This window comes from Maylandia zebra, linkage group LG12 (genome assembly GCF_041146795.1).
Source record: "Maylandia zebra isolate NMK-2024a linkage group LG12, Mzebra_GT3a, whole genome shotgun sequence".
Taxonomy (NCBI): Eukaryota; Metazoa; Chordata; class Actinopteri; order Cichliformes; family Cichlidae; genus Maylandia; species Maylandia zebra.
In genome coordinates, this window is record NC_135178.1 from 19,285,565 (window position 1) to 19,571,923 (window position 286,359).

At 40.0% G+C, this 286,359-nt stretch overlaps 14 protein-coding genes, 2 long non-coding RNA genes and 2 other non-coding genes across 37 annotated transcripts in view; 7 read left to right on the top strand and 11 right to left on the bottom strand.

Moving 5' to 3' along the window:
* Positions 1–2,068: 2,068 nt before the first annotated feature.
* sv2ca (synaptic vesicle glycoprotein 2Ca) lies at positions 2,069–32,528 on the bottom strand. Its single transcript, XM_004544449.5, has 13 exons — positions 32,142–32,528; positions 25,490–26,289; positions 16,916–17,096; positions 16,079–16,230; positions 9,886–10,019; positions 9,341–9,430; positions 8,434–8,544; positions 7,720–7,808; positions 7,147–7,311; positions 6,308–6,441; positions 5,996–6,202; positions 5,751–5,910; positions 2,069–5,618 (listed from the first exon to the last, which is right to left on the bottom strand). The coding sequence occupies exons 2-13, from the start codon at positions 26,082–26,084 to the stop codon at positions 5,435–5,437; spliced, it is 2,202 nt and encodes a 733-aa protein (XP_004544506.1). The 5' UTR covers positions 26,085–26,289; positions 32,142–32,528; the 3' UTR covers positions 2,069–5,434.
* A 7,066-nt stretch (positions 32,529–39,594) lies between these two features.
* poc5 (POC5 centriolar protein homolog (Chlamydomonas)) lies at positions 39,595–49,418 on the top strand. 7 transcript variants are annotated; one of them, XR_013101140.1, is made up of 13 exons: positions 39,595–39,726; positions 40,308–40,391; positions 40,899–41,040; positions 41,790–41,900; positions 42,031–42,230; positions 43,050–43,226; positions 43,693–43,797; positions 44,196–44,375; positions 46,036–46,219; positions 47,369–47,502; positions 47,825–47,926; positions 48,069–48,235; positions 48,936–49,072. XR_013101140.1 is itself a non-coding variant. In XM_004544450.3 (13 exons), exons 2-13 carry the CDS (start codon positions 40,308–40,310, stop codon positions 49,068–49,070), a joined length of 1,725 nt encoding a protein of 574 aa, XP_004544507.3. In that variant the 5' UTR covers positions 39,595–39,726; the 3' UTR covers positions 49,071–49,418. The 7 variants fall into 7 exon arrangements, 5 of the variants coding, with proteins under 5 accessions (XP_004544507.3, XP_004544509.3, XP_023011197.3 ...); XR_013101141.1 differs by lacking the exon at positions 48,936–49,072 and adding an exon at positions 48,447–48,605; XM_004544450.3 differs by having other exon boundaries at positions 48,065–48,235; positions 48,936–49,418.
* Positions 49,235–55,559, bottom strand: ankdd1b (ankyrin repeat and death domain containing 1B). Its single transcript, XM_012917248.3, has 15 exons — positions 54,887–55,559; positions 54,448–54,548; positions 54,247–54,345; positions 54,043–54,141; positions 52,726–52,830; positions 52,535–52,636; positions 52,265–52,363; positions 51,702–51,800; positions 51,257–51,355; positions 51,084–51,182; positions 50,881–50,979; positions 50,593–50,688; positions 50,014–50,215; positions 49,630–49,761; positions 49,235–49,535 (listed from the first exon to the last, which is right to left on the bottom strand). Exons 1-15 carry the CDS (start codon positions 55,059–55,061, stop codon positions 49,480–49,482), a joined length of 1,662 nt encoding a protein of 553 aa, XP_012772702.3. The 5' UTR covers positions 55,062–55,559; the 3' UTR covers positions 49,235–49,479.
* A 145-nt stretch (positions 55,560–55,704) lies between these two features.
* polk (polymerase (DNA directed) kappa) lies at positions 55,705–64,145 on the bottom strand. Its single transcript, XM_012917231.5, has 14 exons — positions 63,771–64,145; positions 62,272–62,391; positions 61,991–62,143; positions 61,608–61,739; positions 61,367–61,517; positions 61,033–61,254; positions 60,541–60,665; positions 59,423–59,589; positions 59,305–59,337; positions 59,109–59,205; positions 58,089–58,260; positions 56,940–57,935; positions 56,325–56,370; positions 55,705–56,183 (listed from the first exon to the last, which is right to left on the bottom strand). The coding sequence occupies exons 1-14, from the start codon at positions 63,897–63,899 to the stop codon at positions 56,102–56,104; spliced, it is 2,625 nt and encodes an 874-aa protein (XP_012772685.3). The 5' UTR covers positions 63,900–64,145; the 3' UTR covers positions 55,705–56,101.
* A 5,870-nt stretch (positions 64,146–70,015) lies between these two features.
* On the top strand, positions 70,016–90,324 carry cert1 (ceramide transporter 1). 3 transcript variants are annotated; one of them, XM_004544455.4, is made up of 19 exons: positions 70,016–70,371; positions 70,490–70,701; positions 70,806–70,940; positions 73,184–73,300; positions 79,910–80,017; positions 80,172–80,310; positions 80,797–80,880; positions 81,009–81,166; positions 83,305–83,397; positions 83,563–83,649; positions 83,763–83,855; positions 84,250–84,327; positions 84,987–85,082; positions 85,247–85,379; positions 85,470–85,540; positions 85,633–85,761; positions 86,702–86,831; positions 88,371–88,508; positions 88,710–90,324. In XM_004544455.4, the coding sequence occupies exons 2-18, from the start codon at positions 70,612–70,614 to the stop codon at positions 88,496–88,498; spliced, it is 1,869 nt and encodes a 622-aa protein (XP_004544512.1). In that variant the 5' UTR covers positions 70,016–70,371; positions 70,490–70,611; the 3' UTR covers positions 88,499–88,508; positions 88,710–90,324. The 3 variants fall into 3 exon arrangements, with proteins under 3 accessions (XP_004544512.1, XP_014269494.1, XP_023011185.1); XM_014414008.3 differs by having other exon boundaries at positions 70,016–70,701; positions 80,800–80,880; XM_023155417.3 differs by lacking the exon at positions 84,250–84,327 and having other exon boundaries at positions 70,017–70,701.
* A 1,025-nt stretch (positions 90,325–91,349) lies between these two features.
* Positions 91,350–99,434, top strand: LOC101482196 (ceramide transfer protein). Its single transcript, XM_004544457.4, has 8 exons — positions 91,350–91,717; positions 93,552–93,644; positions 94,431–94,526; positions 94,761–94,893; positions 94,984–95,054; positions 95,163–95,291; positions 97,404–97,533; positions 98,112–99,434. Exons 1-8 carry the CDS (start codon positions 91,595–91,597, stop codon positions 98,237–98,239), a joined length of 903 nt encoding a protein of 300 aa, XP_004544514.3. The 5' UTR covers positions 91,350–91,594; the 3' UTR covers positions 98,240–99,434.
* Positions 99,435–99,680: 246 nt separating this feature from the next.
* pip5k1bb (phosphatidylinositol-4-phosphate 5-kinase, type I, beta b) lies at positions 99,681–132,168 on the bottom strand. Of its 2 annotated transcripts, none has more exons than XM_014414007.3 (15): positions 131,868–132,168; positions 121,886–121,978; positions 121,723–121,785; positions 121,091–121,221; positions 117,975–118,092; positions 115,801–115,953; positions 114,344–114,643; positions 106,969–107,165; positions 106,543–106,626; positions 106,054–106,102; positions 105,808–105,892; positions 104,948–105,106; positions 102,981–103,107; positions 101,035–101,158; positions 99,681–100,948 (listed from the first exon to the last, which is right to left on the bottom strand). In XM_014414007.3, the coding sequence occupies exons 3-15, from the start codon at positions 121,783–121,785 to the stop codon at positions 100,946–100,948; spliced, it is 1,593 nt and encodes a 530-aa protein (XP_014269493.1). In that variant the 5' UTR covers positions 121,886–121,978; positions 131,868–132,168; the 3' UTR covers positions 99,681–100,945. The 2 variants fall into 2 exon arrangements, with proteins under 2 accessions (XP_014269493.1, XP_004544515.1); XM_004544458.5 differs by having other exon boundaries at positions 121,886–121,981.
* Positions 132,169–142,351: 10,183 nt separating this feature from the next.
* LOC112435698 (cobalamin binding intrinsic factor) lies at positions 142,352–145,318 on the top strand. The gene is made up of 5 exons (XM_076890811.1): positions 142,352–142,624; positions 143,320–143,391; positions 143,540–143,669; positions 144,261–144,376; positions 144,490–145,318. The coding sequence occupies exons 2-5, from the start codon at positions 143,325–143,327 to the stop codon at positions 144,549–144,551; spliced, it is 375 nt and encodes a 124-aa protein (XP_076746926.1). The 5' UTR covers positions 142,352–142,624; positions 143,320–143,324; the 3' UTR covers positions 144,552–145,318.
* A 9,750-nt stretch (positions 145,319–155,068) lies between these two features.
* Positions 155,069–164,253, top strand: LOC112432933 (cobalamin binding intrinsic factor). 3 transcript variants are annotated; one of them, XR_013101142.1, is made up of 10 exons: positions 155,095–155,206; positions 155,565–155,659; positions 155,771–155,906; positions 156,353–156,468; positions 156,576–157,858; positions 158,817–161,445; positions 162,242–162,313; positions 162,398–162,527; positions 163,189–163,304; positions 163,419–164,253. XR_013101142.1 is itself a non-coding variant. In XM_024801330.2 (5 exons), the coding sequence occupies exons 2-5, from the start codon at positions 162,247–162,249 to the stop codon at positions 163,478–163,480; spliced, it is 375 nt and encodes a 124-aa protein (XP_024657098.1). In that variant the 5' UTR covers positions 159,950–161,445; positions 162,242–162,246; the 3' UTR covers positions 163,481–164,253. The 3 variants fall into 3 exon arrangements, 1 of the variants encoding a protein (XP_024657098.1); XR_013101143.1 differs by lacking the exon at positions 155,771–155,906 and having other exon boundaries at positions 155,069–155,206; XM_024801330.2 differs by lacking the exons at positions 155,095–155,206; positions 155,565–155,659; positions 155,771–155,906; positions 156,353–156,468; positions 156,576–157,858 and having other exon boundaries at positions 159,950–161,445.
* Positions 164,254–165,287: 1,034 nt separating this feature from the next.
* Positions 165,288–169,232, bottom strand: LOC112432934 (uncharacterized). 2 transcript variants are annotated; one of them, XR_003023287.2, is made up of 7 exons: positions 168,951–169,232; positions 167,322–167,453; positions 167,105–167,204; positions 166,927–166,986; positions 166,748–166,838; positions 166,424–166,581; positions 165,288–165,754 (listed from the first exon to the last, which is right to left on the bottom strand). It is a non-coding gene; the product is annotated as an uncharacterized LOC112432934 (long non-coding RNA). The 2 variants fall into 2 exon arrangements; XR_003023286.2 differs by having other exon boundaries at positions 168,946–169,229.
* Positions 169,233–192,653: 23,421 nt separating this feature from the next.
* On the bottom strand, positions 192,654–193,612 carry LOC143421352 (uncharacterized). Its single transcript, XR_013100990.1, has 4 exons — positions 193,556–193,612; positions 193,217–193,453; positions 192,824–192,844; positions 192,654–192,740 (listed from the first exon to the last, which is right to left on the bottom strand). It is a non-coding gene; the product is annotated as an uncharacterized LOC143421352 (long non-coding RNA).
* A 26,981-nt stretch (positions 193,613–220,593) lies between these two features.
* unc45b (unc-45 myosin chaperone B) lies at positions 220,594–227,470 on the bottom strand. Of its 3 annotated transcripts, none has more exons than XM_004544461.4 (20): positions 227,305–227,470; positions 226,530–226,691; positions 226,396–226,432; positions 226,107–226,282; positions 225,761–225,850; positions 225,509–225,676; positions 225,210–225,375; positions 224,864–225,034; positions 224,599–224,770; positions 224,180–224,480; positions 223,985–224,079; positions 223,343–223,484; positions 223,115–223,255; positions 222,848–222,975; positions 222,627–222,693; positions 222,341–222,454; positions 222,074–222,189; positions 221,820–221,937; positions 221,569–221,724; positions 220,594–221,212 (listed from the first exon to the last, which is right to left on the bottom strand). In XM_004544461.4, exons 2-20 carry the CDS (start codon positions 226,689–226,691, stop codon positions 220,940–220,942), a joined length of 2,793 nt encoding a protein of 930 aa, XP_004544518.1. In that variant the 5' UTR covers positions 227,305–227,470; the 3' UTR covers positions 220,594–220,939. The 3 variants fall into 3 exon arrangements, with proteins under 3 accessions (XP_004544518.1, XP_004544519.1, XP_004544520.1); XM_004544462.4 differs by having other exon boundaries at positions 227,253–227,470; XM_004544463.6 differs by having other exon boundaries at positions 227,029–227,470.
* A 6,387-nt stretch (positions 227,471–233,857) lies between these two features.
* kif2a (kinesin family member 2a) lies at positions 233,858–259,479 on the top strand. 4 transcript variants are annotated; one of them, XM_004544464.2, is made up of 22 exons: positions 233,858–234,062; positions 247,662–247,756; positions 249,521–249,643; positions 250,408–250,462; positions 251,474–251,590; positions 251,829–251,873; positions 253,208–253,308; positions 253,420–253,515; positions 253,600–253,654; positions 253,746–253,908; positions 254,588–254,678; positions 254,808–254,871; positions 254,958–255,049; positions 255,135–255,277; positions 255,493–255,697; positions 255,872–255,982; positions 256,078–256,145; positions 256,423–256,548; positions 257,320–257,467; positions 258,094–258,195; positions 258,317–258,452; positions 258,540–259,479. In XM_004544464.2, exons 1-22 carry the CDS (start codon positions 234,002–234,004, stop codon positions 258,623–258,625), a joined length of 2,283 nt encoding a protein of 760 aa, XP_004544521.1. In that variant the 5' UTR covers positions 233,858–234,001; the 3' UTR covers positions 258,626–259,479. The 4 variants fall into 4 exon arrangements, with proteins under 4 accessions (XP_004544521.1, XP_004544522.1, XP_004544523.1 ...); XM_004544465.2 differs by lacking the exon at positions 251,829–251,873; XM_004544466.2 differs by lacking the exon at positions 256,423–256,548 and having other exon boundaries at positions 233,859–234,062.
* Positions 259,480–260,509: 1,030 nt separating this feature from the next.
* On the bottom strand, positions 260,510–266,884 carry dimt1l (DIM1 dimethyladenosine transferase 1-like (S. cerevisiae)). Its single transcript, XM_004544470.4, has 12 exons — positions 266,745–266,884; positions 264,819–264,892; positions 264,589–264,675; positions 263,531–263,592; positions 263,340–263,433; positions 263,205–263,254; positions 262,986–263,109; positions 262,472–262,564; positions 262,317–262,381; positions 262,176–262,239; positions 261,964–262,070; positions 260,510–261,365 (listed from the first exon to the last, which is right to left on the bottom strand). Exons 1-12 carry the CDS (start codon positions 266,800–266,802, stop codon positions 261,323–261,325), a joined length of 921 nt encoding a protein of 306 aa, XP_004544527.1. The 5' UTR covers positions 266,803–266,884; the 3' UTR covers positions 260,510–261,322.
* Positions 266,235–272,811, bottom strand: cenph (centromere protein H). 3 transcript variants are annotated; one of them, XM_076890814.1, is made up of 10 exons: positions 272,582–272,811; positions 268,705–268,820; positions 268,556–268,611; positions 268,428–268,473; positions 268,283–268,351; positions 268,139–268,195; positions 267,992–268,055; positions 267,583–267,634; positions 267,326–267,483; positions 266,235–267,225 (listed from the first exon to the last, which is right to left on the bottom strand). In XM_076890814.1, the coding sequence occupies exons 2-10, from the start codon at positions 268,788–268,790 to the stop codon at positions 267,133–267,135; spliced, it is 681 nt and encodes a 226-aa protein (XP_076746929.1). In that variant the 5' UTR covers positions 268,791–268,820; positions 272,582–272,811; the 3' UTR covers positions 266,235–267,132. The 3 variants fall into 3 exon arrangements, with proteins under 3 accessions (XP_076746929.1, XP_014269517.1, XP_076746928.1); XM_014414031.3 differs by having other exon boundaries at positions 268,705–268,879; positions 272,582–272,810; XM_076890813.1 differs by lacking the exon at positions 272,582–272,811 and adding an exon at positions 270,634–270,905 and having other exon boundaries at positions 268,705–268,879.
* Positions 272,812–273,783: 972 nt separating this feature from the next.
* Positions 273,784–273,855, bottom strand: trnaq-uug (transfer RNA glutamine (anticodon UUG)). Its single transcript has one exon. It is a non-coding gene; the product is annotated as a tRNA-Gln (tRNA).
* A 1,423-nt stretch (positions 273,856–275,278) lies between these two features.
* Positions 275,279–286,359, top strand: part of LOC101485967 (junction-mediating and -regulatory protein) — a 14,665-nt gene continuing 3,584 nt past the window's right edge. Inside the window, exons 1-7 of the mRNA XM_004544471.4 lie at positions 275,279–276,680; positions 280,061–280,234; positions 284,435–284,585; positions 285,172–285,341; positions 285,443–285,608; positions 285,763–285,932; positions 286,199–286,270. Of these exons, the coding sequence (XP_004544528.3) occupies positions 275,868–276,680; positions 280,061–280,234; positions 284,435–284,585; positions 285,172–285,341; positions 285,443–285,608; positions 285,763–285,932; positions 286,199–286,270 (1,716 nt within the window). The 5' untranslated portion in view covers positions 275,279–275,867. The remainder of the gene's footprint in view (positions 276,681–280,060; positions 280,235–284,434; positions 284,586–285,171; positions 285,342–285,442; positions 285,609–285,762; positions 285,933–286,198; positions 286,271–286,359) is intronic.
* On the bottom strand, positions 281,916–281,987 carry trnaq-cug (transfer RNA glutamine (anticodon CUG)). The gene has a single exon. It is a non-coding gene; the product is annotated as a tRNA-Gln (tRNA).

Consider the following 286,359-nt stretch of genomic DNA (forward strand, 5'->3'; position numbering starts at 1 on the left):
ACCAGCGGTCCCCAACCTTTTTTGCGCCACGGACCGGTTTGTGCCCGACAATATTTTCACGGACCGGCCTTTAAGGTGTCGTGGATAAATACAACAAAATAAAACTAGTACCGGTGACCGGTACCGAAAAAAATAAGATTTATTCATAACACACGTGAAAAGACCCAGGAAAACCAAGTTAACGAAAAAACGATAACAAAATAACGCTAAAAACCGATAAAACCCCTGAAAACCATACATTTCACACCCGAGTCTCACTCTCGCGGCCCGGTACCAAATGACTCACGGACCGGTACCGGGTTTCCTGATATAAACTTACTAGTACAACGTGTTCTTATCATAAAAGGCCATCGTGGGAGGTTAAAAATATCACTTCAAGATATTATTGCGTAAAAAATCTTTCTAAAATCAATTAAAACTTTTAGACTGTATGAGGACAGCGAGACAGAGACGAGTTGTTTGCGGGGCTGATGGACATACTGGCAGGCAAGGTCAGGCAGGAGCCTCTGTGGACTATGATCTTTATAGACAACATTGTGGTCTGGAGGTGTAGGTATGCTCTGGAGTAAAAAAAAAAAAAAACAATATCTGTGACAGAATATCTGTGTGTGGATGAGAGGGTGGGTGTGACAGTGAAGATGCTAGGAGAGGTAGTAGAGGAAGTGAACGTGGATAAGTTTAAATACCTGGAGGCGGGGAGACATGAAGAGTGTTGGGTGATTTTTGACAAATGAATAGCAGCAAAAATGAAAGAGACCGTTTAAAAGATGGTTGTGAGTTGTGCAGTGATGTAAAGTTTGGTGGTGGCATTGACGTAAAGAGGTGGAGCTGGAAGCAGCAGAGTTGATGTTAAGATCTTCTTTGGGAGTGATTAGAAATGAGTAGATAAGAGAGACGGCTCAGGCTGAGCAGTTTGGAGACAGAGTTAGGGAGACAAGTCTGAGAAGTTTTGGACATGTGGAGGATGTTAAACATAGAGCTGCCAGGCAGGAGGAAAAGAGGAAAACTGCAGATAAGATTCATGGATGCAGTGAAGGAGGAGATACAGCGCGTTGGTGTGATCGAGGAGGATGCGTGAAATAGGGTGAGAGTGAGGCAGATGACCCACTGTGGTACCCCCCAAAAGGGAGCAGCCAAAAGAAGTCTGTATACAGAAGAGTCTATACCGACTCTTTATACATTAATCATTGGCAGCTATTGCAATGATTCACGTCCTCGATTTTGGCCACTAGGAGGCAGCATTACCTCGAGGACACAGTTACTCTAACCACGTGTTTATCTGCATGTATTCATTTGGCAGGTATGCAAAATGTTGGAAACGGTTTCCATTGTGGTACAATGAAATGAAAAAGATTACATCCACACAATTTTTGATGTGGAGGCCACATTAAAACCATATCTTTTACTGGGTTGGCACAACAACTGTTACATTTTTCTATTTATGTATTCTTTTTTTCTCTGTGGCATCATCTTTTATTATTTTTGTTTTTGTATATCCTCTTGTTATTTTCTTCTGTGGGCTGAACTGTCATGTAGTGTTATATAACTGCTGAAAACTGTAATATTATTAGAATTTAATGGATGCTTGTGCTGCTTTAATGTCTCCACATGGCAAAAGGGACAGTAAAGCAGTCGTTCAGCAAAAGACCTGCAGAAAAAGTAGCTAGTGGTTGTAACTTCAGTTTTCTAAGTATGTGCTTCACCCGCTCATGGAATTTGGAGCGATTGTGTAGGTGTCCCCAAACATCCCATGAGTTTGGAGTGGCCTGTCCACTCTTTGGCTCTAGCACTGTCCATAAACACACCCGCCCACTATTGCGTCAAAAATGAGTGTAAATGCTGCACTCTCTCAAAGAGTTTCTCCAAAAACTGAACTTTATAGCCTTTCTAAACTATTACTGTTTAGTTAAACTTACTACATACACATAAATTTAAGGCTTATGTTGTCTTATGCACATAAATGATGTTTACAGGAGCATCAGTATTAATATTAATCTGAGGTTTAGCACAAGCATGACACAGAAGAGTAACTTGCTAGAGAACATAAGTTTTATTATATATGTTCAAAAGCAGCACAGTCTGCAATCCCTGCTTTTCCAGTTTCTAACATCAATCACAGGGAATTGAATATTTGGCAAATACATCTTCACATTTTCTCACACTTGCTGACCACTGAACATCAAGCTCAGTCATCCCTCAGGCCCTTCACAATTAGTACTCACAACTTTATTGTTGACACACATCTGGCTATCCCCCCTCCCCTCAAAAATAGATGAACAAAACATACGAGTGATACATTCACGTTTTCCTCAACAAAAATCTTAATATTGTCATCATTTTCTCCCAGAAGAATTTATAATAATGAAAAAAAGTTGAGCATAAAAGAACGCAAGTTTTCTTACGTACATGCAAGTGTAACGCATACACAACCACGCACGCACAGAGTAGCAGGTAAAAGCTGAGGACCAGCGGATGTACAACAGAGATACAGTATATGGACTTATCGCTTGGACGAAGCCGGAGACACACGTGTCCCCTCAAGGAGCTGAAACATTTAACCCAGAAACTTCACTAACATCAGCTTTGATATGTACATAATATTTACATTCATGGTTACATACACAAGCCCACACACACTCTCCCTCTCAGACTCGCTGTCTTTTGCATACACACAAATACAGTACATATAATCAAAATCCCTAAATACACCAACATGTTAGGTAATATTACTTCTCCGGTACAACAATGCAGGTTTTTCATTCATACTGATGACTCCTTCTGATATTCTTTGCTACTGACATAGGTCAATATTGCTGGGCAAGTTTTTTTGTTTTGTTTTGTTTTTTTGTAATTTAGATTCTGTATGTCATACTTTTGTTTTAAAAATATTTAAATTATATATATGTGCTCAAAAAATATGTTGCACAATAGCAGCAGACTTCACTTTCCAACTTATTTTACATATTCTGGCAATGATGTGCACAAGTACAGTACAGTTTTTGTTTTTTTGAGTAGCTGAGAGAGAGCCACCTGCAGCACAGACACAAACCAGGTCCACACTGAAGTTACAGATGCCACAAATACAGAGAAATGCAGGTTAAGGTTAGCTAACACCACAGAAAATACAATACACACGTTTATTATTCAAAACTGAGAGCAACTGAATCTGGGGGGAGGGACGGCATCAAATTTTTTTCCTGATATCTTTATTTTATTATCTTCATCATGATGTGCATTGAGGTCAAAGACATGCTGTACAATAACTCATATCACCTCAAATTGGTTTGAGATGATATGAGCTTTGCTGAAAACAGCCATCAGTAGATGGGTACATTGTGGTCATAAAGGGACGGACATGATCAGCAACAATACTCAGGTAGACTGATGCTCAGTTGGTACTATGAAAATTTCATCACACTATTACACCACCACCACCCTGACACACTGATGTAATGAAGGATGGATCCATGCTTCCATGTTGTTTATGCCAAATTCGAGACTCATTAGACCAGGCAATTTTCTGTTGTCCAATTTTGGTGAGCTCATGTGAATTGTAATCTTAGTTTCCTGTTGTTAGTTGACAAGAGTGACACCACATGCAGTCTTCTGCTGCTATAGTCTCATCTGCTTCATCATCAGCTCAAAGCAGCCGTGCCCTTCTCCTTGAACTCAACATCAACAAGGTATTTTCTCTTCTTTTTTTTCGGGCCATTCTTTGTAAACCCTAGAGAGGGTTGTGTGGGGAAAATCCCAGTAGGTCAGCAGTTTTTTAAAATACTAAGACCAGCCTTTCTGGTACCAACAACCATGCCATGTTCAAAGTCACTTAGATCGTCTTTCATCTTCCTTCTGATAATCAGTGTGTGCTTGATCAGGTCGTCTTGACTAAAGATAAATAGGTGTATCTAACCAAGTGGCCAGTGAGATCAAGTCTAATGAGAGGTAAAAGATTAATGTTCCCTAGAAGTTTCAGTTTTGTACAACTGTGAATATAACGACTATAACCAACAAAAATGGGGTTAATTTTGATTAAATTAAGATGCATTTAAAAAAACGTTATGGGCTGCACCAATCCGCCGTCATAACGAGGTGGTTGTTATCTACATTATTATTTTGCTGTCTTGCATGGTAACTAACACCACAGGTCATATCTTGATGATACGATTGGTATAGCAGTGACATTTTTGCAGGAGAGAAGGAAACAAAAGTTTTAGCAAAATACGTATGTCTAACAAAAAACATGACATTAAGACCAAAAATGAATCAATATCTGTGACATATTTTACATATGTACATAAAATTACTTATTCTTTTTTTTTAATCTAATGCCTGTTCAGTTTCTGTCTGTTCCTTAAAACCTTTGGACAGCACATGACTACGGGCATCTGCTCCAGTCAAGGAGAGGCACATTAAAAAAGGCCATTCAGTATTTTTGAAAGGAAGCAGCATGACATGTTACTGCCACAAGCAGGATCCAACACAAAGCTAAATCAGAAGGATAGCTCCTCTTAGAGCTTTTTTAAAATAATACTAATAATAATAATAATAATACCACATAGAGATTTGGACAAAAGGAACAAATCATTATTTTTGGCTTTCACAAACACACAGCAGAAAATAAAAATTTCCATGTTCATATTCAACGTGACATACAATTATTGATACAGGAAAAGTGTTTCTATATGGCCTTTTTGATTCTTGGTTGGGTAAGTAGTGCAAAGGGCTTGGTCTCTGATGTAAATGGGCTTCTTTGTGAAGGTTGCTGATATAGGAGCAAATATGACACTGATCTAAATACAGCAGACTGATGTTAGATGCAAGCGAGTGAAAATAATTAGATATATGTATCTCACCTTTGCAAATGAGGTACCTGCTGCATGTTTTTCTTTATATTTATTTCTGTATGATGACTATCGGCACACATGGTCTGTGTACTGATAGTTGGTTCTGTGGGCAAGCCAGCTGTCATACAGCTGTGTCACGAGTATGAACTGTCTGATCATCTAGTCCCTGCGTTGTCACACAGCAGGTTGGCTGTGCTCATTACAGCTTGTTTTTGCACTTTTCTATCCATCTGGATTGGCTTAATAAGACTGTATCAATATTAAAAGCCTTCAGATTTTAACCGTGCAGTTTTACCACATAAGCAATGACTGCAGCTAGAAGGTGCAACCTCAACAAACCAAACTCTAACGAGAACTCTGTAGGTGAATGATTCACAAAATGTTGAACTTATCACCTCACAAGGTTTGCATCAGACACATTGTGAAAAGGTGTGTTTGCGGTTTTGCTTCACCATTTATACATCAGCGAGCTTTGAGATGTGTGTTAAGATATGTATAAAAAACCAAGCCAGCTGCACTGCTTCCTCAAAACGTTTCTCTAGGACTCTCACATCCAGATTTTAGCCCAGGTGAGCACTGCTACACTAGTGTTACATGAGGACATTCGCCCGAGTGTCAGGCAGCCGTAGTCCAACCAGGCCCCCCCCAACAAGCACTGATGACGCCATGAGGATAGGAATGGCCTTGGTAATGCCAACAAGAGAGCCAAAAATCAGGTTCCCTAGAACTGCTGCCAGCTTACACAGAGCATTACAGAACCCAAAGCCTGTTCCCCTGGGAGAGAAAATCAAAAAACGAAAACAGAAACATGTTACTCTCATAAATTGGATGAATTAGGCCCTATTTTATACACAAGTGTATACAACAATGTTATCTATAAGAAAAAAAACACGTTTGTCCTGTTACCTCCTGACAGTAGGGAAGGACTCGGTGGTGACAACATCCAGGGAGTTCCAGGCAGAGATGCTGAGGCCATTATAAAGGCACAACATGAAAATCATCATGGATTCACTGGTGCCGAACCACAGGAAAAAACAGCTGATGCCTGATAGGATCATGGAGCCACCTGAGGACATACACACATATTCAAAAGAAGAGTAAAAGTTGACACACCCATAGTGTTACCAAAGAGCCAGGTCTTACTTTCCTACCTAACATAGAGAGACGCCCAATTTTATCCATAAGGAGAGCAGACACGATGTTGCCAGGAAGAACAGCCAGGGTCCCCAGAAAGTTGATGAAGTAAACCCAGTAGGCGCTGTAGTCATCATCAAAAGTCATCTGGCACCCTGTCTTGTTGTGGGTAAATGTACTGTTGATCACCTCTGTGCCATCAATTAATTTAGATTCATCGATATCTGCCCAGAGAAGCAAAAAACCCAAAAACTTTCCCATGTTAAGATTATAGATGGTGTATTAGAAATGACAAAACATAAGAGTTTACCTGTGTAGTCATGCCTCACCTGTGTTAAAGAAGAACGTGTCAATGAAGGTACAGTTCCTGAAGAAGGAGCCCACTGATGTCACATCATCAAAGTAGCAGTTACGAAAGGTGGAGTCAATGAAGGTGACAGACTTCAGCTTCATATTGACAAAGCTGAAGTAACAGAAATATGTTAACTTTAAAGGTACAATCAGTCATTTTTTTAAGTTATTTAATAGAAAACAAGAATATTATATTTATGTGCAATTAAGTCTTCCAACAAATGGATGGGTTCTTATAAATGTTACAATTAATTCATGAAAAATACATGTGAACGGCGCTGACAGCTCACAAAGAGAAAGTTATGCAACAACATCTGGTTATAAGCTAACGTTATGCCAACGCTCGAGTGTCCTAAAAATGACACTTCCTGTCAGATAAACAGTGAGCAAACTCTCAAACAGTGTGAGAATGTAATCAAACTAAGTGTTTGAGTCCAGCAATGTTGAATCCATTTCAAAGAAAGTTTGACTGACCCCAAACCTAACAGCAGCTAACACTGACTAACAGCAGCAGTGGCAAAGAAGCTGTTTTTGAACTCTTTCTGACTAAAATGTTTGTCCAACAGCAGCTACTGTAGCTAGGATTTAGCACTTGAACTATGAGGAGTAAGTAAAGGAGTAAAACAGAATTCAGTTGACTGCAATCTGCTGATGTCTAGTGGTGATATTTTATGCACTTTATCACTTTAATTGCAGCATGTAACATTTTATCAGTTGTGCATAACAAATTTGCCTCCATCATCATCATCATCATTATTATTATTATTATTATTATTATTATTATTATTATTATTATGATGAAACTGAATTGTCTTACTGGTCGTTAATGAAGAGAATATTTTTGTGTATCTGGTTCTCCAGGGTGAAGTTGAAGGTGATGCCTTCGATGCGTTCATTGTTATGGATCTTCACTTTAGAGGCATACTCATCAGCCTGCAGGTGTTTAATGACATCAGGGAACCAGACTGACAGGCCATAATATCTGCAATCAGAGGGACATGTTGATAGTTGGATCTAAAAAATCAGCTGATCGGTTCATCAACGAGAGGTTGTTCGTGTTAGAGTGAGACCTGACAAAACAATAAATAGATAGACAGACACATTAGAAATCCAGAAGATACTTGTGCTTTAAAAAATCAACTGGCTGCCTCCTGTCTTGTCTCCTCCACACATGCACGCAGGTCCACCTCTGTATCCACAGAGACACCAATGAAACTGTATTGATCCGTGGGGCAGGGAGACAGTGATTGATTTTGAGACTGTGCAACTTCTACACAGCAGCGCTCAAGATGACAGAAATGCAATGTGCCAACAAAACAGACTGCCTAGAGCTATTATCTGACCACAGAAACTTGTCTGATTTTTCTATGACAAAACTGACAAATCTCACCCGAATGACAGCGTGAACCACACTATGGCCAGTCGCAACATGTTTTCTCGCATTGGGTAGTTGAAACACTTCATAAGGTTCAGATAGATCTAAAAAGAGACAAGAGCTCTATTAGAATAGGCATCAGGATTTGGTACAGTGGAATAATAAGGAAAACAAATATAATTAAAGGTACTTTTTGTAATGGCCTAGTACACAACTTAACTGAAATCTTCTCCACCAGGGGGCAGTGTGCTACCAGAGAGGGTGTTGAGATGTTCTCTGATATGTGCTGCTGCTTTTGACTTTCGATACTTCTTTTTAGCCCTATTTCCATTTCCACCATGCAGCTGTTTATAAATAAGGTTTTGTTATCGGCGACTTGCCTAGTTAAAGAAAAGTCGCACTGAATTGTTGCACCGTCTTGTGGTTTGAATTGGTATTACATAAATTGTAGCCCCGCCCTACTTGATTTGATATTTCTGTTACTCAAATCTTAGACACTTTTGACAAGGAGTCAAAAAGGTTATGTCGTCACACTCAAACAACAGTTTTAATTTATTGAGGAAGGTTTAAGGTGGCTCTATAGTTTTCCGGTTTACACATTTGCTTAGCAGCTGAAATTAGCATTAGTGAATTTAGGAAGGTTTAAGTTATTTATAAAAGCAGGAATTTACAATAAAATTAATTATAGTTAAAAATTAACTATAATCAAATAAAAAGACAAATATTTACCCCACGAACTTCAGCCTTTATCCTGAAGAAAGCCTTGGAAACTGGGTTGCCAGATTCTGATTCCATTTCAACAAATTCATCCAACTGCCGTGGAGTTTTGATCCTGTTTACCTGGAATATTGGAAAACAGTATAAGAATAACATCTGTATTACTTTACAATAAGTTGACATTGAATTACTGACATTGTTGTGCAATATCATAGCCTTTCATTTATTTCTAGAATAAAACTACACCTACACAGCATTAAAAATCAAATCAGCTTCTGAACAGCTGTGACAGTACAGCAATAGGTCAGCAGATTTCAACAAACCTGCTACTCTGTCTGCTTGAGAAGATTCCCACCTCTCTTAAAAGAGGCTGTGATTGAGTCTCTTTTAATGCTAGTGAGGAAAGCCATAATGGTGAAGGGGGTCGGAGATGATCCTCGTTCTATTTCCATGTGGAACTCTCTAATTGTAAATTTGGGAGAACTTGTACGTTGCATGAATGGAAGGGAGAGCTGACTGGAACTTTGACATGGGAAACTGACACATTTCTGGACCTAAAGTACATGCATTGGATTCATTCTGTTTGGTTTTTGCATTTTGCTTGTTTGTTTATCTTTAAAAATTTAATGAACAGAATTATGGAAAAAAAAATCAAACCAGTATAAAAAGGGTGAATATAAACGGTGTGTTCAATAGCATAGGATCAATTCAGGAAACATGTTGACTAAGCGGCTTTCCCAAAGTGGAGCTCATGCTGCAAATAAGCCTGAATGACACAAAACAGCTTTCAGAACCATCATAATTCAGATGTGATCCTGCACGGTGAAAGCGTTAAAATCTGTCCCAGTGGTGGCAGAATATAAGCCTCTTTACTTCTTTAAGCGTCAGGAAACCCAGCACTGCAGAAACAAACACTCACAGTGAAGACTTTCTCAGGTTGCCCACGCGCTCTCATGTTGGTGTCGTGAATCTGTTTAAGGATCATCCAGGCTTCATCATGCTTCCCCACCTGTCAAGCAAGGAAAGTAAGGAAGAGAGACGACAAGATAAACTCATGGGATCAGCAGCAGCAGGCTGCTCAGGTGCATAAATACAAGCCTTTGATTTCTCCAAGATAGGGCAAAATGATGACAGTCACGACAATGGTGACTCATTTCACTTCAAAGGATAATTATGCTGGAGCGGCAAACCTACTGTCACAGATCTCTGAGCTTCTATTTTCCACATACACAGGCCTCCAACAGCACTGAATGACTCACACTGTTTTTGTCTGATTAAACATCTGCTGGGAAATGTCCAAGTAATCTCAATTTGTCTGAAAGATGCTGAATGTAAAACTGATGACAGTTGAGGACAACACAGCACCATGACAAGGCATTCTCTGGGATACGAACTGATGCAGCACATTCAGGAGGCGCAGACTAAAATAGGTTTAGTCTGCTAAAAATCAGAAGGTCTCGTTACCTCGAGGTAAAACCTGGGACTTTCAGGCATAAAGGTAAGTGCCACCACAGCGCACACACAGGGTAGGGCGCAGACGACGACAAACACCCTCCAACTGTGAAACTGGTATGCTGAACCCATGCTGAAGCTCCAACCTGCAAAAAGTAGCAAACGTAAAGTGACTCATAGCTCATTACAAGATAAAACAATGTGAATCAACAGCATTCAGATATTAAGCTATGCACATGCCTGGTGAGGTAAATAAACCAAACCTAACATAGTTTAGAAAATCTATAATGATCATGACATCATGACAACAATCATGATTATGCAGCAACCAAATCTGTTTAGAAAATTGCATGTGACTAATGCAGAAAGTGAAAAACACAGCATAACAGAGTTTGGGGGTTGAATTGGAAGAAAATAAGCTACAATAGTAGCAAACATAAAACATTAATCATTGCACTTTTGACACCTTATTAACATGATAGAATCACACAGACGCTGCAGATTTACCAGCTACACCTTGAAGATGTGAATCGCCTATTCTATCATATCTCAAAGGTTCTCTATTGGAATGCGATCTGGTGAGTCTGGACCTGATTTGAGTACAGTGAACTCATCGTTATGTTCATTATTGAGCTGGAAGCAGCCATTAGAAGATGGGTACATTATGGTCATAAAGGGACAGTACCAAAGTCTTATTAGGGTTTCTGCCATGTGCTTCACTGATTAGATATTTGTGTTAAACAGGTGTACCTAATAAAGTGTCTGGTGGGTGCATTTTTCTTTTACTATAACAATGGAAAGAGCGCCACACAAGCAGATATGTCTGGTTGAAATTCATGAAAGAGTAACAAACAGTTCACGGATGAATTGTTAAGTAATTCTCAGCTTACAGCAGGTGGCTCTTTAGGTAAGTCTGCACTCATAGGGGCATAATAAAAGAAAATGCAACTGTGCTTTCATGGTAGCATAGAATCAATAGCTAAATAACACAGATGGCATTCAACATTTATTTAACTCTAGATGATACAGCATAGGTACTTCTATTGCATAGTCTTAACCAGATGAGACTAAGTGAATTAAAAGGCTGATTGTGAGTGTTGCGTGCGAGTCTTACACTGCAAACACAAAGGGCTACAAATAAAAGACAGCGTTTAAATGGGAGCTCTTGACAGCCGCAGGAGAGTGATGTGTAAAACTTAGAGATGAATGGCTCTGCAGAGGAAGCCTGAGAGTGCACAGGGACAGGTTAATTGAATGGGTACGAATACAACTGAGCTTTTTCTGCTAAGTTAAATCTTGTTGCACCTGATCTCAGCCCACAGGCACTCTTCCAGACTCATTAATCATTTCTAACATTCACGCATACAGACACACACAAAGAGGGGAGACGCACACATGCAATAAGCTGAGTATCAGAATCAGAATACTTATTACTACAGAATACTATTTTTTGTTACAGTGCTCCATTATAAACCAACATTAAGACAAGACAGACAATACGCTAACTAAGAATAGTACAATATACACATATATATATATATATATATATATATGTATGTGTATATATATGTGTATATATATATATATGTATATATATGTATGTGTATATATATATATATATATATATATATGTATGTGTATATATATATATATATATATGTATGTGTATATATATATATATATGTGTATGTATGTATGTGTATATATATATATATATGTGTATGTATGTATGTATGTATGTATGTATATATATATATATATATATATATATATATATATATATATATATATATATATATATATACATACATACATACATACATACATACACATATATATATATATATACACATACATATATATATATATATATATATATATGTATGTGTATATATATATATATATATAGATACATACACACATAAGTCACTCATAAATAAATAGCTGGAAAAGAAACATGTGTAGTTGTAGCAGTAACCAGTGTGTTAAGTGGATGCGTTGTACAGGGAGATGGCCACAGGCAGGAAAGATTTCCTGTGTCGTTCAGTGGTGCTTTTCGGTAATCTCAGTCTCTCACTGAACGTGCTCCTGTGACTGACCAGCATGTCATGTAGTGGGTGGGAGGTGTTATTATATGGAGTATATGGAGAAACAGCACAGAAATAAACATGAATGATCATGTGCAGCGACACCACATAATGCCATGTCATACCCACCCACGCATAAACACATATGAAATTTGTGCAACATTATGCATTTTCCTTTTTCCTTTCTATTGCCAGCCATGCCCTTACCTGCATAAAAAATATCTCCAGCATATTTGACAGATGATCCTGTGTGCTTGAGATCATGAGGCCTTCCTTTCCATCTCCAAACCTTTCATCTCTCCATGGAGTTGTCCTTTCTAACAAAGTTTAATGTGGCCTTTCTGATTTTGAGTGCCCTTCAGTGGTTTTCTTCTTGAGGTCAATCATCTGTATTTACATTGAAGACGTTGAGTTTGGCTCTACTTACTTAAGAGTTTCTTTTTAAGATATGTTTTTGGACAGTTTAGTCTTTATTGCTGGACAGAACAGTGAAAGGGAACGAAATGCAGGAAATGGTCCAGGACACAATCAAACCCAGGTCTCTTAACTGGCCTTATAGGCACATATAGGTCATCTACACTCCAGCACCTGCTTTGAAGCAGTCTTAGCTGATTTGTGAAGGAAGGTTTATTTGCATTCAAAAAAATATCCTCTCACCCATTTTAGTGGGCTTTTGTGGGGGTTTTCTTGCCCTAATGATGGCGTCTATGGACTGCGTATTATGAGTTTCAGTGATTTCATTTCTAATGGTTTAATGATGGAATAGAGCACTTCTGACCAAGACACTTGTCATCTGTCAACCTAGTTACTTATGTACCTGTAAAAATGTACGCACCAGTTTTTTGTAATTCTTTTACAGTTAACACCATGACTTGCTAGAAAAAAAAACACTTGACATTTTAACATTTACACAGTTCAGAGTCAAAAGTCAAGTAAGACAGGCAGCTAAGGTAAAGAAGCAAAAAAAAAAACAAAAAAAAACATGACACACAGGGAAACTGTTTAACAAAACAAAACAGGAAGAAAATACAGCAGAGTTTCAAATTAAATTGTATTTTTTGGATGAGTTTTGTGTCTTCAGTTTTTTGGGGTGTGCTGCATAAACTGAAGTTTACTTTTTGGCACAGCAGGATTCTGATGGAAAAACCTGAAGTATATAAAGAGAAGTGAAAAGACCAGCCATCACAAATGTTTAATGTACTGTATATGCACACTTTTCTTTGTGTTCTTAATGATTTAGTCTTTTTTTCTGCAATGTTATTGGGCAGGAAGCACGGAAAGGGATTGTTGCATCAGTTGTGACCTCCCACGTCTCTCCGTGGAACATGCCTCATGGAGATACTGCTCCTAACGGAATAGCACCATTATCCATCAACAGGCGTAGGAGGGGAGTCGGAGGGTGGGGAGGGGGTTAATGCTAATGGTTATGCCAGAAAACGACTGCTTGGGATTAATCTCACAGCATATTAAAATTCATCATTGATAGCTGTGCATATGAACCACTTAAACAACTGTTTTTAAAGGGTGTGGGAGACGATCATAAGTGGTGCTAATACGTCCCAAAAGAGACAAGAAAGAGGAAATGTCTTGTTACGAGTGACTAAAACGTAAATAAAGGTAGAAACTAATTACTTTGTCTTTGTATGATAATCTAAATTGCTAATGTATTAATTATCTAATGTAAAGAACACAGACAATGACTTTTTGTGACGCAACACGGATTACCAGTGAGTCTATAATGGTTTCCATTGGGCAGTAAAAGTCCCTTTGTTTATTTCCTTGCCTTTTGGTGTGTGTACATGTTTAAAGATCTTTGTGAGGACAGAAGACTGGCATGCCACTATAACTGTGGGGACCAACAGTTACTTATGGAGACAAAATGCCCATGCCCACAAGTTTGAAGGCATTTTTGAGGCTCAAAGTGTGGTTTTAGTGTCAGTGATACAATTAGGTTATGGTTAGGTTTAGGCTGAGGGTTAGGCATTCATTTTTGATGGTTAGGGTTAGCAGCTATAGGGAAAGCATTATGTCAATGAGATGTTTTCACTAAGATATGAAAACGAGTGTGTGTGTGTGTGTGTGTGTGTGTGTGTGTGTGTGTGTGTGTGTGTGTGTGTGTGTGTGTGTGTGTGTGTGTGTGTGTGTGTGTGTGTGTGTGTGTGTGTGTGTTTGAGTCTAGAGTAGAATCTGGTGAGAAAGAGAAATAAAGAGAGGAGCAATGAGAGAAAGGGTTGTTCAGCAGTGATTGCCTTTTCTACAGAAATGTAGCATGACTTCCTGCCCCGCAGGGTTAGTGTTTCACCGATGCCACTGAAAATCTCATTACAGGGATTATGTACATAATTGGCTAAGTCTATGGATGACTGAGTCAGCCATCCCAGGCCTACTGTAGACGGTCAGACAGACACATACAGAGAGACGGATAATATATAATAGATGCTGGCTCATAGAAAATATGGTGTGTAGTCCACTCTTGATGTTTAAGCTTTAATCTATAGGTCTTAGCATTGCCTAATGAGGTTACTCAAGTGGTGATCTTGCTTAACAACTAACTTAACAACTCATCCAGCTTTCCTGTCAGTGGATTTTTGCCAAGTAGACCTCCTTGTGGATCTCCAGCTGCCAGGGGGATTTCAGGAGACATTATGAGTCAGCAAGTGGTAAAGACAGATAAGAGCTCTAATGGCACATTAAACACCAGTGTTAAGGAACTTGTATCATAACCCATAAGTCGTGCAGCTTTGTTTTACTGCAAGGCTAAAAGGTATGTCTGCAGGAGTTGTTTTTTTTTTCTTAAACGTCATTGTGGGATTGGTCGAAGGCACTGCAGCACTTTAGGGAAACTGTTAAAAAAAAACATTCGTGAGCTTTGGAGTAAGCATGCAAGACACGTCGTTCCCTCTCAGATAGAGAGGCGCAGTGGTAGTGAGTCTCAAAGAGAATAAAAGCAAAGTATCTGTTCAATATGATATCCACTGATCTGACAGCCAGGTTCTCTAATGAAGCCTCATTCCAGTTTCAGAAGTCCCTTACCAGTGTGTTTCTGTACATCCATGTGAGTGGATCCACAGCATTTGTGCATGTGTGCGTGCCCCTGTTTAAGCATCATGTAATAAAACTGGGAAGTCCCTTATCAGAAACACCATAAAAGCACCTCTTTGTGTGCCTGTGTTCACTCAAACGACCTCTCCCAGTGTCAGATGTTATTGCATTCAATTTCACCTGTATGCATCTGCAGTCGTAGTAAAACATCATCCATGCAACTTGCAGCAACACACACGCACGCACACGCTCTCTCTCTCTCTCTGACGTCACAGGCTGGCTAAAGCATGGTCTGGCCATAAATCAACTCTAGATGTAGCTTTGTCCTATTAGAGCAAGGAGAAAAACCTAATTATGCTTGATCAAGAAGAACACTCTGCAGAGACAGAGAGTGGAGAGAGAGGCGAGGTAATAAAAGGAAGGACAGAGTTAGAGAGATGGGGAGAGTATAAAACAGGAGGTGAGGGGAGGCAGTAAAAGGAAGGGAACAGCAGGTTTAAAAAAAATGAAAGCAAGGAGAAAATGAAAAGGATCCGGCGAGAGGAAGAAAGCCAATTCTCTTTGTGCTGTTTTTTCTCATGACGAGTGCAGTCGACAGACAGTTTTGTCATAAATCACATTTTCCGCCTTCCACCCTCACCCATACTTGCTATGTGGTATCTGTGCATACATTAATCTTTTGACCTCAGCCTCTCCCAGCCTGCAGCCACTCAGAGCTATTAAGTGATTAATTCCCATGGCAGGGAAAACTGGCACCTTAACCCATGGTCATGTGGAGACTGTACAGTTTAGTAACTCTATTCAGGAGCTCAGCATAAAGTCACATTGTAAGCATCCTAAGAGCGCCGCTTAACTTAATTGTGTTAAGGGTATCACCATATATAGCTTGTTATTGGGCTATATTTCAAACACAGAGTTGAGTGATTCATGCTTTCTTCTTCCTTCTAACAATGCAACCTTTAATTTCAAAAGGAAAAAACAAAGCTTAATTTTTTCCTTGTGGTTCCGCCTCACTCAACATTACATAAACTGATGGGTGATGGTGTGAATGTTAACATTTTTGCAAGTACACTCACCATAGTGTGGTATGATGGCCCATGCCATAGCAGATGCATAGATCTCACCAATCATCCAGAACATACACAGCCAGCTGAGGTGCTCTCCTCTTTTCTCCCTGGACAGCACCTCGGCAAAGAAGGAAAAGACGATGGGCACAGCACCTCCTATCCTGCAAGAACCAGAAAACAGGAAGATTAATGAGACTAAGGCAGATGCATTTTGTTTTTTGCATCATTCGCATAGTTTCACGTTTATCCCACAGTTTGTACCGTCCTTTGTTGTTTCAATTCACCTGTACAAAAAAAACCCCAAAATAACTTGAAAAACTGTCAGTTAGTAATCAGTTAAATTGAGGGCTCTTTGCAAAGACCTGTAAAGTGAATGAGTAAGCAGAAAATAGCACAGCTATTGGAGAGCCTTTTCAATTACTCTCGAGAATGATGTCAATGCATTTGCTGAATTAGGCCTTAAAGGACCGGTTATACTGCCAAAGAAAAGAACGCAATAAATCACAGTCATATGTCTATGCTATAAAAAGAGTACATGCTGTCTGTCATTTTCAAGCACGCTCTGCTCATTTTAATGCATTGCAGGAATCCCTAAATTCACAGTTAGTATAAAAGTTTGCTGACAGAGTGAAGAATTACATTGGCCATAGTTCTGGTAAAAAAGTAATAATTTTTATTACAGCTATTACTATTTTATTAATAATTATAATTAGCCTGATTTTTTTCATCACTTTTCAGAGGATGGGAACAATCAGGAAAAACAGGGATTTGTCTTTGATTGTTGGACTTGCTGTGTTACCCTCCCACTGTGGTGGCATTGTGCAACCTCCGGTTTATCAGACTCACCCGAAACCCGCGACGAGACGGCAAACGAGGAAGAAGCCATATCCCTGGACGAAAGATGACAGGAAGGCAAAGAAGCCATTCGTGGACATGCAGATGAGGAGGCATTGTCTACGGCCCACTTTGTCAGACATTCCTCCCCAGAAGAACGCTCCGACCATCATTCCCAAGTACACAACACTGCCTGGAAGGAAGAGAGAGCGGCCTTATTTTTATTTTTTGTTAAAATATAGTCGATTACCTCACATCTCTATATTGTGTATGTGCACTGCAGTGTATGATTGTGTTGGTTTGCTGTGTAATTTCTTCAGTTACTAGACCAGAGTATTTGTTAATTCATTAAATGAGTAAAAAAAAAAACTATACTACTACTTCTCTCCACAAACTCCTGAGTTGTGTTCTGTTACTGGATTTCTCTGCCAATCACGGTTTATCCATAACAAGCAACATGTTTAAGCATAACTGTTCATAAGTATGTTGGGGTTCATAAGAGAGGGGAGCGTGAGACAGTGAGGCGGACATCATGGAAATCTGATGTGGTAACGAGAGAGCTGAGTGTAAACTCTGGATGGAGTTTTTAAAAAAGAGATCACAGATAGCAGTGGCTGAAATTAACTTCCTCTGAAGGTTGGCTGGGCTCTCCCTTAGAACCAGGATAAATAGCTTGGTCATTTTGGAAGTACACAGAGTGGAGCTGCTATTCCTCCCTATCGAAAGAAACCAGTTTAGGTGGTCTGGCCATCTGACCGTCACCTGGGCCAGGCGTTTATGGCATGTCCAACCAGGAGGGGCAGACCCAGAACAGGCTGGCAAGATCACACCTCAGTGTCCCCTCTGCATGAGGGGAGGGAGGTCTGGACTTTTCAGTTTAGATTATGCCCCTGCAACCTGAAGCTGAATAAGCTGCAGAAAATGAATGAAAAGCTAGACTGCATCCTAAAGTTAGAACTCCAAGTGCAGATACTAAACCCTAAACCCCGTCTGAAAAGCCTCTGCCCCTGTAACACACTTAAATAACTGTAAAACTGTAAATACAGTGTGTAAAAAACAAGAAAGAAAAACAGAAAACAGGCTCCGAACAATGAGACAAATGTGAACGGTAATGCAGGATGACTTTACAAAAAGGTCCTCTGCCCTCTTTTAATCTCTCTCATCACAGATGAGATCAATGCTCCAACAAAACAGCATTGATTTTTTTCACTAATCATCATGAATCTGCCCGGAAGAGTGGAGCCTGTTATTACTGTTTTAGTCTGCACTGTAATTGGCAGTGGAATGGTTAGCCGCTTTCATGGACATGCAGCGTCTGCTGAAATTTCTTTCATTGATGTTTCCGTCCCAGGCTGGAAAAATAGCAGAGTTTACTAACAGATTATATTGAAGCTTTATCAATATCCAGGTATTTTCAGACACATAATCATAAACCTGGTTTAGGGAGGTTATTTTTATCCGTTGCAGTCACATACAAAGAGATACAACTCTGCCGCGGGGCACTTTGTTCATCCCATTACAATAATGTTAATAGCAAGATTCATTTCCTTTCTGTAATGTCTCCAGTCAGGTCTCTTCTCCTCTGCTGTGAGCAGATATCTGTTTGACTCTTTCACTTCAGGGGTCAAAACGCAGCTATCTGTCACATTTGGCAGCCATCTAGATACTCGCCTCAAGGTATCATAAATTCAATTCTAAATTTAACGGAAGTCCTCAGTCTATGCACAGTTCACATTTACTTCATTAAGGGGAGGCTAGATATGCAATGCACAGGCAAACACCCATTGGCCTCCCATTTAAATGTCATGCATCCAAACATCCAGAGGCCTTTTTATGTTTCCCAGCATTAAACCTTTCACACAAACAATACACTTTTTGGTTTTTTTAGAGATGCAAGGAAACAAGGGAAAATAATCAATCATTCGTTCTGCCTTAAAGTCAGTTTAAATAAATAAATAAATAAAAGCAATAAAACTGCTAACAAATGAGTACATCTCTCACAGGACAGTCAATTACGTAATGACTTTATTGATGTTCTGTCCGGCTTGCTCCGCTGTATTCTACTGCACGGCGTCAGCAGCGCTCACACCAGCGGTTGGGACTGCAGTGCACTGAAGTGTAACATAATGCAAAAGTAGCACAGACATGTTCTGAATGTAAATGACACTTATCATGTTCTAAATGTGTGCTGCATCCATAATACTGTGATTTTTAAATTAATCATTAAATAAGTCATTTTAATTCAAAGATTTCTTTTTGTTTTTTATTGTCAGTTTGCTACATGTACAGAACTACGGTGGCCCCTAGAGACAAAGCACATACAAATTCCAAAGCACATGCAAACTCCAAAACACAATGGAAGTGCTCCAGGACGCTAGGGGCAGTGTTGAGCTCGATTTGCAAAATAAACAAGTTTGTTGCAAACACATGGAGTTGGATGCCAGCGGAAAACACCTGCAAGGACAGAGCAACAATGCTTTATAAGAAAGGTAATGTGCAAACTGTTGTTTGATTTGTTTTTAATTACTATGAACACTTAGTTTACGGTAGGGTGACCATATTTTAATTTCCAAAAAAGAGGACACTTGGCTCAGTCATGAAAAACTTGCTTAAAGAAACATATTTACCATATTAAAACGATGCCTTGTCTGTGCAGTTAATGAATTGTGAAATACAATATGTCATGTAGGCTTTTACAAGTCAACAAGAGCAAAAAAAATTAAAAATTAAAAGCCTCGGAAATGAAATAATGGTACAGAAATAATACCTCATCTGCATAAGAAAAATTACCAGTACTGGGTCGGTGCAAGAGAAATGTCTTTTGCAGTTCTTCTGAAAAGATGCACTTGCGCTTTGGGATCTTTTAAACATCATTATAATGATAATATAATAGGCACTTTGCTGCGCGCTGTCTGTCACGTCTGTGAGCGCAGAACAAGCGCAAAGCAGCAGTTCAGAAATGACGTTACACACATGGGTCCTCTGTCGGCCTATAGGAAAACCCGGACATTTTTATCAAACTCGAAAATCCACCCGGACGCCCCGGACTGAACGTGAAAACTGGACATGTCCGGGGAAAAGAGGACGGTTGGTCAACCTAGTTTACGGTGGAGTCAAATCTGGCGTTAGCTAACAGTCAGTGTGCTTTGCTCAGAGAGAACCTCAACACTGCCCCTAGCGTCCTGGAGCACTTCTGTTGTGTTTTGGAGTTTGTGCATGTTTTGGAGTTTGTACGTGCTTTGTCTCTAGGGACTACCATACAGAACAACCAAAAAGAAGACTTAAGAATATACAATAGTGCAGTACTGCAAAATTTAAATTAAATAGAGTAGCCTGTGAGTTGTTCATGGACAGTAGTGTGCAACATCCATCTTCTTAGTGAGTCACACACACTTTATGCAGTTCAGAAAGTCAGACAGGAAGAACTCTTTGCTCCAAGGTAACAAATTTAGATTTTTTTTTCTTTTCTACACATGTTCCAAAAAGGATCTATTAAAGATAATTTTGATCGCTATGAAAGCCCAGAAATGGTGGGCTTTACTTGCCAGACATTACATTTTAATTCGGGCACAATGCATTAGATGCAGATTTGCATCTTTTTGCTGAGATGCATTTAGGCTATATATCTAATATATACCTAACCCAAATGCCAAGTGTATCATATTGGATACATGGGTTTTAGTGAGTTTTTGAGAGCTCTACAAGCCAAATCTGGCAAAAAAAAAAAAATTATACAAATTAAAACTGATACTTATATGTATTTTTTGTAATGTTTCAGAAGATTCAATAAAAACTCATGTTTAACCATTTGAATGGTTTGGTCTTTACAGTGTATCTAAAGCTGTGAAGCCCTGCTGTATATGCATAACACTGTGAAATACAGCTAAATTTAGAAGTGAAGACCCGTATAGACTCTGAGCACCATCAGAAGATGACAGTGTGTCAGGAGACCTCTCACACAGAAGCAAAAGGTTTTGCCCTGTGACAGTATGTTGAGATGTCAAAACACATCTCCAAGAATAATAAATATTCATCAAAATCTCAGGCACCCTCACACATACACACACACATACAGAGTAAAGCAAAGCTGCACACACAAACACAGATAATTGAGGAGTAAATCTGAGATGCTCGTTAAATTGTTAAAAATTCATTTATTTGCCTTTGTTGTTGTTAAAATAGCCAAGAGGAAGCTAGATTAAGAAAAGAAAACACAAAATAAGAGGGAATTGAGGATCGAGCACCAATATACGTCCAAAAGTAATGAGGGGGGAGATATGTAACGCAGGAGGAGAGTTCAGTCACTTCCAGATATGGTGAGAGAAAAAGAGCGTGAGGAGGAGGAGAGAATGGGGAAGGCCCTGGTGGAGTGTTTTCTGCCCTGTCACACACCAAGGAGCCCCCTGAGAGCCGTGGGAGCGCTTAGCTGCATCACGACCTCTTCTCTGATTTCACGCTTTGATGCTCTTCGCTCTTAGCGGTGCAAACTGTTTCGGCGTCGCGCAAAAACACCCATCCTGCTTTATTCATAATGATGATGCTATCGTGCAGCAGCACCCCTGGTGCATGCTGCGGCTCAGCTGTGGCACCTTTCTGTACCATCCCCCCCTCCTGCTGTGAGTCCCTGCATTACTACCATTCCCCCCCATTTGTCTTTCCCCCAGCTTTGCACCCTCCTTTGCTTTCCAGTTTCCTCTCTCCTGTCTTCTGTGCTTTCCTTCCTATTTACAGTATTTACTTTAGCTTCATCCTAGCGCCTCTGTCAACAGCTCCTTTACACTGAGCAGCGTGTAATCACATTTGTACTACATCGTGTCAGTTTGACCGGATTCGTGTCTCCTTCTTCTGCCACCTCCGCAGAAGATGAGATTGAAGCTTTGTGTCATATTTAAGTCGTATCAGTGGAGGCAGGATTTCTATGGAAATAACCTATTGTAGGGCTTAGAGCGCAGGGTTTAAAAATGACTCAGTCCCAATCAGTAATGATCCAACCTTCATTAACAGTACAGATTGTGATAATTCACATAAAATAGTGATGTTGTGAAACCCTTATAAAGGCGAGCAGTTGGACATGGTGACAGCAGGTTTGGTCCACGCACAGATATTCAGTCCCATCGAGCATCTCCCCTCCCTCAGTCCACCACACACATTCTCCCACACAACGTGGAGCTAGCTGGGCTATTCGAGCAGTGTAATCTCCGCAATGACGCTGCGATCTTACTGCAGTTTAGCCATGCTCAGCTGCCCCAGGACCGCGCAGCCCCATACAGCCTGCCAGCTGGCTCAGACCGACAGGGAGAAAGAAAGGGAACGATAGGAAATGAGAGGAGACAACAAGGGAGGAGCGCTGTAGAGATGGAGTTTTAGAGGAGACAAAGAGTGAAGTCAGGACTCAAAGAAGGCCAGGGAAGGACAAGCGATCAAAAGACAAGAAAGTGAAGGGGGGGGGGGGGAGATAAAGGGCAGCAAAAGACAAGAAAGTAGGAGGGAGGTAGAGACAGCAGAGGTGGAGAGGTGGCTATTAGATGAAAACGAGATGAGTCAAAGAGAAAAATGAGGGGAGTTGTAGCTGTGGAGAGACAGTCTAAGAAAACAAATAAGTAATGAGAGGGTGATCGGTTCCCTTTGTCTGATGTGTCTGAGATGATAGCTAAGCCTCTCCCTGACTTTGACTGTTGGTGTACTAAATACTACCATCCTCCACCTCTCTGCACCCGTCCACCCACAGCACTCTTCCTATTACTCCCATGTAACTTGGTCATCTCGCTGCTTCAAAGCCATCTCTCCTCCTCTCGTCTTCCCCCGTTTATCCCACATATTGCATCTCAGCGTGCGTGTCTTCCCTCCTGCTTCCCACTTCCCACATCCTCCACTCTTGTTTGAGGTATTTACAGTATTTCACCCCCTCCTATAGCCCAGTACTTCATCTTTCACACTGAAGTAACATTAAAAGATTCCTGTGAGATCGGAAAACCGGCTGGACCAAATTCAACTCAGTAATGGAATCAGCATCTTACTCATCCATCCTATTTGGGATTTTCTGTTTTTTTCATGCTGCATTATCCCATTATATTCAGCGGTCTTTACAGCATGCTCCTGCTTCTGCCTTCTATGGAGTCAATGAAGCTGCACTCAAACTGTGATGAAGTCTGGTAGAGCGAACCAAACACCAAACTGGTTTTTCAAATCTTTAGAATTTCTTAATTTTTCATATATTTTTGGGTAATTTTTAGTTTCTTAATCCTGAGGATGTCAGCCTCCACTTTAACTCTACTATTGTCCAAATGCCTCCTCTGAAACACTTAACCGCATATAAACAAAAATCAGAAAGCACATATATAGCAGAATGTGCATTTATTGTAATACCCAATTAAAACTTGGGTTTTTTTCTTCAGTAACATTTCTGTGTTAATAGACCTCTCTGCATTGAATCATACTTGTTATTAATCTCAGGCTCTCTTCCACAGCATGTCTTTTATCCTGTCTTCTTTCTCAAACCACAAACGGCCGTGGCAGATGGCCCCACCCCTCCCTGAGCCTGGTTCTGCTGGAGGTTTCTTCCTGTTAAAAGGGAGTTTTTCCTTCCCACTGTTGCCAAAGTGCTTGCTCATAGGGGGTCATATGATTCTTGGGATTTTCTCTGTATGTATTATTGTAGGGTCTACCTTACAGTATAAAACACCTTGAGGCAACTATTGTTGTGATTTGGAGCTGTATAAATAAATTTGAATTTAATTTAATTGAAAAACATAAATCACCAACTACATTCATAGTAGATCAGTGATTAGGTTCATTTTTCTACTGTTGACCTTATTTTGGAAGCAATATGTACTTACTTCAACTGTGACAGAGATGAAACACATACTGAGAAGACTGAGTGTAGTGAGAGTGCACATCCACCATTCCAGAAGAGTGACCTTGAGGGTATAATGCAGATGCAACCATAACCAGCCTCATCTAAATGAAACCTAAGTAGCTTCACATGCTGATAAATCTGCCAAGTGTGATAACTGAACCTACAGACCAAGCTGTATGGACCACAGGTTAAACTGATCCTCAGTCCTTACCCGCAGACCACCAAAAAGAGGCTATTTCATGGTAAGACAACTGTGGCCAGTTAGAAGGTCCTTGATTAGATCCCTGCTCTCCTGGTCTGCATATTAAAGTGTAACTGGCCAAAAGAAGGTAACCAAAAATGCCCCAGAAACGTCCATCCACTGGAGCGTGAGTGTGTGAAAAATAAAGTAGTGAATGTGGGCTGCGGTGTAAAAGTGCTCTGAAAGACGATGTCAGTCCATCTAAGGCTGTCACTGTAAGATGAGATCCTCGTTACCCAGTGAACTTAAAAAAACAGAACTTCTTATCTCGTTCATCTGCAGATTAAAGTTCATTTTTGAATTTCTGCACTTAAAGGAAGTAAAAAAAATGCTGTGGCACCTGTAAAACATCAGTTGACACCATTTTGTTACCTCTAATTAAGTGTAATTAGTGTGTTAAACTCCGAATGGATACCAACAAGGTCATGGTAATTATGTAGGCTATGCTCAAACACTCACACACACACGCATGCACACACACACACCAATCAACAGGGAGGAGCCTCGGGCTAATCAGCAGGATGAGGAAGAGGAGGATGGGAGAAGAAAGGAAAAGCACAGAGAATGGGGGGTGAGGGGGAGGGACAGGGGTGAGGGATGGAGTCACGAACAAGGAGAAGCAGAGCATAGAGCAAAAATGCCTGCAGGACTTTGCTTGGCAAGAAAGGAAGCAAAGAGTTTACACTGATACCAAGGAAAGAGACAGAAAAATGAAGGTGCAGCGTACACAACATCTTGTGAGGCTTTAACAAAGTAGTGTTTTTGTTGATAAGATGACTCTGCTGCAAGTACAACCAACAGTACATTTTTCTTAAATAAAGCAGCAGTACAATAGTATTTGTCAAACTTTCCGTCACAACCTTCATTTTCAAAGCGCGTATCAGTTTTCCATCAGGTGTTGCTGTGAAGTTGATGTATTGTCACGTCTCACCGTGGCAGTTAGTATCTAAGGGCTGTGTGCCTGATTGAATGTCCTCTCCACTCTGGTACTGACACAGTGAGTCAGCCCCTGTACACAGCTCTGTGGTGATGGATTATGCACCTGCAGCTACTGGTACTGCTGAGACTCCACCTCAACCCACAGAGCACACAGGGAATATTAGCTACCCTCTTAATCCTGACACGGAGACCATTGGACCGAAACGCCTCATCTATGTGAAACACTGCTATAGGATAAGAGTGACATACTGTGTATAGCACAAACACATACATCTGGACCTGTTTTTCAAGGCTGTTTTGAGGCTATTTTTGCATGCTGTGTACTTATTTCAAACATGTGCACAGTTGTTAATTTTATAATGATCCTGGAAAGGATGCAGCTGTACATCGTAGGGTGCTATTTAAACTCTATTCAAAGGTGAGAAAAAGGCCTTTCAGACTTATAATAACTAATTAAACAGAATAAAATACACACTAAGAAAAGGCCTTGCTGAATTAATAATGAAGCGAGTGCATTAATATCCAAAACGAATACAAAGAAGGGCCTTACCTAGCCATCCCGAGCTGGAGTTGGGCACACACATGTCTGTCTCTGCACTGGGCAGCACAAAGCCCACCACAAACACCTCCACCCCATCCGACATGAGTGCCAGCCCGAGCACCAGGAACAGCTGCCACTGGAACCTGCCGTGGCCACACTCCTGGATGATCAGCTCATATTGCTGGGCCAGCTCCTCCTCATCCGCCTGCCTCTCCTGTTCCAGCTCGCCACGGTCCTTTGTGCCATCAGACATCGGCTTCCCCAGTGCCACCTGGCCCTGCTTCTTGTCTCCTGCGGATGAGGGGATGCCCTGGTACTCGCCCTCATAGATCTCGTCCTCGTCGTCGTGGCCCTCTGTAGCATCACTTGAGCCCTCCTCATTGTCGGGGTAGCTCTCGCCGTCCTGCCTCGGCGGGTTCTGGTAGAAATCCTCATCTTCATCCACCTCGTCCTGGAATCGAGTGTAGTTGCGGTGAGAAGAGTACTCATCTGTAGCACGGTCTACCGCCTTGTTGACTTTCTTTGTTGCGTGCTTTTTGGCCTCCTTGACAATGTCCTTGGCCCCCTTAACTAGGGAAGTCCTATTATTGTAAGTGTCCTCCATTTTGGCTCCAAAAGTAGGCCTTTGCAGGGGTGCTGATTGTGGCAAGAAGTAGAAGAAAGAGGGAAGAGAGGGGAAAAGGGGCAAATGTAAAGGCGAGTTAGAGGAATGGTGAGATCAGTGGGTCTTGGGATGTGGGAAGGAAACTCTTGAGTCTGCAGTCACCACAGGAGATAAACCACAATGGCTGTGGCAATCATGGACCAGTCTGAAAGACAGGGGGGAAGGGGAAGCAACAGACAGATTTTAAAAAAGAAGAGTCGAGAAGCATCAGAGTTTAAAGAGAAATAAAATCAGACACAAGAGATGCTCATCATGTCCGCCCACTATCATTAACTAACCTGTTAATCGTTGGCTTTTCTGCATTGCCCCAAATTTCCATTCAAAATAAAAATTCATTCTCCAAAGGCTCTCCTAGTTTGTTCTACATCTCATGAGTTGCCCTCAGTTTTTGAAGAGATGATTATTTGAAACAGAGATGCTGAACCTGCTGACTCATGATCAGCTCTGTAAAGCAGGAGCTAATAAACAAACACTCTGCCCAAAAATCAATTTGTCCCCAATAAAGACCCGGTTCATTAAAACGGGAGCGACGATCCAACTGGAACGGCACTGTCATTTTTAATCCAAGTAAAGACGGGAGGATAGGAGGAATGACCGTGAGTGGATGCACAGACAGACACAGTGTAGAAACAATCACAGACAAGAACTATTCTCAAATAAAGTGCCTGAAAAGCTGCACAAATATATATGTACCTGCAAAAGGCACACATACCTAGAAAGAAGATCTCTCACTCCTAAACATGTCGTGCACATAAGTGAGTGTGAACACACATGGGCGCGGGGAAGCCACTTCCCATCTCTGCAGACTAGTGATGGGAGGGAGACCCCAGCTTAAACGCTAAAATGATGTATCATGATTTCATGTGAGTGCTCCGCTCTCATCATCAGCCAGGTTAAACAAATCAAAGAATTTCTAAATTTCTCTTAAATTACAAAACCCTGAATTGCTCTTTTTTTTTATTATAAAACATTTGCAGATGCTATGGAGTGCATATTTATGAGCAGGGTGGGGATGGTCAGAGCCGTCCAGTGTGTGGGGTTTCCATGTGACTACGAGTGGCTCGCCACAGCCTCTAATGAACACTGAAGCCTTGTCAGGAGGACACAAATCACAGGGCCGGTTCCAGCTCCTATAATGCAATTTTACTGGGCAAAATGACACCGCAGTTTCAAGGTGACTCTACTAATCCCTTTTGGCGCATACGATAACTTCTGTGGTTACGAGCGTGCTCCCTTTTCTGATAATTTTTAATGCCTCCATTGACACTGGTGCTTCCTCAGATAAGGACGCGCATAATCAATCTGTCTCCTTTGTCAAAAAATAACATACAAAGGGCTGAGGTTGTGGCATCAGTTTCCTAGTTTCCCCCAAACGGCTCTCCTTGAGCATTTATGCATGAAAACATCAAAAAGTAAAAATGAATTGTGAATTCCTCAGAAGGCTAACACCTTGCAAGGAGCAAGTCAAAGTTCACAGGTGTCAGAGAACCATTTATTTCTTTCAGGACTGAGTCGTGTCAGCCATCACACAGGCTCTTACCTAAAACGGGCACACGCAGGCGCTGCACGAGGCTGCCTGTCAGAGAATCAATGGAGTGTATGGTGAGACACGCTGTCAGTGGTGATGAGGCTCAGAAGACACCCGAGCACAGAGGCAACCGACCTCACCTGACCGCAGCTGAAGAGACCCCGATACCGGAGACAGCAAGAGCAATCGCATTCTAGCTGGGGAAACCACCAACTCTGCCTAACCTAAGTTTTCTGTTTTATTTTATTTCTACGCGATCTTCTTTATTTTTTGCAGTTCCTCTGATATTTTATGTAGGTTTATATTTTAGGCATGTTGATTTCCTCATAACACTTGGCCATCTCAACAGCCACAACATCAAAACCACTGACAGGTGAAGTGAATATTTTTGATCGTTTTATTGTAGTGCAGTGGTCTGCTGGGAAAACTTTTGTCCAGACATTCATGGGGTTGGATACTTTGGATGGCTATGGCACTCCCCAATGGCAACGGCCAAGTGCCAGACAGCACATGGGACCCCCAGAGGTAACTGTTCCCTGCTATTAAAATAAAAAGAGCTAATATACTGTGCTGCTCTGAACCATGAGAGGGTGGCTGAAATTAGGCCTGGCTCTGGCGATACCTCTTGTCTGCATGATGGATGGTGGCCCTGCTTTTCTTAGACCTCTTTAAAATAGTAAAAGAAAATAGAAAAATCGCTAGGTCAAGTATCACTTGGCCTTTGAATTTCATCTGCCATGGACATAAAGACAAACTGAGAGATTAGTGTTTCAAGAGATTTATCCATGCGTCCAACTGAGGACAGCTAATCTCAGAAGGAGGGGGGGATTAGTGTTATTATCCAGAGTTTGTGTGTTTGATAAGCTTAATGCATTTAAACATACTGCTGTTGCTTACCGTGAAACATTTGTCATAAGTGGCACAGTGATTAACCCAAGCAATGTGAATTTTGACAGAAAACAAAAAGATATTAATTACACGAGATTACACAGTAATGATGACAATAGTAATAAACAGCCTCAGTGAAAACAACCTAAAACATAATGAACCAATTATCAGCACAGTGAGGGCTTCCTACTCACATTGCACTTTGTCAAAAGGATTGATGTGAGTGTTGGAACTAATCAACCGCGAGTCCAGCGGCCGACAAACAGACTGAGCAGGCACAAGCAGGTTGTTAGTACAAAATAAAAGGATCAATTTCTGTCCCTGGATTTCAGGTTCCCTGACCCACAACATCTTGTGGAGGCAAACACTTAATGTACTTGAAATAAAATCAATAGTGACCTTTTTGTATATGTGTGCTTATTTAGTACAGACTTTGTCTCTTTCACAGTACAATGAGTAAGTAGAATGACGCAAAACAACGAGGGCTGTGGTCTCCTTCTCATTCTTAAATCTGATTTTATAAGAATCGGTTTTATAGAGTGCACAAGGCAGAAATATATTCCAAAAATGTTTAGAAAATAAAAAGCAAAAGAGGGGAAAAAGTGGCACAGCTATGAGGGCACAATACTGGCACTTCACCTTTTTGACCTGTGTATTTTGTTCACATGAAGTGGACGTATTTGGGCCCCTTAACTCAGAAGAACTTTTTTCCCACATTTTGTAAAATATTTTGAAGATTTAGTGGGTTTTTGTGCTGTTGAAGCACAATCATAAAGACCTCCCATCTCTCAAGTATGACTTGACGGAGAAAGCGACCTTCCCTTTCAAAGACGTGCGTAAGCACTGTGATGGTGTGACCGGTGGTTTGCTCTATTACCAAAAGGAGGAAAGAGAAAAGCAGGTCCAATCGCTAAAGTGGGCAGAGCCACATCATGTAATCCCATAAAAACGGAGAGTCCATGACCTCATCTGGAAGGCAGAAACCCAACCGGCCCGTGACGTCTTAGGAGATTTCATCAAACACTGATTCCATTACTGAGCAAGCGAAGGGGAAGACAGAGGACGATGGCTGTACTGTATAGGAGAAATTGTTCCTCGTGGAGTGTAAAAAAAACAGCAGCTTAGAAGCACTCAAAGATCCACCACAGATCACAGATGATGAATAAAAAAAATATCAATACAAATACACAAAAATGGGTCTGCAGCAAGCTGATTATTTCCTTCTCAAACATGAAGAGCTGCCATTGCTATTATTTAGAATGACTTCAGTCACTGTTATCTCAAGCCTGGAGATTATAAAAAAGTGTCATTCCTTGTTTATATTCTCACATAATTTATATTCTTTTGACTCTTCTTACTTAGACTGAAACAATTAATGTCTCCAGAAATGCATTCAGGAGTGTACAAGCATCGAAAACCTAAAACCTAAAGACAGAAAGAAACCCCTGACTGATCTACACACAGCAAAGTGTGTCGTCTCGTTTGCTTTTCTCTTTCAACTTGATACGTGTTTGATCTTCTTTATGAAATATCACATGCCACTCCTGTCTAGTCCAAACCCTGTCTGCTGGGTCGTAATGATGCAACAATTCATATTAGGTAAGGGATGCAATATGTTACACAGTTACTGGTGACGTTTTACCTTTGCATGGTGCATATGTGTGCTTACAAAAAGATAAATCAAGCCACAATCACACGCACATTTAGGGTAACATGAGAGTGAAAAAGAGGATTCTTCAGAGCAAAACTGCTGGTTTAAACTAAAATAATGATGAATGTGGTGGATATCTACTTTCACGTTAGTCAACAAAATGTTCTGACAGACCTTCTTCTCTCTTCTACACTGTGACATGCATTATCAGACACACTTTGGAGTCCTTTCTTCTTTGCAGCATACAGCAAAACAGTGCAACAGAAACTATCTCCACCTCAAAACATCTTTTTATTGCTGTTGAACTTCAGAATAGGAACAAAATTAGGAATCAATGGGTGCTTGTAGTGGAGACACAGGGAAGAGGATGTTATGAATCCCAGAGAGACTTTTGTTTATCAGGTATATATCGATTTTTAGAAACAATGACAAGTGGGCCATGAAGGAAATTGCCTTCCCGGGTTTCCTCCGTGGCGTGAGCGATAAGCAGAGTTTGTCCTTTCCTTATAAGACTCCTAATTATTCAAAGTAACACTCAGGTATGCCGTTCAGCGGGGTTAGTTACGATATCGGGAGCAGTTAGGAGAACAAAGTGATACAGAAACTGTTCAGATTGCTTTCCCAGAATCAACTCAAAGGTTTATTTGATACACAGCAGTTTATATAGAGAAAAAAAAGGTTCGTGTGTCAGCTTTCCCAGTTCAAACCGGTACAGACTAAATAAGGAAACGTCTTCCTGCCTTCTGAGCAAAGTATCCCTTGTGTAGTTTATCAGTTCAGCTATAATTTATGATCATCCCAGCAAAATACACTCCTAGACATAAAATACAGAGTTCTTTCATTAGTGAATTCTGAAACAAACCACCTAGCCTTTAACGAGCCTTTTCCAGGAGATAAAGAAAAAGGGAGGATGGGAGTAAGGAAGTGGTCTCATCTCTGTGGTGTTTTTGACCTTCTGGTACCAGCTTGTGAGTCTTACACATTAATTCTTGGGTCACAGAGAAAGAGAAAAACAACTAGTAGATCGGCCTTATTGAGTAAAAGTTTTCCTGTATAAAACAATATCCTGTAAATGCTTACCGTGGTATCAAAATATCATAACAGGCCAAACGACTGAATTTTGCAGCTTGCAATCACTTCCATCCAGCGTGTTTTCACTGATGGAGCCCTTCAGTGTTAACCCAGCAGGACTACTACAAGCGGCGTTAGGACTGCAAACAAAGCACTCTGCCACAGATTTCCAGTTCACCGGCTGTGCGCCTGTCAATCGCTCGCTGCCTCTTGAGGTACAATTCATGGATGAGTCAGTTGCCTACTCCCGCGTCCTCTCCTCTTTTTGGCGGCAGTGCAGAGTGCTTTAACTGCCCCAGGGCAGGTGGCTGGATTGCAGTACAGCGTGAACAGTCCACAGTCAACAAACCCCAAAAAAGCTCGGCTCATGCCAAGGACAACTATTTTATGATACCACAAAGATGGGCACACCAGCTCATGAGCCGAAAGGAAAACTAAACAGACTTTATTCGAGTATATCTGACATAGATTTGACTAAATCTCACAATCTAAGACACACTGAAACCGGGGATGAATCCCCACTACATCCCATTAGTTAATTATGCTCGCAGCCTACTTCAGGATAATTTGCCTTTACTCTTATATGAGGCAAATGTGAAGTCAGGGAAATAATCCCAACTTTTAACCATTCAATCATGAACTCGTGAATACAAAATAACCTGTCCCTGAGTCGCAGCTTTCATTTTAGTCAGAAATATCACTGAAAATGTGCTAATAAATTGATAGTCGCACGTGTCTGTGTGTATGTGTGTGTTTGTGTGTCCCCATATTAGATACAAAAGGCGAAAAGAGAATTGCCTAACTCGGAAGTCTTACACTCAGCATGTTTTCAGGGTGGGAAAAAAAAGTCATTACTTACCGTCATTTATGGCGAGAAAATTGGACCGAGCTGATTGTGAGCCATTGCACCGGACTCTGCTTTTGCTCTCGGGAAAAAGAAAAAAGAAGAAGGAAAAAAAAATCTTGTGGGCTTTTTACTGTAGAATAGGATCAGAGGAAACTGCCGGCGCACGACTGTTTTTCTTTTTCTTTTTTTTTCCTCTCTCTCTCTCTCCCTCTCTCTTTCTTTTTCGATGCGGTCCTCTCTCGCTGCAGCACTTCAGGGAAAGGAGAGAGCGAAAAACAGAGGTGGTGGTTGGGGAGAGGGAGGGCCGGTGTAATCAATAATTGTATTTCATTGAGTGATGCGGGTAATTCCGTCTGATGGAACAATCTAGTTAGGTGACTGACGCGCAGCACTGCAGCGCATGAATGCTAAACAGATGAGAAAGGTTTGCGCACATTCACTGTAGGGCAGCCCAGTATGTTCGTGTGTATGCGAACTACTTGCTCAGTCTTGGGGGATAGTTACAAGACACAGACTGTAGGACTTGTGGGAGTTGACGCCTGCCCATTTGAGCCGAAAAGATATGTTTAAGGGAAAGTTTCCCACTTCTTTCGAAAGACAAGTTGCAAAAATACCCCGACATCTAAATTCTGTGAACAGCAGAGATTCTTGCAACTCAGCTCCCCTCCGTCTGTTCTCAGAGTTAACCATTTTCATAAAAGTGGAGCTGTGTGGGAGCTCACCTTGGTTATGCAGAGTGGATCCTGAAGCCGCACAACGCATTTTAACGAAATCTCGCCTCTGTCCGTGGTGCTGACCGACCGACTCCTCAGCGTTTACCTCAGATAACTTCTCAGAAAATGGTCGATATGTTGCAAGCACAATCGTACTGTGAGCCACACATCTCTCTGAAAGTTATTCGCAAACATCGTCGCTAAAGTACTTTTATAGTCTGTCGCTTTCAGGACATGCGGAAGCTGTGGAAGAAAATCTGTAGTTTATATAGTCAGTACAACTGGTGCAAAATTATGATTGACTGCAAAAAAGTGCATTGTAAACACGAAGTATCAGGTGGGTTTTTTTCCAATCCCACACCTTTTATGCTGTTTGATCATTATCAGTACTTATATGCATACATAAACACACACAAGTCTGCATCCAGTAGTGGCAATTCACAAACCAAAACAACAGTCCACTAACTGCACACCCTGAGATTAACACTCCCCCACGTCCCTACACTTGGTAGAAATGATATCTTCATATTTGTTTTTAAACTGTGTAGTTGATGTTTGTGATATTATGAGGGAAAACAATCAGTGCCCACTGAATAATAACATAGATTAACAATAAAATAATCTGAAGTTCTACAAATGTTGGGAACTACTGATTATTCTTGTTGGGAGGCAATTCAGCGACTCACACATACAGCTGGAGTACTGGGGACCCCTGCCAAAGGCTTGTCTGTCAGTTTTAACAGATCTGAACCATAATTAACTTAATCCTTGTCCAATACCCCACCTCTTCACCAGGTTTCATGAACTTTGGTGAAGTAGTTTATGTGTATATTTGCCAGTTCAACAAACAAACGGCACTGAGAATGAAGCCAAACAGACACACAAATATGCACACAGTCCACATCACCAATACATTTTTTATTCAACCCTTTTTATTGCACTAACACACTGTTGTCTTACTGGCATCAACTGTCACCATATTATCTTACCCAATTTGATTTGATTTTGGATTTAATCAGGCAAGGGAGAGCTTTATGAAAGGGTTTAAATCAAGAAAATGAATCATAAATGAACTTCAAACCATGAACTTTACCTTACAAAATAAGGTGCATTAAAATAAAAAGAAGTGCTGTGACAAATTGTAAAACTGATTTTCAGCTCTTGACCAGTCTTCACTTGGATCACTAATAGGGCAACAACGATGGGGTCAGGGGATCTGATCAAAGTGATTCCCCTGTGAGTGATACTCAATGGATTCCTTAAGGGTACCTTACCAAAATCTTCATGCTTTCCTGATGATCACCAATAAGAGCACAGCAGATAAATCGTATGTTAATTGCAGCGGATTTTCAGTTGCCAGGAGTACTGTGTTTTCCTGTAAGACTGAAGTTCCTTAAAGGAGTGCAGAGGCACAACTCCAGCATAATGAACTCAGCGGACACATGATACAACACTGAAATCTGATCACCTGCAGCCATGCACCGGGAGCCAGAGATGCTCATACTAGTGCAGGTCATAATTTCTGATTGTCTCTCTTGTTCTGTCACATTCTCTGTCAAACTACTGCTTCATGAACAGGTTACTCTGGAAAAGACAACACAAATGGGAAAAGGGTTTCACACTTTAGCATCGATCCCATATCTAAATACACTCTTAACTGCTGTACACAATTTTGCTTAATATTCAGGTTTCACATTTATTTTCATTTCAGCATCCCATTGCTGGTTCTTACTTTATTTGCAAGCTGCTAAGCTTAATTTGACAGTGTGAAGTAACCTGAGCAGTGAGTAAAGCCTTTGAATTCCCAATGCAGTTTGAGCAAGAGAAATGCTAATTTCTTTCATCTCATTAACGACCACAGAGGGACTAATAGTATTGATGAACACCACACAAAGGGTGTGCAGTCCCGTTATAATAATTACATAACCGATCACAGGCTGTTAAGAGATACCGAGGATCTTTAGATTAAGCATGATATAGCAACTGACAGTTCGCTGCTATGTCAGATACTACCCGCAAGTGACTCCTGGAGAAAATGAGGCAAGGGGGGGAAAGAAGGAAAATACAGAGTGATGCAAGCACAGGGATATTCAGCTTTTCAGTATTCACATCGTTTGCAGCTGCAAATTACACCAACAAAACCAGTGAGACACCAGAACACCGTCCACTGCAGAAAACATCTACAAGCAAGCTCTTTGATGTGTTACATCCAGTGCATCTAATTCTTTACTTTCATTATTCAAAAACTTTTTTTTTTAAATCAATCGCTTTTCCTGTTAATACGAAGGACGTGCAGTGAATAGGACAGCCTGGTTGTGCACCGTGACATGTTTGTAACGCTGGCTATGCATCATGTTCAGGACAAATGACAGAGAGTAAGATTTTAAATGATCCACACACTGTGTACTAAAACATGCACAACACAAAAACGTGAAGGGGAACACATACGCACACGCTCAGACACACAAACAAAAAGAAAAGCCTCTATCCTTTTCCTCTGAACTTGATGATTCACAGAAGCAGTGACCTGGGGTTTGGGACACACTCTGCTTTTGATCTGGACTTGAGAAGCCCCCTCCAAGCCCCGAGCCATAAGACTCCATTTACTACTGCTGTAGAGCTGAGGAGCACTTAGCTTAATGTACAGGACAGTAGAATGACACACACACACACACACACACACACACACACACACACACACACACACACACACACACACACACATGCGGATCCTCATGGATTTCAGTATCTTTTATTACAGAAAGCATGATAAAGATGGTGTTTTCCCTGAGCTTTGGACATTTACATGTACAAACAATAGATGTGAATTTAATAAGATCCCATGCTACATGTAAATACAGCCTACTATTCGTGGTAGTTATTAGAATAGTGCCAGTGTTGGACTTTGTCTTGCCTTTGCCTGGCCTGTATGTAGAGTCTATAGGCAAGGTAAGGGATTTTTGTACCACTCTGCTTGTAGTCTGATTTCCACTGACCAATCACGTTTGATCAGGCTTTCGTTGCAGGAAGGTAAGCAGTGTGTGTGGACAACAAAAGAGTGCTTACATTTGCTGAAATTAGTGTGTCAAACACTGACCTTTTATTAGGTTTCAGAAATAATCTGCATTTGTAAACAATGACTACCATTTGAAACAGGAGGGTGCCCCAAAAACATGGCCATTGCCATACTTGGCTTGACTAAGCAATGGGTTCTTGACTGCCCACACTGATATTGACAAATATTGGTAAAAACACCCAACACTAAATTATGAACTTCATCCATCCATTCATTTTCTGCTTGCCCAATTCAGGAACATGAGGGGGGCTGGAGCCTATCCCAGCTGTTACTGGGTAAGAGGCAGGTGACTTAGACAGCTCTATCCATCACAGGACTAACACAAGGAGGCAGACAAGCATTCATACTCATGTTCATAGCTAGAGCCAATTTAGAACCGCCAGTTAGCAAGCATGTTTTTGGACTGTGGGAGGAAGTCGGACAACCTGGAGAGAAGCCACACAAAGAAGGGAAGGTAAAACAACAGGGTCATTGTTTAGTGACTACTTAACAAGGACATACGGCTTGACTCCACCTCCTCAGCTGTACTGCTGCTCTGCTACATGTGCTGCAGACCGAGATCCTGAGACCGTTTGAAGAACTATGCGATGACACAACTGTTAAATTACGTCCTCATTAGTTCTGTTAAAAAATTTACTCGGCTAAATCTGTGAGAGGACAGCATCAAAAAGCTACTTCCAGCTGCTCTCTTGTCACAAGGGGCCGCTCATTAAGTTGAATTTTACACTAGATGTTCTTCCTAACTCAGCCTCAATGGGAATTTGTAGAATTGAACCAGCAACTTTTTATTTGCAAAGCAAGATGAGCCAGTTATATTGTCCCATATATAAGTCTGATATATGGATGTGGTACCTGCTGCATCAGCTTTCCTTGATAAATTACACTGGAACAACTGTCTGCTGCTTATCTTCATCCAGATTATAACAGATGTGGACACTGATGGTAATTGCTTATGTCTTGTGGAGATAGAAGCACTGGTTAACTGATTTAGCCTCCATCTTTTGCTGTCCACCTCCACCGCTCATCTACATTCATACTGCTGACCACTTTATACTAGATTCAGCTTTAGTCATACTGCACGGATACGTTTCGAATTTGATATAAGAAAATCTGTTGACTTGTTGCATCTCATCTGTGTGTAGGTATGTGTTTAGAAGTGCCGGTGAATTTGCTACCTAGAGAGCAAAACAAAAAGACACGGATGTCATTGATAGAGAGATGTGATGGATTAGAGTGGCCCAAGGGGGAAGTCCCGCTCCATCAACATGTAATGAAAACTAATTTGAAAACAGCAGGCAGCGATGAATAACTCTAAGATGAGTTCTGGTAACATTGTCTTCAGTGAGAGGTCATTATTGTCTCATATATGGGAAAAATTGGTTGATAACATTACGATTGATGATAGAACATTAGTTGTTGTCTTCAGGAGTTATGGCTGTCTGTAAGTAGGTCTGACTGAAAATCGATCAAGGGCAGAAACAATTTTACACCAAGTTTGTAATCCACCGTTCCACCATCAGATGCAACAGATGAAATGATGCGTGCTGGACAAAAGAAAAGGGCTGTAATACCATACATTTCTGCAATCTCTTAAATTTAAATTCTCTGGGGGGAAAAATAAAAGTTGAGCAAGGAAAGGCTTGGTAACAAGGTAAACATGCAAAAGCTCAAAACATTATTTTCTCATTTCTTTTCTGTCTACCTTTGCAAGGTCCTGGATAGTCTAACGCAGCTGAGCTAAAATACCAGAGGGAAGAAAGTCAAATGGATTGTGATTATTGTCCTGGAACAGATTGAACAGGCTGTGGGAGAAGAATGTGAGCTGAATCCCATTTCAACACACAAGCCCAGGTGCATTTCTTTTACTGAGAGGAAGGTGAAACTCACAAAAGGGATCTAAAGAAAGCATTTAGGTGGTAATACCGGGTGTAATCTAACCACTTATCAACAGTAGTTTATCACTTTTTTTTCTGCAGCAAAAGAAAAACATTTTGCAAAGAACGGAGATGGTTTCAAATAAGTTGCCTAGATTTTAACTGCTGCTCTGTGTTAGTTAGATTAATTTAGATGTCAGACCTACACTTAACTTTATTTAATCTTATGCAAGATACAATTTACGGGCATTCAAGGCAAAGAAATCGTGTAGCAGACAAGAAGAGCCTGGGCAGTATTAAACACATCTACAGTTATCTGCCATGTGTTGTATTGTGCATTGCAAAAAGATGGCACAAGGGTCTAAAACTCCTTGATTTTTTTTTTTCTTTCTTTCTTTTTATTTTGCTTTTTCTATGCAAATCCTGTCATTTTCTAGTCTTAGCCAGTCCTTGTCATTTTAACCTTCCTACAGAGAAAGACAAGTGCAGAAAATTAGGAATATACCACAGCATGACAGAAAACCAGAGAAGCAAAGCAACACCATGCTGGAATGACAAAAAAAAAAATCACCTCGAAAGAGAAACTGCGATGAACGCATCACTGAAACCTTTCAAAACATGTGAATCATCTGCTCCGAAATGGAAATAAGTAATCTGTGGGGAGTTACAGCTTCCTGTCATTCAACAGGAAACCTCCACTCCCCGCCGAGCAGCTAGGATTATCCTCTGCGCCTCACAGTTCTGGTTCAAATTCACAGCCTGCGTCAGCTGTCAAGACATGTAATAAAATGTGTGTGTCTGTGTGTGCTGAGGGTTGCCTGTGCCAGGTCTTGCTTCCAGTAAGTACAGTATATTTGATTTGAAAATGTATTACATCCAAATGTGCGATTCCTCTAAGTCTGTTGTTTTAGGGGAAGATTACCAAAGTCACTACTTCTTTCTTTTTTTTTTAATGTCAGGCTGCGGGTCTTATAACAATGCTGACTGGACACCTTCGGACAGTGAAGTACTCTGAGCCAGCTGGTGAGGAGGCTCTAGTCCAACAGTGCTGCTTTCAGCTCTGCCATGGCTGAGAGGTACCATATGTCTCCTCTCTCAGGAGTCCGTCCCAGGCTACTATTGCCAAGCCGTTAAGGCCTATCCCACATATGTGCCATAATACTGTTAAGTACTAATAAGTCCTCAAGTGGTTAAGGCACTGCTGCAATTCAGATTGTGAACCCTTGTCTGTATCTGCATTTGGGCTTATGAACAATAGAGAAATGACCACAGGGAGGTTCACTGGGTGGTGGTATTCCCCAATGACCTACACCTTCCTAAGACAGGTGAGTTTGCTTCCTCATGAAAATGAACTTAATCAGATAATCTCAGCTAACATCAGACTGCATTTGAAACACAATATGGAAACCATGTTGCTCTTTAAATGAGCCAATCATTTTTGTAACTTTAGCAAAGTGAGCAAACCCGAAACTTTCTAGGGGCAATTAAAGTAGGTCTTTCAAGTATTAATTTTCAACCTGTTATAAAAGAAGAGGTCCTATTTGCCTCTATCACCATGATTCCTTTAGTTTAAAACCCTGATACTTACGGCACTGTGACACTGGAGGCTAAAATAAGTGTGAAGTAAATAAAAAATATTTTCCAAAATCACAGTAAAAGGTTTTGCACACCTTTCATATTTAAAACACAAGACAAGTAGCTTCGTTCCGCTTATCGTTGCCATAGGAATAGTTTAACCAATCAGAGGCGACATAGTAGGGCCAGTTAAAAAGAGTAGCCAATCAGAGAGTCTGTTGTTTAAGAGCCAGGCTGTTTGAAACGGCAAAGCAAGCCCAAGCACCTTTCAACTGACGACTTGTGAAACGGGCAAGCGTGGTACTTTTTATGGTTATATAAAATAGTTAAGTTTCCGAAAAGCGGCGCTACTTACAGAGGTAGATATACTCACTTCAAGTAGTTTAGTTTTTTTTTTTATGAGCAGCTGTATTTCTGTCTCCACTTGTCCATTTCTGTTTTAGCTTTAGCTCTGATTTATTTAGCTAACGATGTTTGTTTAACTCGATCAATTAATGCGCCTGTAAATGAGTAAAATATAGAAAAATGTAAAGTTTTTTAAGCGTACAGATAAGCATATTCGTGGATTTCTTTGTGCATGAGGAAGTTTTCTGTTTACTCTGTGTGTACCTTCATTAGTTTGTAATGTAGAAACTAGCGTTTGGGCTAAAGAAACTTTAATACTTATTTCAAGCTACAGCTGAAGCCTTCTGTTTAAGTTTCTTTTATAAATCAAACGCATCCGAATATGTTTTATGTCCATGTACGGTTTGCAAAACAAACAAAAGAGTACCAACGACTATCAATAGCTGCCAAAGATAACGGTGGTGGCCATAGCTGAAATTAAAATAAATACTATATAGTAACATACCAAAGTAGGTCCCGTCCGTATGGCCAGTTATTGATAGCTCATGCTGTGTTATTAAACTAGCACTATGACACTGTATATCTCTGTGTTTAGATGTCCTCAGACGAAGAAGAACCAACCAGTCCTGTTCTCCCCAAAGACTCGGACCGGGGCAGCTCCGTGTCCTCTGAGCTTCAGGTGAAAATGTGCTTTTATTTACACTCATAATTCTATGGAACCATGTTTCCACCACTGGAAAACTATTATTTATTAAAAGGAAATACTCATCTATTTTGTTTTTGTATTAAATGGTAAAAGGACAGATTGTCTAGAAGCTGCTCTGAAAAGGTTTGGATATTAAATTCAACATTTTACACGATTGGTGATTCAGTTTGCTGTTGTCTGAGTCCAACCATTTGAATTAGTCTGCCAACCAAAATCGTGTGTGATATCAGCTTGCTTGAACTAGAACCTTGTGTGAAAGTAGTTTTGCTGTGTTGCAAGTCCAAATGGACTCTGTTAGGTTGAGCAAAGCTTTACATAACATGGTCTTAGCATCACTAGGTGTCAAAATAGAAGAGTCACACTAAAATGTTGTAACCAAAATAAACTGACTTGAAACAATACACAGAAAAATACAAACTGTAATATGCTTCAATTGATATTTGACCACCTTGTTCTTTGTTATTGTTTATCAATTAACAGGATGAGTATGAGGAGCTCCTCCGTTATGCTGTTATCACCCCTAAATTTGACGCGCTTGGCGTTCAGTTGAAGCAGCAGAGCACCTCGCATCTGTCTGCAGCGGGTGGAAATAAAGATGGCACAAAGTTTCAACGTGTACCAGGTATGGTGGCTTCCTCCTGTATGAAGAACACTTTCATACACATGTCTGTGTAGGTTCACAGTCATCTAGGTCATCTTAGTCTAGAGAGCTTAGAAAAAGAGGCAACAAAACAAAACAGACACACAGTTCACCGGGACTGGCTGACTGAAACTGAATATGAGCCCTTCCAGACACTGTCTGCATCAAATGATCGTCTGTCAGAAAGGATTTGGCATCAAAATATGGAGAAAATGTGTGTGTGTGTGTGTGTGTGTATTCATCAGCTTTATATTTTCATCTTTTAAACCAGTGTAAAAGGCTAGATATCAGTCTGTCACATTGTACCCCCTATCTCTTTCCCCTGCAATACCCACATCTTAAACACTCCATCAGTTTCCTCCCCTGTTGTGACTCTCATCTGAGGTTTAGTGCTTTAACTGTCACGGAGTAGTGCACGAGGATGTAGAAAGCAGAGGGGCCAATTGGTAATGATCTCCTGGCACTCTGCCCGTACTGCTCTTTAGAGTGCAGGCTTTCTCTTCTCCCTCCCTGCAGAATTTAATTAAGATATTGACATAAATGCTTTCTTGGACAAGGAGCCACACTCATCTTATTTACCACTCTCACCTTCACATTTTCTGCTCTTAAGCTGTTTTTTGTTTTCTGACTTTTTTGGATTACATTTTTTTAAATCAATCATTTTAATCTATCTTTAGCCACATTTATCTATTCCTCTACCTGCTCACTGTAACTCCTGTATCTTCTTTCAGATTCTGCCATTGAAGCTAAGGATGGGCGGCACTCTAGCAGGAGCCTGAGATCGTCACAGGCCTCCCCCTTGATTGTTGGGCCACACTCGACACACTCAAGAGCCTCTCGTGGTAAAATAATTGTAAAATTTCAGAGAAACAAAATACTTATTATGTGTAACTGTCATAATACTGTTTCATATTCTCAGCCATAGTCTGCCTGTCTGTCTGCGGTTGTGCTTTTTTTTTTTTCCCACTCCAGCTGAGAAGATGGCAGGTCATTTGTCTAGCAGGGCGTCACTGCTCTCAGATAATCCCTCAGAGAGGTTACAGGTGGCATCTGAGAGGTCCAGGCCAGATACCCCAGAACCCTTTGAGTTTGTTGTGACAGAGATGTTTATTTCAGAGGAGAACATAAACAAGATGGAGAACATTCTGGACACGTGGAGCAACAACCTGAAGGTTAGTCTGCTTCCACACAGTGTACAACTGTCCTTCACAGCCGCTCGGTTTCTCCTGTGGGCTTTTACATAGCAGCAAACAGCATTGATGCATAGATAGTTTCTGGCATTTTTGATCATAATGATATTTTTCACACTCTTCTTTCTCTGCCATTGTCATTAGAAAGTTATACTATGCCTGTGGTCAGATTAGAGATTATATAGAGGGAATGTGTCTGAGCCTCAGGATGACTTTTTGAAAAGGATGACACCTCGCTGCTCTTCATGGAACCGTTGACCTTTTAACTGTGTTTCCTGGAGACATTATTCTAAAGGAAATGGGTGTCTCCATGTGGGTGTCCATCCTGCCCTTTTCCTCTGATTTTGTACAGCTCATTCATGGAGAGCAGATGACAGCCAATCACCTGCTAAGCTGTGCAAAGCTTAATCTAAGAAAAAAGCAGTACCAGCCAGAAGGAGAAGGAGATGTGGGTTAAATAGTACACTCGTGTGTTGAGGGAGGGGTTTGAAAGTTCTTCTAAACCTGGAACTACACATCAGAACTGTAAAATAATACATCTCTGGTGGAAAACTCTTACACTCTGTGCAGTAGCATAAATCTGGCTTAAGTTTGCTGGACTTCAGATGTCAAGAACTGAGTCCAGCAAAAGAAAACTTAGAGATGAATTCTTCAAGATTTCTGTGTTGTGCAGTTGCATCTGTCTGGCACACCTGTTCATGTAATTTAAAAGCAACTACAGATATTTGTACAGATGCTCATGTTTGCTAAAGTAGAGTAATGAACACATTGTGACAGCCCAACCCTCTATTCCCTAATTAGTCAAATGTGCTGACGGAGCTACGGAAGTGGAAGTTGGCCTTCGTTGAGCAACACAAGCTGGAGATGATGAAGGAGAGGGAGAGGCATGCAGCCCAGACAGCTGGCCTGAAGTCAGAGCTAGATAGCCTTAAACAGCTATTACAAACCTATGAAACCTCCAACCAAAGGAAAGATGAGGTGACTACACGTCTGTTTATTTGCTTTATCTAGTAAATCATTTAGCTGTTTGTTATCAGGTAATTTGCAGAATAATTTGTCATTTATTTAATCACCTGTTGTTGTTTTTTGTTTGTTTTTTGTTTGTTTTTTGTCAACAAAACACGAAAAAACTGTAAAAACACCCATTACAAAATCATGGACTCCAAGCTGACATCAACTAATGTCTCGTGTCTCTAGGAGACTAGAGTGCAAAAATATTATATTTAGTGCAATGAAAGGCAAAAAAAAGACTTTTACATTTAAGGTCCTCATATCAGTGTTTTGTTAGGCCCCTATATACGTCTTTATTAATTAATTTGCACATTATGCCTTGCATGCCTGTGTAAAAACAAACAAAAATTAAAAAAAAAATTAAAAATTCAAGAAGCACTCTACTTCCTTCCTTTTTTTTAAACCAATGGGCTTGTTTTGTGGACTCTTTCAGGTTATCGGGAACCTGAGCCAAGTACTGGACAGACAGAAAGAAAAGCTTGAGAAGATGAGGGCCTTCACCCACTGGAGACTCCAGCACATCGAGGCCAAAGAAGAGGTATGGTGTTTAAGAAGATTTCAAAACCTTTTGACATGATATTTTAGAAGTTGCTTGTGACATTAGAAATGCTCATCAAATAGTAAAACCCATCCCTACCTTTAAATTGTCAGAGTAACAGAGATTTTTGCTACGTCCAAACTACTGGTTTACTAAATTTTGTGCTCCCCCCCCCCCCCCCTGTTGCTGTTTTTTCAATGTGAACTTTCATACAAGTGTTGGTGATTTACTTAACTCATCGGGTAATGCCATTCCTTAAAAATGACCAATTCATATTTTTGTATAAACCACGACATAAAATTCATGACGAGAACGAATGCAGCTGCACAGGAGTGACTTATAGACGTAATTATTGCCTTGTAAATATTACAAATCACAGCCCTGTGGTTCCCCGCCAGGCTCGTTCTTCTCAGGTGGCACAGCAGCACTACAATTTGCAGCTGAAGAAGAAGGTGTGGTTTGCCTGGCAGTCTCTGATCCAGAAACACTGGAAAGTCAAGGTGGAGAGAGCTTGCCGTTCAAGGGCTGAAGAGGTCTGCTCCCAGATGTCTGTAGAGTATGAGGCTAAGCTAGCAGAGGTCAGTACATGTGGGACAGTGTGTCTAAGATGAGGCTGTAATGCTCACTTTAAACTGAAACTCTCTGCATTTAAGTAAATGAGCATCCCACTTTTGTTAGTATATCATGGTAAATGGACTGGTTTTCAGCTCTGTTTGAGCACTAAGTGCTATCTTACTACAAGCCACATTCACTCTTACAGACACATTCATACAAGCAGTTTTTTCTATGCCTAAACACTTTCGTCCTGACATTCAAACACTTACACGGATGCATCAGGTTCTGCTGAGTAGGGGATTGAACCATCAACTTTCAGATCATTATATAACCCACTCAGTGTTGGGAAGGTTACTTTTAAAATGTATTCCACTACAGATTACAGAATACATGCCCCAAAAGCGTATTTTGTAATGTATTCCGTTACGTTACTCAATGACAGTAACGTATTCTGAATACTTTGGATAACTTAATAATATTATCATGCTTTTTACAACTACATGAATGTACTATTACTGTGTGATTTATTACTGTTACTGAAATACCAATACCAACTAGATTTTTAAATCTTATTATAAAATGAGTAACAGTAGGGTGGACAGTAGGTAAGGCTGCACTTTTTGCAGCGATCTCGTATAGAAAACTATTTTGTGTGTATCTAAAACAGGTCTGTGGCTCCGAACCGTAGTAAAGGGACCTCTGGCTAATATGTCGGGTTCCGTGTCGGGCTCGTAGCCGAAAACTAGCTTTACTTTGTTGTCTGAGTCAACGTTTCTAGCGAGAGACAGAGAAAGGCGTTGAAAGGCTGCTCCAGCGGAACTTATTGTTTCGGAGGAAAACACGAACACAGTGTACAGTCGAGTCTTAATAGCTCACAACTGGGCTCGTCAGGCACTCTTTTTGGCTGCAGTGGTTATTATTATATTTGCATGCTTCCAGCTCCCGTTTCGGGTCGGTTGCAACTCGTACTTTTCAACTCTTTTTCTCCCTCCCTCGCGCTCACAGACACATAACGGGTATGGCGGTCCATTCTCCCTGCAGCACGGACTACACTGCCCATGAGGCTACATTCTTTAGGGCGATGACTGTAACACTCTGCCTATTGCCTTCATATTAAATCATTTTTGTGAATAATTCTTCACCTCGTTATGCGGGCCACAAGTAGAGGTGACATGGGCCACGAGATTGAGACACAGGCATTGGAGCCTCTTAATGCGTGTTTTCTTTGGGTTTCCACCAGCGTGGAATTACCAAAAATAGAGAGCATAGCCTAACATATGAAACAAGAAAAGACCGCCGTGTAATCCATTTATTTCAATATCACCTTTTTAAACGGTAACTGTAATGGATTACAGTTACTCATGTTTTGTATTTTAAATACATAACGCTGGTGCATGTATTCCGTTACTCCCCAACACTGAACCCACTCTACCACCTTAATTACTGTGAATTACTTCTGTGTGCTCTCCAAATCACTGTAGAGCCCGTGCCGATGGTGAAACCAAAAATACATCCTACATAGGGCTTCATGTTTTCGTGTTTTTATTAGGCTGTAACATAATAAATCAGGTTTTTTTTGTTTTTTTTTTAATGCACATCTTGTGTTTTTCTTCTTTTTAAAAAATAATTATATAGAAAGATAATTCGACAATTCTTTCTATCCTTTGCTACCTGTGTGCATAGCACTGTGAGGCTATAGAGCGGGCACAGGCGGAGATTCAGAGACTACGATTAGAGCGAGAGCGATATGAAGAATCCATGAAGAAAGCCTTCATGAGGGGTGTATGTGCTCTCAACATGGAGGCGCTCAGCATGTTTCACTCTACAGAAGGACGAGCAGAACAACCTCCAGCTCATGATCAGCATGGTTTGTAGTAAATTTGTGGCCTGTGGAGAAAAACATTTATCTTCGTAGAAATGTAGCACACTAAAGCATGTACTGCTAGGATGATATATAGACTGATGCTCTATACAATGTACCGTGGTTGCATCGTGGGCCTTGCCTCTGCGGTGTATTGATTTAGCGCAGTTTTGGAGATTGAAACAAAAAGACAAGATGGAAACAGCATTTTTCCAATAGAGTGCAGCCATGTGCTATTGACGTTTGTTAAGATTTATGATTGAGAGGAGGGAATGGGGTCTTTGCACTTTACTTGAAAGCCTCATTTAATGAAGTTAAATCTGTGAATATGCTCAGCACTGCGCAAAAGGTACTTTGCACAGGTTGGCAAGCTTAATGTGGCAATGAAAAATTGGTTGATAAAATTTAAAACCCTTTTGAACCATGTTAAGAATCATGTAATGAATGAATGAATGAATGTTAGTTAGTTGTATGTAAATGCTGGGAAGATTGGATTAAGAGCTTTGGACTATTACCTGACACTTCAGTAGAAAACCTTAAACTCGGACCAGCGGTGTTTAAAATACTAGCATCATATGATTATCACCAAGATGTCCCACTGGCATGAGTTGGGAAAAATATCTCATCATTATATTTACACCACCTGTCGTCAGATTTGTTGTCTGAATCTGTTTTTGTTTTTTGTTGATACCATGGCTGCTGGACTTGGATCTTACTATCTTTAGCATGTAGAAATGAAGCCTAGCATGGGCATCTGCTCATCCATCTGCTTTCAGGTTTAATGAGTCTTCCAAACTGAAATGTATGTTAATACGATGCTGTCAGCCAGGGCGGTTAATTGATTACCCTTTCCTGTTGCTTTAAAAATGAGCACTTTTTTTTTTCCCTTTGGATTTTTTTTTAAACTGCACATATTTATATATTTTATACTTTATAGGACTTTTGCAGAAGTTATGAATCCCCAGCTCCTGCTACACCTGTGGTTTAAAATGGGTACTTTATGTGTCATCTGACAAGCAAGAGATCATTGAAATATTCCAATTCAAATACAAACTCAGGATTTCCAGTTTAAAGGGGGATTTTTGTGTAACTACAATAAAAATGAGTTATTACTGAGTCCTAATGACTCAATGAAGGTTTCTTTTTGTGTCGTAGTTCCTCTGCCTCGTGAGGATGAGCGTGGCTCCTCTGCCATGGCTCAGCTCCAGCCATATGCCACCTCTTCCACACAGTTCAGTCCAGTCCATTTTGACCACCCAGGCCCGTCGCACAGTGAAGCAGATGATGTGGCAAGTCACTGTTAATTTATAATGAAAACACACCATAGTACAGTGTCTTTCCAAATCACTCGTGGTTCTTGAAATTTATTTATTGAATGTTAAGCATGTCCTTTCACGTGGATCATTTTGTTCTTTTGATTATTTATTACTTTATGTCGCAGACAATTCTGGCTTCACATATAAATCATGTGATTGCCCTAAAAAAGAAAAATTTGTAGAGCAGTCTTGAATTTCCTTTGTTATACTTTTTGTTTAAATTAGATGCACTATGACTAACTTCCTCTAAATCCCAAATCCTGATCCTGTGTTCACTTGTTGCCTTTATTTGTAGATGGGCTCTGGTGCCCCCATGTCCCAAGAAGAAGCACTCCCTCCCACTACAGTGGTGCACAGCTCACTCCCTCTTGGGGGAATTGCAAGTTCCCACAAAAAGGTTAGTGTCAGACATATAGAGACAAACTACCAACAGCAGCTGAATCTATGTCCTGCTTTGTTGTCTGTACTGTGCCATCTAAAGCTCTTCATCAAAAATCACATTTGTATATAACACTAAAAATATTGCTTGTTTTAGGTAGGTACTCGTGTCGTCACAGCAAGTCAACAAAAATCCTCAAAGACTGTAACGGCTCGTGTCACTGCGCGCCATGAGATCAGTAAGGTGGGACGTAGCAGCCTGCAGGTGATGGGAGTGGCTCCACCCATGAGCTCTGTGGTAGTCGAACGGCATCATCCTGTTACGCAGGTATGTGATGTGATGCATCGATACTGTTCCTTTATGAGTCTTGCAGTCATATACTTATGAATCTTTGCACAGTTTTAGCTTCAAGGTCATGTTGTTGCGTATCTCGGACCACATCTAGCACAGCTCTTGCTTTTAGACTGCTCCCTCTAGGGTTTTCAAGTGACTTTGCACTTAAACCCTACACTTAAATTTGTATTATTTTTCACATCAGCTGGTTTCTCCAGGACCTTATAGTTGATGTCTGCATTGATAATCTGACTCTCGAGGACTCACCAGAGCACCAAAGTTTTATACTGGAAACTGCAGTTTGGTCTTTGGGTTTTACCCAAACTCTTATCACCAATAAAAATTCTGTCACCTTGAAACAAAAGTTGATGTTTTGGGTGTTTTTTTTTGGTCAGTGGGGAAATCTCAGTTCCCAGTGCAAATGGTGATAATCGGACTGATCTTAAAAAAATAAAATCAGGTATGCTGGAAGCAGTCCAGGGGTGCATGAGAAGATGCCTACATCATAGGAATTAAAACAACAGACTTTAATATTTTTGTGCTGTTTGATTTTTGTTTTTCTATAAGCAAAATCACTTAACTTTATAAAGGTACCCTTTATTTTTCACGTTGTTCAAATGCAACTTTGTTTATGTAAATTAGAAAAGCAATTTAAACTTTTTTTTTTGTTTGTTTGTTTTTTGCTTTCTTTTAGCTCACCATTGGGCAAGCCACAGCTGCTAAATTTCCAAGCTCCTCCCAAAAGGGCCACATGTCCACTGCAGGCAGAGCCTCCTCCAGAACGCACAGCAGCACCTGTCACACACACTCCATCAAAGTAGTTGACTGATGACACGCACATATGTCAAAGATCTTCCTTAAGACCAGCTATGCAAAAATCCAAATTGATGGAATTTTCTGTCTTGATATGAAGGATATATATATATATATATATATATATATATATATATATATATATATATATATAAGTAATTATTACAGATGGAACAAAAGTTCAGAAAGTTCCAAAATGAACATTTATTACTTTGCTTTAAATTGTGCACAGATAACTGTGTACTGAAGTGTACTGCAAGGCGACCATCCAACAGCACATGTTGTTTACTTGACGAAACCAAAGCTATATGCTAATTGTGTGACGCACAACGTTATTTTTAAAATAAATTATTTCACTGCAGTAGTCCTGTAGAGATGCTTCGTTGACAGTGATGCGAACATTGTAAATACTGCAGTGTTCCTCTTCATGAAATGGTACATCTTTTATTGCTGACTTGCTCTGCCTCCAGTCGAATCTTATCTGAAAGACGAACATTTGATGAAGTAAAACTTTGGAACAGGCGGTGCAGAAGACAAAAATTTCTGTTTATCGCATACTTGTTAACAGAGTGTACCTGCAGCTTTCGTGTTCCCAGTGCAGATGAGGCCCTGGTAGAGGTCTTTAGCAGGGGCCTTCAGAGCCAGCTCCTCCCCATGAAGCCAGATCAGCAGCATTCTGTTCCCATGCTCTTGATAGCTGTGCTGACCTGCAGGTAAACGCACAACCCTTTAAGTTCAGAAAAAAAGGTCAACCTGCAAAAAAATACCCTAAAGATACCAAATTACAACTTGGAAAATAAGCTGTAAAAATTTCAATGTCATACTGGGATATTCATTTTTTACCTAAGATTTCAGGGTATTTAATTAATGTGTTTGACTCAAGAAGGTTAAGTTAGATTTTCAGAGGGTTGCCAAATGCACAGCAGAAACCTGCCCTGTCAGTGTGTGAGTTATGGCACCTGTCCACTGCTCCTCGATGGCAGACACTTGGTCCTGAGTAAAGTCCCAGTGTGTTGCCAGTCTTTTCCAGTCTCCTGGTTTCAGCAGCTTGTACGCCAGGCGCCAAGCCATCGAATACAGCTCCTTGTTCTCACTGCGGCGGTCAAATTTGAACGTCAGTGCATGCTCGGTGCGAACAATCTCATTAAGCTCAGGGTTAGCCTGAAAGGGCAATTAAATCATGTCAGCAGGCTGATAAAGGCCACACTCTCCAGACAACAGAGGGGCACAGGAAGAAAATTTTGGCAAGACACTAACACGTATGATTAGCAATATAAATGTCAGAGTGAAACATTTTGAAAATCAATAATGGAGGAGAATAAGGCATATTCTTAATTAAACTGATGATAAATCGTATGTCGAATGTTTCTGGGCTCCGAATCACTTTTACAGTGAATGCTTTAATAGAATTAGAGGGGATTCAGCTAATCGAGGATGTGACACTGAATCATTCATGGTGAAAGTAATTATTGATTTCAAAGCATCGCGAATGGATTATGCTCGTGAAAGTTACAAGTATCATTTGATTATCCCCTCACCTTTTTCTGGTCATAGTATCGTTCTGCTTTGATGATCATGTCCACAATGTTTACCTCATCTGCTCTGGCTGCAACACCCAGAGCAGTCTTACCCTGCTACTCCGAATCCAGCATGTACAGTGAAAAACAAATTCAATTAGAACCGCAAGAGATTGCATTTAGTTTGATTTTTCTTGTATTTTCAATGTATCATGCTGCGACAAAGGCTTACATTAATTATCATTTTTTTGCTGTTTGGATAGCATTAGTATACAGTTTAATTTTATTAATATGACAAATGCATCTTACCCGGTCCTTGACTGTTATATCAGGCCCAGCTTTAAGAAGCATTTCCACAACCTCAGCTTTGGCAGTCTCAGCAGCAATGTGCATAGCTGTCTGGGACCTCTAACAGTCCAAAGCATGACACGACATAACGATACGCAGGAATTAGTTTGTCTACATTATGTTCATGGATGCTTTATTTTACTGTCTTAGGCAGGAGCTTGTACCTTATCTGTGGCATTGATATTGCAGCCAGCCTCCAATAGGTAGTAGATAACAGGGATGTGACTGTTCTTCACTGCCAGGTGGAGAGGTGTCTCTAGATCCTGAGAGCAATAATATTATGCTTCATAAAAGATGGATTACTCTGCCACTGCCTCCTATCTGGTTGTTTACTTACCTGATTTTGAAAGTCCGCCTGGGCATTGTACTGTAAGAGAACTTGAACAAGAGCCGCGTCTCCTTTTTCTGCAACTGTATGGAGAGCGCTGCATTTGGCCTACAAAGAGTACAAAGTGAGTGCAGTTGTACTGTCTAGAAGAATCTTTAAAAACTGATTTTGTTTATAACATATTTTTCAGGATAAACACCATAATGCATGTTATATTAGTAGTACGGTTAAAAGCAGAACAGTAGAAAAGGTATTTAGTCATTTGAATCTACACAGTACCAAAAAACGCCAAGAAAATACACCGGTACACAAACAAAAGTTACCAAAGAAAACACATGATTTTCTGAACTTGCATGTTATGAACATTGATTACTGTAAGTATTTGATGTGTGTATTTTTCTCTTAGCTTGCACTGGTTCAGTAAAACTTGGCCGGGTATACTGCCTGAACGTACCACTGTGAGTATGTTAGGGTCACAACCGGCCTCCAGCAGGACCTGAGCACATTCTTCCTGACCGTGGTCTGCAGCCTGGTACAGAGCAGTCTCACCATCCTGCAGCACAAAACATCCGTCAGCAATGATGCAAATGGAAAATTCTTCTAACATAATTAACATTTTAAGTTATTATCATCATTATTATTATTATTAGTTATAACAAAGTAGAATTTCTTTACACTAAGGGAACGTTGGCTTGGATCATTCAATTAAATGCCAGCAAATAAATTAGTTACTGCAGATCTTTTGGAGGGTAAGGTTTTGTAATTATCTCTTACTTTAATGCATCATTAAGCCACATCAGTACTAATACAAAGGAACACATTTATCATGTTCAGTTGACCTGTTACCTGCCAAAGTTCGATCCAGAAAGCTAAATGTGTCATTATACTAACTGGTAGATGTTTGATTCATCTCAATTGATCCCAAGTGGAGCCAGCATCCAGCAGTGGATTAGCCGCTGAGCTCACACTGTCACAAACCAAACCGTGATAGAGAGGATGTTTGCACTGATTGTCTACCATATTGACTTCATCCCGAGTATCAAAGCTCTGCAGCAGCAGTTGGACGACATCCAAGTGGCCGTTCCTGGCAGCTAAGTGCAGGGGCGTGTCCCCTCTCTGGCAGAAGGGAGGGAGGGAAACAGCTTGCATCAAAGAGTGTTTGACTTTGAGCTTTCTTGCAGGTGTGACACTGAAATGTGCACTCAAGGCACACGTGAGCATAAACAGCCATATAGCCTACTCGGAAATAGATGCAGAAAAATCGCACAAATAAGTCCTCGTGCACACCTTGTTGGGCTTCATGGTGGCCATGTTGTATGGCTCCATGAGCACCTGTAACATCTTAACACACCCGTGCTCTGCTGCCAGTGCAAATGCTCGGTGTCCTGACTGAAACACAAGAAAAGAGGCTCAGGTAATCACATGTAGTGCATGCAAAATGAAATTTGCCACACAATTGTTTTGTGAAAGTTGCATACCAGGTCATCCTTGTCAAGTTCTTTCATCTGCAGGTCATTTACAATGTAGTCTACGATTTCAGTATGGTTGTTGATGGCAGCACAGTGCAAAATATTGAGTCCTTCCTGAAACAAAGAAATAACTTTTTCTGTTAAATCAGGCAGGGCGCTGTTTGAGAATTTACAATGCAAACCAAATTCATCTTGAACCGTATTTGAAAATGGAAAGCCACAGTGTAAAAGGTACAGTATAACGAAAGCAAAAATGGACAAACTACAACGTGTAGCTTGTGGTTTAATTTCCTTGAAATTTAGCGCACTTGAAAACTTACAAACAGGTGCGAGAGAACAAGAGGGTATATTTAAAATGAAACAAATTATACTTAAATTCGAACGTCGAAATGCTTTATGGTTATAGCATTGTCAGAAATATGTGCCACTAAACATTACATTTTAGTTATTTATAATTTGATGTGAATTTTTCAACTCATATAATTACATATGGATGTGAATTACACAGATTAAGCTTAAATGTATTTGTGAAACTGAATTTCGAAACTTTACAAAATTAAAATTAATCAAAACTTCACACCATATTACTTTTATTACTTTTCGTTTCTCAGAACTAAAATCCAGTTCTCATAACTCAAACTCAGTTTTTGCAATTCAAATTCAGTTTTCTGGGAGAAGCATCAGGGTTTCTGAGGAAGGGCAGCCGACCACAGATTCACACACAAACTCTTCAAGCAGTCGGGGCAATATTAGGATGTTAGGCTACTCAATAATATTGTTTGACATTACCAAGGTTATTATAAACATATTACAAAACTAGATGGGGGGGCGCTAACTACTGAGTCAACTGCTTTCAAAATTCTTTTGTTGTTTTTATTGTAATACCTGTACTGATTTTCCTGAAACAAATGCAAAATAAACATTTTAGCCAATACAGAACTGGAATGTAACTTTAGACGTTACTATTTAAAATTGCTTAGAGGATACATTTTGTCCTGTCTTTTTAAAATGCTCTGAATTGACCAACTGCTTTCAAATATTTACAGTATAGTTGCACAGTAAACTCAGAAAAAGTATATAGTACTTTAAGGGGTATTACAGGAGATGTTGCAGGCTATATTATTAAGTGTTACTGAAAATTAAAAGTTTAAATAGTATAGATAATAAAATATCTGAATCGCAGTGTGTTGTTTTGAGAGGGTGTTTGTGCAAAATCTAAAAGGAAAACAAAAACCCCCCCAATGGGATTCATTTCTCAGTTTAAGGGTATTTCATCTCTGTTGGTTAGTGAGAAGCAATAGAGGAGAATTCTTCCTTCTACTTCACCTCGTTCTCAGCCTTCTGTTCTGCTCCAGCCTGCACTAATAATTTCAGGATGTCCAAACTGCCAAACCAGGCAGCCAAATGAATGGGTGCTACGCCGTACTGTCAGACACAGAACACAAAATGGTAGTAGCCGACTTGGAGACATTACATAACATATTGTCCTTGGCTCAAATCCTCGCATCTAACATCTTAAAATCCTCCCACCTTGTCCTTTTGGTCCACTTTGACCCTTCGCTGTAACAGCAGCTTAACAGCTTCTTTGTTTGTGCAAGCTACTGCAAAGTGAAGGGCAGTCCTATTTTGCTGAGGAAGACAAAATAATCAACATGTTATCAGTTTAATGAAAGTTTATTCAGTGATTGGGTCTGTTTGGCTAATGCAGATACTTTATCTTTTCAGACGCACCACATTCTTTACGTTGGCATTTAAGCCTTTTCCAAGATCCGTCATGGTCTCCACATCGTTCCTCTTAGCTGCTTCGATAAACTCCTTCTCAGCCTCAAGCACTACATAACACAGTAGACAAGCCTTAATACATGGCTTTTTTCATACATAATTAATTGTGCTAATACATATTAGACAGCAGGATTATATCACAACATAGAGTAAAGTGAACTAAGATGGTGAGATTTTCAACATTACTACCTACACACCCACATAGCAAATACAGTGTTTTTCCTTGGAAGGAAACTGTCACACCTCACTTCAGTGACAAACATTAGAAACTCAAGTGCTCGGTTCTTGAATCTGCTACATTTACTACACTTTCTGTGTCTTTTCTGTCATATAAAGCACAAAAAGCTTGTTTATTCTTTTTACGTTTTTTTTTCTCTTGGATACTCACACATCTCTACGTCATCAAAACTGTTGTCCGTCTCTTTGTTTGAATGCTTGTTCAGAGCAAAGTCACTGAATCCCCTCACAGTCTCTGGTCTTATCCACTTTCGAGGGTCCAGATTCTCCTTTTTAGGAGAATGTTTCTCAATCATCCTCTTCAGAGCCATAGCTTTTTTTTCCATTTGGAGGCTCTTACAACAAAGCCACACTTTGTGTATTAAACAGTATAGGTTATATCCTGAAAACAGTCTACCTCAGTTCCAGAGGAAAAAGATCGCACACCCGTAAAGAAAGCCAGTGTTATCCAATTTCAAAGTTCTGATCTTCATAGAGCCAAGAGCGAGGAAGTGTATGGTAGTGTACTCCTTACTTTAGTGCCGCAGGGCTGATCCGTATTTACTTTACTAGCTCACACCCTAGAGATCCCCGGTGATAGTAACAGGTTTATTAAACATGACACATTTCACTTTGACTAGTCAGTGGCACAGCTGTGGCTATATTATGGCTCGAGTAACATGAGGAATTTATACCAATAGTCTAACTTAAATTTCTATTATGTAACGCTGGTTAAAAGATTAACAAAGGAGTTGGAGTTCAGTAGTAGTACATGTTTGTCTAAGGAAACAAACGTACTGTATGTGTAAGGAAGCGGCGAGTCACATTTACACATTTACACAACTTGAAGTGGTACAGTTTCATGGCTGACAGCAAGAACCCGTTTTTTTCCTCACTACTTTGAAGCACTCATTGTTTGGTTACAGTTCAGGCTGTTGGAGAAGTGATTAGTGTTGAGTGTAAACAAAAAAAATGTCCCTAAAAGTGAGATTTCAGCAGAATAATTTATTGCAACAATTTAAATGATAAAAAAAATCTCTTTTCGTCATTATTAAAGGTATACACTACACAAAAACACAAATGTGACAATGTCATAATAAAATAACTTAATGAAGATAAATAAAAAATATATATCTAGCCTGACCATTAAATAAAAATGCATTAAAAGGAATTATTGGACTTGTCTTCATCTTTCATTTTGAATATCGCTTAGAGCAGACAAGCCAGGTGTTTTAGGAGCATCTTCTATGTGCAAACTTAACAAGCTTTGTGCGCAGTGACCGCAGGATGAATAAAAACCGCGCAGGGAAGCCGAGGGAATAGAAGAGCTGCGTTTTTACTTCCTCAGTTCATCCGCACTAGGCTGGAGTTTGCCCCTGAATGACTGTCACCTGAAGAACTTGTCGATGGTGTTGCAAGGACCGAGGCTTTTAACCTTTTTAGACGGAGGAGACGAAGGCGTGTCCCGTCTAAATCATAAAAAGAACACACAACAATGAATACTTTTATTTATACATAAAATTTCAATGCTACTTCAGTCACACTAAATGGAACAAGAAGAGATCGCGTGTCAGCATTCAGTGAAGCGATTTGTAAACAAGCCGTCTCACCTTTTGCTTTTGCCTTTGCTTGCTTGCTTTAGCAGATGTCCTCCGTCTACAAACAGAAAGGGACACTTATTGGCATGGACAGAAAAAATAATGTATCCCCCGCTGTCTTTTCTCTGACATAAAAATGACTTCCATTGAGGAGGTGCACAATTGCAGCACCAGGGATATAAAGAGTGCAATTTCTGAGGCAGGCTTGTTTAAGAGGAAACCGGGGTGCAGTTCATTGTAGGAAATGAATAGGTGAGAAAGTGATTTAGCAATTTCCAAGCCCGGGGCAAAGGGAGCCCCATGGGGTGAAATGAGATGTCTTTTCCTGGTCTGAATCGATACAAACGTCTCACATAGTGTCACTGTCTGTAAATAACAAGGTCATAGGCCACCGACCCCTTCCCAAATACACATTCCTTCTGTTAACTCCGCTGTCATACAGCTTATAGACTCGGCTAACAGCATCGCTCCTGTCATCAGGACAGAATAGTTTCTGTCAGAAGAGAGGGTTGCTGTTAGTACCTTCATGTAGCCGAAGCATGTAGTGACTGCATGCATCGTAATGAAAAACATTTTTTTCAGAATACACACACAACAAGGTTCCCTTTGTTTAATACACGCACTTACCTGTGCTCTTGCTATTTTTAACTGGAGATGGATTTATGGAGGATGATGTCTGTCTCCCCAGCTCATGTAAGACCTCCTGGTTCAGGCAGAGGTCAACGTGGTGGTTGAAGACAGCGAGGTCATGAGTCTCCTGGGTCAGTTGACACACTGGGCAGACGAAGACTGGCCCTTTGCTATTAGATGGCTGAGGCTCTTGCAAGGTCGCAGTTTTGTTGTCGTCTTTAATCAACGAAACCTTTTGAACAGAATCTTTTTTTACGCTGCTCTGGCCTTTCTGAGGGTTGACTTTTGACTTCTTCTCTTGAGCCTCGTGCCGCCTCCTCAGTTTGTTCACTGCTGCACGTTCTTCGCGGTCCTTCTTTAGACCCGACTCTGACTCTGTGTCTGACTCTGTGCCATTGTTTGTTTTTTGAGAGGCGTTGCTGAGACATTGGTCTATATGCGTGTTGAAGACATTCAGGTCGGTTGTTTCCACCTTTCTGAAGCACACGGGACATGTGAGGGTTTCTGATTCTTCACAGGCTGATGTGGATGCATGCGCCTGTACAGGACTGGGATTTTCTGAGAGATCGGGCGGTAAATGGTTGCTTTCGCTTGCTGTGGCCGGAGTCCTTGTGTTAGCAATCACTGGAGCGTTTTCCCCGCTCCCCTCATTTTTTGTGGCTGCATTAGCTGCCTCGAGTTGCAGTCTTCTAACATGAGCCCTTTGAAAGAAAGACTGCTGGAGTCCCACAGTCGCCTGGCTTCCTTCTGTCTGCCTCTGCTTACTCCGCCAGGGAAGGTCTTCTTGTCTCTGGTGTTCCTGTTCCACTAGGGGGCACATAAGTGGCGAGGTGTGGAAGGAGTAAGCATCGGAGAGATGCTCATTCCCCAGTTTTTGAAGCATCCCTTGGGAAGAACTAGAGCAGTCTGCCTTGCCGCTCTGCAGAAAGCCGACGATGCTCTTCTGCAAGGGCTTTTTATCATCCAAACTAGCGAAGGCAGAAATTCGAACACCTACAAGCACAAAAACAAATCATCCGGAGAAAACCTCTAAACGAATGCCAGCTGTGTTATTATTTCCACATGAAGCTTGTCACACATCATTTAGGTTCATTTCAAGCTAGTTATATTAATTGATATGTCAGTTTTATTGTTATATCTAATTACCCATGAGCCTCAGTCTGAGTGGCTGAGGACTCTCATTTTCTATTTCCGTTTTCAGGAGGTCCTTAGCAACAGCGAAGATCTCATCCACTGTGGCAACAGCACACGGCAGCGTCATTGCCCTGGTTTTCACCTCGAAGTTCACATTCTTGAGCTTCAGTGTTACCGTTTTACCCTTCCAGGAAGACAAAAATATATATATATATACGCCTTTAAATTCATATTAGGCAAACAGTCACGGCCATTTCAGCCTGCACTCTAATTAGACGTAAATAATAGTACCAGGAAAGAGATGGAAATCTGTATAATCATATCAGTGATTGACTTGTCAGAATCCATTTTGTGAGTTTTTATGGCGATATGTTCAAAGCTGATAGTAGCCCCCTTCGGTCTCTTTAATGGTCCTCCATTTCCTGCAGCTATCAAAGCCACATCAGGACCCAGGTAGGGGGGGTAATAGTTGTGCTAAGCCATCCAGTCCTTACTGTATCGATTCAAAAGGGAATGAACATGTTAGAGTAACTGTACGAGATTCTGTTTGGAGACAGTAAATCTAAGAAGGCCAAGTATAAGAATTGTGTGTTAGGAAGGTGTCGAGCCTCCATGTGCTGCCAAAATAGCTTCTTCCTGTTTCTGGAAATGTATTGGAGCGACAGAGCATCATACTTTCAAAAGAAATTGTTTTTTCTTTCCCTCTTTTGCTATTTCGATGATGGTGATAGAGAGCGGCGTCTAACATGTCGGTCCACAATGTGTAGGTGTTCAACTTTACACAACTTTTAAGCCATCAAATCATTCAGTGATCACTCGTGCCCTATGGAAGGAGGCACTGCGATCTAGAAAGAAGATGACAGGGGGATGACACAGCTGTAATGAAGGGGTCAGGGGTTTAGCTTTTCCTTTAACTTGCCTCTTGTCTGAAAAAAGTTGATGTATGAAAGCAAGGTAGCTGAAAAGATGTTAAAGAAAATCTTCTTATACAGCGGATATGGGTTTAAAGGTTACAATAACACTGATCAATACCTTCAGACCTTCTTTCTTCATGTCTTCTGCTAGATCTTCACAGAGCTCCCTGCACAAAGACAACTGCTCCTCAACTTTACTCAGTTCTTTAAAGGTCCTGTAAATATTGATAGTATGACAGAGAAATTAGAAGAGAGCTGAAAGAAGGAAACCATTTTTTTAAACTATCAAATATTAATTAAAATTGTTAAAAAACCTCTCTGTGCTCATGCTTTTTCTTTCTTCATGCCTGTGTGACAGTAGAGACAGTCAGCTTTATCTCCTTCTTCTGGAGATCAGTTGTACTTGAGTGTTATGAAGCAAGCAGACAGTACCTGGGTATATATGTGGAGCCCAGTCCCAGAGAAACCTCCAGGAAATGATGCCAGGCTGTCTCCGAGAACAGCAATGACAGCAACGCCATCTGCTGGCCAAGATGGGAGCAGGTACTTATACCCAAAGCGTTCAGCATCTTCTCACTCACCTTTCCTATGCCACAAACCTAGAAAAGCACATAAACATGTTTTTAGCCTTTCAGCCATGTTTCACAGTGACTCCACAACATGTCTGTAAACCTTTATACTGCATTCTACTCAGAACTTCACAATTAACATTTATTTAAAGAAATCAATGAAGACAATTAGGAGGAAAAAAACAAACACATTCAGCTAACAAGCAAAAGATCCCTGGTTCGATTCTGGGAGGAGACACAGATCCTTTGAACGTGAGACACGTGGATTTCTGGAGTAAAAACTAAATATTCAGAGATACCCGCTGCGGAGACCCGTTGTGAATAAGGGAGCAACTGAAAGTAGCTTTAAACATGCTACAAATAAACTGGAGAAAGCAATAACTAAATCACCGGAGAAAGTCCAAACACAAGATAAAAAGGAAAAAAATTGTAGCAATTGTGTTTCTTGTTTGAGATCACAAATCAATTTTGTTTTTTTTAAAAAGCCACTCTTCTAGCATCAAGCTAACAAACCTTATTTCAGATGGTTATTTAACACATCCAATGCTTTTTCACAGAGCAGGATTACACATGTAAGAGCCCAAAAACAAACTTCTATGTTTGTTTTTCTACTTCTAAAAACCATCTTCTGTTTACTATTAAACCCTTGAAAAACATCCAGCTGATGTATCTTTTACCAAATGGACTCCATCATGTCTGCTCACAGACACAAATATGTGACAACTGCAGTTTTAACTTTGTTCTGTTATCAAGTTGAGCCACAGACTGACTATTATGAACCATGAGCCTCATACTGCAGTGGGTTGTCTCAGCTCTAACCCAGAGGAGTGAGGTTTGCAAACAAGCGAGTCCAAACTCAAACGTTATTTGCACTTTTGCAGTTAAAGAAAAAGAAAAATACTAAAAATCTTACATTGTCAAGCAATATACTACAAGCACACAGCTCTGCTAGTGCTTTAATTTGAGCAATGGGTACTGTACTTTGCGAACTGGAAGGTTCTGGATGAAGTCCATCACTGCCTCTCTGGTGGATGGGAGTCTGTATTGTCCATTGGGTTTGTTTTTGTCACTGCACACCTTAGCCAGCATCATGTTTGGCGCAATTCCTGGAAGATTGGAAAATATCATTGGCTATTTTTTCCCCCAAACAGCTGGTAAAGCATGCACAATAATTCCCAAAATATGCATACTAGACTTGTCAGGGTTGCATTAGATTAGAATGAACTGATGAACTTGGTGTACAGTCAAACAAAAGTAATAAAAATGTAGTATCAAAATATGTTGTAAACTATCATAAATAGAGCAATAAATAAATAGATATTCGTAATGACAGCAGCTTCAACAATGGCACAGGGATCAGCGATGTTCAGTGACTGCTTAGAGCTCAGGATCTGAGATTTATTACTGTATATCCCTGTTATGCAGTTAAAATGAGCGTGTTTTAAATTAAAAGCAGACTGGTTTCTTGCTCACCTGCACTGGCAGTCAGCATCGTCTTCTGCTCAATGCGGAAGCGCATCTCTCGCACAGCCTCTTCAACAGATGTCCCAAACACCTCGAAATCACCTGCAGGAGCATGCACACCTTCAGGGCCCACTGGGCTGGGAGAGGAGCCTGGGCTGTCCTCAAACAGTACTGGGGAGAGCTCTCTCACCTCTGTCACAGCTTCCTGGGAAGGCTCAGCTTTTTTCTCATCTTTACAAGAAAAAATAAATAAATCACACAACAATTAAATGGATTCCTGATATATATAAAACTTAATATCAATGTGTTTGTGTGTATATATTAAAGAAAAACAAATCCCTACCTGTGGTCATGTCTCTGACACGGAAGTGATGTGTACGTGTGGACTCTGGCCAGTGCTGCCTCTGCTCCAGGTGGTCTGTGAAATCTAGATAAGCTTCATCCAGGCTCATTGGCTGAAAGTTCGGGTCATAGTCTGCAAAGATCTCCCGGATCTAACAGAAGCACAGACAGATGGGCACCTGTTGAGCAACAAGCCACTGAAAGAATTTGTTTGCATGTGTGTTTTTAGGTATTGCGCTTACCTCATTGCTCACAGCTCTGTACTTATCAAAGTTAAGTGGAACAATGACTAAACTGGGGCAGAGTTTCTTTGCAATGAAGCCAGGCATGGCAGCTCGAACCCCATATTTCCTGGCGTGATAGTTAGAGGTCGACTGTGAAAGGAAAAGAGGCGATATGAATGAAACAGAGAGAGTGGCTGTTCTGGATCTTAAATGGCCATGATTTCAATACTTAATCTCCGTGTAGTTTGTAAAGTAGTGAGAGCATGTGTATACTATATTTCAGTGCAGTGTGGTTTATATTTGAAATAAACCTTTAATATCTTGTTTCAGAGTTCAGACATAATTCATAGTCAGTATCTGTGGCGTGTCCATTAGCCACAATAGCAATGTTTTTAACCCACCAGCATGCTCATGGATCCTACGGCCATGGGCTTGTCCTTCAGTTCAGGACAGTCTCTCATTTCAACAGCAGCGTAGAAAGCATCCATGTCCACATGTACAATCACACGGCTTAGATCACGACTCTTCTCCAGTGCTGTGGAAACCTTTTCCACCTACACAGAGAGAATAAAATGAAAAGAAGCCAGTTGCTTGAAGCTCACCTGAGTTGTGTCTGTGTGATTTTCGGGTCACCTCTGGAAAAAGAAGTGAGCTTTGGCCATGTGAATCCCTTACATCTTACCTGAGCTTGTGCTTTTTTTAACTGCTGCTCTGTGATCCGTGCCTTCTGTAGCATCATTTTCGTAATGCGCTGGTTCACCTGCTGATCTCTCTTCAGCTCATTCTCGTAAAACTTAGATCCCTGCCCAGGAAGGACAAGGACAATGGGGAGTTATAACAACTCTGTTTTACAGCTTTAATAAAAAGCTACTGTAGCTCATTTATTTTTAGGACTGGATGTCATTACACAGAGGATAGTGGACGCAAAGGGGAACAGGATACAATCTACAAAAGTGGATGGAGGTTCATATTGTCCACAGTGTCATTTGTGCCTTTTATTGGTTAAAGCTAGATACATCCAAGTAAACCGGGGAAAAAAAAAGAGTCAATTTTTAGATTTTGCTCCCACAAAGTCTACAATGACTATAGCAGTGAGAAACTGTCCACATACACGTGTAAGCTTTTATAATACTGCAAACTGAAACATACTTAACAATGTAATGCCTCATCTACATATTTCAAAATAACATTTTAGAACACCATTATACAAAAGCTATTCATATTACTGTAAGGAATGAATTATGACACTTATATGGTGATATAAGAATTCTACAAAAAAAATGCATCATCAGAAATAATGTCAGTTGAAGGGTGCCTGTCGAGAAGCCATTCTTAAGGAAGGCAAACTAGAAGAAAAGGCTCATGTGTGTCAAATTACACAAGAAGTGGACTGAAAATCAGCAGCAACAGGTCTTGTGGAGTGCTGAATCCACATTTTAAATTTTTTGTTCAAATTGTCATCAGTATGTATGCAGGTGGTCAAGAGAAAGGTTAAATAGTGGATGTGTGCAGCCATCTGTGGAGCACGGTGGAGGCTTTGTCGTGGTTTCTTGTTAAAACTGATTAAATTATGAACACAGAAAAGTATCATCAGATTTGAATTCACCGTACAATAACATCTGGAAAGCGTGTGATTAGCAACAACTTCATTTTTCACACCATCTGAATTAAGGCTTGTGTCCAAACACACTGCCGGTGCAGTAAAAACTTGGGTACAAAAAGCACACAATGCAACACTATCGGTCATGGAGAGCATGGAACAGTGTGGCATCATCTAAAAGGAGCCAACATCCATAGAAGAGCTTTAAATGTCTTCCAGGAAGCCTGGAGAACTATTCCTGAAGACTGCTTAAAGAAATGACAAGAAAGCTTAGCTAAGAGAGTTCAGGCTTTGTTGGAGAATAAAGGTGTCAAACATTTCATGCTTGTTAGAATTGCCTTATATGTAGTACTTCTATGTATTTTTTGTGCGTGTTTCAATATATTGCTGCCCTTATTTTCCATCCATCCTAGCAAAACATAAAGACATACAGAACGGCACGTCAACAAATTATCCATGCTTGTGTTCTAAAAACTAATCATTCGGTTATTTGCATCCTCTCGGAGACAGTTGTGTAGATGACTATCGGGTATGTGACCTCAGGTGTGTCATGCGCGTGTCTTTGATTTGTGAGCACTTACCTTGGAGGTTTCCATGATGATCTTATTGATCTTGTCTCTGTCAAGACCTTCCATACCAGCTTTGTTGTCATTGAGAGCCATTCTGGAGAGGAAGCCCTCTTCTTTGGTGGATGCCACCCCATTCTCCATCCTAATGACTTACTTAGTGCAGGTACACTTCAGGTTATAACGAACTGGGCTGTGCATCCCCACATATGTGCGGCTTTCCGGGCTGGATCAGATCCGAGTTTCTCAATGACAAATAAGAGCCACGGTGACTGTAAATTAAGTCACTGAGCTTTCTGACAAACATGTCTCTACAAGTGTTGAAAACAGCTACGGCGGCGGTTTTTTTGGCGGCACTTCCGCGTCCATACGTCATCAGCCAAATGGGCGGAACTAAAAAAACCAAGAGCGTCATTTCAGGATTGTATCTTCCCTTCAAAGTTTGCTTTTACAGTTTATGACTTGGGATTGTGCAGTGTTTCTGCTGATATGAGTTAACCTTAGATTGTTATCGGTCCGTTTAAAGTACACTGGATACTTCTGATTGCCAACAAATATGTTATGAAACCCTTTGGCATATTTCACACGAGGAATTAAAAATGGATCTGCTGGTCAAGTAAATTAAGACATTAATTGATGAAATGTAGTTTCGTTGCAAACAACGAAACAGATCCTCACAACACGAATATCAAGGTAAATATTTATGTGGCGTCACATTTACATGAAACATGAGTGCTATAGCACTCACACAAAACATATTCGTGTTAACTATTCCTACCTGTGATCAGAAGTCATGCCAAATAGATTTTTTTTATTCCAGTTTTACTGGTTTCTTGTGTTAAATGTAAACCGCTTCTTTTGATTACTGGTGTCAAGCCAGCCTCCAATTCGAGACTTGCAGTCAAGCCAGCCTCCAGTTTGTTTTACGTTCCCTGTGTATTCAAAGTATTACGGGAATGGATCTGGAAACCGGATTTCAAAATAAAAGCCAACTTCGAGTGAATTAACAGATATGTTAAGAACATAATAACATATAATTTAGGCTTTTTTTTTTTTTACAAACTCTAATGTTAGATCTATATGACACAGCCTTGTACCCTAATTGTGCCCTGTCACTATCAAGGCCATCTTATTTTGGATTTCAAAGTAAAAGCCCTGTGAATCTTCATTTTTGAACTACTCTTTCAATGACTTAATAATGCTCTTAAAAGCAAAAGTCGTATTTCCAAATACTATTTGAACTTTATATCAACACTTTCCAACCACAGTCTTTTTACAGTGATACCATATCAATATCAAGTCAGTCTGATTTTGCCTTTCATAGTAATGGCCCTTTGAAATTGTCCATAATTGACTTAATCTTCTAACGATTCAAAATGCTCTAAAATGAAAAATTCTTGTTTCCACAGGGTAATTCCACCTTAGATCAACAGTATACAGCCCCACAGTGATACCATATCAATATCAAGTCATTCTGATTATGCCTTCCAAAATAAAAGCCTTTTTAAATTGTCCATAATTGACCTAACTTTCAGTGATTTCAAAATGTTTTAAAATGGAAATTTCCTGTTTCCACAGGGTAATTCCACTCCAGATCAACAGTATACAACCTCACGATGTTACCATATCAATATCAAGACATTCTGATATTGCTTTAAAAAATAAAAGCATTTTCAAACTGCCCATATCTGAGTTGCTCCTGGAACAACTTCAAAATGCTCTAAAATGGCACATTCCTGTTTCCACAGGGTAATTCCACTTTAGATCAACAGTATACAGCCCCACAGTGATACCATATCAATATCAAGTCATTCTGATTTTGCTCTCAAAAATAAAAGCCTTTTCAAATTGTCCATAATTGACCTAACTTTCAGTGATTTCAAAATGCTCTAAAAAGGAAAATTCCTGTTTCCACAGGGTAATTCCACCTTAGATCAACAGTATACAGCCCCACAGTGATACCATATCAATATCAAGTCATTCTGATTATGCCTTCCAAAATAAAAGACTTTTTAAATTGTCCATAATTGACCTAACTTTCAGTGATTTCAAAATGCTCTAAAATGGAAATTTCCTGTTTCCACAGGGTAATTCCACTTTAGATCAACAGTATACAGCCCCACAGTGATACCATATCAATGTCAAGTCATTCTGATTTTGCCTTCCAAAGTAAAAGCCTTTTCAAATTGTCCACAATTGACCTAACTTTCAGTGATTTCAAAATGCTCTAAAATGGAAATTTCCTGTTTCCACAGGGTAATTCCACCTTAGATCAACAGTATACAGCCCCACAGTGATACCATATCAATATCAAGTCATTCTGATTATGCCTTCCAAAATAAATGCCCTTTCAAATTGAGCATATACGGCCTACTTTTTTGACGATTTCAAAATGTTCTTAAACAGAATTTTGCTGTTTCCACAGGATAATTTCACTTTAGTTCAACAGTATACAACCTCACGATGTTACCATATCAATATCAAGTCATTCTGATTTTGCTTTCAAAAATAAAAGCATTTTCAAACTGCCCATATCTGACTTGATCCTGGAACAATTTCAAAATGCTCTAAAATGGCACATTCCTGTTTCCACAGGGTAATTCCACTTTAGATCAACAGTATACAGCCCCACAGTGATACCATATTAATATCAAGTCATTCTGATTTTGCCTTCCAAAATAAAAGACTTTTCAAATTGCCAAGATACGACCTACTCTTTTAAAGATTTCAAAATGCTCTAAAAGTGAAAATTGCTGTTTCCACAGGGTAATTTCACTTTAGGTCAACAGTATACAACCTCACAATGTTACCATATCAATTTCAAGTAATTCTGATTATGCCTTCCAAAATAATGGCCTGTTGAAAATGCCCATAATTTACCTAACTTTCAGTGATTTCAGAATGCTCTAAAAAGGAAGATTTCAGTTTCCACAGGGTAATTCCACTTTAGATCAACAGTATACAACCTCACGATGTTACCATGTCAATTTCAAGTCAGTCTGATTTTGCTTTTCAAAATAAAAGCTTTTTCAATTTGCCCATATATGACTTACTCTTGGAGCGAATTCAAAATGCTCTAAGATGGAAAATTGCTGTTTCCACAGCATAATTCCACTTTAGATCAATAGTATCCAACCCCACAGTGATACCATATCAATATCAAATCAGTCTGATGTTGCCTTCCAAAATAAAAGACTTTTCAAATTGATGTCATTCTAAATAAAGAAATTACAAAACAGCTTGCAAACCAACCATGACATCTTTCCACAGACTTAAAATATAAACGTACTATTAATTACAACCTAGTGGCAATTTCAGCTTCCTTTTACATCATCTTTATGATTCAATTCTGTCATAATCAATTGAGTCTGATTTTGCTTTTCAAAATGAAAACCCAATATGTGTTGAAACAGCAATTTTCATTTTTAAAACATTCTGAAATAATTGAAAGAGTATATCACATATGGACAAATTCGATGGGCCATTAATTTGAAAGGCGAAATCAGACCAACATGAAATTTACATGGTTTTACTGTCGGGTTGGATACTGTTGATCTAAAGTGGAATTATCCTGTGGAAACAGCATCTTTCAATTTAAGAGCATTTTGAAATCGTTAAACGAGTAGGTCGTCTACGGGCAATTTGAAAATACTTTTATTTTGGAAGGCAAAATCAGAGTGACTTGATCTTAACATCGTATCTCTGTGGGGTTGTATACTGTTGATTTAAAGTGAAATTATTCTGTGGAAACAGAAAATTTCCTTTTTAGAGCATTCCGAAATCACTGAAAGTTAGGTAAGTTATTGGCATTTTCAACAGGCCATTATTTTGGAAGGCAAAATCAGAATGACTTGAAATTGAAGTAGTACCATGGTGTGGATGTACACTTTTGATCTAACATGGATTCATCCTGTGGAAAGAGCAAGTTTCATTTTTAGAGCGTTCTGAATTCTTTAAAAGAGTAGGTCGTATATCGGCAATTTGAAAAGTCTTTTATTTTGGAAGGCAACATCAGACTGATTTGATATTGATATGGTATCACTGTGGGGTTGGATACTATTGATCTAAAGTGGAATTATGCTGTGGAAACAGCAATTTTCCATCTTAGAGCATTTTGAATTCGCTCCAAGAGTAAGTCATATATGGGCAAATTGAAAAAGCTTTTATTTTGAAAAGCAAAATCAGACTGACTTGAAATTGACATGGTAACATCGTGAGGTTGTATACTGTTGATCTAAAGTGGAATTACCCTGTGGAAACTGAAATCTTCCTTTTTAGAGCATTCTGAAATCACTGAAAGTTAGGTAAATTATGGGCATTTTCAACAGGCCATTATTTTGGAAGGCATAATCAGAATTACTTGAAATTGATATGGTAACATCGTGAGGTTGTATACTGTTGACCTAAAGTGAAATTATCCTGTGGAAACAGCAATTTTCACTTTTAGAGCATTTTGAAATCTTTAAAAGAGTAGGTCGTATCTTGGCAATTTGAAAAGTCTTTTATTTTGGAAGGCAAAATCAGAATGACTTGATATTAATATGGTATCACTGTGGGGCTGTATACTGTTGATCTAAAGTGGAATTACCCTGTGGAAACAGGAATGTGCCATTTTAGAGCATTTTGAAATTGTTCCAGGAGCAACTCAGATATGGGCAGTTTGAAAATGCTTTTATTTTTTAAAGCAATATCAGAATGTCTTGATATTGATATGGTAACATCGTGAGGTTGTATACTGTTGATCTGGAGTGGAATTACCCTGTGGAAACAGGAAATTTCCATTTTAAAACATTTTGAAATCACTGAAAGTTAGGTCAATTATGGACAATTTAAAAAGGCTTTTATTTTGGAAGGCATAATCAGAATGACTTGATATTGATATGGTATCACTGTGGGGCTGTATACTGTTGATCTAAGGTGGAATTACCCTGTGGAAACAAGAATTTTTCATTTTAGAGCATTTTGAATCGTTAGAAGATTAAGTCAATTATGGACAATTTCAAAGGGCCATTACTATGAAAGGCAAAATCAGACTGACTTGATATTGATATGGTATCACTGTAAAAAGACTGTGGTTGGAAAGTGTTGATATAAAGTTCAAATAGTATTTGGAAATACGACTTTTGCTTTTAAGAGCATTATTAAGTCATTGAAAGAGTAGTTCAAAAATGAAGATTCACAGGGCTTTTACTTTGAAATCCAAAATAAGATGGCCTTGATAGTGACAGGGCACAATTAGGGTACAAGGCTGTGTCATATAGATCTAACATTAGAATTTGTAAAAAAAAAAAAAAAGCCTAAATTATATGTTATTATGTTCTTAACATATCTGTTAATTCACTCGAAGTTGGCTTTTATTTTGAAATCCGGTTTCCAGATCCATTCCCGTAATACTTTGAATACACAGGGAACGTAAAACAAACTGGAGGCTGGCTTGACTGCAAGTCTCGAATTGGAGGCTGGCTTGACACAAGTTGATTAACTGGACTGATTCTTGCTGTGGGTAACAAAAAATCTCCTCCTGTGGCTTGTATGTGAGGTAGAAGAATCATGTTTGTCTACACAAAAAGTTAGGCTATATACAACATTGTTTTATACATACAGTTGTAGTCATTGGAGACTATGCAGCAACTATATATATATATATATAGCCTATATATATATATATATATATATATATATATATATATATATATATATATATATATATATATATATATATTATACAAGTAAAGAATAATGCAACCTATTTATTAGAGTTAACCAGACATTTATCCATTATTACTGATTTTTGTTCAATACACCCAACAGTGGACAATATCTACTGTTCTATTTTTTGTTATTTCTATTTTTCATATTTTTGATCTGATCTATCGTCCCACTACAGATCACCCTATTGGGCAGAGCCTTGATGATCAAAGCCTGGATCAGCTGATTGATTTTGGTGTTAAAAATACTTAACACGTAACTACTTTTAACTAGAGAAATGTCATTTCCCATTTTGGCAACTTTATTAATAGTTTTTCTTATTTATTCTTTCTTCTTATCTTAGATTATATACTAATTATATCACTAACAAGTTCTAGTGAGATAACTTGAAGCAAGCACACACGTTAACAGTAAATCTTATAAACCCGTTTGAAATACTTATAATACCTATTTATTTGTGATACAATGTTTGAAACTTTTGATTTAAAAAAAATATCCAGCTTTTCATTTTATTCAAACACATATAACTTCCGGTCTGGGGGTGACCGGCGGTCGTACACAGTAAAGCGTGGCTGCGGCTCCTCCCCCCTCGACCCGAAAGTCCTCCACTGCTGCTAACTGAACTGCGGAACCACAGCAGAGACTCAGTCCGCTGCTCGTCGATTTTCAGATGGAAGTTGATGTGTAGTGGTTTCCCCGAAGGCCTCCATGTCGAGCAGGAGCTTATGGACAGCAGCTAAGATAGCTAACGAGCGCAACCACAAGTTGTTAGTTAATGTAATACTAGCTAGTTGCGTCATTTGATAGCCACCGCTAACTTAGTTAGCTAGTCTCAGTGGTATACGACGTCAGTTTCAAAACAAAGCACGCAAAACGGAGAAAATCAGATCCAGCTGTCACCTCCAGAGTAGGTGGTGGCCAGACAAGCTAACTCGGTTGAAGTCTGTCAGTGACCTAAGGTATATTACGCCACCTAGGCGCTGTTTTGTACTCTCCATTAATGGCCAATTAACGTTATTTTGCAGACCTTAAGTTGAAGAACGTTTCTGCAACCGTATTTTAACTCAACGAATCCAGCAACTAGCGTCGAGCTACGTGGTTGCACTGATACGATCAGATTCAACTTTTCTTGTAAACTTGGAGTTAAATGTCCGAGAAGAGTTCATCGTCCAGTTCGGATGAGGATGTGGACCCGGAATCCGGGCAGCCCCTGGAGCTTGGAGGCGTCCTAAGCAAGGTAACTTTAATTTAATCGGTCTGCAAGTGTTGCTGCACTAGATCACCTGCTGAGCGCGTGTTGCAGCTTTGTAACTGTGTACTTCACGTCTTGTGTGTTTACAGTGGACAAATTACATACACGGGTGGCAGGACCGATGGGTTGTGTTGAAAAACAATACTTTGAGTTACTACAAGTCGGAGGATGAACGGGAGTACGGCTGCAGGGGCTCTTTGTGCCTCAGCAAGGCAGTCATCACAGTAAGTATTTAAACTGGCCAACATCACAGCGAGCTTAGCACCTGTTCAGCATTTCAGTAAGTGAGGGCTCATAAGAGGATAGTTGTTTCTCTAGTAGGTCTCCCTGTTTTGATCTCTTCTTATTCTTAGCACACGCTCTCCATGTTCCTCTAAGACAGAAAGGTGAACATTAACTTATATTGAGGCTGTGTTGAGATTACAGATAGATATTTGAGCATACCAAGGGAACATTGCTTCAGTGATCATAGCGCTATCAATTGTTCGTGGCCCTTGTTATCTACTATAAATTAGCGTTTGCCCAGGGTTTCAGATGTAAGCTTTGACCACACACTGTAGAGGTTGGACCTACATTCTTCCTATTCTGGCCTCCTGTTAGTCAGATAAACTGAGACCTACCACCCTGGTTAAATATTCACTGCTCTCTCTCTCTCTGATCATACAAGTACAGAAGCCAAACAATTGGTTTTACTGTAATTTGCGCAGCTGTGTTCAATAGGATTACACGATTTTTAAAAGTACAACTTAAGAAGGTCACAGTGAGGTCCTGCTGCTTGTTGGTGTGAACATAATATCAGTTCCTATGCTTGTGCAGACCTGAATGGAGCACGGTTGTTTTGTAATTGCGCTATAGTAGCCAAACCAAGAATGTACACAGTTTTATTACACATGCTCACAAGTAATTGGAGCAACATGACCCAAACTTTTCCCTGCCTCTATTTTTTTTTTTTCCACTAAAGCGGGGTCTAAGGACTCAGGAATGCACAAACAAATCTTTGCTTCTTAGCTCCCATGTAACAGCTACACACTGATACACAACTTGTAAGTAAAGACCGACACCAGAAGCTCCCATTGATTGTACATGTCATTGCATTTTCCCACCATTTATCAGTTTTAAGAGTTAATCTAGTATAAGTAATACTTAATATTTGTATATCTTGTATTAAATATTATTAAATTAATCTGATGCACACAGATGCGTTGTAAAATGTCACAAGAAGGAAAAGTTAGGATCTGACAATGACTAAGTCTTATCAGTGGACTGATAAGACTTTTCGTGAAGAAATGTACACGTTTGAAAAACAAAAAAAAAGCTAATGCCGTGTAGATACAGCTGTGCTTACGCAAAGGGGAAGAGAACGTTCCAGTCATAGGGAAAGCGTTATAAACTTCATTGTAAAGGGAAGGTTTATGGTCTGTGCCTGATGCAGCAGTGCAAGATAAACTGGATTTGTCAAAGCTATAATCATGGCTGGATGGGCACAAAGTTGCACACACCTTTATAGTGAAAATTTAAAACAGGAGCACTTTTTTCATATCCGACTGTTTCTGGTAAGGGAATACGGCAGCGCTGATTTTGTTAGGAACTTCAGTAAAAAGCATTTAAGGGTCATAAAAATCCACCCCATGCTTGTGCCCATTCTAAATATACAAGCTGTGAAATGCAATACCAGCGTTAAAGCATTACTACAATGTTACATAAAGTTTTGCAGGCTGACAATAGATGTCCAGAGTTGTGTGTTGCTGTTGTCAGTGGCTGCAAATAAGCCAGCACATGAGCAACATTCAGCAAATCTAATTAAACTTTGGCAGCATACAATTTTGTCAGCTGACAGAGCAGCTGTATTCTGAACACTGCTGAATAGGGAAAATGGGGGTGGGGACGGACAGAGATTGAACCCCACTGTGTCTTACTTGTTGCAGATCTCTTCTCAGCTGTAAGCAAATTCCAGTTTCAGAGGAAAGGAGGGAATTCTTTGTTGCACATGTTTTGGTGCCTGAGGCGGTTAGTAGCTGGAGCTGGGTGGGGTGTGTTGTAGAATGTGGAAGTGCAATAGTTGAAAGACTTGGTTGAGAAATTGACGGAAATCTTATGATGACCTTGGGTCAGGTGACAGTGTGCTGGAATAATCTGTTTTATGTAGCGCTGCTCCACTACGGTTGTTAAGGGCTACGACAGCAGGCTCAAGACATCATCTTCTAATTAAAATCCGTCTTTATTCCATGGCATATGCATTTCTGTGGCTGATTAAGTCCATATGTGTCTGGAATGTGTCATTGTTAGTAATCCTTTGCCACAGACAGAGAGGTGCTAAAGTGGGATTTTGCTCTTTCCTTAGAAATGTTATTCATTAAGGGAAAATGTTATTGAAATTTGTATTTTGATATTCAAATTTCTGGTTATTTTATTTTCTGACTCATGCACTCTAATAACTACCCATGCGCTCTGCCTTCTCTCTGCACAGCCTCATGAGTTTGACGAGTGTCGTTTTGATGTCAGCGTGAACGACAGCGTTTGGTACCTCAGAGCCGAAGATCCCGAGCACAGACTCCAGTGGATTGAGTCAATAGAACTACATAAGGTGAGCAGTTTGGTGATTTCTCTCTTTCTTCTGCATATTTTAAAATAAACTTTCTCCTTAGCTTCTTTCGAGATCATTGTTTGCCTGTCATACAGACTTTCTTGGGATTATATTATTTTTGCATGCGAGCTGCATTACCTTGACAGATTAATTTTAGGTAACATGATTTCAGTTCCTGTTGTCATCAGAGACAGCAGGAGCTTGTTGAGAATCAGAAAAGTGTTTCTTAAGCAGTATTGTGTTAGCTTTTCTTCCTTTTTTGTTGATGTAATCACTTAAAAATAGTTTTGCTGTCCGTGTTGTTGGGTTTTTTTGTTTTTTTTTTCAGCATTGGAGTTGAATTTGAGTTCAAGGCTTGTTTCTTTCTTTTTTCCCTTTTTTGAGTTTTATCTGTTTCCTTTCTTAGTGAACAGGGTGTGGCAGGGCAAGAATCAGACCCATACACACATACTGAGAGCTCTTTACCCTGGGAATGTGAGGAATCTGAAGAGTGAGGGGTTGATGTGGGGATGTTGTTACATAGTAGGCAGCTGTTTTCTCTGCAAGGACATCTGGTTAATGGTATATCACCTCTGAGCATAAAGTTTGTAAAACAAATTGGATATGGTTCAGGTAGTGTCTGAAAGGTTGTATTTAGGTGTGTGTGTGTGTTGGTATTTTGGACCTTCATTTTATAAGGCTGAGACTGTGTAACTTCGGATCACATGACTTCAGACTGTTGATACACAGTTGCCCCAAGGCCTCTACTTGGAAGCGGATTGTGGGGTTAGTCAGGGAACTTAAGGTTTAACTCTGAGTTTTGGGGCAAAAGTTACAAAGTTACCGGAGGTATTCATTTGATTGTGTGTCTCACTCAGTGTCTCGGCTGATTAAAGCACTTGTTGACCTTAAAAGATTATTTTCAAGTAAGTCATTTAAGTTAGTGGGTTTTTTTTTTTATACTTGTCCTTTACTTACTTCAAGTAAAGTTTAAGCGTAACAGCAGGTTATACATTTTAAATTCGATACATTTTTTTCTAACCCTATTCCTCATTGGTCATCTGGAGAAAACACTGTCTCTTTTATGTAAACACGTTCACAGCTTCCTCCCCCAAAACTGTGTGGTCTGTGTAAGATGATAACCAATGTCATGACACCATACCACATGGCGTGATGATAGTTGTTAGGCACATGCCTGCAATATCATCTGTAAAGAGAACGGGGTGGCAATGGTGGAGCTGCCAGTTCTCATGTTCTCTGGCAAAAGCCATATGAGCGGCATGGTGCACAGGTCCCACTAAAGGACACTGGACCCTCATGCCACCCTCATAGAGTCTGTTTCTGACAGTTTGGTTAGAAACATGTACACGAGTAATCCTCTAGAGGTCATGTTAAGGGCTTGCTCCATCTGTTTGTCATTGCATAAAGGAGCAGATCCTGCTGCAGAGTTGATGACCTTCTACAGCCCTGTCTAGATCTCTTGTTGTACCATCTTGTCTCCTCAGAAGTGACAAGGAAAGAGGCCACCAGCTGGAAATCTATTTTTTTGGGGGGGGGGGGGTTGTTGCCTCTCCGGTGCATCTATTGATACTTTGACTTGAACAGCATGCTTCCTAACTGGACAGACTGACATTCCTGAAGTTGAATGGAGATTTGTTGTTAACTTACTACTGCCTTTCTTTAAACTGCAGTGCATTACATCGGTGGTACATTCATTTCATGGTCCATGCCAAAATGATGTAAGAGACTTGTTTTTATAGTGGTTCTTATTGTAGCGCAGTGAACACGCACCATTCAAAAAACATTCACTTTTTCATGAATTCTCATAAGCCGTGCTTCTCCACCGAAGAGTGCTGTCAGTTCACTTTGTGAGTCCTGTTGGATGGTTTTTAGTGTGGGTGTGAGTGACCTGAGGTCAGCAGTCCATTAACAAGGGTGTGAGAGTATTTCAAAGTTATGTCTGAACTGTAACCCACAGCAACCTCAGTGAGCTTAATGAAGCACCACCTCAGCATTACTGTAGTGTTTGTACTGCTCCCAATTGGAAAAAGAAGGACTTGCATCATGCAGTGTACACTATGTGGAATATTGTTGTCTGTGTTTCCAGGCTAACTAGCATACACTAAAGTTTCTGCTGAAACTCTAAAACATGTGCTATAAATATAAATATTTCATTTGTAGGTTCTTTTTCTGTCCTAGTCCTCAACACTTCTTCGCAACAATAGAGCACACACACATAACAGCATCTTTCCAGCATCAGTGTGATAGCAGTGCATTTCAGTGTAAATCGTTGAAGGTCACCCTTTTCTACTTTGTGGCGTTCTTTTTATTTTTTTATTTTTTTGTGTGCCACTTTTATAAATTCATACAGGGCAAGTTAATAATCAGTATTTAACAACTCTTAATTTGCTTTAATGTGGGGTGACTAATGATTCCAGCTTTTAAACACCCCAAAAGCAAATGGCTATTATATGTATATCACCGTGGCAAAATTAAGCTGGTCAGAGGTAGTTTTTGTGCAAATCCATTTGTGTTTTTATGTGTGGGTGTGTTTGTGTTGGTGGTGGGAAAAGTCGTGCTAAATGTGGGGACGTTAAGTGCCGCTCTCGATGAATAATACATTTGTTTAATCGCCTGTTCTCACAGCAACAAAATCAAGAGGGACACATAAAACTCCTTTGCACAGAGAAGGCTGATCCATTTAGGAGTATTCAAAGGGGTCATATAAGGGAGGGGGGGGAATACTTACTGTTTTATTTGTGGGTTTGCTGCCACTTCTTTGGGATGGTTTTGAGGACTGTCTGAACTTCACTGGTCCCTTCACATCTCTTTGTAAAGGAGAGATAAAAGGAAAGAAGTAGATAGAAGTAAAGCTCCAGACAAGTATTATCCCCTGCCTCCCACTCTCTGCTGCTCTCTCTCTCTCTGTTATAATATACAGTATGCTTCTTCACTCGCCCACCCATACTTTATTGGTTTATTACACAAACAGCCCCAGACAGCCTGCGTTTCGCTCTAATGCATACATGCATGCACCCTTCATTTTCACCCTTCTCTCGCTCTTACTCTTCCATGCAAACACACACAATCACGGTTGCTTGCTCAGTGATGGATGCCGGACATAAGGACGGACAAGAGGAAAAGGTTTCACATATCAGGGTGTGTGGTCTGTTGATGGTTGTGTGCAGCGAGAGTGGAGGGCATGTTGGTGTTTTTGTCTTTGAGCCCATGTGTGTGACTGTAAAGGACTGACTGACAGGGGACTCCGTTTCACTACCAAGGAATTTAGAAGACTCCTTCCTTTGACTGAGACGGTGCAGCTAGTGTCTGCCTCGTCTCTGTTCGCTACGGAGGAAATGACTGCTTTTCTCTGTTCGTCCTTTGCTTTTCTTGTAGCTCTGTTCTTTTACTTGATGAGCTGAGCTAAAGCCTGCATGGCTTCTCTTCTCCTCCTCCTATTTCCTTTTGTTTAATAGTGAGGTGTGTCCGGGGAAACGGGAATACCGGATTAAAGCTTCTGAACTGTCACAACATTGGGAGTGTTGGGGGAAGTGGCTGGCCATGTTGAGGCCAGCAAACCGCCGGGACTGCCGCAGTGTCCTGCTCTGCTTTGGCTGTTGGAATGGCCGGATGGTGGGCTTTTAGCACTTTGGCATGCTGCTTGCTCCCTGTCACCCATCACTAAAATCTTTAATTATGATTCTAGTTTTATGGCAATAAAAATGATGTGATCCATCTCTTCCGTTGCCCCCACTGCATAAATTTTATTGTGCTTGCATGTAGTGTTTTAAATTGAGATATAAGAAGAACTAGTCTCTTTAATGAACTTCACTGCATGCCAGCCTTAGTCACTATTAGTAGGAAATTAGACCGAAACTGCATAGCTCATAGCTAACCTCAGATGTATCGACAATCTCTGAGGAGTTTACATCACATTTACCCTCATTTCATCAGCATCAACATTATAAAACCTTCAGATCAGGACGCCATTTCATTCGTCGAGAATGAGTGGAGTTAAGTTTGCATGGTTGTCATGCAACATAAAAATGCCAGTCTCTGGTCACAGGTTGGTCTCGTCATTGCTTCATTGCACTTTACTGCTTTTTCTGTTTGTACCAAATTAGCAACACTGTAAAAATAACATCTGTCATCTGCACAAAATGGTAATTATATATTGTCAATCAAATGTAATAATCTGCATTAGCAACAAATGCAGAAAAGAATAAATATATTTTAGATTGAAGGCTCTAGTGTTTAGAAAGCATTGAGGATGTCGCATTTCACTTAAAACTGGATTTTTAGTTGGGATACTATTATATTAGCAGTTTAAATCAGCTTTTACAGTATTTATTTATTTTTGCATTTATGTATTTGTTTTTTATTTTGTTGTAAGATATCTGTAACACTTTTTGCCAAAACTTTATTAACCCATGTAGCTCTTAAGTGTATTCACTGGCTTTCTTAATAAGAATTAATAAATTTTCATGTTTTGTTAAAGTCATTATTACTCTAAGACATCCATCAGCAAATACAGTTGCTATGGCAGTTATCTGGATATTGATATTTGTGGCTCGGCATTGACACGCTGAAGCTTTGCTCTCTGTGGGTAGAGATTTAGAAAATCTTCTCTTTTTTTTTTTTTTTTTTTTTAAAGTTATGTTTACATTTTGCTGGCTATCCAGTGACAGCCAGCCCGAAAGCAGAAGATTGTTTTAAAACAAACAGTTGCTTTGACTTTGGACTCTCAGTGTATTTGTGTGTGTAGTCTGTGTCATTACAGTGTACAGTTCAATGAATGTTGCTGTGGTTAGTTAAGTGAAGGTGCTTTATTGTCACTGTTTTGAATTTAAATTCGTTCTGTGGTGTTTTTTTGTGTGGTGATAATGTGTCTTGTATGAAAAATACAAATGTTGTAAAAGGTTAATCACAACACTGGTAGAGGGGAGGAGTAAATCTGGTTGTTACTTAAATCTTGTCTTTGTGTAGCTTTTGAAACAGAGAAGCTATATACTGCTTTGTACTAAATACATGCTTTAATATGTCAGTTTTATCGTGTTTTGAGATTGCCTGTCCAGCTTGTTCTCACTAATGTTACATCTCGGAAACAATTCACCACAACTTTACGAAGTGTTTTTGGACATAATTCAAGAATTCATAAGTGAACAGCCTGTTTTTACAGCAGCCATTTTAATACGAAATGATAGATAAACACACATGAATCACATAAATTAAAGCATTGTACCTAAACAGTACAAACCTTCAGTGGTGTTTTAATCACCTATTTCATGTGAGAATGGCTGCTGGAAAAAGGTTTGTGACTAAAATTTAGACAAATATCTGCAATAAATTCATGAAGTATTGACATTTGATAACTAAGAGGTCATGTGCAGACAGATACAGATGTAAACTTCAGCTTGACTGCTTGCAGAAGGCATGCAACTGTGAAGCAATAACCATGATGTTAATATCACAGCAAACTCTTTATTGAGTGATTAAGTTTTCTGTTGCTATGGTTTTAAACACTTAGATCGTTACCTGGTTGCCGCTGTTTGATGTCGGTTTTCTCAGTCTCTCACTGTGGGATATTACAGCAGAGGAATTCACGTGGGCGCTCTGTCAAGATTGTCACCTGATCCCTCTTCAGTTTGCTCTCTGTCGTTAGGAAATTTTTCTGCATGCCAATTAGCCAACGGAAATAGCTTGCAACCATGTCTTAATTTTGAAATCAAGTGGAAAATTGGACATAAAGCCATGACTAAACCTTGGGAAATCACCTGAGAGTCTTAAAACATATTACCACCATGGCAAAATGTTTCCGTTTATGCTGTGTAAATGGTAAATGGCCTGTATTTATATAGCGCTTTACTAGTCCCTAAGGACCCCAAAGCGCTTTACATATCCAGTCATCCACACATTCACACACACATTCCATGTAAGGAAACATGCGCATTTAAATGAGAGGCTTTAATAATATGGGTTATGAAGTTGCTGTCTGTATGGACACTTTGACAACTGTGTGTGGCATGTACAGCTTTAGAGATTTTTGGCTTGGTATTAACACTTACTAAACTAAAATATATATATTACATATTTATATAGATCTCTTTTTACTTTGCTGACTCAGTAGTGCAGGAATCGTGAAGTCATCAGTTTGCTGTTGCAGAACGGATGTCATCACTGCCACTCCCTAAATCCTGGTCATAAATCAATTTTGTCATTTCAAATGAAACGATACACTGCATGTTAGCACACACATCACAATAGTTACAAGAAACCCTTGTGAAGTTACTAAAGTAGCTTGACAGTTATTTCCATGGTTACTCAGCCACCACGCATTGGGCCTAAAGGCTGGGTTTCTGCATGTCTCTTCGTCAACCTTGGCCAGTCTCTGCAGACTGTGAGGGAATGTTTCTGTGTAGGTGTGGGTCCTGCTCGGGTCCAGCTCAGCATTAGTCAGGAACTGAGCTCCCTATGTCTAACTTTGATGATCACCAGGTTTTCTTATTATATTGCAGTTTGTTTAATGTTTAATGTGCCTTTTTACTGATCTTTTGTTCCTTCCTCTTTGTCTCTTCACCTTTTTGTTTCGTGTCTCTCTTGCTGTCCTCCCACATTCCCACGCACCTGCAGGCTGAGTCTGGTTACGGTTCAGAGACGAGTCTGAGGCGTCATGGTTCCATGTTGTCTCTCACCTCAGCAGCTAGTGCCTTGTCTTCCACATCTACATCCTCCTTCAAGGTAAATCATCGTCATCAGTGACTGAGTTGAAAGATCTGGTTAAGCGTGACATCTCTTTTTTTCTTTTTTTTCAGTCTTTTATATTATCTTTTTCCTGTTTGCATCTCTTCGTCTTCCCCCCCCCCCCCCCCCCCCCCCCCCCCCCCCTGCTCAGAAGGGGCACAGGTTGCGTGAGAAATTTGCAGAAATGGAAACTTTCCGAGACATCCTGTGCAGACAAGTGGACACCCTGCAGAAGTACTTTGATTCCTGTGCCGATGCCGTTTCCAAAGATGAATTTCAGAGGGACAGAGGTATACCAGTTGTTGACCTTGCATAGCATCAGATTTACTTCAAAAATAGATGTACATTTGTTTTGAGTTGCCTCTGTTTGTAAAACAGTGATCTCTGGAGCAGTGTGGGGGAGTTGGCTTTGTTGTTTACTGGCACAGCAAAGCAGAACATTAACAGAGATCTTTTTTTTATCCGTTTCATGCAGTATGAGAGTAGGTAATGCTCATTGAGAAAGGATTCAGAAATCAATAACTTAACAAGACATTATGTGGGTTTAAATTTGCTGTCAGGTTTTTTATTTGTACTATGTTTATTGAATTTGTATTACAATGCAGACACAACCCTAATTGTTTATTTGCACAAAGATATTTAATGTGTTACCTGCAATTATGTGGACGTGGATTATTCAGTAACATGAAATAGGTTTTAAAATATTATAAGTTATACACTAATAACTATGCAGGGCAGGGAGATGAAGCTATGACTGCTTGTTGTTTTCTAACTAGTAGAGGATGATGACGATGACTTTCCCACTTCTGCGAGACCTGACAGCGAATATAATCACAACAATAATGGCAGCAAAGAGAAATGTGAGTCTATCTGTAAATACTCTTTGACTTTCCATTGCATTACTTGGCTTGATTATAACAAATTCAGTGTAAGTGTGAACACCATTGTTTATTTTTGTTCTTGCTTTCTCTCTTCCTCTCTGTGCCAGTGTTTTCTCCTGCCAGTCCTAAAGGTATTAATGGGATAGACTTTAAGGGTGAAGCCATCACTTTCAAAGCCACCACAGCAGGCATCCTCTCCACTTTGTCACACTGCATCGAGCTGATGACGAAACGAGAAGACAGCTGGCAGAAAAGACTGGACAAGGTACGGCTTTGGACAAAGAGTAAAGTTTCCCCAATGGGCGTGTCTGCAGCCACCGCTGTGGGTACTGCTGCTGACTGAGGAGCTGAGTGTTGCTTCCATTTCCCTTAAAGAGCTCGATGTTATCATTTGGGCTCTGTCTCTGAGGTTGTGATGCAACACTCGGTTGTCTAGACTTGATACTTACAGTATTGTAACATTTATAATTAAAAAGGTGCAGTTTTTGTTTTGGAAAGGTTACAAGGTGATTCTGTATTAAATATATAGCTTTGACTAAATAGTGTAGACTTGACTCTTTTGGAGTTATTAGTTTAGATGTGCTTCTTCAATCTTTCAGTCTTTATTTTTCTTCAGTCTGTGTGCGTCTTCTATTAAGTGACTCATTATTCTGGGATTCTGCTCTTGCACTTTATATTCTATGGGAAATATTAATGAAATAAACTGCTTGCAAGATGCTTTGCAGTTCAATTCTTCATCCAAGCACCTGCTGTAAATGCAAAGCAAATCTCATTCATTACAAAAGGAGACTGGAGACTATGCTCAGGCAGCAAGAAAAATCATTTCAGCCGTCCTTATAATCCAACTATCCACTGAAAGGTTTAATGTGAACTTGCTACCAAGCATCATTGGCAAATATGGGTTGGTAAATACATGGATAAGTCAGACTTCCTATAACGCACTCATATTCATTAATATTCAGTGAGTGGCCTGTGTCTTTAAAGGAATGCTCTTCAGAGCTCATATAATCCGACCTCGTCAAACCAGTTCTTTTCCCTGTGTAAGGTAGGTGTGCTCCTGCCCAGCCCTCAAAGCCGGGAAGCCTTTTACAGTTAGAATACGTGAGTGACACTACCTCAAAGTTATCAGTGTTTTGATGTATATTAGCATACACTCAGAGGAACAGGACACACCTCACCTCACACTTGAAGTTTACATTAGAAGATGAGTACTCGGACTTCAAGGCAAAGTTTGCCAAAGCGAATGTTACAAAGGAGGACGACAGAGCTGCTCAAACACCAGACACAAAAATGGATACCTCTGCAGACCCACGGCCATTTCTTTACAGTAGGTCTCTGTATGTCAGGGTCTTGGTTGTCCACAACTTACTGCAGTATCACATTCTGGTTATTTTGTGTTTTCTGGAATATATCTAGGCCTCTCTTTGCACTTTGTTCAGTTTCTTTGACTTTGTGTCTTATTTTTCTGCATTTAATAATATCTCGTCAGAGCTTAATTGTTTTGTATTATAGATGAGCCTGTTTGATTCAGCTTACCTGTTGTTGTTTTTTTTGTAATTGCTGTACGTCAAAACTTTGTCTTAAGTATCTTTTTTCCTGCAGTTCAAGTTGTTAGACTGTATTTTTGTTCATCTTCTTTTGCAGACAGGCGATTTACTGCATTCCTGTTATTTTAAGTGATAGATTTTATTATAACAGTGACACTGGAATATAGTCCAACTTCTTTAGTTCTCTATTCAAGCAATCATTGAGATTATTTGTGTGAAATGACAGTTTTTGTCCCTGGCAAATAACATTATAGACACACAATTAAAATATTTAAAACTTGTTTAACAGATGGCTGAATAATGGGGTAGTTGACTTCACTTTTATGATTTTTTTTTTCTTTTTTTTCTTTTTAAATCACCTGTCATGTTGTTAATTTAAGCATAGTGTTTGGTGTGACAGGAAATGTTTCCACACAAACTCCTGACAATGTTATGAGAATGAGGCTGGGACATTGTCTGAAGTAAGACATAACACACAACAGGAAACAGTGTATTTCTGTCCACACACTATTGGAAAAAAACTCTGTTTGGTTTTGGGGAGGAAGTTGCTTGTATAAAAACGACACAGGAGACCTTTCTCTTGCGGTGAATTAAACAGGCAATTCATGTGCTTGGCTGGAAATCACACCTTTTTTTTACCAGGTTAAAAACTGTTTAAAGTAGAATCGGACTGCAGTGGACGGTTGTGTTGTCACATGCCCTTCTGCTGGATGACGTCAAGAAAAGGCTAGGGCTACAGTGCTGGTTCAATGGGTTTCTGTGTTTACACGCTCTACGTTTTTATTCAAAGTTTCAATACAGCTGAACTAACCATAACAGCATCTCGTGTGTGTGTGTTGTGTGTGTGTGTGTGTAGGAGCTGGAAAAGAGGAGGAAAGTAGAAGATGCCTACAAGTCTGCTGTGAATGAACTAAAGAAAAAGTCACACTATGGAGGCCCAGACTACGAGGTACAATGAAATCAGATAAGCTGAATGGATTAGATAAAAACTAGATGACGACAGTAGGAAGATTTCCTGATGTTGCACATCCCTGTTGTTTTTAATCTTGGGTGAGGCTTTTCTCACAGGAATCACAAATTCTGACATTGTGTGCTTGTTATTGTTTGTTCACAGGAGGGGCCCAACAGTCTGATCAATGAAGAGGAGTTCTTTGATGCAGTGGAAGCTGCACTGGACAGACAAGACAAGATAGAGGAGCAGGTGTGATGAAGACCTAAATGGGCCTCGCAAAGTCAGGACATGTTTCAAAAACATGAATCTCCAATAAATTAATCTATAAACAAGTGTCTATTTCTGTTTACTGTTTCCCTCAGTGCCAGTCAGAGAAGGTCAGAAAACCTCGACTAACTCTGGCTTCCCCTAGTGATGCCTACTCCACCATCGGTACACACAGATTTGCCAACAAGGTGCGCAGCATATTTTTATTGTCACTATACCTTTCACCCTATTCCTATCCCACTGTGTTGTAATTTAAGGCTACAAGTTGCTGCTCTTTTCTTTGCCTAATCATTCCTGTAAAAATCAAAGGCAGCTTACAGCCGGTGTGAGCTGCCTACTTGGTGCTGACTCCTGAAAAATTACTCATGATGTGGTCATGTGTCATCTTAACTGTTTAATGTCTTAACTGTGGGGCAATCATTTTGTGCCCACTGCAGTGTTTTTCAAGAGCTAACATGATGGCTTCATATGAAATCCTACTTTAGCAGGTTGTGGTTGTTCTCCTCTGCTCTGCTGCCGTGGTGTCTTTTTCAGTTTTTGTTGTTTATTCCTTTCTTTTTCAACCCTCTCTCCGCTGTACAGCCCTATAGCCACTCTTCTTCCTTGTCCTCGATCGAGCTAATCAGTGCTTCAGATGACATTCACAGATTCAGCCCTCAGGTACTGTGCTTGGTCAGCTAAGAGCAGCCTGCTGCTTTCCATGACAATCAGAGAGAGCATGAGCAAACGGCATGTCTACTAACCATTCGCTCCAGGTTTTCACTAATATTTTGAGGATTATAGTATACTAGTGTTTATACATTGTGCTGTACATTGACCCATGAGGGGGGGGAAAACCTACCTAGTCAGAGTTGAAATTTCCCGAGAGAGCAGGTTGAGTTGTCCTTACCACAAAGTAGGTCTTCTGTGCATGTTAGGAATTTGGTTCATTTCCTCCTCCTTTCTTCACTGCACGCTTCTCCTTCCACAGCATGAACAGGCATGAATCCAGGCTAGCTTTGCACTATATTTTTAACTCATTGTTGAGATGTTAAATAACACCCCAAGCAGTATCAAGTGCCTAATATTTATTTGGCTACTGCTTTGTGGATAATGTATTTGCTTAAGACATTCCTGTGATTCTGACACACCAGTAGTTTTCCTCATGCCTCCTATGTTGTTAAACAATAGCAGCATAGGTGGAAGGTGTGTTGATTGGTCAGGGCTGTCAATCATTACACCTGAGCATAGGAACCTCAGGTTCCTCTCTAACTGTGCCTTGTTGGTAACAACAGGAGAAGACTGCCTAACATATCATTAAATCAATATCTGACTCTTAGGTGGAGGAAACTGTGCAGAATCACATGGCTTACTCCATCCAGGAGGTGGGGGGCGATGCCAACTGGCAACTGGTGGTAGAAGAAGGAGAGATGAAGGTGAGGAGAGAGAATGCTGTGAATATTTAAATCTCATTGATGTTTTAAAAGTTATTATGGTGATTTAAAACTTTTAAAAGCCTGAGAAAAATCATCTTAGTTTTTAGTAACGGGTGAAGTTGTTAGTGTGTTTATAATATTCTGTCTGTGGTGCTGTGTAACAGGTATACAGGAGGGAAGTGGAGGAGAACGGCATCGTCCTGGATCCCCTCAAAGCGACACATGCTGTGAAGGGGGTAACTGGACATGAGGTCTGCCACTACTTCTGGGACACTGCAGTCCGATTGGACTGGGAGAGTAAGATCTGTGTTTTAGTCCAACATATTATTACTATTTGACTCTCGTTGTGTTATTGCCATGACCTGATGTGAACTCTCCCTCCCACAGCCACCATTGAAAATTTCCACGTTGTGGAAAAGCTCTCTGATAATGCCATCATTGTGTACCAGACACACAAGGTATACTGAGTACATGGTGCCTTTTCATCAGTAGCATTAAACCACCTGTTTTTGATTGATTTGCCTGCTGAATTTTGTCTTTCATGTTTTAGAGAGTGTGGCCTGCCTCTCAGAGAGATGTGCTGTATCTGTCAGCCATCAGGATGATTCCACCAAGAAATGAAAACGACCCCGACACATGGCTGGTCTGCAACTTCTCTGTGGACCACGATGACGCCCCTGTAAGATTAACCCTCTGAGGCTTGCATTGTTTTCCATCATGTGTTCATATAACCGCCCAACTCTCTGATACCATTCAGCGACTGAGTGGTGTTAAACATGCTGTTGTGCCTACACTCTGGCACAGTGAGTGATTACATATCAGGCTCATTGAAATCTTGGTATGCTTCTGAATGATGAAACAGTCCAAATATAACACTAAGTTAGCAGTGCCAAGAGAAGTGAGGACTTTGTGAGACAGTCTCACAGTTACTGCCTCAATTCTGCTGCTATAAACACACAGTAAGTTTCCAGGATAAATTTCCATCTCGGGGAGCCATTTGCTGTCATAAACACGCTCTTTCCTGGCAAATGTTGAGATGCTTAATCTGTCTGTGCCTGCCTGCAAAACACTGGAGTACAGTATCTACAGCATTATATACTGTGGTTAGTTTTCAATGATAAGAAACTTCCACCTAAAAACAGAAAGCAAATTGGGATAATAGATTTTCACTGTTAGATTCTGAAATCAACACTTTGTGTCCGCCTATCAAATCAGCCTTAATCAGCCTCTTCTGCATATATTATGTTAGTATGCACACTAATGTAAATAGCAAGTAGATTGTTGTCAGAGAGTAATTAGGTCTGGATTTGAGCTTTAATGCATTAACTGTGTTTTTGTCAGACAAAGACTGTTTTGAGCATGTTTGTATTTGTTTACATCAAAGTACTGTGTTTAGTTCATTAAAGCTTTTACAAACATTTTTTTTTTTTTTTTTTTTTTTTTTTTTTTTTTTTTTTTTTTTAAACAAGACTTTTTTGGGGCGAAACAGAAGAACAGCATTAATCTTACTCACCCTGTCAGTTCATCTACAGTAAGAGTTGTGTTAGCTTGGGGGGTTGTTTGTATTTTGTTTTTGATTATTATTATTGTTGTATTTATTTGTCTATTTTAACTTTCAGCCCACAAACCGGTGTGTTCGTGCCAAAATCAATGTTGCCATGATCTGCCAAACGCTGGTCAGCCCACCAGAGGGTGACAAAGAAATAAGCAGAGACAACATCATGTGTAAGATCAACTATATTGCCAATGGTAAGTACCTCTGAAGATCATCTAGTTTTGATCTTAGCATATGTGCCTGAGGCAAGATCAACGGCCAGCAAAACAAAACCTGTGTAGCAACAACAATCCTGCTATAATGCAACCTACTGTAAATGCCAGAGGCTCCAACCAAACCTCAAATCAGTTTTTCAGTTTTACTCAGTCTGCATGTGTCCCTACACATACAGTGGTGGGAAATAATTATTGTATTATTATTATATTATTATCATTGTAAATGTGCGTTCTTGAGCAGGGGGATTTCTAGTGCTGTGAGATTTCAGTCCATTGCAGTGTAGTGTGTTGCTGATGGTGACTGTGGTCCCAGCTGCCTTCAGATCACTAATAAGCTCCTTCAATTTAGTTTTGGGCTGATCCATCACCTTTCGCGTGATCATCTTCACATCATAGGCATAATCTTGGAGCTCCAACCTGAGGATGACTGTTGGTGCGATTATTTAGAAATTGAGAAATGTATAACCATCAGTCACTGAGCTTCTTGCTGATGGTCTTGTAGACAATTCCAGCCTGTCTGCAGGTCTAAGATCTGGTCCTTGATACCCTCTGGCAGCTCTTTGGTCTCACCCATGGTAATGGAGAGGTTGGAATGGATTTTGTGGACAGGTGTGCTTTATACACCGAACAAGCTGCTTTCTGTAAATGACTGACTGATTGTTATCAGTGTGGGAGACAGAAATCTGTCTGGATTGTAGAGCATCAAATACTTAGGAGTCAATGACGTGCAAAATGATCTATAACATTTATGTAACATGTTTTTCTAGATTTTTTTGCTTGATATTTTGTCTCTCTCCTTCAAAATGAAACTACCATAAAAGTTAGAAATTGTTTGTTTCTTTGTAAGTAATCAAACTCAAGTTCATTATTGCCCCACTTTATATGAAAAAACACTAGGCAATAAATAAGAAAAGCACACATGGAATGTTCCAGCTGGCACATATACATATATCAGCTGGGTTGATCCTCGGATTCAGTTTAAATGGTTCAGACAAAGAAATTATTGTTGATTTACATATAGAGACAACAAAAGGCCTTAAAAGAAAAATTATGCATCGAGTAGTTTCAGTGTATCTGGATCCAATGTGACAATCTTTAGCTTGGTAACATCTTGTGTCACAAGTTACAAATGAATATACACCTTTATCCTCATTTGAAACAATCTGATATCAGCATTTTTACACTTAGTACAGCTGCTCTGACACATGGATCACACAGTCTGGGTTTCTTTGAAATTTCAGTCCAGGCTGCCTCTTCTCTAAGAGGCTGTTACATAAAGGAGCGCTGCAGGGGGAATCTTGAGCCAGTTTATTGCCAGGGATGCTGAGCAGTTCAAAGGATGTTCATTTAATAAATCTTACATTTCCTTCTCCCACTAGAGGGCACCTCTAAACAGTTACAGCTCTCTGTGCACTGAATCACTGAGTTATTGTTAATTGTTTTATCATAAGTCAGCAGGAACACATTGGTTTTTGTTTTCATCTTTGTCTTTATTCCCTCACTCCTGTGTGGCTGCAGTAAACCCCGGAGGCTGGGCTCCAGCATCAGTACTCAGAGCCGTGGCCAAGAGAGAATATCCCAAGTTCCTCAAACGCTTCACCTCCTACGTCCAGGAGAAAACTGCTGGGAAGCCTATCCTTTTCTAAATTTAAACAGGTAACCACAGAAACACTGTTATTAGCAGCGGGATCTTCTATACTTAGTTGTATTTGTATTCTTTTGTTTTGTATCCTGACTTTATTACACTATTTGAGATATCTCCTGGTTGATGTCGTATCTGTTATTTTGAATCAGCCAGCAGATCCATACACTTACTTCAATTTATTCTTTGTATTCTTTTAATCCTGCTCATTTCAGCTTTCAGAGGTGCCAAGTTCACCTGCTGGGGAGACTGCGTTGTTGAAGTGACTGTTGAAGATCACATGACCATTCACGTGTCACCGCACCATCAGGACGTGCTGCTTGAAGATGAGACTGCTTTTGGCCCTAATGGATCAGTAGTTATCATCTTAGATTGTAACCTGTTGGTCATGGGTTCGTTTGTACGTAAGCTGAAACATTTCCTAAACAGTCTTCAAATTGTTACCGATAATTTGCTTTTTGTTTTTTATTTGTTTTTTTTGTTAGGGTTCTTTTTTTTTTTTTTTTTTGTAAATTGTTTTGTACATTTACTATGATTAAACTTTTCTTGAACTTTTGGGGGGTTTGCTCTAATCACTAGTATTACAGCTACTTGTTTTGCTGCTGCTAAAGTAACTACCATGAAAGAGGAAAGAGAACAGATACTTACAGTGAAAGCACAGATGCGGTGTGGTACACTATTTCCTCTTTCTTGCCTTTTGCTGATCCTCTTGTGACGACTCTTTGTAGTTTGATGGGGGGTCAGAGCCTAAAGCTTTGAAGTCTTTACATTTCTAGATTGTTATAAAGTAGCTTTCAGAGAACACCGTGGACACAATGTATTGTACAGATAAAACGGTAAGATTTCAAATAGATTATCAATTGTGATAAATGTGAATTGACTCTTAAATGCTTGAATTTGATGACAGAAATGGGCAGATTAGATACAACAAGAGTGATGAGGAGCACTTACTAAGTCTAATTGACTTGTGTTGGACAATATTTTCAACTATCCAGATGATGTCGTTAGTTAGATGCTAAGTTGCGGTATTTGCATGTATTTGTCAGTCAGCATGCTGTTGCTGACAGATATTTGCAAAGGACCGGCCCTAGTGTCTGGTTTGAAGATTCCTCTCTTTCTTTGAGAGCTGAATGAATACATTTTGTACCCTCTAGGTTTTCTCATCTCTATTTTCAGACCCTGGTGAGGCAGGGAAAAGAAAATCTTTCTGTTCACTCAAGAGTGTCAGATTTATAAATTACTCCTGCTTGCTTTTAAGCGGAATTGTTATTAAATGTTAAATAGGATTATCATTTTATAATGTGTTCCTTATGTTCTCAGTCAGATGATTTTACATTTCAGATGCCACACTACCGTGCAGTGGTTTCCTGCACTTTGACTGATAAACTACCCCCAGTATGCCTTAGACGCCAGGAGTTCTGGCTTTCTCTACTGTTCAGCCACCAGACGTGCATTTATCAACACTGAAATCAAACTGGGTGGGGTTGGGAGGGGGAGGGTCAGCATTTCACATCATCTTACCTCAAGGTTTCAATTTCGACTGTGTTCAATGCCATCAATAGTTGGGAGTTTAGCAGTCAGTAGATCTGCATGGTTTGAAAAAAGAGATTTGAGGTTAGGAGGGATCTGGATAATTGTTTTGCAGATAATGATAAGAGCTAAATCTATGAGCGGTGTCAGCTGAAGAATGCATTTAGTCTTTTTAATTTTGATATTTTTGTCAGTAATCTACACACTTTGTATATTTCTAAGTTGTACATCAGAAGTGTTATTTGCACTAAATGTATTGCAATTTGACAATGTTCTGTAAATTAAAATTAATATACAAAAAACTGTAAGTGTTTTTGGTGTTTTATGGTTTAGTTTAGTTTTTAAGTTATTACAAACACAGACCTGGAGTCAGAAAAAATGCACTTTATTGTGTCACGAAAGATCTTGAACTTGATTAAAAGCGTTGCCATCAGTGTAGGTGTTCCATAGGGATCCATTCTTGGACCTATTTTATTAACACTTTAAGTGTGTGTCTGTGTATAATCTATATCTCTGTGTATATAATATTTTTGTGTTTTTTACTGTCAGCTGCATTGTATCACATCTGTGTAATTTATGTAGAGCGTTTACATTTTCACACCACCTTCCAATGTCAGGTTTACCAAAGTAGTCCTAAATTAAGTTTTGCTTGTTACAAAATTTTTTGTTTCTACTATGGTTATTCCACCAGAATATGCTTGAATATTGTTACTGCATTCCTGAACAACACTAATTTTAGTGGTTGTATGTGATACTTGATTAATTTCTGACTTCTCAGAGATGTTCAGTGGCTTCAAATGTGGGTAAAAAGCTTTTTATTTTAATCAGGTTGTTTGATTGTTTTTTGACAGATTTCGAAAATATTCTTTTTTTCTTCTTTTTATAAAAGGTAGTTATTTTTTTTAACTTTCAGCTGTAGTCTGTATTTTACTTATTCATCAGTCCTTAAACACAATCATGGCAACATTAGAAAGAATAACTACTGACATCTAGCGGTGAATACTTTACACTACATACACTTTAATGCAAGTTAGCTCCGGTGTTGGTCCGCCTGCTGAAAATGCAAATCAGATCGCATCCAAAGGAAAAAGAGACTGTAGCCTGTGTCCAGGCAGCAAGAAAAACAGGAAAAGTCAGTTCCCCGGTCCTTTCCATGATCCAACTATCCGGATAAAAGCGGCTACTGTAAACATGTTATGAAATTCAACTCCTACAGTCACTGCTCAGTAAACATGAAACAAGTGGACAGTTTGAGGTCCTGTAACACTCTCTGTTCATGTTGACACTGATTGGCCTGTGCCTTTAAAAGAGCTCCTCATGTATGTCCTGATCTCAGCTGATCTCGACAAACCAGTTCTCTCTCTCTCTCTCTCTGTGCGTAAAGGTAAACCGGGAAGTATTTCCTGTGAGTTAGACTACCTGAGTCAATCAACCACAAACTTATCAGTGTTTGGTTATGTATGTGAAGTTTAACTGCGGGTGTGTGGGGTAGAGACATAGAAACAGTCACAGAGCAAACACGAGGAGCGGGACACACCTACCCACACTTGTTCAGAGAGTAAGTTAGAAAATGAGTACCGGGACTTCGTTGCACAGTTCACCGAAGCAGTCACGGAAAAGTAAGAAGAAACAGCTGCTGAAGCAGGAGACTCAAAGATGGATCCCTGTGCAGACCTGCAGCCATCCAGTTACAGTAGGTCTCTGTGTCCTGGTTATACGACACATTCTATTTATTTTGTGTTGTCTGGAATGCCGACACCTCCCTTTATACCTGTTTGTTTGTGTTTGGTTCCTCTGACTTTAATAGTATTACTCTGTTGTTAGCATTACAGTTCACCGGTAGCCACACTTGATTTGTTAGTTTATCCACACAGCAATTAAAAAAAACAAAGTCCAGATACTTTAGCTAGTTTGCTATAATTCCTTTCTTCTAAGTCATAGATCTGAATAATACTAATTGGACTGGGATAAACTATTGAATATAATCTAACCATTTTACTTCTTCGCTGATTAGCTGTTATGTGGAATGGCAGCATTTCTTCGTGTAGACAAGGAGAGATAAGATCCAAACGGATTAATGGACAAAGATACAAAGTAGAACAGAAACGGTCACGTGGAAAGGAAAGTCAAGTCCTGTGGAAAACTGAGTGCATCCCCCAATCAATAGCTTCTAGAAGTACCTTTAGCAGTAATAACCTGAAGTCCCAAAATGATTTCTGTATGACTTTATCAGCCTTTCATATCATTATAGAGGAACCTTGGTCCACGCTTCCTTACAGCGTTGCTTCAGTTCAGTGAGGTTTGCGGGCATTTGTTTATGCGCAGCTCATTCTGGACTTTGACTGAGCCATTGCAACACCTTGATTTTTCTTCTCTTTTTTCCAGTCATTCTGCTGTAGATTTGATGCTTTGCATCAGATAATTGTCAAATTGCATGCGGGTAAAGCTTTACAGTAGCTGTGGGACAAATACTTTTATATTTGACTGAAGAAGACTTTGTTATAGAGAGGAGTTCTTGGCTGGCTGTAACGTGGCCAGATCCTGTGGCTGTAAAACAAACCCCAAATCATCACACCACCACCACCACTATGTTGATGTTTTTATTGATATGCTGTGTTTGGCTTTCAACACACATAGTGCAGTTCTTCATGGACAAACATTCCCACTTTGGTCTTGCCTGTCCAAAGGTCTTATTAGTGATTTGTTCAGATAAGCTGTGCAGCCATGTTCTTCCTTTTTTGTTTAGAGAGAGACAAGAAGCTTTCTTGTGGCAACCCTTCCAAACAAGCCACACTCTTTCAGTGCTTTTGCACTGTCGTGAACTTTAACATTTAACATGCTAACTGAGGCCTTTAGACTGAAATGTAGCTCTTGGGGGACTGCATAGAGGCCTGTGCAAAACTTTCTTATGATTAAACACTCAAGCTATAATATTATATTAATTACTGTTCATTTTAGGTCAAAATTAGGCTGCCTCCTCCTTGCATCTTCACTGTTACACCTGTCTCCCTCTCATTCACACACACATATTAGGTCTTTCTTCTACTGTCTTTCATGTCTCTTCACTCCAGAGGATACCTCCACCTCCCCAGGCTCTCTTCCACCTGCTCCCTACTCTCATTATAGAACACATTGTTGTATGTGAACATCATAGTCAGAGCAAAATATTTACTATATTTTATAAATATTTTGCTCTTTTACAATGTTTTTCTTTTTTTTACTGTACTATACTGCTGAGTGACTGTCTTCTGCTCGTCACATACATTTCATTGCAATGTTGACCCTGTGCTAACTTGCATATGACAAATAAAACTGAACTTAAATGAACTCATAGTCTGCAGAGACTCTTCTCTAAACTCATATATCAGTCTGTCCATCACGAGAAGGGTCTCAGAGCCCAGCAACACCACCTTGAACCCATCTGTCACCCTCCTCACTGCTGTCTCAATGTTCTCATTCATGGCCTCCATAAACCCATTTCTGTCTCCTTGATCTTCTCATCTTAACTCATCTGCTCGTTCCCTCAGAGCCAGTCAAGGACGGTCTGGAAAGTTCAACTGCCTTCAGCTTCCTCCGGTCATGAATATTCCAGCATCGGCACACACAGATTTGCCAACAAGGTGCGAACCATATTTATGTTTGTTTGCTCTGTGCTATTCACCCTCCTCCTGTCCACCTTTGTTAAAATTTAAGGTAACAAGTTGCTGCTCTTATCTTTGTCTTATCATCCCTGTACAAATCAAGGTCTTCTTGGTGCTGATGACGCTGACATACCTGACCTTAATCTTAATCACATCAGTTTGTGCTCACTGCAATATTAAAGTACAGATTCATATGAAATGCTACTTTTTTGGGGTTGTTATGTGTCTTCTGCTCTCCTGCTGTGGAGTCTTTTTCAGTTTTTGTAGTTTATTCCTTCTTCTTTTTAAAATCTTTCTCCGATGTACAGCTCTATATCCACTCTCCTTCCTCGTCCTCGATCGAGCTAATCAGTCATCTGCTTCAGATAACATTCACTGATTCAGCCCTCAAGTGCTGTGTTTGGGAACGTCACATAAACGCCTGCTAAACCACTCCCTGCAGGATTTCACAAACGTTTCCTGTGCTCCGAGGATCAGAGTCAGGTTGCGCTCAGTATATAGCACCACCTGACTATACAGGAAGTCAAAATTCTGGGAGAAATCAGGGACCGTGACGCGTTGTTGAGGTTTTGAACACACCCAAGCAATATCAAGTGTGTAATATTTATTTAGTTGGATAGTAAATTTGCTTAAGACATTTCTGGGATTCATGGCTTCTCTTATTTTTATCAACACCTCTGTTTAAAAAAACTAAATACACAGGTAGAAGGTGTGATGATCGCTCAGGCATATAAATACTGTAATGCTATAATATCTGACTCTTAGGTGGAGGAAACTGTGCAGAATCACATGGCTTACTCCATCCAGGAGGAGGGTGGAGGTGCCAACTGGCAACTGGTAGCAGAAGAAGGGGCGATGAAGGTGAGGACAGAAAACATGAATTATTTCTGTTGTTTGCTGTGAATATTTAAATCTCATTCACATTTTAAAATGTACTGCAGTAGTAACTTATTTGTGCTACAGTGAAAAAATACGCCGCTGAAATACACGGTGATTTAAAACTTTTAAAAGCCTGAGAAAAATCATCTTAGTTTTTAGTAACGGGTGAAGTTGTTAGTGTGTTTATAATATTCTGTCTGTGGTGCTGTGTAACAGGTATACAGGAGGGAAGTGGAGGAGAACGGCATCGTCCTGGATCCCCTCAAAGCGACACATGCTGTGAAGGGGGTAACTGGACATGAGGTCTGCCACTACTTCTGGGACACTGCAGTCCGATTGGACTGGGAGAGTAAGATCTGTGTTTTAGTCCAACATATTATTACTATTTGACTTTCCTTGTGTTATTGCCATGACCTGATGTGAACTCTCCCTCCCACAGCCACCGTTGAAAATTTCCACGTTGTGGAAAAGCTCTCTGATAATGCCGTCATTGTCTACCAGACGCACAAGGTATACTGAGTGCACACTGCACAGTGAAACACAATGCACATTTCATCAGTTATATTGCACAGCCTGTTTTTGATTGATTGAATTGATCACGTGTCTCCTTTGTTTTAGACAGTGTGGCCTGTCGCTCAGAGAGATGTGCTCTTCCTGTCAGTCATCAGGATGATTCCACCGAGAAATGAAAGTGAACCCGACACATGGATCGTCTGCAACATCTCTGTGGAGCATGATGATGTACCTGTAAGATTAACCCTCAGAGGCTTCCCTTGTGTTTTTAGCGCTAGACTGTTGTGCTGTGTTCATTTAATTAATAGATGATGTTCAGGACATTTTGTGCCATTCAGTTTTTTATTTTCTGTTATTTCTTTTATTTCTTTTATTTTCTATTTTCTGCTGTGCTGAATGAATATAGCTGATATTTGCCAAAAGATATATTTTTTAAATTTTAGAATAGTTGTCTCAACTCCTTAAATTAGCTTAAAATGGTTAGGCTATGCACATCCACATTTGATCTAAGGCCAAAAAATGCCCCATTGAAAGCTATTGAAATTCGCTTCAATTTAAAATGTTTAGATTTGTCCACCAGATGGCGCTACTCTTCTGTTTTCTGCAGGGGTGTCTTGTCACTGAACTGATAAGTTAGTGCCGCTACTGATGTTGGATAATTGTGTGTGTGTGTGTGTGTGTGTGTGTGTGTGTGTGTGTGTGTGTGTGTGTGTGTGTGTGTGTGTGTGTGTGTGTGTCCAACTTAAAGTCTTCTCTTTCTTTTTTTTCCCAATTAGTAATTGTTTTGGTGAAAAAATCTGACACTGTACAAAAAATGCATGAAAATCAACAGTACGGCTAATCATTAACCCATCTCACAGCCTAACAAAAATAGTAATAATAGTCGTATAATCATAATAATAAGTTTTTTTACATGTATATTTCAGGCTGAAGTAGTTTTAAAACTACAGCATATCAGCATTAGCACATCAAACCAACTGTCAGACACAGTGGTGGAGGAATGATGTTTCGGAGTCACAGGAACCTGAGCACCTTTCATGAACTCATGAAGTATTATAGAGTCAAATCTGACACTGGCAGCTAAAGCTTGGGTCACGCGACAGGAAAATGATCCCGAGCACAATCATGTGAGAGGCTCATAAAGTCATACACAAGACAATTACTTCGGGTTACAGCAGAGTCCCAGTGCTAAGCACTTGAGTTAAAGGCAGCTTTACTTCTTTTTAGGTTTGTGAAGGTGAAACATCTTTCCTTTTGACATGATGACAGGGTGAGTCAAAAACTCTCAGGACCACCCCCAAGGTGACAATCAGAACAGAATCAGAACACTTTATTGATCCTTAGGAGAAATTATTTTGGTTACAGTGCTCCAGTACAAACAGTAACAAAGACAGACATTACAAAAAGTAAGAAATACCACAATATATACATACATATAAGTTACTTATTGATAAATATCTGAATAAGAAAGAAGGGAATGTGCAAAAGGGGTGTAGCTATTGCAGTATACAGTGTGCTAAGTGGATGAGTTGTACAGGGAGATGGCCACAGGCAGGAATGATTTCCTGTGTCGTTCAGTGGTGCTTTTTGGTAATCTTAGTCTCTTGCTGAACTTCTTCTGTGACTGACCAGCATGTCATGGAGTGGGTGGGAGGAATTATCCAACATTGCCTTTATCTTGGACAACATTCACCTCTCCAACACCACCTCAAGAGAGTCCAGCTCCATCCCCACAACATTACTGGCCTTGCGGATCAGTTTATTGAGTCTCTTACCATCAGCAACCCTCAATTTACTCCCCAAGCATACAACAGCATAGAGGATCGCACTGGCCACAACAGACTTGTAGAAAATCCCAAGCATTGTCCGGCAGATGTTGAAGGACCTCAGTCGCCTCAAAAAATAGAGGCGACTCTGGCCAATCCCAGTAGAGGTTAAATATTTGTGAAAAATCTTAATGAAAGTAAAAACACGTCCAGTTGCCTTCAGCTCGAGTGCTTAAGCGTGCCATGACCTGGATGACTGAAAACAGACATAAGCACTGCTCCTGGTATAAGAACAACTCTTACATTTGAGGTTTAATACATTATGCCTGACAAAGAAAGCTGGGTAAACATACTGCTTATGCATATTTTTCTCTTCACACCTCCAAGTGCTGTAACAGTGCATCTAGTTCATGTTAGTATCAAACATCATCTTGTCAAACAAGGCCTTATTGAGTAAATGGGAGAACAATGTTAACCAAAGTCTGTCAGTCATATCATTTACAGTGAGATATGTGTCTGTTTTGGGGGATTTAATTTGTTTTTACTCCTATTTATTTATTCATGTATTTTTCACTTTCAGCTAACAAACCGGTGTGTTCGTGCCAAACTTAATGTTGCAATGATCTGCCAAACGCTGGTTAGTCCACCAGAGGGCGACAAAGAGATCAGCAGAGACAACATCTCGTGCAGGGTCAGCTATGTTGCCAATGGTAAGTGCCTCTTAAGAGCATCTGGATTTGATCTCAGCAGACAGCAGAACAAAGCCTCTATTTAGTCTTACAGTCCTCACATGTATCACTAGATTTTGTACACGACAGATGAGAAAAGCACACTTTGAATGTCTGAATGTTTGGTTATTCAGTCTAATGGAAGTGTTTGTTAGACCATCAAAGAAAATATATTAGAATTGGTTATTCATTCGTTTGAATGACTGACATGCCATTCTTTGTTTTGGCCCTTTTTTGTTTTTGTTAAATGAATTTTGGAGTTTTGACACGAGGATGACCCAGCCTGGGGTATTACTTTGAAATTGTAGTCCAGACTGCAACTTCTGCCCCTGCAGACAAGCAGGTTATTACATAAAGCAGCGCTGCAGGATGAATAAGCCAGTTTATTGTCAGAGATGCCGAGCGAGTCGAGGGAGTTCATTTAAAAACATAAATATTAAATCACCACGTCCCGCCAGAGGGCATCCCACACAGCTGCCTGTGCAGGTTTATTATTAATAGTTTTATCATAAGTCAGCGGGAACACACTGTTTCCTGATTATATTCCTGTGTGACTGCAGTGAACCCCGGAGGCTGGTTTCCAGCATCAATCCTCAGACCTGTGGCCAAGAGAGAGTATCCCAAGTTCCTCAAACGCTTCAGCTCCTACGTCCAGGAGAAAACCGCTGGGAAGCCCATCCTTTTCTGAATTCAACGAGGTAACCAGGACCCCAAGCACAACTTGACTGGCAGCTACATCTTCTATAATTATAATTAATTATATTTGTATATTTTTGTTTTATTGGGTTAATTTAATTACCATGCATACCATCTTTGACCTTTTAAGTTTAACTAAGTTCATGATTTTTTTTCTTTTTTGAGATTGGATTGATTTTATTGAAGTGAACGAGGTAAGATCTACAGAATCTGTAATTATTCAGATGCCCCTCGAGCTTTAAAACAAAAGTAGTTGTTTATGATCTTAGCTAGATCAAGCTGGTCATGGGCGCTTTTGTATGTAACCACAAGAATTTCATGAGGTGATTTTTTTTTTTTTGGGTAAATTATTTCGTGCATTTCTATTGATTATCCATTTCCTGACTTTTTTTTGGGGGGGGGTCTTGCTCTAATTGGTAATATTACAGCTGCTTTTTTCTCCTTTTTTGGTACTGCTAAACTTCACTAAAGGTCAATTAAACAAACAAAAAAACCTAAACTGATATTTACAGCAAAAGCACTGATGAGGTGGGAACACTTTCACTTCTTCCCTCCCTCTCGTGACGACTCTTTGCAGTTTGATGGCCTAAAGCTTTGAAATCTTTAATATTGTTATAAAGTAGCTTTCAGAGAGCACAGTGGACACGGTGTATTGTACAGAGAAAACTCTAGATGTCAAATTATCACTTGTGACTCTTAAACACTTGAATTTATTGACAGAAACAGTCAGAAGAAATATAGCTTGGGCGATGAGGAGCATTTAACTTTGGTTTGGTGCCTTTTTCATATGAGTGTTAAAAGGCTTAAACTAAAACCATACCTCTGAAAATGGTCGGGTACAAGGAATGGACTGAAACTGTATTTAAAATAAATTAAAATTGTATTTTTTTTTTTTTTTTTATAAAAGCAGCCAATGTCTAAAGAAAATCTTTGGAAGAGCCCAGAGAGCCATTTCTGAAAACCACTTTAAAAAATTACAAGAAAATCTGGAGGCAAATGTCACGAAATGAGGCGTGGCTGCAGACGTTTTGCACAGTGTTGTAGCTACATGAGCAGAATGCATTTAGTGATTTCAGTTTTGTCTGTATTTTAAATAGTTTGTATATTTTTAAACTGTATATGAGAAATTTTATTTGACAGTAAATGTTTTGCAATGTTCTGTAAATTAAAGTTAATATACAGCAGAACCGATCGTATTCTTTTCCTCACACTGGCGTGACAATGAAACTGGTTTCTGTGGAAAGCCGCAATAATCAGCGTTGGAACAGAATCAGGTCACGGCCGTTTCTACGTGGAGTTTACGTGTTACCACCGTGTTTGCATGCCTAGGGTTTCTACCCATACTCTCACTAAAGACCGCCACTTCCTAAACATCCACAGCTATGACCTGCAAACGCATGACATGAAATGTTTTGAGCATTCACAGGCAGACACAGAGTTTAAATTTTTTATTTATAGGAGTCTCTTCTTTATATAAATACGCATTGTCTATACATTCAGCGATGAAAGTATATTTTCAGCAAATGGTAAAATATTGGGATTTACATAATAAATTATGGTCTCAACTGACGTGATCGTGGAGTTCAAACACTTATAGCTGGATATGATTTTGATGGAGCGGTACTGGACCGCCACCGAGTGTCTCAGAACTTGAACTTAAAGAGGACACACTTATTCAGTATCAAAGGATATCCTGAGTAAAAGCATCTTCAGTCATGACGCAAACCTCATGAAACTAGTAGTTCCACATCAAACAGAAAAAAAAATATCTACAGTGTTGCTTCATTGTCTTTGTACATGTAGTGTCAACGACAAAACAAGTGTGCATTTGAATAATAAAGATTTTTAAAAAAGTGCATGTTCACACATCTGTGCTTCTATCAGGTAGCCCACCCGCCTAAAGCAGTGTCCTTGGAGAAATCTGTCTTACAGAAATCATAACATGGCAAAAGTGCCTCCTGCTCCGGGCTTCAGACGAGGCCTGGCCGCAGTCTTTGCTCGCTTCACGCTCCTCTCCGGGCGGCACAGTTAGGAAAAAATGCAGGCCGCTTAAACCGGATCGCACCTCGGGTTTGGCCTCGGCAGCTTCAGTATCTTGTCTGTTCACAGGAGTCTTTCCTGGTAGGTGTTGGATGCGGCTACAAAACCAACTTGTGTCCTTCGTTTGACAACGCGGCGTCCCTCCTCATTGGGGACAAAGATGCCACCATAAATTCAGTGTAAACATTTCTCATTTTAACAGCAACTAAAGCAGTCGCGAATCGTAAAAGTGTCCTTCATGTCTTTCTGAACAGCAGGGAAAGAAAAAAACCCAAACCAAACATCTAAACACATGAATGGTTTGCATCTACCGTCTCCTCAAATATGCTGAAGTTGTTTTGTAGGCCTTGAAAACAGTACACACATATAAAACCTAATGGTGCCGCGGCATTGACGCATGTTCCCAAAGCTCAGTCTGATGTACAGCACGTGACACGGTATGTTGCATGGTTCCTCGCAGATCTCCTTCACTTTGACTTTTCGTCCAACAACCAGTGGAAATCTCAGTACTTTTTTTGATGTGTTGGCAAAGACAAGTGGTAACATGGATCTAGCAGCACTGAAAGTGAGTCAAACGCCAGCATGGCCTGTCCAGTGGGGGTGTGGCGATTGTCTTATGCTTGGCAGGAGAAAATGAATGTTTGTAAAGCTGCTCCTTTCACTGTGAAACAAAGAGAATAAGTCAGTATATCCAGCTGAAGCCTAGTCAATATTTAAACAAGAATAACCTGAAATAAATGAACCCACCAGGTAGACGTCAAGAACCGATCCGTCATCTCGATCCATGTCCACGTCCATGGTGCTCTGCTCCGACGTAAGGCAGATGGCACTGTCCTCCAGGGTGAAGGTGGAGCTGGATGCGACGTCATCCCTGAAAAACACGGTCGCACGTTAACTTGTAGACGGACCTGAGAGCTTATCATCTGCGTCAAAGCCCCGGTTAGAGCAGGGCAGCTGTATAAACAGTGCTGGAAAAGGGATTGGAAAAAACCCCTTAACAAACGAACCGCAGATTTATTGCGGACTCTGACGTAAAGCGACAAAGAAACCTGTCTGGTGTCGGGACGTAGAGGCTCATTGTCTCAGAAACGCCAAACGGGAGGTTGAAATTGAGAGGAATTGCTGGGAGAGAGAGTCCTACAGATTTCTCAATGTGGAGTAAGAGATACAAGTGAGCTTTAAAAGAGATTTCTTCCAGGAAATTACAGACCTAAAAAGTTAACTCCTTCATTTTGGTTTCCACTGGAGGGAACTTACATCCACAGAAATTCCAATTTTCTATCCTTTCTAATAAAAACTGTAGCATATTGCACTCTGACAGAAAATATGTTCTTTTTCATGCATGTACGCATTCAACGAATGAGATCCAGCTAACGCGCAGCCCACAGATCTTGGAAATTCCTTGCAGTAGTTGAATTGGACGAGGAGGAATGGGGGGAGGGACTTATTAAAAATGGATCAAAAGCGTAATGCTGAAATAGAGTGCTATTAGACTGAATCCATACAGGAGTCAGATAAATGGATTTGAACGTAGCTCGCACATTCGTACTGCAAAATTCATCCTGCCTTTAGTTGCAGTCTCTGGTTCACCACTAAGGGGCAACAAAAGATCGTTTTCCCTTATATGCACATCAGCAGACTTCCTGATAAATTCAGGAATGTGTTTTTGCCCTTTTCTAACATATGACACACTATGTTAGGGGTTCAAAGAGATGTAATCCAATTAGAACAAGAGCAGCATGTTGCTATAGTTGTAGAGATAACAGATGGATGTGAGACATACGGAAGATAGATAGATAGATAGATAGATGTGACACTTCAAAAGTGTGTTACTAAAATAAAAGGCAGAGCGGCTGTCAGACAGGGATTATTGTTGGCTGATATACAGTCTCCACAGCGCCGCTTGTCCTCTTTTGTCACCGTATTTGTGCAGCGTAATGGCACAGAGTAAGAGTGTGTCAAAGCTGCTGTTTAAATATTTATAAAAACAGTTGACAGAACAATGTCAGGGCAGCAGCAGGTGACTGATGAAGGGACAAGACCGGGCAAGTCACACAATGCAGCCTCAGAAAGCAAGCTGAACTCGACACTGTTGGACAGGAGGAGCACTGAAAGGTGCAAGGGAAGAAAAAAATGCAAAGGGCAGGGGATGCAGGGCTTAGAGGCTTTTAGCAGGACAGGAAATAAAGCTTTAACACACTTTCTCTCTCCACACTGGTAAAAGTCACAATGAAACCTGTTAATGTAACACTCTGATTGTGTTAAAAATCAGGGTTTCAACTATTAGTCAATGCTGTGCCATTAAAGCATTTCATTAAGGGACGCTTGAGCCATCCAAAGTCATTCCTGCCACAAGAGTCCAATCAAATAAAAGTTTTCCTGGCATCCACTACAACACCACGCATCCTGATTCATATGTTGTCTATGAAGCGTGCACGTGTACTTGGATGCATGCAGGCAAACTAAGTGAGTAACATGCTCCATGACGCACGTCACCAATAAGACCGTGTGACGTAGACGCACAGGTAACAATAAGGCGGGAGTGCCCGAGCATGTGCGTGAGTGTACATGTCAGGCGTGACTTCCTTCTTTTCTTCGTGGCCTTGCGTCATGGTTTAAGGTGATCAGCTTAACATTTCAGGATCATGTGAGTGTAGGAAAACAAGGAAACGTCAACACAGGAGACACTGTACCTGTCCTCTGTTTGGTTTTCCACGTTTACAAAGATGGAGGAGGTGGAGATAGTTCCCATGGAGGAGCCCTCGTAGAAGGATGGGTTGGCTGGGACAATGTCGGGGCGCAGATATGAACCGAACACGGCTGAGGAGGAAAAAAGAAAACTAAATTTTAAACATGTGACGGTTTCCTATCTCAGGTGCGCTCAGTTTTAACTTACATGGTGCCAATAAATACAAACAGTCATCTAAAGATGCTTCCTAGTGACGGGAAAGGCCCCACAAAATCACAGAGAAAAACCTAACGATTCAGCAATCTAACTATGAGCAAACACTTGGCGACAGGAAGAGCGAGGGCGAGGGCGGCCATCTGCCACAACAGCCTGATGTTAGAGCGCACCATAAAACAGTAAAACAATAAACACTCCTGTGCCTTCAGACTTTCAAACTCCACAATCCAGGTAAGCGCATTTTGACCTCTACGGTTGGGCGATACCACACATTTTACAACTTTAGGCTGAGTACTTCGGCTCCAGATAAGTGTGGGAACACCAAACGCTGTAAAATCAGAGTTCCCCCTTAAAAGGAAGCATTTCCTGGAAGCTGAGCTGAATAAAATCTAAAGCTGACACTGGATGTATCCTAGGAAAAGTGAGTATGTTTTTCCTGTAATTCTGCCGTGTCTTTGCAGACTTCAAAACCTAATCATCGACACAAGGCAGCGAATGAGAGTTTAATGCAACTGATTAGATTAGGGTGTCAAACATAAGGCCTAGGGGCCAGAATCGAAAAGGCGAAGACTCTGATCCAGCCCACGAGACATCTTTGGAGATTGTGAAGCAGAGCATAAATTTTGGACTTTTACCTGTATTTTCATACATTTTACAGATGTCCTACTGATAAAGATCCCCTCCCACAGCCATTCATATGACACCAAAGTAATGAAGTAATAGATAAATGACTGAATGACATTCAAGTTCCTATAGACATTTCTGTGAATTAAACATTACAGGGCAGTCTGGGGAAATGAGCTACTACAATTCTGTACTTTTACACATTTTGTTTTTACCATTAAAGGCCAAAGAGTCGTAGTGACAGATTTCTTTCATTAACTACAGCCGAATTTCTTTATCATGAAAAAAAAAAAACCAAAAACGGAGACATACTGTTAAACACACACTTTTTTTCTCATATTGAGATGGAAATGGATTAAATATGTAGATAAAATTCTTTACACTGACAGAAATGGGATTTTCGCTGGTCCAGCCCACTTCAGATCAAAGCAGCAGCATGTGCGACACACTTTGTTTAGATGCTTCCGGTTAAACTGACATACGAGCCACTCCCTTTAGAGTGAAAACCGATTTCCTGCCCTTCCCGAGACCCCTTCAGTGACCATAAGAGCGAAGGGAAGTTTAACAACCCAAACGGATTTATAGTTTGTTGCATCACAGCTGGAGATACAGCTGGGGCAGGGCTCGATTAGAGGAGAGGACAAATGACCCCCGTGACTTATCTTTCTGCTCCACACCCACATTTCTTCCGGTGTGCTGTTGGCTAAATAACTCGCCTTATCAAACACAAAGATCACACAGATGTAGCTGCTTTATCACGTAAGAATGTAGGGGGAGCTCAATCTAAGGATGGTTTATACACAGTTTGTACACACAAATACTGTAACTGATGTAATGTTAATAGGAAGGTAACCTCTGTTTATTTCCATCAAAGCCAAACAATACATCAACCACTGACTGCTTCCTCCTCTTGGGAAGTGCTGAGAGGACAACATTTTTATGGCTGAGTGGAAGCAGCTCTTTAGTGGCCTCGAGTGTTTCTAAAAAGCTCTAATAAGCCGCAAAACGAAGCTTGAAGAGGCAGACGTGGCGAGGATTAAGGTAAAATGTCAAGTGCTTTTTATGATCTACCAATCCCACCCCCACTTCCTTGGCACAGATGCTGATCTGTCAAACTCTTGTTTTGTGTACCTTGTCCATCCAGGCTGGCGAGGCTGCGCGCTCCTACCAGCCGGTCCCTCCTGTCCTCCTCGTTCCTCTCATCCGCTTGCGATGAAAGGATCTCCTGTGAGCACGACTTCAGAGCAGGGATGGAAGTGCGGGTCCTCTTTGAAGGGGAGAATCGAATTGCTGTGGAGCCAAAATTTAAAAAAAAGGAGCACATGAGTCAGGTAAAGGACCACAATCTGATATTCAGGGACTTGGAGGCGAGGGAGACAAAAACTGCAATAATTAGGGGGAGATAAATCAAATCAGTGTTCACACAGAGGAAAACTTCAATGCCCTGCTTCCAAAATTAGAAGCTATTAAACTGTTAAAATGCACAATGACGCTGACACAAATGTCCCCTAAGCCACTTCTTATTCTGCCTCCTGAGCAGGGCGTGAAATAAAATCCTTTCCTGTCATCTCCCTCTGTCGGGACTTGGCAATGGTTAACAGCGCAGCTAAATCCTCAAATCAGTGCCTCAGCCATATGTATTTCCACAGAGGGGGTCCGACATGGTAACATTTGTTTCTATATTTGATGTTCCAAAACAGCTTCCTGGTTTCACCTAAAGCCACACCCAGGACACTGAGAATAGATGCTACGGATAAAACTATTAAAAAACTATTTTCCTATCTCGGAGTTTACGGATCATGTGCTTCAAAAGCTTATCCAATAGCCAACTCTAAAAGACCCAGTGCCATTTCAGTGACATCAAAATACCCAGTAATTCATAAGATAAACTGCCTACAGTTTCATTCCTGTTACCAGAGCAGGATTTCCAGCTTTCCACATTTTGTTTCCTCCTTTAGTTTCACATGACCATGATCAGTCAGCTGACTTACGCTGAGTCTTCCTGAAGACCCGTGTGCTCATGAACTTCAGGAAGCGGCTGGCGTAAAACCCGGGCCGGTGGACTGAGACGGAGTCCTGAGGACAAATCAGAAAGGGAGGAAAGAAAAAAAAAAAAAAAAAAAAAAGAAGTCAGGTTTTTATCAGACAGCCACGGGTAATTTTAAAGAGGACGTAACAAAATAAAAGGCTCATTCATAAAAGCTGCTCCATCAGATTTGAGCAGGCTATCAACTTACACCATCGTACACCAGGGCTTTCCATGAGTGCTCCAACTTTTTAATGAACCTGCAGGAGAAACACAACAAAAAGAGGCCTTGTTACGAAGGTTATACAACAAATTCCCCTTTATGCCCGATCAAACCTAAAAGGTTTCACTTTTCCCTCTGGGTGCAGCGCAAAGCTTTGCTCAACTTAAAGTTCTGCCTTTAAGTTAAGCAACATTTAGCTTTTAAGAGAGCAAAAGTACACAAACTCTGCCTTTTCATCATATCTGACCTGATCTGACTTCGCCTTCGCTGTCAAGAGTCTGATGCCGACAAGGCTCACAAAGGTTTATGCGATGCTTTTAAAGCACCACGAGTAGGAAAAGCTGATAACCCAAAAGGCTGTTGGATCTCATAAGACTTCGTGGCACAAGAAGTCAACATATTAATCTATTTTCTAGACAAAGTAAGAAGGAAAGGCAGTAAAAATCCAGTGTTTTTCAGTTTCATTAGCATCAGTACCTGTATGACTGTAGAATATCTATGATGCCCAGGTAGATGAGCAGCTTTTCATCTTTGTGTGTCCGGGCTGGGATGCCGCCCATCCTGAAAAAGAAGACAGAAACCAAAACATGGCAGCATTTAGAAAGCAGCTGTAGTTCAAATGAACGTTCAAACGTGCCTCTGCACTTTTTACGAGTGTTTGTAAAAGAGGCTCCTGCAGTATTTACATTTGTGTGTGTGTGTTGCTGTAAATATGCAGACCAGTGTTTGTATTTTTGTAGCTATGGTTATGCGAGAGCCCGACTGTGTGTTCGAGCGTTCTGTGGAAGGTTGTGTAACGTCTGCGAGGGAAAAAGTGGACATCAGGAGACAAACAGAGGAGGTGTGCGTGTGCATGTGTGTGTGCATGTGTGTGCTTCGCCCCCCCAGGCTGAATAAACTCACGTGTCATCAGTGGTGAGGGCTTCAGCAGCCTTGCCGTCTCCTTGAATGGACTCCATGGCGGTGGAGTAAAGCACCCTCTGAGCCACGGGTCTCCTCCCATCACCCCCTGCCTGACCCTGCTCGCCCCCCTCTCTGTGGTCCAGGACGTGCACGCCCAGCAGAAGACTGTAGTCCATGATCTTGAAACTCTCAAGCACCTATTGCAAATTACAAATAAAAAGAGTTCACTCAATATCACAATCTGGATATAGTTACATGATTCAATCTCCCACCTCTCAAAACTTTGAAAAGTTTTCTACTAGACTCTTATGAGGAGGGAGTTGTTTCCTTCCTAAAACACTTTCATCACCCAGCTCAGTCAAAAGTGTGTCGGGTGATGAAAGACCAGAAAGCCAGCAACAGGAAATCTCTGCTGAAACCTGTTCAGAGCCAAATACACAAGGTGTTTCACCACAGAGAGCCAAGTGTTACACACCGACCCGTCTGAGGAGCCTTTTACCAAGCTTCCCATAAACCCTCTGACTTTATGGGAACCCAGCGCTCAAGAAAAGCCACCCTGTGGCAGGAAAAGGGCAGAAAGTGAGGTGGGAGCTTGTTCTGGGAATGGGATTGAGGTCACTGCCATGTACTGAGGCTTACTTTATGACCCAGACTGAAACAAACAACCAAGAAAAATAAGACAAGCTATGGTAACGGTTTAATATTCTTAGCTTGAAGCCATTTGCTTTTGCAAATACAGTCGGCAGAATAAAAATGACACACATCTTCTGATGGGATCGAGCTTGCAGCTACGCCACGCCTACCGCTGAACTCTGCCTTCGTTTAAGGTCAAAACAATGCCAGTTGAGCTTTCGAGTCATAAATCGCGCTTCCCTCGACAGCTTTAATGTGTTTATATGGGATGAAAAATCAGATGAAACAGGCTGTCTAAACATGAATGAATAAACCAGATAAATGCTTTAACACTATGCATTCCCACAAAGATTCCTATATTTACTGCAGAAAAAACCTGACATAATCAAAGACAGTCATGGCCCAGAATCCAGAGCAAAATGAAGTTATCTATAGTCAGAAGATTTTATTAGTGTTCATTGTAAATCAAGTTAGCATTTGCTGATATTTAAAGCCAAAGCGGCACACACTCATGCACACAACTGCAAGCAGACTTAATGAGTGACTCAAAGCAAACACAGGGCCTTTTCACCGATCACCCCCCACCCCTCTCTTTTTTCATATCAACTATTTGCATCCCCTCGCTCAAACTCCCCCAGCCTATTCAAACAGCAACCATTTTGAATAGAGCCATACACATCACGCTGCCTACAGAAAGCCACGACCGAGCATCCGGGCCCCAGTTTTCCCCGACGGACAATCAAAGCATCACAGCAGACAGAGAACACCCACGTTTGTGTGTTATTTATGCAAAATTTCTCCTTGTATTTTTTAATCTGACTTATTCTGAGGGGCATACCGGTACAGTCTTTAGTTCCTGCTTTCAAACACAACCGTTCTTGTCTCATAGTGAAAGTAATAATAATACTGCTCTAAAGCTCCCGTGAGACGCCAGCTTTGTCATAGCAAAGCTTAATCCTCAACAAAATTCGATTTTTCTCATCATAGTCTAGCCTAAAGCGCTCCTCCACCCATTCAGCTCTGAGCCAGTAGAGCCGCCCGACTTTGCACTAATACATCAATAATACACAAATACATGTGTTCCCTATTCATTGAGCAAGCTGAAGCACTTTTTCCAAGTATACACCGACTACGAGTCCAGTTCAAGAACGCTTGGTTTGTCGCAGAAGTCGTGATGGGGCAGAAAGGAACAAACACCAACCCGCCACCTGAGGAGGTCACAAAAGCCACAACTCAAATCCCGCAACACACTGTCAGTGTTGGTAATTTAAGATCTTTTCTTCACAATGGGTAAAAAAACGGTATGAAATGACACAATAAAAACTGAAAAAAGGGCTTGATTCAGAAAATGGCCTTGATTAGAAAGAAATCTAATTTAACTTTACCCTTCGAATGATTCAAACATAACACATTGTGATCTGAAACTTTAAAAAGAAAAGTCCCACAGGGGTGTAAAGTAGGGCGTAATGTTTTCATATTCGTACTGCTCTCCATGACGTCACGACGCCACGCAACGAGTGGCTTCAATGACTGCTGACAAAACGGCTGTAAGAGCAACACACTTCCTGACTTCTCTTGAAATGGACCCGAGTGATCAACTGAGCTTCCCTCTCTGTAATATTTGTTTTCACTTGTCTACCACACTCTGCTGTATTCTTCCTATTTTCCACTGACCTGTTAATTCCACAAACAACATTATTTTCCATATAATGGTTAATTTAATGGCTAAAAATAAAGAGAAAATAGATGAAATTTGCTCTCTGTGCCCCAAAACACTTTAATCACATTAATCAACCAGTCGACAGCCAGAAGGGAATCAATGTCTAACCAGAATAATTGCAGACAATCACATTTAATTCACCTGTTAATAGAAAAAAGAAAAACATCTATTTTTTTACCCTGTATTTCCACACAGCGGTCATTATAATTCAAAATTACTCCCATTACAATCCATCTATCACATGTTCATGCCTGCATTGCACTAAATCTTTCCATTTCTATCCTTGTTGGTGTCTGAAATTCAAAAGCTTGGATTTTAAAATACACTTGCACCCGCTTTATTAGGTACACCTGTTTATCTTCTTGTTAACAAACATATCTAATCAGCCAATTAGATTCCTGTGACTCAGTGCTTTCAGGAGCTGAGGCATGGCGGAGACGACAAGCTAAAGTTCAAAGTGAGCATCAGAATGGCGAAGAAAAGCGATTAAGTGACTTTGAACTTGACATGGTTGCTGGTGCCAGACAGGCTGGGCAGAGTTTTTTTGGAAACTGCTGATCTGCTGGGATTTGCCTGCACAACCATCTATAGGGCTCACAGTGAATGGTCAGAAAGAGAAAAAATATCCAGCGAGCGGCAACTGTGTGATGCCATCATGTCAATATGGACCAAAATGCCCAAGAAATGTTTCCAGCACCTTTGTGAATCTATGCTATTCTATGGCACTTCTGAAGGCATACAGGGGGCCAAACCAGTACTAGCAAGTGTATCTAATAAAGTGGCCAAAAGTGTATATTTCTTAATGCTTTTTTGGCCTGAGTTGCCCACAAGATGACAAAGTGTTGACAGCCAAGCATGTGTTGTGAAGAAAAGTCTCCTAACAGCTTGATTTCATCTTCAGCATCACAGTCATTATGTTTGCCTCACTGCACAGTCACTGTAATGTGACAGCAATGCTCTTCACCACACACACACACACACACACACACACACACACACACACACACACACACACACACACACACACACACACACCCACACCCACACCCAGAGTCAGACTGGTAGATGCACACACACTCTACAATAAACCCTCTCTGTCTCACTCTCTCTGTAGAGTAGAGTTCAGCATGAATTATTAATGCCTCGTGTTGTTTTGGCATTTGGGGGAGTATCAGGGGAGCTGGAGAGTAATGGAGAGGAGAGACTTAAGAAGAGAGCACATTTCTCGTATCGGTTATTTCTGAAATGTCACAAGCATTGCTCAAACACCATTTCTTCTTTTAACTAAACTGACTTTCCACATTCCCACATTCCCTGCAGGATCTGGAAAAACAGCTGAACATTACTTTTTTTATCATAGCTATTAAAGGACAACTCTTTCTTCCACTTCCTCGTTCCCTCCAAAGCCCCCTATGCCCCCTGTTGCTTAGCTTCTGCCGACCCTTACTCTGCGTTCTGGTCCGCAGCCTCTCCTGCGGTGACGGGGTTAGCTGCTTACTCATGGAAATGGACAGAGATTCTGCTTAGAGGGCACTTTGCTTCCCGCTTAGGAGGCAAACGCAGGAAGCCATGACAATAAACTATACAGCACAGTCTCTGTAACAGCTGCTGCAAAACAGTCCAACTTGCATACACCATATAGGTTTTATAAACTATATACATTAATTTTATACACACACAGACAGCCAGTGCATCTCTGTTGTACTTTGAGCTTGTGAACTGCTTGCGTGCGCTGCCAGGTTAAACATTAAGAAATCACTGAATTAGCCAGAAGGGAGGATGTCGGTGTCAGTGTGCTTAAGAAAACAGAATTTTGAGAAAGTCAACACACTGGTTAATGATAATGAGAAACACTCTAACTTGAGGAGATTACATAAGGCTCTGAGTTTATGGTAGCCTGACTGTAAGTCAACATCACAAGACCCAGATTTACCGCAAAACTCGAGATAATGTTTGACTTAAAAGGAGGGAAAGCAAGAGGTGATCACACCTGTTCATGCAGCAATCCTGTAAGAGGAATCAATTTCCCCTAAAGAGGAACAAAAAACTACAAACTAATGCAGCAAAAGATTTTCTGTAAAACTGAGCTACCCATGTCATTACTTGTTTTCTGAGTATACAGAAATTAGAGGACACAGATTGTGTTACATAATAGGCTGATTTAAACACACAGCATCCCACTATTCATTAGCTTTAATTCTTTCAATAAAAACATCATGTTTGTTTCCTCTTCTTCCAAATAAAAAACTGAATCATTTACCTGAAGTTTGGTGTAAGGGAAGTCATTAAGTTGTTAGCTATATGGAGCCTCACGAGGTTGCCAGGTCTGGCAGGTTGGCACGACTCAGCAGGAACTTTGCCAGGAAGTCTTTCTTTTGCTGTTCCCTGAACTCATCTGATGTACCCATCAACACTTGCTGTAACATCCAGGTCTATTTCCAGGTTAAATACAGCAGGCTGTTAACATTTTTTTTTCCCCCAAAAACAACGATTGAGGTCTAGATTTTCTGCACTTTGAAATGGCCCTTAAAAACATAAGTGGGCAATTAACTTTCCCAAGAGACCACATGACAAGCTGGGGCTGTTGTGAAGCGACACACCAAAAAGCCCAACTCAATTTTACTTATTAATTTTCTTTCTTTATAAAGTGCTACTAGAAAGAGTCGTCATTACAGTTAGACGATGAAAATGTGACACAGTAAAAACGTCAACATTTAATCACCATTTACTCAACATTCCCCAAAACAACTGTGAACTGTATGCGCATATTTTTGCACAAGACTTAACTTTATACAAAATACTGTTGCCATCTTGCTTGTAGGTAAATGAATTAATCTGTGTTTTTTTATTTCTTTTTTTTTTCCAGTGCAGTAAAACTAGCTGGCTTTGGTCTTAAATAAGTGCATTAAAATCATCAGATTCAGTGTCTAAAGTTGAAATGTGAAGGACAGTCACAGCGACAGCAAATGCAAGATCTGCCTTCTATTCTGCATCTGAGAGCTCTGGAAAGTCTGTGCCTTTCTTCTCATAATGCTCTTGACTTTCTGGTCTGAGGTCCCATACTCTTTCCCCAGGCTGAGCCACCTGACAGCTGTGTGGTAGCCTATGTCACCATATTTAGTTTCATGTTCCTTCAAAAGTGCAAAAAACAGTTCAGCGTTCTCGCCCCCAATTAACTCTATTAGTTATGAACATGGTTAATTTTTAGCACCAAGTTACACACCTCCTGCTGTATCGTACAATGCTAACATATGAATTTCAGTTCTGGGTTCAGTTCAGTTACTTCTGTCTAAATCTGCCTTCAATCATTTTTAAAGTGTCCAAATCTGAAATTTGTCAGATTTGGACATAACGTCTGCCAGTTATCTGTGAACAAATCACTCCCTGTTACAGTCCCTTTCACTAAGGTCATTCCTGCCAGCTCCTCTGTAATATACTTGGGATTTACCTAAAAGAATAAGTAACTGGCCTGTGTAATTGTCACTGGGTGGGATTGACACAGCCCTCACCCAGAGCCAAAGAGAAACACTCAAAATCATCTCTGTGTGTTTAGTCTCAGAATGGCGATTCAAATTGTACTCCTCAAACACACAAATGAGCTCTCCACAAGCAAAGCACACAGTCTTACCTCTGACCTCAGTAAATACATACTTACATACATGTCTTGTTAAAAAAAACTCTACACTCTGAAACTGTCTTTTTATTTTATTTTTAGTGCGAGCTGACATTTACATATCGTATCATATCTCTCATAAGTGTTTCCACGAACATGTTCACAGTGAAGCTCCATTTGCTTGCACACATGTACATATATAGATTTTTAAAAAAACAAACAACAAAACCCCAAAGGTGACTTTAAAATAAAAGCACAACTAACTAGAGGCTGTCCGATGCCCAGGTCTGCTCTAACCTGATTATCTAGCGTTTGATCATGGTGTATAAATAGCTTCACAAATATGCCACCTCTCTGTGTTTAGAAAGGGTATTTTCCAAATGGAAACTTCTGCTGTAACCGACAATGAGCCAAAGGTTATGTATGCTTAGTGCTTTATTAGGGTCTTAATTCAACATTTCAGAAAGCTCTAATGTAAAAAAGCTTAATATACAGCCATTTGTTTTATGAGTTTATGGTGCACAACGCCTGAATTGTTGCCTTGGGAGGGGAACAGAGGCTGCAGACATCAGTACCAAGTAAGTTTTGTGTCTTTTGCTTTTTAAAACCTAGAGGCTTCTTATTTAATCACAGCTATGGCCCACAAATCTGAAAATTTACTGTATACGATCCATCAGGCTCCATGACTAGCAACAATTCTTCCTAACTAATGTAATGCAGACAGACAAAGGGATATGAAAGGATGAAGTTTATGTGTTTGCAGCATAACGTTTTCTTTTTTTAAAGATTTGGTGAATCGCCAGAGCACAGCTCATGTCTCTTATTAAGCTCAAACTATCCTCCTTCAGTTGAACAATTTCACGGTGTCTGCATTAATACAGAGAAGAATGTGAGCCTTTAGATTGGAAGACTATCTTTGGACAGGGCTCTGAGTCTCACGCTACCAGGATCATGCCTTAATCACATTCAGTGTTTGGAGAGCTGTTACGTAGTGAAACATAGCCGTGCAAGGAAACAAGAACAGAGACCCGAGGCAAACTGAAAGTTTAGCTGAACACATTGTCTTTCTCTCTGTGGCAAAGACAAGGAAAATTCTCTTTTCAAAATATTTCGTCCCATCTAGGATACGCACTTATTATCCCAAAGCAGTATATAATGTGATTAAGTTACAAGGATGCATGTTGCTGGTGTTAGAATACATACCAACCCTTTAAAAAGATATATTTTCTCACTAGACTAAGATTTCCAGCTTGAAAGGATTTCACCAGGAAAGCGCCGTGCTATGAAACCAAAATGAGATCATCCTAGACTTCCTTATTTGTTGTAGGGAACAATAGAGAGCTTCCTGTCATGATACGACTGCCATTTCAAAGCCAGTCTGTGAGAAGAACATCCATAAAACTACCTACCCGACAGTCTCTCTGCAGAGTCTTCATGAGGTTGTTGTACGTCTCGGCGTCAAAGTAAAGCCCCTCCTCGTGCATGTCTTGAAAGTCCAAGTCTTTGTAGGTCGGACAGGCCTTCTCTCTCTCTTTCCTGGACGCTCGTCTCTTATAGGTGGATCCCTTCAGGTCGTATTTGTAGTGCATTTTGACAGAGCGAGGCAACACATTGTTCATCACCACCAATCGGATGTTGATGCCTCCAGACTGGATGCAGTACAGGCCGTAAAACTTGGGAAGCAAAGTGCGTGGATTCTGGTTCAAGTTCTGTGAATTTAGAGAAAGCACAGGGGTCGCAACGACGTTGACTTTTGTAGACTGGGTGCATTTTTTAAAAGATATATTAATGTGTGGGATAAAAGGAAGCAGTTTGGTAACTAATTTGTGCATGGTCAGAATTATATTGCAGATAACTGTGACGTACCTACCCCAGATAAGGAGCTCTGTTAGTGTTTGTAGATAGAGCTATAAATTGTGGACCATCTGTTTAGTATTTATACTACTATAAAAAAATCTGTAGCTCCGCTGATTTAAAAAAAAATAAAAAATAGACCTTTGCAGAGGACTTTAAACTTGTGCAAAGAGCAAACTTCTGTGTCAGACATATCTGATTTTCATGCCAAGAAGAGTGCTGAGTCTTCTGTTACGGCTCAGAGCACAGCAGTTTTCAGTGGAATGGCACATAGTGCCCAGTGAGCGTGCTTTTCGATTTTGCTATAACATTCAAGGAGTTGTCCAAACTGTCTCCCAAAGTTAGACTGCTGAGGGAAAACATTCAATAGACAACTCAAAATTTTGTGAGTGTATTTTTTTTTCCACATTAACAAAGTCTTGGCTCAACACCTTCAATTCTTGCCGGATATGGTTCCCTGCGACTTTACCTTCTTCTCCAAAAAGAAAACATTCAAGTGAAGGGTTGCCGTTTTGACACAGTGGATCAGATCTAAAACACACTACTGGAGCACAAGTTTAAGTGGTCAGAACAGCACTTCTATGAAAGGATATATCTAAAAATAGCAAGCGGTGAATAGAAGTGGCGAATTGCTGCAGAAGAGGACTAACTGGAAGGGGAAGACTGCGTATGGTTTAAACTCCATATGTGGAAAACTTGGCACCATGTACACTCCATGCTTCACTGATGTCAAGCAGAATGTGGATGCAATAAATAAAAACATGAATAACAAAATGAACTGATCAAATTTTGGACTTTTATCTATGCAACTGCCACTGTCCTCAGTCAAGTTGAATTGCTATTCAGGCTCCTAGTGCAGGAGCTAAAGGGCATTTTCACTCCATCTCATTTTTGCCTCTGACGCATCTCATGAGTAATCACTCATTTAACACCGAGCGGGTTTTAGACACCAATCAGCAACAATTTTCACATGCCATCACGAACTGTAATGAAGTAACATTAAACTTCTCACCATGTAGTATCCAGGTAGCAGCCTCTGGAGAAACTTGGCCTCCTTGTGCTGAACGGTTTTAATGATGAACTCATCGTCGCTGGTCAGGTAGAAGAGAGAGCCGCTGGCCCCGGGGTTGACCAGCTCAATCAGAGGCTCGTTTACCAGGGAGTACTGAGGAAGAGAGCCATAAACATTTCATATCTAATACATCAAATTCACAAATCAACTCTTTATGGTATAGCTTTGCACGCAGCAGAGCAGGAAACAGAGGTCCCTCGGCTGGTGCCACAAAATTGGAGGGCCGCTTTTGTAATGAAAAATCAGCCCCAAAGTCTACAGTTGTTCACATGCTTATCGGAGAAAGCTGTCTACATTTGTTTTATTGTTCCATTAATGCCAGCTCTGCTTCACATCAGTCTACTGTTTATCTGTTTGTCAAACTTTATAGGCGCCCACGGACATGTGAATCTTCCTGCTAAGAAACGAGAGCCTCTGTCCCGCAGTGCCCATCTACATACAAGAACCCGCAAGACTGTAGAGAAGCGTTAGATATTAATCAGTGCATTATGAGAGCCACATTTTCAAAAGAGAGAAACACTGGAGGCATCCACTCTCCCTCTCCAGAGACTCTTCCACTTGATGACCATCCACAGTCATGTTGCGTTACCAGCACAAACACATCCACACTTTATTGCATTTGCACTGAGGCTGGCTGTGTATGCGTGTCCACATTCTCTCTTAATTAGACACCGCAGTGTGGCCTCCGCCTGAATGAATTCATCATCACCTCAAGGACATCAGTCATTAGCACTACTCCTCAACGCTGGCGGGCCTTATGCCATCAACCCTCTTCGGCCTTGAAATAACTTTTTAATCTCCGACTCTCTTCTGGAGCTTTTTGTCTCTCATTTATGCAGAAAAGAATCTGGCCATCAAAAGGAACAATGTAGCCTGATGGGTTTAGGAAAGACTTCGAGGCATAAGGAACGCAGGAAGATGCCGCCACAGCAGGATAAAGGTCAGAGGAAATCACACCTTTTTGAAATCTAATTTTATTTATATACAGGTAGAGTATCAATTTAGCATTAAATTAGAACTGTCAAACGTTTGAAATGAACACCAAAGACTTCAGCCAGGGAATATTTTCACAGACAAAAACACGTGCAAACGAGCAAAAACAAAAACATGAATCACACAAAATGCTTCTGTCTAAATGTCAAAATGTGCACCTGTGAGTCTGCTGGGAAATCACTGCATGTGTGAGGATTACAGCTGTGCTAATGAGGGCACATGCTCTGTCATTATTAGCTCCAGTATCTCCACCACCCCAATGTTTTGCCTTGACTTCACCCTCCTGGGGACTGCAGCATTACTGAACCTATTGGATTCTACATTAGTCAGCATTTAGTTGGTGGAAAGAAATTCCAGACAGACAAAAATAACGAGGAATTCTCTCTTCTTTATCAGACTTACAACTGATTATCTATGTCAGTTTGTGACGTGTGCATGTAAGAACCAGGTGAATCTCGCTGTAACACAGGAAATCTCAGCCTGTGTGGTTGTTTCTTTGGCTGCCCACTCCTCCTACACAACCAGGGAGATGACAAATCAAACTTGGCATGTAGAACATCTTAAAAATGCATCTACGTCATTACGTAGACTGGCAACCGCCTAGCAACAGCCTTAAAATGATGCGATTTCAGCATTTATGCCCCTGTAACACCTTACGTTGAATGTGAAGTTACAGCACCTAGCAAGCAGTTAGCTGAGCTTTGCATCGAGGCTGGAACAGGTAAAAAATCAAAATCCAATGTCATAGATCTCACTAATTTATAAAAATGATCTCTGTTTAATCTCATAAACAGCAGTGAGTTTATGCGGGTTATGTGCAGGGAAATACTGGGCAGGCAGTCAGTGACAGGAAGTGACTCAGCATATTTTCTTAAATCTCCTTTTTTTTTTTTTCCTTTAAGTCTTGAAAGCAAAAACTTAAAATGACCTTTTTTTACCCCCTTGAATAGGACCAGCAGGTTAATTTCAGTTGCTGTGCTGAGAAATGAGAGTGCACTAGATTTGCTTCCTGCGGCATGGCTCCATACAAATGAGGTGGTGATCCAGACGGAGCTGAGGTCTGGATTATGAGCATGAACACAAATAATGACCTGCAAGGTCTGCCAGGTTTTTAGTCTTACCAGGTAGTCATCTGGCTTGATGCCGAACAGATCTCTGAAGTAGCGGAAGGCCAGCGGGGCGTATGTCTTGAAGCGGAAGTCAGGATAGTGATGTGCTGGAGTCAGGTTGCTTCCCTCACTGGTAATATTTGACCAAGACAAGATGAGACAAACACACAAACGGGTATATTAGATACATCTTTCAACACTAACTGACATGAAATTTAAAAAAGAAGCTTTAACATTACAAAAGGAAACATGTTAGTGTCAGTAACACAGATGCATTCTCGCGCCCCCTGGAAAACTGGCACTACCGCGGGAAATGAACACCAGCACCTAATCTTTGTGCCTGGTATCTACGCTATTGACTCTGGGTAATTTTATCAGAGGGCCCTTGTATTTTCTTCCATTCCTGCTTGAACAGGCTTCAGTAAGTCCTCTATGGGAACCCAGATCCACCAGCATTGTGCTAACAGAGATAGGTCTGTATAGAGTTCTTCGCCTGGAGACTGAAGATGGCTCTAATTACTGGATCGAACAATACCAAATAAAAAACATGCACTTCAGCTCAAATGGGGAGAAAATGGCTCAAATAAAAAGGTTTAAAACCAAACAAAATGAGACACAATAACCTGCATGTTTTTTTTGTTTTTTGCCAAGCGTGGAGTGGGAGACGTTTCCAGACGGGCTTCGACAAAGGCTGACCCTGTTTCTAACTAACCTAACCCATAATCCTGTAAGCACATTGGATAAGGGTAGCGTGGGTCAGCCGTCGAGTCTTTTTTTAAAGCTAAACTTTCATTGGAATCAGTTTTGTAGTTGCAGAAATAGGTTAATAAAGGTTTTGTTTCCCAGGGCACCTCTAAATCTGGTTACTTGGAAGCTGCTCTGGGTAGAGAGGCCCTTTTGTTGTTCCCTGCGTGTGCTATATTCAGTGACACGGAGGCAAGGCGCAGGTGTAACACTATATCTGTGATCATGCAACAATGGCATTTGAATGGTTTGTTTAGTGCGCGAGGACAACGGGAATCATTTGCCACTGATTGAGAGTCTACTTAAAAGAAAAAAAACATTAAGCAACACAAGCGCCCGGAAAAATTTCAGTCTAATCAGGGATTCATCTCCCTCTCTGTCTGCGTGAGTCTGCGGAAAGGTGTGAGACAAACTGAAAATTAAGCGTGTGGGAGTCAAAGCGACATCTCCGTTTCCATCGTTTAGTCACTTGTTCAGGGTAGTCCTGCGGTGGGAGGAAAGAGAAGGGTTTGTGTGCTATTACAGAACAGAAGATAAATGCTGAGGGAAAGCAGAAAGAATAAAATAGGAAACTGTTATGTCAGAATAAAGATGTAAGACATTCATTTTCTCCCCTCACTCATTACACTCTGTTTGTTCTGTCTTGTGTAATTTTATTTTCTTCCTAACAACATGGCCTAGATTCTTTCTCCCCCTGTGAAAAAGGTGGCCCTGGAGACTGCCACCACTTTCATTTTAATTCAAACTTGGGCTGGATGAAACAAGCCTCATTTTAAACCAATTGTCGCTCGTCATTTTGCGCTTCAGAGCCTCAGCTAGTGTTGCCAACTCCTCAGTAAGGAAAATCGCTATTGGTTGTCCTAAAAGTCGCTAGAAGTCGCTAAATGATGTCATCGCTTAATTTGCATAATTGGTCATGCTAATCTAAATTGTAACCTATGTTGTTGGAGAGAGAAATAACATCGTGGAAGAGACATAAAGTGAGTAAAAACCGTCCTAAATGCATTTAGAGTTTATTTAGAACTACAAATTAAATTTCTTTTAGCAATTATTGTTTTTTTTAATGTCACAATTCCAGCCCTGCTTCTTTACCCGGGCTTGGACCGGCAAAAGTGACCCGAAATAGGCACTCTGGTGGAGTTACTTTGTGTGTGTGTTTATAAGTAGTTTTAAACCTTGTGATCCACAAAACAGCATAAGAGTAAAAGAAGAACTGACTGCGTTACAGCACCCGCTGCTTGTTGAGAGTAAAAGCGATACGCGCTTTCACGTCTGTTTTTAGCGACTTTTTTTAGAAAAAAAGTCGCTAAGGGGTCTGAAAACTCGCTAAATATAGCGACAAAGTCGCTAAGTTGGCAACACTGGTCTCAGCGAGAGATGTGGAGTTTTCATCAAAGTCTTGAAAGTCATCAGGGCCTTTATCAGTCAAACACAACAAGAGCTTTGTTTGGCTGTTGCTGAGGAGCAGGACTGGTGTGCGTGCCAGAAGGAGGTTTGCATAAACCATGCCCAGTTTGCATATCCTGGTGCAGCATCTCTAAGGTAAACCACAAAGTACATCCTGATAGGACTGTAATTCTCCTCCTGACGTCCAAGGGTTAAACACAACATTGAATGACCTTGGATGTATTTACACTGGGATGGACAAACAGCAACTAATAGACATCTTTTGCTCAGCTGCTCCTGATTTAATTTGTTTTTGTAGTTCCTCTACAGCTCTAAAAGAAAACAAAAACTGATAAAGTATGTGCCGCAGCATCAGCTGTGTGTTAATAAACCATATGTGTGGACATAAGGCAACACTTTCGATGAATTCCTCGTCCTGCTTTAGATTATATAAAGCATTTCTTTGAGCTGATGATGTAATTTTGAAGATAGCTCAGCGGCGCGCCGCCGTACGTTTTGCTCTGTGGCAGTTAAGAGGCACACAGTAAGCTGATTCCACAGTTCTTGGCAAGATAATCCACTAGAATAGTTTTATCCCTGCGTCATGACTTAGACTAGCAAAACTGTTGACAAATGATGACGCTGGCAGTTTCAGGTGGTACCACATTTTCTTTGGAGTGGATTTCGAGCGCATGTAGTTTCCACCGAGCGGGATTAATAACAGCGGTTAATGTTTTTCATTCGAGATCCAAACATATAATATTTGCGGAGGCCGTCCAGGCGAAGCGTGCCCTTCACTCACTTCCCATTCATTCATTCACAGCCAACCTACACACAGTCTGTTTTTACGAAGCAGCTCTCCTATTCACCAAGTCCTGCAGATAAATAACCTTGAGCTTACGCGACAAGGACGCAAACCTTCAACGCACAAAAACACATATGCTGAGAGAGTGTTTCTGTGAATGTAACACTGTGGATGTGCGTGTGGGATCACTGACCTGGGCAGAAAGACACTCTCCACCACATAGAAGTCTTGCATAAGAACATCTCTGTCAGGCTTGGAGGTGAGGTTTCCCACTGTATAGCCAATACCAAGCTGAATGGCTCCCTTTAACGCCGAGGATGTGGTCTGGATGGGAAATTCGAAAAGAAAATATCACATTAGTCTAGCCGTGGCACACTTGCTCCCTTGTTTACCCTTTGATTTGATTTGAAATATGAGAATTTCCACACAAACACATCCAACTGCACTTGCAGACTTGGACACAAATCCAGTTTGTGTTTTTATTGCATGACACCTCTAAAACATATTTCCCCAAACCTGAACAGAGGTAGCTAGTATAAAGAAATGCATTATGGGTGAATCTTAAAAAAAAGAAAAGAGAGAGATGTTTCCATAAGGAGTGACGTCTACAGTACAAGAAAGAAAACAAATGTACCCAGCACTTGACTGACTGCTGGCAGCTGGCTGTGGGAGGGTCACGACATAATGTGCTGCAGAAGGAGTTAAGGGACTCGAGTGGCTCAGAAGCAAAAGCTGACTCTAAACAGCAGCATTTCCAAGTAAATGTTAAGGGATCGTGCTCATATTCATCATAACATGAAAATGTTACCAAACACACTCCTTTACCTTCTTGTAGGTTTTCTCTGAGCTCCGATTCCCTCCTGTCCCATTTTCTGTGGCCGTAGACATCTAAAAGTGACACAAAGTCATTCAGGCAACAAACTATAACACCGTAATTCTTGTCAATTGTCGTATCACTCTAAAATTTACTGAGCAGTCAAAAGCATACCTTGCTTAATGAAAAGCTGTGCCTGACGAGCAGCAATCAGGGCAGCAGCTCTTGATTGTCAGGCTGAGCAATCATCAGGAGTTGTCACAGGACCTTCTGTAAGAGAACGGGTGCCCAGTAAGTTACTATAAAATATTTTTAAAAAGGCACTGACATTGCATTAAAGTGAGTGAATCTTGCTGATTCTGCTAATCTCCACCTGATAAAAAAGGCACTTTAACTCTGATAGTCACTCCTGACTCATGAGATGTACATCTGTGTTTTGTAATAAACATCAGAGTTCTGCTCGAGTGCCGTGTTGGAGAAACAGTCCTTTCCTGCCTGTCACTTCAACACCTCACAAATCACAGCGTGCAGATACAGAAATCTTGTTACACTTTAATCTAATCGCTGGCTTCTCTGTTTTCATATTGCCTCCATATTCAAGACTTTGTACGTGCAGAACAACACCTCATAAAGGAGTGGAGCTGCACAGCGTGTCACTGCCCGGCTTACAGCTCATCCAAGTCCTCCCTGAGCCACAAAGCACCAGTCTGTCTTGTTTCTACGTATGCTCTCCATGAATTTTCCACTCCTCCTTAAAATGTGTCTGTTTTTCTCCACTAACACTCCCAGAGAAAATGAGACAGAGTGGCGTAAGTCATTTAAATGTTGCCTCAGGACACACTGAGAAGAAGTGAGGAGTAAGAGCACTTGCAAAAGTTGGACTTTGACAAGCTCTCGCAAGGCTGCAGTCACCACATCACCTGCATATAAATGCGCCTGCTGTTACTGGAGCTTTGAGTATCGCACAATGTCTTGCTGCCCTCATGCCCTGCAGTCACCTGTTTTGTGACCAGCTGTCACATCATCATCACATCATCGCCATGCAGTGGAACACTAATTGAAAAAGTCTTGTTTGTGTTTGGTTCTTGCAAAGTAAAATCCTCGCAATATGTTGCACCTTTGTTGGAAATAGTCTCCAAATGGAGTAAGGTGCACTTGGACGAAAATACGCTCACACGCAGAGATTCAGATATTGAGAGTGTAGCAGACACTCAGCTCTTATCTCCAGACTGGCTCCTAATCTGCACACCAGCTTCTCTGTTGCTATAAACACATAAGAGACAATAGCACAGACCACAGAGACCATCCTGGCTAGAGGCTTACTCGGTCTTATTCTGCCTCTGTGAATCATTCATAGCTTTTATATCACCTTAAAAACAATTTCCTTCCTTACGAAAAGGACACGAGCACATTCGCTCACACAACAAACCCAATATGGTTTTTTGTGCGAGCTCCTGTTTTTTGTAAAGCTCACGTCTGTCATAAAATCCTGTTATTGATCTCGAGCCTCGTCAGTCAGTGTAATGAGGTGTTGATCCACCTGAGCCTTTACACTATGTGCCCTGAGCCTGAGGAATGTTAATAAGCCCGTAGGCAGGCCTGTCTGGCTCTCAGCTCAGCACCGGCCTGAGTGTCAGTGTCAAAATGAATTGTGCGGACCTCTCTTTCGCTCTCTCTCTCGCGCTCCAGCCACCTCTCCCTCACCTGACCCCACAACCCAGCTGGTACTCTAACAGACTGCTTCGAGAACAATCCACGAGAGGCCCGCAGCTGCAGTGAACAACAGCAGGTCTCTTGTTCACCTCTCAACAAAAGAGAGGCAGACAGATGGTCGGTAAAAATGAACGGAGGATCCTAATCAGGAGCGTCTCACCGCTGTCAAACACTCCCATCCCATGGTAAATGCCACTCACACAGGACTCTAACGAGGAAAACAAGAGTACACTGTACACGTGTAACACAATACCTCGTGTTTCACAATTACATTAGACGACCTCGCTAACACAAAAACGCAGCTTTGTTAAATCAATGCCTCTGGTAGACAGTGGATGTGGATATTTGTGGTCTTGGGCGAGAACCAAATGGGGAAAGTGATCCAACGGGTCAATAAAAAGGAAACTTAGTACATGAAAGCCTGAGTCTGAATGGAAAACTCACACAGGCGTGTGCATAGGGAGTTGATATTTCGATGCCTTTGTGAAAAAGCAAGTAAGGTCAAAGATAGTCTATGTTACGATAAGACTTTGCAATGACCTGAAGAAAATTCCTAAGCAATGCAGGAAATGTCATTCCAGGATCAGCTTTCAACAACTTGATAAACTAAACGCAGACATTAAAGCCATTTAGTAAAACATTAAACTTTTTCCCTGACTTACCACAACTTCATTATGAAACGTTACTTTTCGAGCACCGTGTCCTTCCCTTCTTGTGAAGCTTTTTTTGTTTTTGGTTTTCTTTCTAAAACTTTGCATTTACCTCTCATCTCTCCCTGAGCCTCACTGTACGTAAACAACTCCATTCCCACTCGTCCCTACAGCCTTGTCAGAAACTCTACCACCCTTCAAACAAACACACTTGAGTGCAGATCAAACACTGGCTCTCATGCCGTATCTCCTCCGCGGCTTCGGGGTTATTGCCAAGGCTGCCATTCTGCCCCTGTGGAAGTCAAATAGCCACTCTGCAGCCAAGGCAGTCCTTGAAAGGAAAATATGTTGCAGAGAGCAGACGTGGGCTGTCTGGTATGATGATTATGCAGATTGAATAAATCTAAGCTGTCAAAAACTCAAAGTAGCTGTGCTAATATCCCCTCAATGATCCCAGCGGGCAAACCAGTAGTAATAATAAAGGCAGTGGTCAGGCAGATCAATCAACACATCATTAACCATGCTACGGAAATTATACTCTCTTCAAAATGATCTATATCTACCAGTGCCCTTCAGTAGAATAGCTAGGCTAAAATTAGGACAATCTGGATCACAATCTTTTTCAAAACCATCTGACTATGACTTCAAGGCTGTGAGGTATTCAGTCAACAAGGCTCCCACAGTCTCCATCTCCAGAGATATCACATATGGGTTCCTTTTGCTCTGCTTCAGTCCCCGGATACTATTGGATTACTGCTGCAGATTGGAGACATAATGGAAAATCAATAGCAGAGCAGCAATGCTGAGCTTCAAGGACTGGGCTGCTGGGCTTTCATGACCCATGCAATCCCACAACTCAGATGTTAGATAAGCACCGAGATCTGGATTTGGGTGGATACAATCAAGAAGATGCACGGGGAGCCAGCTTAGTCAGCCTGAAGGGGATCAGCTTCATCAACTTAAATGCTCTCATCCTTCACAGAAACTCGGGATGTAGGGCATTCAAAAAATATATACTCAATATTCCCAATAAATACACAGAGAAAAGGCTCATGCTTATGCATCTGTCATGTGGGGCAGTGATCATTATACTTTTGATACCAGTGCTCTTTTGGTGTGTCAGTGTGATTACCTAAGGACTTTGTTTCCCCCATCTTGATACAGTAAGGCAGACAAAGACCATAACAGCAAGGAAGAACTACAGTTTAGCATGTATAGATACATATAGGTTTTCTGGTCCAATGCACGCACACACACACACACACACACACACACACACACACACACAACAGAAGAAGCCATTATAAAAGAAGCCAGGTATCATTTTGACCTGTTTTTGGCACGTTGTGTTCCATATTTTACGACGTGCTCTGGAGGTACGTTTCTTTTCATCTTTGCTCAGATGTAAAAGCTGTGATGCTGCTTCAGAGTAGTGTTTGTCCCTGAACACCAGGCACTATGCAGCACTGCAGAGCTTTCCAAGTGTTTGCGTATGTGTGCAGCAGGAAGGCTACATGATGAAATCAGACTAAAACGGCAGCCCACAAAGATGGCCGACAGGCTGGAGTAAGATACAGGTAGGCTACGTGACTTTTGATGGCAAAAGTGGCCAAAAAGCGTGGCTAAATGAAAAGACACAGGTCAAGCTGAAAGAAAATATTTCGGTTAATTACTGATATTAAGCCTGTATGTTACCATGAAGGGGCAACCTCCAGGCTGAAAGCCACCATCTCTGAAAACAAGTCGATTGAAATTAAACTTCCATCTTAAAATAATCAGCTGGTACAAAAAACTGTGACAATACTGACCTGGATCTCCAGAGTTTGTGGTGTTGGTGCCTTTTGGAGCATTTTCAAGGTGAATATCTAAAACTAATATGGCTTAATGTGCTGTTATTTATATTAACAGCACATCAGAAAGTGGGCTCTCCAATTTTTTTACTCTTTTTAAAGATGCTTTTGATGTCTTTACACTAATTTGCAAGTACAGGTATTGATGGCTGTGTGATGCACCACAATACAGTCTATAGGTGGAACTTGCTAACATTAGCTGATAACTGAGCACTGCAGTCTCCTGTTAAAACATGGTCACCTGGGGTTCAAAACAACCAGGACTGATTGATAAAATGTGCTGACGTTTTAAAAACAGCACTCCACTACCCAACGAAGAAAGCCATAGTGGCTATGGCCATCTTTTAGATACAGTCTATAGTAAACATGTGCATAATGTATTAGATGTTGATGGAAAGTAAACACTGAACACTGAGGTCTATTCATGAGGTTTACACTGATAAAGTTACCAGAAGAGCTTGTTTGGATTACAAAATAACAAACACCGATCTGTTTTAACATCTTCATGCTGCAAGGAGAGCCCTGACACAAGTGTAAAAAATGGGAGCTCCCTTCACTGAAAGCAGCTACCATCAATCACACAAGACGGAGTGTACAGCGTGTACTGAACACAGCATCCTTCTGAATCCTAAAAAAAACATGTTTCAGTGAGCTCGGCAGTGTGCATGTGGGCACAGTGATGTTCCCCTGACCATGCGTTCATCTCTAAACCTACATTTTATTCTGTGGTATTGCATATTAGCATGGTGTTTGACCTTTTGATGACAAGAAATAAAGCAGAAAAGAAGGCGGGTGGGATTACACCTACAGAGTGGCCTTACCTTTGAAATGCAACATGAACAGAAGAAACAAGCTACACGGGGCGAGGGACGTAGGACAAAAGATGGAGGACAGCGAGAGGCAGAGATTCTGAAAAGCTGTCTTGTAAACGTGTAGTCGGGAGTTATATCAAGTTTTATTCAATGTAAACCCCCTTTTCTTGAGAGAAGAGATAAATCTGTGGTAATAAAGTCACAAAAAATGTCTCCATTTCATTATATAAGATAACTTGAGCAAGAGGAAACCCAGGGAGAAGATTCGGTCTATTTGTAATTCAGAGAGCGTCTCGTTCTAGCTCCACTCCGCATGAGAAGCTGTGAGGAGGAGGTCACCCTCTGTGTCCAGTGTGTCACATGATTCGGCTGAGGGCATGGGGGAGGTGGGGAGAAACATAGAGATGAGTTAATGGACAGAAAACAGAGACAATGTTCTTTAAAGACACAGAAGCAGAGACGCTGCTCCGATGGGACGGTACAGTACAGCACGGCTGTACAGAACGTACTACAGCAGGCTTATTATGCTTAACTACCAGTGATAACTAACCACAGCGAGCCTCTGCTCCCAACGTCAAGGCCCATGGATATCGCTACCATATGGAACAGAAACAATAGGAGACAGACTTGCCCATGTCAGTTTTACTAAAGCCTGCACTGTAGTCCAAAGGTCCTCATATTTCCCTTTAAGCCGAGAGAAGCCGTTTTATTACCTATGCATATCACAAACGTAAATGCTCTACTTCTGAGAATCCATAAATGATGTACTTCTCTGAAGTAGACTATCACATGATTAAAAGGGGAGTATATGGCCAGGCCTTTATTGACCTGAAGTCACAGGTTACTAAAAAAATAAATAAATGAATGAATTAAAAAAAAAAAACAGAAGATTTATACTTTGACGACCGTCTCCATCCTCTCAACTCATTTCTACTTCGTGCCATCTCGCTCTGGCGCTCTAGTGTCCCCCAAGTGGGCCTCCGCAAACCTCGTCATTATCAGGGCATGAGAGTGGGAGGGGGCCACAGGGGACTCAGCCGGCCCAAAACAACAACAACAAAACATCACAACCTCCAAATAATCGGAATTCCTGCGATGCTGCCAACGGATCGCTCTGCCAGCAGCCTCCAACCGGCCAACACAACCACTAATGGTTATGCAGTGTAGAAGAACTATGAGCCAATTATGTCTGCAGGTCTCCTTTTTTTCCACTCTTTCAAAAGCTGGTGTTGACGTGCCGCTCGCCCACAGAGATGGGAATTCCCGTTTGGAGGTCATTAAGATCAAAACGATAATACCGGGAAGTTCTGCATCTGCTGCAAAGTACATGAAGACACCATCGCGGCGATGATCGCTGACGTTCTTTTAAAGATTGTCTCTGTATTTATAAGTATGAGGTTAGAAAGTCATTTTAAGTTTGTAGTAAGTTTGAGTTGGTCGCAGAAGCTGTGACATCCTGGCTTTTCATCACTAGAACGGCTGCCACTCAGCAGCATCTTTTCATCGTTCTTCAAGCAATAATTACAACACGCTGAACTTCAAACCACTGACTTAGTGGGGAAACAGCAAAAAAACACTAACATGCTTAAAATAAACACATGCATCACATTTATATCCAAATAAGATCCAACACTTCGATCAATTTAAATGGAGGGTTGCACAAAAGAAGCTAATTCAAGGCTATTTAAGTGGTTTAACTAAAAGAGCAACAAGGATGAGGGTGACGATCTGGAGATAACACATTAACGCTTTGAATATTGTGAGGTTTTCTTTCCATTCGGCAAACAACATGTGAATGTAGCTGAACTGTCATGAAATGCAAGTGAAGAGATCTACAGACGCCTTTTTTAGGGCTCCATGCCTAAAATAAATGATCAGATGGTACAATTGATGATGTGTCCCTTTAACTATCAGTTTGACTTATTTCACTTTGTATGAGAAGAGAAAAACTAAACTAAACACTTTTGATGCTGTGGTCTGCCAGACAAACCTGAACATATTTAATAAATTTGAACTTTTCTGTTCCTATCGCATATTCTCTTTGCGGTTTTTCCTCTTTCTTAGTTCCTGTATCTAACAAGTCACCTGGGGAGATGATTACCTCTTTGCTTATAACTCACAAAGTTTAAAGGGTGTGGCACAAAAATAGATAAGAGACTCTAGATTTAATGTTCTCACTGCCGCTGGTGGCCGTCAGTAGCAGGCCTATGTGGTATGTGCTGACACGAGTGGAGCCTGGCCAGTGAATGAGGACAATAAAACAGAACAGAAAGAGAGGGCGAGCCCACACTCTGCTCAGGAGGTCATGCTGGACAGACGTATGGAGCCTAAACCTCCAAATATGACTCGAGTGTGTCTGACTGGCTTGTTTGAAGGACATACATTGTTTTATTCACCGTCATCTGTATTATAGATGGATACCATTTAGCTCATTTTCTCTGTCCGTGTTAACTTCACAACCAAGGAGACTTTTTAAACCCGGAAACTTAGTGCATGTCGGATATTTAGACTCTCAAATGATACCATTATCTGCCTCAAACATGTACAGCCAGACTATACTAAAGATACTTCAGCTCTGGTATTTGGTCACTTTGACCCAGTGTATTAAATTGTTAATTTAGCAATTGATTAACCAAAAAGACCAACCAATAAAAAAAAAAGTAAATAAATTTCCAAACAGAAACTTTGCTTTGTAGTTTTTCTACTGTACTAGAAAAACTACAAAGCAGTTTTAACCCCATGAGGAGCTGAAGGGCAGAATACTGCTCTTCACTACACTTACTTCAGTACTTCACAAGCAACAAAGCAGGAATTAGCTTGGATTTCGCTACAGCGGAGCATTGAGCAGAAGCAAGAAAAGGCTGACATGGTGTCGGATAACCCAAGATGACAAACTCCAGAAAGAAAGCAAACACTCCCGTTATGCTTTCAGCTCGTTGCAACTGGAGCGCAGCATGTTAGACAGCTTCAAAACAGACTGCAGACAATAGTGAGGGAGGATCCTCAGAGAGAAGAGCTAGAATGGCTGTAGTGGGAGGAGAGGTCGCACTGAACACACACAAACATTACCAGGTACCAGATTTCATTTTCACAACACAGTGAGACTTTTTTTTTCTCTAATCTGAACATGTTGAATGTGACCAGTGTGCCACACAGGGGTGTGGCACACTGGTCACTCAAACCATTATCTGGAATGAGAGCGCTGCAAGCTAATGTTCAGACCACTGACTTATGTAACTGTCTTAATGAGTCTCATATGCCTGTTATTTTGGTCATATCACTACTCGAATCCCATGGTACAGTACGATCACAGTACACACAGTGCTCTTTGACCCATAAATCACAAGACTGAACTTAAAAACCCTACAGCTGGTAATTGTGCTACCTTTTTACACAGGGTGCTCATATATTTGGGAAAAAAAAGCTGTATGAGCGCCCTGTGAGGCCCCTCTGCAAACAAGTACCTCTGTTTAATTACTGAAGTAAGAAAGAATCCGGTAAAACTCCAGGGAAAGACACAAAACTGCAGAAAGTCACAGAATCATCAAATATGATTTGTGTTGACAGTTTGGGCTTCGCGGTGCTGAGGCACTTCTGCTGCCACTCAAATGGAAAACATTATGTAATGCACAAATGCTTTTCACTCTTTTCAGTGCAAAGGCAGCAGGCAGCACAGGACAGGAGCACAGGTGTTACTCCCAAGGAGAGAGCAGGGGATTTGCATGAGCCATTTTCCTGTCAAAAATCCTGCGGCAAGCTGGTCAGCCTGGACAAACCCCACCTGTCTCCCAGTCAAATGAAGCAGGAACAGGAAGTTAATGAAGAGATTACACATTTATATATAGATGCTTTGTCTTTGTAGTATAGGCCGGCTTGGAGCTAGTCAGATTTGACTGATTATTCAAATTAGCGTCTAATTTCTGCAATATCTCAAGGACCAATGAGAAGATATTTGAGCAGCATTTGTTGCTTTATGAACCACAACGTGAATAACACCAGAAGCATTTCCAAAAGGAGGAATTTATCATCAACTGCTCCTCATAACCGAGAGAAAACTGCACTCTTATGCTTTCCATGTGATTATTCACAGCAACAAAGCAAAACTCAGTGAAGTCAATCATATATCACGTAAAAAAGAAACTCGTTAGCTGAGCCGCAACTAAACAGTATCTAAAGCAGCCTACAGGTTGTGGCTCTTCTTCTTTTGGACTCTTAAAACTGTTTCACAGTGGTCGCAGCTCAGGCCTTTGGTGTGGAGGCGCATCGGGATGAAAGGGGCTGTCTGTGAGGAGCTCAGCTGCCAAATACCAGCAGAGAAATGTAGCACCTCGCTGTAGAAAGAGCAGTGAGAACGTGACAGATGCTGAGGCGCGGGCCAGCACGTACAGAGAGAAATTTGGTGTTTTGCATGTCAAATGCAGGAAAGGTTCCTGAGAAGTGTATCCACGTGCCAGGCCATGAAATGTGGAAATCTAATTGTCGTTCACCAGGCTCTCAAAACACACACAGGAAGTTAAAAAGATCACTTCACCCATTAACTGTCATCACATTTCGAACCACACTTTCCTTGCTCCATCCTCAGTTGCACAACTTCCAACTATGCTTGCCTCATTTCCCATCAAACTGTCTGTTTCTCTGTAAATGTGCAAGCCCAGGCTCACATGTGCAGATACATGAGGGGGGGGAAACTTCATTTAATAGAAAACAGCTATAAAATATATATATGAAGGAAGACAGAACTGTAGAGCAGCACTCATCTAAATAAAATCAACAAGATTTACATTCAGAGTGAAGGATGGAATTCACCTGATGTCACACGTGAACTTAGCATGAATATGTTAAGAAGATCTAAAATTATGACTCTTTCGGCAGAACATATCTTTTCTTTCTTTTTTTAAACTGAGTTATTCAGAGAAATGACACCTCCACCTCTTTATCAGACAACAAACGGAGCAGCTGGCTGACTCGCACACCTGCAGTTGTTCACCTGTCGTGACAACACCTGAGAACTGACGCTGTGAGACACAATGTCCACAAGGTTGTAAAAGATGTTGGGTGAACATCTGTGTCGGTGGCTACTGTCATTTTGTTTTCGTCTGTACGAATCTTTGGTGTGACGCATCAAACTCACAGTAATCGTCTTCTTCTTCTGCGCAGTCTTGTGGAAATATTCCCGTCTGAGCGGCTGCTGCAGTCTTTACCTTTCTGTTTCTTCAACGCGACTAGCCACCGATACAAAACTGCGGTTTAGAGTAGGACACGCAGCGTTTATTTCCACCGCAGGCTGGCTATGAACTGAGTCCTCCTCCTCTGCCGAGCAGACCTGTGTCGTGTGTCTCTGCCTCCCAGCCCTGCCTCTTTACAGCCGTGCCATTCAGTGCGCCACTGGATTCAAGCGAGTACGAAAAGTGGCACGAGCACGCCCTCTGCTGGCAGCAGCAAATCTCACAGTTTCGTTAAGCATCAATTTAGATCCAAGTTCAGCAGGGGCAGCAGGTGGTGCTGTGTGCTGGCACCATCCACCTTCTAGCAAGAAGGTCCAGGGTGGAGAGTTTCAGTGTCGGCTGTGCGTGTTTTCCACGTGTCTGCGTGGGTTCCTCCCCAAAATCCAGAAACATGCACGTTAGGGTAGTGATTCTAATGTGAGTGTGTTAGCCCTGTAACAGACTGGCGACCTGTCCAGGGTGTACCCTGCTTCTCGCCCTAGGAAAAAGGGATGGAAGTGACATTAATATAAAGTTATCTTCAAATTCACTGGAGGGTAACTCATCCTGTTAACAAATATTTATTTATCGAAACACACATGATAAATCTTTGCGGTCAGGCTGGGATGCAGTGCTGCAAACATCGTCTGAAAATTTGCATACTTCCATCTATACAGAGTGTGAATGCATTTAATGTTCACTCAGCTCTCAGCGGTGTCTCCAGAGCTGTGGACTTGTGTTAGGTGCACAGTCACAGCAGGCTCACTGAAACATGGTGATATTAATATGAATGATATCACAGTAGAAAACAAATAAATGTTAACAGTTGTTTTGTTTTTTTTATTTTAGCAACCTTTGTTGTTGTTGATTCTGTGGTGTTGTGTATAGGAGCAAACCAAAGACCAGCAGCCCCCCCCCCCCCAAAAAAAAAACAACTGTGGAAACAAGAAGTTGATATTTACAACTTCTAATTACACAATAAATAAAATATGTTAAAATTTAGATCTCACCTGACTATCATCATATTACAAATATTCTGGCCATCAACAAAGTTAGAAGCATTAAATTGGCATAGTTTAAAAAAATGCTGTGTTAGTAGCAGAAGCGATTGTTTTATTAAAAAGAAAACATGTATGAGAAAGTATGGCAACTAAAATCTCCACCACTGACAAACAACACATGTCACAGCTTAGGGTGACTAAGGGTGTGGTGGAAAGGGAGAAACTTCATTTAGAAAGAACAGCATCAGTTACTGTACATTTAAAAGGTACCCGAGGATTTTTGTCAATGTAATTTCTCAGTTTAATTCAAGTAAATGGCTCATTTATGATATCAGCTAACCAAGAACACCACACAGAGCTCAGAGATCCTACATAGACAGAAAAGGATTTACCAAACCCTTCAAAGCAAATGTTTGAACTTTTTTCAGGTAACTTTCTTGAGTCATTACTGACTGACATATATGATACTTGACTACCCTATTTAGATACGGGAAATTGTTAAAAGTCTGGAATGTCTTTGAACACTTTCCTTTCAACAAGTTTAGTTAGTAATTAATTTTTTAGTATATCACTTTCTGATGGTAACCCACTTTCTCTTTAACTGCTCAATCTAGCACTTCTTGTTTTGCTGATAGTCAAAATATGTTAAATATGCTGTCAGGTGTGATGTAAATCTATCTTTCTATTCTTATTGGTTCTGGAAGAAAGCATCATGTCACCCAGTTATTCCTGGAAGAACAGTCAATTCCAGGAATGGCTGGCCTACTGAAATTACTCCAACAACTCATCCAAGTTGATACCAAAAAAAAAGAAAAAACCCTTAAAAAACAACACAGAGCAAAATCTAAAGAAGTGCAGGCCTCACTTGTCTCATTTATAGTCAGAGTTTATGATTCAACAATAAAAAAAAAAGACTGGGCAAAAATGGCATCCATGGGAGAGTTTAAGGAGAAAACCACTACTGACCAAAAAGAAGATGAAGGCTCATTTTAAATTTGCAAAACAAAAACAAAAAACCCATCTGAATGATCCCCAAGGATGATTTGCTCTAAGTGATGGGTCGATGAATTCTGCTCTCAGAAAATCCTCAAGGAGAATGTCCGGCCATCAGTTTGTGCCCTGAAGCTCAAATGCACTTTGGTTATGCAAGGACAATGAAAAAACAACAGACACTTTTATGGTATTTTCATTTTAATGGAGAGAGACTATGAAAGAAAAATCCTTAAAAGCAAATTACATCCAAATGACTGGCCCTAGGGGTCAGTTCATTTATCTATGAAACTGAAAAAAAAAAAAAAGTTGTTCACGAGGCTCATAAAACTATTAATGATCCATCCAATATCCTTTTTTCCAGAGCACAAGTTCTTACCCTTATGGAGCCCAAAAGGTTGATTCTGTTCATCTGGATGTTTCAGTGAGAGAAATGTTTCATCACTCATCCAAGTGTTTCTCCAGTCTCAGCTGACCACATCTTTCTCATAGTCATCCTCACATCATGAGGTAAAATCTTGCATCGTGCTCCAGACTGAGGGTGTTTGATGGTCATTTTATATTTCTTCCATTTCTGAATAATCGCACCAACAGCGGTCTCCTCACCAAGCTTTTTGCCGAGGGTCTTGTAGCCGCTTCCCGCCTTGTGCAGGTCTACACTCTTGTCTCTGGCTCTGATGGTGGTGAGGCTGGAAGGTTTCTAGAGCTCTGGCTGGGTTGTAGGGGATCAAATAGTTACTTCACTCAATGAAATCCCAATCAATCCATAAATTTTATATAATGTGGTTCTCTCTCTCCCCCCCCTTTTTTTTTGGTTGATATTCTGTCTCTCAGCATTGAAATGATGCTGCCAAAATATTAGAGACTTCATTTCTTTGCATATGAACAAACTTGCAAATTCAGCAGGAGATCAAATAATTATTTCCCTGACTGAATTTGTTTTTCTGTCAGATTTGGAGAAACTTGACTTCGGTGCTGTGTCTGGTGAGTATGGGTGTATTGTAAAGCATAATTTAACTTTTTAAATTTGAAGTATTATAGATTGATACAAAAGAATATTGTTTGTGTTTTTGGATTGCGTTATCAGCAGTACTCCAAAGGGTCCACAAGAGGTCTCTCAGGTCCACAATAACAAATCATAAAAGGTTGCATACAGCAGAAAACACATCTGGTAAAAGTGTATAGAATGGTTTTATAGTGGGCCACTTGGCCTACTTGGTACTGAGAAATGCCCACTAGAAGAATGGCCACCAGGGCAAAACAATGGTTTTGACTTAATCAGCATTAACCTCGATTAACCCCCTGAGTTTGATGACTGAGGTTGACCAATAAAATTAATTCATTTAGAGTGCTAAAAGAATTAATTGAATACATCAGAGGTCACTAACACTGTGAGTCTGAGTCCAGACCCACAAGCTGTCCCATACAGACATGGACCCACAACCAAAACAGATTTAAAACCTGATGGGCGCTTCTATTTTAATTGGTGCAGTTTTTCTGCTCTTTACGGTAGCGGCTCTCTGGCTGAAGAAACACAGGCAAATTGGATACAAGTTCAGCCACTCAGTCAATTAAATTTGTGCATTCCGGGTGCTAAACACTTGGACTCTGCAGCCCTGACAGCGTAGAGTTACATGTGAAAAGAGTAGAAAGAAGAAGAAAGACAGCAATGTAGAAAAAAAAGGGAGAAATACAGACGATAGCACTGGAGAAAGTGGAGAAAAAGAAAATAGAAAAACAGTGAATTGAAGAAAGGGAGCGAAAAATCAGGAAAAAATATGGTTGTGCAAAAAAAGAAACATGGAAAGTGAAAATAGAGCATTTAATGAGTAAATGCTGGAGTTCTCCACATGCAGTCGGTTGATCGCCTAATAAAACACAAAAGGGGAAATACAAGCTTTTCCTCCATTTATGTAATTTTTCTGTAGTTAGTTTATTTCAAAATGCATCATTTTCTTATTTTCTGTTATTTTGAAAAGGACCTCTACTTTAAAATTTTTAATGTGCGCATTTAACATGTCACTAGTCAAACATATATGTTTAGTTCTATGTTGCGTGAACAGAATATTTTTTTATATACTACATATAATGAAAATGTTTTTGATACATTTATCACACTGTTTATGTGATTAGACATTGTGATGTTTGCTTCAAGAAATTTTCTCCAGCTGGAACTCTTTAAATTTTAGTTGAATACCCCTGAAATACACCATTAAAGAATTAATAAATTAATAATTATTTAATGAAACAGATAATGAATTCATTAAATGTGATTATAAATTAAAATTTGAAATGATAAAAAAAATTTTAAAAGATTTTCAATGACATTAATTGTTATTTAATTATTTATTTATGTAATTAATTTATTAATACCTGTGGCTGCTGTCACCAGCAGTTATGCAGTTTAAGATAATTTCATGGTTTTAAGTTGCAATAAATAAGTTAAGATACTTTATTTTTAATAAATCAGATTGTAATGTATACATTGTTGGTTTTAAAAACTCACATTTAAAGGTTTTACAGAATGTTTCCAGGGTGGAACCAATGTTCAGTCTGTTGTTTGGGTTGACAGTATTTTCAGTTACACGCCACACTCGGTAGAGGGCAGCATGCTTTCCTTTCTTAGTTGGTGCCTGGTACAGATTTGGAGACACATGCAACGAAGTTTTCCACCTGTGGGTAAAGAGTGTGCACTGCAAGATGTGTTTTCATTAAGAACAACTTACTGTGAAAATTGATTATTTTATGTTGTTTATACAGTTCTCACGGCATCGTTGGTAGCACCTGTGTCCAATAAATGCCAGTAAAAATCAAAAACACATTGTGTTTGTTTTTCAACTTAGCGGGAGCTACAAAACCTATTTTAATTAATTAACAACACATTTAATTCATTATTTAAATTATGTATTTATTTAAGTCATTTTGGCACTACTTTGACACGCTGTGAAATAGAGCTACAGATCAAAAATAACTTATGTGGTGTGCACTACATATACCATGGCAGCAGTGGCAAGACCGAGCAAACAGTATAAGCAAGACTGTAGACTGACAGAGCAGGTAGTGAGAGACTATCGGATGGCCCTGATGAGGGCTTTTTAAGGGAACTAGCTAAGCCTCTCGGTGTGGCTGGCTGCAGTAATCGCTGCCAGTCTGCCGTAGCCATACGAGAGGTGAGTTGTATTGTTCCGCACACGATATAGCTAAGTAGTACAGCCACGTAAAACATGTTTGATTAGCTGACGAGCACCGAGTCTAATAAGTGCTTAGTGGACACATGTCCAACATCAGTTTTATGTACTTTTCATTTGTTTATTATTGTGTAAAACTGCATGCTAAAGCGGAATGCTAACGAGATGTTCTGCCGTAGTGTGCTGTGCGGAGTGGTGTGTGGCGAGCCTGTGCACTGATAATACACCATTGTTTCCATTCAGGCAATAAAGTGGCAACGATCGATAAGAGACTCCTTGTCTTTTTAAAAAACACAACACAACGCAGAGTCGAGGAGTCTGTTTGGGCCGAACTGTTGCAGCGGGATGAAGCAGAAACCGGTTACACCAGTTATCCGGCACAACTGGTTGGGAAAGAAAAAGGAAAGAATAATACACGGAAAATAGTCTTCTAAGAAGTTTTGGCACCAAACTGGAAGAGCAATTGAAGCCAAAAAATGTTGGCAGCACACCTTACTTTGTGAAGCATGAATGCTGACAATGTGTTATTCATGTTCCAAATGATACAACTCAACACCAAAATATTAGCATTTCACAATGTAACTTAAACATCTCATTCGAGATGACTGTCTGATTGTTTCATTATAGTGATTTAATTATCAATTGATACAACTGCTCAATTACATAATGAAAAAGACCAAAGTCTGAAAAATATTTAATATGCAACTTACAAATAGATTACACAAACATGATACGCTTTCTTGGTCCCCTTCCTGGTCTACACGCATGGTTACTCAGTGAGGGCAAAAGGTAAAAGTGAAAAAGTGTCTATGTGCTCCCACTAAATAATGTCCACAGTTTACACCAGAGCAAGATATAGGGAAGCACCTCAACACAGTTCACACATTATTCCTCAATGGCTGAAGGGAAACCCGCAGCCGAGGTCCGGTAAAGACACGCTGTGAAATGGAGCTACAGATCAAAAATAACTTATGTGGTGTCTACAAACATCCTGAGTGAAAAAAGATCAGTGCATCATGGAAAGCCCCCACTGAATCATAACTAAGGAAGGATTCACGGTCACCTGATCTAGCCCAGTGCCCATAGCCACTAAATGTTCTGTCAAAAAGAAAGGTTTTACACCTAATCTTAAAAGTAGAGAGTCTGAGTCCCAAATCTAAACTAGGAGCTGGTTTCACAGAACCTGTGCCTGAGTGCTGAAGGCTCTGCCTCCCATTGTACTACTATCCTAGGAACCACAAGTAAACCTGCAGTCTGACAGCAAAGTGCTCTACTGGGATCTTACAGTGCTATGAGGTTACTGAGATAAGATGGGGCCTGATTATCCAAGATCTTGTATGTATGCATGAGGAGAAGAACTTTGAATTTGATTCTGGATTTAAAAGGAAGCCAACAAAGAGAATCCAGCATGGGAGAAATAATATTAGAGATCTGGAAGAAAACAGTTCTACACATTTGTTTAATATACAGATTGACGGACATATCCTGGTCAAAACTGACTCCAAGATTCCTCACAGTGTTACTAGAGACCAAAATAATCCCATCAAGAATAAACATCAGGTTATAAACCACATGGCTAAGTACAATAGATAGTTGTATCTGAATTTAGAAGCAGGAAATTAGAGGTCATACAGGTTTTTACGTCTTTAAGAGATTCCTGCAGTTTAATGAGTCATTGTGTGTTATTTGGTTCATGGATAGATAAGTTAAATGACACTTTGTGTGGAGAAACAATGCGATGAGAACAAATGAGAAAAAGCAGAAACTTTAGTAATCAAAACATCACCCCTGCATTATCAGAACAGTTTGAACTTTTGCTCTATTTCAGATAAAGTGTACTAAATCTGAATCACTGATTTGTGTCATGTCAGAAAGAATGAAGTAGTGCTGGCACAGCCTTCCAACATCTCTCTAGCTCTCACTTATATGTTAAAGCTAGTTACCAGCTACGAGCAAAACTTGGAACCCAAAGCATTAGCAAGAGGTCTCCTTACTGTCACAGGGCTGGGTCTGTGACCCAATGTTTTTTGTATCTTTTTTCCTCTTTTGTCATTTTTAGGAGATAATGTTGATTTAGGATTATTGATTTGTTTACCTTGGGTTTATACAGTTCTCATGGCATCGTTGGTAGCACCTGTGTCCAATAAATGCCAGTAAAAATCAAAAACACATTGTGTCTGTTTTTCAACTTGGAGGGAGTTACAATACCTATTTGAATTAATTAACAACACATTTAATTCAGTATTTAAATTATGTATTTATTTAAGTCATTTTGGCACTCTGTGCATTCCATATTCCATGGCAGCAGTGGCAAGACCGAGCAAACAGTATAAGCAAGACTGTAGACTGACAGAACAGGTAGTGAGAGACTATCTGATGGCTCTGATGAGGGCTTAAAAAGCAGAGGCAAAGGGAACTAGCTAAGGAGGAAGAACTGAGACTAAAAGATCAGACTAAAGGCATGCCAGTTATCTGGCACAAATGGTTGGGAAAGAAAAAGGAAAGAAGAATACACGGAAAATAGTCTTACAAGAGGTTTCAGCACCAAACCTGAAAAACAAATGAATGCACACAAATTAGGTCGGGAGGAAAGACTGAGACTGAAAAAAACAAACTCAGGGCGGACCAGTTATCTGCCACAACTGGTTCGGGTAGAACAAGGAAATAGAAGAGTCTTCTAAGAAGTTTCAGCACCAAACCAGAAAAAGGATCAAACCCACACAATGTACTTTCTGTCGGCAGCACACCTTACTCTTTGAAGTATTCATGAAGTATTTATGTTCCAAATGATACAGCTTAGCATCAAATTATTACCATTTCTCAACCTAACTTACACATGCATTTGAGATGACTGTTTGATTGTTTCATTACAGTCTTCACACAAACTTCATTATCTGCCCATTTACTCACCTGCTTCTTGCTGCTCTGTCCTCCCCTTCTTCTTTGCACTGACGGTCATGCACAAACACATTTAACTTCAAGATTACATAGTAATATAATCTGATCAGATTATGATGATAATATACGATATAATATATGAGCAGGTTGGGCATTCATATTTGATATCAGTATAGCAAACTGCTTAGTTATGTGAAATCATCATAGATGAATATGGGGAAAACAGAAGCTAAACTCCCTTTACAATTTTAGTCGTAGAAAAGAGTTTTCTACAGCCATTGCTCTCTCCCTTTCTCTCCCTCTCTTTCCTCTTCTGTCAGTCTTTGTGCTGTCTCCCAAAAGTTAAATGTAACACTGAAACTGAATTTAAACCCATGTAAATTTACACCAATATTCAGACTGAATACAGGCTGCTACTGAACAGAGATAAGTAACACCCTTTGACTCGCTATAACCTGGACCTGGAGCTGTACTGTAAACAAGAAATGAAGCCCAGAATAGGAATAGAAATCTTTTACAAGTAAAATAATAAAGCACATCAGCTCCTTTACTGGTAACTCGCGATACACAAGCAGACTAGTGACTCAGAAAGCTGAAATTAGCTAATAATCTTTAGCGACATAGGCAACCTTAGCTAATGTTGTCGATGTGATGAGAACAAATGAGAAAAAGCAGAAACTTTAGTAATCAAAACATCACCCCTGCATTATCAGAACAGTTTGAACTTTTGCTCTATTTCAGATAAAGTGTACTAAATCTGAATCACTGATTTGTGTCATGTCAGAAAGAATGAAGTAGTGCTGGCACAGCCTTCCAACATCTCTCTAGCTCTCACTTATATGTTAAAGCTAGTTACCAGCTACGAGCAAAACTTGGAACCCAAAGCATTAGCAAGAGGTCTCCTTACTGTCACAGGGCTGGGTCTGTGACCCAATGTTTTTTGTATCTTTTTTCCTCTTTTGTCATTTTTAGGAGATAATGTTGATTTAGGATTATTGATTTGTTTACCTTGGGTTTATACAGTTCTCATGGCATCGTTGGTAGCACCTGTGTCCAATAAATGCCAGTAAAAATCAAAAACACATTGTGTCTGTTTTTCAACTTGGAGGGAGTTACAATACCTATTTGAATTAATTAACAACACATTTAATTCAGTATTTAAATTATGTATTTATTTAAGTCATTTTGGCACTCTGTGCATTCCATATTCCATGGCAGCAGTGGCAAGACCGAGCAAACAGTATAAGCAAGACTGTAGACTGACAGAACAGGTAGTGAGAGACTATCTGATGGCTCTGATGAGGGCTTAAAAAGCAGAGGCAAAGGGAACTAGCTAAGGAGGAAGAACTGAGACTAAAAGATCAGACTAAAGGCATGCCAGTTATCTGGCACAAATGGTTGGGAAAGAAAAAGGAAAGAAGAATACACGGAAAATAGTCTTACAAGAGGTTTCAGCACCAAACCTGAAAAACAAATGAATGCACACAAATTAGGTCGGGAGGAAAGACTGAGACTGAAAAAAACAAACTCAGGGCGGACAAGTTATCTGCCACAACTGGTTCGGGTAGAACAAGGAAATAGAAGAGTCTTCTAAGAAGTTTCAGCACCAAACCAGAAAAAGGATCAAACCCACACAATGTACTTTCTGTCGGCAGCACACCTTACTCTTTGAAGTATTCATGAAGTATTCATGTTCCAAATGATACAGCTTAGCATCAAATTATTACTATTTCTCAACCTAACTTACACATGCATTTGAGATGACTGTTTGATTGTTTCATTACAGTCTTCTAACTGTCAAGGAATAAAAGTGCTCAATTATGTAAAGAAAAACAAAGACTGAAGTCTGACAAATAAGTTACGTGTAAATTCAAACAGAGATCCTGGAAACACGATTACCTTTCTAGGTCACCCTCCTGGCCTACTTGCATGGCTACTCAGCAAGAAGGCAAAAGTGAAAAATTCTCTGTGCTCCTATTAAACAGTGTAAAACAATTTCCACATTGTTTACACAGGACCAAGATAAAGGCAAGCAATACACAGGATACACAATTCATTAAATTACAATTTAATATAAGGTTATACTTTATAAAGGATTTGCAGACACAAGCACGCAGGATTTTCTCACTGTGAAAATCCTTAATAAAAATTGCACATTACATTTTTAAATTAGCATTATTTTTTGTCCTTTTATAGTGACAGGAAAGCAGCAGGAGAGAGAGAGAGGGGAACACATACAGCAAATTCAAACCTGCAATTAAACAATTAATTGCAGAAAAAATTGCCAGATGTAGCAAATGTTATATGAATTAAAAGTCCTCCTATGCAATTTAATATACATGGTCACCTTTTGTCATTCGATAACATCCATGGTTAGTCAACACAGATTTAAGCTTCTCTTTTTTTTGATTGCACAAGTAAAGGGCTTGGTTATTTTTCTGTATCATCATTGGTTGTTTCTGTATAATGCTATGTGTGGCGCAGAGGTATAAAAGTTCCTAATCTGTAGTTCAGCTTCAACTTGAGGAGGAGGAACTGTTCAACTGAAAAGTTACAACCTCCACGGCTGCATTCTTACACATTTATTGAAAACAGAACTTGAAAAAGGTAAGAATATCTTTAAATATCATTGATAATAAATAAAAGCAGTTTACCTTTGATCTACTAACATACTAAAGCGATTTCCATGTCTCCTTCTTTTTCAAAGGCACAGTAACCTTTAATATTTAAATGTATCCAGTCTAAGGTTTCAGATTTCTAACATGCAGTCTTTATATTAGAAATAAAAGGCAGCACCCAAAGCGGTCAACATTAAAATAGTTTACTTGAATTAAAATGTTTATTTTACTGCTCTGTGCGGTTCTGTTACATTTTTCATGTTTTTTACAGATTTTTGTCACCATTTTATCATCTGCTAACGTCTCTGGTTAGAGTAGGCTACACTCACAGGGATAACATGACACATGAAATCCTGGGCATTCAGAGTCTGAAGCAGAAAGCCTGACTTAACAGGGAAAGTTGATGACCACTAATGAGATACTCTTTATCTCCAACTTAGACTTTAGGGTTTATCAAGCAAGAAAAGCTTAACTTTGTTGAACTTCCTTAATATTGCACACCTCACTTTTAGATGACTTGATAAACTCACGTACCAAATAAAAATAATAATAAAACATGAAGAGGTTTTATTCCATTATAAATGCTGTAATTTGGGATGGTGATACTCAGTGTTCAGGAACTGCTTTCCACAACGTATGTTTGTGTTCATGTTTGCATATCAAAATTTTATGTTTGCCCTGCAGTTGAAATGAAGAAGCCTGCTCTCCTCTCTGCAGCCCTGCTGCTGCTGTTTTTTGTTGGGACATCAGCTCAGGGTAACCTTTAGTGTTTTTTTCCTGTGTTGCTAAATAAAAAACAAAAAGAAATGCCAAAAAATCCTTAAAAAGTCACATAGATTAATCGCCTTTATTGTTTTTCTGCTCATCTTCGGTAAACTAACTTCACCCTCCTTTGTTATTTAAGGTAACACTAACTTCAGAGTGCAGGTGAATGTGCCACCCACTAACATTAAGACCTACAACACTTTTACTGCTTATAGAGGCAGCCTCTTCGGTGGACTGACGAGACTGAGATACTCAAACCAAGGCTTCAAGTAAGACCATGATATCAACTGTTTCCTTACTAGAAGAAGCCATACATTTACTTTTGTTCTCTTAATGTTTAATTAAAATTGAGACCCCGTATATCTGGGTGTGAATTTTTAATTCCAGATGACTAATTGTGCCCTGGAATGTTTCTTGACATCTTAAAATAAAACAAATCTTCATACTTTTTTTCTTACAGTAGACCACAGAAACCTGTATATGTACAGTACAGTCAAAAATCACATAACATCTTTAGCTTTAAGAAATGCCTTCCTTTCATTAATGTTTCACATGGCCCCATATGAGCAAGCACTTGGCGACAGTAGAAAGATAAACTCCCTTTTAACAGAGAAGAACTTCGCACTGAACCAGGCTCAGGGGGACCCATCTGCTGTGACCTGCTGGGTGTGAGGGGAGGGAGACAGGACAAAAGACGCACCGTGGAAAAGAGCCAGAGATTAATAATAACTAATAACTGAATGCAGAGTTCTGTGTAAAAACATAGAGAGTGAAACTATTTGCATTGTTAAAAAGGATTTCATAGTTATATTAAAAACTGTCCACTTCACTCTTTAAAAAGTCATTCCCTATGTTTCCAGCTTTCAGTACATACCACACGATGACTATGGACCATTCCTTCAGAGTGTAAATGGTTTGGCAGGAAATTCATCACACTACTGGCAACTGCTGAGTGGTACAACCCCACTCAATGTTGGTGAGTGAACCAATCTCACAATGTGTAAGATAAGCTGAGGTCAGACATTTGATGCACACAATCTAACTTGTCGTATTATATAATATTCTCTGAACTTTTACATTTTTTTACAGGTATGGGATGCTACCTTCCAACTGCAAATGAAGTCGTCACCCTGAAATACACGAAAATTTAAGACCATCTAAAGTCTTATTATGACTCATGGTCAACCAATACACTTTGATCTTTGGCAAGTTGAGGTGAATAATTGACTTGTGTCATTTTTTGGCTTGGGAGTCTTCTAATCATAAATCAGTAGCCTATCACTGGCTTAGATTCTTTTACTGGGTTTCTGTCAGACTTTATGAATTAAGATTACAGCGTTAATCTACAATTCTGCCACAGTGTAGTAATCTGGAGTAATAGAAAACTCCATTAGTCACAAGAGCAGTCAGTAAAACATATACAACAACTTGAACTGTTTTTTAATTTACTGCCTTTATGGCAACTTTTATTGTGTTTGAGAGCAATTAGTAGTTTCTCAACTTGCCCCTGACTGCCATAATTTTACATTCAAATTCCATATTTGATGCTTACAAGTGGTCTCAGTTTTACTGTAAAAGGATGGTGTGGTTATACAGTAGACTGCCCAGAGACTGCTGGCCAGCAAAAACAGCAGGGGGGGTCAGCTGCTGACTCCATGTCAAAATAGCTTCTTTATCCTGCAAATCAAGTTATCAACAGCTTGCGAGTCAAAAGGCTTCTGAGATTGACTGGGCTGCTGACCTCCCCTATTTTTGAGCTTTTGGGGGTTTATTAGAGTGGCAAAATAAGATCAAATTCAATGCTGAATAATTTTTGTATGAGTGCATTTTTATTGTTGAATAAAATGTTACTGATTATTAGTGTTATCTTCCTCAGGCATTAAATAAAGCATGTAACTTGTAGTCCAAGTAAAATGTTTCTAGCCTTGGTTTGTTTTATTTTTAGACAGGCTTATTTTAAAGTGTTGTTAGCATGTCCATCATTATGTATCCTAAAACAATGACAGCTCTAGACCAGGGGTGTCAAAAATCAGGCCAGAGGCCAGAAACGGCTGTGAGATTATCATACTATCTTATGCCACCTTATCCTTCTAATCAAATAATTGTTGAATCATTATACGGCTATAGGCCACATTATGCCTTGGATTAAAAATTATGAAATCATTACACTGTTTTATGATGCATTATACTGCTGAGTTATAAGAAATGCTGCTTGTGTAGAATCATGGCCTTCCTTTTCTGATTACAAAGAGAACAGAACATACTGTAGAGGTTTTCTGCCCCATCTCATCAGGCAGAGATAAAACAAGAAGCCAAAGCCGTCACTTAGGCGCCGTAAGAGAGAAAGAATGTGGATGTTTATGTTTTATGACTTTGGAGGGGGGCTGAAGCTATAAGAATGTGAGAAACAGTCAGACACTTCCAGATCTGGCGGACACCCTCCTGTCCACATCTCCCATCCGGATGTTTATGCTCAAAGTGTTGTATGGAATAATGAGAATCGTATGGAATGAAGAGATTGTTGATTGAGCATTTATACACCGAGTGCTGTTCTTCCTTCAGCCCAAAGATAAAAGAATTGGGAGATTTAACACGGCCCGTCAAAGACTCCATTCCGACCCTCTGGATGGCTCAGGAAAATGTGAAGGAGTGCATAGATTTTGAACTTCTAACTGTATTTTCATAAGTTTAAAGCTTTTCCTATTAATAAAGAGCCCGCCTCATTTATACTACAGCAAAGTAATTAATAGATAAACAATTAAATGACAGAAATTTCTCTACTATATAAATTCACAGGAGAAAGTATCTTTTAGATCTTTAGAAATATGGGATAGTCTGGATAATGAATTACTTTTTGTGTAATTTTAAACATTTATCATGTAAATTCACTTTGGATCAAAGTAGCTTGTAAGTGGCCCATGATGTAAAATGAGTTTTACATCCCTGGGTCAAACTGCAAAACTAACATTTAGTTTACAGTAAAAGTATTCTGACAACTAACAACAAAGCTAAGAAGCTACTAAAAACTGTTACATTTAGGAGAGAACTGTTATTAGCCAAAGTGTTTTATATATATTCTTGAGGCAGGTTAACAGTGTCCCTATAAAAAGGTAGCAGTGGCGTCTTTGGAAAGATCATCAGCAGCTGCACAAATGTCTTTGACCTCAGGTTAATTCATGGACTGCTCAGCATCTGAGAAATCACCCCCACAATCAAACAGCCCCATATGAACAAGCACTTTTCTACAATGGGATGGAAAAAACAGAACCGTGTTAAGGATGGGCCAGCCAACTCCCCTAACCACGAAGATCTTCTAGATGAGCGCAAACCCATTTCCTCTTCAGCTTACTCATTATTAGACCAAGTCCTTTTCCACTGCTTCCAAGCACTTTGCTCTCCATTGTGTGCCTTTCTCTTCTTTTGTATATATTCCTCTAGTTTGTATCTCTTCTGTTTGATATTTGTTTCTGATGTGTTTACTATTAACAAGACAATTGAAAAGTGAATAAGAATAGCATTTTTATTTTATGACAAAAAATTTAATGTATTCTACATGCTTTTGCATTATTGTGAAATATATTTAGATACCATTCAGAAACTGTCACTAGTTGTTTTTTACAATGTGAATTTTTGTATTAGTGTTCTCAAATATTGAACTTCTTTGGGTGGTGTGACGTTGGTGGGTGTTTTTTGTTTTGTTTTGTTTTGTTTTGTTACATTCTAGTCAATACTCAGACATTTATATGTTTACATATCAGATTACAGATCCTGATTTATTTCGATGGTCAGGAAAAAATTGTGAGAACTTCAGGCTTTCATCTTCAAGAGGTTGAGCTGAAGGTGGTGAGAAACATTTTGTTCTTTGTTATTTTAAATTAGTCTAGCTGGGGCTTGTCTTTTATGGAAGGCCATGAGGGACAAAATTAATTAATTATATATGTTATTAAATAATTTAAATGTTTCACTGCTTAATTAAAATTGTAATTAATTAATTAAATAAATAGTTCAATAATTAATTAGATGCATATTTGTTTTATTTAAATCATTTAATAATGTGTTTATTTTAAATTTTGTTTAATTAATAACACTTTTCATTAATTAATTAGTAGGGGTGGGACTCAATTTAAAAAAATAAAATGCTAATTTAAGTACATTTTTAAAATGGTAGTGTCTCTTATAATAATAATAATATTTTCAACATAAATTGCAGTTTTTCTTCTTAAAAAACTAAGGCAGAAACATGAAAGGTTATTTGACCAGCTTCACATTTAAACTCTGTTATGACCTGTAACAGATGTTTTGTCTTGTAAATAAAGTGTTTATACCTGATTACACACTACAGTTGCCATTAGGATTCAACAAACAACAATGATAATTGTGTTAGACTGTATTAAATAATTGTATTAGACTGCAGTGGGCAGTCTTTATCGCTGATGGTGGATTCTGCTCAGGGCCCTGTTACACAGGGCTTCCTCATCTGAATCATCTGAATCAGAGTCTGGAGACAATGAAGAGAGGAGGAGGCTCTTTGTCTTTGCTGGCTCCTTTGTGGTGGCATCTTTACACTGTTCCTGCAGTAACGTCAAGGCTGGTCCAAACCTCTTCTCCCTCTCCCCCTTGAGCCACTGATGGTTGAGTGTAGCTACATGTTGGAATAGGTTCTTTGTAAAGGCAGTCTTAAATTTCACCATGTAGTCTGGGTCATCATTGGAGACCTCCATGGTGTGATGCAGGTGGCAGTAAGCAGGTAAAACCACTGAACATGAGACATATGTCTCACCTCCAAGAAGCTCAGTCACAAACCTGTAATAGACAGTTAAAGAAAAGAATTATTAATCTACACAATAACTGTCAACTATAGAGCTTTTAGAAGAAACAGTAACAATAAGTTAAAAATTGTTTTATTTACCTGAATGGCCTAAGGACAGTCGTCAGCTTTTGCCGGCTCTGATGGAGTAGAAACCAACAAAAAGTGGATAAATTACATTAAGGATTTGCTAATTTCACTAGACATTGAGCTGTATGAGAGCAAATGGATACAACTAGTTTCATGCAGTGTTGGGTAAGTTACTTTAAATTAGTAACTTAGTTACATTAATAGTTACTTCTATCAAAAGTAACTCAGTTACTTCAAGTTACTCGTTACTTTCAAAGTAACTAGTTACTAGGGAAAGTAACTTTGGTTTTTACTCAGAATTCTCCTGTTAATGTGTTGCTTCCGTAACTGGATACCCAGCAAGATTGCCAGTCTTCTAGCTTGTTTACTTGCCACAAGTGCACTGTGCCACCTACCAATAGAAAGGAAAAAATAATGTGCATATTTCCACGAGAGAAATCCCACGCCTGGACCGTCGTTGACCGCCGCCATGATTCTAGCCTACGTCACAGCGTCACGTGCGCTTTTTACATCCAACATGAAAACTGCAGCCGTGGTCCTTTGATTGTACTCAGAAATTCTGCCTTCTGAATAGGAAGATGTAGGCAACACCAGACTGCAGATGAGCTACATACAGGGCTGGACTGGGACAAAAAAATCGGCCTGGGCATTTTGACTAGAGCCCGGCCCACCATTATAGGAAAAATCATAAAGCCTTTGAATGAAAACAAACACTGTTGTGACAGTGATGTACACTGTCTTGATGGTATATATGCATCAATCTATCAATCGTTTGTTGAAAGATTCAGATAATTATTTTTTAAAAGCTAGACATTTTAAATGCAAATAAGAAAGGATTTCTTTGTGCCCCCCTCTCATTGTTAATGCCCTACCTGGCCCCCTGGCAAAACTTTGCTAGACCCGCCCCTGCAACGTTACCAGCTGTCAGCTACATAGAAAAGGATCCTGGTGTTATTTGTCTCTCAGAAACAGTTCATAACTTCCCTTCAACTCATTCATGTCACCTAAAGGTAAACCTGTTTCTCCATCACCTGTTCAGCTCTGATGATTCAGTAAGGACATCTCCTGGTTTCATCTTCTTGTTTCCCTCTCACCAGATAACCAAACCGACATCATGACCAGCAGCTTTACAGCTGTGGCTCCAGCAAACATCAGCTGATACTAGAAATTAATATTAAATAAATTCTAACAACAGCTGATCAAGCTTAAACGTGCTGCTGTTGTTTAACGCGACATCCGCTGGTTTCTACTTTCTGGCGCAAAGTGGGCGATAAACAAACAAGAGAGACAATCAGCTGATCATTGATCAGTTTCATGACTGAAGTAGAAACAGGAGAGGGAGGGGCCAAAAAGGGTGTAATTTGTGTGTGTGAGCACCCGTGTGTACACCTGTGAGCATGAGCGCGCTTGTATTTAAAAGGTTCCTTCATGTAATGATCTGCTAGAGGGTGTGGGGGGGCCACTGCCCCGTCCTCCAGGGCTTGAAGCAGGTATGGAGGAGATCAAAACTCCAGACATCCAGAGGCCCTCAGAACACAAGAGACCAATGAAGCCCAACAGAGGGGCAGCCGCGCCACTATCCCAGAAAGAGCTGAGGAGAGTCCCAGATGAGGGCTCACTCAGCAGCTGCAGAGCAGAAGCCAGGGGAGCTTCCTGACATTCCTTTTCACCTTAATATGAAACGCGTAATATTTTCTCTAAATGCGGGACGATTCCGTTTTTTAGAGGACAGTTGGCAACTAACTAACTAACCTTATGAATAAAATAAAGTTCAGCATCAGTAACATCATAGCATCCACCCAGCTGTATAGAAACTCCGTCATGCTAGCTAGTACCCAGTATGAAAAAGCCATCATAACGAAAATAAACTCCACCTAAACTTGGTTTATATCTGACCCAGATAGACTGCAGGTCATAACTTCTTACCTGAAGTTCAGTTCACCTGACACTCGGAGCGGATGGGTCAGAGAAAAAGAAGTTAATTCGGCTTTGGTGTTGTGCGCATGCGCCGCGTGTGTGCAGAAACATTGGGTAGGATGTTTTTTGAGGTAGGATGGATTCCCAGAACACCCGGCCCCGCCTCGGGTCTCTCGTCTTGCCTCCCCTTTCTCTCATCCACCTGCTGGTCTCCACCACTTGCTAATGTTACTGAATCTGTGGAAGCTCCGCGATAGCCACCGCAAGAAGTAACAAATAATGACCCTATCTAAATCCCAGTAACGATTAATGCGTTCCTGATTTTGGCATAATAACTAGTTACCGTGCTCGTTACCACAATAATAATGTAGTTACTGTAACGCGTTACTTAACGCGTTAGTCCCTACACTGGTCTCATGACATAGCAAAACAGAATGGCTTTGGAGATGCTATTGACAAAAAGAGAAGGAGTGTATTCAGTTTTTGAGGGAACTTGTTGCGCATTCATTCCAAATAACACTGCCCCTGTATGCCCCTTGTACAATCCCATGTCTGAGAACTTTCACAGGTAATAGCTCCCCAAAAATTAAGCCAAAATGTCTCTACCGCCCCCTGGTGTCTGGCTGCAGTACAGGTCACAAACCCCACCTCCTCCATTGTTAGTCGATGGGTCTGGGGTCACACTAAAATAACCAAACCTGAAAAACAACTGAACCCACACAATGTAGGTCAGGAGGAAATAATGAGGCCATTTCTCAAAGTTTAAAATTTTACTGTTTCTGTGACACAAAATAAACTTTTACAATATTTTCAGGCAAGAATGTAGATTTGTAAACTTCAAACATCTGCTCAAGTTATCAATATATTACTACTCGCTAAGATAATCTGATATTTTCGGAGATGTCTGTTACCCCACAAGCTTGATAGTTCAAGGCTCACTATAGCTGGTGAGAACGCCTGACTCCCTGCACACTGTTTTCCAACCCGCCGCGGGCGCGCCCTTATTGTCTGATGTAAAAATGTGTTGTTCTCATTTTAACAGCTTACTCTGAATTAAATCCAACATTAAAAACATTTTAATCCAGGAGGAAGTTTTTCACTGGGAGCAGAAACAGCATGTTGGTACATGGAGATACTGAAATGATCTCTTCCAAACACCAGCTGTCTTTTGTAACTTTTGAGTGTCTGCTACTTTTTGACCAATCATGTTAGCATTCTGTTTAACCACACGCGATAAAAGTGTTTACTGCTTGGGTGCGGCAGCCTTTATCTCTCGGAGCCATGTGGAGAGGCCGAGGTCAACAGCACAACAGCATCCATAGTCTTTTAGGAGATAAAGTTTGTGTTTCAGTCATGTAGTGACTGCAGTTAACTGTGTGAAGCTTATTAGACACAATGAAACAGAACGTATGTAAAAGTAAATTTTGTCAAAGTGCTTAAAATACTTGTTTAAAAATTATCCTTTATCTTTAAAAAAAAATCAGCTTATTACATAACGTGTAATTTTAGATCATGTGTAATTTCCATTGCAAATATTAATCACAGTCAAATTAAAGAGGGGGTGGTAGTAAAAACTCTGGGGCTGACGTCGTCAAGTGCCATTTCAATTGTAAAATGATGGTGCTGTGATCTCCAGAAGTCCAGACTCCTGTGTGAACTTGCAAAAGCAAGGATCACCAAGAATGTGTACTTGAGTACTGAGAATGAAAAAACAGAATAATTTATCTGCCACAACTGTTTGGGGAAGAAACCAAAAAAGGAGTTAAACCCACACAATGAAGGTAATGGGGAAAATATGTTATGCAATGTTCCAACTAGTGTGATCTGTATGAGTCAAGTATACACTTTAGGGCTGCCACGAACAATTATTTTGATAGTTGACTAGTCACCAATTATTTTTGCGATTAGTTGACTAATCAGATCATCATCCATTGGACGTAAAACTACAGCTTATTGCGCCAGCATGCATCTGCTCTTATATAACTATCATTAGCTTACAGCTTGAAGTGTTTAAGGTAGGTGCTAACTGAAAATAAAGACAAGATGATAGTTTATTAAACTTTTAATTACATTTGCAGATTGTCTCGGTGGAGTTTAATAAACTCAGCCGTCTGCTCCTTGCTATCTAAAATATAACAGGAGTAAATTCTCGAGCATCTCACACTTCTGTTTAATCAGTTCTGTTTGACATTTATTCAGCTGTGTAAAAACTATAACTTTAATCTCAGCCAAACTGATTTACTCAGGAACAAATAAAACAATGAAAAAAGACAAACAACATTTTTAAGTTATCTAAGTGACTTATATATCATGTTTAACCTGAGTAGCGAAAGACGGATTTGCCGGCAGTCCGGTGTTCTCACGGGTTCTAGTGAGCCTTGCCCCCGGTTAGCTATCGAGCTGCTGGGTAACAGACGTCTCCGAAAACGTCGGGCACTTTTGCAAATATGTGATGTCTTGATAAACTGAGCAGATATTTGAGGTTTACACAGCTACATTCACCTGAAAATATGTTAAGTTCATTTTGTGACCCAGAAATAGTAATAAGAGCAAACTAAGTATTACAGTTTTTTCTGAATGCTTAAACCCTAACTGTGATTCCTGTAGCACAATCTCTAAAACTATTCAGACTTATAGCAAAACCACTCACTGAGTTTGCAAAACTAAAAGCACAAAAACTGCTTTGCACTCAGTTTGCAATTTTGTAACACACACTTTGCAAAACTGTAGGCACAATTCACTGCACAACACTCAATTACCAAATTTCCAACACACTCCTAGCAAAAGTATACACATGTATGGCTATCATTAACACTAATTTGCCAACTGTCTGGCACACTTTCACATGTGAAAACTTTCTTAGATAATTCGTTCACTTTGCAATCAGCCTAAGCACTATAATACAGGTAAGCTGTGTGTGCGGAGTACAATGGAGGGAGCAGAAAGAGTGAGAAGTAGAGGAGGCCGAGGAAGAGGACGTGGAGGTGAAGAAGTAGGATGAAGAGGACGACAAGGACAAGGAGGAGCAAGAGGAAGACGAGGAGGGGGGAGAGGAAGATGAGGAGGGGGGAGAGGAAGGGTAGGAAGAGTAAGAAATAGAATTGCTGATGACATCAGAGCTACAATAGTGGACCATGTAATCAACCGTGGAATGACCCTGAGGGTAGCTGGCCAACGGGTCCAGCCTAACTCGAGCCGCTACACTGTAGCAAGTACCATAAGGACATCTTGAAATGAGAATCGGTTAGTACAGTCACTTCGCACAAAGACTTGTAGCACTGCCATATGCCAATGAGAAACACACCAATACCATTGATGTAAAAATACTGAAATTGTTACTTTACAGAATTGCTAGATGACCAGATGCTGGGGGCAGAGGAAGCATGTTCACTGCAGACCAAGTAACCCATATAGTCATTATGGCGATTGCAAATAATCCTATACTTGGAAATGAACACTTGTGTTTGTTTTAATGTGTTTGAATAAACACCAGTACTTGAAGTTTGGATCCCTCTATGCTTATGGATCTATGACAGAAGTATGAGCTCAAACTGACATAGCCTACCTTGTGCACAGAGAAAGCAAAAGCCAGATGTGTTTTGTATTCATACCATCAGTGTGCAGTTGGCGCATTGTGTGCTTAGTAGATGATGGCTTGTGTGTACTGTTTGATACGGAAACACCATTTTTACGAAGGTGTGAAGAGTTAATCTAGCTGTGTTTGCTTTTGCAAGAGAACTACAATGTTTTGATGATTGGGTGACAGGTTTTCTTATTTGTGTGAAGAGTTTTGCAAAATTAGCCAATGGTTACAAAAAATGTGCTTAAGCAATCAGAAAAAACTGTAAGCAATCAGAAAAAACTGTAAAACTAAGTAGCTGCCACCATTGTTGGAGAACTGGAATTGGCTGGGCCGCGCTATGAATCCTGGGATAGGTTGGGCCACGAAGGATGCACTCGACTTATCCTTCAAATCTGGGGAAATGCAGAATGCATTTTTCGGCCGCGTTTGGGAGTCTTCAAATTTGAACAGGCTTCGCCATGTCGCTGTAATGTAATGTAACTGCTTCTTCTTCTTTGGGGTTTAATGGCAGCTGGCATCCTTGTACATGCGGTGCTGCCATCTTCTGTTTCAGTCCATTATTACGCTCTTAAATCCTACTACTTATTCCGCGTCTTTCTTACAAAGCTTCAAACGATGCGTCGACTATTAAATTAGTCGTTGCTGATTTTGATAGTCGACGTAATCATGACTAGTTGGCTAATCGTGGCAGTCCTACTACACTTAGTGCCTGGAAGTACTCCCAGGTTGCAAAAAAATATTAGCTGCTTATTACAGTACACACGTTCATATTTGTTCTTCTGAGAAGCCTGTAGAAGAAAAAGTGTTTATGTGTGACAGTTTTAAGGCAAAGGAGGGTGGGATTGACAAAATGTAATAAACAGGTCACTGGGGACTTCCTCCTTCGAGCACTTGCATGAAACCTTGTATTTGATGTTTTTGCGCCCTTGGAAGAATGAATACTCCAGCTGTTGACTGTTGCTCGTTTTTTTTTAAATATTTATTCTGACAGTAGGTCCAGAGGATAGACTGATAATGAAAAAACAGACTCAGGGAGGGCCAGTTATCTGCCACAACTGGTTGGGGAAGAAACCAAAAAAGTACTAAAACTAGTCAGGAAGAAAATACTATTGTACAAAAAGTCTTTATTCAGTGCTTTAATGTAATGTTATAACTACTAAAGGTTTAATGCAATCAGGCATGCAGAGACATTTACTGGTGGGTGTGGGGATCCAAAGGCAGTCTGTCAGGAAGTATTTTTCTGTATCATCATTGGCTGTTTCTGTGTAATACTATGTGAGGCATAGAGGTGTGAAAGTTCCTTATCTATAGTTGAGCTTCAACTTGAGGAGGAGGAACTGTTCAACTGAAAACTTACCAACCTCCACTGGTGCATTAGTTGTATTTGTTGGAAGGAGTAGGTGAAGAAGGTAAGATTTTTCTAACTGGAGATATATATATATATTTGAATAAATCATTGTTCATTTTAATGTAAAAAGAAATTTTTAAAAAAGCTAAATTTTAAAAAAAGCTAAATAACCAAGCTCTTTGTCATTGTTGACAAAAAACAGCCAACAGTGATTATTATACTTTTATTGTGTTGCACACTGACCACTTAGAAAAATTTTAGTGATTTACTGATTATCAACATTTAGTTAATCGTACTCTTACTCTCATGTACCTAAAGAAAAAAAAAGACTAAGAGGTTTTTATTTGCTTTCCACAATGGTTCGATTTATGCATTCCTGATGAATATTTGTGTTCATGTTTGCATATCTAACTTTTTAGGTGTGAATTGTGTTACCCACCAGTCAGAATGAAGAAGCCTGTTCTCCTCTCTGCAGCCCTGCTGCTGCTGGTTTGTGTTTGGCAGTCAGCTCGAAGTAAGCTTCAGTGTAGCTAAATTAAAAAAAGAAAAATAAATTTGAAAATGTCCTTAAATAGTCACGTAGGCCTGACCAGTCGCCTTTATTGTTTTTCATCTTTGCATACAGGTAACGATAACACTTACTTCAAAGTGGTGGTTAATACGCCACCCTTTAGCATTAAGAACTACAACACTTTTACTGCTCCTAATGGAAGCCTCTTCGGTGGACTGATAAGACTGAAAATGTCAGACCAAGGCTTTGAGTAAGACCATCTAATCAGCTATTTCTTTTCTAGAGGAAGCTATACAGTCTCTCTTGTTCTCTCAATGTGTAATTCTAATTGAGACCCTGTGTTTCTGGGTGTGGATTTTTGATTGTCAGATGACCAATTGTTTTCTGCTATTTGTTGACATTTAGTCAAGATGAAACAGCTTTGCTGACCTTTACAAACAATTCTTCACACTTTCATCTGATCATCGTAAACTACAGAAACCTGCATGTATTTAGAGGACAGTCAAAAACCACATCACATCTTTAGCTTCAACAAAATGCCTTCCTTTCATTGATGTTTCATAAGTCTTTATGAGTTCTCAAGAGTGTCGGTGCTCTTGTACTTTTGCAATTACAATAACCTTCTTTTGAGCTTCGCAGTTATTTCAAAAACTGTGCATACTTTTGTCCATGAAAAGTCATACCCTGTGTTTACAGCTTTGAATACAAAGTAAATGATGACTATGGACCATTCCTCATCAGTGTGAATGGCTTGACAGGAAATTCATCACACTACTGGCAACTGCTGAGTGGTATAACCTCACTTGATGTTGGTGAGTGAACCATTCTTTCAATGTGTTAGATAAGCTGAGGTCAGACATTTGATGCACGCAGTCCGGCTTGTCCCATTATAATATTCTCTGAAATTTTTTTTTAACAGGTATAGGATGTTACCTTCCAAAGGCAAATGAAGTCATCACCCTTAAATACACCTCAACACAACAGGATCATCTGAAATCTCATTCTGACTTATAGTCAACCAACATGCTTTGGTTTTTGACAGGTTTAAGTTAATACTTAGTTTTTGGGTAATTTTTCTGTTTGGAAGCTTTTCATGACAAAATGTGTCTAATCATAAGTTGGTAGCCTATCACTGTCTTAGTTTCTTTGACTGGGTTTGTGTTAGACTTTATCAATTAAGATTACAGCTTTTATCTACACGTCTGCCACAGTGTAGCAACCTGAAGTAACAGAAAACTCCATTGGTTACAAGAGTAATCAGTAAAACATTTTAAAGTTTAAAGACATGCAAGATTTGCATATTAGTCAACTGAAGTTCTTGAACTGTTTCTTAATTTACTGCGCTTATGGCAACTTTTATTGTGTTTGAGAGTAATTAGTAGTTTCTCGACTTGCCCCTGTGTGCTATAATTTTACATTCAAATTCCATTGTTTGAGAGGTACTTATATACTGACAAGGGGTATCAGTTTCAGTGTAAAAAGATTGTTTGGTTATACAGTAGACTCTCCAAAGGCTGCTGGCCAGGAAAAACAGCCAATAAGGGCAGCTTAGCTTTAAAATGGCTTCTGCATTCTGTGAATCCAGTTATCAACAGCTTGGGAGCCAGGAGGTTTCTGAGATTGACTGGGAAGCTGACCTCCTCTTGGACACCAGCAAGTCTCTAAGATCAGCTGTGAAATTACAACTATTTTTGAGCTTTTGGGGGCTCCTATGGGGTTGTGAGCAGAATAAGAACAAATAAATTGCTTAATAATTTTTGTATTAGTGCATTACTGTTGAATAACTGTTTAATAAAAGCCTCCACTAACCACTCTGGTTTGGTGAGGAAAGGAAAAAGAAAACAGTAAAATATGGTGCCATTTCTCGCATTATGTCACAACAAAGTAAAAAAACAACAACTGGAGAATGGGATGTATGGTGAGCAAATCCCCATAAGTCTTTATCTGTCAAAACCTTAACACTTATTTTTTTAAAGTTCCTATTTACTCCGGTGAATACTTTATGCTCTGTTTTTTTTCCTGGCTTGCTCTCTATCTGCTTGCACTGCAATTATTCTTATTACCTCATAATGCTTTGCAAGACAACTATAGTGCCATCACTCCCCTCTGCTGGATAAAATTGGTACTGCATATATTAAACATTAAAACTGGCTTGAATAGCAGTGGATAACTTTGAGAGGGTTACATTCTCTTCCTCTTACAGTTTTTACCGAATGCCTAAACACTAACTGTGAATCCTGTAGCACAATTTCTAAAACTAGTCAGACGTATAGCAAAACCACTCACTGAGTGTGCAAAACTAAAAGCACAAAAACTGCTTTGCACTCAGTTTGCAATTTTGTAACACACACTTTGCAAGACTGTAGGCACAATTCACTGCACAACACTCAATTTCCAAATTTCCAACACACTCCTAGCAAAAGTATACACATGTATGGCTATCATTAACACTAATTTGCCAACTGTCTGGCACACTTTCACATGTGAAAACTTTCTTAGATAATTCGTTCACTTTGCAATCAGCCTAAGCACTATAATACAGGTAAGCTGTGTGTGCGGAGTACAATGGTGGGAGCAGAAAGAGTGAGAAGTAGAGGAGGCCGAGGAAGAGGACGTGGAGGTGAAGAAGTAGGATGAAGAGGACGACAAGGACAAGGAGGAGCAAGAGGAAGACGAGGAGGGGGCAGAGGAAGCATGTTCACTGCAGACCACGTAACCCATATAGTCATTATGGCGATTGCAAATAATCCTATACTTGGAAATAAACACTTGTGTTTGTTTTGATGTGTTTGACTAAACACCAGTACTTGAAGTTTGGATCCCTCTATGCTTATGGATCTATGACAGAAGTATGAGCTCAAACTGACATAGCCTACCTTGTGCACAGAGAAAGCAAAAGCCAGATGTGTTTTGTATTCATACCATCAGTGTGCAGTTGGCGCATTGTGTGCTTAGTAGATGATGGCTTGTGTGTACTGTTTGATACGGAAACACCATTTTTACAAAGGTGTGAAGAGTTAATCTAGCTGTGTTTGCTTTTGCAAGAGAACTAAAATGTTTGGATAATTGGGTGACAGGTTGTTTTATTTGTGTGTAGAGTTTTGCTAAATTAGCCAATAGTTACATAACATGTGCTTAAGCAATCAGAAAAAACTGTAAGCCGCATGCATGTGGAACTTTACACTGTTTCAGTGTCCTGGGGATAAGTTGATCTACACTACGTACACTGTCATGGGTCAAGGCTAAGGTGAAAGCTTGGTCTAACCCAGACAGAATGGAGTACATGACTCTCACTAAAGCGGACCTTCCCAAAGTGTGGGGCTCAGTTCAACTTCAGTTGACTAATATGCAAATGAAAAGGGGGGGGAAAAAACAAAACGCTTGGACACTGCTAGCACAGAGCGCCCACAGAAACGCAAAGCAGGAGATGAAGCATAGCTGAATATGTTTCCAAACCAACTTCATTCTAAGCCAAAGACTAGAAAATATGGTGAAGCATATCTTCCCTTTGGTTTCACCTGCACAAGTGCCGAGGTAGGTCTCCCTGCAGAATTGGTTTTCCCTGCTGTTCAAATCACAGACAAACAGGATCCCACAGTTGTTTATGTTTTTAAACACATTTTGCACAGAGAGGCATTTTTTGAAAAATGTATTGATAGCAATGTTGAATATTATTACACATGAAAAAAAAAACGACTTGTAAAATAATCACACCATGACGCATCTGTCTTTCTAAATGGAAGGACAGTAACTGCGTGTGTATATGCAAGTGTGTAAAACCTGAAGATAGTCAGATTAACAGTATTTCGTCTCTATCTGCCATTCTGCAGTTCATCTCATGTAAAAAAATAACGTGCGTGACGTGAAAAAGGCGCATACCTTTGACGTTGCGACCAACTCTGTATTCATCGTCCACATGTAAATGAAAAAAAGGAGTTTAAAAAATCTCCGTTTTCGGTGATTCAAAACGGCGTTTACGTGTGAACGAAACAGCTGCGTTTTCAAAAATACCGTGTAGGTGTGGACGAAGCGTAAAAGAGTTAGTAGTTTATTTTATTACTACCTGTAATTTATTGCAGGTTACTTGTATTTGCTTAATTGTTTACTAAATGTTTGAGGTGTGAAATAAAGCGCAATGGAGCAAAATATGGGCGTGTGTGGTTGGAGGATGTGTGCGTGCGTGTGCATGGGGGGGGGCGAGATCTCGCAAAACAAACTCGGGATCTCACAAAAGTTTTGCGAGATCTCGCAAAACAAACTCGGAATCTTGCAAAAGTTTTGCGTCTTAATTGTTTTTTCCTCCCATGTCCCCTGATGTCCCCTCAAAATAACTCAACACACAGCCATTAATGTCTGAACTGCTAACAACAAAAGCGAGTAAACCTCTGAGGGGAAATGTCCAAACTGTGCCCAACTAGCCCTTTCCCTTCCCGTTGTCATGTGATTCGCTAGTGTTACAAAGTCACGGGTTTTAATAGGGGGGAGGTTAAACTGTTAAACTTGGTGTTATTGCTCTCACACTCTCATGCTGGTCACTAGAAGTTTAACATGGCACCTCATGGCAAATAATTCTGTGAGGATCTGAAAAAAATAATTATTGTTCTACATAAAGATGGCCTAGACTATGTGGCTAAGACCACTGAAAACTACTACTGCAACTGAAAACAGATAAGTAACACCCTTTGACTCGCTATAACCTGGAGCTGTTCTGTGAACAAGAAATGCAGCTCAGAATAGGAATAGAAATCTTTAACAAGTAAAATAATAAAGCACATCAGCTCCTTTACTGGTAACTCGCAATACACAAGCAGAGTAGTGACTCAGAAAGCTAAAATTAGCTAATAGTAGGCTACCTGAGCTAATGTTTTTGATGCTATTTAGAGAACAAATTTCTAAATTTGTAAGTCAAAAACATCAACCCTGCATTATCAGAACATTTTGAACTTTTGCTATATTTCAGTTAAAGTGTGCATTAAATCTGCATCACTGATTTGTGCCATGTCAGCAAGAATAAAGCAGGCCGGGCGCAGTACAGGAGCAGGAAATGATACTGTACTGTAGAGAGAGCCAATTTCAAGTTAAAGTCAAAAAGGAAGGAAAAATACACTAAAAATTCTTCTAAGACATTTCGGTACCAAACTAGAAATAAGGTTAAACCCACACAATGTCCTTTCTGTCAGCAGCACACCTTACCTTTGTGAAGCATGAATGCTATGAATGGTAACAACAACGTGGTATTCATTTTCCAAATGATACAGCTCCACATCATAGTATTACCATTTCTCAACATAGCTTACATATTGCATTTGAGACTGTTTGATTTTTTCATTACAGTGATTTAACTACCAAGCAATAAAAGTGCTCAGTTATGTAAAGAAGAAGGCTGAAGTCTGACAAATCACTTAGGTGTCAAATTCGCGGGTCGAATTCGAACCTGCAATTAAACGATTAAATGCAGAAAAAATGCCAAATGTAGCAAATGTTATTCAAATTAAAAGTCCTCCTATGCAATTTAATATACATGGTCACCTTTTGTCATTCGATAACATCCATGGTTAGTCAACACAGATTTAAGCTTCTCTTTTTTTTGATTGCACAAGTAAAGGGCTTGGTTATTTTTCTGTATCATCATTGGTTGTTTCTGTATAATGTCAAGTGTGGCGCAGAGGTATAAAAGTTCCTAATCTGTAGTTCAGCTTCAACTTGAGGAGGAGGAACTGTTCAACTGAAAAGTTACAACCTCCACGGCTGCATTCTTACACATTTATTGAAAACAGAACTTGAAAAAGGTAAGAATATCTTTAAATATCATTGATAATAAATAAAAGCAGTTTACCTTTGATCTACTAACATACTAAAGTGATTTCCATGTCTCCTTTTTTTTCAAAGGCACAGTAACCTTTAATATTTAAATGTATCCAGTCTAACGTTTCAGATTTCTAACATGCAGTCTTTATATTATAAATAAAAGGCAGCACCCAAAGCGGTCAACATTAAAATAGTTTACTTGAATTAAAATGTTTATTTTACTGCTCTGTGCGGTTCTGTTACATTTTTCATGTTTTTTACAGATTTTTGTCACCATTTTATCATCTGCTAACGTCTCTGGTTAGAGTAGGCTACACTCACAGGGATAACATGACACATGAAATCCTGGGCATTCAGAGTCTGAAGCAGAAAGCCTGACTTAACAGGGAAAGTTGATGGCCACTAATGAGATACTCTTTATCTCCAACTTAGACTTTAGGGTTTATCAAGCAAGAAAAGCTTAACTTTGTTGAACTTCCTTAATATTGCACACCTCACTTTTAGAAATGATGGGGAGATGCTGACAATCGGAGCAATGCCAACATCCCAAACACTGGTTGTGAGAACAAATACCTTACCAATACTACAATCAAGTGAACCTTTAGATGACTTGATAAACTCACGTACCAAATAAAAATAATAATAAAACATGAAGAGGTTTTATTCCATTATAAATGCTGTATTTTGGGATGGTGATACTCAGTCTTCAGGAACTGCTTTCCACAACGTATGTTTGTGTTCATGTTTGCATATCAAAATTTTATGTTTGCCCTGCAGTTGAAATGAAGAAGCCTGCTCTCCTCTCTGCAGCCCTGCTGCTGCTGTTTTTTAGTGGGACATCAGCTCAGGGTAAGCTATAAAGCAAAAAGATCACCTTTATTGTTTTTCTGCTCATCTTCGGTAAACTAACTTCACCCTCCTTTGTTATTTAAGGTAACACTAACTTCAGAGTGCAAGTGAATGTGCCACCCACTAACATTAAGACCTACAACACTTCTACTGCTTATAGAGGCAGCCTCTTCGGTGGACTGACGAGACTGAAATACTCAAACCAAGGCTTCAAGTAAGACCATGATATCAACTGTTTCCTTACTAGAAGAAGCCATACCTTTTGTTTTGTTCTCTTAACTTTTAATTAAAATTGAGACCCCGTATATCTGGGTGTGAATTTTTAATTCCAGATGACTAATTGTGCCCTGTAATGTTTGTTGACATCTTAAAATAAAACAAATCTTCATACTTTTTTTCTTACAGTAGACCACAGAAACCTGTATATGTACAGTACAGTCAAAAACCACATAACATCTTTAGCTTTAAGAAATGCCTTCCTTTCATTAATGTTTCATAAATCCTCATGAGTTTTTGAAAGTGTCTGTGCTCTTTTGTGCAGTTACAATAGAGGACCTTCTATAACTCTTCTTTTCAGTTGAATTTTATTTATATAGCACCAAATCACCACAACATTTGCTCAAGGTACTTTATTTTGTAAGATAAAGACCCTGCAATAACATACAGAAAGTCCCAACAATCACATGGCCTCACACAGGAGGGAGACAGGACAAAAGACGCAAAACAGCCAGAGATTAATAATAACTAATAACTGAATGCAGAGTTATGTGTAAAAACATAGAGAGTGAAACTATTTGCATTGTTAAGAAGGATTTCATAGTTATATTAAAAACTGTCCACTTCACTCTTTAAAAAGTCATTCCCTATGTTTCCAGCTTTCAGTACATACCACACGATGACTATGGACCATTCCTTCAGAGTGTAAATGGTTTGGCAGGAAATTCATCACACTACTGGCAACTGCTGAGTGGTAAAACCCCACTCAATGTTGGTGAGTGAACCAATCTCACAATGTGTAAGATAAGCTGAGGTCAGACATTTGATGCACACAATCTAACTTGTCGTATTATATAATATTCTCTGAACTTTTACATTTTTTTTACAGGTATGGGATGTTACCTTCCAACTGCAAATGAAGTCGTCACCCTGAAATACACGAAAATTTAAGACCATCTAAAGTCTTATTATGACTCATGGTCAACCAATACACTTTGATCTTTGGCAAGTTGAGGTGAATAATTGACTTGTGTCATTTTTTGCTTGGGAGTCTTCTAATCATAAATCAGTAGCCTATCAGTGGCTTAGATTCTTTTACTGGGTTTCTGTCAGACTTTATGAATTAAGATTACAGCGTTAATCTACAATTCTGCCACAGTGTAGTAATCTGGAGTAATAGAAAACTCCATTAGTCACAAGAGCAGTCAGTAAAACATATACAACAACTTGAACTGTTTTTTAATTTACTGCCTTTATGGCAACTTTTATTGTGTTTGAGAGCAATTAGTAGTTTCTCAACTTGCCCCCATGTATCATAATTTTACATTCAAATTCCATATTTGATGCTTACAAGTGGTCTCAGTTTTACTGTAAAAGGATGGTGTGGTTATACAGTAGACTGCCCAGAGACTGCTGGCCAGCAAAAACAGCAGGGGGGGTCAGCTGCTGACTCCATGTCAAAATAGCTTCTTTATCCTGCAAATCAAGTTATCAACAGCTTGCGAGTCAAAAGGCTTCTGAGATTGACTGGGCTGCTGACCTCCCCTATTTTTGAGCTTTTGGGGGTTTATTAGAGTGGCAAAATAAGATCAAATTCATTGCTGAATAATTTTTGTATGAGTGCATTTTTATTGTTGAATAAAATGTTACTGATTATTAGTGTTATCTTCCTCAGGCATTAAATAAAGCATGTAACTTGTAGTCAAAATAAAATGTTTCTAGCCTTGGTTTGTTTTATTTTTAGACAGGCTTATTTAAAGTGTTGTTAGCATGTCCATCATTATGTATCCTAAAACAATGACAGCTCTAGACCAGGGGTGTCAAAAATCAGGCCAGAGGCCAGAAACGGCCGTCATTGACTCCACTCTGACCCTCTGGATGGCTCAGGAAAATGTGAAGGAGTGCATAGATTTTGAATTTCTAACTGTATTTTTATAAGTTTACAGCTTTTCCTATTAATAAAGAGCCCGCCTCATTTATACTACAGCAAAGTAATTAATAGATAAACAATCAAATGACAGACATTTCTCTGCTATATAAATTTACAGTGGATTCACAGGAGAAAGTATATTTTCTTTGAATGAATGAAAAATGTATATTTTAGAATCACGGGATAGTCTGGGAAATGAATTACTTTTTGTGTAATTTTACACATGTATCATGTAATTTCACTGGTCTGGCCCACTTTGGATCAAAGTAGCTTGTAAGTGGCCCACGATGTAAAATGAGTTTTACATCCCTGGTTTAAACTGCAAAATTAACATTTAGTTTACAGTAAAAGTATTCTGACAACTAACAGCATTGCTAAGAACACTGTAAAAAAAAAATCTGTCAAATTTACGGTAAAATACCGGCAGCTGTGGTTGCCAGGAATATACCGTGTAAAAAATGTGGAATCTGTAAAAGACAATACGGTATACTGGTTTTGTAACCCTAATTTTTAAGGTAGACAACGTATTATTTTACCAAAATCATGATAGAAAAAACCAAATATATTTGTCAATTATACAGCAATTTAATGTAAAAAATGCAACTTTCCATAGCTTTTTACGGATATTTGCAGTAAAAAAAAAGTAATAATATAATAATATTTACAGTAATTTGTTGTTAATTTAACAGTAATAGGATAGACCCTATTATTGTAAATAACTGTAAAAATAACAGAAATATGTTAAACCTTATTAAAACCTTTGACAGTAAAAAACACAGTGAAATTGTATAACAAATTACAGCATTTGCATTACAGCACGGTAAATTCCTGGCAACCACAGCTGCCGGTATTTTACCGCTAAAAATACAGTACAATATGAGGAACATAAATGGTTTACCGTACATTTTACATTTGCAACCGCTAAATATAGAAAAATCTAAAGATGCTCATATACAACCAAGGTAGAGAATATTACTGATAAACAATGAGAAAATTTGACATACCATTTGAAAACAGACTAAACATATTATTTTCTCTATTCCTACAAAACAGCATAGATCTTGAGAATACAGCATGTGTCCATATATATGGCTGGTAATCCATGGAGGAATGAATAAACATGAAACAAAATATTACCTGCCCCTGACCTATCAACAGTAATGAGTCACTGGGTCCTGCCTTGGTGAAGGAAAGGACTCGGTGGAGTTTCTAATGCGCATGGTGTTGAAGATACAAGCTCTGCAGGAGTACTTCAATGTCCATCAGGAGTTCACTTTGGACTGGCAGGATCCCCTCTGCAGCAAAAAAAATGGACAAAGTTTGATCAGTGCTTGAGCAAAATGCACAGAAATGAACAAAACGTGCTGCCAAAACCAGATCTAATGATAAATGATTTCTTAAGTGTAAAATATACAGTTCTTAAAGGATAGCTATTGTCAAAATGCAACCTGGGCTGTTTTTTTCAGTTTTTTTTTTTTTTTTTACTGTAAACAAGACAAACATATATCTAAAAGCATAATTACGACAAACAAGCCGTTTTTGAGATTGACCGTGATTTTGTTTTGTGGTCAATAGCCAGTGAATGGGAATACTAGGGGGCCGGGGCATAAATTTGAGCACATCAAAATCGATACAGTAAAAAAAACAAAACAAAAAAAAAAAAACAGCCCAGGTTGCGTTTTGGCAATAGTTATACTTTAAATCTACTTATGTAAAAGTTATACATAGACAACGCAGCCCTAATCACAATCATAATTTGTTGGAAAACGTATTTAAGTTTCGTATTGATTTATCATAGAACTTGAAGTTAATGGCTGAATGCATGGTGATGAGACCTATCATTCAATCTACATTTTATAGCGTATGAAACTGCTCACCTGGACATGAACCTGAGCTCGGCTGATTAAGATTAGTGTCTCCTGTCCATCTTTCTTTAGCAAAACTTGAATAATACCACTGCTTACCTCTTATTGAATCTTTGGGTGCAGACTTAATTGAAGAGCCTCGTATAAACAGGCAGGGTGTGATGTTTAGGGAAACCAAAGAATACAGCCGCCATCATTTCTGCCAGAAGACTCATTGGGTGCAACGAAGCTTTCATTGTGGACTGGCTAGATACCTTCTGCATTCAGAAGGAAAACAAGAAGGGCATACACCATAAACAATAATAACTGACAAAAATAATGAGACAAGAAATTAAAGTAACAAAATAAGTGCAAATCAAGTTTCCCTGTGTTACAGTGTAGCTGAATGTTTTTCAACAATTTGATTTACGGTAAAACACATACCAAATATTTCCAGCCAAGGTTTGTTTCAATCTTCAGCATTTTTTTCCTGCCATTGTCTTGAAACTGTTTCATCTGTCTCTCTCATTTGATGCTGTTTACAAAAACAAAACAGCAATATTGTAAAGGGAAAAAGGAAATTTAATTTAATGGAAAAAAAAGATTATGACCTGAAATCTCACCATTTCCTGAGAGTCACAGGTCCTTTGAGTATCCTTATGGTTTCTGCTCAAATTCAGTGTCTGAAAAGGGCAGGAACAAAACAAACCTTTTTAATCATAATAAAGACAAAATAAGATTTAGAGACAGACGACAAAGAAATGTGTAAAATATCTTCTTGAATCTGTTTACTTTACTAACCTTGAAAGAGACTCTTGGGTCTTAGCTGTGCCACCACCCTTAAACCTTAAAACAGATGGAGACGATATGCTGGCCTGGCTTGAAATTTCCATATTTGGTGCTGTAAAACAATATCACAAACAATAGATTAATTGTACTTTTTGGACCTTGGCCAAAGCATAATAGAAAAAACAGAAAGTCCTTCATGGCTATTGTGCAATGAAATCATAATACTTACTGGTTTGTTTCTCAGATGTCTCCACTCCTAATGATTGTAGTGCCTCCAGTACAATTTCAAGGATTGAGGCAGACAGGTCCGGCAGCACCTTAGTAATGGAACTCCTTATGCTGCCCCCCATTTCCAAGATGTCTGATAAAAGAATGTGAATAAAGGTCAATTTACACCAAGTGGTACCTTTGGTCTTAAAATATGAAGCTGATCTTGCTTGATACTACACTTTTATACAGTGTTTCGTAAGTACCAAACTAACAGCACCATTATTGTGACAGCACACTGTGTTTCAGTGGAACCATTTGGTACCCATACTTCATGTAAGATGTTAATGGATAGAAATCAATTAAGTCAATGGGTTTTGACCAAAAAAATCATTTTATTTAAAACAGCTTACTATCACTTATGTCACACAGAACATCAGCAGGAGGCTCAGTAGAGGGCTCTTCTGATTTCTGCCACAGATCAGACTCTAGCAGACATCTCAAAGTCTCTCTTAAAGGCACATAATAGGCAAACCTATCTTTTCTGTTTTCATCTCTCCCTAAAAATATTTTCTTTGGTTCCGCATAGTTGAAGGCTTTTTTAAAGATCTGAGCTCTGGAGTGCACTGTCCTCAATGGCCCGGTATGACATGCAGAAAAAAGATCATAGCTTTTGACAGACTCACAGACTTTGTTGATGTCCTCCTCTGATAATGATGTGTCATCTTTTAACAGTGATGCAAGTTTACCCAAACTGTATGTCTGTCCCAACTCATGCATGTTCTGCATTTCCTCTACAATGTTCTGTATGGTTGAAGCAGGCAGTAGAAACTGACCCTGCAATTTTAAGTAGAATAGTGAAACGTTTCTCAGAAAAAGATCACAGAATTCAGGGGGCATTTCCATGTTATCTTCATGTGTAATAGACTGTGCAGCAGGCTCGGAAATCAAGGGTACAAAGTCATCTGATGTGGTTGGAACAGATGATGATTGACATGCAGACTCTCTATATAAATCACCAATGCTGCTGTCTGAAAACTCTGTGTTTACGTGACATGTGAGCAGTAAAAGATGATTTAACTCTAAAGGTATTTGTGCATCCTCTTACTGGACAAGTGACCACGTGTCCTTCCACAATATGGCTCTTCAGATGAGCTATTAACTCTTTAGAGTTCTGACACTGACGTTCACACATCGCCATTGCACATGTAAACGAAGAAACCACCACCACACCAGTGACATGGGTGGGGGCAGTGTCTTCGGTAAAAATGAGCCTTAAACGCGCCATACCTGGTGTATGTCTGCTTGCAGCCTGCTTCAATACACCGAAAGAAACAACGTGGCTCATTCCGATGCAGTTTACAATGAAGCACGTAGCCCCTTGATGACTGAACTACCTTACCACAGAAATTACACGTTAACATAACTCCATGTACTTTGGTAATTCCTCCCTAGCGAATTAAGCACGCCATATACAGAAACTAATCCAGAGCAATGCTTCCCTCGCAACAGTAATGCTAACTCAACTCACAAATGCTAACTAAATTCACAACCTCACTCATAAAAAACGAACTGCTAAAATTATCTATAAACGCTGGGCTGGTGGATTTTTATAACAGAGATAACTTGAAGTTGCATGTACTCACCTCACCTCGAACTAATTGTAAGCTGCCAGGATGTCTACAAATTCCGAAGATGCTGTGGTCCAAGCAGCAATAAATGGCGCTAATATACGAGTTCAAAACTGTGTCCGTTAGCGAAGCCAACTTGAGTCTCCTGCATGAAAAAAAGAGCGGTTGGCACACAGCTCAGCAGCGCGCCGCGCTATTGGTCATTTTCAGGTGACGTCATCCCGCAATGTAACGTCGCTCTTTGTTTCTTTAGGAGGTTCGAATTTGATCAGAAGTCACGTCTGCAGACCGCTGCAGCCACGTCTTACCTTGCTTCCCCTTTTTTTTGGTGAAATGGTTCGCTCATACTGCACAATGTTGCTACCAGATTTTTTTTCTCTGCAATTCGAACGTAAAACGTCTGTACACAATTTACCAGCAGTTTAGCTACCAATCAACACAAATTCAAAATTTAAGGCCGACCCACTTAAGGTGGTCTGATAATATGGCGTGAAACACAACAACATAAAGTTGTTTTAAAATAATAATTAAAAAAGATTATTGAAATCAATTTTATTCACAACCATAAACTTTATTTTTAACATCTTCTTTTGCTGTTGATTTTTTTATCAGAAGGTTAACAATGATATACTGCAGGCCTAACTTTTAATCTGTATATCATCTTTCACTGCTGATATTTGCTTTTTTTTAATGGTATGTACTGGTTGTATTATTACGGTGGACCCTATTTTTTAACATCTTGTTTCTGTAAAAATGAATGTTTTTGTTTGCTTAAAAATCTACAGCTTTATACTGTGAATTCCAATGTGCACAACCCCAAAAGATGTAGTTTTACTCAAATAATACCGTAAAATCTAAGTTTTTCAGACATTTTCAACATTACAATATGTAATTGTAAAATGTATGCATATTTATTTGTTTTCACAGAAAATATTTATAATTTCAACATTTTATTACAGTAAAAAACAAAGTTTTATCCAGTCTCACAATTAACGGTTATTCAATCTATTTAATACAGTAAAAGGAAGTTTTTGATTTTACGCTCCATTACCGTTGGAATTTGACGGTGTTTTGCTGTATATTTTACTGACTTTTTTTTACAGTGAAGCTACTAAGAACTGTTACATCTAGGAGAGAACTGACATTAGCCAAATGTTTGTAGATATATTCTTAGGGCAGGTTAACATTGTGCCTATGAAAAGGTAGCAGTGGCATCTTTGGAAAGATCATTAGCAGCTGCACAAATGTCTTTGACCTCAGGTTAATTCATGGACTGCTCAGTATTTGGAAAACATCCCAACAATCAAACAGCCCCATATGAACAAACACTTTTCTACAATGGGATGGAAAAAACTCTGACAGAACCATATTAAAGAATTTAAGGATTAAGCCATCTCCCCTAACCATTTGGAGGATGAGGGGAAAGAAAAAGAAGAAGAGAAGAAAGAACAAAAGACACAATATGGGAGAGGGAAAACAAAATTTAATGACATAGTAAAGCATGCCACTGGTCCACTGTGTCCATTCCATGCTTTGCCTCTCCAGAGCGTGAAATTGACACACATGCAAAAGTTGCAGTACTAGCATATTATATTTGAAGTCAAGAAGTTGCTAATGAGCAAGGAAGGTTAGAGAATTGGCAAAGACAGCTGGACCAGGTAAGAGCTTTTTAACTAATAGGAATAGGAAGATGTCTTAGCTTTACAGACAGCTATGTTTTCAGAGTAAAAAACTATTTCTCCAGGCCAAACAAAGATCTTCTAGATGAGCGCAAATCCATTTCCTCTTCAGCTTACTCATTATTAGATGAAGTACTTTTGTACTGCTTCCAAGCACTTTGCTCTCAGTTAGGTTCTCTTATCCTGTATATATGCCTCTACACTGTATGTATATCTTTTCTGTCTGTTATTTCTGATGTCTTTAATATTTATATATATTCTTTTACCCCTGCACAGCTGGCGTGGAGCACCCATCATTTTGTGGCACATGTACAATGACAAAAAAGGGCTATTCTATTCTAATATTTGCTTTAAAGTGTGTGTTTGAGAGTTACACAGTACCAGGAAATCAAGCATCTCTGTCACAGTCCCGGACTGTGTGATCCAGCGCTTTGAGTTTTCTTGTATTTTGATATTCATTGTTTATGTTTAGTCCTTTTGGTATTAGCTCCTAGGTTCCTCGGTTGTACTTCTTTGTTCATTTAGATTCCTTTGGGTCTTCACCCCTGTTTTAAAGTTCCCCCTGTTGTTGAGTGTGTCTTGCCTGTCATGTTTTTGTCTGCATGGTTAATGTTGTCAAGTTCATGTCATGTCTGCGTTTTGTCATGTTTCCTGTTTATTTTGAAAGTCTGGTTTCAATGTCCATTGTGTTTAATTTACATTTTTCTGTGCATCATTATGTTCATTCTAGTCAGCTGTTTCCTCATGTGTCTCCACTTCCCCTGATCACCTCATATGTGTATTTAAGTCCTTTGTCTCTTACTGTTCATTGTCAGGACGTCTGCCTATTTCCCTTCATATTGATCAAGTCATAGTCACAGTACTAGTTGCAGTCGCGGTCATAGTTCAAGTCACAGGTTTACTTTTGTCTATTTACCTTCATGTAAACTTGGTCTCGTTTTTAGTTTAGTTCATGTGTTTGGCCAGAATAAAGGCTCGCCTTTAGTTGAGAACGCAGTTCCTTCCTTCAGTGTCTGCTCTTGGGTTTGTGCAACAAAACACACCGGTGTAACCTGCCGTGACAATCTCTGACTTGTCTTGTTTTTCAGAGGAACCATTCAGGGCCATACACAGTGAGGATGTAACACTATTAACAAGGCAATTACCTTTGTGGGAGTAACGTTTAGGTAGCTGATCTGCATTGTGTTGGCACGTGGCATTGAAGAAGATAACAGTGAAGGAATCATTTGTTGCTTTGCTGTAATCTTAGTTACAGCAAAGCAACAAATGAAATGATTCACTAACAGGGACTTGGAGGAGAGAGGCCTAATGTTTAATACTCCACACTTACTCAATGGTGCAGTTGAGGGTGTTATATTGAAAAGTGAACAAAAATAGCATTTTTATATTGTGACTAAGAATTTCATGTTAGGAAGTTTCATGTATTCTACATGCTTTTTATTTTTATTTTTGCATTATCCTGAAATGTAACTATATACCATTCAGAAACTGTCACTTGTTGTTTTTTACAATGTGAATTTTTTTTTTATTCGTGTTCTCAAATATTGAACTTCTTCAGGTGGTTTGGAAGTTAGTGGGGTTTTTTGTTTGTTTGTTTTTTACATACCAGCCAATACTCAGACAGCTTTCATCTTCAAGAGGTTTTTTTAAATCTAGAAAAGTAGTTTTACAGCACTCATCATATATGTTCAACAAAATGTGTATGCAAATGGTTGTGCAGAAAACAGAACATAGCTAGCAGATGAAAATGTAGGGTGTGCGAAAGGTCTCGTAGCAGTTTAAACTGAAACCTCTAGTAATAATGACCCACACCCACCTTGGCTTGTGTAATGAGGCACATGATTAATAGTGGGGTACTACCCTTCTTAAGGGACAACCCCAACTAGAGTTTAAATACCTGGGACTTTCCACCATTTGGTTTTAGAACTGAAAAAGTCTCTTTGATGAGAGGTGAAAAACTTTCCCAAAACTTAAAGTCCAACTTAATTTTTACTTCTAACAATTTGTTATAAACACAAAAGTGTTAAATTCCAAGTGTCTTCTAATCAACCATACAAACAAAAGAGACCAAAAATTTAAAACATCTGGCAGCAGTAAAGGTTGCCAAAGATGCTTTTATACTAAGAGGACAGGGCAGTAGAAGGGTGACAGGAGACATCCTGATGATACTGCCAAGTGGCAGCATGTAAATAACAAAAAGTACTGGTCCCAGTACTTTTTTTTGGTTCTGTTATTGTGGAACTGTTACTGTGAATTTGGATAAATTTGTCAAAACAGTCATTACAAAGAGGCTTTGAAAACAGATTTGAAAATGGGACGTCTGACCGAGTCAAATCTAAAGATTAATCAGTCATGCAACAATGAATTTGTGCTGTTGTTCTGGTATTTTATTACATGGTCTGCGTTTTACAGGCCCAACTTTTACAGGCATTGCAAACTAGCTTAGGCTATAAAAGCAATGTTGTGTTGCTTGCTTCATGTGACATACCTGTCCCAGTGTAAAACTAAACTAAACTGCATTCAAAGTGGTTTATTTTGACGTTTGTCATGTCACTTCTTAAATCTTGTCCTGAAAACTCAATTAATTAAAAAAATCCAAACAAATGATAATGCTGGTGTTTGTTTACTGAATACTAATACTGAGAGGATGAAACAAGTCATATCTGATAATCCATATGTACTGTATAAACATATATATATGGTCATGGTCCACGGGAGTGTCTGGGGGTTTCCACCTATGGCAATTGATCTTCTGTCCACCCCTTCGGGGTGGAGCTTCCAGCATCTCACCTGGGGCTCATCTGCAAGAAATCAGTAAGAGAGCTTCTTAAACTGGTGCAACCTGCTACTCCTTGCCAGTTCATTATGCTCTCCGCGGAGGTAACTAGGAAACTCTTCTCAGTTACCTGCTTCTTACTCAAGCAATAACTCCTTCTCCATCTCTACAGCCATTACTTCAGTGTTTTGATGATGTTAAGGGTTGAACGTCTCTTAACTTTTTAAAATTCAGTCACAAAAAAAGAGCACAGACGACAGTCATGACCTAGTGATGGGCAGATAAAGCTTCATGAAACACTGAAGCTTTTCATCCAATTGGTTCACCCCAGCGCAAAGCGTCTTGAAGCTTCATTTGCTCTAGTAGGACACCTACTGGACGTAAAAATATTAATTGGCATGAATTTGAAGAGTGTGGCCTTTTGCACACAGCCTGTAAATGTCAACAACAAAAAGAGTGTGTAAAACATGTATATTGTAGTGATGGCAGTATACTGTGTATATTTATACTGGCAGTATGGAAAAGGATTATTTGGAAATGCTTAAAATGGAAATGATCATTTACTGTGAGGTGAGGTGTGGTTGGGGTGTGGACAGTGGTTGTGCTTTTGTAACGTTGAGGTATGGACAGCTACACACTGAGGCTTTGAGCCTCAGTCCTGCCTGTTCACATTTTATTCTGTAAAAACTAAATTTTCACTGCTTTTACGACCTTTTTAGTGGGGAGAACATAGCTAGGATTTAATGATTTAACAAATCTTATAAATCCTTTGTCCTCCACAATGCTAAATGGCTGGGAGTCCTCAATCACCATGCTAACCAGGTCTTCATCAATTTGAGATTGTTCTCCTGAGGAAAGACAATAAAGACAAAGCACAGATATAAATATCACACACGTAACTTATAACAGTTGTATAATATTGTTATATCATTTAGTAACATTACTGCATCCTATATTATCATTGCATTTGATGGCTCACCTGGTCTTGCTCCACAATCGGTGTTCCCCTTATTCTCACGCAAAGCTCTGTAGTGCCTAAGCATGGATGTTGTTGTTATATCCCAGCTCCCTGGCACATAGCAAACACTTCACCTTGTACAAAAGTAAAGACAGCTTAACATAAATTGCATTGCACCATCAGTATTATGAAAATACATCTTCTGTAGAAATTTATATACCTTGTTGGGAGGAATGAAATCAAAATGTTCCCACACAGGGGAGGACATCCTCCTCTTCTTAGCTGGCTCCATTCTCTCCTGACTTTCTCTCCTCACTCTCATAAACCTCCAAACTGTCTCCAAACTCTCACTAACCGCAACTCTCCATCAAACACCCACATTTTGAATGAAGTCTGAGGGGTTTATATCGCTGTCATAGCTCGCGGCAAAGTTCGAACCACTTCATGAACCAGTCACGTGGTACAGCCGGGCAGCGAGGCTTCGGACGTCATCATTTTCAACTCCTCCCATAAATGAAGCAAGCATTGCGGAAACGCCCCCTCAATTAGTCGACACCAGCTTCGAAGCCTCGATACAGAACATCACATCACTATCAGGACCCATTCTCTGACCCGAAGCCTAAGGGAACAAACCCCCTCGTCCACTGGGAGAAACCCCAACATACCAGCAGCAACCCGAAGGGATACCAAGATATCCACCCCAGCCCGACACCTCTCACCAGGGGCAACTCCAGACTGAGACCGAGTCCAGCCCCTCTCCAGGAGACTGGTTCCAGAGCCCTGGCCATGCGTTGAGGTGAGCCCGACTATATCTAGCCGGTACCTCTCAATCTCACGCACTAGCTCAGGCTCCTTCCCCACCAGAGAGGTGGCATTCCATGTACCAATTGCCAGTCTTGGTAGCCGGGGATCAGTCCGCCAGGGCCTCCACTCCTGGCCGCTGCCCGACTCACACTGCACCCGACCCCTACGGTGCCTCCTGCGGGTGATGGGCCTGCAGGAAGATGGGCCTATGTCCCTTTTCCAGGCTGTGCCCGGCCGTGCACTATGGACTAAGGCCTGGCCACCAGACGCTCGCCCTCGGGCACCCTCCCCGGGCCTGGCTCCAGGGCGGGGCCCCGGTAACCCTATCCCGAGCAGGGTGAACTGTTCCCTCGATGGTCTTTTCGTAGGGGTCTTCTGAATCGCTCTTTGTCTGGTCCCTCATCCAGGACCAATTTGCCATGGGAGCAGGGGCGGATCTAGAAAGGTGGCATGGGGTGGCAAGTGCCACCCTAAATTGATCCCTTGCCACCCCAAGTGCCACCCCAGTTTTGCATATGACAGTGTTGTTTAATAAAACAAGATAGCATTAACAGATTGAGCGTAGTTACAGTCAACAGTGAATATAAATGCTAAAACTGAATATATTGCATAGTGTTCCCCCCTCCACCATTAACAAATGGTTCAGCCCAAAGCAGGACTGGCTTTTTTCTTGTTTTCAGTAGCAAGCGATGCTTATGATTGTGCCAGAGCACATTTTTAACAACACCATGGGAATTTCGGATTTTACACAGGTGGTTGGATGTTACACTCTGGAAATGAAAGGAAGGTGAGTGTTATTAACTCTCTGTGGTCCACCTACACGCTGCACCTCCAAATCACGTGACTATTTTAAGCTGACATAGCAACAAGCTGCAGCCACGCTGAGTCTCTATTTCAGCCCACTTTGAAAGTTCGGACTGCAAAGTTTTTAAATTTTAATTACAGGCCAGTAAATCCAGAGTTATGATATATATATAAGCCATGCTTTGTTCGAAATACTGTCATCATGTGTGTGTGTGTGTGTGTTTAGCGTTTTCTCACGAAAGCGCGAAAACAGTAAAGAAAGGAAAAAAGCCACCTCTTTCCTATCGGTGGAAAAATGTACCATGTCGACCAATTTTAAAAAAAAAAGTCAACAAGTGGGATTTGGTTGTTTAGGAAGAGAGGAAAGTTTTGGGAGTGACGGTAACGGCAGCGAGACAGAGCGAGCGAGTGAGAGAGAGAGAGAGTTTTTAGATGTGGGAGATTTGTGACGTTTAGCGTGGAGTGTTGTCTTGTGTAGTTGCTCTGTTGTGTAGTCGTGTCAGTGAGGGCACTAATAAATGTCACAGAGGCACATTTGCAATGTAAACACTGTCACTAAGTAGAAAACCAGCAGAGTGATACACCTCCTGTTGTCAGGCCTGCAGGTTTATCCCTGTGATGCTCTCCTCTGTCTTTTGGTGGACAAACTTTTTTTTTTTTACTGGCACACATCATTTGTGGGGCATCTTATTGCGAAACTTGATGGTTCTCTCATTTTAGTTTTAGTAATATTTTTAAATGGTTGTATAAAATGAAAAAACAGCAGGTGTATTGGCTGCATTTTTAGATAAATAGTTGTATATGTTTACAAAATGTACCATTTATCTTTGCATTTCAGATCAGTAATACTAATGCAGTATGTCAGTGAAAAAACAACTAAATTCAGTTGAGCTGAAAAGAATGATACCAAACAAGGCAAGGGGAAAAAAACAAAAACAATTTGAGGGTGAACTACAATAGCTCCAGATAAAACCTGGCGCTTTTCCTCAACATTTTGCCGCAACGTTTCAAAGAACCAGAAAGTAAATAAACGGCAGATGGAATTGGCGCACGTCAAATCGTCTTACGTTTCATGCATGTGCAGTACAGGAATGTCGCGTTTTCAGTGTGGATGAAAACGACTGAAAGCGATAGTGTGGACACGGAGCGATTTTAGACAAAAAAAACAAAACAAAAAACATTTTTCAAATTTATCCGTATTAGTGTAGACATAGCCTCTGTTAGCAGCACACCTTGACTTTGTGAAGCACGAATGGGAACAGTGTGTTATTCATGTTCCAAATGATATAACTCTACATTAAACATTCCCATTTCAAAATGCAATTCTCTCATTTCATTTGAGATGACTGCTTGATTGCAGTGATCTAACTATCAATTGATAAAACTGTTCAATTATATATATATACACACACACACACACACACACATACATATATATATATATATATATATATATATATATATAATAATAAACTTTATTTATAAAGCACACTTAAAAACCAAGGGTATGCCAAGGTGCTTAACAAGTAAAATAGAGTATAGGAGGAGGATAATAGAAATAGGACCAAAGCAAGTACTAAATATGCAAACAGATAACTGTCACTAATACATAGGAAAGCAACAGGTACAGAGCAAACAAGAATTTAAATGAGCATAGAAGTGCATGATATAAAATCATAAAAGAAATATTAACTAGAGGGAAAGGCAAGATTGAATAAGTGGGTTTTTAATCGTGATTTGAACAGTGCAATGGAGTCAGATGCGCGGAGGTCGAGAGGAAGGGTATTCCACAGTACCGGGGCAGCCAGAGCAAACGCACGGTCACCCCGGGACTTCAGTCGAGATCTGGGTTGGGTCAGAAGTAGTTGAGTGGCAGATCTGAGTGTTCTAGCAGGAGTATGTGGTTTGAGAAGTTCACTAAGATAACTTGGCGCTAATTTATTAATAGTTTTGAAAGTAAGGAGTAATATTTTAAATTGAATACGGTACTTTATGGGCAGCCAATGCAGGCTAGCTAGGACAGGGGTAATATGGCAAAATTTCCTGGTACCAGTCAAAAGGCGGGCTGCTGCATTTTGGACTGTTTGCAGTTTAAGAAGAAGAGAAGAGGGAAGACCATAGTACAAGGAGTTACAATAATCCAACCTGGAGGTCACAAAAGCGTGAATAAGCTTCTCCAGGTCCTCATGCGGAATATAATGCCTAGCCTTAGAGATAAGGCGCAGTTGGTGGAAGCTAGATCTCACTACAGCAGACACTTGCTTATCGAGTTTGAGCGAGCTATCCAGCAGTACACCCAAGTTACTGACATAGTCACAAGAAAAACTAGCAAAGGAACCCAGGGCAGCACAGAGTTGGGCACGAGGGATTTTACTATTGAACACCACAATCTCAGTCTTCTTATCATTTAAAACGAGGGAATTACTCAGGAACCATTCTTTGACCTCCCGCATGCATTCTTGAAAGTAGTGCAGGGACACAGCAAGGTCGTCAGTAAGTTCAAAATAGATCTGTATGTCATCGGCATAACAGTGGAAGGCGATATTGTATTCTTCAAAGATTGTGCCTAGAGGGAGCAAATACAATGAGAAGAGAATAGGGCCTAAAACTGATCCTTGAGGCACACCACAACAGACCGGAGCGGAGGAAGAGGAGAAGGTGCCTAAGTGAACTGATAAGGATCTATCAGCGAGGTATGATTTATATATATATATGTATATATATATATATATATATATATATATATATATATATATATATATATATATATATATATATACACACACATTCCAAGGCCTCAGGTATGGACAGCTTGCTGTATTTCTTAGGCACCTTATTTGTCGCACCTTTCTGCAACTCCGTTAGTTGGCTAACCTCCCTCCGTGCTACTTTGATCTTGCCCTCTAGCCTCCTTCTCCATGGAGGGTACTGCCCCTTGTGGCTGTTCAACTTGTAGCCAAGCATCTCACTGATCACTGCTGCTGTATTGTAGATCAGCTTGTTAGTGTCGGTAATCGTGGTTGTAGGTATTGCCCATAGTGCTGCATTAACATCATCTAGCAGACCTTCTGAGGGTACTTCACGTAATCTTGGTAACCGGCTACGGGGGATCCAGGTTTCAAGCTTGGCCATTATCCTATTTTTCAGGTCAGTTCCTCTCACACTCAACGATCCTTCTCCTATCGCACTTGGGGCTATGTACCCAATCTCGGGTGGGGGTGATGATATCTCCCCCCTGACCTGGCGTCCTGACTCCTCCTTGCCGTAGCATTTGTGTTGTACCTCGTCAATCTCTAGCTGTGAGAGCAGTCCCTTCTTTCGAATGTTGGAACACTGAGCTACTAGTTGTTTCGCCGTCATTGTGGATGTTGGGTATCGAAGAATCCATAGGTCCCTCATCCTATTCATGTAGCCCCTTCCGCCGGGGTTACTTGTGTAGTAGCATTCCAACAACGCCCTGTTTTCGTCTCTTGCCCACCGATGCCTTCTTGTTCCAGTAGCCCACTTTTCGTCAGGGTGCCCTGGTTCCTCCACACCTGACGCGGATCTTGTTGATCCGGGCGACGTCCGAGCCGGCATGCCTTCATATTTATCTGTCTCGCTCATGTCTGCGGTAGGCTTGCTTAGCATAGGGGGTCTAGCCTTAGGACCCTTACTGGATATAGTGTACTTGCATGGTTACTCAATGAGGCTTGAAGGTGGGAGTTAAAAAAGTCTATGTGCTGCAATTAAATAATGTCCACAGTTTACACAAGAACAAGATACAAGCAAGCACTTCCACACAATTTAGACATTTTTTTTACACTTGTTGAGGAAGCATGCTTACATATTTTGAAACTAGATTTTTACCATCTAAACCAGTCAGGGAGAAAATACTATTGCACAGTCTTCCTTTAATACTTCAATATAATGCACATTCTAAAGGTTTAGTGAAGTCAAGCATGCAGGTACATTATCTGCACCCATTAGCTGATGGGTGTGGGGATCCAAAGGCAGTCAGTCAGGAAAAATTATTTATTTTTCCATAAAGTCTTTAAAAATAATTAGTGACTACTTCATCTTGATGCATTCTCAATCATCCAGGAAAGTAAATCTCCAAAAGTTGATTCTGTTCATCTGGACGTAGCGTTTTGTGAGAGAAACGTTTCGTCACTCATCCAAGTGACTTCTTCAGTCTCAGCTGACTGCAAGTTTCCCCAATCTTACTGTCCACCGAGGATGTGGACAAGTGGGTGAAGAATTTGTCTGACAGACAGCTCACCCAAACAGAGAAAAACATCCTTGCTAAAGGGTTAAATTTTGCTGTCACACTGAGACAAATCCCGCTAGTGGAGCTGATCACAGCCACAGAAACAGCAATTCGTAACAACAATATTGCAGAAGTGGATGCAGAGCAACTACGGACGAAAGTTTCGCCCTGTCTCAGCAATGCAAAGCCCCCAGCATCCAACATCACCATGGAGGAGAGGAAGGCACTCACATCACTTAGTGATGACAACAACATTATCATCCTTCCGGCAGACAAGGGTATGTGCACAGTATTGCTAAACCAGAAAGACTATCATGAGAAAATTTTGTCACTACTCAGTGATGGAAATACTTATGAGCCCCTGAAATGATACCCAGGAAGTGGCTACAGGAAGAAGGTGATAGACTGTCTGAAGCAGTTAGAACAAGACAAGGCTAGTGACCGGACCTCATACCACAGGCTATACACAGGGAGTCTACACCAAGTCTGTATGGTTTACCGAAAATACATAAACAGGCACCCTATACCTTTAAGACCGATTGTCTGCATGATCAACTCTGTCACCTATAACATCTCCAAATTTCTGGCTTCGATCCTCAACCCGCTGGTGGGCAGCTCTGAACACCACATCCAGAACACCCTAGATTTTGTTGAGAAGGTGAGAGATGTCATTATGGAGGCAGATTAAACCATGGTCTAATATGACGTTACATCTCTCTTCACATGCATCCCAGTCACGGAAGCGTTGGAGGTAGTCCGTAAGAGATTACAGGATGACCCCAAACTCAGCAACAGGACCACTCTCAGCATCCACCAAGTATGTTTGCTTTTGGAGCTGTGTCTTCATTCCACCTACTTCACATACAAGGGTCAGTTCTACAGGCAGAAACATGGGTGTGCCATGGGCCCCCCAGTTTCACCCATCGTGGCCAATTTGTACATGGAAGAAGTGGAAAAGAGGGCTTTGCTATCCTACCCTGAAACACCACCAAGCCATTGGTTCAGATATGTGGATGACACCTGGGTAAAAATCAAATCTCAGGACGTACTACATTTCACGGATCACATTAACTCGGTGGACAGACACATCAAATTCACCAGGGTGGATATGAAAAGTGGCAGGTTAGCCTTCTTAGACTGTGAGATTTCCATCAGTAATAGGGGACATCTAAAAGCTGACGTGTACCGTAAACCTACACATACGGATCAGTATCTAAGGTTTGACTCTCATCATCCACTGGAGCACAAACTGGGTGTCATCAGGACGCTACAACACAGAGCGTACACCATCCCCACTGACACAGCGGCCAGGGAGGCAGAAGAACAGCACATCAAGAAGGCCCTGAGTAAATGTGGTTACCCCAGCTGGATAACCACATTCTCTAGCTCTAGCTTTCCAGCTAGAAAAAGGCCTTTCTCTAGCTGGAAAGGCACCTAGAGAAAGCTCCACACGATCCAGGAGAGAAGGACAACCACTGCCCAAGCGAAAACCTGTAGTGATCCCATATGTGTCAGGAGCAGAGATGGGTAGTAACCAAATTTGCTGGCACCCCCCCAGTGGCCCTCCCTGGCAAGGCTGTCCTATGTTGGTAATAATTTCTTCTGCTCAGCTCTGCTGAGAAACATTACAGCAGTGGTTGGGACTTCCAGTCAATCAATCAATCAACTAAAATTGATTACAATGGATTTTAAAAACTTATTTGATTTTCATATGTACCTATTTTCAGTGATACCAACTTGTAGGAAATTAACTAGGCATATAATTCCTTTCTTTTTCTCTTGTTTTCTAAATCTTTCGAGTAATCTGTATTTGACAACAGCATAATAAAAGTGGAAATTCTGTTTTTGGTGTATAATCTGGAGTTTCCCCTGCGGGTACTCCAGAGAACCACAACTGACTAGTAGTAAATCAACAGACTTACTGACTGACTGACTGGTAGCAAAGTAGTACATCCAGTTTGTTCACTGTTGCTGGGAGCTTGCCTTGGAAGCCTAAATAGACACTGAGTAGCCTACACAGGTTGTCGCTTGTGGAATGGCTTCACATCTCAGTGGATTCTTTGGAGTGGAGATCTATTAGGACGAAAGGAGATGTTTGTAAGAAGCCTGCCAGCAGAGAAATGTAGCACCTCGCTGTAAAGAGCAGTGAGAATGTGACAGATCCTGAGGCTCGGGCCAGCACGCAGACAGATATTGACAGACATAAGAGGAAATGAAATTGTGCTTACTGTGGACTGAAAACACACACTGGAAGTTAAAAAGTTCACTTTACCCATTACTTCTCATCATGTTTTGAACCAACCTTTTCTTGCTCCATCCCCAGTTACACATGCTTACCTCATTTCCCATCAAACTGCCTGTTTCCCTGTAAATGTGCAAGGCCAGGGTCACAGAGTAACAGTTATAAAAATATACAAAGTAGCACAGTGAAATGTAACGCAGCACTTACCTGAATAACAAGATTCAGTTTAGTTAAGGATGAAATTTAAAAACAGCCAAATCTCCTGATGTCCCACCTGAGGGAAAGCCTGCAGTTCTTTAATGTAGTTGTGGGTTTGACCTCCTGGATGACCTCCTTGTAGTAATTTTGGTAGGCCCGTAACTCCTGGGAAGGTTTACCACTGTTCCGAGTTTTCTCAGTTTGTGTTGAATGGCTTTCACTGCGGTTCACTGAAGTCCTAAAACATTAGAAATGGGTTTGTAACCCTTTGCAGACTGATAACTGTCAGTGACTTTGTTTCTTAGGTGTTTCTTTGGATCTTGGTATGTTGTGTTGCTTTTTGATATCTCTTACCCTGCTTCCCTTTTAGATGGGTGAGTGTGTTTCGTAAAACTAAACTCACCTTTCCAAAAAAATGTGGTTAATCACAGTTAAGTTGTGATTTAACAAGAGGGGCAATTACTTTTTCACACAAGGTAAGTAGGTTTGGATAAGCTTTCCATTAATTAAATCATAATTTAAAAACTGCATTTTGTATTTACTCAGGTTGTCTTTGTCTAATATTAAAAATTGTTTGATGATCTGAAACATTACAGTGTGACAAACCTGTGCAAAACACTAGGAAATCAGGAAGGGGGCAAACATTTTTTCACATCACTGTATGTGGAAATCTAATTGTAGCTCAATCTGCACTCAAAACATACACACGGGGAGTTAAAAAGGTCACTTTGCCCATTAACTGTCATCATGTTTTGAAGCAAGCTTTTCTTGCTCCACCCTCACTTACAAAACATCTAATAATGTTGGCCTCATTTCCCATCAAACTGCCTGTTTCTTTGTAAATGTGCAAGGCCAGGTCACGGTGTAACAGTTATAAAAATATACAAGAAGAAATATTCGCCTCTAACAGGCTGGTGTACTCCTCACAGTATGCCTTTCTCTTCAATGCAATCAACAACTGATAACAAACTGCAGTTTACAGTGGGAAACATAGTGATTATTTCCACCGCAGGCTGGCTGTGAACTGCCTCCTTCTCTGCCAAGCAGCTGAGACAGGACTGGGACGGAAAAAAAAATCAACCCTGGCATTTTTTGTGCAGGTGACTCATGATCACTCAATATATGTACAGCGGGTAAAATAAGTATTGAACAGCTCACCAATTTTCTAAGTAAATAGGTTTTAAATAAGTTAAAGGTGCTGTTGACATGAAATTCTCACCAGATGTTGGTAACAACTGCTCCAATCCACACATGCATAGAGATCAAACCATAAATTATGTGTAATAGTGAGAAATGACACAGTAAAAAATATTGAACACATGAAGAAAAGGAGGTGCAAAAGGCATGGAAAGTCATGACAACAGCTGAAACCTATCAGTAATTGGAAGCAATCCTGCCACCTAGTGCAAATTAATATCAGATGGTTCAGTCCCAACTGAAGGCCTACACACAAGATGTCTTATTACCAAGGTGTTACACAAGTACATCTTATGATGGATAAACTCAATGAGCTCACACAGGACCAGCAAAACATACTGATGGCACTGGTTACAAAAGAATTTCTAATTTTCACCATAAACTGGTCACAAACAGGTGCTCCTCACATGATTTGAGACAGAGGACTAATAAGAATTATCAGAACAGTTGTCCAAGAGCCAAAGACCACTTCTGGAGAGCTGCAGAAAGACCTGGAAAAGAAGTATTTACTCAAATGCCATGGCCTGTATGCACGCTGAAGACGCCATTGCTGAAGAAAAAAGCATGTTGAAGCACATTCAAAGTTTGCTGAAAAACATTTAGACAAGCCTGTGAAATACTGGGAGAATATAGTCTGGTCAGATGAGAAAATTAAACTCTTTGGATGCCATAATACACACAGTGTTTGGAGGTCAAAAGGTGCTGCATATCACTCCAAAAATTCCATACTAAGTGATGTTTAGAGATGGGAAGATCACGGTATTGAGCTGTTTTTCAACATATAACCCGGCACGCTTCATGTAACTGCTTCATTCAGTTACATGAAGCATCACTGATGAATGGAAAAATGTACAGAAACATTCTTGATTAAAAAGAATCTGCTGCCATCTACCAGGATAATGAAGATGAAACAAGAGTGGATGTTTCAGTAACACAACAATCCCAAACACACTGCCAAGGAAACTCTCAATTGGTTTCAGAGAAAGAAAATAAAGCTGCCAGAATGGCCCAGCCAATCACTTGAAACCAATTGAAAATCTGTGGAAAGGACAATAGAAGGGGAGCACAGGACCTTCAGGATTTAAGGACTGTTTGTGTTAAAGAATGGGCCAAAATCACATCTGTGCAATGCATATGACTAGCTTCTCACCAGTGTCATTTCTCATTATTACACATAATTTATGGACATCTATGGTTTGACTTCTTTGCATGTTTGGAGTGGACAGGTTGTCACTGACATCTGGTGAGAATTTCGTGTCAACAGCAACTTTAGAAACATATTTCCCTTTAAAATTGGTGACTTGTTCAATACTTATTTTACTCACTGTGTGTATATTTTGTATATATTTAATTTTAAAAATCACGTCGGTACAGTTGCTGGGTTAGGGGATCTTAGTTGCACGGACGGTAATACCGCATGCGACAATTAAAACTAGCAGTGCATCATGGTCAAAGTAGCCCTTCATTTTACCTGAATCCTTGCATCTCTCCCTTCCTGATTAATTTCACCTTCCTCTTCTTCGCTCTGTTGTTGGCACTGCTCTCTCTCCTGCATTTCTCCACAGCTAATGTCCAATGTGCCAGATTACCAGTCCAGCCCTGCGAGGAGACCTGCGTGGTGTGTCTCTGCCTCCCAGCCCTGCCTCTTTACAGCCATGCCATTCAGTGCGCCACGGGACTCAAGCGAGCACGGAAAGTGGCACGAGCACGCCCTCTGCTGACCAGTTCATTTCTGTGGTCAGGCTTAGATGTAGTACTGTCATTTTTCAATCCAGAACCAGCTTGAGTGCATCTAAAGATACAAAAATTCCAGAGATGTGAATCTCTTAGGTGCACAGTCACACCATGCTCACTGAAACTGTGACGGTCCTGGGTCTGTGACCCAGTGTTTTGATTGTGTATTAATGTTTATTAGTCTGTTTTCTTCTTGGTTCGTGTTTACTAGTATTTCTGTTTTATTTATTACAAACAAAAGTTACTAAGCGTTAAAAGGTGCTTTAGATTTAAATTCTTATCACGAGTCAATAAAATTGACATTGAAAACAACTGCGCACACCAGCTAGCTCCTGTATTCACTGAGATATTCAACATCTCTTTATCTCAGTCGGTGATCCCCACATGCTTCAAAGAGTCCATCATTGTTCCTGTCCCGAAGAAACCCCACCCTGCTTCTCTCAATGACTATCGCCCTGTAGCCCTCACCTCAGTAGTGATGAAGTGCTTTGAACGCCTGGTCAGAGACTTCATCATTTCTTCACTACCAGACACACTGGACCCACTACAGTTCGCTTACCGTCCAAATCGTTCCACAGACGATGCCATCTCTCATCTCCTCCACACATCACTCACTCACTTGGACACTAGAAGGGGGAATTATGTTAAAATGCTCTTCATAGACTACAGCTCTGCATTTAACACCATAATTCCCTCCACACTCACCACCAAGCTGGAGCATCTGGGACTCAGCTCATCTATGTGTCAGTGGATCTCCAACTTCCTAACTGGCAGACCACAGGCAGTAAGGATGGGCGGACATGTCTCAGCCTCCACCACTCTCAGCACTGGAGCCCCCCAGGGGTGTGTTCTGAACCCCCTGCTGTACTCTTTGTACACATATGACTGCGTGGCCACTACCAGCTCCACCACCATCATCAAGTTTGCTGACGACACCGTCGTGGTGGGCCTGATCTCTGATAACAACGAGACGGCCTACCTGAAGGAGATTAGGAAACTGGAGAACTGGTGCCAGAGGAACAACCTCCTTCTAAACGTCAGTAAGACAAAGGAGCTGATAGTGGACTTCAGCACTAAGCAGGAGAGGAACTACCAGACCCCCGTCATCAATGAGTGCCCAGTGGAGAGAGTGGACAGCTTCAAATACCTCGGAGTTCACATCACGCAGGACCTGTCATGGTCCTGTCACATCAACACCGTGGTGAAAAAGGCCCGTCAGCGTCTCTACCACCTCAGACGCTTGAGAGACTTCCAACTGCCCTCCAAGGTGCTCAGGAACTTTTACTCGTGCACCATAGAGAGCATCCTGACGGGAAACATCTTAACCTGGTTCGGGAACAGCACCATGCAGGACAGACGAGCTCTACAGAGGGTTGTGCGATCAGCTGAGCGCACCATCCGCTCCGAGCTCCCTGACCTGCACTCAATCTACAGCAGGCGGTGCTGGACCAAGGCCAGGAAGATCGTGAAGGACCTCAGCCATCCCAACAACAGACTGTTCTCTCTGTTGAGGTCAGGAAAGCAATTCCGCTCCCTGAAGACCAACACAGAGAGACTGAGGAGGAGCTTCTTCCCGCAGGCGATACGGTCTCTCAATCACACCACCACACAGTACTGACCCACACCTACAGTTCTTACACACACTGGACATTCTGGACATTGTTTTCACTTCATCACTTAAATCACTGCTGCTGTTATTGTGTATATATTTATTTATACTTCTTGTGTATTTTGTTCATACATTCTTATATAGTTCTATATTGTGTATTTTGTTGTACAGTTATTTTATTTTCAATTTAATTTATATATTTTATCTTATTCTTTCCCAGTGTGTTGTACAGTTATTCCATTTTTAACCTTAATTTATATTTTATTCCTTCCTAGTTAAATTTACCCTTTTTAATTTTTCATATTTATTTCCTATCTTATTCATAGCTTTTTCCTTTTTTGTTTTCTTTAGGTCACGAGCAGTTGTCCAAGCATTTCACTACATATCGTACTGTGTATGACTGTGTACGTGACAAATAAAAATTTGAATTTGAACTCTTGTGAAACTGCTGTTTCCAGTAGTAAACGTGTGCAGTTTTTTCCTCTGAGACAAACAGTTCGAATGAGTCATGCCAGTTACTGTTACTAATACTACAGCTGCAAGTCCCGTGTACGAATCTTCATTCTCACCACTCATAATGGAGTTCTCAAAACAGGTATGTAGTTTCCCATCTGCATTTTTCGTTTTTTTGTAGACACTGCTTTTTCAAATATGTAATAAAGAGTAAGACCAGTAACACACTAGCAGTGGTTGCCATGAATTTGTCTTTCAGATGAAAGCAAATATGAACGCTCAGAAGAGTCTTAGCCTGCAACGAATAGAAATGCAGGCTCTCAGTCTTGTGTCACAGGTGCACATCACTGAAGTATGGAGTATGTATACATTGTAGGATTTGTATAAAATATTGTATAAGCCATATAAATGTTGTCACTTGGTTTGCAAGACAGTGTTTATGCAAAGTTTCATAAAGATTGGCCCACTCATCTAGGGGGAGATAGGGAACATGTTTTCACAATTTGAAAGCTTGATATCAGAAGGCCTGTATGAATAATATGTTTCTTGAGGTACGGAAGGCATGCAAATGTCAACCAGCCAGCCTGATTGCCTGCTGACTCATTTGACATGCTGACATTTCTTGGAAATGTTACATCAAGGACGTATTTTTTACTTTGGAAATGATCAATTCCAAAGTAATTACCACTGTACTCAATAAATATAATACAATATTTGATTTTACACAGTGATAAAAACATGATATTATACTATACTAAAGTAAAATATCTCAATCACATACTGACAGTACAAACAAACCACTTGGACAAGCTCAAATTGAATACAGTGTTTACCACCTCAAGTTTTCCCATGTCATACCCTATCGTAAAATCCCCTCTGTCACAAAATCAGCCCTTCAAAGGTTCAGTTCAGTTTAAATGGTAAATGGCCTGTATTTATATAGCGCTTTTACTAGTCCCTAAGGACCCCAAAGCGCTTTACATATCCAGTCATCCACCCATTCACACACACATTCACACACTGGTGATGGCAAGCTACATTGTAGCCACAGCCACCCTGGGGCGCACTGACAGAGGCAAGGCTGCCGGACACTGGCGCCACCGGGCCCTCTGACCACCACCAGTAGGCAACGGGTGAAGTGTCTTGCCCAAGGACACAACGACCGAGACTGTCCAAGCTGGGGCTCGAACCGGCAACCTTCCGATTACAAGGCGAACAGTAATCGGAAGGTTGCCGATTACTGTAACAGTAAAGTTACAGTGGGATACAAATAATATCAGGCTGATCCTGCCACAATTTGTTTTCCCAGTTCAAATCACTGACAAACAGTATCCCACAGTTGTTTATGTTTTCACTCATTTTTCACAGAGAAACATTTTTTGAAAAATGTATTGATAGCAGGGTTGAATATTCTTACACAGTAAAAACAACAACAACAACTATACGTAAAATAATTTCACCATAAAGATGGTTTGTTTAGTGGTTTATTTTATTGCAACCTGTAATTTATTGCATTTTACTTTTAAGTGTTTCATTGTTTACAAAAGGTTTGAGGTGTGAAATAAACTGCAATGGAGTTTGAAAAAGAATTATGGGTGTGTGTGGTTGAAGGATGTGTTTGTGCCCAAACTAGCAAAAAAAAGTTTGGAACCACTGATGTGATACATAATGGAGGAATCATTGCTGAAAAGCACAAGTTTGCACACAACATTCAGAAAGAATTTCCACCCACTTCTCTGTAAAGAAATCCACCAATGCATATTTCTGTAGTGATATTTTTAGGTGCTATAAAGAACTGTTTTCTTCTCAGAAAAGGCCAAAATAATTACTGTTTAACAGCCTTACACATGTTCAGAAATAACTAGTCTCCTTGTCTCTAATAACAAAGTTTACTGCACATAGCTGTAAATACAGACTACATCCCTTTTTTAAAAAAAATCTAATATAACTTCCCTCCCTGCTTCTCATTCATTACACCACTGGCTTTAAAAAAAAAAGTATGTAAAGGGGCACAAATGAGCCCTGACAGCCAATCTCATAGAGAACATAATAATAAGAAGAATAAATAAACAATTTTAAGGATTGTGTTGATATCTGGTGAACGCAGTAACCAAGTCATTGCAGCAAATTTCAATGCAAGACACCCTTCGAGACCACCCATCTCCCATGCTACAGTTAGCAAACTGCTTGCTAAGTTTCGTGAAACTGGTTCAGTGTTGGATTTGACAAAATGTGGACGCAAGAAAACTGTCACTAATGAAGAAACATCAGTGGCTGTCCTAGCTTCATTCAGCAAGAGCCCACAGCGTAGCACTCGCCGCATGTCACTGGAGAGTGGCATTAGTCGAACATCCCTTCGGCAGATATTAGCTACTCACAAATGACACCCTTACAAACTCCAGCTACTGCAGCATCTCAATGAGGATGACCCAGATCGGCGCACAGAATTTGCAGAATGGGCAAAACAAAAATTGGAACAGGTCCCTCAGTTCATGCAGAAGATTTTGTTCAGTGATGAGGCAAACTTTTATGTGAATGGTGAAGTTAACAAACAAAACCACCGCTATTGGTCTGACACTACCCCACATTGGATGGATCCCTCCAAGACTGTTGGACCAAGAAAAGTGATGGTTTGGTGTGGTATATGGTAGGGGTGCAACAATACTCGTATCGATATTGAACCGTTCGATACAGTGCTTTCGATTCGGTACACATATGTATCGAACAATACAAATTTTTTTATTTATTTTATCAACTTTTCTTCTGACGATGCTGTCTGTGTTGAGCGCTCAGTGGATCTGCGTTCGAGTACTCCGCCTAGGCTGCACTGTCCACTGAGCGCAGCACAAGCTAACAAGTCAGAAGCTAAGCTCGTTGCAACATGGCAACTGCCTCAACGCTACCCAAAATTGAACCTCCCCCACCCTCATTCAGATCTGGCGTTTCAAACTATGGCCAGATAGTTCGCCCCACGCACGGGGCGATCCGTGGTAGCTCGTTAACGGAGATTTGCCGCGTTATGGCGTTAATGTCATTTTAACGAGATTAACGCTGACAGCACTAGTGGGAACACAACAAATATGACTGCACATTTACGCCAACATCATCCTAGTGCAAAGATAAGTGTAAGCAGACAAAAACAACAAGCACGCATGCTGCAAACTTTACCTGCGTTATTTAGACAGCCGTTAGCACATGATTCTCCTTATGGGGACCTGATATGTTTAATATGCTGCTGAGAATATAGCCCAGAAGAAGCGTATAGTATAGCTTTTATTTTGGAAAGAGCCATTTCTCTATAATAAACTCTCTTTTCCAAAGATGAGTGATTTCTCGATCAGATAGATTTATTTTTTTTTATTATTTTGTTGTTTCAGCAACATTAAATTTAAAAACTGTACTTTTGAGTTAAAATATATATTTATAATTTTAATAAATGACAAATTAAAAAGGCATGAACATTTTTTTGTATCAAAAAAATATCTAACCGTGACACCAAAGTATCGAACCAAATCAAACCGTGAATTTTGTGTATCATTGCACCCCTAGTATATGGGGTACACGATAGTGGGTCCATTCTTCATCAATGGAAACCTCAAGGCCACTGGATATTTGAAATTGCACTGAAGCTGGCATGTTCCCTGAGTTTTTCCAGCAAGATGGTGCACCACCACATTATGGGTGCCAGGTCCGAGCATTCCTAGATGAACAGTTTCCTGGAAAGTGGATTGGTCGTCGTGGGCCATTTGAATGGCCCCCAAGGTCTCCCGATCTGACCCCCTTAGACTTTTATCTTTGGGGTCATCTGAAGGCAATTGTCTATGGTGTGAAGATACGAGATGTGCAGCACCTGAAACTACGGATACCGGATGCCTGTGCTGGCATTTCTCCTGCGGTGTTGCTATCAGTGTGTGAAGAGTGGGAGAAGGGGGTTGCATTGACAATACAACACAATGGGCAGCACATTGAACACATTTTATAAGTGGTCAGAAACTTGTAAATAACTCATGAAAGAATAAAGTTACGACTAATGCCACTCTCCAGTGACATGCGGCGAGTGCTACGCTGTGGGCTCTTGCTGAATGAAGCTAGGACAGCCACTGATGTTTCTTCATTAGTGACAGTTTTCTTGCGTTCACATTTTGTCAAATCCAACACTGAACCAGTTTCATGAAACTTAGCAAGCAGTTTGCTAACTGTAGCATGGGAGATGGGTGGTCTTGAAGGGTGTCTTGCATTGAAATTTGCTCACCAACCATTCCCATGTTATTACGGTGTATCCATATAAATGCCCCACTCTGTACTTCACTGTTGGAAAGCCTGTGTATTTCCACATAAATGTGCCACATTTGTGAGGAAAATACATTTTTGGGTTTCCCACATGAAAAACTCCTCAAATCCTTTCAGGTAGTACTAAACAGCTTATTCTGCTATTAAGCATTCCTTCTTCTTGATGTTGCCATCACTTGGAAAAGCCCTATTTAAGTACTAGCCAATAGTGCAAGCATCAGAATGATGCTATCTGCTTATGAAAACTCTTCTGGTTCTTCAACACCTCGTGCAGACGACATCCGAGCCGGCATGGCTACAGTTGTCCCTCACAGTAGGCTTGGGTAGCAGGAAGGACCCATAGTGGAGGCATGCCCTGGCCTCAAACCAGGAGTATGATGTTAGGTCCAAGGCATTAGACTAAAGAGCTGTCATTCTGCAACCCAGGACTGGTTTGAGTCCGTCTAAAGATACAAAACATTATTTTAAATTTGGATACTTTTATCAAATACTTCAAGTTATTTTTTAATTTTAGTTACCTTTGTTGTTGCTGATTTTTTGCTTTTCTGCAAAAGAAACCCACTAACAGCAGTACCACACCTATAGAACATGTTTCAAAAACAAAAAAGTAAAATAGGTTATAGTTTAGATTAAATTTGCATAGTGAAAACAAGCTGTGTTAGTAGCAGAAGCTATACTCAAAAAACATGTAGGCAGTAAGTATGGTAACTAACTGTGTATCCACACTTACAGACTACTGTGATTACAACGCCTAGAAGTTTGGAATTGGGCTGCGAAGATGTTTCCACAGTGCTTGGGGTGACTGCCGGTGTGGTAGCTGGATGGAAAGGGATAAACTTAATTTAGTAGTTAACAAAATCAGAAACTGGTGAAATGTGTACCTAAAAAAACAAATCTTACCTCTATTTAAAAAAGAGCAGTCTAATTGAGAAACAAGAGAAAGATGGTTAATAGCAAGAACAGCATCAGTTACTGGATATCAAAAAGGTACCAGGTAGTTTGGATCTGACTAAGCATCAGAGGTGCAGAGAGCTCAGAGATCCCACGTAGATAAGACAGAGTGGTTTCCAAATGATATATGGGAACTTTTTCAGGTCATTTTTATGAGTCATGACTGACATATACATATACATATACGTATACGGGAAATTACTAACACATGCATGGGCCATTTTAAAAAAGTATCAAACAGCCCCTGTCAGCTGCAGCAGCATCTCACAAACTAAAATGGAATTGGCAAGAGAAGAAAGAGCAAGATGGGAGAAAAGAATGAATATGTTTGCATGAAAATACCTGTACAATTTTTGGTCTCTACATATCCTGTGACACCTTCAAATTCACAGGACTTTAAGGAGGTGGAGACGAACAAGCGGCCTCTGTGTTGGCAGATGGTATTGGGTGGAAGCGGACCGTGGGAACAATTTGAAATCTCTTTGTTACCCAGGAGCTCCACGTCGTCACAGAAAACACGCTTTACATCATTGACACAGCCTTCAGTCTCGCAGTAAAATCCTCGCACACCATTTCCACCTATAACACCACACAGTTTATCCATAAAACATCACAAATGAGTTTTTAGTAATGTAAACATTTATTATGATAAAATTGTAAACAATGGGAGAGATTTCTGACCTGATGTGAGGGAAGAGCATGGAGGAAAGAGTCCAGCGATGACGAACAGCAAAACCCCTGTCAAGATAAAGAATACGATCTAAGCTGAATGCTCTTTGATGAGGGGTGCTGACCAGGGCCGGCCCTACGATTTTGGTGGCCTTAAACAAGATTTTATATGTAGTCCTAAAACACTTCCATGACAACTACCAAATCACACACACCGCTCATAACTACATGAAGAGAACACATACACACAAACTACAAATAGGCTAATTAATTAAATGTCTTATTTTAAAGTGTCTGTTAACAATATTTTAAATATGAGCACTAAAGAAAAAAAGAAAAAAATTTGAAATGTTATTAGTAAAGTCAACATTTTCACAAGATAAAAGCAACACTCCTGCACATTACAAAGTCTAACCTGGAATAGTTTGGGGCGACCCCCCCTCCAAAAAGCTTGCTATCATATATGATGTTGCAGTTCTACTTAAGATGGCAAGCAATTAACAAGTAAATTGTTCTATTGAAAAACACATTGCCTAAAATGAATATATATTCATTAAGTTCTAGCCACTGTTTGCCAGGTGAAAATCACTGTGATTACATTTGGTCAATAATAAAAGCCAACTTTAAAGCCCCTTTTCCATTATTACATACTCAGATTGCCTTGATGCAACTTGAGGCAGTACGACCTGCCTTGACTCGTTTTCCATTACAATCAAGTACCACCTAATATGCGAGGTAGTCGTTATAGCAATGAGGCTGAGTGTCCTGTCATATAATTAGTATCCAACAAAGGTGGACATTGAGGCGACAATATACTTGCTGCTCAGTGTGTGGTTTTTTGTCAGACTCGGGAACCACGGCATTGCTTTCTGTAGTCATTTCCCTCGTTGCCAGTTTACAAATATGGTTTACATTACGCTCTCATGACTCATCGAGTGACACAACTGACCAGTCAATCGGTGGCATGCAGTAGTCTCGGACTGCTCGAAACCCCAGCGGAGTAGGTACTAAAAAAGTACTTGGCACCAGGTACTACGACCTGATGGAAAACCCTGAAAACCATGGCAATCTAACCCGAGTAGGTACTAATGCCAAAGGGGCTTAAGGTGCAAAACAATACAACAGAAAAACAAAACACCCCAAAGGGTGGGGCGGCGGGGGATTCTCTGGCTGGCTGGAGCAGCATCTAATAACCAACTCGCAAAATAAAACAAAATAAAAACAACCAACAAACACGAAAACACCAGACATTATGATACAGACTTATAATTTGCACCAATGTTTTTTCGAAAATCTATACGCGAAAAGTGAGCGCGAGAGCCCTCGGTGCGCCTGCTCGCTGCTGAAGTCAAAGTAAACTTTATTGTCATCTCCGCTACATACAGTCCAGTATATAGAGAGACAAGACGACGAGGCTCCAGCAGTGCAAGTAAACAAACAATAAATATAAGAAGAGTAAGAAAATAAATATACACTTTAGGACTGGGGGTAAAGGGATCAATAACAATTTAAAACTTATAATTTACAGTTTGATGATTTAAAGTCTCACACACAATCTGTCGAAAAGGGAGGGGGGCCAGCTGCTTCCAAATAGAGCAATTTCATTCATAATGTTGTAAATCCAAGTCCATTATGTATTCATGATTTGGATCCTGGGTTGTGCGAAATCCCAGGACCATAGACAAAGCGAATCTGTGAACTAAGGTGTAGGTCTATTAGGTTATGTTGTGGTGATCCTTGGGTTGGGGGATTTGTGTTCATACTGGAGTCCAAAATTAAAACCGATGGAAGATGGACTAGAAAAGTTCAAAGCCATCAGGTGCTCAGTTTACAAAAAAGAGAAAAGAAGAGGAGGAGAAACGAGCAAAAGATACAGGTAAGCAGATGTGTCATTGGATAATGGCAGGTTATCCTGAAACAATCAGAATCAGAACCAGAATCCTTTATTAATCCCTAAGGAAAGTATGTGGGTTACAGTTGCTCCAAGAAGAAATGGTAAAATAGTAACAGTAACAGACTAAACTCCAAACAATACATTATGTTACAGATTTTAATATTAATTAGTCATTGTCAGTTGTTGATTTGTCCTGTTCTCATTGTATGACGAATTATGATGGCTGCTTGGTAGCCGTTTGCATACTATGCATACTCTCTCTCTCTTCATATGTGTGTGTGTGCGCATGTGTGTGTGTTTCTCTGGTGAAATTCAGTATGGTTCCAACAGAGGTTTTATCCTTAATATGTTTTGTGTGTGTGTGTGTGTGTGTGTGTGTGTGTGTGTGTGTGTGTGTGGCGGGGGGGGGCAGAGGGAGTGTTCGCCCAAACAGGCTAGGACCACCACTGACTGTGGCTATTTACTTAAATATGTTCAAGCACATATTTAACAGTTATTTAGCATTGTGTGAATCATCTAACGAGGGCTATGTAACATGTTTGTAACGTGGTTCACACCCCCCAAGTAAACAGCCAGAAGGAACACGAGGACACCTGGCCCCGCTCACTGCAAAATTCACGTGCAGTTCCCAGTAAAAACCCCTGAGGGAGTTTCCCAATTAATGTGTTAGATAAAAAGTAGATAATGTTTGAAAATCTAGTGACTTCACACCACATTCGTTTAAAATAATGTTAAAGTTAATGAGGCACAATAAGGCACACGGTTGGAGTTAAAGCTTTTCTCATGATGAAGTTTAAATGTGAAGTTTAAATGTGAGACTTACCAATCATTTTCTGCGCAAATGCAGTCTGTCTGTCGCTACCCTCTGCTGGTATATTATTCTTTAAATGGTTTTTTATAAGCTCACAGTAGCGTGGTCTGAATGGCGCGCTGTTCGCTTCCTATCAGGGGTGATCCAATACAACTAAGAGTAGCATTACATCACATTAATTTGCATGCATGCGCATGCGCGTTGTAGAATAATTCCACGTGCGTAGGAGTCATCAGTTCATTGTACAGCAGGGGCGGAGCGTGGGGGTGGCTTACTGGGCTTAAGCCCGGGTTGTTTTGTCAGAAGCCCGGGGTCTTTTGGAGTGTAATTTTTTCATAGTTAGATGCCTGGCTGACAACTGTATAAAACAAAAAGCACACATAATATTCGAAGCACATAGTGCACACTGTGGGAATTTACGTCTGTGCGTGAATCCCCCCTGATATTGGTATGATCCGAGCTCAGGCACTAAGTGACTGAGCGAGGGGGCGGGGCAGCTGCTACCTGTAGTGATGGGATTTCCGGCTCTTTTTAGAGAGCCGGCTCTTTCGGTTCGGCTCACTAAAAAGAGCCGGCTCTTTTGGCTCCGAACCGGCTCTTCAGGTTGTTTTGTTGCTTTAATTAATTTATTATTAACAATAATATAAAATTACGCACAAAAGGAATTACTAACGTAAAAAAAGTGGTTTTATTTATATATGTTTATATATAAATATATGCGGTGGCCCCTAGAGACAAAACACGTACAAACTCCAATACACATTTCTAGCATGAACTGAACTTCCAAAGCAGAGCTACTAGATCACTTAAATTACACAATTGAAAGCATGAAAGCATATGTGTATTCAGAAACGGCCCTAACCAATCTGGCGCCCTAGGCAAGATTTTAGGTGGCGCCCCCCTACATCAGCAGTGTAGTGTAATGTTGTAACAAATAATATTTCTATTAAATAAGCTTTACTTTGCATTTTAATTAACGTGGGATTATTTTTTGTATTTAGAAATAATAGTACCAACTTTTTTTTCTTTCAACATTTGTGGCACTGGCGTGGCGCCCCCTGATGGACCGGCGCCCTTAGCATTTGCCTATACAGCCTATGCACTCATATATATTCAAATAATTTTAAAAAAAAAGTTCATTTACCTGTTACTACCACACACCAAATCCGGTCGTTGGTACTTGCTGGCTTGTGTAGCCACAAGATAACAAAAGCTCAACACTGCGCCTAGCATCCTGGAGCACTTCTGTTGTCTTTTGTACATGTTTTGAGTTTTTATGTGCTTCTGAGTTTTTATGTGCTTCTGAGTTTGTACGTGTTTTGGAGTTTGTACATGCTTCAGAGTTCGTACGTGATTTGAAGTTTGTATGTGCTTTGTCTGTAGGGGCCACCGTAAATATACTTTTATTTATTCACTCCACATAAAATGTAATAAATAAATCATATAATACAAAAATCAACTATTCACATTTCAACTTTTAACTATTTAAATTTTCAGCTTTTCCCTTTTACAAATTTAAAGTGAAAACAACACAAAACACTGCAAACCACAACACAATTAAATATAAATTAAAATATGAAAACATAAAGAACATGCATATTCTCTGTCATATGGGCCTGCATGAATAAACTTTCTGAATCCTTTATCATCTGCAACTGAAAATAGTTGTGGATGATTACTATACCTTTCTAATGTGACGTTGTTGTCCCTGGCTCTCTTTCTCTCCCTCTGGCTCTGTTCCTGTGCTACTGAGTGTAACTACCGCCCCTCCCCCCTCTGCCCAGCGTAAAGCACAAGGCTCGCGTGCAGAGTGAAGCGAAAAAAAGTACGAGAGAGAGAGAGAGAGAGGGTGACAGAAAGAAAGAAAAAAAAAACCCACGTGACGGCTCGCGATAAGGAGTCGGCTCGTGTCGTTCACGTCAAAGAGCCGGCTCTAAGAGCCATTTCGTTCGCGAACGACCCATCACTAGCTACCTGTGAGTGCGCTGTTGGAGAAACGGAGCCAGCCATACTAAGGAGAGCTTAAGTTTGACCAGGTACCAAAGCGAATCATTCGTACCGTACAAATAATGTAAATATGACGGTCAGTGTTGGGAAGGTTACTTTTAAAATGTATTCCGTTACAGAATACAGAATACATGCCCCAAAATGTATTCTGTAACGTATTCCGTTACGTTACTCAATGAGAGTAACGTATTCTGAATACTTTGGATTACTTAATATATTATCGTGCTTTTTACAACAACGTGAATGTACTATTGCTGTGTGATTTATTACTATTACTGAAGGTCCGCGACTCCGAACTGTAGTAAAGGGACCTCTGACTAATACGGCGGGGTCCCTGTCGGCTCATAGCCGAAAAATAGCTTTACTTTGTTGTGTGGGTCAATTTTTCTTGCGAGAGACAGAGAGAGGCGTTGAAAGACTGCTCCAACGGAACTTATTGTATGGCAGTGCATTCTCCCTGCAACACGGACTATACTGCCCATGATGCTGCATTCTTTAGAGCCATAGCTGGACTGGCCATCGGGCGTACCGGGCATTTGCCCGGTGGGCCGCTGGCGATTTTTTGTTTTTTTTGGGCCGATGGATTTTTTTTTTATTTTTTAGGAAGGGTATATATAATGAAAGGTGTTGGATTGGCCAATTGGTCATGATCGACTCTGGACTGGACCAATTACAGCCGAGGAGGCCGGATGCACCCTCCCCCTTGTTTAGCAATCACGTGATTTTCGCGCATTGCATGCCGGGAACTCGTGGCAAAACAATCCAAGTACCGCATCAAATGCAAGCGTTTGCAGCACCGCAAAACGTTCATTCTCCGGTTCCAATACCTTCTTGTTTTTTCTTTGCCGCACAAAAAAGGAATGTACAAAACAAAAGGAGAACAATGCCGGTCCGTACAAAGACAGACTCGACGAAAAGACAAAGAAAAATACGAGGAAAAAATCAAAGGAGTGAAAGGGTCAGACCCTTAGGAGCACACAGAGTGGACAAAAGACGTCAGCGTGCTGCCCAACTTTCACCACGCTCATATTTATAATTATACGGTTCTTGCAGTGAGTGCATGCACTCATGAAGTTTAGTAACTTCAGGTCACTGCAAAAAGCCCAGGTACAGTTTACCGACGGATGGGTACAGGACTTTGAAATGCACCGTGTAGAACGAAAGACCATCGTATGAACAAAGGTAAGTTTACCAGTCTCACAAATCGTCTTCATAAATACACATTCGTTAACCGTTTATTAATATAACCTTTGAGCGCAACGGTAATTAATTAGTAGTGGAAATAATTTCTGGTAGCATTACAGAAATGTAGCAGTGACAATAATATTGTATGTTGTAATCGCAATGGACAATTAGTGATACAAAACAACTGTTTTACCCTGTGAATAAAAGTATATGTTTTTGTCATGTACCATGGTAATAACAGAAGCGAAACGCAATATTGTGTCAGGACAATTTACTATTTATGCACAATAAACACAATAAATAAAGGAGCATAGCGCGACAATTTCTGTTCAGCGCCAGACTTGCTTGTAACCTATATCACCAATTATGTTAAGAAAAATGACGTATTAACTACAAAACTCTGACCTTTGTGGGAATGCTTGGAGCAGACTAACCTGTGAGCTGGAGTGTTCTGAGACGTTATATTTGGTATATCCAGACCATCCATCGGCTCTTACTTCGGAAACATGGCTTAAAAAATTTCTCTTCAACGACGTAATCCGATAAAAAAAAAACTATCTCTTTACCCGTCGGCTTCCCGTGGCTGTCATGCGACCGGCTATTGCAGTTAATAATACAACAGCTTCTTGGCATTTTTTGGGTTTCTTTTTATCGCTAGTACCTCTTGCCACAAGTTCCCAGAATCCTTTGCGGTTTTACCCCTGAATGACGTCACATTTTCAATCTTTATCCTGGTGGGCCGGTCTCTAGTCAAAATGCCCGGGCCGATTTTTTGTCCCAGTCCAGCCCTGTTTAGAGCTATGCTTGTAGCATTCTGCCTGTTAGCTTAGCACAACAACAACAACGAAAAGGCGCTCTCTCACCCAGGAAACACACAGTCGCAGAAAGAGAGAGAGAGCGTCGCCCTGTAACCATGGCAACCGTAACGCTGCCGCCTGGAACGAAAGAACGTAGCTGTCAAACAAAACCCAAACAGTCCTGACCCGCAACAAAATGAAACAGGAAAGTACCGCAGTGTAATCCATTTATTTCAACAAAGTAACTGTATTCTGAATACCACCTTTTTAAACGGTAACTGTAACGGAATACAGTTACTCATATTTTGTATTCTAAATACGTAACGGCGGTACATGTATTCCGTTACTCCCCAACACTGATGACGGTGTATCACGAAAGATTGATATCAAACTGATCACTTGACCAATATTACGTTACTTGCTCTTCAAGTGAATCAACAAATGGCGAAATGAAAAGCCGAACAAATGCTATTTTTTTTTTAGAGAGTCTTAGCTTACGTGTGTTTATTTCACATTTTCAGTTCTTACCCTCCCCGACTAAATCGGTTTCAGTTATGTACTGAAATATAAGAATGGACATTAGAGGCTTCTTTCAAAGAAAAAACTCAGGTAAATGTTATTTTATATATTATGCTTTGTATGTTGTTCAGTATATTTCTATGCAAAACAAGAGGGATTTCAGTACACAGCAGGATATTCACATTTGTAACCAGATATTTACATACACTTTAGGGAGAAAACATAAAACATTTTTACTGTACAACATCAATTTAGAGTAAACTTTTGCTTTAGATAAATATTGAAATATCTTTTGAATTAGTTAAATGTCAGAATAAAGAGAGAGAGATCTGTCTATTTATTATCACTTTCATCAAATTTAGGAGTACATATACACTAAGTTTATTGTTAATTAATAAGAAAACTCCAGAGGATTCCATTCTGAGCTGAAGAAGCTTCTGATAGGTTAGTAGAGTCCATGTGAGTAAATTGGTGGCACAGCTGTGGATGCATATAAGGCAAAACACCTGTTTCTTTAACATGGGAAAATCAAGAGATGTCAACCAAAACACCAGAAAAAGAATTGTGGAGCTCCATAAGTGTGGCTCAATTTTGAATACAATTTGGTGCCATTTGCAATTAAGAAATACAGATAGTTTCTCTCTTTACTCTTAAAGTTAACAAATATGTTTTTTATATTTATCAATCTAAAAAAATAAACATTTAGTCTGATTTGATGTTACAATTAAAAAAAGTGTTTGTGTTTTGATCTGAAGAGTTTGTAAATATTTGTATATTTGATGATTGTCAGCACAAAGAGGGAGAGAGAGGAACAGAGAGGGAACAAGAGCAGGTGAGACACACATGTTAGTCAAATGGTTGTTTACCAAAAGTATCACCGTATCATCATGTATCTCGTACCTAGTGTTTCTTTTTAGGTTTGCTATTTTTCAAATTCTACATTTATTAAGTTATGCAGGCTTGTTTGCACAACAAGGCTAAATAATTATATAAACTTTTCTCAATCTAAATAGTGGACTTTGGTAGAATTAAAAAAATAAGTGTAGTGCAGGTCTATGATGATTTTTAGTACTACTATCATCTAGTTCTGATTCTGGTTCTGTCTTGGTTAAATCCTAAGTAGTGCTGATTTTGAACTGTTGTAGTCCTGTTTTAATTCTGGATCAGTTCTGGGTCTGGTTGAATTGGGGTTTAGTCCTCGTGTCTTGATGCAGCCCTGACCTTGTTCTTCCTTGCTGCTTAATTAAAAAACTAGTTTCAGGTGTCCTGCACATGTGATATATATTTTTCCCTATATGAAGTCATTCTTTTTTGAACAAAACTCAAAACAGAGCCAATTAATCTTTCAGTCATTTCTAACCTCCCCCCCCCAAAAAAAAAATCCCACATGCATACTACCCTTTAGGGCTAGTGTTTCAAATGTCTGGCTCTGCCTCTGTTGTACAGTAGACAAACGGCAAGTAAATGATCATTACTTTTTCTTTTTACTGATATATGATTTTGTGCTGGTCTCACAGGTTATTGTTGTCTAACAAATATAGCTGTCACCTTGTGCTGCACGTATGCCGATCTGACAATGTATGTTGATTTGACAGAACAAACTCAAGTGACACCAAAACTGCGGCACGTGTCACATGGTGTCATGTCACCCGCCACAGAAAAAAAAACAAAAAAAAAACACCGGGAGTTAGAGGGGTCAAGTGAGCAAACTCATGTTACATATGGAGTGTGTCCAAAGCACCTGAATCACGAGAGGACGGACTTATATACCTGATTTTTCATTTGACTTCGCACTGACTTAAATTCCTTTGTGTGTGTTCATTTTGAAAATGCTGAACTTTAGTTCAGTGTCCCTTTTATCGGTATTATTTGTGAATGAAGTTTCAAGAAGCGCTTATTATGCTTAACTGTTGTCTGTTTTGCGCTGATAAATAAGACTAAACTGCCAAAACTGAAAGCATTTTTTGCGTATGTATGCTTTTTTTTAAATGTTTAGTACTTATTATTGCCACTTTATCTGCAAGAAAAATCTTTCTTATTGTTTGATGCTTTTAGGGTTACTTGTGTCACTTCAATAAAAGTTTGTTTTTGTTTAAGACATCTCCATTTTGGCCCGCAACCTGCCCACTTCTGACAAGTGTAAACTTACCTTTATTTGGTGTGACTAGTTATAACTTATAAAGACAAATGCATTGAGGCATAACAGTGTAAGTTAAATAAGTGGTATAATAAAAATATTAATAATGATAATACTTTTATTTCTATAGCACTTTAAAAAACCCACACAGTTACAAAGTGCTTTACAGTTTTAATAAAACTACACATTAAAAAAAAGTATACAGGTTCCAGCATATAGACACACACTCAAACACATACGCTTACATTTAGTCCAAAAAGCACACTTCTATACACACATTAGATGCAAAGTAGGGCAAAAATATTGTAAGAAAGCAAACCACAGAGTCACTCTGGGGTTTTTACAACAGTTTGCAAGGCTGTTTCTGTCACAAACTGAAAGCAGGGACTCAAGCGCAGAGCAGGTTGACGTCTCAGAACACGATTTATTTACACACCAGTGAAATACTATATACAGTGACGGGGAAAGTCCAGGGGATTAGGGGAAGTCTCTCTCTCTCTCTCTCTCACGCTCGCTCACGTCCTCACATCCGACTCACACACGTCCGTACCGCGGGGAGGTCACAGGTCCGGGAAGATAAAGTCAGTAGCTCAATCATCCAGCGATGAGAGGATCTGTGACCCAGCCTCAATCGGTAATCAGCTGATCGCCAATCAGCTGATCGCCAACAGCTGTGTGAGCCAAGGGTGGGAGCCAGCTGTGAGCTCCGCCCAGGCAGAGAGGTAGGGGAGAGAGAGAAAAAGCAAAAACACAAGTGTAGACTTGTGAGGCCGGCTGGGCAGGCACAGGGACCATGACAGTTTCAAAGTTTAGGCACTTTTGACTGTGGCTCAGGAGGTAGAACAAGTCATTTACCAAATACAAGTTCAGTTGTTCACTCCTTAGCTTCTCCAGTCTGCATATCAAAGTACTCTTGGGCTACTGAGTGTGTGGGTGTAATTGGGTGAATGAGTGCTGTAAGTGCTCAGTGAGTATAAAAGTGCTGTATACGTACAACTTCAGCAGTATGGTTTCCTCTGGTTTTAAAATGACAGCATGGAATAGCTATGAGCCCCTGATCAGATGAATGAAGAGGCTACTAACCCTGCTATATAATCCAGGATCCTGACCATAAATGATGACATGATTAACCTTTTTAATAGGAGAGAGAGCAAAAGGGTGACAGGATACAGATTAGTACTGCAACTTTTACTGCAGTAAAACAGGTTTCTTTTATCCCCACCGCATTCTGTCTCCTTAATGGCAAATAACCGCCCTGTGACTTTCTATTACTATTATTGTCATCATTATTTTATATTATTGTTTTACTTTTATGTTCCCTTCTGCTAAACTAATGTCCCCTTGTGGGACAATAAAGAATTTAAATATCAGGAAGCACTGTGTGGCAGGCAGGAGTTGACCCAAAATGCAGGCACTCAGACTCAAAGTCAAGTCAAAGTCAAAGTCAACTTTATTTGTCAATTCTGCCACATGTACAGGACATACAGAGAATAGAAATTTCGTTACTCTCAAACCCTAGATGAAATAGCAAATGAACATTTAAATATAAGAGAGTGATTAAAAAATGCAAGTAAAATAATTAAAAAGAAAAAATTTAAATAAATACAATACAATTTTACGTATAACAAGAAAGCTATACAATATACAATATTCAAGTAAGGGTAAATGACATTGAGTGTAAACCAGGCAGAGTAGTGCAAATAGGCAAATAGTGCAAATGGAGATTTAGTAATGTACGGTAAGAGATAGTGTAACAACAAAGTCTTATGAGGTAATGGCAGTCCAATGCTCCACAAAGTGACTGGTAACTGGTGCAGGCCAGTGAGTGAGTCAGAGTGTGTGTGTGTGTGTGTGTGTGTGTGTGTGTGTGTGTGTGTGTGTGTGTGTGTGTGTGACAGAGTTCAGTGAGACCGTGGAGGAGAAGAGGGGAGAGGGGGCAGAATCGGGAGGGAGTTAAGCTTCCTGACAGCCTGATGGATGAAGCTGTCCTTCAGTCTGCTGGTCCTGGCCCGGAGACTCCGCAGTCTCCTCCCTGACGGCAGCGGCTTGAAGAAGCTTTGCATTGGGTGCATGGGATCAGCCGCTATGCAAAGGGCTTTTTTAGTGAGACGGGTGCTGTAAATGTCCTGGAGGGAGGGGAGAGAGACACCAATGATCCTCTCTGCAGCTCTCACTATGCGTTGGAGGGTTCTATGACAGGACGCATTGCAGGCTCCAAACCACACAGTGATGCAGCTCGACAGGATGCTCTCAATGGTGCCTCTGTAGAAAGTGTACTCGAGGGATGAACTCAAAATACTCAGCTTTATTTGCTGCCAGGTGAAAAGCATACAGAGCAAACTCAACTAAACTGGGAAACAGTTTGTGTGTGTGTGTGTGTGTGTGTGTGTGTGTGTGTGTGTGTGTGTGTGTGTGTGTGTGTGTGTGTGTGTCTAAGTTCGTGTAAATGTCACAGGGTGAACTTCCTGTTTCTAGAAACAGCTGTGGGTGTTGTAACTGTGAGTACATTTTGTCTGGTGAAATATGTGAACATAACATTTGAAGCATAATCAAATAAAACAGTAAAAACTCTATAACACAGTAAAAACAGAACAACATAATCATTAGACTTCAATAAGATACTGAGCTATAGCAAATATACCATCAATGTTTAGATTGAAAAATGTACTTTGTAAATGCTTATTTGTAGTAAGTATCAACATTTGTTGCTCACAACTCACAGTACACTTCAAGGATAATAAATGTTAATCTAAGCTCTAACTAAGGACAAAACATATTGTAAATGTAACCCTGGTAAGATTTACAGCAATCAGAAGTACAGGGTTCTTTGAATGCATCGTCGTCCTTGTCTGATAGTTTAATTTCCGGGCTTGCCCTGAAGGCACCGTCTGCGGCTCCATGCGCGTGAAGGTGTGGTATAGAGGAAAAAGGACGGCAAGGAAAAACTCCATGCTGCCGCGGAGCACGGTTTTTTTTCCAGTTGAAAGAGAGGAAAGAGGTTTAATTAACATTTGTGAGAGAGCTGTCGTTAGCGGTGAACCACAGACGGGTACCTACCTGAAAGGAGTCGGAGTATTTCTTCGAACTTTTTGAACTATTCTGACTGGGTTTTTTTGAGGTACAGTTCCATGGGTGCCAAGTGAGGAGCTGGTATCGTGGGTCTAAGACACTGTTGCTGCTGTGGAGGCCTTCTCTGTGTCAGGACGCTACATGTTGATGCCTGCCGTACCAGGAGGGCGGTAGGGAAAAAACAAAAGGAAGCCCACCTGAGAGACACCTTACCATTTTCTTTGCTACTTTTTCTCCGCCTGAGATTCAGGTCGTTTTCAGTTCTTAACCCAGGACAGTGGGTAACTGAATAAACTGACACCATAAGGAACTGGACACTCACATGCTATTTTCTTTTCTTTTTCCTTTTCTTTGGGGTGTTGAAATATTGTGTTTCTTGTCTTACATCTATTTTGATTGTTTCAATTATTTTTGTGATGCATTCTAGATGGTTACTGCATTTGAAGGTATCCCTACATTGAGGATGAGCAAAGGGAACTGATCCAAAGAAGAAATATATAAAGCAAACTTTGTTTCACAAACTTGTGGTCGTGCGTGTTATGTGGGTTGGAAGTCTTACTGTCACGGCTGGCGGAGTGAGCCGTGTGGAGTGGAGGAAAAGGAGGACCCAAAATGCAGCAAACTGATGATACGAGTGATGTTTATTTACAAAGTGACAATGGCAGAAACAGGCAGTGAGGCATGACAAAACAACTGAAGAAACCTAAACTGGGAGAACTAAATGCCAAACCTGAGACCATACAAAAGGGGTGCGGGGCAGAGAGACGCAGAGAGAGGAACACCATAGAACGCAGAGATACACGGAAGAATGCAGACTTACACGGAGTAACACAGTGATACATGGATGAACGCAGACGAGCCGACAACGAACACAGACCGACACCCACTAAATGTACACACACAAGGTAATCAGGTAATCACACACAGGAGGGAAGAACAGCTGAACCTAATACACCTGGGGACCGGAGGAGACAAGCTGAACACAATAACAGACACAGACCTTCAGAACAGAACAGGAAATCCAGAACACGAGCCTTCAAAATAAAACAGGAAACAGACTGATGTACAACACAACACGGGGACATGAACAGAGCACCAAGGACAGACACAGGTAGGGCTGACAATACACCAAACTTCAGGTTAACCCTAAACTAATACAGATCAGAAAAAACGCAAAACGCTGGGTCAACGACCCAGGACCATGACACTTATTGCTCTTACAGAGTTGCTACCGCCAATCTCCTTCCCAAACCTAGATTCGGATATTGTAGACATTGCACTTGGGCGAGCAGTATAGATCATCTCTTTATAGATAGAGGGACACACGTCCAGGTTACATAAAGACATTCTGGGAAGATTATTGGGAAGATTTCTATATGGAGACAAAAGAGTAAAAGTTCCCCCATTCCTGCCAATGGTCATTGTTTTGTACTTCATTCTAAAACTCATAATCATGGAAAAGTTTCCCTTGTCATATTTTTTTCCTCAAATATTATTGAATTGAGTCATAATAACATTTTAAAGGTAAATTCCAGTATGAGACATCTGTTCGTCTGCTTATTAACTACATTCAGATGATAGGGTCAGAATTAAGCAGAAAAGGCATGAAAGCATGGATCCATCCATCTGTAATGGTGTGGGGGATATTTTATTAACACACTTTTAGCCTATTACTACCAACAGGGCATCGTTTAAATGCCACAGCCTACCTGAGTATTGTTGCTGACCCTGTCCATCCCTTTATGACCACAAAGCTTTACCAAGTCTCAACCCAATTGAGCACCACTGGGATCTGGTACAACTGGAGCTTCATGTCATAAATGTCTGACTAACAAATCCTTGTGATGCCGTCATGTCTGAGGAATGCATCCAGCACCTTGTTGAATTTATGCCATGAGGAATTAAGGCAGTTGTGAGGAGCAACAAACAGAGTGCACCTAATATAGTGTCCAGTAAGTTTTTCAGTCTTATGAGACAAACTCACCTAGTTTATCTCCATTATCTCAGTTTTCTTATTAAACTACAGTAACATTGAGTCATGATCTACCAGCACTGGATAAGAAAAACCAGAATCAGCATGAGACAGTTAAGATCCAGATTATATACATATAAAGTTTTATTTTATGTTATTTTTTTACTTTTGGAAACGTGTAGTTGGACACCATCACTGAAACCTTTATGAGTACGCAATCAGAATGTTTTCTCCCTGAAGGTCTACTCTTGTTTCTATGACTAATATCAGAATCAGAATTGTGTTTATTGGCCAAGTATATGTGCAGACACATACAAGGAATTTGGTTCCGGTAGATGGTGGCTCTCAAGCATCCATCCATCCATCCATCCATCTTCATCCGCTTTGTCCGGGGCCGGGTCGCGGGGGCAGCAGCCTAAGCAAAGAGGCCCAGACCTCCCTCTCCCCAGCCACCTCCTCCAGCTTATCCGGGGGAATACCAAGGCGTTCCCAGGCCAGCCGAGAGATATAATCTCTCCAGCGTGTCCTGGGTCTGCCCCGGGGCCTCCTCCCGGTGGGACATGCCTGGAACACCTCACCCAGGAGGCGCCCAGGGGGCATCCTTGTCAGATGCCCGAACCACCTCAGCTGGCTCCTTTCGATGTGGAGCAGCAGCTGCTCTACTCTGAGCCCCTCCTGGATGGCCGAACTTCTCACCCTATCTCTAAGGGAGAGGCCAGCCACCCTTCGGAGGAAGCTCATTTCTGCCGCTTGTATCCGCAATCTCGTTCTTTCGGTCAGAATCGCAGAATTTCTTCTGCGAAGCTTTGATTTTGACAAAACTTAACAATCTCAGTTTCTCCCTTTGCAACATCTGCAGTAGTAAGTGAAGATCCCTTAATACATGTTTTGAACTGCTGCATTTGACCTGCAACCTTTTCAGATTTCCTTTTGCTGCTGTCACAGCCACTTGCTTGTGACATGAGAAGCCTCTGATGCGCAGTTAACCTGCCAAGCAGCTGCTTGAACGTAAGTATCCAGGAAACTGCCTTTTTTAGACGGTACCAGTCTGAATAGTGAGAGATCAGTTTGTTCACTGGATTTTCAGGTAATTTTGTAACATCTACACTCATCACCTCTTTGACTTCGACATCATTTTTTGGTATTTCTTTAATGTCCGGTGGAATTGGCCAGTTTTTCTTATCTTTTGTCAAAAACTCTGGCCCAGCAATCCAGTTTGAACACTTCATGAATGTCTCTGTGTTCATTCCTCTTGAAGCGTGGTCAGCAGGGTTTAATTCAGAGTTTACATACATCCACTGACTTGGTTTTGTGTTGTCTCTAATAAGTGACACTCTGTTTGCTACAAATGTCTTAAATCTGATGTTCTCGCTGGAAATGTACTTTAAAACAGTGCTACTGTCAGACCAAAACACAGATTCTTCTCGTGGCATTTGCAGCTCCTTTCTCATGAGCTTGTCCATTTTTACAGCAACTGCAGCTGCTGTCAACTCGAGACGTGGAATTGTTATCTGCTTCAGAGGAGACACTCTGGACTTGCCCATAATGAATGAGCAGTGAGTTTCTCTTTTCTGGTTTGTGATAAGGAGGTAAGTAACGACTCCGTAACCTCTCTCACTGGCATCAGCGAAGTGGTGCAATTGTGTAGATATGACCACTCCAAATCCAGCAGGTTTCAAACACCTGTTGACGGTGAAGCCATGAAGTTTTGAAAGCTCTGAATGCCAAACTTCTGACCTTTGAGCCAGTTCAGCTGGGATTTCCTCATCCCATGAAATCTTCCTGCCACATAGCTCTCGCAGGATGATTTTTGCTGTCAGAATGACAGGAGACAAAAAGCCCAATGGGTCATATATTGCACTTACAAATGAGAGGATGCCTCGCCTAGTCGTTGGCACATGTTTTTCAGTTATCCTGATCTTGAATACATCTGTCTCTGTGCACCAGTTCACTCCTAGGACTCTTTCATCTGGTAGTGCATCATGTCTCAAATCCAAATCTTTCATCTCCTTTGCTCTTTCCTTTTCAGGAATGGAAGCAAGGACAGCTCTGCTGTTGCTCATCCACTTTGTTAAGTGAAATCCTCCACTCTCACACAATGCAGACAGGTCCCTGACCATAGTACATGCCTCTGTTTCATCTGAAACTGACAGAAGACAATCATCTACATAAAAATTGTTCAGAACAGCATTAACTGCTGCTAGTGGCATTTTTTCTTTAGCATCTTCTGCTGCCTTTTTTAGTGCATAGTTTGCACAGCTTGGGGAGGATGTTGCCCCAAACAAGTGCACCATCATTTTGTATTCTTGCAGAGGTTCATTCAAGTTCCCGTTTGGCCACCAGAGAAAACGCAAAAGATCACTGTCCTCTGGAGGTACTCGCACCTGGTGATACATAGCTTCTATGTTTGACATCAAGGCAATGTGATCCCACCTAAACCTTGTTAGTACTCCAATCAGTGTGTTCGTTAGGTTTGGCCCTTGCAAGAGTTCTTCGTTCAGTGATTTCCCTTGAAAGGATGCTGCACAGTCAAAAACTACACGGAGTTTTCTTTTCTGAGGGTGGTACACCCCATGGTGTGGTATGTACCAAACTCTCTCATTTTCAGGGGTAGTCTTTATGTTTTGTACCTGAACTGCGTAGCCTTTATTCAGCAAGTCAGACATGAAGCTCTGATACTCCTTATGAAACTCTGTGTTTCTGATTAGTTTTCTTTTCAGATTCTCTGCCCTCTGCATTAGTGCACTGCGGTTGTTTGGCATTTTGACAGCTTTGTTTCTCAAAGGAAGACCTATGCTATAATGACCATTAATCCTTTCAGCTGTGCCATTGACAGAATCCATAAACATAATGTCTTCTCGTGACATTTCCTGTTTTTCCTCAGAAGCTTTCTCTGGAAAATCATAGTTGAGCTGTTGCATCAAAAGATCCTCAACATTAGTGACAGAGATGCGATTTACTGAAACACTCAGCTCTCTGTCAGAAGGAGTAGAGCAGGAATCTCTCTTGAGAGGGCCATTGATAACCCAACCCAGGACTGTTCGAACAGCATATGGACCGTTATCTTTACTATGAATAATCTCCCATGGTTCCATAGCCTTGTGCACATCACATCCTATCAAAAGTCCAATGTCTGGGGCCTGGGGCTCGCTCGGGCCCCTTCGGAGGTGGGGTGCCCCCGGCCTCTCGGCCTGGGGCTCGGTCACTCAGTCACAGCTGGGGGCCGGCGGAGCTCATGGGCGCATCACTGCAACTCCCCCTGGCTTCTGCTCCGCGGCTGCTGAGTGAACCCTCATCTGGGACTCTCCTCAGCTCTTACTGGAACAGTGGCGCGGCTGCCTCTCTGTTGGTCTTCCATGGTCTCTTGTGTTCTGGGGGCCTCTGGATGTCTGGAGTTTTGATCTCCTCCATACCCGCTTCACACCCTGGAGGACGGGGCTGTGGCCCCCCCACACTCCCTAGCAGATCGTTACATGGAGAAACCTTTGGAATACAAGCGCGCTGATCCACACAGGTATGCACACGGGTGTTCACTGCTCGTAGACCCAAATTACACCTTTCTTGGCCGCTACTTCGAAGCACATCTGTCCTGCGTGCTGCACAACAACATTGAATATTTAGTATTTACTGCTGTTTACACTTAGCTAGATTAATGCGATGGTGTTGTGTTTAGTATGTTGCTTTGTTTTTTTTGCTTGTTTTCTATTTTTCTCTCAACAGGTGATCCAGGAGATTTTTTTTTTCTCCCCCCCGTCTCACTGTCCCTCTCCCCTTCTGTTTTTCCTTTCCTTCCTCTTTCTTTCTTCCTTTCCTATCCCTCACTCATGTCTGTCCCGTCTGTAACATCTGAAAATAAAATATAATAAATAATAAAAACAAAGATCGACCAAATGGACCAATACGGCAATGCCACGATGATCCATTTGGCAAAGTAAATCCATTGGGTATCCTTGTTGGTCTTCAGACAACAATTCTGATGGCTAAAGAACCAAATGGGACAGGCAAAAAAAAAAAAAAAAAAAAAAAAATCCAATGTCTGCATCTGAATGTGGGAACTTGATTTGCCGAAGATGTGGCCACCTTTTTAAGTCATCCTGTGTAGGGATGTTCTCTCTAGACACTGGAATGTCTGCATGAGTGTAAATGTCAGGAAGATCTATATAGGTGTTCTCATTTAAACCACACACTTCTAATCCTGACAGATGGTAACTTGTCATCATCTTTTCTTGTCCCATTGTGCGAAGCATGAATTTTGTCTTCTTACCTTCTACACCCAGTTGTCTCATCAGTTTTTCTGAACAAAACGTGGCTTGGCTCCCATTGTCCATGAATGCATAAGTCTCAATCAACTTATTGCCTTTCTTCAACTTAACCCACACAGGAACGATCGATAACACATGAATGCCTTTTCCGGCCCCTGTGACTCCGCAAATTCTGCCTGAACTGTGTGTTTCATCACTTGTTGTGGGAATGTCTGAGACATTTCTCTGGATGCAATCGTCTGCCTTACTGTCCTCCTCCTTTGTCCAATGAAGCATACTTGGATGTCTCTTAGAGCAGTACTCACACAATGATCTTTTCTTACAGTCCTTACTCAGATGACCTTGTGTCAGACATGCAAAGCACAGACCCTTTGCTTTAAGGAACTCCAGTCTTTCTTTGTAAGGCTGGTTTCTGACCTTTTGACATTCTGCCAGTGTATGGAGTTTTTCACAGTATATGCATGGTTTCTGGAAGGCATTGCTAGTGTGACAAGAAGCGCTTTTATTAATTTCAGGTGACCTTTCATTTGCACCTTGTGTTACACTTGTAGCAAATGTGCTTCCCCTTTGCCTGGATGACCTAGTCATTCTCACATTTGCAGATGACTTTGCTTTGTCTTCAGCATCCTTAATGTCACCATACAAAGGATCTGCAGCTATTTTTGCTTGTCTGTTTATGAATCTAACCAGATCTGAGAACTTTGCTCTCCTTCCACTTGTTTCTTGAATGTCAAAGGCAGAGACTCTCCACATTTCTCTCATTTTATATGGCAGTTTGGAGACTATAACTCTGAGGTTCGTGGGAATCTCCATCTCTTGCAGTTGACTGATGTCTTGCATTGCATTGTTACAACCAGTGAGAAACAGTGAATAGCTATGAAGAGCCTTTGCATCATCTGTTTTGATTTGTGGCCAATTGAATGCTCTGTTCATGTAGGCAGTTGCAATTCTTAGTTCATTACCATAATGACAAAACAGCAACTTCCTTGCCTCACTGTAGCCTTGTTGAGGATCGATGTGCTGACAACTTCTTACCAAATCTCTGGGCTCACCTCTGGTGAACTGTTCAAGGTAATATAACCTGTCACTGTCACTGTCAGTTTTATCATGAATTGTATGGTCAAAGGCTCTTGTAAATGGTATGAACTCAAGTGGATCACCACTAAAAATGGGAATGTCTCTTTGAGGCAAATGTGATAGTCTATGTTGTTTGACTAACATCTCAGTGATATCATTTTGTTTCAGCATGACTTCACATAGATTCATTGGAATAACACTGGCATCAGTTTGGTGCAAGTCATCTTCTTGTTTTACACTGTGACTGTTTACCTTTGAATGCCCATCATGTTCACCTTGTACCTTTGGCTCTTGGAAGCTGAAGTGCTTAACAGCCGATTCACACTGTTCCACATCATTTTTACAGCTGTCATATTCACAGTCCTCTAACACTCTTATTTTGGCTGTAGAAGCAGCAATAGCTGTCTCGATCTCAAGCTGTTCTCTTCTTGCCTTTAACTTACATTCTTCAATGTCCAAGGCTTGTCTCTGTTTCAAGGATGCAGCTCGTGCGAGCAGAGCAGCGCGCTCTGCTTCTTCTTTCTGCCGTACAGATGATACCGAAGAAGCTCTGGACGATCTTGATGAGTGGCTACTGACTGAGCTTCTTCCAACGCTGGTACCTGATTTCTTTGCAGTTGGTCTAGCAGTCACTGACACGCTGTCATCTGGGCTCACGTCGTCTTGATGCTGATGTCTTGTTACGATGATCCATTTCTCAACTTCGGTCATAAACGCACTGAACTGCTCCTTTTTTGGATTGAACCAGAGCATATGGTCCACATTCCTTTCATCTTCTGGCAACAGCGACAGTACATCATCATTTGCCCGTAAGAATTCTTCATGCACCTTTGAAAAGTTACTTAAATGTTCATCAACAATGTCAAGGCTTTCATTCTCTTTCATCAGTCCGCTAATTTTATTCATTTTTGAAGTTAATTGTGACAGCTTGGACCTTCTTGCGTTTATGTGCCTGCCGAGCTGTTCTTCCAAACCTCTTTCGGTGTACTTCTGCGCCCTCTTATGGCCGGTCCCGCTACTGCAGCTCTGTGCCCTGGGCCTGCAACCTTGCGGGTCTTTATCTGCCATCTCTGCTCCTTTTACACAACTTCTTATTCAAAAAGTGTTCATGAAACAAAATGGTCTATGACACAAAGCTGAGGCTTTCGTAGTTAGTGTCATCTTCTTAAGACCAAAAACACTGTCACTGACTTATTTGTAAGAAGTTGAGAATCGCAATTGTTCAGTTTTAACACGACTTGTAGCTTAGCAGCATATCATAGTCCAAAACTTTATCCATGAAAGTTTATTTCTTCTTTTCTTAGATTCTTCATGCATACAGCTCTGTGCACTTAACTGACTTGCTGTATCAAACTTTGCACGATCTCATAGCGATGCAGTCGTCTTGCTCGGGAGCATGATGGTTTTACTTAATGTAGTGGCTATCTTTGTTTCTTCTTGGAGTTCTCTATTTCTCTTATATCTAAAATAAGAGTCTGGATGGACAAGAGGCTGGTTTACGCGTCGGTTTGTGCAACAACGACGGTAAAACCATCGTGTCGCTCCGCCATTCGCTTGCTTTATTTTTTACAACCTTTCACAATCTTTATCCTAGCACAATCGAGCCAGAAGTTAAGATACACTCATGATGTGCATGAATGTCACAGGAATTCTGGGCTTTTAATGATTTGTTTGAACTGTTCTTTTTCCAGGCTGGAATGATTGACACAAAAATGTATGCTGTGTATTGCACAGCATACATTTTTGATGACTTAAAAAACATCCCAAGTGGATGACATTTTCTCTAATCCACACAGGCTCAAATATACACCCCCCTCAAATATACAAGTATTATTGATGTCTAATAATATTTGTTTAAATGTCCGTTAGCAAATTGAAACCTTGAAGAGATGCAATAATTCTGGCTACCAAAAGGATAATTCTGGATAACTGACCGCAATTGTTGACAGAGAATAGTAGTCAATTATCAGATATCTTAAAAACTATTCTTGACATTTCCTTTAAATTGGTTGCATTCATGGCAAAAAGCTAGAATACTTCTCAAATTTTCTTTGTTTTATCCACAACCAGTTTTTAATGTGTGCTTGGGATCATTGTTCTGTTGGAACACCTAGTTGTGTCCAAGTTTTAAGCGAATTTGATGAATTTGGAGGTGATCCTAATGTTTCATTATTCCATCCATTTTGTATCATGCACCAGTACCACTGGCAGAAAAACCGCCCCAAAGCACGATGCTGCCACCAGCATGCTTGATAGCCAGTACAATGTTCTTAGGTTTGAAAACCTAACTGTTTCTCCTCCAAACATACCTCTCATCATTCAGGCCAAATATCTAAGTCTTTGTCTCATGTAACCATAACATAATAATAATAATAATAATAATAATACATTTTATTTGAAAGCTCCTTTCAGAACACTCAAGGACACTGTACATGGTAGAATAATAAAAGCAACATAAAAGCAAGCAGTTTACACAATCATAAAAGCATAAGACATAAAACAAATTTAAAATATCAGAGTGGAGAGGTTATGTGGGATAAGCTATTTTGTCGTTACAGCAGGGGGTTCACGTCAGGCTTGAGCCTTGGTTGCATGAACTTATTGATCAGTAGTCTAAAGAGACAAAAAAAAGTCAAGTAAAATGAGAATAGTTCCATCTATACAGTTTGTAAGTGTATGTAATGTTCACTAACCTTTCACAGCTGACTGCAGCCCTCTTTTAGGGGAACAGTCACACCAGGTTTGCTGAAACAAGGTTATATTATTGAGAAAGATATCCCATTAGCTAAACACATAAAAATGACTAGTTTTATATTTCAGTAACTTTTTTTGTTGCTGATTCGGCTCACTCTTTAGTTTCATAAACATGAAACTACTGAAAAAACATTTCAGTAGTCCCAGTAGTATTAATATTATTAGTAGTACTTGTGAACCTGCGGAAGAACAATCATGAATTTGTTCCTAGATAAAAGCTGTATTTGCAATTAAAGATTTACTAGCATGAGAAATGTGATGCATGCAGCCAAAACAACTAATGGTCAGAACTTACAAACTACTACTACGATGATGATGAGATGAGTTTGCGTAAGGCCCTCCGCAAGACTTCCAAAACCCGTTGGGGTTGGTGAGGATTTGGTTGCTAAATGGAAAGGAAGAATTTCCATTTAGTGAAAAGTCAAAATAATGAGAAGCAGATGAAAGGTCTGTACTTACTTCCAGTGAAAGAGCACAGGTTGCTGAGGTCTTTTTGAGAAATCAGAGAGATCAGAAAAGTCACTCTTTTGGTCAAGAAAATGTACATTGTTTCAGATTCTTATTTGCAGTAAGTATCAACATTAGTCAGCTCACGGTTTATATGGCAAAATAAATATAACTCTAAAAAAGGGATTTTATACAGTGCAGTCAAAATGTCTTTGCCCACTTTCTGATTTATTAGTTGTTTTCCATATTTTTAACACAGAAATGTTTCAGATAATAAAAAGAAAAAAGAAAATGCAGTTCCGAAATTATTTCATTTATCGCGGGGAAAAAAGCTATAAGAACTTATCTGGCTCTGTGTGTAGAAGTACTTTCACTCTAAGCCTAATAATCAGTTGTGCAACCCTTGCCAGCAACAACAACTGCAACAACTTGCCAGCAACAACAACTGCAACAACTTGCCAGCAACAACAACTGCAACAACTTGCCAGCAACAACAACTGCAATCACGAGTTGAGATTTCTTTCACAACCAAAGTTTCAACATTTTAATAAAATAAGTTCTCGGACATCTTCAGTAAATTAATATCTTCTAACAGAAAGTAGTTATCAACAGTGGCATCAGTTTCACTGTTGTTGTTTACGTCTGTGCGTTCCATAAATAAACGTCGACTTAGTAAGAGTAGAAAAGATGCAGAAGATATAGAACAGAATAAACTGGAAGTCTTTGACCATTATCAGCAAGGGTGGCACACCTCAATTCACTGTTTTCCTCATTCAGCTAGCATGATCAGAATCATGTGTTATTTTATGAGATTGTTTAAATACAAATGGAAGTAAACAAAAACCTGAATAAGAGCTTAAAATTCTTCAACATCCGCCATCTTTCTGAGCACACAAGTGGGCTATTGTGGATTTTTCCAAAGCTGGTCAAATTTCTGACACTAGTGAAAGAAATCTGTTATTTTCAGTGCAATGAAAAAGAAAAGAAAAATAAATTAAAGAGAGGCATGAATGATTGCAAGAAAAGCAACAACTTTAAAAAATGTAAATACCTGAACAATTTTTTGTGGTGATGTATCCACTATTCCCTTCAAATTCACAATGAGCATTCCCAGACATGGAAACAAATGCTCGACCATCATGCTGACAGACAGCTCTGTGTGGAGGAGGACCAGAGCACTCTGTCATGGATCCGTCATTGAGCAGGGCTTCATCGTTGCAATACACGCTAATTACACTAAGAGCACATTTTTCAGGCTCGCAATAAAACACCTGCACGTCGTTTCCACCTGTAACACCACACAGATTATCCATAAAACATCTCACATGAGCTACTTTTAAAAAAAATCTTGAGATTAGTATAGCTGAATGAATGAATCACCTGCTGCGAGAGCAAACAGTCCAAAAGTAAACAGTAGCAGGTCTATGAAGGGAAAAATAGAAACTAAAATCGAGCATTTCTGAGTATGAACACTTTTAACTTTAAGTAATGAATCAGAGACTTACTATTCATGTTCAACACCAACGCTTCAGGATCTGAGCTGGAATCCTCTCTCTTACACGGTTTGATGACAGTCTGAAGAAACTCACTGTTTAACCCTTCATTTAAGTGTGGCTTAGGCCCATCCGGAAACGCTGCATGACTCATTCAGTTGTGAATGTGAAAGAAGTCTGCAACCATCACAAACTAACATGCAAGAACAAAAAAGGCCTTTCCTTTGACACTTTAATTTGCCAGATTTGCATCTTGTGCACAAAAAAATGCATTTAAAATATTTTAATTTAACATTTTTCATTTAGTACTCTGAAATGCTCTTTTTTAAAAGTATTCTACGGTTATATTTGGGAGAAGTCTATTTAATATTGTTTTAATTGATGGAAATGCACCACTCCACTTAATCAGTACTCTAACAAATTTTAACTGTGACACACTGAGCATTTATCCCCCAGTCCCATTTTTTCACAACCCATTTGATCAGATGCCACTGGAGCGTATCTTTTAGCTCAGCTTTTCTGTTCTCTTCCCCCACCCTGCCCGGTTGTGGCAGCTGTCTGCCTACATGAAGCTGTTTCTTCCTGTAAGTGGGAGTTTCCCTTCCCACCGTAAAAATGCTTGTTGGGGTTTTCTAAAGTACGAAGAACATGACGTGACTGTTGTTGTTATTTGGCACTATATATAAACATACCTGACATGACTGAACGGGAGATAATAATGAATAAAATAAATGAATAAAAGTACCACCAAATGTTGGTTTTGTATGTCAAGTATTAATGAGTAATATTATAATTATTAGATATTTTCTCAAATTAAATATATTTTTACTGGCACAAAATGTTGCACAAGGCTCTGCCTCCCATTCTACTTTTGAAAACTACAAACCACAAGTAAGCCAGCAGTCTGAGACTGAAGTGCTCTGTAAGGATAATGAAGTACTATGAGGTCTTTAAGGTATGAAAGGGCTGATTATTTAAGACCTGTATGTTATGAGAGGGATTTTAAATTTGATTCTGGAGCCAATACAGAGAAGCCATAGGACAAATATGCTCTCTCTTTTTAGTCCCTGCCAGTACTCTTGTTGCGCCATTTTGGATCCTTTTCAGGTTCCAGTCAGGATCTTTCTCACTTGAGTATTATTGCCTGGAGGCGGTTCCACATATTTGTTTAATGTTCATGTTGAAATACATATGTTGGTCAAAAATGACTCCAAGTTCCAGAGAATTTTAGGAACGAGTAAAATAAGTTGAATGAACTGACCAACAAATTCGTCACTCATTAAAGAGGTTTTAGGAACATCATGTGAGCAGAGAGAAATAATCACAGATCTGTGATGTTGTAAATATTAAATCATGCAGATGCTGAGAGTGATGATGGACTGCCAGACCGTTGCTCTTCCTTTCTTCTCTCCGTGGTTACAAAGGGACGGTCTGAAATAAAAAGACCTCTTTCAAAAACAAGAACGTATAGTAAAATTCATATATTACATATGCATATAGTGCTTATTACTGCTGTAGCCTTCATGGTACTGACTTTTTTTTAAAACATTTAGTTTTACACATCTAGTCAAAGATATGCTTGTCTGTGTATTCAGAGCATGCCACAAAGAAGATGATAGAGGTTCCTGCACTTTGTTATGTTTCATCTTCACTGTGGATTAATGAAATCTAGTGGACATTTAAAGTTTGAAATAAATCAAGCATAATGATAAAAATAGTGAAAGGGGAGTGATTGTTACGCTAAAATAAAATACTTTAAAATGAAAAGGAAACACAAGTTAGGAAGAGCAAGTCATATTGTGTAGTCTTCAGGGTGAAAGTGCACACTGTAAGAATAAACTGCAACAGCACATGGACTGCTGCACGTCTGCAGCTGTGGTAAACATTGACCAGCAGCTGGCACTCATTGCTTTGATGACTGTCGAGCTCTGTATATTAATAACTGTATATCAATGTATTGGTAACAGTATTACCTCTTAGAAATAAAATGACATGAAGTGATTAGAATTTTTAAGCTAAAAAAAGAGTAAGGTAATACTGCCTAATGCTTTGACATGCTGAGATATACTTTTGTAATCCTGGAATTAATTCTGTCTCATGTCCTCAGTATTCTTCTTTGTTTGCAGGAAACAATAATGGTAAATAATGGCAATAATGTTTATTGTTATGGCTTATTATATGCAGGAATCGTGACTGCAAAATGCAAAACTACCTGTTTCTATGTAATTACATATTAATAACCTGTTAAAGGAAACATACTAATTACCTGTAAACATGTGGTAGTTTATGTGTAAAAACAATGAATCAGAGTGTCAAAGTTACACATTCTACTGCATTTCATAGTTATTCATTTTGAATTTTGAATTGAAAACCCAAGAGCAAAAAAACACCCAAAAAACTAATAATTTGTATTTGCTAAACATAAATGTTTGATTCTTGTCTATTTACATATAGTTATTCAGGAGGAATGATAGTCTTACTTCAAATTATAATTCAAAAAAGATTTATTAATGTAAATACAAGATGGTGTTTGTAAAAAAGATCTGTAAAGATTTTTGATTTAATGTTTTCAGTCTGTGCTGCTTATTTGCACTGAGTTTAGAAAAGAAAAAGAGACACTGAAACATTTAGGTGTTATTTAAATGGTGTATTATGGCTCATCAACCACACAAATGGCAAAATATAAACACATGTAAATGCATCAGTCTTTAAACATTTAGACACAGTTACAGCTTTATCAAAACCAATCGCTGGAAACCCCCACCACATATATGATTCCTATATCACGCAACCCCTTTCTGTATATAAAAATAATCCCTGCTTCACAGTGTGAGGGGTTGTATTTAGAGATGGGGAGTCAGGGTGATGACTCCTAAAATCACTTATGTGAAAAAACAGTTATTTGGGTGGGGGGGTCTCTGATTAACAGAGGGGAAAAATGAAGAATGTCCTTTGATCTTTGATCTTTTTCTTTAAGAAGGGCTGGCGAAGGGTTTGATGAGACCAAGATCCATAGCTTTGACCAAACATGTGCGTGCTGCATCAATGGCCTCCTGCCTCTTCGGATTGTCCTCAGCTCTGCCAACCACTGAAAGGATTTCCAGTAACTCGCTCTCTATCAGTTTCTTAGCCAGGTCACTGTTGTCTGAGTTGAGCACGTTGTAAACAATGACAAGACCGCGGTGTTGAACCTGAACATTGCTGTGAAGGCATAACCTCTGCAGGATCTCAAGCCACTGGGAAGTCTGTTGGTACAGATAAGGTACTCTGTCAGTGACACTGTGTTTTTTTTTAAACATAAACATCATTGGCTAATATACACCTGACTCTGTAAGTCTGTGAAGGTGTGACTGTAGTGCAGACTTTTAGTTTAGTTCACAGGGACTTAACAAAAGTGTTGCATGAACTGTTTAGAAATTACAGATATTTGTATATACACTTTAGCGGTAACAGAGGCAAAACTGTGTTATTGTCCAAAAACCTACTATGTAACTGTAGGAGTACCTCTTAAAGTTTTCAAAATTACCTCATTTATGTGATATCTCTATACAAAAAGAAAAATCAGAGAAGGGGGTGGGTTGTAGTAAACTGTTGCACATACCACCAGAGTCATTTTGGTGCACAGCTTTTTCTGAGCAGCTGTGATCATGGCCAGAGCTCCAGCTGCAGCTATCTGAAGTTTGTCGTCATCTTCGCCGCAGAGCAACACCAGCAACTTCAGCTTATCATTGCCATCTTCCAGGTAGCGATCCTGCACCTAAAGCATACAGAGTTCATTTCATTTTCCCCAACCTGTTGGAATGCCTACTTATTGTGTGTCGTCCATCAATATGTGTTTGCAGCTGTCCTCACCTCTTTACATGTCACTAGGTTGCACATGCATTCAGTGGCAGCCAATCTGATCTGTTCATTCTCTTCAAACATGTAGTTCTCAATCTCGGGCAAAGCCTTCTCTTTCACAATCTTCACTCTACAAAAACAGATGAAGGTTATAATTGAAAATGAAAAAATCTGCAGAATGTAGCAAACTGTTGTATAGAAAATGAGTTATTTAATGTCACAGTGTCCATTCATTCATGTGATCTTAAAAAGAAAAAAAATCTCACCTCAGTTTTTCACTGAAACCAGCCAAGTTGGTGAGACCTCTCAGAGCTTCATAGTTCTGCATGCCTTCTCTGTCTGTGTGAAGGAGGTTCACTAATGGACGTATTACCTCATACACCTGTGAAACAATAAAAGATGTGAGAGCTGAATAGCTATGACACAGACTCCAAGTAAAAACAAGTCTAAACACTTTCATTTAAACCATTTAAAAAAAATCATTGCCACAGGCAAAACTGTCACTGAAGAAAACAAAGGAGCTTCTGTCTTACCCTCTCACCAGGAAAGGCGATTTCTGGGTTGGAAATGGCAGCTATTTTGGCAATGACATGGCTGGCTTTCACCTTTCCTGCTTCTGTTCCTTCCAGAGCCAGTGGTATGAGAGCCTGAGGGCAGAACCACATTTATATGTTTAAATAACAGTAACGTACACGTGTGGAATTTTTTTTTAAGTTAATCAGTACAAATCATGCTTGCGCTGACCATGTATCTAACCGTGGCTTTATAGAGCGCCATAAATTCAAGTCTACTTTGATTTTTTTTTTTCACACTGCTTACCTTTCCTCCACCCTGGGCAACAATAGTACCACGATCTCTGGGATCCTCTGACAAGGCCAAGAAAACCCTAAAGATTAAAAAATGTGTCAAAGAGTCATGATGTCATTTATTCAGCTGTCACCAAACTGGAATTCCCCTCCAGACTACAAACGTCACAAGATGTCGTTTTACATATTTTGTTAAGCCTCATCAGTCTTTTTTTCTTTTTTTTTCTTTCGCACCTTGCCAGCATCTCTTTGGTTTGATCCGTCAAGATGATGTTCTCTGCTTTCACCATGACAACAAGAGCTGATGTGACTCCGGCCTTCAGCAGCCTTTTCACTCTTTTGTCAACAAAGTCCTTCTTGTCCTGACAAGAAAAAATGCATCATATGTGTGTGTGTGTGTGTGTGTGTGTGTGTGTGTGTGTGTGTGTGTGTGTGTGTGACATTTCCTGTTCTGTTTGTTGAATCATCAGTTTAGGTCTGACTTTTACATTCTTCTCTTACTTTGGGGTGTTGCTCAGGCACATGCTGTTTTGAAAACTTGGCCAGCTGAACCAGCTCAGGGAGAATTTCTTTCTTTTCATAGGAGTTAGTGCAGTTAACCAGGATGCAAGCAACTGCATATAGGATCGTCTTATCCCTGGACTAAAAACACAGAGAAAAGGAAGTGGTTATCCTAAGAGGTCTCCTCTTAGTCTTTTCTGAGTTTTTCTCAGGTTGTTATTTCCGTACCTTAGCCAGTTCAAACATGGCTTGCATGGCAGGCTCATCATCCACAAAGTCATCTTTTACATCAGCATCATTAGTCAGATATGCAAGACCCTCTATAGCCCATTTCCTGGTTTTGGTATCAATCTGGGGATTGCAGAGCCACCTAGAAAAGTCAAAAATGATCATGAATCATTGATTGCAACCTGACAAATATGAAGCCTGCAGGGGTGTCAAACATTTGGATTAGGGCCAGAATCGGCCCAGCAAAGACTGGCCACTAGACAGCTTTAGCAAATGTGAAGGAGTGCACAGACTTTTAACTGTATTTTCAAGTAATTAAGTAATACAAAAACAAGTAAATGACAAAGTTAATTTTTTTTCCACTTTCTACTATAGAAATGTTTCTTTTTGTTGTTTGTTTGTTTGTGTGTTTCTTCTTACATTGTTCACAGTCTAAAAACAAAACAAAACCCAAAAGCTGACATTTTCTTTGAATTAACGAAAACTTCATGTTTTATACTTGCAGGGCAGTCAAAGTGGGCTGTATTTCGCCCACGCTGTAAAATGACTCTAACATCCTTGCCCTATAAGGTAGTTTATCGTATTTTTAAAATATTACTGTCATTAGCATATAGTTAGTACAGAGTCTCTGTGAATACTCACTTTCTGCACTGCTTGGCCAGCTTCTCTGTGGAGCCCTCAGCAAATTGCCTTAAACTGTAATCATCGCCTCCTGCTGAACCGAGTTTACAGAGACCCTGGAGAGGACAGACGCATGAGTATGCATAAAGACAGACAGACCCTGAGACAAAAGAAAAAAACATAAAGTAAGCTTTTATTGCATTTTGGCACACTCACCACCAGCGCACGTATTTTAATTTTCTCATTCTTGGTCTTCTTGTAGATATCCTTGAGCAGTGAGACACCATTCGTAATAATGAAGCTGGCACGGCTCATCTTTGAGGAGGCGTGGATCAGGGCCTCCACCGCAACCATCTGGTCCACCTCGCGTTCTGAGCCGCACAGTGCCACCATCATCTCCATGATGCCTTGCCGACCAACTAAAGCATTACCGACATCGAACGGTCCCTGCAGCAGTCCTGAGATGCAGTTGATGGCATGAATGGTCTTGTCCATGTCTTTGGGGTCTATTTTGGATCTTTAGAAAATGAATGGAGAATTAGAGAAAAGAAAAAAAATCTGATTATTACACAAGATATGTTTGCTGGGCCTCATTTATAGTGTCTTTATTAACACTGAATGTTTCATGGACATACTTGATATATTCGTCACAAATGTCCCTGAAGTTGTTTCTCTCTGGGTCACACTTAAGGTCGTCGTAGAGCTTGTTGAGGAGCACGCTAGCAATCAGCTGTGTATTCTCTGTCAAGGGCAACTGGTCTGGCAGCTCAGGAACCTGGCCACAAACCTTGAGGATCTTTTTCAAACCTAAAGAAAAAACAAAAACAGATGTTGAATGATTAGTATCACTCAAAAAGCCTGTGTTAGGGAATCTGTTAGGGAATCAGGTGTTGGGCTCACCATGGTCAATAGTGAAAAGGCTTTTGGAATGATCCATCTCCTTCTTCTCTTTGCGAGGTACATTCTTGCTCAGGAGGTTTAATGCCTGGTCTCTGCCATGGCCAGACACCTTTTTACTGGCAACCATCTCCAGCAGAGAAAGAAGAATAGTTTTCAAGTCTTTAGATGGATCTGTGGGGAGACACATTAAATCAAAGATTGTCCATCAGTCAATAATACAGTGAAAAATACCACCAATAGAGGAGCCCTTTTAGAATGAAGTCTGTGTTTTTAGGAGTAAGGATGAAAAAAGAAGTAGAAAATCTAACCGATACTTATTACACATACTGTAATTATTCTCTCATACCCATAACAAGGTCTGCTTCTTTCCCATATTCTCGTGTATCTCCACCAGTGAGGGAATCATTGATGCACTGGAAGAGGTTGCAGGCTGCCAGTGCAATCTCCTCATTGTCAACAGCCATGATGCTGCACATTTTATCAACACCCACCATCTGAATGATGGCCATTGCCTGTTGCAGTAAGTGTAAAGGGTTTTGTAAGGAAAATGGGAAGAAAATCATACATCCGGTGACATCGGCATGGGAATTTTATATATTTATAAAGAGTTGCTGAAAGTTTCACTTTGCATGCACCATGACTCACGCGAGCCTTATGTCCCGTGCACATTCCTGACAGCGTACGGACAGCAGCCAGGATCATTTCTGGTTTGCCAGTCTCGATCATATTGAGTAGCAGAGTCACTCCATTATTCTGGAAAATTCTCTCTGCTCCAGCGTCTTCCCTCGAAAGGACAATCAAGTTGTTGGCGGCCTAGAGGTTGAAGAAGCAAAACTGTGTGAACTGTGTGTTGTTGCCACAACAAATATAGAAATAGGAAGTTTAGAAAATCCTCACCTTCTCCTTCTTGTCCTTTTCGCTCTCTTCATCGAAGAGAATGTCAAACATGTTTTGTACCCTCGAATCTGTGGAAAATGTAGTTTTCAGCTGTGGAGAGAAAAAATGATAAAGAAAAATGACTATAAATGATCATATCATCTAAGCTCCTGCTATGTAGACTACATTTTATATTGTTTGGTGATATGGCCATGAACAGTCATGAAAATTACTTCAGTGTTTAGCCTGCTGATTACTTGTATGTTAGAGTTTAATGGATACTTATTGCAGTTAGATAAGTAGTATATGTAGTTTTCTACTGCCCTGTATGGTGCTCTGTGTGCAGTTGTATCTGCCTAATGCTGACCTTGGACTGGATTTCTGCTCCCAGTCTGCGGAGTGTCTCCAGGAAGGCTTTGTTCTTTGGCTCGAGCGTGGCACACCTCTGCACATCTTTGAAAGCCATATCCAGTTTTCCCAGCTTTTCCAGAGCTTGGCAGCGCCGGTACAAAGCTTTTATGTCTTTTGCATCAACATCAATCGCTATGGATGAGGGCAAATTGTTTAAGTTAATGACTAGCTTTCATCTATGGATTTTTGTTCTGCTGTTGACTGAATATTTACAGCTGTTCAAAGTTCTTAACGTATTACTCTACCTTTAGTTGCATCAGATGCTGCATTAACATAGTTTTCCTATAAGAAAAAACAGAGACAATCACAGACAGTTTGTCAGAGAACCTGCAAGCATAATCAGTTTGATATAGTTTTGGTCCCATATCAGAGTGCTTACCTTTTTTAGGTAGCATGCAGATCTGTTCCTGTAAATCACAGCCAGCACCTTTTTGTCCTGGCACACCTTGATGGCTTTAGTGTAGCACTCAATGGCCTTGTCAATATCGCCTGCCTGAAAGTGTTTGTTTCCCTCCTCTTTTAACTGGATTGGGTCTCCCATCTGGCAAAAAATTGGAATATATATATATTTATGTATATGTGAAATGTAAAATCAAACCTGTGTGTTGTTTTATTGCGCTCACCAGGCAAAGCTTACTTTAACAAATTCTGCCAATCAAATTTAAATTAAGCTTTTTACTTTTTCTCTGGATGAAAAACAAATACGTCAAATAAGCTGAACATATAATGATCGTGGCTGACTCTTTTTGTCTCTTTAAATTGTGTTAGAAAAGCAATGTGCAAGCAGTTCAAAGTTATAAAGACACACCATTCAAACAAACGACAGAGTGGTAATGAAAATAATTTAACATACAATTAGAAATTATTTTCATTCTCACCTTCTTGCTAATCCCTGTCCCACTGACCTGGGTCCCCCGTAGAAAATGGCCATGCACATGCTATCTCTAACTTTAAATGGCCTCCCCTCAGGCCTTATTTGGGCACGATCTCCCACCCTAGTCTGAGCCTTGAGACAAATGGCACTTTCCTAGATGACCAACACTATCTCCACCTGCTCCCCTGATAGCCATAGTCTACCCTTATACTAAGTACCTCTGCATACCTGAGTGTCCCTCAAAAGAGAATCACAGCTCTGTGTGGAAGCTGTTCTGTACCGTTAGATTGTATCTCTGTTGAGTCTCTCTTCTTCAGTCCTCTTCTTTGTTCTTTGCTCTTGTGGGGGTTTTTTTTTCCTTTTTCCTCCTGCGTAGATGATCTGGACCTGTAGTCCCGAGTGTTTCTTACAAACTTTATCTGTCTTGTGTTACCTCCCCCTACCAGTATCACAATTTATATTTATAGTGACTCTCAAGGAGGTGGGACAGAACTAAGGTGGACCACCAGTGACCAAAAGGGTTCTTTCCACAGTGACAACCCCCCCAAAAAACAGCTTTGTGCTTAAGGTTGGTGTACGTTTATGACGACTTGTATTGAAAAACATATAATTTAAGGGTTGTTGAATAATCTAAAGCTTCACAAAAAAAACCCCAAACTTTAGATTTGGTAATTTAGTGGAGAGTAACCCCTCAAAGGTGGTCTGCTCCTGATGAGGTCTATTTAGGGCACAGACAGCTGAGAACTCACCAGCAACTGCCTGATTGGGGGGGGTGAAGAGTGTGTGTGTGTGTGTGTGTGGGGGGGGGGGGGGGGGGGGGGGGGGGATCCTGGTGGAAACTGGTAGCTTCTGGAAAGAGCACGTACATAAGGTTTGATATTGAATCAAGCAATTAGTTTTGATGGTTAGGGGGAGAGTTCAGGGTTTAAGGTGGAAAGACTCACAAGTGTAAATGTGAGTGTATGTTTACATCCTTTGAATGTGCGCTCAAATGGTTTTCAGCAATTCTCTCAAAAATGTCCCATCGATGATTTTATAACTTTTTGTAACTGGTATCCTCTCAGCACACACACACACCCAACAGAGGTCCCAAGATGTTTTTCATTTTGTGACGCCCCAATGAAGAAGCGCTCTGGCTTCACAAGTCAGTACGCAAAAAGAAAACAATCTGTGAAGACTTTGAGAAATTCAAAACATCTAAAATAGAAATTATGATTACTGCAAATTACATGGAAAAAATTGAGAGCAAGTACGCACACGCATAATGATAAAAATATGTTTTAAGAAGAGTTGTCATTGTCCTGAAGACCAGTGACTCTCATTGTTTCTCTCCACCTACTCTGTCCCAGGTTCAGTGGTTGGTTTGAGGTTTTGAGAAGCATGCGTCTCAGCAGCTGCAGTGGTTATTGACACAACTGTGTTGTCTCATCACCACTGCAGTATTTAAGACCGGATTTTCCTCTCCAACATCACCAGAACGTTCAGCTTTCCACAGTGATATTGTGGGGCTCCGCTTACTTATTTTGTTATGATCAACTCATGCAGGCCATTGTGTTCAAATGTTTACCTTGTCTGGCCTTCATCTTCATAAAACCTCTGGCGCTGCCTCCCTGCCTTTTGCTTTGAGTCTTAAATCAGTTTGCTTTGGATTGGATTTTAAAGTAGACATGCATATCAAAAGACAGCTGCGAGCATTTTATTGATATCATTTCACAATTATTCATACTTTTGGAAATAATTTTTCTATTTTGGGCATATATTGTAGTTTTGTATTTATAGTGTATTATGGTTTTATGTAATTGCATTTTCTCAATGTAATTCAAATCTAGCAGTAACTATAAACTCCATGTGCAGCACATCAGTTTCATGCTCTGTATTAGAACTGTGTTAAACTCCATCTGTGAACTGTGTAGACATTTTTTGATACATGACTCAGACCAGAGGAAAGATCAATAATGATGTTAGTGTTGGGGAAAGAGATACTAATTATATTTGCACTGACCTCCGAACTCACCAGCAACTGTCTGATGTGGATGATAGGGTGCAAGTGTGTTTGAAAGCAGTTTATTGTTTCTTCTTTTTTTGTATCATTAATATTTCTGTTAAAATGGGTTTGTACCTGCTTAAAAGACCAGTCCTTTCAAAAATTTTCAAAAGACCATTCACATGGTATGTTCAACCTTACATGGCTTCCCCTCAAGCATTATTGCAGCATGACTTCATATCCCACTTTGAGCCTTGCAACAAATGACATTTTCCTAAATGATAGACACTATCTCCACCAGACCCCCAGTAGTCACAGTGTGTCTTTGCCTTGGCCATCTGCATACTGCAGGGCCAAGTCATGACTGTCCCTTAAAAACAAAAATAGTTAATACATACAGTACTACACCTGTATACAAGACAACCCAGCAAAGATTCGTCTTCTATTGCCACAGTGAATTTCTTGAGACCTACTGTTGCTTCTTTTTCATTAACATTTGAGTTCAAATGTTTTTGCCCATACAGTGCTGTGCTAAAGTCTTGAGGCCTTTTCTTTTGTTCTCTGTCAAGATGATCCAACACTGCCTCAATAATGCTGACGTCCGGGCTCTGGGGAAGCCATAGTAATAGTAATCCATTGCGTGTTTGATATCCAAAAATTCTCATTTGGATTCATCAGACCAACAGATTTTCAGTCTAGTTCTTCTGTAATTTGGTGTGCCTCAACCTTTTCTTTCTTTAAGGGTGACATCTTTACAGCTGAGACCATTTCAGAGTAGATTTCAGTGAATAGAAGATGGATAAACTGAATGGTCAGAGGCGTGTCTCAGGTTCTGTTTCGGGACTTTGGTGTTATTTTGTCCTGTTTCTTAAGATATGACTTTCAATATTCTTCATCTGCTGTAAATAGTTTGTAAATCCTGCAACTTCTCCTTTTGTGCTTTTGTCCTCTACTTGTCCACTTTCCTACTTTTTTTTTAAAGATACAGTTCACAGCATGGCAGGAAGTGCTTTTCAGTTAATAGCTCTTTGAGAATTGATCTCTGATGCAAAAATACTTTCTTTTCTTTTGCATTTTTTTTGTATAAACAAATGATGTTTTTCTTTTTGACAGGCTGCTGGTAACAAAGCATCTAAAGATAATGTTACATCTCTAACTTGTTCGTTATGTGTAGACGCAAAACTGATTCATTCCTTAAGTTGAATGCATTCTTTTTATTATTGAATGATTCATAGGTTGGTTGTGGCTTAAAAACAAAAACATGAAAAAAATCCCCTGAGAATCAGGTACAAGGACTGGGCTGAAAAAAATGGCTGTAAAATATTGCTAAAGACCAAAATTACACTTTCAGTGTTATGCAAAGTGCAAGTAATATTTTTTTTATTTTTTGTAAATGACGACTGTTGGGTGTGCTGGTCCTCTCCATATCCTAGTGATAGTCCTAGAGGTTTACACATGAAACGTCATAAATGTCGTAGGTAAATTATTGGCATCTTTTCCACATTACGTACGTAGTGGAGAAGTCAGAGAACTGTGATGCATCTTATCTGGACCTATTAGAGCAGTAGTACCACCAGGTGGTATACTGCATCCACTGCAGCATAAATTGCACAATAGAGGGATTTTGTTCATACCAAAATAAATGCATTACTTATCAGTTATTCAATTCAATTCAATCTTTATTGGCAGACTACATGTCCATAAAAACAAAACAAGAAACACACACACACAACTCCCCCTCCCCCCCCCCCCCACACACACACACACACACACAACACAAGGTATACCATTAAATATATATGTGTATATAAATAAGTATATAAAGCATTTGTAAAAATATAAAACCATAATATACATAAAACACAATTACTTAAAATAAATCAATAAATACACAAACACTTTAACCAGTGCTTTCTGAGACTGGATGAGTAACGGGAACCACTCACTGTCGGATCTGTAAGTGCTAAAATTATACTGTTACTCGAACCATCCAGTCGTTCTCTAAAACTGAACATTAACTTTCTTAAAAGTGCTTTAAAAGTCCAGACACCCACAGCTACAAACATCTGACTGGCACTACCACTTCTAGGTATCCTGCAAAGGATTCTCATCGCATCATTATATGCAACATGCAGCTTCTGCATGCTACATTGTTTGTAGGATGACCACAAGGGGGCAGTATATAGCGGTGTGCAATACGCTTTAAACAAAGCCACTTTAACTGGAAGTGAACAAAAGCTGAATTTGCGTGCAATAGTATTTGCCTGCACATAGAGCTTACATCGTTGTCTGTATATGTCATCATCATCATTCATTTGCTCAGTAATAAAGTGACCGAGGTATTTCACCTTTTTATGAACTTCAAGAGTTTTTTGTGCCAGTTTAAACAAAGGGAAATTTAGCTGTTTATCCTGCTTAGTTCTACATATCAAAACAGCACTTTTAGCAGCATTGTACTCAATGTCATATTGCACACCATATTCAGTACAGACATTAAGAAGATCCTGTAACCCAGCACTGCTTGGACTAAAAACAACCAGGTCATCTGCATACATAAGATGATTTATCAGTGCTTCACCTAATATACACCCAGTGTTACAGGCTCTCAGCTGTATGGACAAATCATCGACATATAAATTAAATAAAATTGGAGACAAAATCCCACCCTGTCTGACACCATTGCTGACACCAAAGGGGGCAGAAATACTGCTTCCCCATTTAACCTGCATGTTCTGATGAGCGTACCAGTAAGAGAGAATCCTCACGATGTATTGAGGAACTCCCCGTGTCTTCAATTTATCAAAAAGTTTTCTGTGGTTCACTCGATCAAAAGCCTTAGAGGCATCAATGAAACACATGAGGACAGATGAATTTTTAGCCCTATACAACCTGACTATTTCCTTGAGTGCATATATGCACATGTCAGTGCCGTGCTTTGGTTTAAAGCCAAACTGATTATCCAGAGAAGAGATGAACACACTAACTCTATCAAACAGGATTCTTTCTAACACCTTAGATAAAATACTGGCTAGTGCAATCGGCCTGTAATTATCCAAGCAGCTCACTTTTGCAGCTTTGTCCTTCATAACTGGTACCAGTAAAATACACAGCATTGAGTCTGGTAATATGCCATGAATCATAAACCCAGTGAAACAGAGTGCTAAAAGAGGAGCTAGCCTTAAACTAGCATGTTTTAAATGTTCTGCAGTGATGTGATCCAAACCAGAGGATTTATTATCAGACAACCTATGAATGGCTTCATATACTTCATGTGTCCTTACACTTATTGTGTCATTACTCATGTCAAGATTGTCCTCATATGGATCACTTTTTATACAGTTAAACAACGCACTGTAATGCTGTCTCCATAATGCTGCAATGTTATCTGCCCCAGAAACACCTTCAACAGTTGATGGTAGAGATGGTTTACAGTTATTAAGAGCTTTCACCTCTTTCCAAAAATCTGCCATATTATTACACAACATTTTCCTGGCCAAAGAATCTGCTCTCAGCATTTGCTCATTTTTAGTTATAAAGCGAACAGCGTACTTATATCTGGCATTCGCACATTTTTTCTGTTCAAATTCTGGGCCTTGTTTAGGTCTTCCAGCCATGGCCCAACATTTATAAGCTATGCGAGCTTCATCATGGTACATGGATACATGTTCTTTCCAGCCAGGTCTGATGTTAGGTTTCTTATGCTTATATTGTTTATCAAGCAGTGTACCACTTTCATGCAGAGCAGTCACTATATCATCATACATGGAGCAGAGTAAATGTTTATGCACAGCATTCTTACAGTTGACATCCTTGCACAAAATAGCTTCTTTCGGCAAAGAAATGTTGTTCAGATGTATATCGGTATTACTATGATAAGCTAAGAAATCATCTTCACTACAAGCTGACCAGTCTAATTTTACACTGGTAGCAATATTAGCAATATTGTTTCCAGTTGTTGCTGGCATTTGTTCCACATTCACAGTAAAACCAAAAGGTATATGATCTGACACAGTTACCTCATACCTAATAGTCATGTTTGCTAAAGCTGCATGTCCATCAGCTGTACAGATACAGTGGTCCAGCCATGATGTACTATGCCAGGCTTCACTTATGTATGTATAGCTATCTGCAGGCAGTAACACTTTGGTAGACAAGATAAGATTATTAACTTGACAAAAATGAGTTAAGTGGTCAGCAAACTGAGAACTGCTGTCTGTGAGATCAGCATTAAAATCACCCAAAACATATATGCTGTAAGTATCATTGTCTTGAATAAATGCATTAATAAAAGCCAGCCTACTGAGGTATTCTTGCTCATTTTGACAAGATTCATAGGAAGTATAAATATTAAGAATGATAAAACTACTATTGTTCTGTGTATATTGTATACCAATACACCAGTCTACATCCAGTCTAATGGGCTTTATTATCAGTTATTTATTTATGTCATATATGTTTATAGATTAGTATCATATATTTGAAACATGAGCTCAATGTAAGTGCTCGTTTTACAGAAAAATGCGCATTTATTATTATTACCTAGCATTTTAAATCATTGAGTTGGTTAGGAGGAAACTAATCTTAACAACATCTGTTCATTTTGGAGTCAATTACAACAGCCTATAATAGCTATAATATATTATGGTGTGTTTGCACCCAAAGTGATCATGTACAAGTAAAGGTAATAGTTTTTGCAATTAACTTTAATGGGAAATCCAATATTTTACAGGAACAGCCTATGATTAAAGAAATAACAATTATAAACACTGTAGTAAATGCAATGCTTTTATGAGCCGCATAACGTTTTTATTTTGAAAAAGCTGACCGGAAAGAAACTGCTATTCTTGGTAGGTACGTAATGCTCTTGACGTAATGCGTAATGCTGCCACTGACTGCATCTTCCTCCCAAACCAAAGACTGCCAAAGAAGCTGATTTTACTCGGCTTACAATAAGTCTCTAGTCCTGTATTTGTTCATTTTTAAGTGATGTAGAATGGCGTCTGGCTTTGGGAAGATAGTCGTTGGTACCTATGTGGAGATAAAACGCAGCGATGGTAAGTTTCACCCTGTCTATTTATTTTTCCCGTCGCGATGTGTAAGTTGTTTGGGGATCTTTGTTGCTGCGCTGCTGTTGAATATAGCAACCGTTGTTTCTGGCTGCAGAGCGTAACGCTAGCTGCAGATTCATATTAGTTGTCAGGGCGGAGAGTTTCAGCACGGCCTAAGCCTTTGAATGGGCGCCTTACCTTTGTTAGCATGCCCATTCAGAAGATATTTCCCGATACCTCTAGATTCTTATCATTAGATAACAGCAAATGTCTTTGATTGGAATTTATCAAACATACAAACATATTAACTCTAGCGCCACCTAGTCTCTTAAATTATTTATTATAACAGGGAATTCAAAATTATAATTAGCCAAGCTAGCGGGATTGCTAACCCGGTTAGCTTAGCTAACTAACGTAGACGGCAAGATTAGCGTTAGCTTATGGCTAGCCAAAGGCTGTGTGCTGTTTCCCGGCTTCACACAGCAGTGGCTCTGCAGTAAAATCGGTTTCGTTAACATGCACTTTGGTTTTTGGTTATATTTTATCCCCGCTTTCTTTCATTGTTAGCTTATTAAATGCTCTGTCAATAAACCGAACCGCTAGTTGTTATGGAAACCCTTTTGAGGTCTAAAATCCTGTATTAATATTGTCTTTTATCACGGTCATTTGCCATAAAAATACATTTGTAATAAGAGCATATACGTAAGCCATTTTTTATAACTCTTTCCTTTCCTCTATTACTCTTGGTATTGCATGGGTCATAAAAGATGATAGTGTTTTATTTAATAGAGGCAATGCCAAGGATATATAATTGTAGATAGTGTAACCTTAAATATGAGGCATCTACTGATGCCCTCGGTTTTCTGTAGTGGTACTACAAATGTAGCCATAATAGCTTACAAAAAAGGGGGGTTAAACTGCATTCACATGAGCTGAAGTTGTTTCTGAAGGCTAGCAGATGAGTAGACCGAGAAAAGGGAGAGGCTGGTTGTTGTATGACTCTCCTTTCTGTGAATGCCAGCTTTATTCTTGCTGCTCTGTGTAGTTGTTCGGCATTGCTTCAGGGCTATAGAGCCAAAGATGACACAGAAGTTTGTGTCATTCCTGCTGGTCATTTTGGGACTTTGCTACACCCAGTGAAATTGTTTTGCAACAAACCCTCAAACAGCACCAATCTTGTACACAAAGCACACGGGAATAAGCTTGAAAGCTAGTGCCAGAGGTGTGCTGCAGCCACTGGTGCTGGTTAGTATCATTGGTAATGTCCCTAAATCCATAATCTCTGTCCTAAGATCAAGAGTGAGATGTGAACTAGATGCACAGCAGGGCTGCAGAAAGAACCAGTTCTGTCTGTCTGGTGTTGTATCCAGAGCAGGGATTGCCCTCTCTCTCTCTCTCTGGGGACTGGTTCAGATTCAAGCCAGATTCATGCTATTAGCCACCACCCCATCTGTTGCAGCCTGCTCCCTCTGTTCTGCCAGGACTCACTCGCTCCCTCTGTGTTTTTTCCATTTCATATTTATTCCTGCTGAGAGCTAGGTCTTATAGAAAATAATTAGGAGCAGTTTAATTAGACTACCTCCAGTCATCAGAGGATGATGTGTGCACCTTTAAAGGTATTATACTCTTAATTGTTCCTGGATATCAATATTGAGTATTAATTTTTGGGCTTTCCTCTTTTCTTTTTATCTTTTTTGTTTGTTTGTTTGTTTGTTTTTAAGTAAAATATTATGGTTTGGCATTTTATATATTTTAAAGTCTTTCAGAGCAGAGTGGAGTACCGGAGAGGCAAGGGTCTGTGTGGTGTTTGTACACTACATCATTTTTTTCTGAATGTGTGCCATGTTGATATGGTTTCATTAATAGGTGTCTCTGGTTCTGTGGGTGAAAACGATGCTTTGAGGGTTTTGTTTATTCCACAGGCTTAGCAGAACTAGAGCACCCCATTTTAAGCCCCTTCTGCTCCTGGGAGGTGTCAGTGTACCCATTCAGCAAGGTTTTAGTAAAAAAGTGGGGCACTTGATGGGGGATTCAGTAAAACAAGCCCGGTTGTGACTTGGTATTTCAGCTCTTTTAAGTCTAAGGATACAGTGTATGTCTGTGAGGAAGATGTAGGCAGCCGTTAGAGTTTATTAAAGTCTGGGGGGGAAATAAATATTCCCGTCTTTGGCAAGGTCAGAGAGTACAGCTGCACAATAGCTCATGTGGATCTTGTAGATGTACAGTGTCTGGACGTATGCTGTGTCCTTGAAACCTGTCCGTTTGGGTCTGTAGCTTTGCAGAAAGAACGGTAGGATAGTTTCCAGTTAAGGAAATTTGTCACTTCTCGATTATTAAAAGGCATGTCTGCCTTGCCATTTGAAAGTAAATGTAATAACAAAAATAATAATTTTACTTTTAATTAAATCAATAAATCGTTTTTTAATACCTATGCTGTTAGTACTTTAAAACATGCGTTTCTGGGTACAACAGGTTACACAAGCTCCTGATGTTCAGTGTTGTGTTTAGTGCCATTTACTGCTATTGAGGTTCAGTTTACATAGTTCCTGCCACTGCTAACAGCAAATGTCTACAAGCAGCACCATTGCTTAGCCTCTTCATGGGAAATGTCTTGTACTGTTGCATTATGGGTTCATCATGACTGCCTCTCTTGGCATTTGCACTCACTATAAGGCTCAGTTAAACAGTCTCGTCTGATAGCAGAAAAGACGAATTGCTGGCATTTTACAGTGAAGATCCAACTGTTGGCTCATTGACACAACAAACATCTTGCAAAGTTAGCAGACTTGGGAGGAAAGTGATCACTTCATCAGTTTCAGCAGGATCATATGACAGTTACACTGCCTTAGTGTTATTCTTGTGTTTGTGGGTTGTTATGAATGAGCCTAAAACAAGCCTTGTCCTTATTATATCTGAACCTAATGACCTGTGTAAAATTGACATTTAGAGTGAGACGAACTTTATCCACTCAACCCCTAGTACCTGTTGAGCATTGTGTCATTTAGCTGTCACTTTAATGTAACAGATCTACCCCTTTTATAATAGTATAGTTCAAGGACTTCGGTTTGATATTTATTGGGCATTTTTTATAACAGTATGTATAATAGTAGGGAGGTCTGGCCATTAATAGGTGTATTGTACTGTATTTTAAGAGAACTTCTAACTGGAGATGTGGTGTTCATGGGTGATTAAAATAACAATTTGGCTGATGATTGATTTGGAGGGGGAGGGGGTTGTTGCTATTTATTTCCTCCTTTGTGTCTGGGAAATAAATACATCTCCATCTCTGTAATAAAAAACAGAATAGTGTGTTTATGTATCATTTAATCCATTCATTTTCTTAACCACTTATCCACTGAGGTCAGCGTTAGGGGTGGATCTATCCCAGCTGTCGCAGTGTGAGAGGCAAACTAGACCCTAAACGGGTTGTATCGCAGGGCCAGCACAGAGAGACAGACCAGCAAACACTCACAGTTGGACTTGGACTCACTGCAGTCGCTCTCAGAGATTGTTAGAGACTCATAAATAATTGCTGTGTAATTTATAAATGCAGACAGACAGTCTGAATGAGTCTTTGTCAATGAGCACAACTCAAGGGGACTCAGCTTAACTGGCTGCCAGTTGATTGTATTCTGGTGATATTCCTGTAGATCAGGAAGGTTACTGAGACCAACTTTAATAATTATATGTGAATTTCTTCCTATGTAGACAGCATTTTTTGATGATTCATCACAGCTAATTACTTTATTATCAGAAACTGATTGGATGTAATTGCTTGCTTGATCCCATTCAGTCACAGGCTGATAGCATGCTGACTCGGTCTTTTTGGCACCATTTATGTCCAGGCTTCACTGACAGTGTTGGTGTGCTTGACAATCTCAAAATAATAACTAAAGTGTACTTAATTGGCCGCCTTCTTTATTTAACTTTGAGTTGAAAAACGGCCATAAATCAGAATATATGTTACTGCAGTACTCAGCATGCTGAAAAATGTTAAAAATTGTCATTGTATCGTATCATTAATTAAGTAATGTGATAACATCGTGCGGTGTCTGTTGGTTACCACCTAAGTAGTACATGTATCGGGATGCAGATTTTCTTGTGTAAAATTATATTTTTGTTGTTGCTATTATTATGTTTTAGATAATTATTGGTTATTTATAACCCCTTACATTCCATATTGTTTCATTTTTAAATTTCAGATTTACATATTATAAAATAATAGGACATTTGTCTCGTTTTATCAAAGTAGTTTGGGCGAAGTTGTTCTCTTCTCTGCTGCTGTTACTTATGCACCAAGTAGTTTATTGAGTCTGATCGCGATGAAGCCACAGGAAGTCTGTGGTCGGTGGCTTGCTGCTTGACATTGGCAAAAGCAGGCAGCCGTTTTTTTCCAGGGTGGTTAGCAGGATGGAGCAGTGATTTGGAGAGCCATGCTTAGCACAGTTGTTTCCATAAATCCTCTGAGTGCTGCTACTCTTGGAGGTGTGACATTTAATGTCACATGTCTCTTCCCCCCAGTCACTGTATAATTTAGCTAGATTTTTTTTCAGAGTCTATCTTTCCAAAGACCAGTTTTTGTGGATGAATGTAGTTTGTGGTGGACCAATACCTGTGATAGGTCACCCATCTGGTTATGAGTAGCACTAATGGAAACAGAACTTTTTATAGCTTCTGACACCCAAGAGTGTTTTTACATATCGTTCTTTTTAGAAGACGCAAACTCAACAATCTTAAAGTGGACCAACAAAAGAGAAATTAGTTCTTTTTGTGTTTATAGTGTGATTGCATTTTAAACAAAGACCTGATTTTTCTGGTACCCTTCAACTCTGACTCTAGGTCATCTTCCTGTTCACTCTTTAGAGCCCTCAGACCTCGACTCCTCGACTGTTTTTGGAGCTTTTTCTAACTAATTAAGTAACTAATTAATTAGTACAAGTATAGTGTTAGTACTTTTACTTGGGTAAAGGATGTGAATACTTCCTTCATTACAGTGCAAGTTGATGTGTATGAGGAGAAAACGGGCAGAAATATCTTGTTACCATTCAGGGCTCGTGCCTAGGGTCCAAAGCGACCTAGTCGTAACAGCCACACAGGATCTTAGAGTAGATCTGTCTACTCCAGTCAACCCTACAGACAGTTTGTTCCTCAGACTCGGTGCCAACCTCCATCAAAGCTATAGACATCGAAAATGTGACGTAATTTCCGGAGTAAAACCGCAAAGGATTGTAGGTACAAGTGGCTAGCGTGCACGGGCTATTACAAGACAACAGTTACAGAGATAAATGGAGACACAAAGAATGGCAAGAAGCTGTATTATTAACTGCCATAGCCGGTCGCATGACAGCCACTGGAAGCCGATGGGTAAAGCGATCAGTCACATGGTCTGTCGATCTCTATTGGGACATTTTTATTACAGTGATCCCTCGTTTATCGCGGGAGTTACGTTCTAAAAATAACCCGCGGTAAGTGAAATCCGCGAAGTAGCCAACTTTATTTTTTACAATTATTATAGATGTTTTAAGGCTGTAAAACCCCTCACTACACACTTTATACACTTTTCTCAGACAGGCATGAACATTTTCACACTTTTCTCTCTTGTTTAAACACTCTCAAAGTTCAAACCTTCGTAGAAAAATAAGTGCGGTATTATACAATGAAACCAAAGGCACCCGCCGGTGACAAGTCCCACTGCTAGTGATCGAAGATATATGTAAATTTGATAAGCCGAACGCATTCTTTACTGTACAGGAGACACTGCATGAGATTGATTGACAAATTGAAATTGCACAAAAAAAAATCTGCGAAACAGCGAGGCCACAAATAGTGAACTGCGATATCGGGCTGGGCCATATTATACCGTTCACGGTAATACCAGTACAATGTTAGGCAACGATAAGAAAATATTGCGATAGAATATGGGTAATACGCGCATGCGCAGTGCCTTTGTTTTCATACGCACATGGCCGAAGAAGCATGGCAGCAGCGGAAAATGAAAAGGGGGAAAGCGGATCATTGAATGAAACGGATGGAAGAGAATCGGTTTATAAAAATGGTGCAACTTCAGTGATGCAGAACTGGTTTGGTGTTCATCCATCAGATACCCACCAAAGCACTTTTTTTTTTTTTTTTTTTTTTTTTTTTTTGTAGAACATGCAAGCGGACCGTCATTATTACCGTATATGTCGGACTAAGGTGCTTGTAAATCTGGGAGTAATCTGGGTCCAAAACTCCATCCGTTTCAGGTCCCAAAGTCAAACGAACACTGTGGCACACTGAGAGTTAAGAACTGTCTAAATTCTTTCATCTTTAATAAAACAATCACGATTGCTGCTTAACAGGTGTAACAATTAAGTTTAACATCCAGGCATCCATGAAAACAGACTTTATTACATTTACAGGAGTTAGAAGTTAGCAGGAAGTTAGCGGAAGGTAGCTCGCTAGTTTCGCTAGTTACCTAACCATGGTATACCATGTTCTGACTGAGAGATTTCTGAAAAATTAAAACTTACAGCTCTGCTATCACTTCCAACATAAATGAAGACAGAAAACGAAATAGCAGTGACGTTTGTAGGGTTACTGAAGTTGGACTAGCTGGTATATAATGATGTGCTATGTGATCGCTAGCAACACAGCTAAGTTAGCATAACATAAACAGTGAAGCTGGAGGATGAACGCAGTGGCGTGTCCAACGGGGTGGCCTGGGGGGGCACAGGCCACCCCCCCAACCAGACTGGCCACCCCAGGTGCCACCCCGAAGCTAAAACAATAAAATGTAATGAAATATCAAATGTACGATTATGGTTTCACAGTGAAGCTCAGATATTCGAGGGTAAGTGAATGCAGCACCGGCTTCTGCACTATGAGCATCATGTTAGCAAAGGTAGGAGAGCCAAGCACGAAAGACGGCACTGTGGAAAACATTTTTTCGGCGAAAGATTAACAAGTTAACATAGCTGGACTAGCCATCAGACGTTTGTATGGTGGGCTGATGACTTATTTATTTATTTATTTTTGTAACGGCATGAACAATGAGAGGTGGTGGATTGGCCAGATGTTGGCCGATGTGTAAAAATAACTCAGTTGTTTGGTGGTGGCTATGGTGGAGCTTCCACAGAGGCAACAGGTGGATGAGGGAAGGTGAGGCAGGAGGAGAGACCCGAGGTGGCCGTCGGTCCAAGTGTCAGGTGAACTGAATTTCAGGTAAGAAGTTATGACCTGCAGTCTATCTGGGTCAGATATAAACCAAGTTTAGGTGGAGTTTATTTTCGTTGTGCTGACTTTTTACAGTCAGTTACAATACCTCATACTGCGTGAGCTAGCATGACGCGTTTCTATACAGCTGTTCGGTTGCTATGATGTTACTGATAGTGAACTTTATTTTATTCATAAGGTTAGTTAGTAGAGTTGCCAACAGCTCCTTAAAAAATGGAATGGTCCCTCATTCAGAGAAAATATTACGCGTTTCGTATTGAGCTGAGAAGAGACACAGTTTGTCCCGTACTTTAGCTAGAATGGAAAAAGACACAAAGCTGGAGTTATTCTGTATTTACAGCTGCCTCTTCTCTTATCTCCCCCCCCTCTTCTATTGCTACTTCAATCATGAAACTGATCAATGATCAGCTGATCGTCTCTCTTGTTTGTTTATCGCCCACTTTGCGTCAGAAAGAGGAAACCAGCGGATGTTGCGCTAAACAACAGCAGCACGTTTAAGCTTGATCAGCTGTTGTTAGAATTTATTTAATATTAATTTCTAGTATCAGCTGATGTTTGCTGGAGCCACAGCTGTAAAGCTGCTGGTCATGATATCGGTTTGGATATGTGGTGAGAGGGAAACGTGAAGATGAAACCAGTCGATGTCCTTACTGAATCATCAGAGCTGAACAGGTGATGGAGAAACAGGCTTACCTTTTAGGTGACATGAATGAGTTGAAGGGAAGTTATGAACTGTTTCTGAGAGACAAATAACACCAGGATCCTTTTTTAGGTAGCTGACAGCTGGTAACTGTGCAGGGGCGGGTCTAGCAAAGTGTTGCCAGGGGGCCAGGTAGGGCATTAACAGGGAGAGGGGGGCACAAAGTTTTTATCTGACGTAAAATGTATAGAAATCATACATATACCAACAAGACTGTACATCACTGTCACAACAGCATTTGTTTTCATTCAAAGGCTTTATGGCTTTAATACCTGGTGGGCCGGTCTGTAGTGAAAATGCCCAATTTTTTGTCCTAGTCCAGCCCTGCAGGTTAATACTGGCAGTGTCACCATGCCAGCTGACTGTATTTCATCATCAGTCAGTGTTGTTCTTTATACATCAATATTACCAAAGTTTACCATAAGGCAGCATATAAAGTATTTACTTGCTTTCAGGTGTTATTCAAATGTTAGTCTTTTCATTTGTTTCCCCACTTTTTTCCTGTTTCAAAATCAAACACCAGTTTGTGAGAAGATTATCTTCTTTTTTTTTTAACAGGCATTGGTTTTGCATTGGCTAATTTGCCAATTGTATGTTAAAAATGTTCGTATTTTAATATTCAAAAATGTTTTTGCCCAAAACATATGTGCTCTACATGTCAGTAAAAATACTATGCAAATATTGATGTCCTTGACTGCTGAATAAACACTGACTGATTGTATCTCTTGTACTTTATCAACGCAGTATCTAAAAACTTTGCACCGTAGTGGTTAAAATCTCATTCTAATAAGAGTTAAAAGCGCATTCGGTTATTAGGTTTACAGGGTTATTGAATTATGGTTAACGGTTGGTAGAATTGTTTTTAACATTATCTGCCAATTACATCTGCCACCCTTCTCCAAATCTGTGCCCCTACCTGGCCCCCCCAACAAAAACTTTCTAGACACGCCACTGGATGAATGCTAATACTTTTCCACTCGATAAAAGTTAACATGAGGGTTCCTGATGGTTAGAGACAAATGCAATTGCATGGCAGGATGCAGTAAACGGACCAAACTTCAGTCAGGCGAACAACTGAGATAATCCATCCACAATACGAAGTTAGTCATTAATATACTGCAACAACATGGGAATAGTGCAGCTGTGATAGAATACAGCATTAATGAATCAATGGTACAGAAGTGGAGGAAACAAGAAGAATGAGTTGAATAAAGTTTGATTTATCTGACTGCTTTGTTTCGCATAATGTGCCCTATAATCCCGTGCACCTTATGGTCCGAAAAATATCTATTTGACTTTTTTATTTGGCACACTGCAGTTTAATGTTGCAAAGCACCTCTTTTTAACTTTAGTGGATATTTTACATGGTTATGCTCAGGATATGTCAGCCCATTTCTACTGGAAATGCCCTTTGGTTAAACTTTCAGCAAGGAATTTGCATTTGCACTGTTAAATTTTTATATAGCTTTAATGAAAATAAAAAACAGCTGCTTGTTTAAGTGAAAATAAATGGATGTTTTTGTTTTTGCGCTAGTAAAGTTGTAGAGTTGTATTTTGTATTTTGTCTCACATCAATTATATCGTTAGTTATATCGTTATCTCAAATTTTCAAATATATATCGTGATAAATATTTTTGGCCATATCGCCCTGCTCTACTGCGATATAGTGGGGGATGACTGTATACTGTTGGTAAACATCTGATCAGCAGTAGAATAAAAAAAAAAAAAAAAAAAGCTACATGTACATTTCCTGTTTAAATTCATGTCTATGTTTGGATTAGTTACTATTATCATTACTGCCTGTATGGAAGTTTTCTATAATAGCATGTGGCTGATTTCTCTGATAATAAAATGTGAAAGCATCTTGCCTGCTAATAACAAAACCAAATGAATTGTAGTATAAGTTTCTCTTGTAAGATAAGCTGTCATTGCACATGAACATGATACTTAAATCAATTAATAATTTAATTATATATCTATCCATCCAGCTGGGAGGTAATGACAACAACAACAAAAAAACCCTTTGTGTTTACAGGTGACAGATTACATGAACCACAATGAGTGTTCAGAAACTAAATTAGTTTTGAGGGCTGAAAGGGACCAAGTATAAAACCACTCTTACATTTTAAAACTTTGTGATTTATTGTAAATCAATTTCAACTAATTTTTTTTTTTTTTTTTTTTAGGGTGGGGGGTTGGGTTAACTTTGTTATTCTGTGTATTTTTGTGGCTGTTTGTATCCTCTATAAATGCACACAGGAATGGCTCAAATACTGGATGTCCACATCTTGCTAAATCACCAAAATTTTAAGGAAATAACGCTATCACAAGTGCGCGATATATACCTAACAAATAGAACATATGCATTCTGTTGAATAAATGGCTGCCCTGCGAGAAAATCATTTTCCCTGCTTTTTGCAAATGTGAAACATTTGTATGGTAAATTGATCAAATGTTCAGCACATGAGAACACTGAAAGCATCTTTGCTGGCCTGCTCTCTTTGTGTCTCTAAATAATGGATACTGGAGCTTAGATAGTGAAGGGATTTTGCAGCATGCAGTTGGATCTGCACAGGCAGAAATGGGAGGGCTGAGCAGCTTTTTTTCTTTTTTGTCCTTTTTCTTTTTTTTTTCTCCAGCTGTTAGTATTGCAGTGTTGAAGACAGAGGGGCGGAGAGAAGCACAGAGGCTAACAGCAGCTGCTCTCATCTCCGTTATCCGAGTCTCGCTAACGTTTCATTATCAAACCTCCTGGTCTGAACTTACCAAGATTAGCCTCAGCCTGCTGCCTTCCTCTCACAAGAAACCCAATTTGTTCAGTCACTTACAGAACAATGGAAATGAAATAAAAGCCTCTGTTGGTGAGCATAGGCGGGTTTTGTGTTGGTAACATTTCACTGAAACGCCTGCATTATCTGGAACTAGATTCTTTGTTTGTGAGGATAAAGGTGAATATAAGCTTATATAATTAGTAATGAAATGGTTTAATTGAAGCTAGGTTAAATGTATATGGCATAATAATAAAAAAGTTGGAGCACAACACTTCAGAAACAGAACTGAAAATGTAAAATGTATAGAATACATCAGTGGGTCGTCACACAACAATTATAATATAGCAGGGGTCGGCAACCCTAAGCACGCGTGCTACAGTTGGCACGCGAAGGGTTAACTGATGGCACGACCATAGCTGGACTGGTCATCGGGCATACCGGGCATTTGCTCGGTGGGCGGATGATTTTTTTATTTATTTATTTTTTGTAAGGGTATAAAAAATGACAGGTGGTGGATTGGCCAGATGCTGGCCGGTGTGTAAAAATAACTCGTTTGGTGGTGGCTATGGCGGAGCTTCCACAGATTCAGTAACATTATCAAGTGGTGGAGGCTGGTAGGTGGATGAGGGAGAGGGGAGGCAGGAGGAGCAGAGACCCGAGGCGGCCGCTGGTCCGAGTGTCAGGTGAACTGAACTTCAGGTAAGAAGTTAGGACCTACCTGTCTATCTGGGTCAAATATAAACCAAGTTTAGGTGTAGTTTATTTTCATTGTGCTGACTTTTTACAGTCAGTTACAATAACTCGTACTGCGTACTAGCTAGCATGACGGAGTTTTCATCAGCATTGTTGTAGCGAACTTTATTTTATTCATAAGGTTAGTTATTAGAGTTGCCAACCGTCCCGTAAAAAGACGGAGTCGTCCCGCATTCAGAGAAAATATTATGCGTTTTGTATTGAGCTGAAAAGGAACAGTTTGTCCCGGACTTCAGCTAGAATGGAAAAAGACACAAAGGAGTTATTCTGTCGTTATGCTGCACAGCTGCCTCTTCTCTCCTCTCTCTCCTGTTGTTACTTCAATCATGAAACTGATCAATGATCAGCTGATCAGCTGTACTCTATTGTTTGTCGCCCACTTTGCGCCAGAAAAAGGAAACCGCCGGATGTCGCGCTAAACAACAGCAGCACGTTTAAGCTTGATAAGCTGTTGTTAGAATTTATTTAATATTAATTTCTAGTATCAGCTGATGTTTGCTGGAGCCACAGCTGTAAAGCTGCTGGTCATGATATCGGTTTGGTTATCTGGTGAGAGGGAAACATGAGGATGAAACCAGGAGATGTCCTTACTGAATCATCAGAGCTGAACAGGTGATGGAGAAACAGGTTTACCTTTAGGTGACATGAATGAGTTGACGGGAAGTTATGAACTGTTTCTGAGAGACAAATAACACCAGGATCCTTTTCTATGTAGCTGACAACTGGTAACTGTGCAGGGGCGGGTCTAGCAAAGTTTTGCCAGGGGGCCAGGTAGGGCATTAACAGGGAAAGGGGGGCACAAAGAAATACTTTCTTATTCTCATTTAAAATGTCTGGCTGTTATTAAATAATTATCTGAAGCTTACAGCCAAAGTTTTTATCTGATGTAAAATGAATAGAAATCATACATATACCAACAAGACAGTACATCACTGTCACAACAGCGTTTGTTTTCATTCAAAGGCTTTATGGCTTTAATACCTGGTGGGCCGGTCTCTAGTCAAAATGCCCGGGCTGATTTTTTTTGTCCCAGTCCAGCCCTTGGCACGACACGCAGTGAATTAATCTGAGAAGGTGCATTAAAAATAAATGGCCAGGCCAGCGGTGCACATCGCAAATTAGCTCGGATAGACACATTCGTTGTGCTCGAGACAGAATTCACAATGTGTTTTTAGGACTTTCAGGTGTATGGACCAATGTTTTCTTTTCTGATCAAACCAGAAATCTTTAATGAGCAGCTGAATTTGTCTCACATTAACTGGCTGAGTTAATGCCAGTTAATGGCAACATCGAAGCAGCTGGAATCCATAGCTGTGCGTGTTCATGGAGCTCGCATTTTCACCTGCTGGACATCACTACCTGACAAGTTTAACTGTCTTCAGAACATTGCAGAGGCCTTATTGACAGTATTTGGCTCTACATATCTGTGTGAGCAGATTTTCTCTCATATGAAGAGTGTCCTCAGGTAGCCGTCTGAATGCTGGACACTCGGAGACCTGTGTCTCTGAGTGGGAGACCAGAGATCACATTAACATGTGTATCCCTGTATTAACAAACATGCCATATTGGCCCAGTTTATTTTATTTATTGTTGTGAGGAGACCATAAATAGCATTTGTATTTTCTGTTGTACAGTTCATTTGCTGTTATGGATAAAAATGTCTTTTTTTGTTTCAAAATAGCTGATAACTATTCGCTGATAGCTGCCAACATCTGCGAACAAATATAATTCTATAAAGTGGTTCTATATAGTGTGTAACTGTTAATATAGAGTGTTATTAAATTTATTGCTAATGCAATCATAAAATTTTAGATGGCACTCGTCATCAGAAAGATTGCCTACCCTGTTATGTTTTTAAATAATATACTATATATTCTTTAAAGTCAGTGTATATCCAAATAAAAACAGTTTTATTTTAACAAGACTGCATGCAGATCTGATCATGGTAGCAGGTGATAATTAGACCTTTTTATATTTCATAAATCATGGGGTTTGAATGGCAAATGCAACAACGTTATGTTGTTGTTGTACTTACTAAACAATAAAATGCTTTTAATTTTCCATAGCACTATAGTGATTTTTGTCCCAATATTTTCTACCTTCAGCTATTTATGTTTTTCTGCTAATCTGATGTTTGAGTTCATCTTATCTCTGGTGCTTTTACAGGACGTATACATCAGGCGATGGTGACCTCACTTAACGAGGACAATGAGAGCGTCACAGTGGAGTGGATAGAAAATGGAGACACAAAGGGAAAAGAGGTAAACCACTATTTACCACCGTTTTTTTAACCTCTTAAAGCTTCCTTAACAGCACAAAGTGCTTTTTATTTTCCAAAGCAATGAATAATAGATCCAAAAGCATTCAGGAGCTGCTGTGATTATGCAACTAAGCTGCATGTTCAACCACACATCACCCCTTGCACACCCTGCAGCTCTGATCACATGTAGACAGTGTGAAAATTTAACAGTACATCTGGCGGCAGGCTTGCTGCATCACATTTTCATAATTATTTTTCATGGACATAATAAAAAGCACAAAGATAAGCAGAATTATTTATATAAAAATGTCTGTTTCTGCATTTGGTTCAGCCCTGTCTTTGGAGCACATACGCACAGTCCAAATAAGACAATAAAAAATACTAGAAAAAGCATTTCCTACCAAAAATGCAATGTGAATGCTGCAATTTGAAAATGTTGCCTGAAATGTTTAAAAATATTTGAAATATTCAAAGCTGAATTTGCTAAATCAGCTTAATTGCAAAAGATTAGCAAAATATCGGCCAGCAACAGTACCAAAAACTGAAAATATGCGAAATAAAGCGAAAAAGGTACCAAAACTGAGCTTCAAAAATGCTAAACTTGGAGCTGAAGCTCATCAAAATGAAAAATGATCTCAAATGAGAAATGTTTATCCATAAATGTTTAGCCGTGTGACGATTTTGACATAACTTCCTGTGTCGCTAGACACAATCTTTGTGGTGCGTCGGCCGGTCGTGCACCTCTTGATTATTGTAAGGAGTCATCCCAGTTGTGTTTAAGACACAAGTCTATGATCATGCCGGTTATTAGCTGAATTTTAATCATAATCCTGCACAGAAGCTCAGAGACATACAAACACACAGAGGGAGATGTTACAACTGTTTGAAAACTTTAGTTTGTGGAAAGAACTTTAAACAAAGCAACCACTGCAGAGGATGGCAGCTTCAGGCTGTTTACTTTTTCCCTCCAACAAAACAGAAAGAGAAATGAGAAATTGCTGAATGACACTGGATGAAAGAGGACAGGGATGGCTATGTTTTGATGTATATCTTATACATGTAAGGCAAACGATTTGGGCATGAAAAAAAGAGAAGTTTTTTCACATTATTCTTCTAGCACCGTTTAAAGAGCAGGGGATGTCATCACACAGTGGTGGCAAAATGCCATAAAAAATTGAATTCTTCATAAAAGCACACTTCTCCAGAAAAAGCTGAACATTTTGATACCAGAATAGTTTCTGTAGCACAAAGTATGCAGAAGTAGTTAAGTGCAGGAGGATCTCAATAATGTGAATGCTTATACAGCGTGCACATTGCCTAGATTTTTAAAGTATAAAAACGAATGAGAAAGTTGGAGCAAGTTGTCCATTAATTGCAGCATTGATTCTCAGCCCATCAAAATGACAAAGTGTCCATGGAGCAAGTCTGTCTCTGAGCTTTTTCACCCATGGAGCGTTGGTGAAATTTACAGTACAGAACTTTAAAAATTACATTCAGCAGCAGTTTTAGAAAGTGGTCAACACCCTTTGGCTTTACTGCAATAAATCTGATGAATAATTTTGACTACTCAGCACACAAGAGACATCCAAGTTTAAATATAAGCACTTGGGGGTAGTTTGAAGACTCTTGTCCACCTTAATTATGTACAAAACTGGTCGCATTTAAGCCCTTTTTAGGCTTTTGTGATGCACTGTATTTTCAAACTGACTGAACACCCTGTCATAGACAGAATCACTTGACTTTATGCTGCTCTGTTTCTGGACAGATTGACTTGGAGAGTATATTTGCACTTAATCCAGATGTGGCTCCAGATGAAGAAATTGCCCCTAGTCCAGAGACCCCACCCCCTCCTACACCCACATGTGTGAAGGTCAACAAAATTGCAAAGGTGAGTGGTGCTGTGTGACCTTATGAGCACCTAAAGGTGTAGCGTGTGATTTACATTGCTCAGAATTGCAGCTCTTTGTTTTGTCACCCTCATCCCTCATTCACGGGCTAGCACCCAGGCTTCCTCGGGTGACCTGTGCGGCTCAGTATGATGGATCTTTTTATAGAACCTCGATCCTTCTCAGGAACCAGCTAACTGGTCCTGTTAATTACACCATGTGTCATAAATATAGACTAACAGGTGAGAGTCTTCAGTGGTTTTTTTCTTTCTAAATTCAGTAAATATTTAGGGCTCAAGGTTCCCACCATCCTTTTGTCTCACCACCAGCCCACCCAGACTCAAGATTGTTTTTGTGTGTTTTGCGGCGTGAGCTGTATCATCACGGTTTTTCCTTTGTCAGAGATCTAACTAGAATTTTAGTAAAGTCCAATTTTAAATTGTTACTTACCCAGTACTGAATATTAGACATTTTTGTCTGATATTCACATTTGTCAAATGATCAGAAATTACAGGAAAATTTCTGCCAGTGAGGGAACAGGGTACTGTTGCACCTGTGCCGCTCTGTGTCTCCATCTGTGCCACACAGTATGGCTTGCAGCATGTGGATACATTAACCACCCGCCTCCAAAAAAGCATGTGTATTTCTGTATTTTTGTATGCAGAGTACTCACGATAAGAAAAGTCTAGAACTTTGTGACAACAAAAGTAGGAATCACACTAACTAACTCAGTAGTCATTTCTCTTTATTTGGTTTCCCCTCACAGAACCGACGGACGATAGCACCTCCTAAGAATGATACTCCATCCAGAGATAATAGAGGTTTGAGGAACTGCAACATTATCCTCACATATTTATGGTGGTTTAATTGTTATTGAAATTTTTGCTTTCTATGGATTGCTATTTTTTGTTTGTCAGTCTTTGTTTTGTTTATTTCCATCATGAGTTTGCCCACTTTAGTTTAGCAATTATTTTACTAGAATGCAAAAAATCTGTGGGGTTTTTTGTTTTTGTTTTTTGTCCATCAACTCTTCCTGTGCAATCAGGAAGAACTAACTTTTTAAGCATTTATAAAAGCATCATATCATTTTTATTTCTTGACATTAGCTTCTCATTTACATCCACACATATGCCGTTTTGCATTTATGCACCTATGGTCTCATAAAAGCTTCTTGTCATACTCATTTCATGGCAAGCAGCAAACACTGGTCAAACAGTACTGTAGTATGGGCAGGCAGTAGTTGTTTAAATGTAAAATTGATAGTTTAATAGAATATGTTCTCCAATGCAAACATAGTGACTCCAGTGTAGTCGTTTACACTTTTGGCAAACAAGAAAAAGCTACCAGGAGGAGACACAAATCCCTTTGGTGGAGCATCAGTACGGACACCCGGTGTTTTAAAAAAAAAAAAAAAAAAAAAAAAGATTAATAAATAAATACTGACTAATCCATTTATATATAGAACTACCCACTACTTTCAGCTACTTCCTTATTTATAAGAAAGCATTTTTCTGAAATACAAACATAACACTCACAGCCTTATAGTTTCAGTACACGTGAACCATCCACGTTTGTTGTGCTAACAAATTTGACCAAAGTAAACATATTCTGGGTATTTATTCATTATTATTATTATTATCTTTTTTTTTCTTTCCTCCTCCTTCCTCCTTTTTTAATATTCATTCATTTAATTATTTTGGTGTAAGGGTTTTTTTTTGGGGGGGGGGGGGGGCGGGGGGGGGGGGGGGGGGGGTTTGCTGTTAGTGTTGCTTGGTAGTGGCATTTGGATTAGAGATATTTGTATTTTAATCTTTGTGGTGTTGTGTCTTAAGCAATTCCAACCCGGGCCAGACCTCCACAGCCTCAGCAGCCAGAGCCTGCTCCACCTCCTCCATCGCAGCAGCCTGCACAGCCCACTCAGGCCCAGACACAGCAGCAGCTACAGAACGGTAACAATCATGACATTTGTCAAGAAAATGATCATTTCAAGAAACCAGTTTTAAGCAGTTGGCCAAAAGCTTCTAGCCTAATCCCTTTATGTAAATGTGAAGTATAATCCATATAAGATTTTTCTTTTTTTTTAATCCAAATATACTGTCAGCGTTAGTAAAAATGCATCGATCGCACAAAAGCATAACATCAAAATCTTTTAATGTCGTGTCTTTGTTGACCACATGTTCATCACAGAGTCCTCACATCAGCCGCTATCCAGAAAGGAGTTTGGACAGCTTTGTATGTATCACCTGCATGTTACCCCTGCCCTCAGTGCTTCACAGTGATTCTGATAGTTTCCAATAGAGTCCGATAGACCGCTAGTCAAACAAGAAGATCGCTCAGCCAAATGTCTGCCACATACTGCTCAGAGCTGTTGTGTGGACAAGAAGCAGCACACTCACAATCCATCCAGCAGACAGGCTTTCTGGGTATTAGGAGGGGAAAAAAATTGTGGTGTCGTTTGGCTGTGCTGCTTTTTTTTTTTTTTGTGTGTGTGTCTGGTTTCTGCTGAGTCACACACGGGCACACACGTGGAAGAGCCTGCGGTAATGTGTGTTACGTCTCTGGGCTCAGACAGCAATGATAGCCTTTTATTCAAAGTGCTCGCTGTCATTTGGAAGGCTGAGAGGATGATGTGAACGCCTTGTCCCCCCTCCTCACCCCCTCAGCTCCCCTCCACACAGACTGAATAGCCCATAAGCAGTAACGGTGCTGAGTTCGTCTTATATTTCTTGTCCCGGTGCTGACCCAGTTCATCTTCTCCTCACAGATTAGAGCAGATTATTAATCCCTCTGCTCCGATAGTCTGGGTTTTCAGGGACTGGAGCCAGCAGGAGGCCAGGACTGTGTCACAAGGCTTGGGCTGGGCTTTGCAGCGGGAAGCTGGGGCTGCAGCGGCGAGCATTGAGCCGGGGCTAATCGAATAACATAGTTTTGATGAACTCTGCATTGAATTAAAAGTGGCTTTTACTCACATGTTTGCTAACTTGTGTTCCTTTATAATGGTGACTAATAGTTTGATTGACCTGAAACAAAACTAATCTGGGGGTGTGGTGCTCGGGAGCTTTGGAATAACCTTCTTAAGACGATCATTCTTGATTTGAAACAGCCTCTTACTGTAATCAGACTGGATTAAAACAGTAATGCAAGGCACATATCCTGCATTGTAAGTGTTTTTTGGTTTTGTCTTTGTTTTTTTTAATTTTCCTTTCAGAGGTCACATGTCCTGTTGTGTTTGAGGACACAAATAAAAATAAAAAGGTGTTGAAACACAGTGCTGCAAAGGCCTTTTGTTGGTTATGTAGAGCAAGCAGCTAATGTTATGCGGGAGACACTGTGTGCCAGCCGCTGCATCCGGGTGTGTAGTAGCTGTATCACTGCTCTGCTTTGTTGGAGCCAGCCCAAGGTTTCTCTGCTGTTTAAATAAAGGCCAACAGAAAGGAAAGCTGATAGAAGACGCTGGGAAAGTAGTAGAAGTGACATATTGTAAGCGAGATGAAAGGGGAAGAGAAAGCTGTTGATACATGATGTGAAAGCTGGGAGAATTACTGTTTTTCTTTTCTAAATGGCAGCACGAAGGAAGTCAAACTGCGTGAAGGAGGTGGAAAAACTTCAAGAGAAAAGAGAAAGACGCCGGCTTCAGCAGCAGGAGCTCAGGGAGAAAAGAGCTCAGGTACACTGATGTTGTTCTTCTTTTTTTTCTTTTTGCCATAGAGTTGTTTACATTGAAGTGAGTATCTATTTGACATGAGAGTAATTGTCATGTTGTCTGTCTGTCCTTCAGGAGGTGGACACCACCATCCCCAACTATGAGATCATGTACATGATCCGAGATTTCCGAGCCAGTCTAGACTACCGGCCCCTGACCACAGCAGACCTGGTGAAAATTCTTCTTCGCTCCTGATCGGTAAGAATTGACCTTCATCCAAAGTTTAATAAATGTCCTTCTCATTGCACTGCCCAGATTGAAGAGCACAGAATATGCGTTTGTGTGAGGAAACGCCCACTCAACAAAAAAGGTGAGGTCTTTGATGAGTTTCGCCTCATGTTGCGTGCTAAGTACTTTTTTATATTGTTGTATTTGAAAGTGTCGCCTCTGCTGTGTTTCAGAGTTGTCCGTGAAAGATTTGGATGTGATCACCATTCCCAGTAAGGATGTGGTGATGGTTCATGAACCTAAACAAAAAGTGGACCTGACCCGCTACCTGGAGAACCAGACCTTCCGCTTTGACTACGCCTTTGACGACAGCACCACAAACGAGATGGTTTACAGGTTTGTGACCCGAAGCGACATCTGAGCTGTTAGATTTATTCAATTTCAAGTCAGATTCATATTATGTGACGCAGCACATGATAAGCCAACCAAAGACACAGACGGAGAATCTCTGCCAAGCAATGGCGCACAATCAAGAACAACCAGACTTTCCAGTATTTGCAGTGTTTGTCTTAGCTTAGTTTTGAGAGATGTTTGCAGACAGCTATGTCTGGGAAAAAAAATTGTTGAACGGTTTCTGATGCACAAACTACAAATGAACAAGTCAGTGTTTTGCCACAAATTATCGGCTAGGGGAAGGAAACCCTGGAACAGCGCAGCCACACTCATTGAGGGGTGCGACCTGGCCACTCGGCCAGCGGAATTTGACCGAAATGTGTTGATTGTGATCGTTTTATGGTTTTTTTAATCATTTACAAACATTCTACAAATGACTGTTTATCTATTTGCATTGTTACTAAACCAAACTAATTCAAATAACAGCCATAGTTTGACATTTTCAAGTTGCAAATTCATAGATAATAAAAAACTGAAATCTGTTTTTTTTGCATGTTAATATAATTCCTTTAGTCAGAAGAAAGGTGACTAACAAACAAAATTAGATGAATGAATTGTTAATATTTTATGTATAAATTTGGGGATGGAGTAGCGCATGACTGTGTTTTGTCTTCTCCTGCAGGTTCACAGCCAGACCTCTTGTGGAAACCATTTTTGAGAGAGGCATGGCCACCTGCTTCGCCTACGGACAGACAGGCAGTGGAAAAACACACGTGAGTTACAATTAATGTGCCTTTAAGAAAACAGAAGGCTTTTATCCTTGTAGTTGGAGTGCATCTTATATAATTTGTGTATAAAATACATTTTAACTTGTATATATTTATTTTTTCATTGTGTCACAGACTATGGGTGGCGATTTCTCTGGGAAAAACCAAGACTGCTCTAAAGGAATTTATGCATTAGCTGGTAAGCACATTAGATGTAGCTCTTTGTTGACTGAAGGATAAGTTGGATCTGTTTTGGAATTCGATCTCTCGTGTGTTTCTATGCAGCTCGGGATGTATTTCTCATGTTGAAGAAACCCAGCTACAAAAAGTTAGATCTACAAGTGTACGCAACTTTCTTTGAAATCTACAGTGGGAAGGCAAGTGATGTGTGATCATTTTTTTCCTTCTTATTTTTTTCTGAAGGAGAGATTTTATTTAATGCTGACAGAACTGTGTTTGTAGGTGTTTGACCTGCTGAATCGTAAAGCTAAGCTGAGGGTATTGGAGGACGGGAAACAGCAAGTGCAGGTGGTGGGGCTGCAGGAGAAGGAGGTCAAGTGCACAGAGGATGTCCTGAAACTCATTGAAGTGGGAAACAGCTGCAGGTATGACAGCAGGAACTTTCTCAGGAATTCCAAGACTTTGTGTTCTTGTATTTGATCAGTGATCAGATCAAAACTCTGAAATTCGTTTATTGTCATGCAGACGTCGTCTAGCACAATATTCATGTTCTTTGGGGATGTTATTCCTTCTCCTGAAGTTATTAATTTTTTGCCCTCGCTGCTGCTGCTTCATCATCATCTTGATCACCCCCCAAAAGAACATCAGGGCAGACGTCCGCCAACGCTCACTCATCTCGCAGCCACGCCGTTTTCCAGATCATTCTCCGGAGGAAGGGGAAGATGCATGGAAAGTTCTCCCTCATCGACCTTGCGGGCAATGAGAGGGGGGCGGATACATCGAGCGCTGACCGGCAGACTCGTCTGGAGGGAGCAGAGATCAACAAAAGCTTGTTAGCCCTGAAGGTCTGTGTGCAGTGAAGGGATAGTGGAGTAGCTCCTTCCCAAGTGTTGGCTACCACTTCGTTTTTTTGTTGTTGATTTGTAAAATAACAAAGAAATGTCATGTATACTTTTTCCATTTGTAATTTTTTTTTTTTTTTTTTAAATTTACCAAGTATGTCTCTCTTGTTGTTTCAGGAGTGTATCAGAGCTCTGGGTCGTAACAAGCCCCATACACCATTCAGAGCCAGTAAGCTCACCCAGGTCCTCAGAGACTCCTTTATTGGGGAAAACTCACGCACATGCATGGTCAGTCCTCTGTCTTTGGCCATGTTATCAAATCTCTTCCACAGGTTAATAAATATGAAATAAATCTGAATGACATATTCTGTTTTTTGCTCCAGATTGCAACCATTTCTCCTGGGATGACATCCTGTGAGAACACACTCAACACACTACGCTACGCTAACAGGTGGGGTTGAGATAACCCACTCCAGTGATTTAGACAGTATCTTCTTGCTACAGGAACTTCTTGGATTATTCACCTTTATGAAATTTTAGCTCTTTTGGATTCCTCTGTAATGTCCAGTGGCTTTTATAGAATCTGAAATTAGCTGTACTACTCCAAATTTCTCTGCTTACTCTTGTTCGTTCTGACTCTTGTATCCTCTTCCCCTTTTTTTCCTACTTTCTTTCCTTCTTGTTTCCCGCCCTCTGCTGCTCTGTGTGCTGGTATGATGACTGTTTAGAGTGAAGGAGTTTGGGATTAGTCCGTCAGATATCCCCTTCTCCCAGAGCGGTCAGGGAAGCCGCCCTGAGCACTCGCCCACCAATACCTTTGAGTATGATGACTTTGCTGCTACCTCTCCCAGCAGGTCAAGCACTCCCCAAAGCACAGCACCACACGCACAAATACACACAGTGCATGCTGTCCCTTTGTGTATCTAATGCATTATAGAACACACCCATGAGCTCATTTATCAGCTCCTCACTGCGCTACACTTCCTGTCTTCCCCTTTCTGTTTTTCATCTGCATGTTTTGATGTGATTCATCTTTTCATCCCTGCTCTGACTTTGATCTGAACTGTAGACAAAACTTTTTTTTTTAAATTGTGTTGCTAAATCCTGAAGAACAATATGTCTGTCTGTGTGTGTGGGTGTGTCTTTTATTTGCTCTGTTGTTTCATCGCTGTTCATGCCCCGGATGTCAGGGATAACTGCGATAGCTGGGTGTGATAAGTCAGAATGCTGGTGCAAAACTCGACTTTTAGCTGTTTGGCAAATGCATCCACGGTGAGCTTTTGTTTGAGCCAAACACTCAGCGGGTAATCCCTTATCCCGGCCGTAGTCCTAATTAATTGGCGCTGGCACCTGCAGGTTGGGTACAGTGCTGTAATCCCTCATCAGCTCTGTGAGAGCCTAGTTAAACATGAGCTCTGAACACCCAGACTCCAGTTACCATGAAAACTGATATCTGGAAATTGAGCATTGTCATCTGTGCCTGTGCATGACATCACTGCTGTCATGAAGCTGCCATGCTGCACAAACCATGAACCGCAAACCAAACATCAGCCTTGTTAAGAACAGGTCTGACCTGTGGTCGCTGCGATCTGATGTGTTTCTTTATTTCTTCTTTTGGTCTGCAGGGTAAAGGAACTAACGGTGGACCCCAACCAAGTGATGGAAGGGGGACGCCCCAATATCCATGCTGTCAACCAGCTGGATCTCTTGGATGAAGAGTGGCTGAGCATCTCACCACAAAGAGACGACCTTAAACTTCTCTGTGAGCAGAATGTAAGTGCTCACAGTTGATTCTTTGAAGCACAAATCAGACTGTTTACATCTGGAACTTATATCTGAAAATAGGGCTGCTGTGGAACAGGAGGTAAAACAAGGCTGTATATTACTCAGTAGTTCAGTCCCTGACTCCTACAAGGGGCAATGAGTGCAAGATACTGGTATATGAGCACTAAATAAGTACCAGCCTATTTACCATATCGCAGCTGCCACGTATTTCACTACCCCTACACTACCCCAAGTGTTTTTGGATTAACATTGAAACTTTTATTTATCAGTGATGAAGGTGAGGTCCACTGATAACCAGATTTCAGAAATGATCTCTGTGCTGTAGCTTTTTGTTAAGTACGTTTAATTTAACAATTTTAAGAAAATTAGATTTTTGACTAAAATGCGTCATACAAAAGAGTGAGATAATATAATAATAACACAAATAGAAGAACTCAGTCTGGTTTAAAACCCAAATTATAAACGTGGGTTTTTACTCAGGTTTAAAGAATATTTGTTTGTTGGAGACATCGTGACGTATAAAGGGAAAGAAGCCACAGTTTAGAAGTAGCTATTTAAAAATGCCTGATCTCCTTTGTTTAAATCTGGATCTTCTGCTGGATCTGTAAACACAGGAGGAAGAAGTGTCTCCTCAGCTCTTCACCTTCCATGAGGCCGTGTCACAGTTGGTGGAGATGGAGGAGCAGGTCCTAGAGGACCACAGAGCTGTTTTCCAGGTTAGAAAACACTCCAGCTCTCCTCGTTTCTTTCTTTTTCTCATACATACTTATATGAATCCAGATAAATTGCAGCTCCTTACAGTGAATTTATAACTTCTCTTTGTTCTCCTCTGAGCAGGAGTCTATCCGGTGGCTGGAAGATGAAAAGGTGCTGCTGGAGATGACGGAGGAGGTGGATTATGACGTGGAGTCTTACGCCACGCAGCTGGAGCAGATCCTAGATCAAAAGATAGAAATCCTCACTGAGCTCCGAGGTATGCCCGAAACATCACTTAACAATAGAATAAAGCCATCCTGCTACATTTTTTAAATGTGTGAAATGCTTTTGCTCTCCTCAACAGATAAAGTGAAGTCATTCCGCTCTGCACTGCAGGAGGAGGAGCAAGCCAGTAAGCAGATCAATCCCAAGAGGCCACGTGCTCTTTAGAGTCTGAAGAGGTTTAAGTGGCATGTTGAGAAACATAACCACTAGATGTTTGGCACAAGTCGAGCTGACGCTAGCAGCTGTGAAAACACAAATTAAAAGACTGTCTAATGTACCAACAGGCTCAATGAATATCGTTTGTTTTGATCCCTCTAGTAACAGAAACTGGCTCTCCACTCACTCTTTGGTCTTGTTAGAAAACTGGAAGGAAACTAGTTTTTATTTCCTTCCACTTTAGATGATTTTTTTTAAATGGAGAATGTTTAGTTTCCTTTCCTTGTACTTAAATTATTTTTCTTTTATACCCGTTTGTACTTCCTTTGAACTAAAACTTTTCGACCGGTTTTCAGAGGAGATCTCAGTTGAACATGCTTCGAAGTTTACTACACAAAACCAGTATTTGATTTCTGGTTTGCTCTGGCTGACATTTCTGCATGTTCACTCTGTGATAGCTTATGTTCACCACTGTTTCATGGTCCGGGGGTCCCCCCGGTCGGCATCGTAAAGTCATACTTCATTGTAAGTAATCTCTTCTCCCTTTCCTTTCCTTCTCAAAGTTTTTACCAGTTTGGAGGAAGCGTTAAACCACATTGTGTTTCTTTCCTTCTGTCATCCCTGACAGATTTTTACTTGTAGTTTGCTACAGTCTGTGCCATGTGGCAACTGACTCAAAAAACTCTTAATGTAAAACATGTTTTCCACCCATTTAACACTTTGTTAAAAAAAAAATGGAACTAGAAAAACTATTAATAAATGTATAGTGAAGATCACTGACCTATCATTGGTTATGTTGCTCAGTGTTTGCACCAGATGTAATGCTGGAAGAATTAATAAAAAGTCATGTTTCATTTCAATGACTTCTGTGACCCAAATTATCTTTATTTGCCACAAACATAAAGTCAAGCTTGAGTAGAAATTGAGCGTCTAAAGGTGGGCTCCGCTTCACCACCTCGAATTTGACTGCGCTACTTTAAGTTTTCCCATCAGTGCGAGTTTAACACAACCGTATCTCTGCGCTGTCTGGATTCACTTATCCTATCGCTAACGATCAAGATAAGCAGTCACACAAAGCTGGTTATAAACTGGCTAAGTTAACCCAAGGTTTCCCCTGGGGTGGTGTTAGCGGTATCTGACTAATCTAAAAGTTTCATGGCTCATTTTTCTTCCACATAAAATGACCCCTATGAGTGTCACCTGCTCCAATCAAGAGATTTTATCAGATGATAAAATGATTGTCAAAAATCTATAAAGAACAAGAACCCGTGAATCTGTGATTTAGCGCACAGACCAGTAAAATAAACATTTAACTCAAATTATTTTATCACCGAGTTCGCTCTCAGTTCTGCTGTAAAAGATAATTATAAAAATAGAATTCAAACATAGGCTTAGTCTGCAGCAGTATAGGCATCCTCCTGTTTTAAGATCAGGTACTGATGCTTAGAAAACAAAAGTAATCGCAAAAATGTAGGTAAAAGAGAGGCGAAAATAAAGTAATAATGGTACGTCTAAGAATCTGTATTCACTGCTGAGCGTTGTATTCTGGAGATCTGATTGGTCAGCAGGATCTCTTATGAGGAAAGTAGAATACGTCACCATAGTGATTTACCCTGGTAAGTGAACCACCTTCGCGGTATAGAATATTCAGGGTTAACCCTGAAATTACCTGCTCAAGACGAAATCCTGCTTTGTAGTAGACGCCTCAGAGCGTGATGTCAATACTTAAAATGTTTTATTCTATATTAAAAAGGAAAATATTAACTTACAACAGTAACAGCCTGCAGTGTATTATTGTACTCAAATGGCAAACTTATTTTATTTTGAAAGTCATCTCAGCATCAATAGCCAATGTTTCCACCTTAACATGACCAAGACATTAATTGCTATTCACTGCCCTCCAGCGGCGAGAGTGAGTAACTACAATTTCCACACGTGTTCTTTCTGTATCCATGTTTCTTTGGTGTTTCCAATAGACGTGTATTATTGTTAGAAAACAAATGGTCACCATTTTCTTTCATAACATTTATTGCGTTTTTATACCCCTCAGTCTGTTCTTTAGTAACTCATTAATTGATTATCCTTGTTCTGAGCTTATCCAGACTATGTTTTAATATTTCTAGTTTCTTTACATGTAGTTATATTCATGGCAGTCATACCATTAAAAGATTTCTTTTCTGGTACAAACGTTCAAAAACAGAAAAAAAGTCAGGACAAAAGCATAAAGCAAGACTTCTAATGAAAGCAATCAAATTGTTTATGTAGTGCGACGGGGAATATTGATTCTTGTTAAAGGGCACCTGTTACGCAGGAGTAACTCTGCATTATTGAGAGTTACATAAAAAACAATGTAAGATGTCTACACTTTTCATGAATAGGAAAATCTGTTGTTTAGAAAACATCTGGTTTTCTAAACTTTTTGGACAAAGAACAAACTCAGACCAGTAAGAGGCTTTAAAGTATCTGTGCTCAAAGTTTTTACAGGTCATATTTTCACAAATGTAAAATAGCACTCAATATGAGCACTTTAAATGCATCTGATATTATTTGTATATTTCATTCAACCATTTCAATATCTTAAATTTCAGTTCCGTCAAACATGGCTCCAGGGGCTGAACCAGACAGGCGTTTGTTCTTCCCTGATCTGACCACAAAATTCTCCCTTGCGTGACAATTTTGAAAGATGTGAAGATCTTCTCATCAGAGTTAGGAGAAGTGGATTCCTGCAGAGTTGAACGCATGCAGCAGTCTGAGGATGATGAAGAAAAGACAATTGAACACATTAGAACAGTGAAGCCTTTAACGACCACATGCAGCCTGCCGTTTATAATGTACAATAGACTCCTGTCATATTCGTGTACATATGTTACATGCCAAGTTCTAATCTGAATTTTTTGAGTTTTCCATTAGTTGGTAAAACCTGGTACCAATTACTTAGAAGAAAAAAACCAGAAAAAACAACAACAAAACTCTTCATTGGGGTTCAAAGCAAGTAGAGTCGAGCTGAAAATGGGACATAAATAGACCGCATGCCACTGATTGGTCAGGGAGTGACTCATTCTGGCTCTTATCTTTACCCCAAGTCTGAAAAAAAAGCCCCTGATTGAGCAGGTAATGCCATCGCTTTGATGTGCTCGACTGTTGCGTTTGTGTCACATACAAATTACATCACAGGACTCTTGAGCCAACCATACTAGAGGTGCTCAATTGTAATGCAAGAGAATAGAGTCGAGTAGGTAATAGTGGGAAAAGAGGCATTTTTTACTATGTAATTACAAAGGAAGTGTAGGGAAAGCACACTAAAAGCTACAGGCTGTGGCGTTTCAAGGTGGAGAATGTCAGCTTACACCATGAAGTCATCAATGTCCATCGACCTGGCTCTCTTCTCACTGAAATCTGCTTCCTGAAGGACACTCTCGATTTTTTTGCTAATGCTGAAGTCAGCTGGGACTTCCTGTGAAGATGCACAAAAAGATTCCTGATTAAAAGCAGAGAAACAGGGAGCGGGCGAGATCTTTAAAGAGGGCTGAGGAGTCGTTTATTTAAAAACTTGACTCACCGTATTGTGAAGAGAACAGTGAATTCTGTAGTTCTTCTCCAGCATCTGCTCCACTGCAGCGGACCTACAGAACACAAGATCACATGACCATCTGCTCTTGACCACACCCACTTTTGACTGAACAGTTTGAGAGCTACTCACTTAAAAGCTGCGTTGAGGGTTTTGTTTTTCCTTACAAAGGCTATTCTGACAAGGCCGTCCCACTCCTAGAATAAAAACAACATACACCTTCAGTCTAACTTATATTTTTAATGAATACTCCTCCACAGTAGGATTCGTTAACAATCAAAGCTCACCTGGAAGTTCACTGGAGGAGGAGGATTTTTGGGTTCTATCCTGACGACGCTCGACTCCACTTTCGGAGGGGGGCGGAAATTATTCTTCCCTACCTGATAACATTGAAAATACACATTAACACTGAGACATATGGTCTAGAGCAGCGGTCCCCAACCCCCGGGCCTCGGACCGGTACCGGTCCGTGAGTCGTTTGGTACCGAGCCGCAAGAGTTGAGGTTCAGGTGTGAAATGTATAGTTTTCAGGGTTTTTAATCTGTTTTCAGCGTTATTTTGTTATCGTTTTTATTGTTTACTCTGTTTTCCTGGGTCTTTTCACGTGTGTTATGAATATTTTTTCTTTTTTTCGGTATCGGTACTAGTTTTATTTTGTTGTATTTATCCGCGACACCTTAAAGGCCGGTCCATGAAAATATTGTCGGGCATAAACCGGTCCGTGGCGCAAAAAAGGTTGGGGACCGTTGGTCTAGAGAGTTGCTGTTAGCATTAGACAACCATCAGAGAGCGGATGCTGACCTTCATGAGATGGTCTACACGAGCCAGAAGCTGTGTGTTGATGGAAAGTCTGCAGTACAGTTTGTCTCCAGGCTTGGCAACCAGGCGCATGGCGAACTCTCGCTGGAACATCAAGACTGCACACCTGGAGGAAAATAAATAAATAACAGGCACTTAACACAGCAGGGATACGAGAAAAGACGATCAAACTTCCTCTATGGACCTCCAGCTGTGTCTCACCTGAAGAAAGGCCGGTGCAGCAGGAGCTTGAAGACAAAAGGTGATGAAATCTGCACAAAGAGAAACTGTGTTTGGTCCAAGTGCAATGCAAGACACTGAAAGACTTGTGTGGATTTGGCAGAAACACGTCCGTACCTGGTAAGGTAAGTTAGCCACACAGACGTCAAAGAAAGGCAGATCTGTTTTTAGCACATCTCCAATTAATATCTGAAGCTTGGTTTGTAAGGGTCTGATGGAGAAAACAATAATTTTATTAGATCACTTTATATTCAAATATGACTTTTAAGCACAGTATATGTAAGAGCAGCACTGCTTTGTTCACTCACGTGCACTGTACTCTCTTCTGAAGTTCAGCCACCAATCTGCAGTCCAACTCGCAGGCGACTACCTGCAAAAACGGCGAGTCACTTTTAAAAATCTGCAGTCACTGCAGCACCGAACAAACACCAAAGTGAACCGAAATACCAGACAAACTCCGGGAGTGCGGTCTGTGTAGTCTTATGGCAGTTTTATACTTTCCAAGTGTGTGGAGGGTCTTTTTGGGGGTGTAAATTTTATCATTACAGGGTAAAAGGAGCACTCTGTGTCCTCTCCAATTAACTGTGACAACGTGGACCTGTCTGTAAAGACACCATGCTGAGATCTACCAACTACGCACGTGTGCTCCAAGCATTCTCCAAGAAACAATATAACAGAAACATGCATTCATACGTGCTTTCTGCAACTGTCTGCAAGCAATTAAAATACTGGCCCTGGGCTTTTTGATTTAGATTTATTTATTTTAATTTTTTCTTATTTATTTTTATTTTTACACATCAGATGCATTTGTACCTCCTCCTGGAATCGAACCAAATATATGTTGATTGTAGAGTTAATCCACATGAGTTACTAAATATCGTCTCCACCGTCTGTCACAGCTCCACTGGTGATTTTGAAAAATAAAGTGTGACTTTCTGGGATACTTAAAACTTTGACTGCACCACTGAAAATACATTTTGATGTATATGCTCCTTTTCATGCAAATTATCCACAATATGCAATTCATTTTTGGTGTTTGCTAAATTTTATAAAATCTCAAATCTCACAAATGAATTAAACTTTTGGTGGTTTGAAAGGATTTTGTGCAACTTTTTGTCCCATTTGCAATTTAGTTGGGGCTTAATAAGTTACAGAACATCTCATAACAAATAATGAGAATGTAAAACAAACTAATTGGATTTTCAGTGTCAATATTAAATATGTTTACACAATTCTCTATTAAATATAGGTTTAAAAATATCTGTATTTACTGACATTGTGTATCACAACATGTTTGAAAAAAGGCTTGCATAAAGGTGTAGTGTGAGTTCTTGGAGCGAGACCCCCGACAGTTTGAGGCTCTTACTTTTTTGGCTTTTTCCAGCAGCTTAACCGTCATGTTACCAGTACCAGGTCCCACCTCGAGCACCACGTCTGTCGGCCTCAAAGCAGCCTGAAAAAGAGACGCGTCACAGTTCAGTTAGATCAGCAGCCTCTGCATGATTGTCCACTTCTTTTTTTTAAAACACATATTTTACATTTTGTGAATATTTGTTAAAATTTTTGTCTGTAGCAGCATCAGCAAGTACTTCCCACCTTTTCAATAATCCCATTGACAACCAGAGGATTCTTCAGGATGTGCTGGCCGATGCCAGTGTTGAACATGATCCCTGCAACAGAGAGCAAACTGAGCACTGCATGCTGGTCATGTGTGACGACTATGGTCATTTATATATGAACAATTATATCTGTTTATATGTCCTAAGCTCACATTTTAAGCCAAGGATAAGTCCATCCATGCCAGCTCATCTAGTCCCATGAAAAACATCTATGAAGCTCTTGCAAAATCTAAACGTTATACTATACTTTTTTGCTTGTTCCCTTGCTAAGATGAATATGAGCCATTTTTCACAGTTTCTACTAAATTGGATTTTAATGCACTACAGTCCTCCTTCTGTATATACACAGCAAGAAACCCCCAAGGCTCATTTTGCAGATAAACAGCTCCTGAAAATTTTATAATCATCATTACTCAAACACTGCATCTTTTGCAGATGGGTGAACATTGCACTGCTTTTTGTTCAGTGGGGTTAACATTCACCTGGCAGTGAGACAGTATTAAGGAATCACACAATCCCGTCCAGAAACCGCTGAGAAACATGACCACGGCTACAGGTTAAAAAATATAATAATTTCCTGCGCTCATAATTGGCACCAAGATGCCATTTTTCTTTGCATCCATCCTCCTTTTTAAAAATCTTCTGCACTTCTCTCAGCCTTCAGGTAGGAATGAGTTTACAGTTCAGCCTGCCTGTTCATCAACTAAGTTTCCAGATGGTCATACTTCTAATTTCATTTAAATTCATGCATACAGACTCAGATCCGAGGCAGAAGTAACTGCTTATCATTTCAGTGTTAAACTGCTTTTGTGGACTTTCAATGTTGCTCCCGTTTCTCCATGCCCATCTATTCCTGTGGAATAAAATGCATACTGTAAAGTTGCAGCACCAATTCCCCCACCTTCCACGGTCAGTCACGACTACTTATTACAAATATCAAACGCATCTCGCAGAGTGACCAGAGTGACATTTTGATTAGTTTGATGTTTTTCCCAACAGACAATACCAAACAACAGAAAGCTTCATAAAGTCTGGCTCTCTTCCAATAGCTGCCAAGAATCAAGGAAGGCCACCTTTCCAAGAACTCGTGGTGGACTGAGGTTTGTTTCAGCCTGCAATGAATTAGTCAGGATCAGTGGTCTGGTTTGCATGAACAGTAATGAATTACTGGCTCAGCCTCATGATTTGACTTCAGTATAGCTTAAATATTTTTGTGGCTGGGCCCTTAAAACGTATCAGGGAATCTGACACCACCAAGCCCCAAACAAGAGTCTGGCTGAGTTTGTTGCTCTGTTATCAGTAAACATTTTTCATTGACAGTTGAGGTTCAGGGTGCTTGCAAATGAAATAACCACCACCATGAAAAAAAAGAGAAAAAAAATCAAAACGAGCATTTTAACATAATGACAAAAGACATTTATTTACATATCAGGAATGACTTTCAACATTTCTTCATACATAAGCCTCTTTGGTGAATATTTACATTCATAATATTGCAAAACAGTAGTAATAAATCTACATGTTAGAACTGTTACAGTCAGTTATGTTTCTCTGATCTTGATTAAGCATAAACAATTTGTGTTTACGTCATTTGTTCACCTCCTAAACAATGCATACAGAAAATAACAGCGGAAGCAGCTGGACTAAATATCGCAGTTAGCACAAATTAACAATTTGCAGGAAAAGAAACCTTTTAATTGAAGTAGCTGGTGGGCTGGAGTCACTAAAACGTTTCCACGTCAACACAAGTGACGACAGTTACAGCAGTGCTTCATGTTAAATGCTGTGACTGCTAAAACAGCGATACACCAGCTCAATATGCAAACACTGCACAGACACGATGACTGACCCCGTCTCTAAAGTCTGGCATGCTAACGCTAACGCACCCCGTTCAGAAACGTACCTTGGTTTTTGACCTCTTGGTGCTGTCTGCTTTTCTTCACCGCTTTGACCTTCGGCATTTTACTTTATTTTGTCCTACTTAAAGAGCTACAAAAATCCAAATTGTAAGTAATTATCCAGAGTAAGGCTGGCTGGACTTTGTAAACACGTGTAGTCCTTCCTCTATGCTGCTCCTTCTCTTCTTCAGTGACACGCTGAGCTGCAGGTTTCATCTGTTGGCTCGCTTCCTCCGCGCCCTCTGGTGGCGATCTGGCGGCATTGCTTTTACTTTTTCAAGATGAAACTAAAACTGTTTTTGAAACAGTTTGACACACACACACACACACACACACACACACACACACACACACACACACACACACACACACACACACACACACACACCATCTTTACTCAGAGATGGGAAACTCCTCGAGTGTCATGGCGATGTCTCGAAGTTTGGGATCATCAAGCCAGTTGACTTTACAGGCCAAGAGAATGCCCTGAAGAGGAAAACAAACATTAACATACAACCAACAAAACTGCGAGTGAGTATCATACATTCAGTCATAAACTGTACCGACTGTTTTTTCTAAAGTTTACCCTGAGGACATTTTGGGTCATGATGGCCATCTTTTTATATTTTTCCAGGTTTGCTTGGCCTTTCTCCAACGCAGCTTTGTACTTTTCCATGTCTGGATACTCTTTCCTTGAAGACTCCTCCATGTGTTTGATCTTCTCATGCGTGAGCCGTTTCATCTCTGCAAGCAGAAAGTACTACTTTAATCTGGAGTCGAAACAATAAATAACTAAGAACTTTAACTGTGAAAGACATCCGATTTCTTTCTCGTAAAGCATACCAAGTCTGTTCTTCTGTATTTCTGTAACCTCATCTTGAAGTTTTTTGGACTCCTGTTGGAAAAATAAATAGTAGATTAGGGTATAAAACCCTCAACTTTAAGTAGCACTTTAACCTGTAGCATTTATGTTGAAGAATAAAGGTCGTCATGCCAAGTATTGACTTGGACAGATCCTGTGTTTGCCTTATATACACTGCACTTCCATGAACGTTTTCATGTTTCAATAAAGATCAGAACACATTATCCATTTTCCAAGCAAAATATCAAATGAGGGTTGACTCAAGACCTTTGCACAATACTATAAGTGATTACAATACCCTAACAAAACAAATTGTCTAATATAGGAAATCCCATAAAATTTTAAACACACAAAGCACTTCAAAGAAGAACACAGACTTAAGCTGCTCACCTGTTGAAGGTGTTTTATGTGTGAACAAAGACCCATGCAGCGGTCACTTATGGCTTTCAGAGCACTGAGGGAAAAAAAACAAAACAAATGTTTTGATAAAAATAATTAAATATTTCAGCTGTTTCTGTATGATGTCAGTTGACTTACTCTGCTTCAGAGTCACTCCAGTTCAGCTTTTCTCCGATAGCGTGCCACATCTGCATTCTGAAAGACAGAGACAATCAATGATCTGTCACGAAAAATATGAGAACATCTGAACTCCAAAAACAAATAATACAAGCAGCAGTTTACCTGTGCAGGGTCAGTGTGCTGTTAAAATGAAGCGTCTTCACCCTTTCAAGCTCACCGATATATTCTGGCCTGAAACGAACAAGTGTCAACATCTTTTTTTCCCCTTTTCTATTTAACATTTGGCTTTAAAACATCAAATACTCACAAGTCTCTCTCTGCTTCAGATGTGCTGCATGACCTTTTATTTTTTTCTATCAGGGGAAACTTAAAATTAATTTCCATTTTTGCTCTTAAAAAATAAAAACAAATTTATTCAAGAAAATTGTTTTATACCTGCGTTGAGCTGTACTGCCATCTCAAAGCACTGGTTGGACATCTGTTGCTTTATTCTGTAAAGAAAGTAAAGACCAGAGGTGACGTGTGCGGCACAGCTGGATCAAAAACTGACCTTCAACACCAATGTTGGGATGAGAGATACAAACCTCAGCATGTCTACAGGTGACGTGTCTTTCTGTCCGGTGGCACCTTCAGCAGCAGGAACATCATTTGGCTCCATAGTCCCCACCATGTGATTGAGTTTCCCCTGGCTGTCAGATGACTCCATCACCAAAAAAAAGAAAAAAAAAAAAAAAAAGAAAAAAAAACGAGTGAAGATTCCTGGAGAGACAAATCAAACCACAGAAATGTGGGTTTAATCCAACATAAGAAACTATAGCTCATTAAAACTCAGTCTGACTAATATGCACTAATATACAGAAAATAATGGCATTTAACTTGAAGTCTGCCAGTCATCAAGTTTTTTTTTTTGGTTTTTTGTTTCAGTGGCCGAAACAAGTATACTCATCTCAACATACAAAACACATCATACAGCCTTACACTCATTCATAATTCATACATGCAGCTGGTGCAAAAAAAAAAAAAAAAAAAAAAGGCCACAAATCATGAGCAAGACAGAGTTAAACTTAAGTTTTCAGCAGCCAAGCTGAGGAAGGCTGTTTCAAAATACAAACTTATCAACTCAAACATGTGAAAAAATTATTTGAAATTTCAATTAGTAAGTCAAAATGTTGAGATTGTGATAAGAAATTCTGGCTTAGTGTCTTATTAATAGTCCCACTTGGCAGAAACAAGCTTGTATAAAAATATCATATTTTAAGTGGGGATCGGCAAATACCCCACAATAAAATATTATCACAATTTGATATGCATTAAGATTTTATGATATACTAAGTTTCAATAACTTTTAAAATAACCAATTATGTTCTCAAAGTTAAACTTTGTCTGTTTTATCCAATAAGCACACCAACACTGTCAATAAACCTGGCATAGCTGTATTGCCATAAGACAGACAGGCCAACTGTATGCAACTGAATTTTAATTACAGTTGTTGTTAATTACATCCAATCTGTTCCTGATAATACAACAGTTAACAGTGATAAGCTGTCTGAAAATACCAAATGTGAATTTGTGTCCTCGTAGACGTCAACAGAAATTCACTTTTAACTGTTAAATTTGTGCTCAGCAGCCTTTCTGCTCTATAGGAATATGACCAGAATACAACCAGCTGGAAGCCATTTGAGTCGAGTCTCCTTATTAACAAAGACTTGTTCAAACTGATGGCGACATGTTGGCAATCTGTCTGCATTTATAAATTAGACAGCAAGTATTTGATAACAAGTATATTTCTGACTGGCAAACTGTGACTGAATACAGAAGACTGCCTCCTATTAAACGACCAATGCAATCACCTTGTGATCAAGTGGTTGTGAGTGGTGGCCAGCGGGCAGACAGACAGACTGATGGTTTTTCAGTTGACCAGAAAACTGCACAACGTTATGTAGAAAAAGAAAATCCAGGCAGATTCTGCAGGTTGCACCAATGAATTGTCTGGTTTCCTTGCTGTACGCCTCCACCGTAACCACTGAGCTCAGTGGTTTGCAAACAGTAAGCAGTTTTGTTGTGCAAGTGTCAATCTTCAGATAATGAACGGAAACGCAGCCAAGATACGAGCAAAGATGCTTCTGTGACTGAGACTCCTGCCACCTGTTCATTGCGACACAGTGAAACCACTTCTCAAATCACTAACCTGCCGCTCCAGTCATCTTATATAAAATCATCATCACTGGTAGTTCAATCGCTTCACGGTGCTATGCTTAGCACCTGTGTAAAAGCACCCGCAGTAATTTGTCACCCATCAGTTTTACAGTCACACAAAGTAAAGCGTAGGCTTCTGATGTCGTAGAAGCTGAAACTGTACTTCAGTGCAGCTCTGCTTCTGCGCTGTACACACACATACAGCAGCCTTAATCAGAGTTGATGCTCGTCTTTATACGGTTACAGCGGCCCTTTTCAGCAGCTGTCAGCGTAGCGCTAAAACTAATATCGGTTTATTTAAAATAAAATTTTTTTACCTCTCTTAACGGAATTGATGATGCTTCAAGTCCAAATGACATCAAATAAGCACTGTCTGCTGAACCTCTGTTAGCTTCGGCGTTACACTTGCTAGTTAACGTCAGTCGCTCAGTGTAACGGCGAGTTACAACTCTTCACAAGCTTTCATCTGTGTGAAATGCGGTTGTTAATTAGCAAGAAAATGCGCAATAGGTAATCAGTTTTGTCACCGCGTTAAATTGTTATTGTTTTTCTTTGTCAGGGATTAGCAAACCAGCCTACAAGTTCAGTACCGCCACCTGTCGGACAGGAGGGTAAAACTGAAGACAAGCAGGAGAACACTCATGCACCTTCAGCAAGGAGTTGGTTTCACTCTCTTTAATGCTCATTTTAACGTTTTAAAAGAAACAAAGCCCACCCTTGCCCACAACATATTAACCGACTTCTGGATAATTGGCCTATAGCTGAACTACTAGTTCATAATGTTAACCAACCATTAAATGAGTTCAGTGATTCTTCTCTATTTATGTCTTCCACTTTACTCGTATAAGGACCTGATATATAAGCATTTCACTGTGCATTACACTCATATAACTGTGTGTGTGACAACATCCCAATGTGTTTAATCTTTCTTTTTAAAGAATTAAGTTTGGCTATTACATTTTTACACATAATAGCCCAGTCATTAAAAAATTAAGAACTAAAAAAAGATGTATATGTATGAAAAGGTCATGTCTTCAGAAAACTAATACGTTTTGAACAGTGAGTCTCAGGAGGAGAAAAAACTCTCAGCTCAATACATTTAAGCATACAGAGATGGTCAAGCTGACTTGCTGAAGTTCAAACTTAAAATCAGAATGAAGAAGAAAGCTGATTGACATTACTTTAAACATGGCACGATTGTTGGTGTTAGATGGGCTGGTCTGAGTAGTTTAGATACTGGAGATCTACTAGGATTTCCCCACAGAACCATCTCTAGTGTTTATAGAGAATGATCTGAAAAAGAAACTGTCCAGTCAATGGCAGTGTTCTGGGGTAAAACACAGTGTTAATGTCAGAGGAAGGGTAGAATGACCAAGTAATAATCACTCGTTACAACCAAGGTATGCAGAAGAGCATCTCTGAATGCACTACATGAAACAGATTTACTACAGCAGCAGAAGGCCACAATGGGGGCCACTCCTGTCAACTAAAAACAGGAAACTAAGGCTACAGTTTGCACAAGCACATGACAACAGAAGATTGGCAAAAAAAAAAATTACTGGTCTAATGAATGTTGACTTCTATTCTAAATTTCAGATGGTAAGGTCAGGATTTGGTGTAAATTACATTAAAGCATCCATACTGGCTTGTTTCAATGGTTCAGGCTGCTGTCTGTGGTGTAATGGCCTGTTAGAGATTCTTTGTACACTTTGGGTCTCTTAGCTGAAAATCAATTAAATACCACAGCGTTCCTGAGTATTGTTCCTAACCAAGTCAATCCTTTTATAACTACACTGAATCCAACTTATGACTGCTATTAAGAACAGTATCATTACACAATGTCACAAATCTCACATTATCTCAAACTGGCTTCTTGGCTAAGATAGTGAGTCCGCTTTCCTCAGGCGCCAGATCGCAATCTAATACACCAAATCTGGGATGAACTGGACTTGGAGATACTCATTATGAATGTGCAACGGCTGCAAATCTGCAGCAACTGTGTGATGCTATCGTGCCAACATAGACCATGAATAAGGAAGGCAGTTCTGGGGGTCGAACCTAGTGCTAGCAACGTTTACCTAACGAAGTGCCCGGTGAGTGTACCGTTACAGAAAAATAAAGTGAATCCTCAAACTAAGAACAAGCACCCGAGTCACTACACAGGAGAGTAAACACATGCATTATTTTCATATAACGTCATTTAACGTGTTTTCAGCTGGTTATAACTTAGCGTTAAAACTACTTCGGTTTACATATAAGTCTTACCTCGATTGAGTTAGGTTAACGCTCTTATGTCAAGATTTAAAAAAGAAGACAAAGAAGCAGAGGTTAGTCCCTGGCGTCGTCGTTACACTCGCCCGTTAAAGTTAACAATTTTTTGCTTATCAAAATGTCACCAGCTGTAACACATCAAACTGTTTACGCCGCGCGACTTAATTTTATAACGACGCCGTCCCGCCAAGAAACACGTAACGGAACGTCACCATACGTCACACGTCTGCCTGTGACCAGAACCAACGCTCAACTGAACTTTCAACTTTCAAAGGCTCTGCCTGTCACACATCAAGGGATGCGGCGCCCCCTGCTGGTCGAGAGGGAAAACACATATGTGGACAAATACAACAGGTTTGTTTTCTTTATTATACCGTTTACCATAGTTACTATAGCTACTATAGTTAACCCGCATGTATATGAAATGAAATACTTGCTTTTTAAAAATATTAGTGGCTGAAGAGTGGTATGAAACCAATGTACATTTTTTTATATACAAAAACAAAAGTATTCTTCATTCAAGACAAACACATTTTATTGAAATACGCCTTTTATTCCTTTACTTGCAAAGTTTTGCCTCATCATTCTCTCTCTACTATTTTTAAGTATTTGCTCTTGAGAGTAAAAGTGTTAGACACGGTGCCATAAATCATACAATGAACCACGAGTTTAGTTGTGACCCAAGGTGTTTCCCCTGCACGCTGAACTGACGATCTCGCCTCGACTTCCTAAGGTCCATCAAACAAAACAAACCAGGATGAGGTTCAGTTGTGATGCAAGATTATGATTTGTGTAAACAGCAGTGTAATTTACACCTCTACACCTGACACAGTTAAAACTGAAACACTATTTCACATGCATTTTTTTCTATATGTAAACTATGCCTGACATTTATTCTTCTGACTGGATTAATTTATTGAAGCCATTCTTACTTCTTCGATTGATTAGGTAAACGCTTTAGGTTGAATCAGGTAGGGTTTTCCAAACAGTCGCAAATTGCAATAGCCTCCCAAAGCAGGACACCACAAAAACTTCGCAATTTGATCTAACATCAAGCAGGATTAAACACATGCAGGGGCCCAAATAAGCATTTCCATAACAAACCTTAAATCTTTTTATGCCGATTACGTCGACTGATTATGGATGATGTACTCAACAGTAGGCCAATTTGATGCCATCTCAAAGTGAAAAGCGACAGGTTCCACCGAGATTTGAACTCGGATCGCTGGATTCAAAGTCCAGAGTGCTAACCATTACACCATGGAACCCTTTGTTCGCGTAGCTGGTATGCACACGCAGGACTTGCGCAAAATCCCCTTTGGCGCACGCTACTCAAAAGCCAAAATAAGGTTTTATTTTTCAATTAATTTCATTGAATTGATTGAGTAAATCCCATTTAACTGAGTCCCCTAAATCAACGGGCTCTGTGTTTCATTGTGTGTGTACCAGTGCGTGATTTCAGGTATTTGGAAATAAACTGGGCTGTTAATATGGAGGTTTTGTTAGGCGGTAGTCCAGTGAAATCCAAAAGAAGATTTAAAAAAAAAAAAAAAAGGAACACGCGGTTCTTCAGAAATGTTCAGCCGCCTATCCGAAATCACCCCAACTTGCTCCTGATAGTCGTAGGAGATGTTCAGCATTTTGCAGTATTTTTAAATGAACGTCTTTAAAACTACAGGATCCCAGAGGTCCCAGGGATCTGTTTAATAATGCAAACATAGTGCTCTATAGGTTGTTGTGGTGGGAGGCAGTCTTCGTTGGAACCCATTAAGGATTTTTTTTTCTTTGCATCATTAGGAGAAACAGACCCTGCTGAGGGACTCACTTTTATCTATCTCAAGGCTGTGACCATTAATGGGGAATGCTATTTTCCATCCCTGTCTTCTGTAACAGGCCAGCCAACGTGTAAACAACAGGAGCTGTGTAACTCAATACCAGTTCCCTCCTCTGAACTTAACTATGTAAGATGAGACACATTTTTTTCTTCAGTTTTTTTCAACTACTTTATTACTTCAAGGTTAGTGGTTTTGGACTACATCATCATTATGATGGCAACTAAATCCTCCCACAGTCCAAAGACAAGCGGGTTAAACTAATAAGTGGCTACTCTGACTTGGCTGTAGGTGTGAATGGCTGTCTGTATGAGTCATCCCACTGATCCCCTGTGACCTGAAAATAAAGTTGGTTCACTCGGCTTCCTGCCCTTCCTCTAAAAAGAAAGAGGGAATGAACTGTTTTATATTAGATGATTTCAGGGGCCTTCTAGAAATGGGGTCATTCAGTTACTTCAGAAAATGAGCTGTCAATTTAATTGGTGAAATATTTTAAAAAGTTATTATTCTGTGCATCTAACTATTATTTAATTCATTTCGGAAAAAAGCTGCATTGTTTTTATTTTCTAAGCTACCACAGTTACGTGCCCTACTCAAGCGGAATCTCTAATGTTGCGTTCACGTGCTTTTTGGGATACAGCAATGCAGACTCAGTGTCCTCAAAGCTGGCTTGCATTAGTATAGCAGTCAGTAGTAACATGGTAAGTAACTGCTGCTAAAGCAGCTTTCCATGGGATTACAAACGTTAATGCAAACCGCTCTTTCTATTTACAAAAAGTCTCCAATGTTTCATAAATAGACCGCAGTGTAGCTTTCAGCACTCAGTTTTGCCTATTTCCCCGTGTCTCCGAGTTTATCAATATAGTTCCGATATATCTCAGTGCACCTGAAGGCATCATATTTTGCGTCTGTGGTCCTGCTGGGCGAACACTGAAGACAACATGGTAATGTGAGTTTGGAGACGATGCTACCCTTTCACACAGACCGGAGAGAGCCCCGTGTAACGCTCATGTGTGCTCTCGGCGTGGCGTATCTGAACGATGTCTGCTCTGGTGTCGTGCTTCATGATTAGAAAGGGGCTCTGGAGCCGAGAGAATAACAGAACCCAGCTGACAGGCGGATCGACCGTTGGACTGGTAAACACTCGGGCGCCTGTTATGTGTCAGAGCCGAGTCTTTAACGGCCGGGAAAGCTAATGGCAGAGGTAACGGCTGCTCGATGATGCGATAGACGTCCAAGTTGAAAGCAGGTGGGCCAGAGATGGGACATGAAACCGCACTGCTTCAAATTCATCCACTCGAGCGAAGGAGGATAGCCCCCCAGGCGAAATCTCCTCGGAGAGCAAACGGTTTGGTAAACGACGTTACAGCGCTGTGAGGCTCTCCGTTTCACGCCCCACTCCCAGACAGTGCCACCGCAGCATATTCCCGTTTCATCACTTGGCAGAGATGTCCTTTACAATGGAGGATAATTTGGAGTCGGGGTGGGTAGCCGTTCGCCCGAATGCGTTTGAGGAGAAGGAGAAGCATAAATTTGTTTTCATCGTCGCTTGGAATGAGGTGGAGGGCAAATTTGCCATTACGTGTCATAACAGGACGGTGCAGAGGAGAAGCTTTGGTAGGGACCCTCCTGTGGAGGTGACTGGTCTGGAGGGGGACAAAACAAAATGGCTCGAAAGTCCCGTCAGGGATATAGCGTCTAGTAAAGGAGCCAGTGAGGCTAAAGCATGCAGCCCTAAAACCAAGTCCCTGTCAAAACATAGTCCTGTCAAAATTCAGACTGCGACTAAACCCGTTGCTTCGCGGGTTAGCCCCGACACCGACGCGTTACAATCACTCAGAGAGGACCAGCTGTCTCTATCACTGGACTGCCTGGACCTGGAGGAGCTGGACAGTCTGAGCAGGGAGGACTGCAGCTGGGCCGGACTCTTCTCCTTTCAGGACCTTCGGGCAATCCACCAGCAGCTGTGCTCGATAAACTCCGTCCTGGAGCCATGCCTGCCGGTGTTTCCAGAGGAGCCGGCCGGGATGTGGACGGTGTTGTTCGGCCCGGCGGAAGTATCCGAAACAGAAATGGACGAGCTGTGCTTCAATTTACAGGTGTACTTGGGTCACGCGCTCGACACCTGCGGTTGGAAGATACTTTCCCAGGTTCTCTTCACGGAAAATGACGACCCGGATGAGTACTACGAAAGCCTGAGCGAACTGAGGCAGTCCGGGTACGAAGAGGCGCTCAGCCGAGCAAATAAACATCTGCAGGAGGTGAGTTTTGAGATCCTCCCACAGCTTGTCTGTGACACAAGTGTGTCCGCACATCTGGAAAATTAAGATGCGCTGCACTTACCAGACCCGATTCATTGCACAGGGCATTTATTTTATTCATGTACAAAATTTAACAACACAAAAACACACAAACTCAGAAAAAAAAACCCCAACCTAATATTACATGAGATTCACCTACAGTAAGACTTCAAAAAAAAAGTCCAGTATGCAAGCTGGAGCTCTTTCTTCTACCAGGATGCTGAAGGCACAAAAACTCCCAAAGTGGATGTAGAACTGCTAGAATAATAGTCACTGTACAGGACACTGCTTTGCTTTGAATAATCATGAATACAGCAAGAAAACTTATGAGACAAACACTTCAGAGAGGCTAATTTGGTCATTTCCATTTTGCTATAATAAATCTGTTCTATGTAGGTTAGACAGTTATAGCAGGCACACTTAAAACACACAAAAAAGAGTTAAACAGAAATGGCTGAACTATTGAAACCAGATTTATTTGCTTGATTAGTTAAGATTGGAAGTTTTTATTTTATTTATTTTTGCATATCTATCATTCTATGCATATATTATACTGCATTAGTGTGTTTTGTTTGTCATTAAAGCTAAGAATTAGAAGTTCCAGGGGTACTGATGCATCCTCCAGTATAGCCTTAAGGTTTAATTTTTCTTTAAATGATAATTTAAAAAAAAAACACTACGATGCGTAATAACTAAAAATAATAAACCCAGAATTAATGAAAACAAAAAGGCATTTCATTTCCACTACTGTCACAGGACAGACGGCACAGGACGAGAGGAGACAAATAGAATCACGTTCCCTTTGAGTAGGAAGCTAGTTTCTGAGGTTAGAAAGAAAGAACAAAGTTCAGTTAAATTCAGTTTTATTTATAGAGTTCTAACTCACAACAACAATGTTGTAAGTTAGAACTCTATAAATAAAGGCGCTTTATATTGTCACAACAATCAGGCGACCCCCTATTAGCAAGCACTTGGCGACAGTGGGAAGGAAAAACTCGATCTCACTCACCTAAAACTCTAAGGGGACTGAAGTGTGAAAAAAACAGATCACATGAAGTTACGGGAGGTAAAAAAAAAAAAAAAAGACAGTGTAACCTCTACAATACAAGAGACACCCAGTCAATGACAGGTAGAGTGCTTCAGTTTTTTCCTTTTCTCCAGAGATAAGGTGGAGTACCCAATAATGCTGTCTCACCAGAGAGCAAAGGGTTTTTTTTTTTATAAAAATTCACTGCAGTGTGCTGTACTAAACTCACAGCGAGTCAGCAGTCTGCTTATACAGCTGAGCGAATCCAGTCCACACACAAACCTGGGATCAAAACTGGTTTCTTTTGATTGTGAGGTGAATTTGTAAGCCATAAAGTTAACATTATAAATATAATTCATGCTAGAGGAGCACATAACCTCATTATATGTTTATGACCTTTAACTCATTTTGAAATTATGAGTCTGACTGATTTGTGGCCTTGAAAATGAATTTGACATTTATTTAATACATGCTAATTAAAGATGTTTTGAAGTAAAAGGAGTAATATTTGTTTTAATAACATCACTCATTTCAAATTGCAATGATTTAATGTTTGACCGGGACTCTGACTAATAGTGCAGACACCCTCCAGACACCATGCTCTGGGCCTGCTCCTCTGGCACACTTAAGCAGCAGCTAATGATTGGTTAAAAGCTCATAATAGCAATAGGTATTGATGCTCATCGGCTCTCGCATTGTGCTCCTAATCAGCAGTGGTAGATTAATGCATCCTTGACTTGTGGAGCCAGACAGTGAGAGAAGGCCCCTGAGGGAACAGGTGAGAGAGGCCTTTAATGGAAGTGTTTTCAACAGTGTTACTTCTTCATAACGTTACAGTGGAAGTGGTAGATAAACCTTGGTGTGTTACCCGGATTTCTTTGAACTACATGGACTATTTAAAAGCTAATTTTAGTGAGACCATTTCTTACAATACACTTATATTCGTTTTGCAAATGCAATGAAAAAGGATAGAAGGCTCCTCTTAAAGATGCTGTGTTTATGATCGCAGTCACAGCGTGATGCATTTCATGTCTTTTTTAACTTAGAGTTGAAACGACATGCATTTATACTGATGTGCTTATGTGACTATTCTGGCCGAGGCATTTCCTCTCTGCTTTGCTTTTGGCAGCGAAGAGAGACTGAATAGCGCACACGAGTGAGAGAAGCCATGTCGTTTCACACAGACGGTCCCACAACCACTCCCGCTGTCAGAATAAAAAAGGCAGAAAATCAGACAGAGGAAGTGTTGCCTTACTGCCCTTTTCCTGATCTGAAAACATTAAACAGCCGAGCCATCCCTCTGATTGCTTCAGTAAGTGTTTATCAGTTTGGGATTTCCATTTGCTCGACGGAGGATTCATCCTCGAGGAGCTGCTGATCTTATTCAACTGTTTATCACAGGCTGAGCTCCCTGGACTGCAGTGACAGCGCTCTATAGCTCATTCAAAAACAGAAGTTGTTTATTTTGTCAGACATCTCACACGTACACACATGCACGCACACACACACTGGCCTATCGATCCTCTCACTCCATTTGAGGAATGAGTTAATGCTTATTTTGGTGTTGCTGGTAGCCTACAGGATTATTCAGTCTGGCAAAAATGTGCATGTATCGATCTTATTCCCAGCAGCTGCAATGACTCTGCTCACTTAGCCATAGTCTATGCAGCAAGAGACTACGCTCAGATATACTCCTGTTATTTACAGTTACACAAAGCATCCTTGTAGTCTAGTCATAGTTTTAATAATCTTCTCGCTTTTTACTCCCTTCTATTCTGTTTGGATTCAAATCCCATTCATATCATGTATTTTAAAGCTTTAGATTTTATTTTGCAGATTGAAAAAATATATATTTTATTCTAGGCATTTTTATTGCAAATAAAGCTATCCAACAGTGTATAAGTATTCAATATCACATCTCACTGCAAGATTGAAGTGATACAGTCGTTAATGAAATAAATAATTAGGATATCATTTATGTGACTCTGCTTAATCTTTACGTTTTGAGTATGTTTGCTAAGATATATTGTACTATGGTCCAAAATCACATTTAAGGCTTTTTAACTAAATTAAAAGGGCTAAATACTTTATAATTTATTCAATATAAAACAATTTCCAGGCTGGTCTGGAAATATTCTGGTCTCCTGTGACGCCCCCTCCACCTTGCTCTTGTGCAATTCCACCTTATTTTAAAAATCATGGAAACACCCCTTACTTGCAGTATGTTTGTAAGCTGCTCGATGTGCGCTGTTTTCCTGTGTTTTAAAAGTTGTTGATGTTAAGAAAAATAACTTCTTGCACGTATAAAATGCAGCTGCTGGAGAAGCACAAGACCATGGACAGTATGGTGGAGTTACTGGAGCTATATGAGGAAGAAGACCACGCCTACGGAGGTCTGCTGGAGGCCTCCACACAGCTGTACCAGTATCTTCTGCAACCCTTCAGAGACATGAGGGAACTAGCCATGCTTCGCAGGCAGCAGATCAAGGTAACAATTTCCCCTTGTTTGGAATCAGAGAGGCATTCTTGATATTTCGTGGGAATTTGTTTGAACTTAGGTTTGGATCTAAATCCTTTAGTGACCCAGTAATTTTGCAAGACCTCTCGGCATTTTACCAAGCCCTTTCAGTCAATCCAAGTAGCTTACATAGTTTGCATGCAAACAAACATTTTACACATAGGGGGTAAAAGAACACTGGTGACATATAACCAGGAGGAAATAAAAATAAAATGAGACACAAATTGTTGTTGTAGATCATGGGAGTTGTGTGGGTTTTTCTGACCTCTTCTTTAGCTGCTATGTTTAAATTACATATTATTTCTGCATTTAGTCAGTGACGTGGATGGATCATAAAACACAACGGACCTGACAGGAAATTCTCATGTCTCCTAAAATAGAGCCTGCTCCATTTGTCTGCAACACTGTGTATGTGTGTGTTTGACGAAGATGTATTATGGTATTACGGTACAAATTATCTTGTATTTTCTGATAAGCTCCAACACAGTGGGAGGGGGATGAGACGGATCTAATTGCAAAGGGAAGATGAATGCTGGTGAATGGATAAATGGTGGAAAAGCTTTGTTCAATCATTGCAGTGCTGATGGCACATATATATTTAGCTCCATGACTCACACGCAGCACATCAATAATAATAAGACCTCAGTGTCTTTTGGATGGATATTAACTTTGCCACTTGATATCCATCTACTAAGAAAAAACAGCTTTCCCATCCTTGGATCAAAACCTTCCTCTAAGTTTTCCACAGTACCTGAAAAACTTATGGTGGTGTGTGAGTGAAATGCTGTCAGAGTGAATGGATCTCCAATTTCCCGTATTCTCACAGAGACATGAATAAATCATGTTGTGTGGGGTCCTATAGGTGTACTGCAGGTACACCTATAGGACCTAATGAAGAAACAGAACCAGTAGGAAGTATTTTTTACGTCTACAGCACGTACAATATGCTGTCCACACTGTTCAGCTGGGATTTGTCACCCTGGCAACCAGGAATCTGAACCATGAAAGAAGTAACAATCGCTGTATTTTATCTCAAACAATTACCTTTTTCTAACCCTGAGTATTTTTTGTTGTATAAACCTAATTGAGTCCAGCTTAATAACAAAGAATAATCGATATTAAATATTGTGTATATTGAATTAATAGTTTTTAGTATTAATAATAGTACAAATGAAATAGAAAAAAATCTTATGTGTATGAGTCAAACTGTTGTCTCTGCTGTGAGCATAATCACTCCACCACATTCAGTGAATTCAGGTATTTTAGTGAAACTAATTCTTAGGAATAAGGGTGGAAATTTATGTCCAGAAGCACAAATCAATAGAGGTTGTTACTATTCAGAAAGGACCAGTCTGAATGGAAGGATGGATTGTTGAGTAAAGCTTTCCACTTCACGTGTGGCTGCTGTCAATCACAGTCCTTCAACTAAAGACAGAGAAGGTTAGCAACTTTAATCCTCTATGTTGATAGTCGGTCGGATGTATGGGTATGGTATAGATGCATACATATACTACTCTGATAAGTAGAGCAGAACCTCCCTTTTTGTCTCTCTGGATTTTTTCTGTAGTGCATTTAGTCTGCTCAACAGTATGTCAGCAGAATCGAGGCTTTGCCAGAAAACAAGAGGGGAGAAAGAGGTTACAAAATATGCAGGTCCCACCGAGATTTGAACTCGGATCGCTGGATTCAGAGTCCAGAGTGCTAACCATTACACCATGGAACCTCCTACCAGAGTGGGGGAGGTAGGAGTGGGTTACACTCAAACATCCGGGTGTATTTATAGCCTACAGCATCTGCAGCTACTACACAGCAAGACTTTCAGTGACTAAGTTCTTTTATCTTCACAAAATGGTTAGACAAGAGTAAGTGCTCTTTCTTCTTCTAATGTTCATGCATGTTAGGTTAACTGATGATTCAGAACTGGCAGGACTGATGTCTGTCTACTCTGTGATGGAGTAGCATTTAATATCAAAACACTTGATCAAAGGTTATTTTTTGTGAAGTGAAAAACACTGGAAAGACGAATCTTAATTAAGAACTTTTTATACATATTTTTTGTACCCGAGTTAACATATAGATTGAGAGCATTTGAGATCCTCTTGTGAAATATTTATTTATATACTGTAACCTTAGCTATATAGTAGCACAAATCAATATGGAAGAATATTTTTATTAAAAAACCTTCAGGAAATTGCAGTAGCAAATGATACTGGTGCACTGCTGAATAGAGATGGAAGGTTAATAAGGGTCAGCCAGTTGATGTTTAGCTCTGTAATCTTGTTTGTCTTATGATTTCTGTGGTATTCATTTCACTTCATTTCATTTCTGTTATCCTGTATTTTATGTATATAAGATTTAGATGGTTTGTTTATGGTTGGTTTACACAGCTTGTGTATGTTTGTGTATGTATGTGTATGCATGTGTAGCTGTATCCATACGCTTGTGTGTGTGTGTGTGTGGGGGGGGGGTGAATTGTGTTGCTTACATTGTTGAGATATACATTGTTGTGCTTCACAGTCACCATCTGCCGGAACCAAATTCCTTGTGTGTGTCTCTGCATATACATGGCTAATAAACGCGATTCTGATTCTGATTTTGTGTAAAAACAAAACAAAAAAAGGACTCGCCTGCTTTCCACATTAGTGATGGATTGTTTATTCTTTTTTGGTGTCTAACTCTCTAAACCATGATGCTGCAGTTTGATAATTAAATGACAAATGGTGTGATGCTGAACTGATCCAAGCTTTAATTAGTTTCTGAAATTTGCACTAGTGCATCTCAAAAAATGTGAATGTTGTAAAATAGTTCAGACTTCCTGTAATTTAATTCTAGAAGATTAACTTTCAGTGAAATATTTCAAGCCATTTTTTTTGATTGGAAATCAAAAAACCAAAATTGATTTAATCTGAAAAGAGGACATTGGACCAGCGAGCAGAGGTCCAGTTATTGTTTTCTTACACCTACGTGAGATGTATCTGATGTTGTCTTGGGTTCAGGAGTACAGAGGTTGTGCGAACATCTAGCCTTCAGAACTGAGGCTTAAAGTTGATCATAATTTGGACTGCATTATTGTGGCTGCGTATGCTGAACTAGAGTTTTTTAGAGTGTGTGAATAGTAATTTAATAAAAATCTATATGAAGTATTCTAACAATTTTAGATAGTGGATTTCTGACTTCATCAAAATGGAAACATAAAACCCCTGAAATATCAACTTTACATGTAATGAATACAGAATATATGAAAGTTTAGCCTTTTCAGTTAAGCTATTAAAAACAACTTTATATTGTATTTATTATATTGATAAATACAATATTACAGTAATTCATACTGTATTTGTTGATATTAATATTTACATGCTCAACTGACATTATTCTATCTTCCATAAACATAACCAATAAAACAACGGAAACAATTAAGATTTAAGTTTTTTTTAAATTTGTTTTTCATCATCGCACATGCTTTTGTAATCTCAGTGATCGTGTGAGGCTGACACTACTTTTTGTTATAGATGTCTACTTGCATACATGCTTACTTGACTGTGCACACAGTAATTAAAAATAACTAAACTAAAAGAGAAGATGGAATTTCATGACAGTTGCCAGTACTTCTGTGTGTGGGAGTGAGGCTGCCCCTCCAGGCCTGCTTTTTGTGGTGAAAGCACTTAAATGGAGTGTGTGTTTAAACTTTAAAACACAGATTTTATGTGTGGGGAGATTATCTGTACTGTTATGTATACCACAGTGACTCCAAAGTTTAGGAGAACCATTTGTGTAACTTGCTCTTACCACTAAGTGGCAGTAGCTTAGTAATGTGTGATATTTGGAGTTTAGACCACCACCACTCTGGATCTCAAATGGAAAAGAAGCAGTGCTATCTTAAAGGTGTATGTTTTTATGAATGGGCAGCTAACTTGTCATTGAGATTTGGCTCCACTGTGTACACAGCAGCTGCTTCCTAATCTTTTTCTATTATTCTTATTCAATGATTATTCATTTTTTATTATCAGCACACTATATACTGTATCCAAAGGGTTATTTTGAGAAGTGTTAATAAGATTTATTAAAAAACGAAACAAACTTACTTTTCTTTAGATTTTATTCATCACAGAAAAATATTAAATGTCGCTTTTTAATCTTGCTGAAAAAAATGTGTGCATATCCTCTCGTTAGATTTCCATGGAGAATGACTACTTGGGCCCGAGGCGCATTGAAGGTCTAAAAAAGGAAGACTCTGACTGGCAGAAGAAGGCTCAGGAGGCCGTCCTCAACATCCAAGAGTTTACTGTAAAATACTTTGAAATCACTGCCAGAGCCCAGAAAGGTACGGTCTGCCATCACTGACACGTCAAGTCGATAAAGCAGCAGAAGGATGACTTTGAATAATCAAACAGAGAACACGCACACACATAGTAGAGACATTGGCGTGTTATTGACCTGTGTGTGGTTTTGATCCCAGGGCTAATGCGATGTGGTATTAATGAGACACTGCAGACAGCTGTGCTTTAACAGAAACAGGAGAAAACAAGGACGACCTATTGATCAACCAGCTCTGCCAGCAGCTTCTGTCAGTGCAGGGTCACTCCACAATGTGTCCCTCTTTTCTCATGTTTTCCTTCACAGCTGACTCATTCTTTTATTATCTCAAATTCATCAGATGAAAAATCAAGTAAGTTAATTGCTTGAAGAGACGACTGTAAAGAAAGTAGATGCAATATCCAAATGTGGCCAATAGATGTCTCCCTCTGTGTTATTGTAAGGAGCCTTCCTTTTATGTTAGACTTTAGTCATCACATAGAGGGAAAAGAAATTGCGGTGACGTGCCCACACACTGTACCAGAGGATGAGACTGAATGAGTCACTCTCACGTTTCACTCATCCACCTGTGCAATGTGTTTTGTTGTCCATAGGTGTATACGAGCGTATGAAGTTGGATCAGCGTAAGTTTGGTAAGTCTTCGTGGACGGCGGCGGTGGAGCGCATGGAGAGGCTGCGCTACTCAGTTGCAAAGGAAACCCTCCAGCTCCAGAGAGCCAGGGAGATCTGTCTAGAGCAGAGGAAACACACACTTCGAGAAGAGGTGTGGTAACACGCTCACGACCAAATGAAACTGCCAGGCACGCTTACTAAGCATGCTTTGTTTTGTGACCGTTTTCTATTTTTTACATTCATTCCTTCCAGATGCAGAGTCTGTGTAGCAGTGAGGACGTGATGGCCCTCTTAGATCACATGGAGACCAAGTACTATGAGCTCCAGCTTCAGCTCTATGACATCCAGGCTGAGATACTACAGTGTGAAGAGCTGCTCCTCACTGCTCAGTTAGATAGCATCCGTAGACAGATGACAGGTTCTACTGCAGCTACTTTTTGTTTGCAAGATCTTAATTATCCTGTTTTAAAGAGAGTCCTGAAGTAGAATTTCTGCTATATTAACTGCTGTAAGACTTTCTGAATTCTGGTTGTACATTAATGGTTTATATTTATGTGTATGTGTGCTTTCAGAGCGTCAGGATGAAGTGGTGTACTATGACACCTTTGAAAGTGCGGATGATATAACAGAGGACAATACTGCAGAGAGAGAAGAGCTGCGCAGACTTCAGGTCAGCGCTCGACAGCTGGAGGCAAGGAGGGGGCGCATCACTGCCAAACGCTCCTATCTAAGGAACAAGAGGGTGTGTGTGCTTTATTAGCTTTTATTTTCATTCCTGAAGTGTAGCCTGGATCATGAAGCCTATTCAAAATGAAGAAGTGACTGCTAATACTGTGGTTGCAATCCTGTTCAGCTCTTCTGTGCTAGATATTTGGATTTTCTCTACAACAAGTTATAAAGACACATGTCTCCAAGCAAATATGTGTATACATATATATAATTATGGTATGTTCATGACTGTGAGTTTTTATTGATTGTTTAAATTGGTTATGGTGTGTGTATCGATAGGAAATCTGTGTGTCCAACCACACTCAGAAACAGCAGAGACGCCAAATCCTCCAAAAGGACCCCACATCCCAGGTAGAAGTTGTTTTAGGTTTTTTTTAATGATGGGACTTTTTGCTGCTAAAGCATCTCCATCATCTCTCTCCTCTTCTAAACTCATGAAT

Excerpts from the sequence above, each read along its gene's own strand:
- ankdd1b (XM_012917248.3), bottom strand. The coding sequence starts at position 55,061 with ATGGAAAAAAAAGCTATGGCTCTGAAGAGGATGATTGAGAAACATTCT. Across the intron at positions 54,549-54,886 it reads TTTTGATGACGTAGAGATGT|TGCTTGAGGCTGAGAAGGAG; the intron begins GTGAGTATCCAA and ends TGTGTTATGTAG. Across the intron at positions 50,216-50,592 it reads GATACTATGACCAGAAAAAG|GCTAACCCTGAGCTTAATGA; the intron begins GTGAGGGGATAA and ends TTGCCCTTTCAG.
- pip5k1bb (XM_014414007.3), bottom strand. The coding sequence starts at position 121,785 with ATGTCTACGGCCACAGAAAATGGGACAGGAGGGAATCGGAGCTCAGAG. Across the intron at positions 118,093-121,090 it reads GAGAGTGTCTTTCTGCCCAG|TGAGGGAAGCAACCTGACTC; the intron begins GTCAGTGATCCC and ends AAATATTACCAG. Across the intron at positions 114,644-115,800 it reads TGCTACCTGGATACTACATG|AACTTGAACCAGAATCCACG; the intron begins GTGAGAAGTTTA and ends CTAAATTCACAG.
- poc5 (XM_004544450.3), top strand. The coding sequence starts at position 40,308 with ATGTCCTCAGACGAAGAAGAACCAACCAGTCCTGTTCTCCCCAAAGAC. Across the intron at positions 43,798-44,195 it reads ACATCGAGGCCAAAGAAGAG|GCTCGTTCTTCTCAGGTGGC; the intron begins GTATGGTGTTTA and ends GTTCCCCGCCAG. Across the intron at positions 48,236-48,935 it reads GGCATCATCCTGTTACGCAG|CTCACCATTGGGCAAGCCAC; the intron begins GTATGTGATGTG and ends GCTTTCTTTTAG.
- cenph (XM_014414031.3), bottom strand. The coding sequence starts at position 268,826 with ATGGAGTCATCTGACAGCCAGGGGAAACTCAATCACATGGTGGGGACT. Across the intron at positions 268,352-268,427 it reads TCTGAAGCAGAGAGAGACTT|GCCAGAATATATCGGTGAGC; the intron begins GTGAGTATTTGA and ends TGTTCGTTTCAG. Across the intron at positions 267,226-267,325 it reads TGACCCAAAATGTCCTCAGG|GGCATTCTCTTGGCCTGTAA; the intron begins GTAAACTTTAGA and ends TTTCCTCTTCAG.
- dimt1l (XM_004544470.4), bottom strand. The coding sequence starts at position 266,802 with ATGCCGAAGGTCAAAGCGGTGAAGAAAAGCAGACAGCACCAAGAGGTC. Across the intron at positions 264,893-266,744 it reads CCAAGAGGTCAAAAACCAAG|GGATCATGTTCAACACTGGC; the intron begins GTACGTTTCTGA and ends TCTCTGTTGCAG. Across the intron at positions 262,382-262,471 it reads CTCCTCCAGTGAACTTCCAG|GAGTGGGACGGCCTTGTCAG; the intron begins GTGAGCTTTGAT and ends TTTTTATTCTAG.
- LOC112432933 (XM_024801330.2), top strand. The coding sequence starts at position 162,247 with ATGAAGAAGCCTGCTCTCCTCTCTGCAGCCCTGCTGCTGCTGTTTTTT. Across the intron at positions 162,314-162,397 it reads TAGTGGGACATCAGCTCAGG|GTAACACTAACTTCAGAGTG; the intron begins GTAAGCTATAAA and ends TTGTTATTTAAG. Across the intron at positions 162,528-163,188 it reads TACTCAAACCAAGGCTTCAA|CTTTCAGTACATACCACACG; the intron begins GTAAGACCATGA and ends CTATGTTTCCAG.
- sv2ca (XM_004544449.5), bottom strand. The coding sequence starts at position 26,084 with ATGGAGGACACTTACAATAATAGGACTTCCCTAGTTAAGGGGGCCAAG. Across the intron at positions 10,020-16,078 it reads GGCCATCATACCACACTATG|GTTGGAGCTTCAGCATGGGT; the intron begins GTGAGTGTACTT and ends TACTTTTTGCAG. Across the intron at positions 6,203-6,307 it reads CACGTTCTTCTTTAACACAG|ATATCGATGAATCTAAATTA; the intron begins GTGAGGCATGAC and ends TTCTCTGGGCAG.
- polk (XM_012917231.5), bottom strand. The coding sequence starts at position 63,899 with ATGGAGAATGGGGTGGCATCCACCAAAGAAGAGGGCTTCCTCTCCAGA. Across the intron at positions 62,392-63,770 it reads TCATCATGGAAACCTCCAAG|GGATCTAAGTTTTACGAGAA; the intron begins GTAAGTGCTCAC and ends CTTCCTGGGCAG. Across the intron at positions 60,666-61,032 it reads GATGCTGACTGCCAGTGCAG|GAATTGCGCCAAACATGATG; the intron begins GTGAGCAAGAAA and ends CCAATCTTCCAG.
- LOC101482196 (XM_004544457.4), top strand. The coding sequence starts at position 91,595 with ATGAGTACCGGGACTTCGTTGCACAGTTCACCGAAGCAGTCACGGAAA. Across the intron at positions 93,645-94,430 it reads CACACAGATTTGCCAACAAG|GTGGAGGAAACTGTGCAGAA; the intron begins GTGCGAACCATA and ends TCTGACTCTTAG. Across the intron at positions 94,894-94,983 it reads AGTCCGATTGGACTGGGAGA|CCACCGTTGAAAATTTCCAC; the intron begins GTAAGATCTGTG and ends TCCCTCCCACAG.
- kif2a (XM_004544464.2), top strand. The coding sequence starts at position 234,002 with ATGGCGTCTGGCTTTGGGAAGATAGTCGTTGGTACCTATGTGGAGATA. Across the intron at positions 251,874-253,207 it reads AAAGGAGTTTGGACAGCTTT|CACGAAGGAAGTCAAACTGC; the intron begins GTATGTATCACC and ends TCTAAATGGCAG. Across the intron at positions 253,655-253,745 it reads ACGCCCACTCAACAAAAAAG|AGTTGTCCGTGAAAGATTTG; the intron begins GTGAGGTCTTTG and ends GCTGTGTTTCAG.
- LOC112435698 (XM_076890811.1), top strand. The coding sequence starts at position 143,325 with ATGAAGAAGCCTGCTCTCCTCTCTGCAGCCCTGCTGCTGCTGTTTTTT. Across the intron at positions 143,392-143,539 it reads TGTTGGGACATCAGCTCAGG|GTAACACTAACTTCAGAGTG; the intron begins GTAACCTTTAGT and ends TTGTTATTTAAG. Across the intron at positions 143,670-144,260 it reads TACTCAAACCAAGGCTTCAA|CTTTCAGTACATACCACACG; the intron begins GTAAGACCATGA and ends CTATGTTTCCAG.
- unc45b (XM_004544461.4), bottom strand. The coding sequence starts at position 226,691 with ATGGGAGACCCAATCCAGTTAAAAGAGGAGGGAAACAAACACTTTCAG. Across the intron at positions 225,035-225,209 it reads AGAAGCAGACCTTGTTATGG|ATCCATCTAAAGACTTGAAA; the intron begins GTATGAGAGAAT and ends GTCTCCCCACAG. Across the intron at positions 222,455-222,626 it reads TTGCCCAGGGTGGAGGAAAG|GCTCTCATACCACTGGCTCT; the intron begins GTAAGCAGTGTG and ends TTCTGCCCTCAG.
- cert1 (XM_004544455.4), top strand. The coding sequence starts at position 70,612 with ATGTCCGAGAAGAGTTCATCGTCCAGTTCGGATGAGGATGTGGACCCG. Across the intron at positions 73,301-79,909 it reads AGTCAATAGAACTACATAAG|GCTGAGTCTGGTTACGGTTC; the intron begins GTGAGCAGTTTG and ends ACGCACCTGCAG. Across the intron at positions 85,083-85,246 it reads TAGAAGAAGGAGAGATGAAG|GTATACAGGAGGGAAGTGGA; the intron begins GTGAGGAGAGAG and ends GCTGTGTAACAG.